At 42.4% G+C, this 261,300-nt stretch overlaps 4 protein-coding genes across 5 annotated transcripts; 1 reads left to right on the forward strand and 3 right to left on the reverse strand.

The window, feature by feature from the left end:
• Positions 1–47,102: 47,102 nt before the first annotated feature.
• On the reverse strand, positions 47,103–92,209 carry plcl2 (phospholipase C like 2). The gene is made up of 7 exons (XM_085803564.1): positions 91,872–92,209; positions 90,904–91,401; positions 68,791–71,274; positions 67,281–67,484; positions 61,927–62,002; positions 54,237–54,346; positions 47,103–48,362 (listed from the first exon to the last, which is right to left on the reverse strand). Exons 2-7 carry the CDS (start codon positions 91,153–91,155, stop codon positions 48,159–48,161), a joined length of 3,330 nt encoding a protein of 1,109 aa, XP_085659690.1. The 5' UTR covers positions 91,156–91,401; positions 91,872–92,209; the 3' UTR covers positions 47,103–48,158.
• A 4,776-nt stretch (positions 92,210–96,985) lies between these two features.
• LOC146971580 (cysteine-rich venom protein latisemin) lies at positions 96,986–103,185 on the reverse strand. The gene is made up of 8 exons (XM_085802438.1): positions 103,144–103,185; positions 102,613–102,699; positions 101,587–101,687; positions 99,830–99,920; positions 99,327–99,469; positions 97,483–97,571; positions 97,267–97,349; positions 96,986–97,122 (listed from the first exon to the last, which is right to left on the reverse strand). The coding sequence occupies exons 2-8, from the start codon at positions 102,674–102,676 to the stop codon at positions 96,986–96,988; spliced, it is 708 nt and encodes a 235-aa protein (XP_085658564.1). The 5' UTR covers positions 102,677–102,699; positions 103,144–103,185.
• A 15,039-nt stretch (positions 103,186–118,224) lies between these two features.
• On the forward strand, positions 118,225–243,101 carry rftn1b (raftlin, lipid raft linker 1b). 2 transcript variants are annotated; one of them, XM_085803565.1, is made up of 10 exons: positions 118,225–118,889; positions 132,353–132,533; positions 167,443–167,620; positions 178,598–178,706; positions 189,299–189,776; positions 199,387–199,590; positions 218,950–219,068; positions 235,137–235,240; positions 241,069–241,144; positions 241,882–243,101. In XM_085803565.1, the coding sequence occupies exons 2-10, from the start codon at positions 132,389–132,391 to the stop codon at positions 242,557–242,559; spliced, it is 2,091 nt and encodes a 696-aa protein (XP_085659691.1). In that variant the 5' UTR covers positions 118,225–118,889; positions 132,353–132,388; the 3' UTR covers positions 242,560–243,101. The 2 variants fall into 2 exon arrangements, with proteins under 2 accessions (XP_085659691.1, XP_085659692.1); XM_085803566.1 differs by having other exon boundaries at positions 189,302–189,776.
• Positions 243,102–252,582: 9,481 nt separating this feature from the next.
• On the reverse strand, positions 252,583–258,590 carry LOC146971582 (vitelline membrane outer layer protein 1 homolog). Its single transcript, XM_085803567.1, has 4 exons — positions 258,359–258,590; positions 257,544–257,656; positions 256,066–256,372; positions 252,583–252,665 (listed from the first exon to the last, which is right to left on the reverse strand). The coding sequence occupies exons 1-4, from the start codon at positions 258,566–258,568 to the stop codon at positions 252,663–252,665; spliced, it is 633 nt and encodes a 210-aa protein (XP_085659693.1). The 5' UTR covers positions 258,569–258,590; the 3' UTR covers positions 252,583–252,662.
• Positions 258,591–261,300: the final 2,710 nt, after the last annotated feature.

Consider the following 261,300-nt stretch of genomic DNA (forward strand, 5'->3'; position numbering starts at 1 on the left):
TTAATATGATTCAGTTATTGCTGAAATCACGAGGTTTACTACTGAGAAAGACTTGTTCACTTTTTATCTAAAGTTTTTTTTACATCTAAACTTTTCAGTTTCTACTTGAAATCTTTTGTTTTCTCTCTGATCTGACTCTTACTCATTGTCAGCACGCTACTTCATAATTTGTGTATCTCTTTCATTTGATTGGGAGGTGAAGGTGGAGGCCTTGAGGGGAAAGAACTGGATGTAACTGTGGAGGACGCACAGTGGGAAGAGACTGAGAGGGCTTGAGCAGAAGAAAAAAATGGGGGGGGGGGGGATGAGGAGGATTAGGTGAGGAAGAGGAGAAGAGGCACTCTCCCTCTCAGCCAGCCAGATGGGGAGAAAAAGGGTGACGAGAGAGAAAGCAAGAGGAGGAGGGGAGGGCGTAGCAAAAGAGCTGGAGAGACCGTGAGTGTGTGTGAGGGCTAAGTGAGGCCTTTATAAATGAAAGCAGATGCCTGGCATTATGAACTTGTCGGGTCGCAGATGGGGATGGCGGTGATGGAGCACTTGACTCCCCGGATGGTTATCACTCACTCTCCTCCTCTTGCCTCTCAACCGCCTTCCCCAGTGCTCGGAGGGCGAGAGGGGGAAAAAGAGGGAGAAACAGAACGGCATATAATGAAAAAAGAGACAAAGAGAATATCCGTGGAGTGCAAGAAATAAGAGGAGAAAAGGGTGGACTCTTAAGTGAGTGATTAGTAGCCCTATTTAAATAAAGACCATGAATACAGTGTAAAGAGAAAAGCTTCAAGTCTTTTTCTTCCTTCTTCCTTTTCCCCCTTTGATTGATCTCGGCGTCGGTGTGCGGTGATTGATTGGATTGCCTGCGGAACATCATCCCGCTAACTAGTCGCTCCGAGAAGGGTGTTTGTCACTGCCATTGATCTCCTTGTAAATGAAATGTTCCATTTCCAGTGCATTTTATTGTTAAATGCAGTTCATTAGCTACTCTGAGATTTATGGCCGTGTCTCTGCTCTTGGGCTGGAAAAAGAAGAGAGAAAGGCTTGAAAAGATACAAGGGCTGCTGGTGGTGGGTGGTGGTGGATGGGGGGGTGAGAGAGGATGAGGCAGAGTAGAATGGGAGCAGGGCAGAGACAAGTGTTGATGGTAGAGAGCTGCTGCAGACTTGATAGATGTGGCCCCCAGTTTGCCAGGAGATGAAGGATAATGATGGTGAAGAGGAACTGACACTGAGCTTCCGGATACACTGTAGTTACACTTCTTGTCATCGCTGTGGTAACTTGTGCACTTGCCTTTATAAATACTCCTAGTTCTGCTGACATATTCACTTCTGTGGCTTTAGAAATACGACCGGTTGAAAGACAAAAGGTTGTTCTTGTATTTTTGTGTGGTTTTGTAGTGGCCAACACATCTGTGCAGGAATAAATCTTTTCCTCGCATTCCTGGCCCACTGCTGATTCTTTAATGCTTTTTTCCCTCCACCACATATTCACATAGTGATGTGTTGTGTGTTCTTTTTTTATTTGTTTGTTTGTTTGAAAGCTTCTGTTTTGGTAGAAATTGCACTTGTGGTCCATGGTACCCCACCAGGTGACAAAGTGGAGCCCTGTGTGTGTGCACAGAGGATTTGCTTTCAGCGTGTGTGGTTAGATACGATGACTGTAATGAACAAAAACTGTAAGAGAGGTTATTCCTCCATATAGCAGACTGTGTATTTACACCAATGCGTTTCTAAACAGGCCCCGGAAATTATGAAGCTCCAGGAAAATTACAATCCAGCTCTCCAAGTTCAGCAGTAATGAGCATTTACAGTATATCAAGTTTATGAAGAATAATAATCTTCCCATATGCCCCTTAACGCTGCCAGGATTCTGCTCTCTGCTGTAGGCCGCCACGAGGAACTCGGTGAAGCCTCTTTTTTCACTTGAATAGCTCCGCAAAAATGTGTGATCAGTATGGCCCGCTGGTTCAAGTCCCCTGACGGGCAGTGAAGATCTGAGCAGGGAAAGTAAATGAGCAACTCTCTGCTCTCTCCCTCAGCAATTATGGCATGTGCCCTTGATCAGGGCACTTACACGGCGGCTCAAGGCTGCGGTTCTTTCAGTGGAGCTGCTGCTGAGTGGCCCGGCAGCAGAGGACTGTGTTTGTTCTGGGCAGCTCCCAGGTGTGAAGCAGGGCATCTCTGGGAAAAAAAAAAGAGCAAGCACGCTCGAGCTAATCTTCGCTGGTCAGAAGAGGTTAAAGCTGCTTAAGGCAAAAAGGTTTGTACATAACAGACTACATGTTTTTATATGCGTGTCGATTTAAAGCCCCAGTCTGTAACTTATTTGGCTTTTTATAAGCAAAAATCAAATATGTCTTTCATAAATACGTATTTCACTGAAGTGGAATCACAGCCGCATACAAATGAAAGCTTTCTCGTACCTTAGAATGAGTTGTTACAAGTCGTTACAAATACATAAGTGGGCGACGCACCGAACCGAGGCGGCCATGTTGCATCGCCATTTTTTACGTTGAGTGGCAGCGTGACCGTAGGTAACCACGGAAACTCAGCGGAGCTGTTGGCTCGGCCTGTTAAAACTGTCACCACTGTGTAGTGTGAGGAAGGATGGAGGCACTGATGTTGCATTCAGGTGCAGTCAGGCAGACGGTCGTCGGCAAACCAACCGGATGTCATTTTACTCAACGAGAGAAAGACGGTAAAACGTGGGTCAGGTAAACAATACGACATCACCATGACAACATATGTATTGTGACGTCTGTATTGTTTTGTCTAGTGCTGGCGGACCACTTGTTTAGATAGACGCTTGTTTATCCCGTTACATGCAGCGTCTGTAGTCTGTCTGACGTCTGCCCCATTTCACGTGAATGCAACATCAAGAATACGTTCCGATATGCAACCGCACCGCTAGATGGGGGTCATTCCTACACTATGCCTTTAAAACACAGGGTGCGATGTCATTCTTGCTTTTTTTGAGGAAACCGAGGTGTAAAAAAAAAAGGCTGAGGTATTTACTCGTCATTTTTATATGATCAAAATGTTCAAAAGAAGCCACTGACCACAGTGCAGCTGCGCCCTGCAACCGTCTGCAACCTCAAAAACATCACAAATCACCAACTTGCCTCAAAGTGCCGCAATATATTTTACCAACTCCTTTTAAGCCAAAGAACCGCTGTAAATCAGGCGAGGCAGGAATTATGCTCCCGCGGTGATCCATATAAATGTCTTGGCAAGCTGAAGAGATGTTAGAGGTCACGGAGGCCTCGCAGGCGAGCTGATACACTCGTCTCCCAAACCACGACATGTCACGTGGACCCGAGCATGAAGGAGGTTGGTTGATCAAACTGCTTTTAGTCGACAGGTTTGAAATTGGAAAAGAGACAAAATTGTATGTAAAAGTATAAAGAAAAAGCCATTCAGATGTGTGTGAATGACTTGTGTGCAGCTGTTTCAGCCCCGGGTCCAACTTGTCAGAGTAATAGCAGAACTATAAGTAGGAGAGCCAAATTCTTCAACTTTGCTATTAACTATTTAAACTAGTTGTTAATGGTGTCGACTGAAGCCTGATCCTGTATCTGCAGGGCTCGTTTCTTACATGAGACTTTTCCCAGAGATGTGAAGGTTTTGAACTGTAAATCATCCGCTGAACTGACTGCTTTCAAAAACTTCCAGCAAATGCCTGTTGAACTATGATATAGTGCGAGAAGGGGGGAAAATTTATTCTGACCTCTTCTCTGTTGCGCATTTGAAACGGTCATTTTCTCTGCCCTACCCATCTTTTTATCCTCCCTGGCAGAACAAAAGACGGCTTTTTACTTGTGCCTTTGCTCTTGACAGTGTGACGCAGCCTTTCCTCTGGTTAATCACCGCTTGTTGAGGAGTTTCTGGCACATTGAAGAGCCAGACCGCAGCGCTGTTTGACTGCCTGTCAAACAGCGCTGCAAGAGCGGGGCAATTACAGAAGCAAAGTTTGCTCACACTCCTTGGTCTTAATGAAAAGGTGAGTGTGCGCACTTGTCTGTTTGTCCATATGCAAACACTTGTGCACAACCTGCTGACCACTACGGGTGGAGGAGTCTTATTCTGACAGTTGGGTCTATGCAGTCTCCTGGTTGTTATAGTTTGCTGTTGGAATTCAGTGCTTAAATCCAATATCTCATCACACACATATGTAATGAAGTGACTGCTGACGGTGGATGGACAGGTGATTTCACCTCTGCACTAGGTTTGTGCCAGTGCACAATTATATTGGTGATAAACAATCATCGGAACGATCTGGGAAATGTTAAAGGGACATTGTGTAATTTCTCCTGTTATCTATTCACGAAAATCGATTATTTCGTTAAAAAGTCTGCTTTTCATTAATCAGTAATCCCCCCCATCAACAAACTGAAGTGTTCCGGTAAACTCGTTCATATCATTCATATATACATCGAGCGAGTAAGCTCGGTGCTGGCTGCCATGTCGTGTCTCCATGTTTTTACGTTCAGTAGCAGCCTGACGGTAGGAAACCACGGAAACTCAGCGGAGACACCGGAGCTGTCGGCTCAGGTCGAGGTGGCGTCTGTGAAAAGTCACCGCGATAACGCAGTGAGGAGGAATGGAGCGTTAACACTGATGCTGCATTCACATGCAGTTGGGCAGACGGCTGTCGGTAACAAACCAGATGTCATTTTAGTCCCAGAAAGCCAGTAAAACGTGGGCCAGGTAAACAATACCACATCGCCATGACAACACAGTGTTTCCCCCAGAAAATTTGTTAGTTAAGGTGGTGTCTGTCCTGTTGACCGGGGGGGGGGGGGGGCATCGGCGCGCCGTAGTAAGTTTCGCTTTCACCACGCGCTGCTGTTATGCATGCGCGCTTCTCTGTGGTGTGTATGTGTGTGAGAGGATGCGGAGATGAATGTACATGAATGACGGTGATCGCCCACGGGGGGGCGGCGAAGAATATCGCTACATTTTTATTTTTTTAAGACGTTAGTTTAGGCGGCAGCTCTTAACAGGAAAGCGCTGCGGGAAACCCTGCAACATATTGTCAAGTGTATTGTTTATGCGGTTATGTGCAGCGGCTGTCGTCCGTCTGCCCAATTTCATGTGTATGCAGCATGAAAAATACGATTTGATTGCGATATACAACCACAATGCTAAATGGGAGTAATTCCTACACAATGTACCTTTAAGACAATATTTGATTAATTCCCCATCATTGTGCAAACTTTTTATTATAGTATTAAATTCATATTAGATTTAATTTTCCCTTGCAAAGCTTCACATTTACATTTCAATAGTGTAACCATTTGAACATTCATTCAACGTCCCAGCTGCTACCCAGCACATCCTCTTCTAATACCAGTGCTGTGACAGTTTGTGGTTTAAATACATGTTTTGACATACAAAAGTGCGACAAGACCACACATGTTGCGCAGCATCCTTCAGCTGTTACCTAACTGTGTCAAACTCAACAGCCTGTACTGCATGCACTGTGTCCTAATTTACATACGGCTGCCACTCATTGTCTGACATGCTCTCACAGTGCTGACGTGAAACCAAAGCTTCTAGTTTGTGCCTCAGTAACAGGAGAACACCTTTTTAAAATCCATTAGACTTTTCAAGTAAATAACTTAAAGGGACAACGAGGAGTTTTGGAAAGCGAAGTGTTCTCATACTACATTTACCATGAGCCTCCGCGCGCACCGTGAAATTCTTGGACCGGCGCGAGACGGACGTCTTGCCAAGAATGTTTTCATTTATCAACAATGAAACGGAGGTTCAAAGACGATCACATACCGTCATAGTTCCATAAACGGCGATTCGGCTGCGTTATTATCATGACCCGCCGGGCAGTGTCCGCGAAACCGAAAGTAGGGAAACACTGGTCGGCTCGGCCAGCATTTCCACAACTAATTAAAATAAGAAAATAACGATAGAGACAAAACAATATATTTATCGAAAATGGAGCCATTAACAAGTGTGGGTAACTTAGATTCATCCACATTAACGTGAGACTTTTTTATAACCAAATAGAAACTCCTCGTTGTCCCTTTAAGATACATCCTCAGAGCACAGCCTACTCACCTCTGTGCTGTGCTGCTCTCTCAATATGTTTAGAAAAGGGCAGTAATCAGTGATTACAAAAATAAGCAAACTTCATTTCACTTTCTATCAGCCTTTACTAAATCCAATTTCCCAAGAGCCATAGCCCCTTAAATGTTAAACATCACAGTCTATGGGTGAGTTGAGGGAATAACTTTCCAGTTTGGTTCATGCTTTGTTTATTTATTTATTTTTTTAAAGTATATTTTTTTGGCTTTTTGCCTTTATTTGATAGTGATGACAGTAGAGATAGACAGGAAATGGGGAGGCAGAGAGGGGGAATGACACGCAGGAAAGGTCTGCCCGACGCGGGATTCGAACCGGGGACGCCTGCGGCGAGGACTGTAGCCTCTACATGGGGCGGCCGCTCTACCCACTGCGCCACGCACCGCCCCATGCTTTGTTTATAAGGACTGCATGGTTTATTTATCTGATAAGAACAATGCAGTTTACTGTAGCGTAGTTTCAAATCAGAGTATGAAATGAATGCCATAAAACCAACACAAAGCAGACAACCTTATTGATAACTACCCCACAACTGTGGTTGAGGACAATTTGTTCCATAGTATAGAAGTCTATCTCTCGTCTTTTCATAAAGAACAAAAAAAAGGTTAATTGAATGAGAAATTGCATGAAGTTTTAGAGCAATTTAACCATTTTCAGTCAGTTCAGTGGACATCATGGTATCGTCTTGTTCCTTCAGCATGGTATTTTAATCTCATGATAATCTACGGTATGCCTCTCTGTAAATACAACAGATTTTTTTTAGTAGTTTAGTGGAGGTATAGCACAGCATGTTTTGCAGCAGGCGTTTCTATGTTAACGAAAACTGTTTCTGTTAACCACATGTTTATGCCATCTTTCCTGTGAGGACACTTGAGTCAGGTTTCTATTGTACAGACTCTCACAGTCATAGAAATACAGACATGTTAACAGGTTGTTAACAGATATGTTGATTTTTATTGAAAATGCCAGGCACACACCAGGCCACACTTACAGCAGTATCACCTCTTCTTTAAACATGAATCCACCTGAAACTCAGGCTTGTTTTTGCCTCTTTAAGAGCTGGTATTACGCTCAGTGGAGCCGTTCCTCACTGCAGCCTGACACCACTAAGGTTACTCTGGCATTTTCACTCTGTTTGATGCTGTTTGTGGATGAGCAATGGATCAGACAAAATGTCAAACATTTCTCAGTAATGGTAAGAAGAGATAATGACTGAGATAGTAACTCCTGCACAGGGAAACACCACATGTAGTCAAAACGGTTTACCTACTTTATATACAATACTTCCACTTAGTGTGTATAACTGTCTCTGGGGAGCGAACGTTGAAGAGTAAGTCAGAGAGGTCGCTGTTGCTGCAGGGGGAACAGGTCTAGACACTTCTGTGAAACCTAAAGCATTGCTACTAGCAAGCTCATGAAATAAGGCAAATGTTATTCAAGTGCAAACACAATGAGAAACATCAGCCAACACTGGGGGTGTTCATCTAAATTCAAGTCCAGGCCTAGAGGTCAGACCTGCACTTGTAAGCAGCAGTTTGCAGGTTCTCACGTCCAACCTGCTCACAAACCTGGATGGGAAAACTGAGCAACATGAGCAGCGTATTCAATTCCTGCAGTAATCCTTAAAGGGATAGTTCAATATTTTGGTAAATTGGCCCATTGCCATAATCCCTAGGTTTGTTACCTTTAATTGTCGGTGCAAGCTATTTTTTGAGCGGCAGAGCAGAGTCGCGAGCTGCTCAGAGCTACGCTACAGAAGCTAATGGGGTTTCTTAGTTTCCCTCATCAAACTCATCAAATACACAATCCAACAACTCCAAAACGTTCTTGTGGACAAGTTGTGACCTGCACATTCACCACGCTATGAGATAATAACGGAACGTTACGAGACAGAGTTGTTTTCGAGGTAAATTCATGCAAAACCGCTGATGCGCGTTCCCGTCAGCGACAGTTTTTCAGCAGTCTCTGCATTTGCCTCGAAAACAACTCTGTCTCGTAACGTTGTGTTATTATCTCATAGCGTGGTGAATGTGCAGGTCACAACTTGTTCACCAGAGCGTTGTGGAGCTGTTGGATTGTGTATTTGATGAGTGTGATGAGGGAAACTAAGAAATCCCATTAGCTTCTGTAGCGTAGCTCTGAGCAGCTCGTGGCTCTGCTCCGCCATTCTAAAAATAGCTTGCACCGACAATTTGCCAAAATGTTGAACTATCCCTTTAATACTTTTTTTTCTTAGTCTTGGAAAAAAGAAACAAACAGGACACATCTGCTGATGCTTAATGTCTTCATAATATGATTTTATACCACAATGCTTTTTGACATGCACTGGCTCACTGTTTAATAAGAAAAAGACGGCAAAGAACAGAGAAGACAAAACTTTTGGAGATTGGAGCAATAGAAAGTAACAGTACATTTAATGGGTGGGCGACATCACAAGTTTATCAGCTTGTGTACGGTCTTACTTGATCAACGTTTCAAATGAATCGGACGGATTGCTTCATTCACAATGTGCCATTTCAGAAAAAAAATTGCTTTTTAGGGCATTTTGCCTTTGTTTTGATAAGTTAGAAAAGTTAGGGAGAGAGAGAGAGAAAGAGAGAGGGGGGACGACATACAGCAAAGGGCTGCAGGTCGGATTCAAACCCGTGGCTGCTGCAATTTAGCCTACATGGTACATGGAAATTTAATTAATTCCGAAAAATTGCCAACCAGTCCACTGCCAACTCTTTCGCTGCAAGGATACGAATCGCAACTTCCTCGTTAGGATTTTCAGCGTAAAATCAAAGCGGCAATGGGATGCAGAGGTTTGTGAGCCGGAGCCTTTTTTGGCCTTGAGTTGAGTTTGTGTCCAGGCAACCATATGAACAACTAATCATGTGATCACATGAGTTCAACTAAATCTATGAGGACACTCGTGATTTCCAAAAATATTGTCATATGATGTTTTGGCCAGATCTTTCTTCCGTAATATGTATAATAATGCAGCAGATTATCCACAACAATTAACAGTTACATACTTCTTGAGTTAAGTATAGCACCAAAGACAGTCTTTGGTGTCAAAATGAGTTTCCACATGATATTTGGAGGTTTTTAACCAACACTTTCTTAAATGACCTGGACCACGCAGATATAATGACATACAAATCTGATCACAAGTCACACAACGTACGTGCTCCGCTGCAATTTTGAATTGTTGCCACGACTGTAATTAAATCTTACATCATTCACCTGAGACCGCTGTCATAATTCTGAAATCACGGTAGCTTGGCACGTACGGTAGCCTGGATGGCAATGAGAAAAAACAGCAGAAGAAAGTCAGATATTGGACCAAATGAGACGTTTACTCAAAGGCACCTATGTATTACTGAGATGAAAGCCGAGGGATTTCATGTCTTTTGATCTTTTCGGTCACAAAGCTTTTTGGCATCGCTGTCAGCTCATTCTGGTAACAAATCAGAGGATTAATATGAGTTATCATCCAATAAAAGAAGACACAAACACCAATTCATGCTAATTATTTGAGGATATTTCCCCCTCAGCGATCCTCCCTGTACTTGCACCGACAACTCTGCAGCAGAGAAACGCGAGGGGTCAAAGCCGCTGAATCAGTTTTATCTTCATTAAGGAAAATCTTTGTCAGTTTTGCAGTGTTGGTGTCTCCAGCTCCACTTCCTCGCTGATAACAAATGAGTGCACACCGTCACAGTCTAAACCCGCTACCGGTGGCGACGCCAGGACCGTGAGTTGTTTCTCATCCATATTCAATCCCTCTGAATTGGGGACGGTGACATATGGTTGGTACTCACGCTACAGCTCCCCCTCCTCTGCAAGAGAGATACAAATTCAGAATTAGATTTAACACTTCAATTCCCCACTGACCAACAAGGCTGACACAATTACTATGCTGGAGATGCCACACACACACACACACACACACGCTCACTCACATACGCACACAAACACACGCATACTGGTGTAATCCAATTAGAACACAGCCAGTGTTTATGCTGGTGGGTGTGAGGCTGGATGTGTGTTTTTACAGACAGTTTACTAAAAATTCATAATGCAAAAGTTTTCATTATGTCTTTATTTAAAATAGAATACATTTTGAATTCGACTTGAGCATGATTATTTCACTGAAATAAGGAAAGGAGGAGATTTAAATTTGGATCTGACAGCCATCTGCTCTGCTGGAGTGTCACTGAGCAAGATACTGGATCCCTGCCAGCTGCAGGGTCAGAACCCTGACCTTTGACCTTTTTCTTCTCATTTCATTCAAGTGCAAATATTTGATAGAAAGTATTAAAAAATTGTGGCCGATCAATGACTTTATGTGTTTCCTAGCTGAATATGTGCTGTCATATATTTAGTCCAGTCCTCATTTGACGTGGCACAGGCCTGGTCCAGGTTCATTAAAGTTTTATCACATTTCTCCACTGCAGCAGTGAAGATGGAGCAAGCGCCGAATACTAACATGATATACAAGCTGCTTCTTACACATGAAACAACAGCGTTCAGGTCTGTGCCGTTCGTTCCTTGCGCTTCTCTTTATTTCCTCGAGGACGTTGCTGAAAACCTGCGCACTTCCGGATGCGTCCTCGTACGTTAAAGATTACGGATGAGAGACACCGGGAGGATCAATACTGACTTTTCATTGATCGATCTTTAGGAGTCGTGTCGACCGTGAGGCAGCAGCAGAAGCCAGCACAGATCCAGATAAACACAGAATGTGCTGATTTAAGGAACTTCACTGCCTGTGCTGTTTATAGTCACTTCAGTTCATCTTCTGTTAATCCCCACGGCGGCAATTGTTTTACAGGAGAATAGAGCACCAAATCTACCAGCAAAGTGCATTTTGACAAACTTCCCATTGCACACACAGTTTAATAGCCCACGCTGTATGATCTATGGCCAGTATGCAGCGCGTCCAACTCTGAAGTTCTGTTCCCCACTGAGTGATAAAAATCACACTTAATTCCTGTCTTAAAAGTCACTGTGGAGCATCAGCGAGGACGCTGTTTAGAAAATCTGCCACCGAGGCATCAGCTTAGGTTTCACAACATTACATCACCTGTCTAATTGATCTGCTTGTTTGGGCTCATTTCATACTTGCATGGAAGTGCTGATGAAGGGGGTCTGGTTTTTCCTCCTGGCTGTGTGTGTGTGTGTGTGTGTGTGCGTGCAGGGAGGCAGGTATTAGCCCTGACAGATCGCACTGTTAATTGCTAATTGTGTTTCTCATTAGGCGCAGGGGTGACAGGTGTTGTTAGAGTGTTGTGAGTTTGGTGCTCTCCCATGAATTGCGTTGGCTCCCTGCGCGCCACATTGCCGATCCGCTCACTAATGGTTCCCCCGAGAACTCCCATCAGCCCCTGGGCTCGGTGCAGCGAGGGGTCGGCTTTAGATACTGTGTAGCAGCAACAGCCGCATTGGGAGGTCTCCAAACAGAGAGCTTTGTCAACTAACAAATCCTTTTACCACAGTCAGTATAGTACTGTGTATGTGTGCAATATGTAAAGTGTATCTGTTCTGCATGTGATAAGTTTCTGAATTAAATTCAAGCACAGAAAGTTGCACAAATACTGTAGATGCTGCTGGAAGCTGCTGACAGAGTCTGTGTTGAGTACCTGGGGGTGTGGCCTTGAATTTATTTGAAGGGTTATATGTTGAGAATGAATCATGTCTCTGCTCATGAAATGTCCCAACATGTCTCTGTGTGAACAACAGTTCACAAGACATCAAAATGTCTCATAAATACATGAAATAAATTCATTTGTGTGGAGTAAAGAGAGGAGGGGGGTTGGGTTGTCCATCACTGATGTGCAACGGTTTCTTCTGATTGGTTTCGTAATGAGGTGAGTTTCTCCTGAGTCGACGCCACGTCAGATCCTTGTTAGTCTGGAACCTCCCCGGAAGACCGGCCCGCCAAGGGTGACCCTACCAGGAGCGAGCTCCGGGTGGTAACGCTCTCCACATCATTGGAAGGCACAAGCCTCCATGGCGCGGCAGGGCCAGAGCCAGCTCCTTTACCTACCTGGGCTCCACCATCACCAACAACAACAGCCAGAGATCCAGCCAGAGATCGTCCGCAGACGCAGCCTTGCAGCCAGACAAAGACAAAGCTACGTATTTATAACACAGCAGTTCTCTCCATTCTCCTGTATCCTGGCCGCTAAACAAGACGCTGGCCAAGAGAATAGATGGCTTCGACAGCAGGGCACTCAGGACCATTATGGACATCAGTTGGCACCTCCACGTCACCAACTCAGACCTCAGAAAACTCACCCGCCAGCCTCCTGCATCGCAACTGACTTCCCAGCGTCGCATCCGTTGGCTCGGACACCTCCTCCGAACACCCCACTCCTTCAATTCAACCCAAGTGCATCCGGCTGGAAAAGGCCGTGCAGCAAACCACTCACCAGATGGCTAGACGTCAGCAGACCTGGCCCAAGACCGCGGTCGATGGCGAACCCTGGTGAAGCGGATTGGCTCCGCGCACAGTGGCGACCCCGTCGAGCGAGACCGGGTCCTCGCAACGCAAGAGCATTAGTAGTAGTAGAGTAAAGAGGCGTCCAAACTTCAAATGTACTGAACAGTAAGATATTAAAGGGACTATGAGGAGTTTCAGAAAGCAAAGTGTTCTCACAATACATTTCCCATGAGCCTCCGCGCGCACGAATCAAGAACGAATGTCGGAGGTTCGAAGATGATCAGATACCGTCGTAGTTCCGACCATACAGTAAGCGATGCCAACGATGCAGCAGCGTTATTCCCATGACCCGCTGGGCAGCGTCCGGGAAACCGAAACGAGAAAATGTTGGGCGAGTCGACCACTAAATAATATCAAAATAACTATAAAGACAAAATGATATATTTATCAAAAACGGACCCATTAACAAGTGTGAGTAACATAGATTCATCCACATTAATATGAGACTCTTTTATAACCAAAACCAAACTCCTCTGGGTCTCTTTAACCCAAACAAGAGAGCTGCAAATCTCATCAATACTTTTTGAATGTACAGATTAAAAAAAAAAAAAAAATCTCTTATTCATAATGAAATATCCATGTCAATATTATCGAGCTGCCTTTCTGTCTCTTCATGCCTGTCCTCCTCTACTTCAGTGATCCAGGTTTTTTCTCTCTGGATGTAGTGAAATGAGATTAGCCGATTCAAGCGGCTTCTGCTGGATTAAAGCGCACTTGGAGGAAAAGACTTGGGGTCAGTCCCCCGTCCTGTCTGCTTGAGTTGGAAACATGTTTGATGTCCTTAAGACCACATTTACTTCCACATAAGGAGACAGAGAGGATTCTAATGTAATGCACGTAAGACGTGCAGCATCCATATTTAAAGCTACACTCAGCCAGTTGAGCAGAGCAGGTCAGTAATTCCACAACTCGCTCTTGTATACACGGGGGACAATGAAATATGAAAATGTGTGCTGTTTTATTGGATGTGGTAATTGCATCTTAGACCATCAGTGAGGACACAAATTGTGTCTTGGTAAAGGCCTGATATGTATTTTGAGGAAGGATAATGGGCTTGTACCTCGTTTTTGTTAGATTGCCGTTAAAACATTCACACTCATTTCTGCTCATCACTGGGAGAAAAACAGTTGGGTGCAAAATGAACAAACAGTGAACTAGTTAGATGCCTCATTTATCTGTAAATCCAGAGTCACAGAACTTCTGTCATTTGCCTTAATTTATTTTGTCAATTTATGTTAGATTATTCTATTAGGTTATCATATTTTCTAATATCATTATTTATTGTAGCAACAATAGATTCACAGCAATGGAACCACAAAACTAGACTTAGTTGAACAAGCTTTCAGTTTAGCTTTGATATACTTCAAAAACTCAACTCAACATGTTCTATCAGCATCTTCTCCTCCTGTTGTCAGTTTGACTCACCCTCTACAGAAGCAGAGACATCACCCAAACTTAACTATATTCAGCAGATCAGATTTGGTGCTCATATACATGGTAAAACCCATCACATCAAAAATATAGCAAGAGGACATCAGAAATCATATTAGCTGCTTTTTCAGGAACATGTTTAAGGAATCCAGCAGTCGCAACAAAAGTCATCTGTGTAAAGCATCTACTGTAATGTGTGATGCTTTACTGAGACTGTCAGTGAGGTGTTGATAGAGTGGTAATTTTAAAGTATATTTTTTGGCTTTTCATGCCTTTATTCGATAGGACAGTTGAGAGTGTGACAGGAAATGGGAGGCAGAGATGGGGGGAATGACATGCAGGATAGGGCCGTCCGACGCGGGACTCGAACCGGGGCCGCCTGCAGCGAGGACTATAGCCTCAACACATGGGGCGGGTGCTCTACCAACTGAGCTAAACACCGCCCCATAGAGTGGTAATTTTAAAGATGATGGTAGTTTTGAAGGCTGTTCATAGTGTAGTATTATTGGATTTCATTATACAGTAATGCCCACTCTTACCAAGTGTACCTCATACTCAGGATTAAACAGGTGACATTGTAGATTTTACTTATAGTCAACGAATCACATGGAAAGTGTAACAGTGCTTTAGTGTTTCAGCCTGAAGCTCATGGTTTCTACTGAGCACTGTAAAAATTGGAAATAGAGGCATTTTCTTGGGGACTATTTTTAGCTGTGGATTAATAACTCTTGATGTGCAAAGGAAGTATTTGCAGCAGCAGAGCAGTGTACTGTATGTGGGACCGAATTAAAATAAACTAGAGGGCCCATGCTCTTGTAATAAAGTTACATGACACTCAGTGCAGTGTTGTGACTCAGTGACAACAAAGGAGCTCTATGGCACAGAGCAGTGAGATATATTGGACAGCGCACTTTTGAACGGATGCGTTTCATTGCTGGTTTTCATCTCTTTATAGGATTAGGAAACATAGGCGGAAAAAAATCTAAGATTTCACTATAAAAATGACAATAAAACCAGATTTACTCTCATTGAACCACTCTAAACTGAAAGAAAATTGTATACGTTGCATTAAATTGTACAAGTCTCATACTTGTTGTTCTTAAAGCTCAGTATTGTTAACTTGAAAGCTGTAAAACACAGGCTGTAAGTAATAGAATAATACAGCAAAGAGCCTTGATTGTTTTGGTGACTGGTAATTATTATTGTTGTACAGACCCTTGTGTACCTGCTTGGCATGCTGCTTTTCCTCTGTTGTCACTGGCTACTAATTACAGCCTGAGGATGAGGCCTCTGGACGGCCAAGTTTGAGTGAGGAGCGTCCCCGCGGTGTCACCTGCCTGTCCCTCACCGCTGCTATTAGCTCGGTGTCAGCTCCACTTGGCAGCCATTATTAGCCTGGGTATTAACGTCTCGCTGACTCACTCTGATACCTACAGGAGTGCCTGTCACAGCACCCATGTGGATCTTCATTGTTCCGGAGACCTCGTGGGGACGCGCTGCAGCTCAAAGTGCTAATAACAATAATTACCCCTCAGAAGACAGTTGGGTCCCCGCTCGTGCAGCCGTGTTTACAGTCGACTTTGTCTGGGTCCCAGAACGCTGATAAGGCCTCGCTCAAGGGACGGTTGACATTTAAAGTGTAGTTAGGTCAATATCTACATGCTGATATTGGCATTTTAGTAGTGATTTGTTCCCTGCTCATGTGATTGGTGGATGTCACCAAAATGCAAAGTTCAGATTCAGAGTTTGACACGTACATCTGTTTCAGTGTTGATTTGTTAAAACAAATGTACTTATTTTTCTATGGCTTCTGTGGTGTAAACGTTAATCTAATGTAATCTGAACCACCATCACTTTCACATTTTGAAAATCTTACACTTTCAAACTTAATTGAAAGACAGAATTCTCTATTCTATACAGTACAACTTTAATATAATTTGATAAAGGAGTCCACTAAGAGGCATGGGGACTAGATGTTCAAGACGATACGGTATACATGCAGTTGATTGGGAAATTACATGCTTAAAAACTCAAAAACAATCATGATACAAGAATGAAATTATTACAGTGCAAGTGGTTAATGAGAACTTACATTACCCCGGTCGATCTGAATCACTTACCACGTTTACATGATGTTTTTAAAGCGGAATTAATTATTCTGAATTAAATAGTTCGGAATTAAAATATTTTCCTTCGAGTTTACATGGACATAATAATTCCGAATTAGGGTTTAGGGTTTAGGGTTAGCGTTCTGATTGGACAGAGGGTACACGTGTTTACGTATTTACGTCTACCGGAAGAAAACAAACTCCATTCTCAGTGTGTGAAGTGAACAGAGCTGCAGCCGCGAGCCACTCCGCTGCTCCTAAACTTAACAACAACTTAGAAGCAGAAAGTTTCTCCTCTTAACTGCCAGGATGGCCTTCCCTTCCCTGAGTGTGTGAGCCTGGCCGCCCCCGCCGCCGCTGCCGCTACTGCTACGGCGGGGAAGGTGAAGCTCACTGATCGCCTTCCCCGCCCCCAGCGGCGGCGGCGCCGCCCTCACACACCCTCACTGCCCGGATCGCCTTCCCCGGTGTGTGAGCCACCGGCGGCCGGGCAGCGGGGTCTGTGGAGCGGGTTCATGAAGCCTGGTTGTCCCGACATGATTCACTCACAACACTGCGGCTGTAACATTATGTTGTGTGTGTTGTAGCCGAAAAGTAGGCTATAACATAACGTTACAGCCGCAGTGTTGTGATTGAGTCATGTCGGGACAACCAGGCCAGAGCGATAGATATAACAGAGTGGCGACACTCCCATAGGACTCCATTGTAAAAAATGGCGGGCCGACTTCCGGGTTATGGAGCCCTCATAGTTCCAAACATTCCTCCCGCGGCGCTGGACCACGTCTGTTTCTATGGCTGCACAGCAAGAAACTACTGAGCTACGTTGACGAAATACCGACCAATTTTAAGTTATAAAGTGGTAATAATCTTTCCCAAGTACAGTAACCATGTTGACTTAACAAAATAAAAATTATTAGACTGATCGGTTCATTGAAAAACATTTATTTATTTACGTAACTGTGGTGATTTCAGTCCGTAGCCCAGAAGCAGCCCTGCTCACTTTTCATTCAAACAAACTAATGCCACTGCCACAGTTGTTAAATTTCATCAATGAGACCAACATTAATCTCTTCAAAATAATTTAACAAGCCAGCGGTAAACCTCTAAAAGCATGCGGATACGTTACTTGGCTCGTTTTCTCCGACGGGAGGACGGACGGTCGGCCCGCCGGCAGATCAGCTCAGTAGAGCGGCTGCTGCTGCTGTGACAGCCGCTGCCCCTGGTCCCCGGTCGGGGCTCACACAGACTCTGCACTTCTCCCAGAACAAACATCGGTGCAAGTTCCTAACAAACGTTATGAACTGACCACAGACTCCGGATTAAACGGTGACTTTCTTGCATGAACAAAATATTAAAACTGTGACGTGTTGACAGCGCTAAAGCCAGCTTTACTGCTGTGGCTCGGTTGCCGCAAAATGGCGATATCGATGCTAATTTCTGTTAGCCCGTCTATGAGGTTTTGCATTATACGTTAGCATTAAGCTAGCGGGCTTTATATTTAGTTGTGATACTGGCTGTGTGTGTGTTTTGAACGTTGTTTCAAACTGTGTGGGTTTGATTGAACATCTTTTATGCTTAAATATATATATTCCCGCTTAATATATTGCTTTACTCCTCTTCTTATGCCATTTTTACTGTAGGGCAGGCTAATCTTCACTTTAGAGTGACAAATAAAACCTTGAAGCAAGAAGATTTTGCCTTTTGTTTGAAAACTGACATTGATGTAGCCTACATACAGTAATTCAGTAACAGTTGTAAATATACCTTTGTACGGTTTATTTTTTAATATTTACCGTCCAAAAGCAAGCTCAGTGCTGTCTGTCCCATAGCAGAACATGACAGCGGCAGCCTCGTTTGGAACTAGGCCTATTGGGAGCTACATGAACCATGTGACCGCGCTGGCGGCGACATCAAAGGCTGTCGCCACTCTGTTATATCTAACGCTCTGAACCAGGCTTCATGAACCCGCTTCACAGACCCCGGTGCCCGGCCGCCACTAGAGCAGCAGCGGCGGCGGCGGCCAAGCACCGGGGTCTGTGAAGCGGGTTCATGAAGCCTGGTTGTCCCGACATGATTCACTCACAACACTGCGGCTGTAACGTTATGTTGTGTGTGTTGTTGCCTACTTTTCACGGTTAAATTATCACCGCGACACACACATAGAGCGGCGAGTCAGTTAATACGCATGCGCAGAACGACCGGAATTATTTTTAAAAAGAATAAACGTTTACATGATAGAGGAATTAATTAATTCCGCTTTAAAATAGGAATAAACCACCCACTTAATTCGGAATTAAGTTTAATTCCGAATTAAATGGACCCCAGGAAGACTAGCCTGGCGTTTGTTCGTCGGCTAATGGGGATCCTCAATAAACAATAAACAATAAATTTTCACTCGGAATTAAGTGTTTACATGATCTTTTTAAAGCGGAATTAACTTTAATTCCGAATTAAATGATTTTAATTCGGAATTAAAGCTCTCATGTAAACGGGGCAACTATCCACAAGTTTCCGAACGTCATCTATGGTCAAAACCGGAGCCGATTTTTACGTTTACGTTTCCATGGTTTTCAGTCGTTGTCATAGTTGCGGTAAACGCATGGATCTATTAACGCTGGCTTTTAACACGGATGTCAATTTGTGTGATATCCATTGTTAAAAGCTGGTGTGATGATCCATGCGTTTTACAGATTTTCATTAAAAAAAAAACCATTCATTTACCGCGACTACCGAAACCATGGAAACGTAAACATAAAATTCCACCGGAAGAGCAAAACCGGCACACGTTTTTGATGTTTGGAAAAAGGTGGATACATTGTGTATGGGAGTGTTGAGAAGATATGCAAGCACAGCTGTGTACTAGTCTAGGTACTGTTGATGATTGCTTTATCTTGGAAAAAAAAAAAAACGGATACTACAATACATGTGGGTGAAAGAGATGGTATCCTGTGTTGTACTGGAGAGGTTGACTTCCATAACTAGAGGAAAGGCAGAAGAATTTGAAAAAGTGTGGAGACCCTTATTGTAGTTTGTTGGACGTCTGCAGGCACAATCATTTTGACATTGTTGTGAGGGGCTGAGTGCTTTGTGTTGTCGTTATTACACTATTATTAAATTCATTATTTATTTATTTTAATTTTACTTTGGTCTAATATGTGGGTAACACTTTATAATGAGTACACACTATTAAGCATTAGTTAAGCATTAATAAATATTGAATTCATCATTTATAACACATGAATACTCATTAGTATGTAGTTAGTAAACATAGTTATAAATGTTTTACTCATCATTGATAAGCACAGTAGTTATGGATTAGTAAACACTGAATTCATCATTTATAAAGCATGTTTCTGACGTAAATACTCATTAGTAAGTGGTTTACAATCACAGTTGTAAATGTTTTACTCTTCATTAATAAGCTCATCTATATAAATGATGGATTCAGCATTCCCAAGCGCTCTTACGCGTTCAGTATGAATGGTTAGTGAGTGTTAGTAAATGTTTTATAAAAACTCACAAATTTCATTTCCAATGGATGACTTATAAACAGTTATTAATGCAGGAATTCATGAATTCAGGCAGTTACAAAGCACTTACTACTCGTTAATTAAGTATTTTGTGTGAGCTCATCTAAAGTGGGCACTATCTATGCCTTATAGAGCATTTACAAATGAGATATTAAGATTCACAAGGAGAGACACAACACGATATGGTTCATATTGCATTGTATTTATTGCAACTTGGGAATATTATAAGAGTCTGGTAAAAAATAAAACTGATCAACCAGCGCATCCAGCGTTTACCATTTGTATTTATAAACGAGTCTGTGGCGGCCGCGACTCTGTCCCTCTCGCGCACACACGGGCAGATGGACAGGTCGTGTTGTGACGGTAACATGCTAATGCTAGCTATAGTGTTCTGCTATCCGCCCCCCATGGGGGGGGTTCCCAGTAGTGAAATGGCACCCGGGTACCGCCCAAGCCGAGCGAGTACTCGGATATCGGCTTCAGCCCTACAAACAATACGGCATCTACATTGATATCAGTTCACTCCGAACCATAGACTGTATAAAGTTCCGAACATACATCCATGACCCCGAAGCAGTCTTTTGCCCCCTGTTTTTGGTTGCACGCGCACCGGCGGCCGCTGGACGTGTACGTCGACGAGCCTTACACGTCATCAACATCACAACGCCTGGACGACGCTGGGAGGCGGCAACACTGCAGCCGGTGCAGCCTGGTGCAGCAGCTAAGATGAATGGAGAGTTGGAGACGGAGAACTCTGCCCAGAATCGACGAGTCCGGCGGACGCGGGCCCAGAAGAAAGCCGGTGTGGAGATGGATATCGAAGTCGGCGGTCGTCAGCGGCACTAGTGGTGAGTATGTGTTCGTTTTGTTTGCTGCCACACATGGTCCATGGATGATAGCTAACGTTAGCTTGTCTGCAGCTGAAGGCTTTAGCTCTCGCTCCCTGACGTAGGCTACCGCGACATGTAAACACACATTTCAGGACTGCTGACTTGTATCATCAGAGCAGCCTCCTTTCATATTTAATAGAGGGGGGACAATAACTGACTCTCATCTGTCAGAATGTGCCTGCTGTAAAGGATAATCATAGCTGAAAATCACAGGTTATTATGTCTGTTCTGATTTTACAAGCCAATGTGTGACTGTGTGTGTGTGTGTGTGTGTGTGTGTGTGTGTGTGTGACTTAAGTTAAATATCCTTTTTTTCCCCCCTCTTTTCTTTATTTTTAAACTGTTGCTAATTTTCCTTTTTTGTTCTCTAAATTGCAGTCCAAAATCTGGATCAGGCCGTTTCCCGGTACAAGAAAATTCTCTGGCCGTTTGGTCTGCTGCTTTCAAGCGTGTTGGGATGGACCGGAACACTGCTCCAACCGCAGAGAGCTGCCCCCAGCAAATATAAGGAACTGACTTAATTTTTTGATACAGAAAAAAACAAATTAAATAGGCTACAGAAGGATTTTTTTCAAAGAATTATTTGCTGAACTTAAACTTCTGTGATCCACTGTTGGCGTTTTTATTCTGCCATGCTTACCCTTGTTTTACATCAACAGAACAGTTACAATATGTTGGGAAGTTGCAATAAATACAATGCAATATGAACTATCCCTTTGTGTTGTGTCTCTCCTTGGTCTGTTAAGATAACCAAGACTTTTATGAGTCTTGAGGCATTGCAGCCTTAATATCTCATTTGTAAATGCTCTATAAGGCATAGATAGTGCCCACTTTAGATGAGCTCACACAAAATACTTAATTAACAAGTAGTAAGTGCTTTGTAACTGCCTGAATTCATGAATTCCTGCATTAATAACTGTTTATAAGTCATCCATTGGAAATGAAATTTGTGAGTTTTTATAAATCATTTACTAACACTCACTAACCATTCATACTGAACGCGTAAGAGCGCTTGGAAATGCTGAATCCATCATTTATATAGATGAGCTTATTAATGAAGAGTAAAACATTTACAACTGTGATTGTAAACCACTTACTAATGAGTATTTACGTCAGAAACATGCTTTATAAATGATGAATTCAGTGTTTACTAATCCATAACTACTGTGCTTATCAATGATGAGTAAAACATTTATAACTATGTTTACTAACTACATACTAATGAGTATTCATGTGTTATAAATGATGAATTCAATATTTATTAAAGCAGATATCAGTGGCACGGCCGTTTCGGCTAATGCTGTGTTCAAGGCAGGCTTTTGAAACCGTAAGTTACAGCTTCATGTCACAACTACGTCTTGGTAGCGTTCCAGGTAACCCGTAGCTCGTGTTTTTACCGTCCTGTTGTCTGTGAAAGTTCCCTATAACGGCCACTTGTAACTTCCGACCCGTGAACTCGTACCAGATCGAACTGGTATGACTTCACAGGAAGGAAAAACACAAAGTACGAGTTTCCTTGAACGCACCATGAGTTAGCAGCCCCCGCCCTTGTCAGGCATCAATTGGTCCTCGTGCTACGTCACCACATTCACGCGCATCCCTTGGCTGCACACACAGCCCTTCATGCCGTTCTCTCCCCTCATTGGATAACACTTGTATCCCAAGGAAAATTTTCTCCTCGGGTTACAGCAGAGCAGAGTGACGGAGAGACTCGTGTTTAGGCTGAAATACTTCATGTAAGTGATTGCTGACGGAAAATAGGACTATTTAGGACTTATATTAACAAAAACATTCCACTGATATCTGCTTTAATGCTTAACTAATGCTTAATAGTGTGTACTCATTATAAAGTGTTACCAATATGGGTAATGTTGTAACCATGACGGGTTTCACTATCGCTGTCAATATTATTATTATTGTGTTAATCTTGGGTAGTGTAATATTTTGTATATTGTATTTTAAAAAGGAGAATGTGGACTTCACAAGAAAAGCTGAGGCAGAATTAGATATTTTGAGAAACAGAAACTATGTCCCGACTGATCCACCACTGACGTTTTCAGTGGATCAGAAAATAATATATCTGATCACCTGTGGTTAAAACAAGACAACATGCCAGCTGTGTGGAACTTTTACAAAGTGTGAGACTGATGAAACATACAACATCTGCAATGCTGGACAGAAATGACTGGTATCAGCCATGGATTGAACTTTATCCACAGGTTTTTAGAGGTTTACCGCTGACTGGTTAAACTTTTTTAGGAGATTAATGTTAGTCTCATTGATTAAATCTTTTGTGGCGGTCGTTTAGTTTGTTTGAATGAAAAGTGTAGCCACTCTGTCAATCGCTCTAGCCGCAGCTGACCGGACCGGATGTTGATTTACCCTGTGTGACGTCACTTCCGAATCTCGTGAAATAGGCCTATTTGTAGATCAAAGATGATCAGTACTGGCAGCAGAACAATGTGGTTGTAGTCAGTGGACAGGTGTTACACTTTTCATTAATGTCTTGAAATTGTGGCTGCATAGATCAGGTTAACTTTATTGTGGAAATTGAATTTAGAAATCTGCACAAGTTTGTGAAATCTGTGAAATCTGCCTTTTTCTGCATTAAAGAAGCGGCTCATTATCTTAAATAATCAGTCTCTTCAGTCTGTATAACATTGGTAATTGTGCAGTTGGGTATAGGGACAACTGACAACCTGATGTCAGTTTCACGTCAGTGCCTTCAGACTCCAACTTCTCACATCATCATATTTTCTTGTCTCTTTAACCTTCTCCTTCCTCTTTGGCTTGTGCTAATGTGTCTCTTTCACCTGTCTGCCTGTTCTCATGTTTCTCCCGCTACATTAGCAACTACACCACTGAGAACACACACACACACACACACACACACACACACACACAGCAGCCCCAGCATCTCCCAACTGGAGGTGACTTCAGGTCTCTGGGGAACTTTTTATTTTCCAGCACACACAGCAGATCGGTCCAGTGCCAATTAGCTCATTATCTATGCTAACAACTTCACCAACAACCCCATACAACGGATGATTGACTGAGTGACGTACAGCCACAGCTTTTTGTTTTTTGTTTTTTTACTCTCAGTCCAAGCAGAGGAGGGAGTGACAGACTTCTGTACTTCATGGTTTTATTAATGATAACCTGTCAGCGTTCAAACACGTACACCAGCCGCTTGTCCCTCACCCTGTCAAGAACGTCAGCTTCCCACTGCCATTCTAGTCTCCTCTAAATGATCTTATAATAAGATGTATATTTATCTATGTATAAATGTTCCTTTAATTCTTTATTTAGTACCTATAGAGATTAAATACAAAGAAATAAAACATGACCTATTGTGTGTACATATATGCAGAGCTCTCACAGTCAAATTGATATTTAAAAGCTTATTTCTTTGTATATTTTCTTGATGTTGTCAATCAGTGTTCCAGTCCTGCCTTTGTTCTGTGAGAGCTCAGCTCCCAGTGCTGGTTAGGGTCTTTATTGTTTTGTAAGCTCCGTGTCACAGCCCCTCCTCCGTCTTGTAGGTGAACCCACAACCTGAGTTGATAATGAATGAGACTATTTTTCATTTTTGGGATCTTCTTCTAAATGATGCAGGATACAGGTTCACCAGGCAGAGCTTGTAACTGTGACGCCGACACTGATCCGTACATGATCACCCACCGCTGCCCCATAGAAGGTTTCGCCACCCACTTAGCAAGCCGTCCTGGAGCGGCTGGCTGGTGTGAACGCACCGCTCCGATGATGGGATGTGACAGTGGATCCCTGAGCAAGGCTGAAGTGTCCACACACATCTTTGTCCTTGTCATACACACAAGAGCGCACTAACGCTGCACAAGCTGTCAGCCGGGCTAACACTCCTGCTTTTGTGCAAGCGTGTGTGTATTTGGCCTGTGTGTGTGTGTGTGTCTGCTATGTACCTTACTAAATGCTTGACGTTATATGAATTAAATGAAGTTGACGTGCATATTATGCGCACTAATACCACGATAATCCTGAACAGTTGACGAGGCAACTTGCCCTGTCAACAGCCTGTTAGTCATTTAGTTGATCAACGTCACATTAATTAGCAACAATTTTGACAATTGATGGTTTAAGTTATTTCAGTATTGATACATTTTTGCTCACTTTAGCATCAAATAATGTTTTTACCTTTCTGTGTTCATTGGTTGCCACAGTAAACATTACTTTTTGGGAGCATCAGAAGACGACTTTTGTGTATATTGTGTCGACTAATAAAATGATTGATTAATAATATACCAGATAATTAAGTCTCTTAGTTATATGATGATACACAGATGTGAGGGCAGGGGCTCTTGCAATACAAAAGTCAAACACTTGACAAGTATATGAGTTTCCTGTAGAAGGAATTTGAGGATATCAAAACAATTTGGGTAACCTGGAATTAAAAAAAAGACAAACTTTTAGAAGTTTAAATTGATGATTGAATTGTATGATTGTTCAGTTTGAGAGCCAATCAGATACGGTCCTGCATGGCTTTAGGTGGGTTATTGTTCATTTATAAACAATGGCAACAGCAGTAACAAGCAGTAACAGTTTCATTGTATTTCAGTTTTGGCTTTAATTACCCCAAATAACAGCAAATCAGATCATAAGATGTAGCCCATTGTTGCACATGGTGTTAATTGTGAATTGCATACACTGTAGCAAACACGCATGTAGCATCTGTGATGTCCCAAATGATGGAGGAGGTTTTGAAGTCTGGATGTGGGATCAGTGCTGGCTGCCATCTTGGCGACTAGCTAAGTCACAAAATCCCAGTTTTGGCAGAAAGGAGGGAGCCATGATGGAGCTGAGAGGGGCTGAGGAAGTCACAGTGACATAACCGGAGTATGATTGGCTAAGAGAACTGTCAATCAAGCAAAAAACGTCTGAAATAAACCTCGCTGTAGTTAATTTATTATCATTATTATTTAGGGGTAGAGCTAACCAATGTTTTGATTCATTAATCTGCCAAATAACTATCCTTTCAAAATTCATTTTAATTATCGTGATTATTTTAATGATTTGTAAAAAGAAGCACCAAAACCTCTTTTGTAGGCTACTTTGCACGTATAGCATGCTAACATTAGCTGTTAGCTGTACCTATAGAGTGGCGAAGTCCCGCCCCTTCCGCTGGACCCCATGGGACCTTCCGGAGCGTAAAAAATGAATGGTGGTCAATGGACAGAAAGTAATTCTTTTCTGGTCCCCCAGTCGGTATGCCGTGGATTACACAAATGTTGTTTATAGGCTTAAATGATATTCTTTCATGTCAAGAGTTTGACCGTTTATTGTGCCATTGCTCAGTTAAATGCTGTTGAGAAAACACAATGAGAAAGACCACATGTTCACGCCATCACCCTTTCCCTCCCTTCCTGCTCCATCCACAGTGACAGCATGAGTAAAACTGTCCACATGCCCCGACTTATGATGATTTCCCCCTCTTTGCTCTTATCCTGCCCTTGGAAAAAGGCGGTGAAGTGGAGCAGAGAGATCACCATGTCTGTTGCGGAGTTCAAGTGGTGGTGACGTATACTCTATCATTCACGTCGAGAGCAGCTTAGAGCAGCTTGGTCACAAAGCAGACTCACACAAAACCTACCGTTATCAAAATTCTTCACGCTAAATTGTAGACTTCTTTGCGTGAATAATTATCTTTAAATATCACAAACAACATATGTGAAATCCATGGCACAATTCAAACGAGACTAGAAAATAATCTTTATCTACCCATTGAATCTTATTGATATTTTATCGCTTTTAAAAACCCATGTACCGGAAACGTAAGGGCGGGACTTCGCCACTCTATAGCCACACAGCAGCTAGTTTGGTCCTCATCTCTTGTGTGTCCTGTGCAGTAAAAGTTAATTTGTTGAAGCTTTGACTTACAGTATGATCTGCATTGTCTGAAACATCTGCAGGTAGAGTTTAGGTTACAGCAGTTTACCCCTGTCATTGACCTCCAGCTTAATATGAAACATTTAAAGCAGAAGTAAGCGGAATGTTTGTGTTAATATAAGTCTTAAAGAGTTATATCTTCCGACAGCAATCACTTTTATAGAGTGTTTGGTCTGAAACACGGGTCTGTCAGTCACTCTGCTCTGCTGTAAGCCGAGGAGAAAACTTTCCTTGTATCCTACAACCTTTATCCAATGAGGAGAGAGAACGGCATAAAGGGGCGGTCCTCTCCGTGTGTGCAGCCAAGGGATGCGCGTGAATGTGGTGACGTAGGGACGAGGGTGGGGACTGCTAACTCCATCTGCTGACAAGAAGTTAGCCAAAACGACCAAATCGCTTACTTCTGCTTTAATATGAAACATTTAACATGTTAATTGCAAAGTAGCTTGAACCTCAGTGAATTTCTCACTAGATGTGACTGTGTGTCAGAGTCTCACTGCGCAACAAGGGCCTGTAATCACACCAGTGACTCCATGACGACTGGAAACAACACAGTGCTTTGAAATAGTTTTTGGAAGTATCTGTGAGATGATAGTTATATGGTGTTTCATAGTCTCCTCCTCCTTGTTTTTACCTGACTTCACATGTCATTCATCATAGGAGTGCTGAGCCTAGCCGAGGTCTCCCTCCTCTCCCCACCACCAAACAACAGTCCATCTAGATTCAACCCTCTCTCCTCCCAGCAAACACTGTTTAAACAACCCGGTAAACATGTCTGTCTTCATTCATTACCCTGCTTCTCATCATGATCAAGCCTCCCGATTTAATGAGGCAAATAGATATTTCTGCGGTGATTGTCTCGCTCTCCCACAAAGTATTAAGACTATTAAATGGACACATCTGTTTTTAATTAGGAGCTAAAGTCACCTCGACGCTGCCTTCCATGTTAATGGACTCTGATTCCATCAAGGCTCCCTCAGCTTGACAAACAATGCAGCACAGTGTGGTTTGCAGTAAACAAAGGGCCGAGAATGTGATAAGTGAGGGATGGATGAGGGATATTGATACTCAGGCGAGACAGAGATAATCTACATCCTCCTTAAAGTCCTCACATTATCTGAAACATCCGTATGTCACATTAATCACAAAGGCTTGGTTATAAGGATGATATTTGCTTATTAAAAGTATTGCTCATTTCACAGGCAGCTAAAAGAAACAAGGATAGAGGAGGTACAAGAGTCCAACGTTGTGGTCTGTCAAACCTACAGCTGAATCTCATCCATCTACCTCTACCTTGATTCAGAGGAGGCAAACATCTCATATTCTCTGTTTTAGTTCAGTGAAGTGTGATTACATGGAGCTTAAATGAATTTCAGGTTGTAGCTATAGAAGCTCTTTCTGTCAGAGGAGTGACGGTTGAAGAGTTTCACTTTTGTCAACACCATATTAAAAAAAAAAAATTAAAGTTTCAAGTCCCAGTTTAGGCATGTTTGCATATGAAAACGAGCTGCGCTGTTATTCTCAGAGGCAAACTCCCAAACGTCAGAAAAGAAAAAGGTGTCACTTGACGCCTCTGAGACCTCGGCGCCCCCCTCCTCCTCCCCCCCATGAACCTGAGCTCTTGTCAGCATTTAAATACAGCATTTCAATAGGAAAGATTCATTTCTCACTTATTTTATTTATATATTTTTTTCTCCAAAAAAGACAGCGCCATATGCTCACAGCGCCACTTACAGTGTTTCCTCACAGAGGGGAGCTGCAGTGCATTGTGGGAGCAGGTTACTGCATTCCCCTGGCATGGAGACGAAAAGGAAGTGGGCAGGTGTGATACTCCGGGAGGCAGCTCCCAGCAGAATAAGACATGATTAGATGGAAAACTCTTGAGCGGCTTCAGGGGGAAAGAGACGGAGGAGGCGGCGAGTGTCTGAGCTCGACCTGCCATCTAGTGGAAGTCACATCAACGTGCACATTTACATCCAAATTACAGGTCAATATCTGTTCTTTACTACTGATATTTTTTTTTTATAACACAGTACACTTTAGCACTTTTTCAAGCACTTTACTACTCAAGATGAAATCCCTGTGGTTCCCCAACTTGTGGCCCGTTCCATTATCCACAGTCAATTTGTATGTAACCTACCTGTATATTTCAAGGAAATTTAAATCAAACACAACTGAACTTGGTTATTTGTCTAGGAAGATGTTTCACCTCTCATCCAAGAGGCTTCAGATCAGTTCATGTTCATCTGACCAGGCTGGGACTGGTCCCAGGAAACGTCTTCCTAGACAAATATCCAAGTCCAGTTGCGTTTGATTTAAATTTCCTTGAGATAACTATATGAGTATATTCACAGGCCTACCTTTGTTTGTTTTGTTTTGTTTTCACTGCCCTTACTCTAGTGTTCTTCTTCCTCTTCCCCATTGTTGGTTCTTTTTTTCTTATCTATTATATGTATTATAGTGTTGTTTAAAACAGTTTTTATGTAGCCTAAATGGGACTACGGATGGAAATGAGCATTTTTGCTACAATCCGGCATATTTACATACTTGTATGTTCATCAATGTGCTCTGTCCCATCTAAATAAAAAAAGAAATAATACAAAATACAAATACATGGCTTTAATTTGGCCCACTAAGCTCATATGTTTATGTCAAAACTTCTTTAACACTGAGATGGTTAGAGTTACATTTGTAGTAAAGAGGGTTGAATATGATGGGCTGCCTCTGCTGCAGACTTTTTGACAGGAATCTAAAATGTGCTGATGCTTCCCTCCCTCCCCCCTCCCCCCTCTCTGCTCACCTGCAGAACAGCAAACATTAAACATTAAAACAGGTCACGGCTTTATTTAGAATAGGAAGTGCTGTGACGAGGTGCAGGTGATGTGCGCAGCTGTGCTTGTGTACAACCCCCCCCCCCCTCCTCCCCTGGTGGCTTCACTCCATCTGCAATACTCCAGCCGGACCACTGGGTGGCAGCAGACGATCACATTAGAGAGCAGTTTCCTCCAGATGACAGCTTTGAAAGGGGGGAACCCTCCTCAGGGCCAGTCATTATGGCGGCTCTGCTTTGTGTCTGTTTGTATGAACATGGTCAAATGCAGTTGATCCGTGCAACAATAATTTTCTTCTTCTATGAGACAATGTGAGCGTTTGTGTAAGTGACCACTTGACTGCATAAACACACTCTCCATCACAAACGAAACCCTTTTTTTGCCTCATGTTCCAAAACACTGCGACGCTCCAGCTGCGAGCTGTGAGGGTCAAAGGCGTAGAGACTACAGTAGTAATAATAATCCTCTGATTCTTGAGGACAGAGTGAAAAGGGAAAAACAAGAAACATCAAGCAGCACAATGAAGCCTGTTGAAGTCATTTCCAAATGGCCACTGAGTGGAAGCTTCAGACAAAAGGAACAGAAGAAAATTCAATTAGGAGTCCGGTGGGTTATGAAAGACCTCGACAAGGACGATGGTAAATGTTCGACTAAAGCTCTCTCTCAGGTACGATGCGCGCTGACGCTTTCCCTGAAGAGGAGATGACAATATTTATAAAAGTATAAAAGGGAACATTTAGCAGCTGAGATACAAGCTGATGGACCTTCACACTCGGTTGCACTGTTTATGTCTGTTATGCAAACACAGTTTTGTCGACTTCCTCATTTTTCTCCCCCTCAACAAATGGTTATTGTACTAAGCCGTTTCTCCTCTCTTTCTGATCCCCCCCCTCCTCCTCTCCCTCTTCTTTGGTTTTTTCCCTTCAAACAATGGATCATAACTCAGACAGGAACCAGCTGCTTCAGCAATTACATTAATATCTGTCCCGGAGCTTATTGGTTGGCCGACTACTCTAATCAAGTCAAAGGAAACGAGGCTATCCCTCTTCCTAACGGATAGCTCACCCTGAATCTGCTTTGATTGAGAATGGATGTCATTCCTCAGCCATTAGTGCCGTAGCGTACAATGTTCCTCTTAACCATTACATCGCGGCGAGGCGAGCGTTGAGTTATGGTGTCAGGCGCGCGGGCGGCTCCGAGCTGTCGAGCAGAGAGATCAGCCTGCTCGGATCCTGCCAACGTGCCTCTGAGCAAGCCAGGCGAGACGGAACGGCCCCGGTGACTGCAGAATTACATCAGCCGCTGTCACTTCATGTACTTTAGTGACTGCATTGTGCGAAGAAGAAGGCGCCATTATGTGGCAGAGGGAGGCAGAGTATAGTCTAGAGTTTGTTTGGGGGGAGCTGGCGAGGGGAAGCAAAATCCTGACAGTGCAGTTATGGCTCCATTCCAAACAGAGCCACAATGTTCAATGGCAAGAACAAGTCGTTATTGTGTCACCCGCTGAGAAATACTATGGGCTGCACTGTGACATTGTCCCTAAGAAGAGGTCATTCAACACCACTTCCTTCCTCAATCCTCTGCCAGTTTGACTGTCTCACTTTTTTTTTAGCTGCAACGCTGATCAGATGCTCGACTGCGTTTCTAAAACAAGAATTTACGTGGAAACAAGGAACAGAATATGTTGGCTTTGTTTTGGTGTGTGACAGGTTCATCTGGTTTAGGGATAGTAGTAGGTCAACACTTTTAAGGTGAGACACTACAGGTGAATAGGGTAAAATATTAAACTAACAGTTTATCACTTACATTAAGACGATTATTTTTCTTATGACATGTTTTGTCAAATTTGATGTTTAAATATGTAAATGAGGCAATATCTAATGAAATTTGCGCTAATTTGCATACATTTCCAGAACCAAAATCTGAACAATGGATAAAGCGACTTTCAAAATCCTTGTTTATTTTGTTGACATATTAGAGTCAAAAGTTTTTACAGAGCGGATTTTGCATATCTCTTTTCATCACTCTGTAAATGAGAAAATACTGTCACCAGCCCTAAAAAATGAAATTTCGCTATATTTTTAGGAATAAAATGTTGTATTTATCAGACTGTGAATGATATATCAACAATCCCCTCTGTAAAAACCTTCAGAATCCAGACAGGAATAAAACTGGAAGGTTTGTTGTCTGTAATTGCTGCTGAAGTGGAGATTTCTAGCTCAGAGTCTGAGGAAAAACTCATTTTGAGAAAATGGCCTTTAAAGATTTGTCTGTAAAATTGCATCGATTGTTATTGTCAATCGTACTTTTATGATTGGTCGCTGATACAAAGGAAATGACAGTTTTTGGAGCCTTCATCATTGTTCAGTAGAGAGAGAGCTTTACAACGATACCTGACATGACATGGGTCAGACTAACTTTTGGTGAATTTAGGAGAAATCTACAGACAAGAGGCAAAATGAAGTAAAATAAAAATCGGAAAGTGGATTTTCTGTTTCTTTCCACTTTTCTGAAAGAAAACATTTTAAGGAAGAAGAATAGCTCAAAATCTTAAAATTGATCAGTGCATGAAAAAGCAGTGTTTTTGCCTGTAGTGTCTCACCTTAATATACAGCATGTTCAAATGTGGAACCGGAGCTGCGAGTGTGTTAGCATGGCTTAGCATAAAGACTGAAAGTAGCAGTAAAAAGCTAGCCTGGCTTTGTCCTTAGGGTTAGGGATATCTTTGAATTGTGAATGCTTGTCAAACTAATACATTGAAGACTCTAGTGATTTATTATTTAGTCTAGAAGATGTCATAAAAATAATGTTGTTTACAGTTGGCCAGAATTAAATATGACATCTTCAAATGATCAGATCTGGTGTTGTATGAGCAGCAGCCCAAAAACTAAGAAATTTGCCAATGTGTGTGAGTGTTTGCTTTGAAAATTCCACATTAATTTATCAAATTAGTGGTCAATTAAATTTCTGACAATCGGTTAATCAAATAATTGATTCATAGTTTCTAGTCTAGATAAAAAATCTTTGGGAAATACATGCTGCAAATTCATCATCAGAGTATCTACGATTGGTGAAATTTCAGTGTGACCTCTGGATCCCACTGTAAACTCTGTAGCTAGAACTAAAAATGATTAAAACCATAAAACATTGGCAGATGAATATGAAAGCAACTGTTGCATCTGGACCTGACAGTGTGAAACGTTAGTTGTTCAGACTGAACCTGTTCAGTGTCCCTGTGACAACAGTAAAACTAAAACCCTTCACTTAAGGACATTAAACACTTCATGGTTTAACAAGACAACTTATAAAACAGTGTCCTGGACGTTGGAGGTATAAATTTTCCTTCCATTAAGGATCTCTGGAGATAAGCATGCTGAAAAGCACCTCATCCTTCCAGCTGAAGAAAACAGTGTTAAATAACTGCTGTTATTATATTATCCACAGCAGCTGACCCATCTGAGACATTCCTCTGTGCCTGTGGAAGAAGAGGCCGGTCTTTCAGCCTGAAGACCGGCCCTGTGAGCATGTCTGCGTTTAGTGAAGCCCCTCTGAACACTGCCTTGTACAGTATACGCCTCCTCTGTCTCTCCTTTAACGGCGCCGTGGGGCTCATGACTCGGTCAGGATCATGGCAACGCTCAATCTGCGGCAAAGACACTAAGTGCTGCCGAAGAGCAACCACTTGCTTTCCACAAAGGAGGAAGACGGCGCTCTGGGACAGGCAGTTTAGTGACTAGCAGAGCATGAAATATTCACTAAGAAAAGATATGAAGGGTGGAAAAGGTAACTCTGCTGCCACAGTGTGTGCGCGTTATTGATGTTCACCAGGCCTGGATGCCTGGAGGCGAGGAGATTTTTGAGCAGAAGCCACAGAAACAAGAAGAGATGGGGAAGTGTGCAGTGATTTTTCAAGTGATTTGACTGGTTTCATATCTTATTTAAGGGTCTAGTCTCTGTAACTAATCATGAGAGTAGAGCATCTGCAGAGCGACGTTGGTCAGTGCTGATGTAGATTGTATGTCATTGTGGAGTCGATCGGTCCCTCCCCATCAGGTCAGCCGACACTCCTTTGCGCTGATGGGACATTCTGACGTTTTATTTCAGGAGGGAGCTAAACAAACTCAGAAATTTTGAGTTAAAAGTTGTGTCAGTGGCCAAACCATTTTTGTGTTGGGGGTGGGAATGTTCTTGATTGACTGTTTTTAGGACAATTAGGAAGAAAAGAATGAATTAAAAGCTTTTATATAACCATATTCCATGTTTTTTCCACAAATAGGCCTATTTTTGACAAATTATTCCTGCTGATAATTTAATGGTTGGAGGGCCAGAACAATTGACCCATTAGCCCCTCCCCCTGTTGGTGGATGGCCTCCCCATTGTCATTGTTATCTCAACAAAAGCTACACAACAAAGCTTAATTGATATTATTATTCCTTTAGGAGATATGCTATACATTCAGATATTGTCTCCACTTGTATTGTAATCTTTTAGAAATACCACATAACTATTTTGCTTGAAAAATGATCAAAGCAAAGATTCATAAGTATTCAGGAAAAACTTTATTGTTCTTTGCAACAGCAGTGGAAAATCGTCTTGGATGTGGCTGTAAGAAATGAAGAACATGTGGTTAAAAAAAATCAGTAACACAGAAAAACAACACATGGAATCAGTGCAAAATTGTAAATTGCATTATTTTCTTCTGACAGTCGACTAATCAGTGGATCATTGCAATTCTGGAGAACTGATATAGAGTCTCTTGATGATGCTGTGGTTGCTTCTAGAGGTCAGGTAAAGTCTTTTATTCTAAGCCCCCTGCCCACCCCCCCAGGAGTGGTCACACTTTAAACTACTGTATGTTCACTCACAGATGGACGGACCTCTCTAAACACTTCTGCTTTTGTCAGTGTTTGTGGAATAAAGGTCGCCTTTGATAGCAACACTAAACCCATTCAGTGTCTAATCATATTCAGTTTAAAACATTTGTGGGCTAAAACAATCAGAAGTAATTCAATCTAAGTGTCTGTAAGCTCAGTTCAGTGAGACGGACTTTGTGAGCTGTTACACCATCCTCTCTTGTCTAAGAATTTCACTTAAATCACCATAATAAAATCAAATAAAAACAGTTAACTGATTAGTTTTTGTTTGTGGCTTTAAAGCCACAAACAAAGCTGTGGCGGTGGGAGCTGTTGCACTTGTGTAGATACCAACACAATGTGACATGAACTCACAGCACAGTTTGGCCTCTGTTCTTTGCTGTGAGCTTGAACAATGACGAGCTGCTGAACATCACATCACATGTCACTATCTGTCCATCTGGGATTACTTTTTGTTGTTGGAGAACACAGAGATAATAAACCATAAACAACCACGGACCTTGAATCCACTACACCACGTGGCAGCTGGGGCCGCTCACTTCTGACGTATTATTATTGAAGTACACATGTTTTTAACAGCAGTTGGATAATTAGTTGATTGTTTGAGGTGTTATTCAAGAAACAATGAGAAACATTTTCTGGTTTAACCTTTGTCTTGTGTTAGCTTTCTACTACTATCTCTTGTGTTCGGGTCGGTTTTGTGTCTTAAAGCAGATATCAGTGGCACGGCCGTTTCGGCTAATGCTGTGTTCAAGGCAGGCTTTTGAAACCGTAAGTTACAGCTTCAAGTCACAACTACGACTTGGTAGCGTTCCAGGTAACCCGTAGCTCGTGTTTTTACCGTCCTGTTGTCTGTGAAAGTTCCCTATAACGGCCACTCGTAACTTCCGACCCGTGAACTCGTACCAGATCGAACTAAAAACACAAAGTACGAGTTTCCTTGAACGCACCATGAGTTAGCAGCCCCGCCCTTGTCAGGCATCAATTGGTCCTCGTGCTACGTCACCACATTCAGACTCGTGTTTAGGCTGAAATACTTCATGTAAGTGATTGCTGATGGAAAATAGGACTATTTAGGACTTATATTAACAAAAACATTCCACTGATATCTGCTTTAAATCAGCTGTAAAGTTCAAGTTCAAGAGAATTGTCACATACAATAATATGTGCAATGCTCCAGTGACTGTGCAATTAAGAAAAACAAGAAACATGACAAGACAGCAACATTAATCTGACTAAAGGAAACTGAAAAAAACACACTGACATACTCTGAACTAAGTACACACACACACTTAACAACAGACATTCAACAATTCAATTAAAAAGGCAAGTACCCATACTTTGCAAAGTGATGATAAAAATGTAAGAGCACTGGTGCTAGCTCAATACACTACACTAAAAACTTTTTTTTCTATCCAATTTGTTTTTCTTCTCTTGGTTACATTGTTAAATGTCATAATTTTAACTAGAGCATTTTAGAATTTTAATTTTATTTTGTTTAAATAAAGGTTTATGGACTTGATGCAATAAACACATTTATGTGGTACTTTTATGCATTAAAAACCTAAAAACAGGGTCAGTGGCGACCCTGAGGGTGAAGAAAAGTCTGCAACACCAAAAGAACTCCAATGCAAAAATAGATTTATTTAAGTAACATGACGTTTCGAGCACACAGGCTCTTCCTCGGATGTTAGATACGAAAATGAATGTGTAGACGCCATTTTTAAAGCCCAGTCCCATGACATGATCATGTGATCATATGACGCACACCAGTTGTGCATTCATACAAATCAAGAGTAGAAAAATATGAAAACATCTATAGAACATGATTGTAATTTCATATACATACATATTATGTTCTCAGATAGGGATCCGTCATAATACATAGAAGAACCATTAGAGGTGTCTCTTTTTAAACATGATACAAAATAGAAGTAGGGGCCAATACTCATAAATGATCCTAAAGAACACATCAGATCTTCAGGCAGAGGAAGATAGTATTGATATAGTATATCATATATGACATGACCACTCTCATTGAAAACAGACACAATGTTACTATAGTCATGAAATAAATCTCAAGAGATAAAATAGAGCAACCACCAACAACAAAAAGTCAAAATCCGTGGGGAGTCGACCCTAGAGGAAGGTTAAGCTTCTGAACTTTGAAGAGCTGCAGTATATTTTACATTACACACAGTTTGTGGATACACGTTTGGACACTGCAGCAAACAGCTGTTAAAATGAGCTGTTTTTCAACTGTGAATGTAGTTGTAGTTTTAATTCAACACTTGAAATAATTATAAAAAATGAAACAATAATTGTTGCATGTAAAAAAAAAAAGAGAGAAGAAGTTTGGTCTGTCTACTGAGTCTGTCCTTCACTGCCCCTCCTCTGTCTAGATGCTGCAGCTTGGGAGACTTTCTGTGGCGTCTTTCTATTCCTGACACAGGACTCTTCACCCACTCTTTCTGCAGATCACATCAAGCTCTGAGATATTTTTAGGCTGTCGCACACGCAGCATGTTGGAGATCTGCTCACAGATGTTCCCTGATGTTAAAGTCAGGGGGATATGAAGGGTCGCGTGCTCTGCTTTAAATCATCTTCCTGCTGCAGAAGCCGGCCTCTCTTCAGCCTCAGCTCATTGACTGACTGCAGGACATTTGCATCCAGATATTTAGTGGAATCTCTCCCTCCCTCTGTCTCCTGCTACATGACCACAAAGCAGAATATTAACAGTTTACACGAGGCGTTTCATCCCTCTACATTTCAACATCATCGGCTCCACAGCACTTGTTCTCCAGCGTGACTCTGGATGTTGCTTTGCAGACTTCAGATGTGGACTTGAGGGATGAGGTTGCAGGTAAAGTTTCCTTCTGAGACCCATCACACCCTCCCCCCTGTCAGCTAAACCGTCCTGCAGCTCCTTTGCAGTCATATGGGATTTTGCTTTGCCTTTCCTCCCCGGCAGACGTGCAGCGCTGTCTGAAGGTTTTTTCTTGGTCGACCAGATCCTGTCTTGACATCCAAAGCTTGACATTTCAGACAGTGGAAATTTCAAGCTGGAAGCGCTTTAATATTCTTTTTATAGCCTCCCCCGTCTTTGCTCGGGAGGCATCAGTTAGCTTCATTTTCAGACCTCATAGTCGCTGTAGAGAAGCCCACGAGTGTTGCCACAAGGTTTTTTAAGAGACAGATGACTTATCCTTAATCTGGAACAGTCATCATCTGACAGTGAAGAGACAGCTCCCTGAGCAGCATGATACAAAAGAAAAACAGAAATGATCAATAGGAATGAAATATAGGTATCAGAAATGCACATTAAAAGTTCAAGTAATGGTGTGAAATGCAGATCATGGCCTACAAGGTGGTGCATGTAGTGGAATTGTAATGTAGCAGCTCTTGTCTGGGTTTATGTAGGAAGTGGTGGGGAAGAGTTAATTAATGAGACTCTTGTTTAGTAGAATTGAACCTACAGTAAAATGTTGTACATGTCACAATTTCTGTTTAATTAACTCTGAAATATGGAATTTACTATGAGGTGATCTGCCAGTTGGATAACAAAAACAAACACAAATGATACTTAAAGGGGAACTATGCAGGATTTTCACCTTAACTATGCTACATTTGTACCTTAATTAAACAGCTTTGGAGTAATTGTGATAGTTAAATAAATGACTTTTAACTTGTTCCAGGGAGAATGGAGGCTCTCTGCCTTCCACCTAGCTTCTCTTGGCTGAAAACCAACCTTGTAAGATCAGGGCCTTCGACCCGGTGTCCCAGCTCATCTCTGTGGCACTGCGACAAAAACACACCCCATAACCAGTAATCTCTTGTTAATGCAGGGTTTCCGCTACATGTAATTGATCGTGGCGCACCGCCACGGCAAAATAAAAGCCGCCACACCTTCAGAATGATGATTTTTTTTAATTTAAATTTTTTAATGTTAAAACAATGTTAAGCAGGGTTTCCACAACCAGTTACCATTAGGTAGCTACTTTGCAGCCCTTTCCACTACACAGTTACAACTTTCGACTCATGCTTTTCAATCACAGCTGAGTTCTTTATTTCCTCCTCATTAAAAACGAAACTTATCAACCAGCGCATCCAGTGTTATACCATTAATTAACGACTCTGTGGCGGCCGGGGGACAAGCGCTTCGCATCTCAGCTCTGTGTGTGTTCATCTGTCGCGCTCTGTTTCGATTATTAAATAGGCTACAAACGTACACACATTGGCCTCACGTGTTTGTCATTTGCGGTGTTTTATTTTGAAAATTGACCGGATTCTCTCGTGTTTCTTTGTGTGACTTCCTGCCAAGATTGACACGGTGGCTCGCGGCTCGTGCACAAAATAGACCAAACGCCGAAATGATCGCTGCATGCCGCGGAGGATTGGAATGCCGAAATGCCCCCGCATCTCCGCGCAGCACCCCCCCCGCCCCCCGGTCGGACAATCTGGTCCCGCGCGCGTGCACCCCCCCCCCCCCCGGATCAGACCACCCTCGCCGCCACTCTTTAAAAAAAACACTTTAATGACAGATAAGACTTACACAGTTCCCCTTTAATGTTTCTTAGCATTTTTGATTTTTTTTGTAGTAAAACCTCATAACTGCCTGAACTTAGCGCTGCAGGTAAATGTGGCCTTTGCTTTCATTTCCCATTATTTTGACGATACACCCCATGGACCGGGCTCACACTTGCCAGCACGGCGTACTTTCACATGGACACACTGCTGCGCTTAAATGTCATTTCACTTCTAGTTGATGAGGCCATATTCGAGGCCAGGTATGTGAGATGAGAACGGCGCCGGGACCGGAGGGCCAATCGATAACCTGAGGGAACGAGGGAAGATGGAGAAGGAGAAGCAGGGGAGACGGAATAAACAAGGTGTTAGAGAGCGAGAAGGATGCAGGCTGAGTGTGATGCATTCACTGACCTTTACTCCATTTGGGGCCTCATCTGTAAAAAGGTATCTGGAGGTTGTCACAGGATGCCAGCCCCCGTCTGGCTGTAGACATCTCCACAGACTCCAGCAGCGGGGACGGGACGCTCACTGTGCTGCCAGCGGTGGAGCGTCCACAGACATGGACAGTCTTAACAGAGAGCGTCCTCGCTGACGGCGCACGCTGCTCTGACTTTTGTTTTTACACCTTGTCCAAACATTTCTCTCACAGCTCTTTTGAATCCCACAACTCTTGTAAACAGCCAGACGATGATTTAAGTCTGAACGCCACGCTCCGGACCAGACTCATCCATCCGTCCATCCATTCATCTTCACTGCGCTGCTGTTTCTTACTTTTAGGAATGTGCATGTGTCCTTAAAGCGGTGGCGTGGCACTGGTCTGCTCATTAAATCCAGACAGTGTTTATTGTTGAAACTCTCCACAATGACTCTCATGTTGTTTGCAAGCTCCTTTGTGCAAGAGCGCAAACCCTTTACAAGTGGCTCCTATTGTCTGCTTTCCTGTGAGTTTGAACACCCAAGTTTGACAGATTGAGGCAAATGTTTTGACATCAGCCTCTGTTATAACACTGTCAACAAAGAACACGTCTTTGAGTTTGCTCAACTAAACCTTAGCAGAGTTGGATAAATCAAGTTCTAACTGGTGTTGTGGTACTCGAATATGTGGCCAAGACTGGTCCACAATTTCAAGGTCTTGGTCTTGGAATCGAGTACATTTTTACTTTGACTTGGGTTTGGCTCGGTTTCCTCAAAGTCTTGGTCGTGACTTGGTCTTAGGTCAGATGGTCTTGACCAAAACACTAGTTACACTAGATTTGGAGTACAATTAAAGAGCATCACTTCACAGAACCTTACTTCACATTAAACACATGAAGAGGTCAGAGGTTGTTGTGTGCACAGCTGAGATCCGGCACCTTGCCTCCGGCGATTGATGTAGGCAGGTATAAGGAAGGTCCCTGAAGAGCAGCGTACATGTGCTCTGTGTGACCTCCATATCATGGAGGATGAATTTCACTTCCTGTTTAAATGCCCTCTGTGAACTGAGGAAATCTTAACATAACTTATTTGTACTTTCTATTAGCAACAATCAAATATTGCTTTCATAAATACGTATTTCACTGAAGTTGAATCACACCCTGAAAGCTTTCTCGTACCTTAGAATGAGTTGTTACAAGTTGTTACAAATACATAAGTGGGCGACGCACCGAACCGAGGCGGCCATGTTGCATCGCCATTTTTTACGTTGAGTGGCAGCGTGACCGTAGCCTGGCTCTCGCCAGACCCTTGTAGTTCCGCAAAGTTCCACCAGAGGCGCTACGCTCAGCTTCACACAAGGGTCTGGACTCGAGGCCAATGCAAACTTCTTCCCCGGAGCAAAAAATAATGAACCAATCAGGATCGCCGGGCGGGACTTTCTGAGGTGTGACGTAGCGCTGAAGCGACTGTTTGAGTCAAACTACAATGGCGGCTCGCAGTGAGGAGTCGTGCGTTGGCATTGATTCTGCTATTTCAACTGTTTTGTCGAATCTATCGAATATTAATTCTTTGAAAGATGAACAGAGAACGATGTGAGTGGCTGAAGTAGCACGTCATTCAAGATAACGGACAAGTGGTTTATCCAATCACATACAAGATTTTTTTACAAGGCCCCGCCTTCTGAAATGAATCGCCTATGGAGCAGTCCCAGACCCTTGTGTGGAGCTCAGCGTAGCTTTGCGGAACTACAAGGGTCTGGCGAGAGCCAGGCTAGCGTGACCGTAGGTAACCACAGAAACTCAGCGGAGCTGTGGGCTTGGCCTGTTAAAACTGTCACCACTGTGTAGTGTGAGGAAGGACGGAGGCACTGATGTTGCATTCAGGTGCAGTCAGGCAGACGGCCGTCGGCAAACCAACCGGATGTCATTTTACTCGACGAGAGAAAGACGGTAAAACGTGGGTCAGGTAAACAATACGACATCACCATGACAACATATTGTCATGCCTGTATTGTTTTGCCTCGTGCTGGCGGACCACTTGTTTACATAGACGCTTGTTGTCTGTCTGACATCTGCCCAATTTCACGTGAATGCAACATCAAGAATACGTTCAGGGGGCGGTGCGTGGCGCAGTGGTTAAGGCGGCCGCCCCATGTAGAGGCTACAGTCCTCAACGCAGGCATCCCCGGTTCGAGTCCTGCGTCGGGCAGACCTTTCCTGCATGTCATTTCCCCTCTCTCTGCCTCCCCCCTTCCTGTCTATCTCACTCGCTATCAAATAAAGGCAAAAATGCCAACAAAAATATACTTAAAAAAAAAAAAAGAATACGTTCAGATATGCAACCGCACCGCTAGATGGGGGCAATTCCTACATATTATACCTTTAAAAAAAATTCAGGTGACTTATTCCACTAATTCTGGATGTCTAAGTCTGATATGTTGAGCTGGTTTTCCAAGGAGGAGACCATAGACTGTAAAAAGAATGGACGTAGCGTCCGTGACGTCACCCATTGGTTTTGGGGAGTCGTTTTTGTGACTCAAATATGGCGGCCTGAACAGCGCCATGTTGGATTGGCCGGCCGAGAACCCGCCCACTGGCCTCGAAGCAGCTGTCCACGGAGCTGCTCGGACCTGTCACTCAACGTTTCCGCGCCCTAATTGGCCAGAGTTTTAACCTAATAACAGTAAAACGGTAGAGTTAAAAAAAAATTCACCCCCCTCAGAGTGTGTGCGGGGGTAGAAACTATCGATTGAGAAAAAAAAAACGTTCTGACACCAGGCTTTTAACATGTTTACTGAGGATGTAAAATCGGCGATTTTAACATGGGGGTCTATGGAGAATGCTCCCTTCTGACACCAGCCCCCAGAGGAAGCCGGGGGGATTGCAGTTTTTTGAACGCGGAAGTGAGCTTCACTTCTCAGACCCACAACTGCCCCCTTGGAGGAGACCCATGTTCTAGCCAGATTATTAAAAAAGCATAGACTCAGAGACAGAAAACCTTATATCCTACATAAGACTACCTGCCATGATTGTTTTGGTTATTTTGAAAAACCTGTTAACGCAGAAATTTTTGTTGCATGAGTCTATGGACACATACTCATGAGTAGACTTGTTAGCCATCTTTGAATGTATGCATTTATATTGTCTAGTGTCTTGTAAGCCCATGCAGGCTGGCCACAGTTATGTGCATGACACACAAGTGGGTTTGATTGGTTGGCTTAGCCTCCGTCTTTAGCTGGGTCCGTCACTTTTTTCTGTCCCCAGAAACACTTCTGTTGTGAGTTCTTGCAGCGCACTGTTCCCAGCTTGATGAAGCTATTGTCCGAATTGGCAGCATGTTTGTGTCTTTGCATGTGTGCAGTGTGTTGAGCCCACTGACGCCACTGTACAAAGCAGCATCAGAGACAGATCTGCTGCGCTGACAACGGCACAATAATGTTTAATGACTCCCAATGGGAGCAATCTATGGCTTCAGAAGAGCAAACAGAAAAGCCCCTAATTCAAACTCTTCTATGACCAATAAAAATCCATTTGACTTTATCTGACATTCTGTCACACATTAACGCTCATCAAAAAGCTCTTAAAGGGTGCATTAGAGGAGTTTACATGTTCCTTATGCACATTTAGCTGATTGCAGAGCCGCATGTTGAGCAGCAGGAACAGTCTTATGCATATATGTTTGGTTTGCACAGCTTATCAGACATACAGGTAGTGCTTTTCACCTGAGATAAGTGATCATAAAGGTTAACTGCCATTAGAACACTGAAGAGTTTGGAGATTGTTTCTGAAGAAATAAACTGGGTCAGCTGCAGTTTCCATCAGATTTTTTTTTTTTGCTCTTTTCGTTCTAATTCAATTCATTCATCTTAAATCCAGAGGCGAATCTCTCTGTCTCTCACTGTTCCTAGGTCTGTGGATTCAAGTCAAATCATGATCATGGCCCTGAATGTAATGTCCAGTTAACGACACAGCTGGCAGACGCTGCCTGCTTTGTGTGTGTGTGTGTGTGTGTGTGTGTGTTTGTTTGTTTGCATGCTAGAAGCAGATCCATTTGAAGCAAGCTGAAGCTTTATTTCCCCAGGCTCTCAGTGCTGCGCTCAGTGTGCAGCGAGCTGATCGATACTGATGCATGTGCTCCTCCAGCTTTGGACAAACAGCTGAGAGAGTCGGGACGAGGTGTCTCTGTCCTTTGAAAAGAAATGATCGCAATCTCATGTGGCGGCGCTGCAACATGATAAATACTCTACCCAATACCTGATCTGGGGTAATATTCCACATTACAGGCGCTTGGCTGGAACGCTTTCATTCAAGAGTGACTCAGAATAAGAGCAGCAGGAGACTGAGCTTTAATTGCTGGATTAGAAACCAATATTCAGGCTTGCAAGAGTCAAAGCCACAGGGAAGGGAGGGGAAAATATGCGAAACGTTCCTTTGACCCAAGAGTGACATCTTACACAAGAGTGATTTTCTTATTCTTTTGGTTAGGAGCGAGTGGGATGCGGAATTACTTGACGCAGCAGCCCACAGTGGGGGGGGGGGAATGGGGAGTAACGGCAGGCAGGGCTGACCGGAGCGGGGAGGTCAGCCCTGAACAGTACAGCCTGGGGGGGGGCGGAGTGGAGCATCGAGCCGAACTGTGGGCGGGAGGGAGAGCTGCATGATGGGGTTCACACATGGAGGACTGGGCTTAAGCTGCTGCGCTAAACCTGCTTTTTCATTAGAGTAGGGATGTCACAATTACTTGTTTTCACAATTAATCGCGGTATTAAATGGCACAATTAATTCATCGCAAAGATTCCTAAATACCGTCACTTTCCAAAAAAAGATTATGTATGAACCGTGTCGGCAGATGTTGCGCCAAAGTAAAGGTACATGCACAGATACTGGTCCATTTACCTAACGAAGCGTTGAATTGGTAGGAATTTAAATGCTAGAGTGTCATTTGTAATTCAAAAAAAAAAGATTAAAATGTAATTTTAAAAAAAGATTAAAATTAACTTAAACATTTGGTATCGATGACAATTAATGACTTGAATATTTCAAACACTTCCCCTGGCGGATTAACAATTGGTCATATTTTAAAGGGACAACGAGGAGTTTCTATCTGGTTATAAAAAAGTCTCACGTTAATGTGGATGAATCTTCGCTACCCACACTTGTTAATGGGCCCATTTTCGATAAATATATTGTTTTGTCTCTATCGTTATTTTGTTATTTTAATTAGTGGTGGAAATGCTGGGCGAGCCGACCAGTGTTTCCTTACTTTCGGTTTTACTTTCGGTTTCGCGAGTCATGAGAATAACGCCACCGAATCACCGTTTATGGTCGGAACTACGACGGTATCTGATCGTCTTTGAACCTCCGACTTTCATTGTTGATGAATGAAAACATTCTTGGCAAGACGTCCGTCTCACGCCGGTCCAAGAAGTTCACAGTGCGCACGGAGGCTCATGGTAAATGTAGTATGAGAACACTTCGCTTTCCAAAACTCCTCGTTGTCCCTTTAATAGATATTTAAAATATTTCTATTTATATTGTTTTATAATTAGTAATGTATATTTGAACTATATTTGATTTTACACATTAATAGTGTTGTGAAATTAATTCATGCATAATAATCGTGATGATCATAATACCGTGATTATTTCTTTGACAATAATCGTACCAAAAAAATCTATTATTGTTACATCCCTACATTAGAGGATAAAAAAGTAACAGTATTGACACACAGCACACAGGAGGCAGTCTATCCAACACTGTTTATTCAGAGTTTTATTATTTTCTTTTTTTTTTTTTTCTTGGACTTGACAGATAAGGAGATGAGACGGGGGTGATACAGTTGAAATGCTTCTCTTTTTTTTCTTCTCCATTGTCTTTTCAATTATAAATACGTCGACTGACACAGCACTGAAGTTCAGACAGTGTTTGTTCCTCATTGGTTGTGTGATCGTTTAGGGGCACAACAGTGTGAGCATTGTAGGGGGGAGGGTGGGGCAAGGGGAAGGTGTGGAAGGTGAGAGATAAAGACAAATGTTTTTACAAAAAGCTTGAGCTTCATTTAACAGTCCGACTACCTGGTGACAGGAGAATAGAACTCGCTGCGCGTTTGGAAAACTCCAATAATGATTTCTTGCTGGTAATCAATATTGTGACTAAATGAATGTTTAGCACAAGCACTTTGTTGTATTGCCAAAACTGAGTGTAATTTATATTTGCAAAAGCCTCCATTTTAATTAGGACTAACATAAATCACTGTCTTAACAAGCTGAGACAGGTGAGAGCTTCATTTGGATAAAATCGGATGCACCACTCTGTGTAACTTTGAATTGTCTGAAAAGAAACATGGCTCCTCTACAGAAACTCTCCCAGTTCAATTCATTCCAAACATGGGCTAACATGTTGTTATCTCTGAGGCGTGGGCCTGTGAAGCAGATGCTCCCCTCGGGTACACTGCTTAAAATTAGCTTAAGAAGCTACGGTGCACAATGGTAACTTACTGCAGTGCTGGTCAGGTTAAATAGCACTGCAAAGATGAGTCAGAGATGGAAACTAATAACTACTCTTTGTCATCTTTTTATCATTTAGATCAGATTTTTGGCTCAACATGGCAAAATAAATCTGCTAGCTGAAAGTTCTTAGATGTGACGATGGTCTTTTATGTTTGTTTGTTAGTTAGTTTCATTTATTGTCCACGATGTGGAAATTTGTTTTTGGTCTCATGAAATTATTATTTTAGTGAATTGAGTATTTTGGGGCTGAAGATGTCATTTTGTTAATTTTTTGTTGTTGTAGATGTTCAGTTTGAGTTGATGCTCTTTGGACTAACGTAGAAAATGTTAGACATTGAATGATGAAATGAAAATAATCATCGGTTGCAGCCCCTGACAACACACTTGTCATTGTAAAGAATCCTTTCTCTATTAATCAGAACGGAAGTCAGAATTGGAAACACTACTATGGACTGTTAAATGAATGGTAAGCCAGAGGCGTGTTAAAGGACAGAGCTCTTCTCACTTGGTGCTTGCTACAGTGGGTTTTAGTTCTCAGTGATGAGGCACAATTAAATCACAGGCTAATTGTGGATCAAATCCGACTCTGTCACCAGGAATGGTTATGAAGCTATTATTACCCTGGAGTTCACATCTCTCTCAACCATCTCCCCCGGACCTGAGTTTAGAGTCTTGTCGTGACTCACTGGTCTGTCTGTGACCAGCTCATCCTGCTTCTTCTCACGTCATCTGAAAACGCTGCATGTGGATCAAGTTTGCTTTGAACAGTGACAAACTGCGAGGTGAAACAGGGCAAAGGGAAACATCTTTTTACAGTTAAGATGAAGCTACAGTCTTTTGTTTCTGTGCATGACCTCCCATTTTCTTCGTCTTTCATCCGCACATAATGTTGTTTTTTTCTTTTCTTTTCTGAGAGATGGATTCAATGATTCTGCTCAGGAAGTGACTGAACCAAACCATTACAAATAAACAAAGCAATGAGTTCTCAAAGCAGCCGGAACTGATTTCTCTTCGGGGTGTTTTAAACTACAGTGGAGCTGTTTGAGAGCACATGAGGAGAAATAAAAAAGACATCAAATATTTTATGTCTTTATGGGCTGCAGTGAAGGGAGATTTTGGAGAAAACAAATTGTTAGAATAAAACATAAAGTTAATGCTTTTTGAATGCGCTGAAATGGGAGGACCATGCTCTCAAAAACAAATGAAAAAAAAAGGCTTGTATATTTCCAAATGAAATGCTAAACGTCAACGTCCAAACTGTTTTTGAATACATGTTATGAACATCCAGTTGTGGTTCCTTCTCATGCAGTTGCTGGTTGTGATTTTTGAGACTGTTGTTGTTCTTGTTGTTGTTTGCACCAAAAAAACAGTATGAATACATTCTCTAATCCGTCCTTCTGTTCCGACCAATCAGAGCCGTCCTCTTTCGTTCCTCATCAGATCATCTACAGACAAATAAAATCTTTTTTTTTTTGTTGTATTTCCACAGACATGTTCATATATCTTTTATAAAATAAATCTCATATTTCCAAGTATACAATAATAAAATGATGCACTCTGCAGAAAAAAGGTAACAGGAAACTCCATATATACATAGTATATTATACTAATTTGGCAGACAAGAACATGGACAAGTTCGGTATTGTAAACAACTCTTTACTCTCGTTCATTTTCTCCTTCATTCACTCCTTCTGTTTCCTTCTCGTCCTGCTCGCCATCTTCTGTCCTGTTACATTCATAGCTCCAGAAAAATTGTGCTTTAAATAATCTCTTACAACAATCCAAGGGCTCCTTTCCTTTCCTTTTCTTTTTGTTTTGTTTTTGTGTCTCCTCGGGCAGCACCCTCATCCGCTGAGTAGAAGTGCACCGTTTCTGAACAGTAGTAACGTTTTTTTTATCGGTCACGTGGCTGGTAGTTCACTAGGCCTTCCCAGCTCACCCAGGAAATGAGAAACAGGGTCAGATGGAAGAATGGAGGACAACAGGCCTCTGGAGAGCAGATGGAGAGATTTGAGTTTTGTGACTGTGGAAGTTATCGGGGCGGTTCGTTGTTGGCACAGCTCCTCTGCATTTGTACATCATCTACTTTTCACCACTTTTCCCCAAAGGTTATTCTTGCCGGATGCTTAGATTCAGTATTCCTATAACTGGTGCCCGTCATGGCTCGGCAACATCAGATGTGTGGCAAATGTTTTGCAAAGACACTCGCACACTTTTCCAGCCTTGAACGTTTTCAAGATTTTAAAATAATAACAGTCCGTTTCCAAAGAAAAAAAAAAAAAAAAAACCTTCAGCTGAGACCTTCTGTGATCTGGATCTGGTGTCCTGGAGTAGTGGTGGCATTTTATTGATGATTACAAGGCAGAAGTCTCTAAGAGGTTGCAGCTGTGCTTGGGATACAGGAATGTACTGAATGGAATGTGGAAAAACACTGGTGTGTGTGTGTGTGGAGCGGTGATGCCAGGGTAAAGACAAGAGAGAGGGAGCTTTGGGTTTGGAGCTCAGGAGGCAGGAACAGAGTAGAGGTCTGGACTGCGGGGGTCTCTAGTTGTCCTCGTCGGTGAGCTCCTCCTCGGCCGTGGCCTTCTCGGGAATGGCCTCCAGGCTGCGCCTGCTCCTGGACTCGGAGCCCGTGGAGCCGCCCGCCGCTCCGCCTTTGCTCAGGTTACAGGTGAGCACGGCGTAGTGGATCTGCTTGAGGTTCTCCTGGACTTCACTCCTGGCATGCTTCAGTAGGTCTGCCTGGCCCTGAGGAGGAGGAGGAGGAGGAGGAGGAGGAGGAGGAGGAGGAGTGAGGGGGGTGGGGTGGGGGGTAGATCAAAGTGTCAAAGCAGTGAAGTACAGGAGCCTTGGAGTGCAGCCAGGGTTTGGACATTGTAATACAGTCACTCCAGTCAAAGACAGAAAACCAGTATGAATGATAAGGCCTGTGGTTGATGTCTATTCACTACGTTATCTCAGACATTTACACCCAATCAATTACCAATCAATTCATGTGACTTGGACTCCAGATAAGTAGCCAATAATTGATGAGTAGATTATCCAGTGAGCTCCTGGCTGCGGTGGCTCTGTGTCCTAATAATGTATTGTAATGATTATTGATGTATAACGTCTGCCAACAACCCACAACCACGTTCCAGAAAGTTTGTACTTCAGTAAACTCTTCATTTAATTTTCATCTCGTATCTGTAAAGAAAATAATGTGTGCTCTGAGACAGGGTTTGCATACTGATATTGTGATTTCCCCTTAAAGGGATAGTTCAACATTTTGGCAAATTGGCCCATTGCCATAATCGCTATAGTCATAGCAGTAGGTTCGTTACCTTTAATTGTTGGTGCAGGCTATTTTTAGAACGGCAGAGCCACGAGCTGGTCAGAGCTACACTATGGAGGCTCATGGGATTTCTTGGTTTCCCTCATCAAACTCATCAATGAAATGGCAGAACCGCGACACACCCATTCCAACGCTCTGTGTCTGTTTTTTTGCTTTGCCCCATATGGCACAGATGGCAAGTTTGTTTCCTAAGCTTAAATAGTCTCCACAATGGAGTTAAGTTAAGAGTGAAGTTATAATTGTTATTGTTATATAGGCTATTGTTGTTATAATAAATAATCCAGTTTTTGCTACCAAAATCTCTTCTTTTTTTTAACCTTAAAAATTAGAATTGAATCAAATCGTGTATCGAACCATGGGTCAGAAATCGACATACAAATCGAATCGTGACTTTGGTGTATCGTTACAGGCCTATCAAATACACAATCCAACAACTCCAAAACGCTCTGGTGGACAAGTTGTGACCTGCACATTCACCACACTATGAAATAATAACGGAACATTACGAGACAGAGTTGTTTTCGGGGCAAATGCAGAGACTTCTTGCCGAAAAACTGTCCCTGATGGGAACGCACATCAGCGGTTTTGCATGAATTTTCCCTTGAAAACAACTCTGTCTCGTCGTTATTATCTCATAGTGTGGTGAATGTGAAGGTCACAACTTGTCCACCAGAGCATTTTGGAGTTGTTGGATTGTGTATTTAATGAGCGAAACCAAGAAATCCCATTAGCCTCCGTAGCGTAGCTCTGAGTAGATCGCGGCTCTGCTCCGCCGTTCTAAAAATAGCTTACACTGACAATTAAAGGTAACAAACCTACTCATAAAACTATAGGGATTATGGCAATGGGCCAATTTGCCAAAATGTTGAACTATCCCTTTAAAGCCCTTTCATTGTGGGTAATGTGGAACAAACGCTTTAGTTGACCAACTCTGATGTGGTCTACCTCCCACCCTCTCTCTGTATTACCGTCCCTCCACTGCAGCTCGTATAAGAAAAGCTGTGTGAAGAAACACAAAGCTGAAATATTAGATTCAGATAAACAGTCTTTTTTGTCTCTGATCTTCCATTAGAAGCACATGAGGACAGGATCTCTGAACTGGAGTAATGATGGCCACCTGACCGTTGTTATTAGACACACTTGAAACAATGTGAACGTACCATTAAATAAAGGAGATAAAAGAGGAACTGAGGCGATTGTTCTCACGTCAGGTCGGTCTATAAAAGTTATTTTAAGGAGGCAAACGTGGTTGAGAAGAGCGGAAAAACCACCCCCATACAACTGCAATAATAATCACATCAGCATATATTTTCATCGGTAGCAGCTGCCTGAGTGACAGGGTAGGAATATCAAGACAGCGCTCGACGTGAATCATCACTGTACGCTCTGTGCACCGTCGGATATTAGAGAACAGGCTGCAGGATCTGAAACTGATGAGAATTTTTCAGGGGGATTTATTAGAGGAGCATCTTCCACACTGACAAAGGTCATGCAGTCATTGTAGCTATTTCTGTAAAGGTCCTGCCATGTCTGTACAAAGCCAACAGCCACTTTACCAATAAAATGAACCAAGGTATGTTAAATATTCCACCTCTGAAAAGACCTGGAGAGAAGCTATTGTATGAGTTTAGAGCTGTGTTGGATAGTATTGATTTTTAATCTTCAGGAGCTCAAGTCCGTAACTTGACGAAAAAATCTAAACCCTGCTGCGGTAGTGAGATACACACAAGTGGAGCCCCAGATAACACACGGACAGAGAACACAGCACACAATAAATCACACACACTCGATGGACTCAATTTCCTGGGAATAAATTATGGCTGAGCTGCTCGTGATGTAATCTTAATTAACACGTGCAAATACCACAAACAAATATGCAGAAGGTCATTCATCAATAATTATCCCTCGTGCTGGCAGTGGAGGTTGAAATGAGAGGCATGGTGAGTACGTGAGGTGCAGAGGGGCCCACTCTGGGGACACGAGTGAAAACACTGGAGCCAGCAAAAAACTTGATATTACTTCCAGCACATCTGTGCACATCTGTGTCAACACACACAGTTTCAAAGTGAACATGTTAACACAGCAACTCACTCTGAGATTTATGTTTTCATTTATCCTACGTTTAAAGGGATAGTTCAACATTTTGGCAAATCAAACCATTGTCATAATCCCTATAGTTTTAGGAGTAGGTTTGTTAGCTTTAATTGTCGGTGCAAGCTATTTTTAGAACAGCGGAGCAGAGCCGTGAGCTGCTCAGAGCTATGCTACGGAGGCTAATGGGATTTCTTGGTTTCCCTCATCAAACTCATCAAATACACAATCCAACAACTCCAAAACGCTCTGGTGGACAAGTTGTGACCTGCACATTCACCACACTATGAGATAATAACACAACGTTAAGAGACAGTTGTTTTTGAGGTAAATTCATGCAAAACCGCTGATGCGCGTTCCCGTCAGGAGCAGTTTTTCGGCAAGCAGTCTCTGTATTTACCTCGAAAACAACTCTGTCTCGTAACGTTCTGTTATTATCTCATAGTGTGGTGAATGTGCAGGTCACAACTTGTCCACCAGAGCATTCTGAAGTTGTTGGATTGTGTATTCGATGAGTTTGATGAGGGAAACCAAAGATCCCATGGATCCGTAGCGTAGCTGTTTACCTGTCAGCTCAGCTGGCAAGATGGCGCACGCTCTGCTGCGACAGCACTGACTTACCATTGTCTGTCTTGTGACGTATGTCCTTCATTGTGCAGTCTGTGAAAACAAATTTCCCCATGGGGACAAATAAACTTAATCTAATCTAATCTAAGCTCTCAGCAGCTCACGGCTCTGCTCCGCCGTTCTCATAATAGCTTGCACCGACAATTAAAGGTAACAAACCTACTCCTAAAACTATAGGGCAGGGGTCGTCAACAGGCGGCCCGCCGGACCTTCCAATGTGGCCCGCGACTGAGTTTTAATAGTTTAAGTACTGTATTTCTCGGTCTCTGTGCCTACGGTGCCTGTAAGTCAATGCACTGGGACATGGAAACACGTGTCCCAGCCTATGGTCCCAGCGCATTGTTTGTGTGTGCCTGTGAGCCCCAGCACTGGGCTAAGGAAACGCCTTCTAACCGGCCGCAGCCCTTGGGGAGCCGGCTGGACTGCATGGTTTTCCCTTCCTGTCTGCAAAGGCTATGGGTGATTTTGGCCTCGGTTCACCTTTGTGTGTGCATCATGCATGGGGGGCCGTTCAGATGGAGACGCGTGTCATGTGCGCTCCAAACTCAAAAGCTGTAGCGGCACGCATTTGATGCAACGCGGTTGTTTTTCCGTGCATGTCCACGGCGCACAGTTGCACGCGGTTGCACGGACCTGCTTCTCCCCCGGTGTTGTGTCCCGGTGCCTTCGGCCTGTGTCTCTCCTAAAGTTTCCCACTGAGCTCTGCCTCGTTTGAAAGGTGAAGGAAGCCCGTGAAAGACGTCGCCTCTGAGATGTAGAATGTGTCTTATAGAAGAGAAACACACATGTCAGGACCATTGACTTGTATCATGAGAACAGACCTGATGGTCAGCCTCCTTTCATATTTAAACTGAAAATCACAGGGCATGTCTCAGGATACAAGCCAGCAGTGTAAAGTTCCAGCAGCATGATATATAAATGATGATATGATGGGCTATGTCAAGATTTTTAATTTTATATCATATATCAAAACACCAAAGATGTGTATAAATAAAAAATGATGTGCACAAGAGAAATAAAAATATAAAATATAAACAACCAAATAATTTCAATCTAGGCCTATTTGAATGTCCGGCCCTCAGGGTGTCTGTTGAGAAAAATTCTGGCCCTTCGACAAATATAGTTGCCTACCCCTGCTATAGGGATTATGGCAATAGGCCAATTTGCCAAAAAATGTTGAACTATCCCTTTAAGTCATTATCAATTCAAGCTGCAACAATTATTTACTGGACAAATCAGCAAATACTTTGATCAATTAATAATTTGAGAGAATATTTTGAGCCAAAATCAACAAGCTACAGGATAAACTGAGCATCTGAAGATTTTTGAGAGTCCGGGCATCACCTTGAGGGGGGTGGGGTTCAGGCAAAAGGGTTCGTTGATTATGAAACTAATCATACTCTACTAATTGATTTATGACCAGCCATTATTGTAGCAGAATGTCCCAAAATAAGGGATGAGATATATCTGTCATTGAATCACATTTCCCAGGGGGTACATAAGCCATTCCTAATGATCTCATTAATCAATGTGAAGTGACCTGGACCCACATGAGCAGCAGAAAATGGAACCGAATTTAAAGAGGAACTCTGCAGGTCCGGTTACTTTTCTGCCCATGTGCATTTGTTTACAACGAAGCCGGTGAGAAATCAATCAATAGAGCATCACATTATGTATCATATATGATGTGTATATTTGTGTAGTTTAATCTGTCATAAACAACAGATTTCAGGTTACGGGGCGCGTTTGTGTCGCGGTGCCGCAGAGAGACGAGAGCTGGGACACCGGGTCGGTGGCCCCGATCTTGCAAGGTTGTTTTTCAAAGAGACACAGTACATGACACGCACATGGAAGGCAGAGAGCCTCCATTCTCCCTCCTAGCATGTTAAGCCTTTTATTAAACTGTCACAATTACTCCAAAGCTGTTTAATTACAGTAAAAATGTAGCATAGTTAAGCTACAAATCCTGCATAGTTCCTCTTTAAGTTTTTTGCTAAAATCAGCACTATATAACACAATGTAGTCTAACTGAACCTCTACAGTGAAACAAGTAAACATCAGCCACTATTGTCACCTACACAATGACAAAAATGCCAAACATCAACACAATGTCTGGCTGAACCACTGACCTGAAATAAATAAATGAAGAGCAGTCAGTGCAGGATTCAGTCCACCATATTTTATCACCAAAAGGGATCATGGGTAGAGAGAGGCTCTGCATGTTCCATCAGCTCTCAGTCATTATATTTGTTTGCGAGCCCCCATTTGCAGGACTTATCCTGACAATTGCAGTTCATCTCACAGCTCTAACAGAAGCTGTCACAAAACCGGAATAATGGCAGAGCTCGGACAACGCCCCACAGCAAATGTCCATAAAGCTGTTCATGAGGAAGAACTCCCCAGGGCCACTGACCTTGAGCATCTCACTGTGTCGCAGGAATATGAGAAGTGCAGACGTTTCAAAACTCAGAGCACAATGTGGCAACTGGACGCTGCTTCTTTACAGGAAACCAGACGGTGCGTTACATGTCAGACTGGTCGGACCGCGGCAGCACTCTGAAAAGTCTCACCTTCAGTATGGTGATGTTCCACGTGAAGCTCTCCACCGCCTTGTGCAGCTTCCTGCCCTTCAGCCCCTCCTTCGTAGCCAAGTCGTGGAGGTTCTCGTGAAATTCCATCGCTGAGAAAGAGAGAGAGATGGGAACAGATTTGGAGTCAGTCCTCGTGGCTGGGATTCATTGGTGGTTTGTGAAACAGAAAAGCAGCTGTGAGGTGGCTGGGTGCTAGGCCTGTTGTCAGTGCGAGGAAACACATTAGAGCAAAGCAAGCCCTGGCGCAGGGAGCCGGCGCTTGACAGTCTCCTGCTGCAGCAGAAGGAGGATTCTTCCCTTCTTACTGTACATCTGCAGTGTGATGATGCTTTACAGTAGCTGCAATGCATGTCAGGTCGGAGAAGCAGGTGTCAGGTGCAAATTTCTCTACAGATCAAAGCTGAGAAGCAGATTTAAGATGTGAAGCGATACTGTAACAGCATCTGTCATTAAAACGACGCTATCTGGTTTGTGGAAGGGAGAAATCTTTGATAGAAGAGGAAATGTGTCAAGATTTGGCACATGTTTTTCAGTGAGCCCTGATTGTTTGATCGCTATGAGGACTGTCTTTGATCTCCTCTAGCTGCAATAATAAGTCAATTAAATTGTCAACCAAGAGATCAGCAACTGTTCTGATAAACAAATTATCATTGAAATCATTCTTCGCAGTAAAAAACGAAATATTTTCTGGTTGCAGCTGCTAAAATATGATGACTGGATGCCTTTGGGGCTGTCTGTTGAATAAAACAACTCATTTCAGGCTATCATTTTGGATTTGAATGAAGGTGTCCTATTTGTTTTTACAATCCAAACTGTGTTGCATTAATTTTCATTGTGATGTCTGTTGCTGTCGAGCGGTAACGCTCTGTTGAGCGCGTGTGCCCTCCCCTCAGTAACGCCTTGCTTCACTTCATAAATTAGAAATCTATATCCTGGAGTGAAATGCTTGTAAGTGGAAGGCAGAGCACAGTGGCACAGCCTGGTGACGGGATGACAAGGGACAGGAGGAGGCGAAACCTGTGGCAAACATGCTTAAAAAGAGAGAGGAAAGGGAAAGAGAGAGCGAGAGAGGGAAAGAAAGAAAGCAAAAAGGCAGGCTAAGTGAGAGGAACAAAAAGCAGAGTTGAAGGAAGCAGTGAGGCAGGATGAGAGGGAGAAGAAAGAGCCTCAGAAACAGAGCGACAGGCAGACAGACATGACGTTCTTTCACTGTGGATTAGCATCAAGGCATCGAACAGAGGACGGATTTGTCTCCTGAGGAGGTTTCCCACCTCCTCTCTTCCTCCCCCCACCCCCTCCTCTTCCCCTTTGCATGACTGAGCCTGAGTAAGGGCATGTTTAATGTTCAGTGTAGCTTTGTAGTGCAGCACCGACACTCCAGCAACAGGCAGCCCCTTCGCCTGTGAGCTAAATAAACCAGAGAGAGATACAGCAGAGTTCCTGCTACGCACAAAACCTTGTGCACTGGGGAACCACCGACAACACACACACATGCGCTCTTCTGCTCGAGGCTCTGATAGCAGCTAGAGTCGGTCCTGGCCCCTGTTGGTGCAGTTGCCATGGCAACGTGGTGGTGTGCACGCGAGAGAGAGACCCCCTTTGCGAGAAAATCACCATAATAGGTGTGAGGTTGGTTGGGCTGATGTGGATACGAGTCTGGCAAGAGACCCTCAGGCCAGAATGTATCCTGACACCAGAGACACAATTCACTGACTGAGCTGACACGTTCACAACATCTGAGCAGACACCACACTGCTCCCAAGTCTCTCTCTCTCTCTCTCACACTCACACACACACGGACACACACTCCTTAGTTTTTTATCTTTCTTATGTCCTAACTGGTAAATTTCCTCTTTGATTTCAGGTCGCTGCTGCCGCTGCTGTGCATGTGAACCATGACTGTGCTAAAGAAGGTACAGCTCCCTCCATCACACACACACACACAAATGGGCACAGACGGCCAGTTAACTCACACTGGAGGTTGCCTAGCAACATTTTATGGAGTCTGGCAGGCGAGAAACGGGGGAAGCTCATTCTTAGCGAGGCATCTCAGACTCCCATCTCTGTGAGGTAATGCTGCAAGACGGCAGCTGTACAGTAGCGGCTGACGCTCTGACATCTGGCAGCAGGAGACAACTACAGTATGGAGCAGCACATCACAGGAGCATGACCTGAATACTACAGTGGATCGATAACTGAGCGTCATCATCAACGGTTATCAATAAGTCTGTTATCAAAATTACATTCATGGCGTGACTAATATTTGTTCACTCAGAACTCAGAAGATGACATCGTCAATTTCTAAAAACCTAAAATATATTATTTTTATCATTACTGAAAAGCAGACGTAGTTATTGTATCTGAGATAAAAGAAATAATTAACACGTTGTTATCAAATATTGGAGATAAAATATGCACAACTGCAATGATTAATTGACTAAAAGCTTAATTTGCAACTGGAGGTAGACCAGTAGTGGATTTTTAAAGGCACAGAACAACAGTTTGGAGCAGGAAAAATTTACATTGTTCTAAATAAAATATCCTTAACTGACTGAAACACTTAGTCCATTTGTGAATAAAACTAAGAGTCCACATGTTGGAGGACACTGATAGGTTGTTTGATAACCAATCATTAATGTAGTAGTGAGGCACAGTCAGCTACATCATCTACACACTCTATCACACACACTATCTACTTAACTTCATTCATTAAAGTGATATTCCAACATTTTGGCAAATTTGCCCATTGCCATAATCCCTTTAGTTTTTGTTTTTTGTTACCTTTAATTGTCGGTTTAAGCTATTTTTTAGATCTGCGGAGCAGATAAGTGAGCTGCCCAGAGCTACACTACGGAGGCTAATGGGATTTCTTTCCCTCATCAAATTCATCAAAATACACAATCCAACAACTCCAAAACGCTCTGGTGGACAAGTTGTGAGCAGACAGAGTTGTTTTTGAAGTAAATTCATGCAAAACCGCTGATGCCTGTTCCCATCGGGAGCAGTTTTTCGGCAAGCAGTCTCTGCATTCGCCTCGAAAACAACTCTGTCTGGTAACGTTCTGTTATTATCTCATAGCGTGGTGAATGTGCAGGTTTTGGAGTTGTTGGATTGTGTATTTGATGAGTTTGATGAGGGAAACCAAGAAATTCCATTAGCCTCCGTAGCGTAGCTCTGAGCAGCTCACTTCTCTGCTCCGCCGATCTAAAAATAGCTTGCACCGACAATTGACCCTTCGCGTAAGCCCCGCCCCCTTGGTTACTGTTGCTACGGCGGGCAAGCTTTCACTCCCAGCCATGCTCCTGGCAGTATTTGGTATCGATTTCAAAGGAAATATCAGCAAATTTCTGGATAAACTGTTCTGAGATAATAGAGAGAAGAAGTCACAAAGATCATTCATAGTTTTCAGTGACGTGACTCGCGCAGGAGGATAAAACATCTGTTCAACGACACGACTGGACAATGTACAGAGCAGCAGTAAGGACCGGTAATTTTACCGTCTATCAACCCACGAAGACTTACGTCATCTCACTGGTCATGAAACGTTGTCAAACTGCAAGTTTTTGGGCGATTGTGAACCACATACAGCTTTCGCTGCTGTTTTTTTTTCTCCCACCGCTGTATCAGTCAGTGAAAGCAGTCCCTGCCTGGAGGATCCCTCGCCTAAAAGCCCAGGTAAAAGCCGTAAAAGTACAGCTGTCATTTCGGAGGTGAACATATGGTTATCCCCATATTTACACTTGCTCAAGTCGAAAAAAAAGTCAGCTCGTATCTGAACATCTCTATATTGCTGCTGCCGCCGCCGCCGTAGTAGCAGCAGCAACAACAACATCCTTCTCTACAAACAAATGTTTTTCGTCCTAGTCTTAAAATGTGTCCACAAAAGCAAACGTAATGACTCACTGCGGAAAGCTTGCCAGGCCTATAGTTACGGTTGCTAACGTAGGATTGGACAATAGCCGTTTGTGGGAGGAGTTGGCGAAGGGTCAATTAAAGGTAACGAACCTACTTTGCCAAAATCTTGGAATATCCCTTTAACTATATGCATGATACGGTTTTTGGTAAAGGGCATACCTGGTTTTCAGCCTAGACGGGCCGGGTCAGGCCAGGAGCAGAGCTCATGAACTTTGCTCATACTTACTGTAAATAAGTGCAACAAAACCAAGTGAAAATCCCACAACACCTGAGGAACCACGAGCATGTAGAACGAGGTATGTTAATCTCTGTATGTCATCTAACCGTTTAACTTGGTCTCACACAAATCTAAAATGTGTCACACTCTATTAAACCAATGCTGTGTATGTGTGGTTCTCACACCACAGCAGGGTCAGATAGGTTCAGCAGACTGGATGCAGAGTTCAGGGAAATAAGCCTTTTTAACTGATGATCAGCAGACGCCTTCTCTCCAAAACAAACGGACTTGATTTAAACTGTAAAAACACAATAATGTTCAAATATGAATGAATGAATGAATCAATCAAATGAATATTGGCATATATGTTACCATAAATTGAATTCTGGGTATTTAAAGGGATAGTTCACTCAAAATTACCTACTCACCCTCATGTCGACTAAGGGCTGGGAGAAGTTTCAGAGTTATCCGTGCCTTCTCTGAGTTACAGCGGGGCTCCATGCAGCACTGCAACTGACGGTTGCAAATGGATACCACTAGACTTATTTAATTTTTTTCGGAACAATTTCGCATTTCGGGGCTTCAATACAAGACGGACATTACATACGAGTAGCATGGAGGTATTTGGATGTTTTTTGGTATGTCTTTTTGTTACGAAGACAGTTGGTATCCATTTGCAACCGTTATATGGACATGCACTGCTACACCGAGACCCCCTGTAACTCAGAGAAGCCACGAATAACTCTGAAACTTCTCCCAGCCCTTAGTCCACATGAGGGTGAGTAGATAATGAGTGCAATTTGAATTTTGGGTGAACTATTCTTTTAAGCTGTTGGTTGGGCAAAACAAAACATAGTGACGTTGCCTTTAGCTTGAGGATATTGTCAATGAAACATCAGAAAAAAGTAAAATGCCAAACACAAGGAAATAATGAGCAGATTAATCTGATGAAAATCACTCAGTAAAAATGAATAATGAAGTGTAGCACTGCCCTGCTCCACATGCTGAAGGAACAAAGTCAAAGAACAGATCTTGTCAGACTGTTTGTACTCAGGGAATCCACATTAAAAGGTAATTTAACATTTGTAACACAAACATCAGCTCTTTGGATTTTGAGCGACGTCACTGTAGCTCAACTCAAGTTTTTTTTTAGCTGAAATATCTAATATGTAATGTACGGATGTTGTTAGTCTGCAACAGGTTCAGCCACGTCGCTGCCCCGAATGCTAATTGGAACCTAAGTGAGTGTCAGGTGAGGGAGGTGACACACTTGAGCTGCAAACACCTGACTGTACTCTTTGTGAGGATTTTTTTTTTTTTGGTCTGAGCTGATGTGATGGATTATTCACAGCTTTAATAGCTGTTGCTGCCGGAGCACTGCGCCTGCTGTAGAGAGGGACTTGGGTTTGTACTGACCCAGTTTCTACACAACAGACAAGTGCATGAAACCACATCTCCTGCACACATTCAAATACAAACATGTACACGAGTGCAACCACGGGCACACACGCACACACACCACTGGGATAAAAATATGTCAGTTCAGGACGGAAAATAAATCAATGTTCAAGTTCATCAGTTTGCCATCTGTTATGTCCTACTTTGCAATTGTTGGCTGTTGAAGTTTTTCCAGCTGATTTTAGATAATCATATATAATAGAGCTTTGAAACCGAAAGCTTCACAAAGCTTTTGTGGAAACTTTTACCAAAAAAAAAAAAAAAAAAGGTTCGGTCTGCTTGAACGTTTTCGCTGCTGTGTTGACTATTGTTCCATATAAAGGAATGAATCACTCTGACAAAGTATTTATCAGTAAGTCGCTGTACGGCACAAAAGGCTGGTTACATCAGATCCTGTTGTGTTTCTAAATGTATAACCCATTCAATCATGAGAGTCATCTGACCCAGAACAGAACTCCACTGATAATGAAGCGTTATTTATTTTCTTATGATGACTAAGCTAATGATGTCATTTCCTTTAGGCTGAAATACTTTCAACCAGCTCAGAGCAATTTATTCCCCATGGAAATGAGCAACAGGTACAATTCAGGGCAGGACAGCTGTCAACTATGCACACTTGCATATGTACTATGTAAATAAAACATTGATATGTTCAGTCAGCCCATTTTCTAACTGCACACACTTACTGAATAATGGGTAATAGTAAATAATTTCATATTGTAGGTTTGTAAAGCTCTTGCAGAGCAGCCGGTGGCCTTGAAGATAGAATAAGAAATATGGCTCTACAGACGCACAACTCACTCATACAGTAGTATTTTAAATTGCATAATTTCAAACACCTTTATCCCGCTGGCTGGTTATTGTTGAGGGCTGGAAGGTGGTCAACCAAAGAAAGAAAAAAAAGGAAGCCAGCACCTGTGATTAAAAGACACAGGCTCTGCTCCTCTCTGATGTGCCAAGACAATAGACGATGAATATTTTATAACTCATCCATCTGGACACCAATAAAGCTGAGCCGTGGTAATGATGGTCCATCTCTGCTCCCTTCCTCTCTCACTTAGCGCCTCCAGCAGCCTCACCCGCCAATAAATTAGCTTTCTATGCTACTTGGATGGAATTCATCGCCACAAAGTGCATTATGAGGCAAATAATGTCAAAATTGAGTTTCTTCTAATTAACTGTAACGCAATTCCTAAAGCAAGCGCTGTTGCCAGTTAGAACTGACCTCTAAAAATTAGGAGCACTGGTGTGTATGTGTTCTTAAATCCCTTTGTTGATGAGCTGCCACTCAAACTGCGCTCCCCTGGACGAGGCTGAACAGATTAACTTCACCCCTGGCCTCTCTCGAGTCGACGTGGTACAACAGGCCAGAGAGTTGGGGCTAGGTAAACACATTAAATACACATGTAAGGTGTAACTGGTATGGCAGAGAGGAACTATCTGCCATCTGTTAGCTCTGATGTTGCCTTTCACCAGTTCGCTCGAATCAGAATAAAGCATTGAGGCTGTTTCTGAACACCTCCCTCTGAACCATAGCTTTTCAGAGCCGGATCACATGAATCAAATGGTAATTCCATTGTGCAAATAAGCCAAGTGTAATCAGTCTGACTGGATTTCATATTGATGAATCTGTGTTTAGTGGCTTCAGAGGGATGGTGAACGTTCAGGGGCTGGGTGACAGTGTCCAGAGGACTCATAGGCTTTGATGGTTTTTCACCTGTTAAAGAGATACTTCACCCAAAATCAATAATTCACCAATTTTCTTTCTTCCATGCCAAGGAAGGGTTTGGAGAACTTTCAGAGTTATCAAAACTATGAAACATCCAAATATCTACTACTACAATAAGGCTAAAAACAGAATGTTTTCCGTGTTGCAGCTTCAGGACACTTGGGTCAGTATGGACGAGCAGTATCTGCCATATGAAAATCCGTTGCCAGCCGGACCCCCCCTGGAACCAAAAGCGTTTTGATGACTCCGAAAGTTCTCCAAACCCTTCCTTGGCATGACGGTGAGTAGATGATTGATGAATTATCGATTTTGGTAGAAGTATCCCTTTAAGCCTTCTGGTCATCTCTTACCTGCTTTCTGGGTTTGTAGAATCCTCTCATACACCCCCTCAGAGCTCTCCAGGAGAGTCCTGCTGGTCTGGATCACCTGGAAAGAGACAAACACATTGTTCACTTTTACTTTCTACATCAGCGAAAAACTGCCACTGCTCAATAAAGCAGCGTGCAGCGTCTCTCCGTCTGGTGGCCGGGTGTCTCTGTCCAGGGAGCAACAAGGCTGTTATTACAGGCACGGCAGTGGGCGAGGTCACTTAATTGCATTTTTGAAAAGCCAAAATTAGAGGGAAAGGAGACACGAGCCATTGGGGGTGTTTATTAAAAGTTACTTGGTGACTTATCTTCAGGTCAAAAATATAGATGGTGATCTTGAGGTTTGGCCTCGAAGGCACCTCTTCATGAGAAAAGGGCAGATAACCCAGGTCATTTGGTTACGGTGGGAGTAACACGTAAACATGTGAGTCATTTCGAAGCGTGTTATCTGTGAAATTGCAGCTGTGAAAGATGCTAAGTTTAGCTCCTCTGGTGTTATGCTCAGATTTAATTGAGTGCACAAACTCTGCTGACCTGCAAACTCCTAAAGCTCTCATGGTGGCCGTTAGGCAGACTAAGGCTTTGGGTCTCCATTTGCATATTAAATGCAGAGACCGCATCCTCCCCTCACCGAAAAAAAAAAAAAAAAAAAAGGCAGCTTGCAGAGGGACGACAGCAGAGTGGTGTTTCAGGAGGTTAATGATGCATATGTAGCCCTTCACAGACAGAGGTAAATAAGCACCGAGTGCCTCACAGACCATCTGGTTCCTCCTCTATGATTATCTTAGTTATAGCTTAATTGTCTCATCTAAAGGAGATAATATATACACACAAAAGTTGCTCTGCTTTTTGATTTCAATTAACGCCTGTTGGGCGCCGCAGCCTTTGTGCATGCATCGCGGTTGTAATTGACTTGTACATTTGCTTGTACTCTCCTTAAGTGCCTTAAGTGCACCACAAGGTCGTGTCACACAGCCAGGCCGACCTGCACCGCTGCCAAGATGGAAAGGAAAGAAAGGGAAACACCATTGCAATCAAACTCAGAGTAAGAAGGCAACCCTGTAAAAAAAAAAAAAAAAAGAGAGAGAGAGAGCGGTGACCAACATGGTGCCCCTGACATCGATCTCTGGAGGATGCCAGCTCTGTGGCTGGCCACCGAGAAAAGAGCAAGAGCGAGCAGGGAGCAGAGTGCAGGCAGGTGTAAAGGGCAGCATGCAGGGGAAGAAGGATGGAAACATCTTTTAGAAACAAGAGGGGAACATTTCAATTAGTAACATCCTTGTAGAACTCCAGAAAATGTAGCTTTAATGAAGAATTACTCTGGCGATACTCTGTTTTTCTTACTGCCCACAAATCCCATGAAAAGACTGTTTGCTCATAATGTGGGATTTGTTTTGAGGTGATTTTATAATATTAAGGAATTAGTTTCTATGCTTATGCTGACCTTGAACTAATGTGGTGTATGAAAAGTACTTGATTATATTTCATTGAGATGTGCCATTGACCTCAATTATCACTATGATCCAACTACGGTTGTTTCTTCAGAGTTAAACCCGTATAAACCGCCCGGCTGGTGGAAACTCACTAATACACCAAATGTGTTTTAATCCGGTTTGAGTAGCATTTGGAATAAGCTGCTACGCACGAATTTTAAAGCCTTTTTATAAAAATGGAACTTTTTTTTTTTGGTGAAGATTAATGTCATCAGTAAGAACTAGTAGGTGTGGGACGGAGCGCCAGAGACAAGTTCAGGAGGTCAGAGTCAGACTTACACAAAAAAGGACTTTGGTCATTTCATTAAGTTTATGGAAAATAAGACATTTATAAAATGAAACCAGACTCATCCTGTAAGAGCACTGAGCTAGGAAAAGAGTTAATCAGCAACTCAAGCTTTAAGAGTCACGATCGTCTCTCATAAATTAGTTGTGGGTCTGCTGCTCTGTATTCCACCACAGTCCACTGAACAGTCGTGAAATCTGACAGAATTTGGTTTAGCACTGAGAAATGTTTTGATTTATCTCCGTTTGCGTTTCGGTGTCACAGTTTAGCTTCTAACTCGTTTTTATGAGAAACAGTCAGGAAATGAAGAAGTGGAGGGATTTCCTAAAGACAATATAAACATCCTGCCTTTTCTGAAGCTGATGATTACATGGAGTCCATCCCCTGACTTTTGTGCACTTTCTAGGGGGGACAGAGCCGGTCTCACAAACCCCTGTAGTGAATCACCATGTTGTGCTACATGCAGTCATGACTAAGTGATTGTGGCTGTTTGTGTCACTCTGCAGCTGCAGTGGCGGCACTAAGAGCCGTTGCACATGCTGTGATTACTTCTTTGATGGGTGAAGAAATTACCGTCTTGGTGGCAGATGCAGCATCTGAAATGTATTTAAAGGCTCAATCTTAGGTAAGTGGGTGGACTGAGCCCCATTTGCACACTAACCGCTGCCTCCTTTAAGTGGTATGTTTAGTTCTATTATTATTATTATTACAAGCAATTGACAAAGACACAAATGCTCATTTCTTTTTAAGGTGATTTTAGAAGAATGCTGAAAATATCCAGAAGAATAATAGTACATTGAAAAGATATATAGCACATTTATACTACCACAAACATAATGGGTTATTGCCAAGTAAAGAAAGAAGTAAATGGATGGCATCTTACAGTAAGTTCACTTGTATTGGCATTTATATTATTGTATTATCTCCATCTATTAACTGTGCCCTTAGTTCATATGTTGTGAGCAAAAGCAGAAATCAGACCATATTATCTAAGACCATCAGCTGGCACCGTGCTGAGATTCTCCACCTTTTTTTTTTCCAGCACATAAATGGGCAGGGATTGAGACCCAGATTCTATTTTTGCCAATTAGGAAGCGCAAAGCCTGTTAAGTCCCAGTGGTGGGTTTTTGACACAGTGCCTGAATTTCTGATTGTACTGTTCCATACATTATTTACAACTCTTTAAGTTCGCCTCTTCTCGTTTCATTTCTGCCTCTGTACTTGTCAGCTCCCCTTCATCTCTGCACCTTCCTGCTCCCCGTCTCCTCTGGCACTCTTCTGATCAACGCCTGCAGCTTCACACCGCTAAAGCCCCCGCTCTTAATTTATTCGGGCTCGGGTCCCCAAACACCCGTCGTTTTCTCCCTCCTTCCCCTCTAACGCAATTTTCCTGGCGCTCTTTCCATCAGGGCCAATTACCCAGCCTTCCACTCCCGAGCCTGCATAGAGCACTGAGGTCACCTTAATCTGTCGGCGTCTGAATCTTTTCAGCCCCTTTTCATCCCCCTTCTCAGATATTCATCTTTGAGTCTCAAGGGAAGAAGCACACCTTTAAAAAATAACACGGTTGGGTGCAGAGAACACTTCATTGTGGCTTTGTTTCCCTCTTCATACCATTTGCCCATACACTGTTTGCATAACAAGTTCAATTACATGTGAAATTTACATCAACTGCTGGCATGTGCCACTCAAATTATCACAGCATATTAAAAATATATCAAACAACATATTAAATATGATGCTAACAACACCATATGTGCCTTCACTAATATTTACCTTCGACTATGTTCACCCGCTGTGCATACTGTAAATGTGCAACACTTGAATATCTTGTGTTTATATAATATTCTGGGAACATGATGCTACAAAGAATAAGATGGAAATATCTGATACTGAAGAAGGAATTATTCAGTAGATCACTTGTAGCTGTGTATCTGCTGCTGGATATCGCCCTTCTGCATGAAATAAAGGTGGACAGTCGATATACTTGTGATGTGCTGCGAATCAGTGCAAGAGAGCAGGATCTGTTAAGGATAAAGAACTGTCTGGGAATAGCCTCAATGGCATGTTGTATAACTTGTGAGCATTGATTTTATTACTTAACACAGCTCTGGCCCCAGTACATCTGCGTGTGTCCCCATTAATACCAGTGAAGCTAAGGTATTGATTCAAATGGGAGTCAAAGCTAGTTTGCTAGATTAGGTCTTCTGTGTCACTCCTGATGGGTGGAGGTACAGATGGAAAGAGAGATAGATACCGTAGGTAGATGGGGATGACTTTCTGCTCTTTTTTGATTATTCGTCTCTCCTCCTGGTGTTGTTTTCGCTTTTCTTTTAAAGGGATAGTTCAACATTTTGGCAAATTGGCCCATTGCCATAATCCCTATAGTCATAGCACTAGGTTCGTTACCTTTAAAGCAGATATCAGTGGAATGTTTTTGTTAATATAAGTCCTAAATAGTCCTATTTTCCGTCAGCAATCACTTACATGAAGTATTTCAGCCTAAACACGAGTCTCTCCGTCACTCTGCTCTGCTGTAACCCGAGGAGAAAATTTTCCTTGTGGGATACAAGTGTTATCCAATGAGGAGAGAGAACGGCATGAAGGGCTGTGTGTGCAGCCAAGGGATGCGCGTGAATGTGGTGACGTAGCACGAGGACCAATTGATGCCTGACAAGGGCGGGGGCTGCTAACTCATGGTGCGTTCAAGGAAACTCGTACTTTGTGTTTTTCCTTCCTGTGAAGTCATACCAGTTCGATCTGGTACGAGTTCACGGGTCGGAAGTTACGAGTGGCCGTTATAGGGAACTTTCACAGACAACAGGACGGTAAAAACACGAGCTACGGGTTACCTGGAACGCTACCAAGTCGTAGTTGTGACTTGAAGCTGTAACTTACGGTTTCAAAAGCCTGCCTTGAACACAGCATTAGCCGAAACGGCCGTGCCGATGATATCTGCTTTAATTGTCGGTGCAAGCTATTTTTAGAACGGCGGAGCAGAGCCATGAGCTGCTCAGAGGTACGCTACGGAGGCTAATGGGATTTCTTGGTTTCCCTCATCAAACTCATCAAATACACAATCCAACAACTCCAAAACGCTCTGGTGGACAAGTTGTAACCTGCACATTCACCACGCTATGAGATAATAACGGAACGTTACGAGACAGAGTTGTTTTCGAGGCGAGTTTATGCAAAACCGCTGATGCACATTCCCGTCGGGGGCAGTTTTTCGACAAGCAGTCTGAATTTACCTCGAAAACAACTCTTATTCATAACATTCCGTTATTATCTCATAGCGTGGTGAATGTGCAGGTCACAATTTGTCCACGAGAGTGTTTTGGAGTTGTTGGATTGATGAGTTTGATGAGGGAAACCAAGAAATCCCATGGGCCTCCGTAGCATAGCTCTGGGCAGCTCGCAGCTCTGCTCCACCATTCTAAAAATAAATTGCACCGACAATTAAAGGCAATGTTAAGGTAAAGGTAATGTTGAACTATCCCTTTAAGGGTTAATACTGCGCAAACAAACTGGAATAACACTTCCCGACCATGACTCACCATGTCATACGTGGTGACGACTTTCTTGAGGACCTCTGGTAGCAGGCCTTGGGGCTCCAAGGTGGGGTACTGGTCAGAGAGGTTGAACATCAGGATGGGGTTGCTGTCTGGTCCGGTCAGTCGTGGCGAGAGAGCCAATATGCACTGCTTCAAGTTAGCTACTGCCGAAAGGCCGCACAGCTCTTTAAAGGACACGATGGCATTCTGCAGAGAGAGTAGAGAATTACGTGACAGCTGGGTCTCAGTACAGTAAGGCTGGTTTACATCAATGTGCCAAGCACAATAAGCATCTAATGGTATAACCCATGCATAAAAGCCAAAAGAGAGAGGAACTTAATATTCCACATTGCTTGAGACTGGCATTGATCTACATAAAACATAGAACCACAAACAGTAACATGCTGTCAGAGGGAGTGGCTGGAGGCTTGCTTATTACCTGTGAGAACTTTCATTTTGGTGTTTGTTAGCATCACACAATCCCTCTGGACTGACAGCAGTATCACATGGAAATGGGACAAGCACACACACACGCACGCACGCACGCGCGCACGCACACACACACACACACACACACACACACACACACACACACACACACACACACACACACACACACACACACACACAAATCCTAACCTTCCTGTGAAAGGCCAAATTTAAACCCTACATAAACAACCGGAGGGACAAACTGTGACAGGACAGGCAAGATGTGCAACAGTCTCAAGGCCAGTGGCTTGTTATCACACAATGACTGCAATGTAAACAGGGCTACCAAAATAAATCCTAATACAATGCCTGAAGAGGAACAACACCAGACCAACCACAGAGTGTTATGACACTCCAGTACAGAATTTCTCATAATTTCTTTTCGTGCGTCTCAAATTAGTACAGAGGAGCAGAATTACATGATTAAAATGGACACAGAAAATGTCCGTGATGACACTGGATTTATTACCTTTTATTGGTAGCCATTAAAAATAGTGGGTGTCAGGTTGCCTGGTTAAAGGCCATGTTAATCATCTGTTGTCACATGAAAGAATAGATCATGCCTCCCACAGGATTATTTCGTTCCACTGTTTTACAAAGGACTAAAAATAATTAAAAGAATATCTACTACACAAATCTTTCATTCAATCATGACTCTCATCATCTCATCAATGTTCCCCTCTGCATCTGTTTCGACTATTGTACAACACATAAGGATCAAATCAGCTTCAGTTCAGCCTTGTGGTTTTGTGTTTCTCTTTCCGGAGCGTGAGGCTTTTTTAGATGCTCAGTACTCTTTGAGTGAGTCTGGTTTTGATCATGCATATGCTTGATTTGGAGGGTTGACGGTGGGGATCTATTTTCTTTTTTGGTGTACTTGTTCAGAGTAAATTATTCCGCTAGAAGATGGAAGAAGCCATCACGCAGTTACCATGTACACCAGTGATGATAACGTTGGCTCGTGGCTAGGACACAACCAAATAAAAAAAAAAACCTTCCTTGAGGTTTAACTTAAATTTCTCACCTGCATGTTTTCTCTGAGGTCCGTTGCCTCCCTCAGTGGCATCAAGGCCATTTTGAAGACATCATCCAGAGCCTTGATCAATAGCACTCTCATGCTGGCGTACTCTCTACTCCTCTTGCCCTTGCGTACAGACAGTCCCCTTTTGTGTGGTTTGCCACCTCCTCTTCGATTGGTAATGGCCACGTGAACGAACAGCCATGTGTGCGGCAGAACCTCCCCGGTCAGAGACTGTAGCGGTATGTGGCGGAAACCTGGCTGGAGACACTCGAAGGGGATCGTATACTGGCCGATGAATTCGTCCCCGATGTAGTCGTCATCTAGCACCACGAAGCGCACCATGGCGAGCTCAGGGAGATTTATCTGAAACTCAAAGCTCTCATCGAACAGAGGGTTGTCCCCGTTCTGGTTGACGGTTTTAGTCCTTTGTTCGGCGCAGTCAGCAGGAATGCCGTGTATTTCCACGTACACGTAGGGGTCTACTACGTCTCCTTTAGCACCTGAGCCTTTGGGTTTGGGGAAGTTCTGCCCGCTGATGATCTTGATGTGCAGGAGCTGTGGAGAGACGCCAGGCACTGAGTCTTTAGTGTTGGCGCTAAAATAGGAAACCTGCTCCCTCATGATGGCCGGACGCAGCACGTAGCCACAGCTCCCGTTCTGCCGGAACCAGCCAATGTTTAGATCCATCATCAGGCCTGGAGTCTGGTAGTTCATTGCCACAATCTGGCAACCGCACTTCCAGAAGTCTTGTGGATTCATGTTGCTGGAGTCAATCCGCATGGGGCTGGGGTAAACTCGTGCCAGGAATTTCTTGTTATAGTTAACAAAGTCGCCTGGGAAGTCGCTGGCACAGCGGCTGGCAAAGACCTCGTTGAAGGAGCAGAGCTCCCAGTGCTTCTGGTTCTGGAAGGATGTCGGGAAGTCTCTGAACTCCACAGATTTACACAAGGTCACCAGATCAGAGAGGTCCTTTGACAACTGGAATTTTTTAGGTGCGATTGTCTGTTGTTCTGCAGACTCGATGCTCATTCTTTGAGACATCTCTGCCCCCTCGTCCTCATCTGTCACCTCGCCCTCTGAAGCGGTGCAGTTCGTGCTCAGTTTCTTACCCTTCAGCAGGATCCTTCCCTTCAGCTCCAAGGGAGAAGGGAGGTAGCAGTCCTCGGGTTTAGGAGAATCTAGGTAGATCTTGTCTCCAAGAATCTTCTTCAGATGCTGAAACATGACCCTCTGCTGCTTTAAGGAGCAGTGGTTTTCTAAACACAGTATCAGTGGAAAGTCAGATGCAACAAAGGCATACTTGTTGACGACATCGATGACACTGCGGAAAACTATCTGTGACGTCATCGTGTGGCCAGTGTAAATCACAGGTTCGTTATCGGGCCCGTCCCACACGTCCAGCTCTACGCTGCGACAGCCCATCTTAAGGGCACGGATATACCCCGTCACATCCGAGGGACCTCTGAACTGATCCTCTATCAGGTACGTATTGTGGGATGCATTGATGTAATAGTGGGACAAGGGCTGGTTCATGTCTTGGCATACTGTTTTTTGTTCGGGGTCAAATATGTGGCACTCTGACGACATAAGATAGTTGGTGAAGCCATCAAGAGAGAGCCAGCCCTTGAGCTGACCCTCTTTAGATGGTTCATATTTCTGAATGACCTCTAAGCTGGTGTCTTCACTTAATTGTGCCATACCCTGCTCTGCCTCCAGAAATATCATTAAGTCCTTGCTATCCAGAAATTCCTTGTTGCTGGAAAACTGAACAAAGAGGAAATAAATTTCTGGCCTGGTGCAGAGGTCATGGAAGACCTCGATGAACTCGTCTTTTGTCACATCAGAACCTGCTTTGTCCTTAGCTTTGTGAAGCTCCTTGAACTTCAGTTCTATTTTCACATTTTTAAGTCCCGGGCTCAGCTTCTTGACTAGCTGCACGGCAGCACATATCGTTATTTGTTTGCTGTTGTTACCGTCTGCCTCGTCAAATAGTTCACCCAGCCACGATGAGCGCATATTATTCTGACTGCTCTCTATCATATTTAACGTATGTTTCCCATAGGAAATCAGGTACCTTAGCCCTGTTACCCATATGTTGGCTACATCAGCAGTGTTTGCCACCAAGTCCAGGGACTCATAGTTCTCCCCGAAGATAACCGAGAAAGCACAGTCCTCCGATATCTGATCATAGGTTCCATTAGTTCTAAAAGTGTCTGTGTTTTTCCCTGTTCGGACCTCTTTGATGGATTTTACGTCAATTTTGGCCTTTTCCGATTCTTTCTTTGAGGGCTCCCATCTCAATGACTGCATGTCAGCGTCGAGGAGGAAGTAGCGGTGGTAAATGCGTGAATTAGACCGCACTTTCTTCAGTTCAGTGCCATCCACCATTGCACTGATGCAGTCGCTCGCACTGCTGATTTTCTTCTCGGTGGGCATGCTGCTGAACGACACAGTCTTCTTTCTTTCTTTACGCTGTCTCGAGCCATCCTGCACAGAAACAGAAGAACATTTCCCATGAATAAAACATATTTTCATTGACACTGACAGAAAGACAGAAAAACAACAACTTTTATGTTTTTACTTAAAGCAGAAGTAAGTGGTCCGGTCGTTTTCGCTAATGCTGCGTTCCAGGCAGGCTTTTGAAATCGTAAATTACAGCTTCAAGTCACGACTTACGACTTTGTAGCTTTCCAGGCAACCCACTCGTGTTTTTCCGACCTGTTTTACCGGTGAAAGTCACTATAACGGCCACTCGTAACTTCCGACCGGTGAACTCGTACCAGATCGAACTGGTACCACTTCACGGTCGGAAAAATACGAGTTTCCTTGAACGCACCATAACAGTCCTCGTCGCTACGTCACCACATTCACGGCGTCCCTTAGCTGCACACACAGCCCTGCATGCTGTTCTCTCTCCTCATTGGATAAAAACTGTAGGATACGATAAATTATTTCTCCTCGGCTCAGAGCAGAGCAGAGGGACTGAGAGACCCGTGTTTCAGTCCAAACACTCTATGTAAGTGATTGCTGTCGGAAGATATGACTATTTAAGACTTATATTAACACAAATATATCACTTACTTCTGCTTTAAAGTGTCATGAGTGAATATTTATTTAAAGTCCCTGCAGTTTGAAGAGAGTGTTTTGCTCAACATTGTTTGTTTTGACTGAACAACACAATCAAGTCAGTAAAGAATATTTACAGTTATTTTCAGGCTGTCTGCTCGAGATGTGGAGGGAAAATATATATAACCTGAGTCAACAACACTACAGTTACATAGAATACTTTAGCCACCCAATGTGTGTTAAATCTGACTTTCATAGTGTTGAAGTAGCAGTTATTTAAAGGGACAACGAGGAGTTTTGGAAAAGCAAAGCGTTTTCACACTACATTTATGAGCCTCCGCGCGCACCGTGAAATTCTTTGACAGGCGCAAGACAGACTCATGTTTTCATTCATCAAGAATTAAAGTCAGAGGTTCAAAGAGGTTCAGATACCGTCGTAGTTCCGACCATAAACGGCAATTCGGCGGCATTATTCTCATGACTCGCCACGAAACCGAAAGTAAAGTAACGCTGGTCAGCTCGCCCAGCATTTCCACCACCACTAATAATAACAAAATAACGATAAGAGAGAAAACGATATAGGCTAAGTACAATTGAGCATTAGTTAAGCTTTAAGTACTGAATTCATCATTTACACATGATTACTCATTGGTATGTAGTTTATAAACTGTTAAAAATGTTTTACTCATCATTGATATGCACTAACTGTATTTATAAACTACATACTAATGAGTATTAATGTGTTATAAATGAAGAATTCAGTATTTATTAATGCTTAACAAATGCTTAATAGTGTGTACTTATTATAAAGTGTTACCATGTTATATGTTTTGGTAAATGCCCACCAGGACTAAACAAGACATGCTACTTGCTCCGATATGCCATCTGCATGTTTAGTCCTTCCGGGTCCCCCTTTGTTCTCTCTGAGTATTTGTTGAGCTGAATCACAGCAGAAACTTTGTTGGGTGACCTAAGGTACCTGTCACTGTATATTATGGAAATAGAACAAGGAATCTCCCTCAGGAAGTATCGCCCACACAAATCCAGTCAACTACAGCCGCCACATTTCTGACATTTCCAATGAACCCTGCTCTTTCCACTGCAGCAGGTTCCTTCAGCACAAGGACACCATTTTATGTTTTGGATCATTTAGACTTATTTCATAAATTTACCACCAGACAAACCCATACCATTGTTTATCATGATGCGGCAGCTTAATAGTACCACTCTACACAATAGGAAATGCATCACTTTGTCAACAATAGGATGTTGCAGTGTTAGGAATTCCTGACGCTGCACTCCAGTAGAAACCCTTGATCTTTATTTTCCTTTGGGGATAAATGAATGCTCAAAACCTCCATCACCTCTTATGTAATCAAACCCAGACATGCATACCTCACATTCTGAATAAGAAAAACATCAGTGTGTCAAGGCAGCATGGACAAAGCCACACGATGATTGATGATGCATTGGTTAAATGAATCATTTCCATTTGTCTGTAAATGGATAAATGAGCTTTCAAACACCCTCGCTGACATTTATATCTTATGGCTTTTTAAATAACCTTCTCAAGAGACAAATGTATTTTTGTAAATGCTGTAAGCAGCTGATGGACCACATCAACTGAGATGACTGTGTACTTGTTTCATCATAAGCCCCTGTCTGCTCACTGTCTCCAGCGTGGTCTCCCACACTACTTTGGCTGAGCGGTGGCTAGTGGAGGTACACAGGGGATTGGCTGTGCTGTGCTATGTCTGGCACTTAGGTGTTTGCAACTGGACAAGAGGCAGCAAAAGCAATGGTTACTGACCACTGTGTAGCCTGCTGCGGACAGCGGCGTGTCAGTCAGATCATTTATTTTCACAATTAAGTAGATGACATACAATGATAAAACTAATGAGGCCAGGGAGACTAAAACAAACTCCTAACATGAATATGAAAAAGATCTCAAAACAATCATGCGCAATAATAAACATCTCCTCAGACAGATCCAGGAAAGCTGCTTCTGTCTGGAAGTCTGACCTTTTAAACACATCCTGGCAGTACTATGAAACGATATTTAAAATCAATTTATCATAAACATCCAGTCTGTGCGCTGGAGTGTAACAAAACCCAGACTGTGACACGTTTACTGTAATGGGAGGAATCTCACACCTCTCTGTGAACGCTGGGTGGACCATGTCACATAAACTGTAAACATACTAATCACATTCCTTTACACTGTCTGCTGCTTAAGGGAAGTTCGTTATATAAAAAGGGGGGAGCTTAAAATCTACAGTAAATGCATGACTGCAGATTATCCTCATGATCCGGGCAAGAATGCAGACTGGTCTATATGTTACCCCTGTGTTACAGTCACATCTTACTGTTGGTATGTGTCTGCTTCCTGCTCTATTGCAACAGCTATGCCAGCCATTCACCCCAGGATTTCCCTCCGCTTCCTCTACCAAAACTAAAAAACAATACTACACACACACACACTTCTCCGTTTTAGCATATGTCAGTATTTCCCGAGGGGGTGGGGTGGGGGGTGGGGGGTACTTCTTATGTAACAGTCGCTTTTGTGCCTCTGGTGGAAGGACGTGGCCAAGGGCAGTTTCTTTTACTCCTTTTTTATTACTTCTTAAAATGATTGCCCCTTTTTTTTGTGCCCTTGGATTGTCTATTCAAAGTTGTATCGGATAGTTTTTTTCTGTTTCATAGCATTATGATGACAACATTAAATCCTCTAAAGATTGAAGGGGGGAAATAAAATAGAACTCATTAGTTAAACGAGTTTTTGACCTTCACTGATCGTTCAGGATTGACAGTTCACCTGCATGATTTGATTCAACTCCACAGGGCAGCATGTTTGTTACTGTAAGCCAGAGGAAGTACATTTCATAACAGCACCGGTGAGAACATCCTGTGTCACCGGTATTGATCAACAACCTTTTTGAGCTGGGAGTAAACAAACAAAAACACGCCATGCTATGCTATTACTCATCACTTCTTTGAAATCTGTGGAACCCTATTTGTTTTTGGGGGTTTTCACGCACCGGGGGGGAATCAAGGTCAGTCTGTGTTTCATTGTTAATAGATTTTTTCAGTGCTCATTATCCATTACTGAATTCATTTTTCTTTTTAGAAACACAGTGGTACATTTTAAAGGCAAGTCAGAGGAATATGAAAAGGGATATTACTGTAGATGTTTTGACAGTGTTTCATAATAGAGATAATGACAGGGCAAAATCCCGCTGGGCTCACCCTGATGAGGGAAATAACTTTTATGCCTTTACGTACCGTTTCAATAAGTTTGGTGTGTTTTAGAGGGTGTGTGAGTGAAGAACACACACGATGAGTCAGAGGGCGAAGCAAACACAGGAGGAGATGATGAGAAAGCAAGATGGAGAGTGAGACTAAGTGACAGAGTACATCCAACTGTTCGAAGATCCCATAGGAATCTGAATCCCCTAATGGGCTGAATCCTGCTTTTTTTTTTACTATTATTATTAATTCTGGCTCAGTGAGCAGTCATGAACCGCCTGTACAACTGAGGGCATCACAGGGGACCCATTACTCTCTGCTCCACTTTTCTACCTACATCCCTGACAAGAAGCAATGTGGATCACCTGAATCACATCAGTGCACAAAGGAACTTTCACCAGGATCGCTCTTAGTTCCCAATAATAAATAATCAAGTCACTGCGAGGAATTTCCTGTGGACACAAACAAAATACTGTGACCAGACTGGCACAAATGTGGCTCTTTTATTAGCCTGAAATACATCACTGAGGTTTCCTAGAGACTAGAGGAGTGCGATATAAATGTCCATTCATCATTTACCAAATAGCCTTTGCTCAACTAAACATTCAGTCCTCAGATTAGATGAAGAGCCAGATGCTACCTACCCACTACCTCAGACTTCCTGACTCATTCGTGTAGAACAATTTTTAAACTCATTTCAAGAATCTGATTAGAAACCACGGTGGCACAGTGTGGTGGTGGTTAGCACTCTCAGCAAGGAGGTTCTGGGCGCCATTCCTGAGCCTGAAGCCTGCATGGGTGGAGTCTGCATGCCCCCCCCCCCCAGGCCTGCATGGGTTCTCTCCAGTCCAAAGACATGAACACTGGCAACTCTAAGCTGCCAGGGTGTGTGTGTGTGTGTGTGCTTTGCCCCTTGACACACTGGCGACCTGTCTGGGGTGTACCTCATCCTCACCATATGTCAGCTGGGACCGGCTCCAGCCCCCCGGCTCTGCACAGACAAGCAGTATAGTCAATATGGATGGGCGTTTCAAGCAAAAGCACTGTTCGATAATCACCGGGAACTAATCGACTATTCTTTGACCCCTCCACACACACACACACTCTTTCTCTCTCGTCATTTGAAATGAGAAGCAGCACCAGAGAAGCGGCGACTATAATGGCAGCAGACTATAATGAGAATCAGTAGCGGAGATTATTGTAACAGTACCGCTTCTCATCACAGCGGCACCATTCAATTAAATCCTCGTCACCGAATGAGTGCAAAACTAAGCGCGGACGGGCCGTTGTTTAGCTCAGTTGGTAGAGCAGGCGCCCCATAGGCAGAGGCTACAGTCAGCCCTACATCGAATCCCCACTCAAGTGGCCCTTTGCTGTGTGTCATTCCCCCTCTCTCTGCCTTCCATTTCCGGTCTTTCTCTCAACTACTGTAAACTATCGATTAAAGGCGGAAAAGCCCAACAATAAAAAATATATTAAAAAAAAAAAAGCTGTAAGAGTCTTTTCATGTTTGTCCCTCTTCCGCACCAGTAAAAAGGGAGCATGGATATTTTTTCAGACAAGACTATAGTCTCAAAACTATTCGACTATTCTTTTCAATTGAACTATTTAAATATTCGATAATCATTGCCCATCCCTAATAGACAATGGACGAAGGATTACAAATCTTAATGATTATATTTCTAGTTGTGCATCTTAACTCATCACTGTTTATAGGAACTCATTTGCATAAACACACATGTGAATGATGCTCAGTATCTGTTCATCCTCTGAGTTGTAGTACTGGTAATGCCTAAACCCCATATTCTCTATAAGTTCCATTGACAATTAGAGACACATAAAACATATTAAAAATGACCACGTTGAACCATCATAAATAAATACTCAATCCCATTTCTTCATAATAGCAATTGTGATGCCAAACAATTAGCTGAGAGATCTCTGGCATAAGCAAACTACTGGAAATGTCTTTCCAAGCTGCCTCATTAAATAGCAGGGCGCGTGTTAACACCACCTGAAAGGTTCAGCGGGCACAGGAGGCTGAGATAAAAACAAATCCAATGTGTGAAAGACGGGATGGGAGAGGAACACAGAAAACGCTGAGGAGGAACAGCAAAAAACTAGAACAGAACGAGTGAGAAGGAAACCTCACTGTCGATGGATAGGAAGAGGAAATAGCGCAGGTACTGCAACCATTTTGGCACCATCAATTCAAACCCACAACAAAATGTCACACAGACACATGATGATGACGCCATCATGGCCAAGAAAAACACCACATGAGCTCCTTCACTGAAGTTACTGAATATGCACTACTCGCAAAAGTCAGGGATATTTGACAAGAACCTATAAAAAGTTGTGATATTCTATCATGAAAGCCTTTTAAGTAGAAGTATGCAAAAGCTAACAACAGTGGTGGCTATAGCAGAACAATAAATCTCAGTGTTTTAATAACTTGGATCAAAGTGTTGTTCTGGTCTCATGATGTCAACATTTGAACAACATGGAGAGAGAGTTACAAGAGAGAAAGAGAAGAGGACTGTCTACAAACTGTCATTGAACCAGAACATTTAGTGGTTCAGTGACAACTGAACCACTAAATCAGACGGTGCTTGTGATGTTTGTGGTTAATCACCTTGTTAGAGAACAGCATGTTATTCAATAAGTACTGAAACATTGAACAATTGGACATGTGCATTCAAAAGTTTAGAGAAGGTTAAATGAAGTTCACCTGTAAAGATTATAGTGCATTTTAGGTGTAAACATCCCTAACTTTTTGTGTGAGTAGTGTATATTTTTTAGCGCTACATGATATAAAAGAAAGGTAAATTTGCCATTATATGGACAGATATTCCATCGACGTGTGCTTTCAGCTGGAATAGTAATTTTTGCTTTTCTTTTTCACTTTTAAAAAATATACAAATGATCATCTTTGTTATGTCTTGTCTCAGTCTTCATGTCCTGAAAGTTTGATTTGATTTGTTCAGGGCGTCTCTGTAGCAAAACAACACTTATGTTGCTTACAAGGCCCAACAATGTTGCGTTTTTTTAACGTGTCTGCTGTTATTTGTTATTTCTTGTCCACTTGCATTGTTTTGTCTGTGTGTAGTGTCATTTTGTGTGGGGGAAGCCAAAGACAAATTTCCACTAAATTAAACCAAACGTGTGATTATTTTAAGATAAAATACAAACCAAACTGCACATTGTAATCATTATAAGCTCCAGAATTAATGTTGTACAACACAATAAACAGTCAAGGGCCTGTTGTCTGATTAAAATAGCTTGTGGAGACTTTGTTCTCAGGTGCACTGCAGTCAATTCCCACAGGAGTTTGAACCTGGTGAAGGCCCAGCTGCTGCTGTTCTGTACCATATGATATCAGTTGTTGGTCAAATGAAGTGTGAAGGGGGTGACTACCATGGGAGTAAACTTTTAAAGCTCTACTGTTTCCTGAACAAACATAAATGAGGGTAACGTGTCTATTTCTGGAACACTGCGGTTGTGACTAGAAGTTATCACTCACTAATTGCTCAACAGAAACTGACACCCAGACAGAGGCCTCAATGTGTGGTGCATTCAAGGCACATTATGCTTACTATGATATTGTTTTCATTTGTTCTATTAATCCCTTTCTGTGTTTGTTTCTTATCTTTTTTTTCACATTTGAAACAAATGCCTGATCAGAATTAAGACCATGTATGGTGAGGGGTTTTTGGTTGATGGAATGTAACGGACAAATTCACTTGGATTCTTTGGTGTTGTGCATCAGGGGTTTTTTGGTTGTTTTTTTTTTCAATCACTTGATTGTCTGACCTCCTAAAACCAAAAGCTCTGTTGCATAACGCTGCTGTGTGGATGTGCAAAAGTGACAAGAACACGCAACAAAATTAGCACAAGCAAGTTGAAAGAGACCACGAAAACTTTGAAATGTGCCGCCCATATGGTCCGGAACAGTCCCACTTCTCAGAGTGAGTATCGCTTTCCTAAAGCTCCACAGCAAGGACTTTGCTGACACTAGAAAATGTTCCCTCAAAAGTTACACTCGAATGTGCTTTCTACTGCAGTATTTCAGCTCCGAAAAAGGGAAAATATACTTTTAACCAGAGAAAAAAAAATAGCCTTGAGTGTTGTGAGTTAATTGTTCGCCACCATTTTTCTGCAAACTGTGAAGCAGTCCCAGGTCCTACATCATCAGCTGTGAGTTTTTTGTGGCTTGAGGCTTTGGGAGAAAGCTTTTCGTGTTCTCAAATATTGATTGAGCCATTAGCCACGGTTACAATAACTTCATTTATTAATTCAGTAAAATAATTAGGTACCTTTAAATTGTATTGATGCTTATAATTAAATACCTTTTCATGCCTGTTCATGGCATTGATTTGTTTTATTTGACGTTTTCACAAAAAAGTTAGTTTCAAGTTTCTGGATGATTGGTGGTTACTGATAAACTGCAGATGAAAGATAACCCCGATGGCACACAATCAGGTCAAAGGTTGGGTCTTCAGCATGCCATGTGAAGGATTTGACAGATCCGTTGAATTTCCTAATGCACACACTAAGTGAATACAGTCAGCTTAAACGAAAGTTTCACAGTGTTGGGCAATAGTGAGAATGTGCTCATCATGTATTTCCCTTGTCACAAACACGTCTCCACAGACGCAGGTTCAAGTAAATCTGTAACCGCGACCACAGCTTTTATACGACCACATGTCACTCTCACCAGTCTGCTGCTCTGTGTGATGCACAGCAATTGTAATTTCACCTGCTGTAACTCTTAACTGTTTGACATGTACCTTTAAATTGTACTGCATCCATAGATCAGCACATCTCTTTTCTTGTGAAACTCTCATGTTCAGTGTTGCTTCACATCATATTTTCTCCTGTGAGAAATTGAAAAACAACTCTATAAAAGGCAGTTTTAGGAAAAAAAAAAAAAGCTTCAGTTATACAGTAAGTAGTTTACCAGTCTTTGTTGTGACTCGCAACTCTCCCCGTTGGGCAAAGAGCAGACGGCAAAGACAGTGACAGCTTAACCTGCACTTGACCCGTGTGTGTGCAGTTTGACATCAAACACGCAGCCCGATGATGACAGCCTTCCCAGCCTGCTTCACAGCCATTGGATAAAAGCCAGATATAAGAGAAGATTTGGACATTTTTATGGCTGACGCAAATAAAATATTCAACAGGACCTTGAGAAAAATGTCAACCGGCAAGCCAAGTAAAATGCTATTTCCAGTTTTTCATTTCACTATAGCTCTCTGCCTACAATGCAGACACCCCAATGTAATCTTAACCAGGACCAGTGTGGGGTCATGAACCACTGACCCCACACTGCAAAGGCAGATTTAAAGGAGACATATTATGTCCCCTTTCCACAAATTATAATAGTTCCCAGGTGTCTTAAAGACATGTCTGTGACATGCTTTGGTCAAAATACCCCAAGGATCAAACATCACAGCTCTTTTCATCCTCTCTAAACAGCCCTGTTCATAATGGCTGGTTTCAGAGCCTGTCCCTTTAAATGCAAATTAACCACTGCTTGCCCCGCCCCTTCTACCGGTACCAGGTAGGGGTGGGGTTATGCAAATTCGAATCCTAGTTACATCACTGGAAGACAACTGAGGGAACAGCTCATAAAACCACGTGGATCTACTAGGGCTGACCCAAAAAAATCAAAGCTTCGAAGTTTTGTTCATTGCCAATGCCATGGTAATCGATCATGAAGTCTGTGATCGATTTATTTATTTTTTTCCCTTTTTGACACCGGTTCTCATCGGCAATTGTTACATTGAAATCAGTAGGCTACTTGAATCCTGGAAATCAGCCTGATAAGTTTTGGAGACATGCAGTGTTTGTTTGCCATACACTGATTATGTTCGCCATGACCCCCCCACCCCACCCCGTCAGACGTTACAATCGCACCCCCCTCACCCCCGGCCGTCGAAGTTTCAATTATGATCGATTTAATGTCCGCGAATAATCAATTATCTAAATATGGTAATTGGGACAGCCCTAATTTCTACATAGGGAGCCTGAACATTACAGATTTTTTTTTGTCAATTCTCACATTTTGGCAGCCGCAAGGCAAGACAAACACCCAAGAGCCTTCAAAAAGTGATATTTCCATAATATGTCCCCTTTAATACGATAGCACGATAGCACTGAATTCCCTGTTGCCCAAAGAGAAACCTATACTACCCTCAGACAGAGCTGAAATGATTCAACAGTATGTGTCATCTTCCCATAAAATCCCCCAAAAATGATTTCACTCATGTAAAATTTCAAGGACGCAACACAAATATGAGGATCAGAGAGTTTATAATATAATAGAAAGTTAGTAAGCATATGATTCCAGTTCAGGTTTGAGGTCAGCTTTTAAGTGTTAAGCCCGAATGTCAGAGCTTTCTAGTTCCCCCACCTCTGGGTTTAACCACTACAATAAAAGTCAACTGTGACTAATGCTACTACTATACTGTGGTGTTATCTGGGTGGAACTGCTATCAGGAGCCTTATTAGTGTGGGTGAGACTCAAACTTTCAAAACACAGAATATGAAGCAGCTGTTGCCTACCACCTTAGTCTGATGTTGAGCACCTGCTAATGAGAGTGAGAATGCCAGCATAGCACTGAAACAAGGCTAATTTGTCTCAGACAGCAAGCTTCTACATTTCCACTAGTCTTGAATTAAAAGAGGACCAGACACAGAGGTGTCAGATGAAATTGGTTACTACCGACATTTTAATTTAGGTGTAATGTTTGCAAATTAAGTTGTTTTAAACTAAATTGTGTAAGCACATTAAGTCAGACTAAAACAGCAAAAACACTATTCTCAGACTGGTTTTTAATGTAACTAGAAATGCTGATTATCCATTTATTGTCGAGCATTGCATAATGTAGCAGAACACGCCACCTCCTCTTTTCAGGCAGGTCAAACTTCAAAACATTTACACATTATTTGAGAGTCAGGTCAACACTGCAGGCTCTGAAAACGATCACATTCAGATTCTGATCAGACCTCGACTTGAGAATGATCGAGCATAATGTCATGTCACAGTGCAGACTAACGGGAGAGAGAGGCAGAGGCGAGAGGCAGAGTAAAATTAACACAGTCTATTAGCTGCCAATTTGATACGATTTTCCACAGCCAACATTGTCAATATTGCAACAGCAGCTTAACTGATTCATCCAAAGAAACCTCTTAAGGCCAGACAGTTACATAAGACTGTATGGCACAGGGAGTAACAAATACCTGGTTAATTTAATTTCAGTCAAATCAGCACAGATTTTCCCTCAAGGATACAGTTAATCTCAGAGTGTGTTAATAACACTTTTAATATCATTTTGATCAGCAGCTTCAGTCAGCCATTGATTATGTGGCTCCCACTGTGGAAGAAGGTGCCTACAGAATAGCCGTTACATGTTAACATGTAATGTTAACAAGTTGAATTTGGCAGAACATCAGTTGGGGATTTCCTCAAACAGACAGTTGGTTAGGTCAACAAGAACTAGTCTGTCAATGAGATCAAATTACAGTGAGAGAGGACTGAGTGTAAATGGTGTTAGATAAACACTAAGATGTTCTCATGGTTGACAATGATGATATGGGAAGTCAATGGAGAGTGAAGAGCTCGTCTGCAGTTGGGCAGCAACTAGCAACAACTTTCCCAATTTTTTTTTTTTTTGATGACCCAATAAAACATTTTATATAACATCAGAAACTGAAAAACACCCACCATAATTTAAGGAATAAAAGCTACTAGCACACATCTTGTTCGGTCCAAAACCTAAGGATATCCGGTGTCTTGTTATGTTGAGACAATTAAAACCGGTTTTTTTTTGCTTAAAAATGCCTCAAACTATTGACAAATTGTTGCAACACTATTTCACAGCAATTGCCACTGAAGAAGACAATATCAACACACTTACAGTATAGTGTGGATTGTGTTAATTATGCATCAGCACTTCAGAACAGCTAAGGACTGTTTAAACCCTAAACATACATTGTAGGAGTGACAGTCAGCCTTGCGGTTCCTCTCAAGAGGCTTATTAAATGTCTCTTATTGACATCTGAGTCACTGCCTTGAATCGCAATTCTAACATGTGACAGTGATGTGAAGGCATAATTATTGATGATTTAACTCTAAATGTTTAAATATGTACTCTCCTTCCTGCGCTTCATTAAAATATTAACACAACTCATCATAAGGGTGTACCACTTCTGCCATTAATGTGGCAGAGCTGTAATCACTGCCGTGTCATTTCAGCTACCCTTGAAATAACTGGGTGAGGCGAGCAGCACTTGTGTAAATCAGTGACACCTGAGCTGACGAATGAATAGGCAATGATTCAAGTAAGTGACTGAGCGCTGCTGCTGCAAGTCGCCTTGAACACATGGCGAATTTGCGACAGCAGCAGGGCCCTGTATCAAGGATGGCTGTCGAAAGACCCTAAATAAATTGCCCCATCAACTGCTGGTGGCATTGGTTTGGGCAACCGGATTGCACTCAAGCGCAAGTGCAAGCCACATTGCTCAAAGATATGTTCAGCAAGTCCCTCTCTGCTGTGAAGATGCGAGCGGATTTGTGTTAAACAACAATCTGTTCCTGGCAGATTTAGGCTGTATGACAATAGGAAAGTCAGTGGCAACACTTAAGTGGCGGTTTCTAGAATGACACAATGAATAATTCATTTGACAATGCTAGGCAGTATCAACAACGTTTGCATCACTAAGTTCTTGATGGAAAACGTTAGGCCACCCACTGCTAAAAAGGACACCGTGCAGTTGACTTTTTTCTTTTCCTTTTTTTTTCCTACTTAAGGGGGATTAATTGAACATATTCACACATTGTGAATATTATAAAGTTAGCTTTATTGCCTGAGGCTACAGTAACAGTCATTTCAGGAAAAATTGTTTTTCCCCAGTTCATTTTCCTTGCCTCAGTTCCCTTTTGCATCTAACGAAATTGGACATTAATGCCTGTACATTTACAGTGCACATTCCAGGGAAGGTAGTTACATAGACAAATGTACGACATGTTACATATACTACAGTAATTATTTATCACATTTAATCAATGCGGAATGCAACCCCTGTGATGCCATTAGCATCAACCTTAGAAACCAAAGAAAAACTTAACATACTGTATAGCAGACATACTGAGACCATATTCATAGTGACAGGATATTTTATAACTAAAACACTTTACCTAAAGGAAGGTGTGCCGTACGTATGCATATCAAAATCAGCCAATCAGCAGTGGCAACAGTGCAATACTTATAATCTTTTCTCTTTTTAACTGGATTCTCATCTGTGTCCTTCTGTAGTGTGTTTTTATAGTATTCCTTTCTCCTGGTTTTAATTGCTTATGGCTCTGTAAAGCACTTTAATGGCCCAGCATAGTGCATTCTTGTGCATTTTTATTGTATCTATATTTTGAATATGTATTCTCCATGTTTGTGCACTGATCTTTGTTATATTTTGTATATTTGAAATCACCTTGTGACTTTTGTCAACGAAAAGTGCTCTATAAATAAGTTTAGCTTCACATTCTCTACTTAAAATCCCATAGATAGAGGCCAGGAACTTCAGTGTTCTCACTGAACATCAGACAAACAAGTGATCTCACTGGCTTAGACCATGGCGTGGTAGTTTGTACCAGTTGGGCTGGTTTGAGTATTTCTGCTCATAAAAGTTTACTCAGAATGGTGCCAAAAACGGAAAAACATCCAGCCAGCAACAATTTTCTCTGCAGAACGCCCTAGTTGATGTCAGAGGTCAGAGGTTAGAGGTCAGAGGAGAATCGCCAGACTGGATCAAGCTGCCAAACAGGCTATGGTAGCTCAGATAACCAAGCGCTGCAGCTGTGGAGAACATTTGTGGGAAAAAACATTGCAGTGGATAACATGTCTAGCCTTGCTTGCTTGGCTGTAGTCGGCTCAGGTTCACTTCAGTTGAGAGTTGAAAACTGAAAACCACAGCATGATCTGATGAATCTGAATGTCTGCTGAGACAGCAGATGGTGGGGTCAGAACCTGGCATCAACAGAATGAATCCACCATGAACCCAACCTGCCTCATGTCAACAACCCAGGCTCCTGGTGCTAGTGCTGCAATAGTGTGGGAATGTTTTCAGGGAACACCTCGGGCCCCTTAATACTAGGGCTGCACACCATTAATTTAAAAAAATGTAATCAAAATTGCAATGTGACCGACTGCAATATCTTGCAATATACAGAGCTGAAATGTTATCAGATGAAGGTAAAATTTATTATAGAGTAACATTTATGTGAAATGTTAGCACCATAAGTTTGGTACACAACCTAACAAAATAAAATACAAAACAAAAAATATTCCATCTGAAAATCTCTTTAAAGGGATAGTTCAACATTTTGGCAAATTGGCCCATTGCCATAATTGCTATAGTCATAGCAGTAGGTTCGTTACCTTTAATTGTAGGTGTAAGCTATTTTCAGTACGGCGGAGCTCTGAGCAGCCAGCTGCTGCGCTCCGCCACGCTATGAGATAATGACGGAGCGATACGAAACGGAGCCGTTTTCGAGGTGAATTCATACAAAACCGCTGATGTGCGTTGCGTTCAGGGACAGTTTTTCAGCAAGCAGTCTCCGTATTTACCCTGTATTTACCTCGAAAACGGCTCCGTTTCGTATCGTTCCGTCATTATCTCATAGCGTGGTGGTTGTGCAGGTCACAACTTGTCTACAAAAGCGCTGTGGAGTTTTGGGATGTTGAATTTGATGAGTTTAATGAGGGAAACCAAGAAATTCCGTTAGCCTCCATAGCGTAGCTCTGAGCAGCCAGCTGCTGCGCTCCGCCGTACTGAAAATAGCTTACACCTACAATTAAAGGTAATGAACCTACTGCTATGACTATAGCGATTATGGCAATGGGCCAATTTGCCAAAATGTTGAACTATCCCTTTAAATAATTGTAATATTCTTTTTTTATCATGCAGCCCAATTTAATATCAATCGCTGTTGAATTGTTAGTAACCATGTACATCCCCGAATCCACAGTTTACCATCAGTTAACAGTTACTTCCAGTATGATAATTCACCATGTCGCAAAACAAACATCAACCCCCCAGTCACCAGATCTTAATCAAATACAACACCTTTGTGATGTGGTAGAAAAGCAGAATGGTACAATGTTTGTTGCTGTGTCTCTAAGCAATGCTTGTGGAATTACCGGTAGTATGGTGTTAATAATAAAGTGCTCAGTAAGAGTAAATACCAGGCATTCACGGTGAATCCACAACCTGTCACAGGTAGTATCTTAAAGATATTGGAAGTCTCTTCTAAAATGGTCAGTGTCATGTGTAAATGCAGGTCTGCAGATGTGAGAGAGCCACTGTCATCTGGCACAGAATGACAGCTTTTCTTTTTTGCTGAATCACAACAGCAGGGCCAGCTCTGTAAACACATGTGTCTGTCACTGACTGACTGACTGACTGACTGATTAAGTTGCACCATCTGTGGGCCGGCCGAGTATTGGAGTTTCCCTATTGCTCTTTCAAAATGAATTGGCACTGTTCCTATTCACTAGAAGGCATTCGTAGACAGACAGGCAAAATGAATGCTCTCTCTTTACCACCAGCGCACCAGTTCACCTTTAAAAATGTTTAAGAGATTAAATTCAAAGGGGGAATCTATTTGACTTAGTATTGTTTGGACTCGCACCGCTGCCTGCTGTTCCACCATAATTAATGCCATATTGTTTTCCCTTTAACAGGGTTATATCACAAGCTGAGATTGTTTTCTTCTCCTACAAGAGCTGTGAGATAAGTGTTATTTACAAAGCAATGGAAATATCCTCTTTATTCAAGACGATCTGAGGTGAGAAGTGAGGTGGGAAGAAAAGTGTAGCCATGGGTCATTATTTTTCCTGCCACCGGCCACCTACACACAACATGGTTACAATTTATACTGGTGAAGGCCTTGTTTAAAATGAACAAGTAAACACATCCTCTGTCACTTTAGCTATACATAGACCTTTTAGTATCACATAGTCAGAGCATAACCTAAACTTACAACACTCTGTCTGCAATATAACACTTTAACTAACTCATTTGACATATTAAAAGGCATGGAAGGTTATGATTCTACATACAAAGCTGCACACATCTTTAAATGTGAATATCAGAACAAAGGTGATAAAGAGTTGAGGTGTAGCTGTGCAGCAGTTTGTGAGGAAATGTATAATATGCTAATCATTTAATTTCCAAGAAATGAGAGAAGGACTCCACCCAAACTCTTTGACTATCAGACCTTGAGTAGGTGGCTGTCAAACGCTGGTAGTTTCATCTTTCCTGGAGAGGATGTGGTCACATGTTGTGGGCAACTCCAACTAATGTCAGTTAAAATGGTTTCCAAGGAATAACAACATCCATAAATAATTTTCTAACCACTCTTGCTGCACAACAATCTTTTCCATTGTGCGGTAATTTGTATGCTCAGCATGTCCAGAAAAAGTCTGTTACTCTTCCCAAAAGAGAGTTTCTGTGTTTCATTTGGGGGCGACATGGAGGCAGTATATTTGGCAACCTTTTTTTTTTTTTTTCTTTTACAAAAACAGCTTAAAATATACTGAGCACATGAATTTCGAGTTGGATGGTTCAGAAGAGCTTCTGTGGACATATTGCCTCTTGACACAGCACCATCATCGCAAAGTTAAGAGCAAGGGTAAGTGTAGATTTTTAAACTCGGCATTCAGCCAGCTGCTGAATTAAAAGTGCTACTGCCAGCCAGCAACAGCAGGTTTCGGTTTTTGCACGTGCAGTTTTTGGAGGAAAGGTTTCAAGATGCGAGCGTGGAGGTACAATTAGCCCGTGCCCACACCCACAACTCGAAATACGCTCAACAAGAACCCTCTACAGAAGTCACCCCGTTGTTAAGCACCAAGCATTATTGCTGTTACTATGAGAATGCGGTTGGTGTTGTTGCGACCACATCCTCCCACCACCCGAGGAGTTGTTTAACAAGAACTGAGGGCCCTGACTGACAGTGTGAAACGGGGCTGCCTTGTTAACACCGGTCCAACCCTTCACAACCGAAGTCTCAGAGCAATACTCGATCAGTCATAGCTGTCAGGGGCAAAAACAACTGCCTTCACCCAAAATATTGGCATGCAGACAAGAGCGCGGCTTGCTGAATATTTGATTTGCTTGATAGCCCTCGGATGGGAAATTACTTCACACGAGCAGAAAATGAGGGATAACATCATGTTTTCACTTTCTCCATCCAAGTCCACTTTCAACGCTGCTCACATTTTTCATATCACCTTTTAAAAAACACCAGTGAAGTCCAAATCACTTTCAAGACAGTCAATTCGGAATTGAAACTCTTACGTCATGGTTTGTTGGTGTATGAGTAGCATAAATGTAGCACATTGAATACTTTCAAGCTATCACGTATTAAGGAAATCTTTATTAAGAACTCATCTTTCTGGTAAGAGCCCACTTTTTTTATGCTAACTAAACATGACATTCATTTTAGCTCCAACATATTGGAGGTCATCTCTGCTGTGACTCACTAGATGTTTATCCATCTGTGAGCTGTGCTGCTCAGCCAACACCATAGAAATCATTTCACAACGATTCTCTATGCGTTTCATAGGCCCCCCGTCATAAAGGCTTTTTATTATATCATCTGATATAGTGGCTATTGAACTTGGGTCAGTGAGCATTTCAGAATGATTTCTTGTCTGAGTGGATACCCTGGCACTGGACCACCACATGGAAACCTCTGGACCGGTTCAGTAAACTGGACAGGAACAGCCATGTGGCGTTTTTTAAATTAACATGTTTATATAAAAAGGGGGGATTCCTCTAAAACCTCTGCAACAACAAGTTTTGACTTGAACGTCTTCCAAAGAAAACTAGTTTTGATCAAGTAATCTGCATGTTTCAACAGTGCCTATCGCTCACAGGACATCCCACTGAAAAACAAATCCCACTCCAATGGCACGGAACCAAGACAGATCCTTGTACAGCGAGACACTACTTGGAACTTTACAAGGCAGAAGCGTCAATAATATCCCCATCGATCTCCAGGTAGAGGCCACGTCAAAGTTCAACACCCACTATGTGCCAAGAGTGCGTTGACTGCAAAACCTGCCAGTGAGAAGAGACTGTGCACAGGGAAACCTCACTGAGCTATCACGTAATAGAGCTAATCATGGCTTTGATTTTTGCACATGATAATGAAGGATTAAGCCACCAAATTTGCTCACATGAGACGGTGTCATTTAAAAATTGCCTCTCAACAAAGTCCTTACATCAGCTCAGGCTTTACAAAAAAGTCTAGCTGGCTCTAGAGGGAATTAAATCCCTGACTCTGACTACTGATTTACTGACCTCTAAAAGCCAAATGTAAACATCAACACAGGAGGAATACATTTATGACATCTCTTCCTGAAACCATTAGTGGCCCATGCTATGATAAATGCTCTGTAGGCGTAGAGTACAGTTAATATTAACAATGATGACATTGTAAAGAATAATGATCCTTTTGTTCACTATAGCCAAGCAACCGCTCCTTTAGCATCTACAGACTAGTTCCTTTACAGTCTTATGACTGACATTGTTATGACAACTACAGCAGCTGAGCCAAGACCTAAATTACAAAGTTGCTGACATTAGCTACAGAAAACGTCTTGGACGCTTACAACATACAGTGAAATGTTACATTGCGATTGAGTGTCATCGCCTTCTATTGGTGTGCCCCTTAAGAAATATGTCCCACGCCCATGGCAGGATATGAGCAGACTTCAGTTCACAGCTTCAGTGTGAAAGTGATAATCATAATGGTTCTGTCAGCCAAAGAGTTTAGAGACATTAATCTGTTTGAGGTGTGTTTGTTTTGTATACAGCTCATCCCTCTGAAACACAGAGAGCATCCAAGGATCGCAGCATCCGAGGCAGGGCAACACCTCAGTGTTTAGTTGAGGGATTTTCTCTGACTTCAAGGACACTGGTGTTTCTATTACTCTCCACTACATTCATATTCAACTGGCAGTGTACAACACCATAACAATGTTGAAGCAAACTCTCATTAGTCTGTGCATACATGAGGTCAACACAAAAAACATTTAGTGGCCACTGCATCCCATCTAATTACCAGTAACCATTATCTGCTGCTGTGCTGAACAGACTTCATGAGCAGTCTTAATTTGACCACTTCTAAACCTACGTAACATTATAACACTGTATTAGTGCAATATATATTAGACTACATACATACATACATACATACATCATTGGTATAATGAGCATTATGTACTTTCAACCACATGCTCTTCATGTAAGAGTTTTGTTTGTTATTTTTCTGACAATAGTGTCCTGCTTCTTTGTTTGCTGCTTTGTCATCTGCTTTTGTAACACTTTATTTCACCCCTCTGGAAACACAGATCATCTTATCCTATCCCGCCTCTACAGGCACACACATCACTGCCACACTGTTGAGATTCAAGAATAAGGCGAAGCTCTGCTGTTCAAATTCTATGCATAATATTCAGACCCAAGTACAGGATGTGCTTCTGGAGATCCTTTTTTTTTTTTTTTTTTTTTAATGGCCTGCAATGTGAATATCACCTACTTCACTGGAAACGTGATGCACACTTGTGTTACAGGCAAGGTGACTGAAAATGATGCACTCAAACGAGACTAATAAAAAAAAAAACGAGAGCAGGGCTTCGCATTGTAACTTCCAACACTGTGTATCATTGTGGGTATGCAGGGGAGCTCGCATGAATGAATGGATTTAACACGGAGACTTTAACTTAGAGGGCTTACCTTGATAATGCTGCTCCTGCGTGGTATTTCGTTTTTGCCATCCACTCCGACAGAGGTGTTGGCGGTTTCCACCCCGGCTTGGCTGCCAGGTGCGACGACGGATCCCGAGCCGACCATGTTTTCCGATATCCCACAGTCTCCATTCAAGACCGACACTTCGCAATGCGTCTTGCCAGCTGCCTCGTCGCTGGGCACGGCCGTATCCTCAAGACTCAATGGAGGAAGGCTGCTGTCCTTCCCAAACTCCGCCATAGGCACTTCGAGCACACACACACTCACACACACTACGCGCACACGCACGCACGCACACACACACACACACACACGGGCTTGGCAAAGCTGCTGGGTAGCACAGTCGTATGTTTCAGCTTTACTCCAATTTTCTGACTGGCCTATTGCCTCGTTGTTACATTTGCCCGAAATTCTGCCATATCATCTCTGGGTGCAGATATGTGTCAGGTTCCTACAGGCGGAGGGGCTCGCTCCGTGCATTGTGCTCTGTGAAGACAAACCACGACCATTAGCATAATTAGGCAACGTTACAATACGTTACAGCGGCTGTAACGTTTTCAAACAACACAGTCCTCACAGACACACACACCGCTACGAGAAGGAGAAGGCGTGAAGCACAAGTGTTCACTACTCACATTTCGCCTGCACCGAAAGCGGATGTTAACTTACAATCAGTGAACGCTGTCAGTATGCAGCTTGATAAGACACGCTTCCCCTGTATGTGTACCTAGATGTTTTCATATATATATCGTCTTCATTAAGTTTTTTGTCCAGCTCATTTCCAGCCCACAGACTGCCCCGCCGTGTCCCGTGTTTACAGTAGTGATAACCCACCCTCCTCAGCACAGCGGTGGTCGGTAATGTTCAGTTACCTGCATTTAACATTTAACAAAGCGCGTTAAGTTGGTCAGTCGGTTCTGGGCTACGTGTGACCGCTGGTGCCTTCACGTACCTACCTTCAGAGCTGTCGTCTCTCGCCATGTGAAGGATGGGTTTGCTTTTTAAGTTGCTGCTGCTGCTGCTGCTGGCTGAAGGGAGCCAGACCACTGTTTGGTGTCTGAGCCGAGCTGAGCTGTGCTGAGCTGAGCCGAGCTAGCTAGCTAGCTAGCCCCCACTTGCAGGCTAGCAATGTGAAGTTAGTTTTCACAACCAGCTCAGAAGTCCCAGTCAGTCTGTCGCTGAGCTGGTTACCAAACAAAGGGAGGACTTTCCCTTTACCAGCCTCTCAGCCTCGACGGGATATTGGTCATATCCCGTTCTTAAGTTTTAGAATAAATATAAATATTTCTTTTTTTTTTTTTTTTTTTAAAGGGTGTCTGCCTCGTCAAATCTTCCTGAAAGCACAATCACACAGAGAAGTCGTCTCCCAGGAACTGACTGTCTGTGTTGTGAACGCGCTACAACCTCAACAGGCTGTGCTGTCACTCAAACCTAATTATGTTTTTTTTTTTCACCGGCACCAGGAAACGCCTCCTTTTAGGTTTCTAGCCTACAGCACAAACAGACCTGAACGCTACAGTTCACTGTTCAGTCAGGGCACCTTTTACATTAACTCATGTGTTTTTATCTTGACATAGCCTAACTAAAACAAGTTTCATTTTCACCTAACTGTGGACAAAAGATGTCATTTCTGTAAGTGTGTTTTTTAAAGATAGGCTACTTTTCAGTTATAGCCTACTGTATTTGAATTTTATTGGGACACTACTGTAACAATAATAGCACTGCATGTTCATTTTAACTTAGTTTGCAATGCAGATGCTTATGTCAACAAGAAAATAGCCTACATGCAAATCAGCACAAAGGTTTTAAAAGAAAATACATGCAAAACAGCTAAAACACAAAACTCAACATTCACTCAACCTTAATAAATATGTTAAAACAACACAAAGCACAAAATTCAACAAAAACACAGAATTGTCAAATACAATATGTCAAATAATAAAAGCTAACAATACATACAAAACCATAAAGAAAGGCCAAACATGAAAATGCAAAAGTGCACACAAGCCAAAAAGAAAGTGCAAAAATGCAACACAAAATATAAAGTCTAGCATGGAAATCCACACAAATTGACACCAAAGTGAAAAACAAAATCACACACCCAACATATAGATGTATACAAAACGGCACAAAATTCAGCATTCAAACCAATGAAAATCTGAAGAAAATGATTGCCAAACAGCAAAAACACAAACTAGTTTATTATTTTTTTCTTTATCTTGAAATACCACTGAACATCAGTTTTTCACATACAGTAAGTTCTGGGAACGAACAGTAGCCTATCCTTGGTCTGTATAGAAGACATTCCTCAGGCACCATTACATTACAGAACAGAGAGAAAAGCTACATGAGAAGCCTTAATACTGGCATCAACCATTACAGGGTTTTCTTCAGCAATAGCAGTTTTGAACCAATATACCTGGTCTTGAATGCAATTTTTCTCCTAAGAAGTGTTACGTGTATAATCGTATGCCGTTTTTGTGTATTAGTGACAGCTGATGCTGCTGATGTCAACTGTATTCGGAAGCATATGACGTCCCTCAAGGACAGCAGTTATATCCCAGAGAGACTCACATGACAATTGTTTTTCTGTTTAGAGTCACATTGTGTGTCAGCTCTTCCTCTTTATGTGGACAGTGCATGAAGGCGATGGGCTAATCTCGCTGATGAAGTAACAACCCTAACAGTCTCTTGTGCTGTTGCATCAGGGGGTCTTGTGAAAATGAACCCTCCCACGTGAACAGGCAAAGTCATCACAAATCAGTTCTTTGGAGATTGACAAGATCATTGAAATGCTGGTTACACGTGGTATGAACATGAGGTTCATAAAGCCAGAGACTACAGCCTAGAGACAGAGAGAGTGAGTGATGAGGCGGGTTGTGATGCATTTTTTTTCATGAGCCAATTGGTTCAGTCTAAGGCTGAGAAACTAAATATTGTGGGGTGCAGAAGCAGGTGTGATGATTTGTGCAACAGAGCCATCTGCTGGAATACAAATGTTATTGTGCAGCAGAGCTTATTATCTGCTGTTCGGAATGTCCTTCTGTGCTTACAATACCCAGTGTGACCTGTAATGCTTCTTGTTCCCAGTGCACAGTATGTCTGCAGGTTGTGAAATCATCAACCAAGTAGACAAAAAGAGACATCATTTTCTGTGGCATATCTTGCTTTCTCTGTGGTTCACATCTTGTTCGCTATTGTGAGCCCCCAACCGACGAGTTAGACTGTGACACACACGGCATAGATTATTAAGAAATACTTTTTACACTGCAGTCTTAACAGAAAATTATTTTTAAAAATGGTGAGGAAACCAGTGTATTTACCCTGCTTTTGTTTATGCGGCATTTGAGTATTTTAAACCAATATACGCAAAGGTGCGTGTATACGTGTGTTAATGGATATACTGTGTAGACAATATCAGAATGTAATATGCAGTATCATAACACAAGTGTTTTTTTGTTGTTGTCAGATTGTACTTCCAATCAGCAGGAACACTGAGCACTCTGAATTTAGAAATTAGGCTGATTTTAAGGGGAAGGTATGAGCTCCCTATTATAATATTGAAGATGGAACATGGTGCTGTGTGTGTGTGTGTGTGTGTGTGTGTGTGTGTGTGTGTGTGTGTGTGTGTGTGTGCGCGCGCACGTGTTCTCAGGGCCCCAGAAAGACTTGGCTCAGCTCCGGTCGTCACAGAGGACTTGGCACCAAACCTCTGCTGGCAACTGTTACGCAAGTCACTGCACCAAAACAGTTTCCCTCTAAATCTGTATGCTTGAGGATGATGTAACACTAAAACTGGCCCATCTACCTGGAGATTCTCAATGAGCTTTTTTATTGAGAGAGGTTTTTTGTTTTTTTTGTCAGGCTGCACCTGTTCTGGCTGATAGTGTCAGATCAAGGCCACATAGTTGTAACTTACTACTTCATTAAAGCCCCACAGTGTTAATCAATTGACCGTCTGATGAGCTTTATAGTAGCAACAAAGCAGCTTCAACATTAACCATAGGCCAGTGTTCAGTGCTGCAGTAGAAGCCTTTACTGCTGATGTCCAGGCAGGCACCATAAACACAACATTCACATAATAACACATGTTAAAGGATAATTACCGTTTTTTTACATTCTGTAGGCTACCTTATTTCTAGCATAAAATACGATCATTTACTCACCCAGATATCTTTATTGTCATTACAAGTTGTTCCGACGAAATTAGATCCAGCCGAGAGCCGCGTATATCCATACAATGTGAGTTCACGGGGCAGCGCAATGCAGCCTCTAAATAACACATTATCAGCAGAGAAACACTTTCATTTCACCAATATTTTGTTATGATACGTTAGTGCTATTCCCCTCGGAGGCCGGGGTTAGCTGTTATCAACATCTGGGGTCTGTAGGTTGATCTACTAACCTCTGACCTGGATGATGTCATCTCCGCCCGCAGTGCAGCGCGGCTTGTTGCTACCGCTAATGCTACGGTTCGTTTCTGCGTGTTTCCGACTTGTCAGAACAAAATGAGCAACTGGACGAAGTTCAGCTTCCACAGGCTTCCTCTCTGCAACTACGGCTAGTTGGGCTAAAAATGGACCAGAATGCTGAAGTGGAATCATTATTATCAGAATGAGCCGTGCAGCGGTTTGAGATGATATCATCCAGTCAGAGGTTAGTAGGTCAACCTACAGACCCCGGATGTTGATAACAGCTAACCCCGGACTCAGAGGGGAATAGCACTAGCGTATCATAACAAAATGTTGGTGAATGAACGAGTTTTTACGGCAGATAATGTGTTATTTAGAGGCTGCATTGCGCTGCCCTGTAGACTCGCATTATATGAATATACGCGGCTCTCGGCTGGAGCTAATTTTGTCGGAACGACTTGTAATGACACAGTTATCTGGGTGAGTAAATGGTTGTATTAATGCTAGAAATAGGGTCCAGATTGTAAAAGACAGTAATTACCCTTTAACAGGAGTTTAAGTTATGAGTTCAATATAGTAAAAAAAAAAAATCACTCTACTGTACATGTACCAACCCTGAGAAAATAACTGTCTGTTACGCTGCTAAATGCTTGCTAAAAGTGCACATCCTGTTACCCAGTTTCCTCTCTCTGCCACTTGATGCAGTGAAGTCATTGTGGGTTTATTGTGTATTTTTACCCTGAAAACGGCTGCTTGCTGTTGCTGGAGAAGTCCTTCAGGGAAGTGGTGACAGAAAGGCAAAGATATTAACGACATAGATCTGTAGAGCAGAGGGAAACTGCACTGTCAGATGATAATCCTGAGCAATTTCTTTCACATTACACCTAGTCGTCTGGCACTTTGTTAATATAAGAATATTGATTGGTGCAGCTTTACACATAGGAGAGGTTGATAGTCACTCAGAGCAGCAATTTGTAACATTTACAGTTAGCAGCAGGTGGTTTGTCGGATGTTTGAAGTAGATTTTTCTTGTTGCTTTTAGAAAAAAATCCCCCAGACCAACATCTCTGTAATGTCGCATCTGTAGTTATTTTTTCTATTTTACCATTCACAGATGGCTGTAACAAAGACTTACATGTAACAGGAATAAAGAAACAACATATGATAATGTTTGCTCTGACTCTGACCATCAGTCACAAGGTCAGGCAGTTCAGAGGAAACCTTTACGTCTCTGAGGTAATAATCCTGCCATATGTGGAGCAAGGTGAGAGGGGTGACATAGAGAGGAGGAATAAAAGAAGGAGAAATACATCATGGCTCATCTGTTCTTTGATTTTTCTTGTTGCCGTTTGTATATAAAGCATGGTCATATCAGAGTATGGTCTCATTTATAATATTTTATTCGGTATTTTACCACACATGGTTATAGCAATGATACAGTAGAACATATTAATTAAAGACTTACTATAAAGTAAAGAATCTATAGCTCTACATCTTCTTGCATTGATGATGAGTGTGGCTCATATCTTATGTGCTAATAATAATTCCAAAACATCCTCCAAACCCAAGTTTTCCAGTCATATTCTGTGAAGCTTACATGTAACTAGCACCAAATTAGTACCAAAAAGCATGAAATCTGCAGACTGGAGGGTTTCTCTTTAGTATATTGGGATGATTTCAGTGGTGCATTGACATTCTGCAGGGCACCAGCCAGCCACCAGCTTGTTTTTGCATCCATGTATGACTTTCAAGGTTGGACAGTTCAGGTACTGGTTTATGTAAGGACACGGGTTGGCTGAAATAAAAGAAAAAACAGACACGGTAATGATGAGGTTAGGCAACTGCCTATTTTCTACTTAAGTAAACAATATTTCTTGTCGTATTGTTGTTTGCCATGCAGAGATTGCACATTGTGTGTTTGTCACGGTGTGTTTCTTACTGCAGAGGTTCTCTTCACAGGCGTCAGGGCAGGAAGCACATGGAGGTCCAGCCTTGTAAGGTGGCCATGTCTTGAAGTTTCCTCTGTTAAATAGACAAGAGTGATAACAAAACTTACAAACAGCTCCCTTAAGCCACCCACTAATCTACTGGTGGGACACATGTAAAACAAGTTTATGGCTTTTGAGTGTGTGGAGGATGAATGAGTGGCACATACGCTCGATAGTAGTGGCAGGCATATAAGTAGACGTTGTTTGGACACAGCTTCATCCCACAGCCGATTTTGTAAGAGCTGTTCCACACCACCTGACAGGAGAAACACAATGTTGTTGTTTTCAGTGCCACTTTAATTTGGGAACTTGTTGGTAGTAATGAATATTGACTCACTCTCTCTCTCTCTCTCTCTCTCTATATATATATATATATATATATATATATATATATAGATCTCTCTCTCTCTCTATATATATATATATATATATATATATATATATATATATATAGAGAGAGAGAGAGAGAGAGAGAGAGAGAGAAGCAGTGAGGATGATGACGGTGCTTCAGAGGTTTAAAGTTCTGACTAATTTGATGAGGAAGATTATGAAAAAAGAAGAGAGAGTTGAGATTTCAGCCTGCTCAGACAGCAGGGCCAGTGGGCCACAGTTCCAGATCAGCTCCAGCTCTGTATTCAGACCTGCTGAGCTCTCAAACTAGTTTTTTTTTTTTTTTACCTCTCAAACAGTACCACAGTGACACCACACATATATAGGGTACATTATAGGCTAAATATTGTAAACTTTGTGTATTTTTTTGTCTATTTAGTTGATATTTGGAGAAAATTTCTCATTTCAGGCTACACACATCTCATGAAGTTTGAAATGTATGAAGTCAATATTTAGCTTCTGTTATCCCACATTTGAGACATTTGGTTAGAATGACAGTTAGGCCTAACAGTTATGCTCAAAAAGCAATTTCACAATTTTTTTCTACACTTATCGCCTTATATAGATGGAAAGTGTTACAAAGATATATATATATATATATATATATATATATATATATATATATATATATATCTTTGTAACACTTTCCAGACTGGTAGATGTCAGTTTTTTCATCTTTTCTTGAATTTCATGAGATTTTAGCCCGATGTGTTGCTTTTTTACAGTAGATCTCTTAGTCTTGCAGACAGTTTCTAAGTGATTTCTAGATCCAACAGGTCTGGCAGTGATCAGGCCTGGGTGTGGACATTGAAATTGAACTCAGCTTTCCAAAAAAAATTAGGTTTATCACAGTTAGTTCACGATTTATTTTTTTTCACACATGCCAGCTAGGTTTGGATAGCTTTGAATTGCATTCAAACTGCATTTTATATTTACTTGGGTTATCTTTGTGTATATAAAAATTAGTTTAATAATCTTTAACATTTAAGTGTGATAAAATATGCAAAAAAAAGGGAAAGTGAAATCAGGAAGGGGACAAATACTTGTTCACGGTGCTGTATCTTTTACTCTATTATTTGCAGTTGCTTATTCACAATCAGCCTTTGTTTGGAGTTGTGTTTCTGCCATTCACTCTCATTTTATCTCTGTTTTTGGCCTGGACCATCTCTGACAGAACTAGCTGCCATATTTAGCAGCTGGAGTAAAGGGCAACTGGTGTTATAGAGCTTTTTTTGTTAGAAACAGCTGCCAGCTGTGGCCGATAAAACAATGAGACCAACAAAGCAGAGTGTGAATTAAACACCGAAGCTGTCGGCGGTAATAATCAAAACAAGGGCTTAAAGACACTAAAATCCACCAAGGAGGTCAGATAACTGGAATGACAGGTGATAATTCTCTGTGTCTCTTCATCGCTACAAGCAACACCTTTCTCAAACAAGTGGTGATTTGATCCGTTGTTATTATAGCTGCTTTATTTAAAAGAAGACTGCATAAGAGTATCACAGCAACCAAAAATACAGCATGCCTTTTTGTCATATGTGCCATCACAACATTTTTATGCCACCACATTTGTCTTTGTCAGCACATTAGGGTTGTCCTTAACACAACAGCTAAGTGTTACCTGTGTGTAGTGGCCGGTGGGTTGGCCAGTGGACGATCCTTTGGGATACGTGTAGTGCAACACCTCGCTGTGCCAGCTGCTGATCACATCGGCCCATGAGTAGGGTTCGGATCCATAGAACATATTCTCACCCAATTCATATCCTGCTCGATGGTGAGAAACACATGGCAGCACTGATTAATGGGTGTCTGCAAATACACAGTTTTGTTTTCATGTTTTAGTAGATTAGAGTATTTAGATAAAACAGGGTTCTTTAAAATGCCTATTGATGATAATCTCCTTAATGATAACACATCCTACTCTGTGTAATTCCTTATTAAAAGAAGGTATGATGATTGGAGATAAGATAATGTTCACTGTGACTCTGACCATCAGTCACAAGGTCAGTCAGTTCACAGGGAGCCTTAATGTCTCTGAGGTAATATCCCCACCATCTGTGGAGCAAGGTGAAAGAGAACCAAAGCAATAGGAGGAATAAAGGAGTGAGAAACAGTCCTTTGTACCATTTAGCATGCGGGTTTCCGGGTCTCCATGAGCCAGAATACATTTGTCAACCCAGGCCTGAGCACTGACTGCGACCTCCTCACTGTACGCCTGCAAAAGAAAACTAAATTACACAACAAATCAAAGTTCCCCAGGTCATATGTTCCCCGCTTTGGGGAACGTAGAACCCTTTTTCTAAAAAAGGGTTCTACGTTCCCTGCCTATCTCCCCCAAAGGACCCGGGGAACATGCAATTTTTGGTCCCATACCTGGAAGTGGAGTTGTGACATTGCAGATTTTTGCCTATTTTTGAGTGAGAAGTTGAGTTGTGACTTTGAGTGAGAAGTGGAATTGTCCCATTGGTTGGGTTTAGGCAATGAAGACATAGGACATAGAACATGGACCCTTTTTCAGAAAAAGGGTCCATGTTCCCCAGTATTGGATTCATGGATCAGACACTTGTTGTGATTGTTTTGATTAATGACCTTGTTAGAGAACAGCATGATATGTTATGTTAAGTACTGAAACATTGAAAAGTTGGCCATTCAAAAGTTTAAAGAAGGTCAAATCAAGTTCACCTGTAAAGGTAATAGTGCATTTTTCAGTAGATGCTCTCTGAAATTTCATCCGAAAGCCGAATATCTTTAACTTTTTGTGGATATACAGTGAGTGAATTGTTATTAACTCATGAGTAAAAAGTCCTACACAGTGGCCTCCATATAAAACCATTTTTTGTGAAGTCATAAATGACCTTGACTTTTGACCTCTGACCACCAAAATCAGTCAGCAGTCATTCCTTGTCTCAGATGAGGAATCTCTGAGACTGTGGCATCCACGAGAACAGGATGTATGTACCATACAAAAAAAAGAAGATATATATATATATATATATGGTATACGGTCAAAGCCAGGGGGATATATACTGTATATAGCCAGCGGTACTCAATAGGCGGCCCGCCGAACCTTCCAATCAGACCCGCGACTGAGTTCTACTAGTTTACATATTACTGTATACTGTATTTATCGGGCTCCGTGCGCCTGTAAGTCAAAGCGCTGGGACATGGAAACACGTGCAGAGCGTTTGTGTGTGTCTGTGAGGCCCTACACTGGGATACAGAAACGTCGACGAACCCAAATCACCATGCGTGAAAATTTGGGGAGCGGGCTGGACTGCAGGGGTTTCCCTGCCTGTCTGCAGAGACCGTGGGTGATTCTCACCGCGGTCTTGGTTCAACTGTGTGTGCATCATGCATGGGGGGCCGTTCAGATGAAGCGTCTTTTGCGCGCGCTCAAACCCATTCAAACTAGCCGCGCGTCATGCACGTTCACAACTCAAAAGCCGTGGCCGCGCGCATTTGATGAGACGCAATTGTTTTTCCGTGCACGTCTGTGGCGCATAGCTGCACGACCTGCTTCTCCCCCGCTGTTGTGTCCCGGTTCCATCGGCCTGTGTCTCCTACTGTTTCCCACTGAGCTCTGCCTCGTTTGAAAGGTGAAGGAAGCCCATGTGTGGAAAGACGTCGCCTCCGAGATGTAGAATGTGTGTTATAGAAGAGAAACACACATTTCAGGACCAATGACTTGTATCCTCAGAACAGAGTCAGACATGTCCTGTGATGGTCAGTGTGGAGGTAGAGAAAGTTGTTTTATGACTGTCAGGTGTCTTGTGCAGGAAACGTGACCCACTTGCTGTTGTTTCCTTCTAGGACAGGTTAATGCAGGGGATTATGCACAAATATTGTCTCAGAAGCTAAATGTTGCACAAGTATAAACAAACCATTTTCAGCATGTTAGAGGCCGTAGGCTGCACCGCTCTCCTGAAGGCATTGTGCTTGTCAACGATCTCGGCCTGAACCGTTGTGCTCTCTGGGCAAATGTCTGCACACACACAGACACACCCAGACATCCAGACACACACACACACACACACACACACACACACACACACACACACACACACACACACACACACACACACACACACACACACACACACACAAGTAAACACCAGATTAAAGACATAATCATGGTATTTACTCTGGTGGCTTAATGTCCACAATATGACTCAAACGTATCCTGGTTTAATTACTATGAAATGACTTAACATAATAATAGAACATACAAAGAAGACTATGCCAAATCCCATAATCTCAGTGGGAGATTTATTGGCATGGTCTCAGGATTGATGCTGGAAAAGAAAATACCTCTGTAAAATTAAACACACTGATGCATTTCACCTGGTGCTTACCTTTCTGTGTGTTGACACCATGAAGAGCAGCAAGGGACATTTGAAAATGAGAGGAATTAAAAGTAAGTTCTCATCAGTGAAAAATAGGAGTTCATATACAAAAAGACATCACTTCTGCACTAATTTGTACTACTACTTCAATAATAACAATAATAATACTTCATGCACAAAATGTATATATATCAAATGTATGTGTCTCATACTTTTCAAAAAGCAAGTTTGTAAAAGTCCTCACATACATAAAAAAGTACAACTGCCATCATGAACATGAGAGTAGAAATGAAACACAGTGAAAAAAAAAACATTATGTTTAGGCTAAAAAAGTAAATATTTTTAGTCCAAAAACTTTTTAAAGTAGACATTCTCTTTGTATATACAGGGTCTTATATTAACGTTAGTTATTGGTGTTTTAAGTAGAATTGAGCAAATCACAATATTACTGTAATATTTTGTATATTTCTTGGAAAAGAAAAAAAAGAACAAATCAATATATTTAAATATATTCATTTGTATGTTTCTAAAACATTTGTTAGCTTGTTTACCCATACTCTCTACTCACCACATTGCAGGCTGACTGCACTTGATGCAGAGTCAAGATGCAAATCACAAGTGCAAACATTTTCCAGTTAAAAAGCAAAATACCTACAAGGGGGACGGAGGCAAACAGAAGAAGAATCGCCATGATATTTTGAAGTGCAATGTGATTTGATAATAAATCACTCCAGTCTTATTATTAAAATAAATGTCAGTCCAATAATTAATTTGAACCCATTTTCTTATTTTTTAAATGTAATGTCCTACCAAAGCAAAAAGGGGAAAAATCATTTAATAAAAAAAAAAAAACAGTTAAATTCAAGAGTTTAAGTTCAAGAGCAGTTATTTGTCACATGCAATAATACAAGATCATTGCAGTGACTTGATGTGTGCATACACTCCTGTGCAAGTTTAAAAAAACAACAACAACATTACGATTAAGATTACAAATATATTGTTTTTCCGTCCTGACTGCTAATTTTTAATTGTGTAATAAAAGAATTAAAAATAATCAAATTAAATTCAAGGACACCTTTGAAGTAGGAAACATACCTGCACCTGGGTCTTCAGGAGGTGGAGGTGAGCTGGCGCTTCCCTCTCCTTCCTTTTATAGGCTCAGCTCAGCCGTCACTGTATTCAAAAACACAGCCCATTCCCTCCGGACAAAGGACACGGGATAACAACAAGTTTATTACACTGTAGTAAAGACGCCTTTTCTTTAAAAGATGGCAACTGACAGGGGAGTAAACAAAGTATTATTAAGCCCAAGGGTGTAGTGACTACCTGCATTAGCTCAAGTTTACACATCATAAAATAAAAAGGGTGACTGAGGACAAGGTAAATAAAAGAAAAGGAACACTGCAGATTACAAGTCAGAACTGTATAGTTTTGTATGTAAATGGATTAAAGTCATGCAGCAAATGTTGGATAAAGACACACCCAGAAAGGTCACTCACATGATGTGTGTGTGTGTGTAGCATTAGGGCCTGGAAAATGCTTCATAGTCTATTCATCCATTAGATGACTTGTCTGTTAGTAAGTGTGGTACGACTGTTGCAGAGAGTTTTGTCTCTAAAGCCAGGGACACACCGAGCCGACCGTCGGGCGTCTGGCCTCGTCGGACGGCGTCGGCAGCTCGTCTGTTTGGTGTGTTCCTCTCCGTCGGGGAGCCTCGGCTCTTGTCGGATCTCGTCGGGGCCGATTGAACATGCTCAGTCGGGACTCGTCGGCCGTCGGGAGAGTAGACTCGTCGGGTACTCTGATTGGCTGTGTGCTAGCTATGGCGATTCTGATTGGCGGTGCCCTAAGCGAATCAGCGCGGTGTGTGGGAGGGACGGAAGTGACCACAGAAAACAAACGGTGTCCTAGCCTGTCCTACAGTAGAAATGGTATATAAAATAAAAAGAGGAGTAAAGCAATATATTAAGCGGCAATATATATATATTTTAACATCAAAGATGTTCAATAATAATGTTGTCTCATTGATGAAATTAACTGTGGCAGTGGCATTAGTTTGTTTGAATGAACAGTGAGCAGGGCTGCCCCTGGTCTGTATGGGTCTGTATTTCTATGGGGGAGTCCTCGCCACTCAGTCGCTCTGGTCGGCAGTCGGGGCAGTGTGTTTCACTGTTTCCTTTCTCCCGACGAGAGGCGACAGACTCGTCGGCCAAAGCCGTCGGCGTCGGGACGCGTCGGGAAGCGTCGTGGCGGTGTGTCAGGGGCTTAATGTAGCAGCAGCAGCTTAGAGGTGTAAAATGTAACACCAAGTACAAATAAAGGACTAATGCTGAGAGACAAAATGCATCACTTTAGTGATGCAAGGTTATGAAATCACTGTATTTGCTCAAATCACCATGTGTGTTATACAGTTGTTTCTACTGGAATTATCACCTGTGTCTCTGTAGCTCATCTCTTCAGACTGCTTTTGTATTTGTTACGCGCCCCAGAACTTCATTGGCCCAGAGGAGCAAAACACTGGACCCAACAATGACCCCGCACAACACAAAGACGCTAAATTAACTAAAAGGAGATTTAATACAAAATATTAAAGTGATACAAACAAAATAACACAAACAAAAGCCAAGATGGGAGGCAGGCAAGCCCAGCAGTCCCCACGCGCTGCCCCCCATCTGCAGTGCCAGCTGCAGGGTTTTAACTCTGTGGACCAGGTGAGCCTCGTTTGGCTGATTGAGGCCTGGGTGGAGCTGTGGGGGAGAAGGGAGAGAGAGACAGGTTGTGTCCGAAATCACTCACTCATTCCCTCCTCCCTACTCACTATATAGACTGATTCGGCGACGTCACCGGAAATCGAACGGCCGCCATTACTGCGGTGACAACTCACAGTCAGGCAGCTGTTGGCTCTGTGCGCGAAGCGGGCATTTGAATGCAAGTGGACCTTTTCTCTTCCCTTTCTCTTCTGCGAACATGTCCAGGAAGGCTGGGAGGACATGTGCCGTCCTCGACTGCTCTAATATCAGCAAAACAAAACACAGCCCCTTACGTGTCCGTGTTTAGACCGTAACGTTACGTACAGCGTGTCAACAGCAGCAGCAGCAGCAGCAGCCGCCAGTGACGCAGTCACAGCTGACCTGTACAACCTGGCTACCCTCCCTTCTCACCGTTACCTTCACATCGTGTGGACAGTCTGTGAATGTCTCACTGATCCCTTCAATATGATGTGATCATGGTCGTCTAAAAGCCGGTGTAAAATATGTCCGACCCATCCGGAGCTCAGGTAATTTTGACCATAAATCAGAGTGTAATTGACGTTTTTTCTGATCATCGGAGGCCAGCTGGTCAATAAAATATTCTTGAATATCTAAAACAAAGCAAAAGTTGTTGTTGTTTTTATAATCTTATTCATGTAGCCTGTCCACATGATTAAATATCCCGCTGCTGGCTTGCTAACGTCAGCACGCATAACGTACCGGTATGTTATATTGTTTATGATACAGTCTCTTATCTCCCTGTTACTCTAATCTTTCCTGCTAATCGCTCAAACAAATGATTAATTACTAAATGAATATTGGTATTCATGTAAGATACCTTAATCAGTTACTGGGGGGCACTAAACATCACAAATGCAGCCTATTTATGATGCTGTCATAGAGAATCAGTTTACTATGACTGACACATGTCACCGCAGCAATGGCGCCGCCGCAAGATGGCGGCATACACAAAACGTTCTCCGAATTCGTCTATAGTGAATTCAATATAGTGGACTATATAGTGGACTCACTGGTCAAATAAAAAAACACTTTCGGACACTACTCCGCCGCACAGTTAATGACGTATTACGGCTCAGTAATTAAAACGTTCCAACCGCGATCAACGGCCGGCGTAGGTAGGCTACCATGGATGCAACCATGGTAACGGCCGGTGTAGCATAGACCTACGGATGTACCAACATAAAAAGAGGAGTAAAGCAATATATTATTAAGCGGTAATATATATATATTTAAGCACCAAAGATGTTCAATCAAACCCACATAGTTTGAAACAACGTTCACAACAACGTGTCACAACTAAGCATAAAGTCCGCTAGCTTAATGCTAACGTATAATGTAAAACACCATAGACGGGCTAACATAAATTAGCCTCGCTATCCAGAGTCTGTGGTCAGTTTATAACGCTTGGAAATTTGGAAATTTGCTCTGACGTTTGTTTTGGGAGTCTGTGGAAGCCACGACCGGACAACTCTGGCAGCCTGGACACATTTATTGAGAGGCTGCTGGCACTACTTGCATTTATTTGGTAGCTACACCGGTCGCTCTGGGCCGGTGTGGTAACGGCGATCCGTCACCGCAATGCATGATGGGATATCTTGCTCCGGTTAGTGACCATCGGATGTTCACTACATTTCGCGGTGAATTGTGGGATAGATTCAGTGCACTATATAGAGCTCCGGGAGATGACGTCACGCAGCGCCGCCATTTTGGCAGTAATCAGCAGATTTTCGTAGAGTAGATACAGGGGAGAGCCGGGTGCGGAACGAGAGTAACAAAGCGATTTTCTCCAAGCCCATACAAGTTTTACATGTATAACTTTGTCAGCATGTAGTATGACCTAACAGAACTGCAAAACATATTGAGGATACGTCTTACTTTGACCGAGTTACGTTCAAGAACCAGCCGTTTCCTGACGGAAAAAAATTCACTCCAGCGTAATTTTTTTTGATCGATCAGCTGTGTTTACTGTTTCAGGTGTCATAGTTATGATGGTTAGACAGATAAATTAGTCCTCTAATACACCCTAAAGTAGGGATGCACCGAATATTCGGTAACCGAATATATTCGGCCGAATATTGCAAAAAAAAGCAACGTTCGGCCTTCGGTGGAATGAGCGCAAAGCAAGGCCGGATAAAAAATTTTTTTAAAAAGTCTGATAAATACGCGATCGCGCGACAATCGAAACGGCAGCTTAAACCCCAGCTTTATGACTCCTACTGCTGGAAAAACAACAGCAACAAGAGCAGTGGGGGGAAAGCTGCACAGCGACCGCGCGCACCGTTGCACGTCGCTCCAAGAGCCCGGTGCGTCCTGTCAGCGGAGACACGGTTGGCCACTGAGAGGGCCGAGTGATGGGACCGTTCCTGTAGCAACGCGCCTTTTAATGAATCATTTAAAAACCAAACACCCTGAACAGCATGCCTAGTAGGCTACGAAAGGGAGAGACGGCTGCAGCAGTTGAAACGAAAGTTCCTCGTCCCAGCATGTCGGCCACTCCGTCTGTGGCCGACAGCTTTTAAAACAGTGTTTCCCAACCTTGGGGTCGGGACCCCACGTGGGGTCACCTGAAATTCAAATGAGGTCGCCTGAAATGGCTAGTAGCCTAATTGATGAATTTAAAAAAATCTGACCAAGAAAGGTTAAGAACCACTGTTTTAAAAGACACTTGGGTTTTTTTGGAATGTACTTGCATAGATCTTTCAGCACTCACAATGGGCCGATATAGGCCTAAATGAAAAACTTTATATAACTTGTTGTGCTTTTCTGATGAGCAACGGCAACTGGAATATTCAAAAACTGTCAGCATAGTCAATAAACATGTACTTTCTTTGAAAATTAAGTTTAAAAAAATATTTTATTTAAAAACTTTATAACCACTTTCGGTATTCGGTATTATTCAGTTATTTGGCCAAGCGTTTTGATTTTATTCGGTATTCGGCTTCGGCCAAAAAATGCCATTCGGTGCACCCCTACCCTAAAGCTTGACATGTCAGAGTTTGTCAGTATAAAAGCAACTAGGTTTACGTGTCGGGAGTCACTGTGGGGAGTAACAGCTGTCAGTTCATCCCTCTGCACATTAACGAGCCTGTCTGTCACTCTGCTGGTACCATGGTCACACTGTGTGTGTTAACAGGATTAATTAAAACACACAACGTACTGTAACGTAAACAATGTGACTGTACATGTACAGTAGATAGTGCGGGAGGAGGGCAGACGTGGATCGGTGGACCAGGAGAACAGCTGCATAACATTTTGGTAGTAAAATGGCCAGTGCCGAAGATTTTAAGCCGTCTGAGTTCACATCTTACTTTAATTCCAACAACAGTGGACTTCATATATATATAAAAAAACTAAATAGATTAAAGCAGAAGTAAGTGATATATTTGTGTTAATATAAGACTTAAATAGTTATATCTTCCGACAGCAATCACTTACATAGAGTGTTTGGTCTGAAACAAGGGTCTGTCAGTCACTCTGCTCTGCTCTGAGCCGAGGAGAAAACATTTATCGTATCCTACAGTTTTTATCCAATGAGGAGAGAGAACGGCATGCAGGGCTGTGTGTGCAGCCAAGGGACGCCGTGAATGTGGCGACGTAGGGACAAGGACTGTTATGGTGCGTTCAAGGAAACTCGTATTTTTCCGACCGTGAAGTCGTACCAGTTCGATCTGGTACGAGTTCACCGGTCGGAAGTTACGAGTGGCCGTTATAGTGACTTTCACCGGTAAAACAGGTCGGAAAAACACGAGTGGGTTGCCTGGAACGCTACAAAGTCGTAAGTCGTGACTTGAAGCTGTAATTTACGATTTCAAAAGCCTGCCTGGAACGCAGCATTAGCGAAAACGACCGGACCACTTACTTCTGCCTTAAAGCAGAAGTAAGCGAAATATTTGTGTTAATATAAGTCTTAATTAGTTGTATCTTCCGACGGCAATCACTTACGCAGAGTGTTTGGTCCGAAACACGGGTCTGTCAGTCACTCTGCTCTGCTGTAAGCCGAGGAGAAAACTTCTTGTATACTTCCTTGTATCCTACAAGCTTTATCCAATGAGGAGAGAGAACGGCATGAAGGGCTGTGTGTGCAGCCAACGGATGCGCGTGAATGTAGTGACGTAGGGACGAGGACCAATAGATCCATGACGAGGGCGGGGTCTGCTAACTCCATCGGCTGACAAGAAGTTAGTCAAAACAACCAGATCGCTTACTTCTGCTTTAAATATTACCGACCCTTATAATGCCCCCGGGGTGCTTTTCAAAAGTATCGAACAGGACGTCCCAGACCTGCAGTATCCGGACACAGCTAGCTGATTGATCAACTTTGCATCGCCCTACTCTAAAAGCATACAAAAGCCTGGAGGGTTACACATGGACGGAGTCTGGCTTTGTGATGAACGTCCAGCTGTGGAGAGACAGACACATGCACAAGGCCGAACCCCTATCGGCCGTATGTCTTTTTCTCACCTCCAGCAAGTAGCTGTTTTCTATGAAAACCCCCCGATAAACCCACCGTTGTCTGTGCACTAACTGTCCAGAAGTAACAGCAGATAAAGCTAGAAAGTAGCTGCTGAAGTACGATGTAGCTACTAATCAAATTATTTCACTAACTAGCTTGTGGAGCTCAAAACAAGTCTAAAACGGCTGTGAATGTTGCTGTTTCTGCTGGATTCATAAATACAGTGACAAACTTGGTTTCATAATTTCTACATTGTGGTTAATAAAATAAAAAAATAAAATACAGGCTTCACTGTACAGGCCACCCAGTCTAACAATGATCCGTTGCAAACAGACAGCAAACCACACTAAAGATGGAGCGATAGTGTGTCATGTGGAATTATTAACGGTCAATCTAAATCACAGAGATGTGTGAGGTAAAGTAACTGGGTTGCTGACAGTGTAAGAGCAGCAATTTTATCTTGCAGGTTCTCAGCGCAACACATTTATCTTTGTTGATCCTTGATTACGTCTTAATGCACAATAAACATTACTCTGCTATCGCCTCTTTGCTTAATGCATTATTGTGTTATATGAACAATGGGTGGTTGGAGGCAAACAGTCCCAATGAGAAGTTCTCTCTCAGCCTGCGTCATAGAGAACACTCAGAGTAAACTCCTATGCATGATACATTATTTCTGTTATCATAGTATATATACAAGAAACATGAATGTTTGACGTGATGTATCATAGACTTCAGTCCAGTAGTTTAATAGTTTAGAGCTAAAATGAAATCAGCTTCTGACTGCTGATTTCGGCTCAGGTAGAAGCAGGCTAACCCTTGCTATACACTTCCAGCGTTTGAGCTAAGCTAATTACGGGCAATACGGCTCTATCTCCCTTGTTACTGCACGCACAGTTGAAAGGATGGTGTCTATCTGCTTGTCATGGACTCGGGAGTGAGGCAAGACACGAAAAAGAATGTTTGCGTATCACTTTAAAGAAGCTCTCTAAAAGTTTTTCTTTTGGTTTAGTATAATCTGACAGTCGTTGGTGACCTCAAGCTCTTGTTTTGTTTGGATTTGAATGCACTTACTGGAAGGTGCTTAGACAAGTGTTTTCATGGCAGCAAGAAAGGCTCAGATATTTCACTTAAAATATCAACTGGGGGGCGGTGTTTAGCTCAGTTGGTCACCCGCCCCATGTGTTGAGGCTAGAGTCCTCACTGCAGGCGGCCCCAGCTCAAATCCTGCATAGAGTGGCCCTATCCTGCGTGTCATCCCCCCCGCCTCCCATTTCCTGTCTCGCTCTCAACTCTCCTGTCCATTAAAGGTGAAAAAGCCCCCCAAAATATATACTGTATATACGTATAAAAAAATCAACTTGGTGGTGTTAAATGAAAAGTTAGGAAATCACTGAACAACCAACACACCAAAAACATTTTTTGATGCAGGAACAACTGGCACCACCACCAGAGCAACATTATACTTTATTTTGTACATAGCACTTATGATACAAGAAATGTGGCATAAAATGCTTTAGCTACAACAAAGAAATTACATGCACCATGCAAAGAGATAAAAAGAACATAAAACGTCTTAAAAATGTTACTGTTATTTTTTTATTATTATTATTGTTTTTGCAGAAATCAAAGAACAGAAATAAATGCAAAAAAAAGTTAAAAAGGATAAAAAGGAATTAATCATCAGGATGTATCTTTATCTTGTGATCTTTTGTGTTGTTTGCCAATCCATCAGGAAGATATGACATTTATCTATGGTGTAGCACATCCCTCCCTGACCTACAGAATTAAACTCTTCCAATAAGGATCATAAGCCACTTTCCAGGGAGTGTAGGTGACAGTCACTAAAATACCTTGTGGTGGTAATCCACCACAAGATATATATAGCAATGCAGACCAAAAAAAAGAAAAAAAGGGAGATATGACATTTAATGTATAATGTATAGGATAATTTTTTTTTAAAACTATCGATGTGATAGTGGAATGTGGTGGTTGGACAGACCAATTGACAAATAGACATCGCCACCAATATATAGATTGGCGCAAGTCCATAAAGTGATGTCATGTAAATTTTTAATTTCAAGATATCTGATCATGTTCATGAACCCAACTCCAAACTCTCTGAAGCAACACGGTATAAAATGGAATCTACAGCCTCTTTGTTCTCCACTGTCATTGGTAATAAATGTTCTTGATGGATGTCATGGGTGTAACGTTTTATGTACCCATGGCTTTGTATACATTCAGATATGCTTTCCTTTGGAACAGGAGGTAAGAGAAAAGAACGGAGGTGCACCATTTAAAGTAATAGTAGCCATTACAGAACAGAACAGACGAGCACCCTGGGCAGCAAAGTGCCCACCTAATGCAGTGTGTCTAAAAAATGAAAGGGTAATGTCTTTTGTTGTAAATCTCTCTTCTTGTTCAACCCTGCTGATGAATCAGGCACTTAATCAATAGCAAAAAGAAAAAATACACATATTACCCCAAAGGCCATACAGCCTACAGATTCTGTTTGTGAATAATAAAGCTGTCTCCATAAAATAACACCAGAATCATAAAATAGCTTTTGCAGCTTCATTCTTTCATCATGTCTAAACAAACACTGTGTTTGATATAAGCAACAATACACCGAATCGTTATCAACATCTCGTTAAAGGACCTCTCCTGCTGGTGCTAATGTGCTAATGCTAGTCTGCTAAGTGCCTGAGCTTTGTCCAAAAGCCCTTTCTCAAACATACAATAGATAATTCATTTAGTTGCATAAGGTGAACACAGGTTTTGGATATCTACATGTTCAGTCATCCTGTGTCATTACTGTCAAAAGTGAAGCTCTGTGCAAACCTTCTGAGCAAACAGAAGCGCGCATGTTGTGAATATTTGTCATTGCATCGTGGGATTATTCTTTAGAATTCAATTTGATACACATTTTTTTCTCACACTCAAACAAAGGGGAGGAAAGTAAATATGATGTGGTAGCAAAGAGGAAGTGGTTTTAAAGATGCACTCAGCTTGTATGCTTGTTTCATCTGAGAGAAATTCTATGAGATGATTTTTAGATATTCTCTTTCCAGTTCTGTTCCCAGAGGAGGGAACACATGCATAAAGATAAAAGCATGAATCACTGACGGAAAGATGTTTATATTCTGTTGCATTTGACATTTCAGAGGCGTGGAACATTTTCCAATTTAAACACTAGGGGGCACTGTTACATCTCTAGTGGCAGAGGAGCCGGGGGAAGCAGCCGAGGCCCAACGACACAACACAACTGGGGCCTTTGTGAGAAATCTTGAATACAATAGAGCCAGTGATTGAACAGTGTTATTATTCGGAGCAGAATGAGGAGACTCGTTTAGGTTTCCCTCAGTGATGTGTCTCGTTCCACTCGCTCTCCCGTCCTATCAGCTGTGTGTCGGAGTCCTCAGTCACTCATGTAAGACTGATGCTTCCACAAACACCAGCTTGCACAAACACTATGCTTGGTTGCCCATCTTTATAACTCGTTCCGATGTTGTTTGTCCCATTTCAGTTGTTCTCCGGTGAGAAAATATCTGGATCCAGAGCCATGCCCTTAGTGGCCGTTTTTCAGCAGTGAGGTCAGGTTTTCTCTATGTTATGGGACATTAAACACAACTAATTTGCAGCCAAACAATAAACCCACTGAGGTGAAGATTTAAAGATGACATCATGTAAATGTCATCCGGCCCCCATGTTGTTGGTTTTTTTTGCACTTTTTGGATTGTTTTTTTTTAGCTATTACCTAAAGCTAAAGAATGTTTGCAATTACACCACGGGTGATCATTAGTGTCATTCAAGCCTCAGCGCCAGTCCAGCCCGTTTCAGTGTTTTGGCATCTATTTGATTTCATTCATTTTAAAGGGCTGGAAACCAGTGAAGCATCCACCCAACGTCAACAATTCCACTTTCTTTTGTTCTTAAATTCCAACCTCAGGTCTCTCCACGGGTGTTTCAAAGATATGATTTTCCCAGATTGACTCTTTTCCCTTCCAGCACTGAACGTTTTTTTCATTTGAAGGCGGTTTAATGCAGGAAAAACGTCCTTCCAAATTCGGACTTCGTTGCCCAGATATAGATATGTGCTGGCAGTTTCCATTTGTTCAGGACGGGTGATTAAAGCCTAATGGGGGCTCCTGATGTGACAGCAAACAGAGGCCGGAAATCTTCATCTCTAAAAGAGACATATCATTAATTTGCAGCCTGGAGTTAGATTGTCGTTGTAGCGTCTGAGCGACACAATGAGGACTCCCCTTGAAAAGGCAGCTACAACTGTGGCAAATGAGTGGGTGAAGCCCCTATTAGGCTAAAAATGACTTTGAGAAGAGCCCAATGTCATGATCACATTGAAAAGGACTAGTAAGTCTAATCACAGTACGAGGAGCTCTCACCAGTAATTATGGCAACTCATCAAAAAGCAAGTCATCTTTTGACTCCCTCATTATGAGGTTGGGTTTTTTTTCTTTCCTCTTCTCAGCTTGTCAGTATATTTCTGACAGGCATCATTTTATTTGCATATGATCATTTGAATAATTTCACACATTGCAGATTTTTACCTCATTCAAAGAGGACATGCTGTCAGCCGCATTTTTTCGTTTTCATGTCAGACAGTATTCTTTAAAAGGCTGCTAAACAACAATTTATATAGATTTTTGAAAATATTTGAACAAGTAAATGGAAGAATTTGGAAAATGCACATCATACGGACTATAGAGATAAACAAAAGAGTCTACAGTTATTATAACAAATGGAAAGCAGGCACCTAGTATAATGTTTAGCATATTCTCAGTATTTCCCAACACTGATAGGAATGCTATCAATCTTTTTTTGTTTGTTTTTGGTCATACAGCTTGGTTATGTTTTGTTATGTATGGTGCAAGTAGTTGAAACATCAGGGATAAATGCACTTATTAAGATTCATGTGTGGGGGATCATGAACAGTTGTCTCAAAGTTTATGGAAATCCGTCAAACAGTTGTCAAAATATTTCTGCCTGAACCAAATGTGTGCTCTATGGATAAAAAAAAAACTCGTTGTGTTTTCAGTGGAACAGCTGTGTACTGCTGTCTACACATTTTTTTCTCCAGAGATTTCTCATCATCCTTGAGAAACAGATGCCAAGACCTGCTAAAATAGTCACCCTTGTAAAACTAGAGGGGCACTCAGAGAGCGCAGACCTCCGCCAAGGCCAGCGCCAAACAACGTACACCAGACTTGAGAGGAGAAAACTCAAATGCATGGTAAATGATCCAGATCGGCCCCAATTTAAAAGGCTCTTCTCTGGTACATGGTCCTGCACACATAAACAGACACTGGTATAAACATAAAGGAAAAACAGAAACTCCAGCTTTTGCCTTCGAAGGTGAAGAATGAACCTTGTTTCATTCTCTGAAAGCCCAACTCGTTCTGCTTCCTCCCTCTGAGGATATAACTGGGACACTGGTCGACCCATTTCACCTACCAGGATCCAGTCCAACATATTTGAGCCTCTTTCCAAAGGGGCAAAGAAGGTTCAGTGTGTCATACGTTCTCTTTTTGTAATATAGATGCATGAAAACAAATGTTACCATCAGTATGCTTTACCTTGGGTGTATTTTACCCATAGACTGTAAAAAAAAATATATGGACGTAGCATCTGTGACATCACCCATTGGTTTTGGGGAGTCATTTTTGTGACTCAAATATGGCGGCCTGAACAGCGCCATGTTGGATTTACCGGCCGAGAACCCGCCCACTAGCCTCGAAGCAGCTGTCTCAGAACCTGTCACTCAACGTTTCCGCGCCCTAATTGGCGAGAATTTTAAACCTAATAATAGCAAAACGGTAGAGTTAAAAAAAAAATTCACCCCCCTCAGAGTGTGTGCGGGGGTAGAAACTATCGATTGAGACCAAAAAACGTTCTGACACCAGGCTTTGATCATGTTTATTGAGGATGTAAAATCAGCGATTTTAACATGGGGGTCTATGGAGAATGCTGCTTTCTGACACCAGCCCCCAGTGGCAGCCGAGAGGATTGCAGTTTTTTGAACGCGGAAGTGAGCTTCACTTCTCAGACCGACAACTGCCCCCTTGATTTTACCTGATCTTTAAACATGCAGTAACTTTTTTGTCCATTTGGGGACTGCAGAAACATTAACGCTATTATGACCTTTGATGTTACCAAATAGTTGCTTATTTGTTGCACCTAATAGATTTGGCTGTATGTACGATTTCAACTCTTTTGGTTTGATTTGGCCTCCACCAACTTCTCAGGGAAAGACATGGCTCTTTATTCCAATTCCGTTGCAAACTTTGCTTTCAGTAGGACTTTCAGTTATTTTGGTTTAAAGCTTCAGCTGGTAACAATTATTCAGTCCTATTAGCTGGAACTGTCTCTATATTCTGATCGCCGGACATTAAATTGGTAATTTAGGACAAAATCCAACTCCTCTGGCTCCAACTTCTTGGCAAAATCCACCGCGACCGACGATTCTCCACCAGTCAGGCAGAGGGAGCAGGAGGAGCAGCCAATCGCAGCTCGTACACGTCGTAGTAAGTTGACGAAAGTGAAAGTCAAGTCCGCAACTTGGTCAGACATTTCAAGACGATACACCGTCAGCTCTGTCTTTTCACCTCTGTCAACCCCCCTCCCTTCCACTCACGCAGACACACACAAGAATAAGTTTCATGGTGAGATCGTTGTGGAGTCTCCGGTTGCTGTGGATACGGTACGTCTAATGTGGGTGCGTTTATGGCTACTTTGTGTGCGTCTGTGTGTGTCTGTGTGTGTCTGTGTGTGTGTGGGGCGCTTGGCAGAGGTTCATAAAGGGACCTGACGGTGAAATTTCTGACCAAGTCGTGGAGTTTACTTTCACTTTAGTCAACTTACCAACTGGAGCTTTAAAGGGGAACTATGCAAGTCCTTTGGCTTTTTCGCTGTTTTGCTAACAACCAATGTATTTGTTTTCAACAAAGCCAGCGACAAGGCAATCCATGGAGCGGTGGATAACGTTATATACTATATCATCTTACGATGTGTAGTTTTATCTGTCAGAAACAAGAGATTACAGATTACGCCGTGTGTTTGAGTCGTGGTGCCATTGAGACGAGAGCAGGGACACCGGGTCGGAGGCGCTGACCTTGCAAAGTTGGTTTTCGGCCAAGAGTACCTCCATTCTCCGTGTAAAGGTGCGTTCACACCGGGCCTTTTTTCGCTGGCGATGAGTTTACTTATTAGGTCAATGCAGACAGGCGATTGAGCGAATAATTTGAAATGGCTGGGGCGCCGAGCGACAGAGCGATAGAGTGAAAATTCGCTGGTCGCCATTCGCTTGCCGCTCAACGCTGATTGGCTGATACAGAGAGACATGGCAGTGACACCAACAAATTCGAGTCTGTTGAATTGTACCAAACTGACGAGCGATTGCATCTGAGCGAAACAGTGATAACAAAGGGGTGATACAAACAGCTAAAAAAATAAAAGGTCTGGTGTGAACGCACCTTAACAAGTCAATGAGTGAATGAATGAATGAATTTAACCACCACAATTACTTAGAAACTGTTTAATTAAGGTAAAAATCTTGCATAGTTCCTCTTTAAACAGTAGCATGCTGTAGCCAAACAAAACAATAAGCTGAAAGACAAAGCGGCAACCGGAAGCTGCAGTTCCACCGAAGGCCACTGGAGGCTGGCTCCAAAAATGAGTCGATCTCCATAGACTTCTCATGTTAAACCCGACAGTTTTACAATAGAAATAAACATGTTCACAGACTGGTACTGTGACTTTATATATACGTGACCTGTATAAATTTAAAGCCCAGATAAATGTAGGTGCAGCTGCTTTGCCTCTTTGCCCATTTTGAATTAGCCGACTAGATGACAACGGTTGAGCAGCTACTACTGAACATCAAAACTGCTCTTCAGAAACCTATGGGTGACATTAACGGAGGCCCCGGCCGTTTTAATATACTGTCTATGTGAAAGATACAGGCAGGTGTCAAATGAACAAGCACTTTTACATACACACAATCACGTGATCCATAGTTAACTGAAATACATTTTGTGTAGTCAAGTTTCCAGTCAGCACAAAACTTTTGGTGTTAACCCAACCACACGGCTCTTTCCCGTAACCATCAATAGATTTAAAGTGTTGCTGAGAGTTAATGGTACAGACAGACCGTGAGAAGAACTTCCTCCCTGATGTCAGCAGGATTATGGATTTGTGTTCATCTCCAGCGAAGATGTTCTGATACCAACGTGGATTTACCCTGATGTTGTTGTTGAAGTAGAAGCAGTAGTAGTAGTTGTTGTTGAAGTAGCAGTAGCAGCATCAGCAGTAGTAGTAGTTGTTGAAGTAGCAGTAGCAGTAGCAGTAGTAGTAGTAGTAGTTGTTGTGTTGTTGTTGTGGTGGGAACAGTAAATGTACCAGAGCTCTGGTATTTCTCCAGAGTGGTGGTCCCTCATACAAACTGGCTTTAATAATGAATACAGAGCTATAAGGGGTCCTGACTCTGACATATTAAATATGCATAGAGAGGAGTGAAGTACTGAGGATCACACACACACACACACACACACACACAAACACGCATGCATGTTCAAAACAAACTGAGGACCTTCCTTCCTTTTTTTAGTCAAATTAATCACTAGCTCATAAAAACACAGCAACCATTTCCCCTGTGTGTGTGTGTATTGACTATGTGGCACACCTTTCTACTGCTTTCTGTCCACTTCTTTCTCCCAAACAAACTATTGATTACTATTTCTGTCCACCCATCTTTCTTTATTGCTTCACTCCCCAAACAAAACCCACCACCATTCCTCCTCTGCCTCCTCCTCCTCCTCCTCCCTGTCTCTGTAACTCTGGTATTTCCCAGCGAAGCCCCCTTCCCCACCTCCTTCCCCTCTTCCTCCTCCTCTCTCCTCCCCCCTTTACTCTCCTCAGATGGATTCTTCAGTCAGTCGAGTGGAACTGGTGCGGCTGCCGGAGAGATAGACAGTGAGGCAGAGAGGCTGTGCTGAGCAGACGCTGGGTCAGAGCGCTCAGTTGCTTCAGACAATCACAGGGGAGCGAGAGAAAGACACAGGGAAAAAAAAGAAAGACAGAAAGAAAGAGAGAGAACACCACACAGACAGACAGACAGACTGAAAAGAGAGAAAAAGGAGGGAGAGACAGGGGAGGGGGAGGTAAATATGTGACAGGATGTGGTTTCCCTGAGCTTGCAGAACATCAGTATACAGGCATACTTTGAGCATGACCTAAACACACCAAGCGTACAAGTGTGTTTGAGCTCCGTTCAGTGGCGAGGGGGGAAGACGAAGCAAACCGCTGGAGCTGCTGCTGCTGCCGCTGCTGCCACCACCACCGCCGCCGCTGCTGCTGCTGCTGCCGAGCCTGAAGAGCCGACAGACACTCTGGTTTCTCTGCTGCCTGCCGGAGGATTGTGTTTCCCCTCCAGCCAGCCAGAGCTCAGTCGGCTGGTTGGACAGGATCTGAACCCTGTCCTCCATCCTCTGTTTGTGCTGGTCTCCCTCCAAGTAGAATGCGATTCTCTGCTGGAAGCTCTGGTCCAGTTGCTGCCTTTGCGTCTAAGCAGTGAACTTCTCAACTAGATTGTGAAACAGGTATGTTTTTTTTTCCTTCTCTCTTTTCCCTCTCTGCTGTCTGTCTGTCGGTCTGTGTGAGAGCTTTTCAACTTCTTAACAAGACGCCTCGCCGCCAGGACTCGCGCTTTTGATTCTCTGGGCAGCAGACCCTCTGTAAACTTGGACTGAACGCCGGTGGCAATTGTTTACCACAGGGACTTGATTCATTAGACGGCGCCGCAAGCCACAACTTTGGCTTGACGGGCAGCAGCGTGTTCAACAACAAGCTCCAAATCCACTGCCGCCGCTGCAAACACGTTCACGGATTCACATGCTCGTCCATTCATCACGCACATCAATAGGTCTGCTTGTTTTGAAGTCACATGCGTGATGGATGGTACAGAGAGGGGCTGAGAATGCCAAAAATGTCTACCTGGATCCAATCACGGACTGAACCCTGATAGCATTTCAAGATGTGCCTGGCGTTACAGTATCGCAACACTCCCACTATAGTGAGGAGAAAGAAAGACAGCGGAGTGTGTGATTTGCGAGCTGCTGGACTGTAGCCTACATGTGAAGGGTAAAAGTGTGGGTTTCAATGCGTGTGTTTTTTCCTTCTTCATCTTTTGTGCATGCAGCGTGCGTGCAGATCTTTAGCCATACATGTGGGATGTTTACATGCTTAGGCTGTACATGAGTTCAACCAAGCGTGCGTGAGTGTGCGAGATATGAGAAGAGGAGGTTTAAAGGGAAAAACAAGTTGAAGGGGATGGCAGGAGGTGAAGGAAGGGCGGGGGGATGTCAGGGAGGAGGAAGACGAGGGCATGAGAGAGAGGAAAAGCCGGGGGGGAGGAGGAGAAAAGAGTGTGTGTGCGTGTGTGTGTGTGTGTGTCTGAGAGAGAGAGAGAGAGAGAGAGAGAGAGAGAGAGAGAAAGTGAGGGAGAGAGCTCAATCTTGACTGAGCTGCCGTTAATTAGTTTCAGCTGGTGAGATGTGGCGCGTCGGGCTGCGTTAACTCTACATTGTTGGTGGGTCAGGAGTTCTCGCTGTCTCAGTCTGTCTCACATGCACACACAACACACCCACGGAGACACATGCATGAAAAAACACACATACAGAGACATCACACAGACACACACACACACACACACACACAAAAGAAAAAAAAATCCCCCAAGAGAAAATCCAGCATGGAGGCAGCACCACAAACGTTGAAATGTGAGATACATAAATTCACACACACAAAGACGAGAACAAGCACTGACGCAAAAGATGAAAGATGTCAAAAAAACAAAACAAAACAAAAAAACACACACACACACACAAGAACACACATTAAAACACAAGCACGCAGCCTGCATATTATTCACTGACAAAAGCAGACACAGTAAAAATAGCCATGTGCTCTATGTCAAGTGTGCACATCAAAGGGTAAATGTACTGTATGTGTGTAACATGCAGTGAACACATGTCGTACCCACATGCGAGCATGCATGAGCACATAAACATAACCACATACATGGACACACCACCACACCACACACACACACACACACACAGAGGACACACTTCTCCATAGAGATCCCATATGGCTGTATTACAGACCGGCCACCATGGAGTGCGGTTTGTTGGAAATGTTGAAGCGATTGTGGTTTGGGCTTCATTATGCTCTAATATCACATTGGAAATGGAGTCATTACTCAGGGCAAAAGGTGAGGAAACCAGAACCTCACAACTTCATTAAGAAAAAAACAACAACAACATGCTCTAGTTTAGTTGTCAATGGTCTGTAGCCATGCACTTTGTTTTGTTTTTATTTCCCCAGGTATTAGATGTATCTCTTAGATTTTTGCCTCCACAGGGGTGAGGGTTGGGGGGGTCAGCATTCTCTAATAGGGCGATCATTATAGAGCGTTTCCATTCAGTAATGGCTTTTGTGAAATCATTTCCTAATGCTTTACTCTATGAATCAGTTATAAGCCTGTAATAGAAATAGTGTATGGGTTGCCAGGTTTGGAACTTGCATGATATTTATTGTGTTCCTGCTCCAATGGACTGGTGGCGGTTTGAGCATTATCTGAAAAGGGCTGCAGGGCATCAAACTCCATTTATGAACAAGTTATTAAAGAAGTGATTTGGTTTTCTCATGCAATCATTCCACCTCTCCAAACTGACCGTGAAGAGATGCCTCAGCAGCCTGAATGTCAGACAGTCAGACAGTGGGTATCTGCTGAAGTTACAGTCTCTCCTTTTTTTTCAAGTATGAAATCAGCATCTTTTTGTTTCCCTGACAGTGTTTCCTCATTGAGCTGCAGCAGAAGGACAGTTAGACAAAGAGAGAACTCAGTGCTTCAAAAACTGTAAGACTGTTTGAAAGATACCCACTTGATTTGGCTCACACAGGCGGCTGAAGTTCCTCCTTTCTTCCTTTGTAGTCAGGAAGGATGACTACAGGCTGTGGGCCGGAGGAATGATTAAAACACCCAATAACTTTTTTTTCCCCATATATGTACATCTCTGCAAGTTTTGTAATGAGACTGACCTGGTGGAAAAACTCCCCTTTATTATTTACAACATAGCACTTGATGGATTGTTGAAAAACCTTTCACTAATGATTTATTAACATGCAATTTTGAAAATGACTTCATAACCTTTGGCAACGGCTTATTAGAAAGTGAAAAAGCCCAGACTCTTTATAAATGACTTTATTCACATTTGCTCTGCAGGAGTGATGCTTCTTTAGAAAGTTAGAGCCATTAACCTTTATTGATGACTCACTAACATTTACACCTGCAGATTTATGACGTTTTATCGATGACTTATTATCATTTGAAAATAAATAATCTGCACGGCTAAATACCACTGTGGCGAGTGAGAAAATATATTTTGTGTAATTTGGACAAACAGCCAATTTTCTTGTGTGTGCCACAGTGAAACACATAAATCTGCATACAGTAGCAGTCGCTGAGAGTGTGTGTTTTTTTACTCATTGATTCCCTGAATCCTTTTTCAGTTTGTGTGTTTTCTGAGCCTGTGTTGATTTTCTTTTCGCCCCAGTCCTTTAGCAAACATGTATTTTAATCAACTTTTGTTTGCTATCTGATCCGGGCACAGTGAATCCCCCTGTGTGGTGTGAAATTTGATTAAGGTAATTGGCAAGCGTTGGCTATAGTGTAAACCGTGACGTGTGCTCCTCTCCACTCAGCATGTATAGACAAACACCCACAGACAGACGCAACAAAATACCGGAACGTTTCATATTCAGAAAATTTAGGGTACATCCGATTGAAATGTGGCTATTTTTAAACTGTCTTAATTTTATTCTACTCCCATCTCATTCCATGCTTGTTAGACACCGGAGAGAGAGACTCACACAGGCTCCATATTTGGGATGTGGTGAACTGTATATTGAATGAATTTGATTCCAAACAAGAAGCTGCAAGGTAACAACAAAAATTTAAAATTTAAAAAAGCAAATTCAACAGATAGATAATGAGAGGGGAGTTAACAGATATTCAGGCCGTAATCCCAGGTATGTCTTTCAAGGTTTAGTGTGTTTTGGATACAAAGTCTGGTGTCATTTATTGAATGCACATCAGATTTGACATCTTCTCTGGCACCAATATAAACTTCAGGCGGCTGAATGACGGGCTGGCAGATAAGTTGTGAGTTATGCAGCTCTTGTGACAGGGCGTCATCTTGATTGCAGCCTCTGCTGCAAGTCTCACATCTTTCCCCTCAGAAATGTTTGGTTACAAGATCTCGGGCAAAGATTATTTCCCCCCACGCTCCCCTGCATGGTGACAGTGATCTCGCTTCTGAAGATACTAAGTTATTCAAGCCTCTGGCGTTGCCCTAGACCTGAAATGGCATATTAGGACGAATCCTCCGGGCGAGATGCAAAACACAAGAGCCAATATTCAGATGGTTGTTCAGTAGCTTAGCCTGGAACCAAAGAAAGAGAAAAAACGCCCCCCTTGATATTTCTATAAGGAAAATTGACTCCTGTTGGAGTGGGTGGTCAGGAAAATTGCAGCAGTATTGATTGGGTAATGTTCAACATGGACACATCGATAGGGTGTCTGAAAACCTAAGAACTTGGCTTCGGCTGGCTTTAATAAAAAATGACCTGCCTGGAGCAAGTTCACAGAAAGCAATGAGTCACTCACGGGAAATCTCCTCAAACCCCTCCGTGTTTTCCAGAAAAATAGCGAACGACACACAACCAAAGAGTTTTCTATTTTTAAACAAGTATTTCTCTCTCATTCGCTTCTGATATCCTCACTTCAACCGTGTCTGTCTTTGGCTGCGGCTCCGAAAACAACTGACGCAGTGTTTGTGCAGGTTGGGTTGAGCTAATGTTTTGCCTTTCGCTTTGTGAGAACTGTACAAATCCCAGCGTGGCCAGATTATGCATGACAAATCAAACTCACGACTGTCAGAGACACGCAGGGGAGAGAAGGAGTGGAACAGGGGCGACAGCGGGGCATTTGCTACTGCACACGGAGGAGAGGAAGAGGAGAGAGGGATGTGGGGAAGGGGCCGGATGCTTGTAGTGACCAGAAAGAGAGAAGAAAGAGAGAAACCGACAATGAAAAGAGAGAGGTTGAGAAAGATTGCTGCCTATTATTCTCCTGAGAAGGGAATAGTCATAGAGGAGTTGGTTCCCATGGCAATAGCTCTCTCAATGAGTGCGTGCGTGTGTGTGTCTGTGCGTGTGTGTGTGAGACTGTAACTGGGCCTTGAAAGACGAGGTTGGCCGAGGCCGCAGCGAGCCGCCGAGCCACCCAGAGCCTTGAAACGGCAGAGAGTCTCAGACAGACACCATTGTTTACTTGTTCTCTCTGCATCACTCATCACCCTCTCATCCTCCATTTTTTCTCTTTTCCTCCTGCGAGCCTGCCATTATGTGTCATCCTTGGGCATTCAAAAGCAGATATAACAAATTCAGTGAGTTGAAAAAGCTGTTCTACCCCTGGCATCCATCCACTGCCTCCTCGCTGAGAGTGTAGCCTAAATGTGGAGAAAGCTCTGAAATATTTGAAGCTTCCGCGCGGCGTTTTCAATGTCGAAACGTTTGCTTTTGTTACCTCTGGGTGGTAAATTATTGATTTTAAATGTTCGCCAATAGAGAGCAGAAACCGTCTGGGTTATAACCTCTGTATCATTAGCTTCTGTAACTCAGCAGAGTTTCTTTCATGTCTCTCTGGGTGTGTCCACAGCAGCGTCGGCTATTAGTGATTTTGACGCTGATTTCTTGGTGAGATCAGGAAAAAAACTACAGGTCACATGAAAATGGCAGCATGGATGCCATTTTTTACATATCCTGTCTAAAATCATGTTTGAACTAACCTTGACCCCTTGACTTGTCCGTGAACTTCCATGGCGTCCGTTCGCTGTCAGAGTTTACTTGTAATGCCCTAAGGCAGTGGTTCTCAAAGGTTTTTACATCAAGGACCCCTAAATTGACACAAAGTAGACCACGGACCCCCATTAGACAAAATTTTGAAGCAAATGCCAGAAATACAGTACACATATATTTGTTCTGAGACTGAAGAATGTTACATTTTTATTAAATGTGCATTCAAATTAGGGCCAATGGCATGGATTTTTGGAAATATTATAGAGAAATTTATGGAAAAAAGTGGTACAATTTCTCCAAAAACATTTAAACATTTCTAGAACAAGTGGTAAAAATTCTCAAAAAATATATATATTTAAAAAAAGATGATAAAGATTTTCCAGAGAGAAGTGGTAAAATTTCTCAAAAACAATTCTAGAAAAAAAAAATTTCCCCAAAAAAGTTTATAAATTCTAGAAAAAAGTGGTAAAATTTCAGAAAAAGTTGGGGACCCCTTTGAACCCTCTCAAGGACCCCTGGGGGTTCCTGGACCCCACGTTGAGAACCACTGCTTTAAGGCTCAAGGGAACAGATTCCAAAAGTTCAAGTTTCTTTTGACTCTTCACTCCCGCAGCGTGCAACAAAAGTTTCTTTTCAAATTAAGACCCTAAAAATAATTTCCTTCTCATACTGATGGCACAAAGGCTACAACACCAGCATGAAATTGGAGTGCAGTGAAGAGTCTGGTGAATTTGTTTCTTTATAATTAACAAAAATTGAACAATGGTCACACTGTTACACGTGTGTTTTTCAACAGGCAGCAGAACCCCATCAAAAGTGCAACAAACTCCAGTTAAAACTTCTGAATATCTCTCCAGGGCGTGTCCACTATTCTCACATAGAGAAATGCACTGCATCGAATCCCTTTAACCCCCTGTATGCATATAAAACAGAGGCTCTAGGAATTTTTGTACTTGCTCTATTAAAATGGAATCCAACAGTGACAAAATTTCACAGAGAAAATAAGCAGTAAAGCATCAGTTAACTTTTCAAGCTGCTCGTGCAGCATAAACTTCTTCTCCATCAGTCCATTTGGAAACTTTTTTTTATCATCCAAGAAATCATGTGTTTACCACAGTGATCCAAAACATTGCCTAATGCGGAGCTAATGTTTGTTGCAAGCTGAGCTTTTGTCTGTTGTCGTGATGTGCAGGCAGGTATAGAGCGGGTAACAAGAGAAGTAAGTGTGTATTTAATCTCATAGAAGCAACTTTCAGTCCTGCAGACAGGCAGTATCATATTCAAACCATATGGGCTCTCCAGTATCTTTACATCAGTTTGAGTAAAAGGGTCCTGCAAGTACATGTAACTACTGCAGGGTCCTCTCTTAACTGGATTGTCTAATCACTAAAGGTTACAGCAATAACATCCTGCCTCGGTGTCCTCCTCTCTCTCTCTCTGCGTGGTCCCTCTTCCATCCTCTCTGTTGTCCAACCTAATTGAGGATTGAAGGTGATAAGGATGGAGGAAAAGGAAAGGAAGGGAGGGGCAGGGGGATTTCCAGCTGCAGCGTGTTAACATTTTCAGACATGTAGTTCAAGCTGTCACCTGAAGGACTGAGATGCTGAGGCTGAAGCTCAGAGTGTTAGTGAACGTGGACTTTTTTTTCTAAGCTGCGGCCTGTTTGACACACAGGTTGTGTGTGTCCTGTGACCTTCTTGCCTTTTTAAGAGCCGGTTCAGCTCACATGAGCATTTTCTGCTTCTCCGCTCCTTTGGTTCAGGTCTGGCAAATTTCAGGTAACTGGTCCTTTCACACGTAATGTATTTGCTGCTGTTCAATCACACCCCGGTGAGTTTTCCCATTAAAGTTCATTCAGATGATGTGAAGCCTGTCAGTTGACCCCTGGTGCAGACTGAACAACTGAAATTAGACCGCCTGAAAGGAGGAGGGAGGGAGGGGGGAAGGGGGAGGGCCTCACTCTGGTTTCAAGCGAACTCTGGCGTGATGCATTTGTGGTGTGAAAGCAAAGCAGACGGACCGCAGCGTTTTATGACAGCACACGTTTGATTTTTAGCATGATTTCAAATGCTAAACCGCTGTTAAAATCCATCTGCTGAATCGTTACAAAAGCTCTGCAGGCTATAAGCGAAGTATAGGCCTATATTTATGCAAGGTAATTTGGTAACAATGGCAACACCTACGCTTGTCAGCACATGAGGGATTTTCCCTGATACAACAGAAAGACCAGTATGTTGAGCGTGTGTCCTACTTGCCTATTTTAGCAGATCCACTGCAAGAAGCCAGTTAAATGCAGCAGCCACACTGTAGTATAATATGTAATATGAGACTGTGAATGTGTATGAAGACAGACAGGTCTCTCTGTTACCTATTTCCATGTGTTTGTTGCAACTGATTGACAGCATGATGCATGAGGACCAAGAGAGCTCATAATCACGAGCTCATCAGATGAGATAAGTAAACAAATACGGGTTAGTAAAGAGTAGCGTGACTTGATGTTAGACTCAATTTTGATTTCCCTTCATTAGTCCATGGTGGACTAACAGCTGGATAACAGCTGGAATGACTGTCTGGTAAATGAGGTACCTGTCAGTCAATGAGAAAAGAAAAGACAGGATTTCTTTTTTTTCATGGTGGGGTTTAAAGAATAATACATGATGGACTGTAGCAAAATAATATACAAATAATGAGATTCATTTGCATTTTTAATCTAAATTATATCACATCAGTTATTATGACCATTAGATAAACACTACATGAGTATAGAATTACCAAGTTTAATTCAACTTCTTCTGCTGAACGACGTGCCTCTCTGCACACCACTTGAACAGCAAGGCTGTGGGTTGCCAAGTTGTGGGAACAGATGGTTTAACACATATGCGTGTGGATTGCGTGTGTAACATCTGGAACCTCGGATAACATGGGGCGTACAGCATGAGGATGCATATCTGACGATTATTTATAATAAAGGTCGAGGGCCGTGCAAATTAGCGCAGTTCCCAGGGAGAGACAGCCAAACAGGAGTACGAGGGGAGATTACCGTGATATATGGGAGACTCCTGGGAAAAAATGGAGAGTGTTGGCAGGTATGGTCTGGAAGAAATGAACCAAACTACAGATGTGACAGCACCGTAAAACATCCTAGACAAAGATTGTCTTCATGCATACAAGAAAGCAATGATGAGTGGAAAAAGAATGTGAACCAAACTCGGATGTGTCTCGATAGCAGACTTTATAGAGCCACTGATCCACAGTGACTCCTTCCCTCTGCATGTCCTGTGACTCCCTGCTCAGTCTCTGGACTTACACAGATGCCATTTCAAAGAATGACCAATAGTGTTTTTTTTTTCTCAAGAGGACATGACCGCAGGACGATGCTTGTCGAAAACTTGAACATAAACATGAGTCAAATGAAGCAGTTCAGCCAGAAAACCGCAGCTCTTGTTTTCCTCTCTGCCAGGTCAGTCCCGTCCTCTCTGACGGTCTCTCTCTAACCACTTTGCCTTGGAGAGCCCTTGACACTACTCCTCAGAATAAACTATGGATGATGCTGGACCCACACACCACCCACCATCAAATACAGCCCAGTGCTCCACTTTACTTGTCAGATTAAGAAGATCAAAAGTCAGAAAAGGCAAGGAGGGTGAGGGAGATAAGCGTGAGAGAGAGCGAGAGAGGAGGAGAGCGGGCTTAAAAGAGAGACTACATGGAGAAGAACACAAGAACACAGTGTCCTAATTAATGTCTTCCTCCATTAATCCACTCTGAAGCTTACCATGCTGCTGGGTTTGATCTCAGCAACGTTGCTATCAAAGCCTTGTAACGTGGTCTTGTATTATGGGGAAGATCTCAGTCAGGCAGCATTAAGGAAAGCCAGTTGTTGTAGCTGCTGGCTGCTGCAGATGCTGTGGTGTCTGTAAGTACAGGTGGAGGTTTGTGTGGTCATCCACCATATTGATGTGCCATATGGGATGAAAAAAGGCGCAGCTGTAGCACAATTTAAAGCTCCTTTAGTCAATATTTTTAAATGACGAGTGGATTGAATGAACATGCATGTAAAGCTGTAACTTCTACTGACAATGTTTGGTTTTATGACTTGGAATTCTTTGCTTCAAGGACAAAAACTTGTCCTTGTTGTACGCTGCCAGCTGAACACCAAACACCAGACAGACAAGGTTAGTAACTGACTTTACCAATCAAGGATCTCCTTTTTGTCTTGCACTGAAGGACTCATTTTAAGTCAGTTAAGCTTTTGCACGAAGATCTTTAGTGTCCATTGTAAAGAAAACACAGCTAACGGTGCCTAGGACCCCACCTTAAAGGGATATTCAACATTTTGGCAAATTGGCCCATTGCCATTAGGTAGGTTAGTAGGTTCATACCTTTAGTTGTTGGTGCGAGCTATTTTTAGAATGGCAGAGCAGAACCGCAAGCTGCTCAGAGCTATGCTATGGAGGCTAATGGGATTTCGTGGTTTCCCTCATCAAACTCATCAAATACACAATCCAACAACTCCAAAACGCTCTGGTGGACAAGTTGTGACCTGCACATTCACTACACTATGAGATAATAACCGAGCATTACGAGACATGTTTTCATGCAAAACTGCTGATGTGCGTTCCCGTCGGGGGCAGTTTTTCGGCAGGCAGTCTCTGCATTTGCCTCAAAAACAACTCTGTCTCGTAACGTTCCGTTATTATCTCATAGCGTGGTGAATGTGCAGGTCACAACTTGTCCACCAGAGTGTTTTGGAGTTGTTGGATTGTGTATTTGATGAGTTTGATGAGAGAAACCAAGATATCCCATGAGCCTCCATAGCGTAGCTCTGAGCAGCTCGCGGCTCTGCTCCGCCGTTCTAAAAATAGCTTGCACCGACAATTAAAGGTAACGAACCTAGAGGGATTATGGCAATGGGCCAATTTGCCAAAATGTTGAACTATCCCTTTAAACTCTCTGGCAGCATTGTCTTGGGTGAAAACAGGGACCTGTTGTCAGTAAATGCTCTGATGTGCATATGGAAGCTAAGTAAACCTAGTTCAGGATTTAGCATTTCATCAGTTGATAGAAGCTACAACAGAGCTGAAAGGAGAGTAGATATTAGACCTGAATCACTTAAGATGCCATAAATGATTTTCTAAATGACTGCCAATATGCAACTGTTTGCTCACACAATAGCTATAATAACCTAATATGGTGATAATTTGTCTGGCTTTTGAGTTCTCTGGCTTGCAGCAGAGTTCTTTGGCCCAGAGTGACCGAAAAATCAATTATTTCAGCTTTAACAATGAGCCAAATCAGAAGCAACAGGCAATGACCCCAGTAATCAAACCTTGGACTCAGAAACTGCTGCTATAGCGACGGAAAGAAACTGTGGCAGTGAAAGACAAACACCTCCCTGATGTTGTCTTTCACGTTCAGGCTAACACAAAGAGCTGCAGGATGTTTTGGGTGTAAGGGCCGAAAGCTAAGTGCATCTGAGCTACAACAAAGCACCTGAACGTCAATCTCGGCTTACGCGGAGGGAATCTCATCGAATAAAAACCTCTTATCGAATAAAAACTCAAAATGCCATTAGCAAGAGACAAAAGAACAAAATGGCAAGAGGATCGTTGCTAATTCAGCAAAAGGGAAATCAATGGCCCTCTTCCTGTTTTTCCCATAGCTACCCCCGGTGTCTATCTACCCTGTCAGGCATCCCTGACTCCCCACTTGTCAATCTCAGGAAAAAAACTATAGATGATCTGAGACGCGGGCACGTGGGGGCTGAAACTGCCTGCCTCCTTCTTCCTCTGAGGAGAGGTGCAAGGCAACAAACGGCAAAAAACAAAAAGAACTCATAAACCTCTCACGAATTCTCTGTCAGTTCAGCTCTAAAAATACTCCTGTTCTCCTTCGCCTCACATCGCCTCCTCTCTGGTCTCATGGAGCTATGTAAATACAAGCCCCTCCATTTTTCGCTCATCTACTTTGTTCTCCTTCCACAACGCTCCCTCAACCCTCCCTCCAGCTCTTATTGTCTTGACTACCTCTTCTCCATCTCTTGCAGACTACATGACAGAGCCTCGCCTTCCCTCTTGTTGTTCCTGCTCTCTCCAGGGTAGGGAGAGAAATGATAAAAAGCTATTTACAAGTAACTGTAGGCAACAGTGGAAAATCCAAGACTTGAAAAAATTCAAGCTCCCCCCCCCCCTGTTTTCTTTGATGCCAGAGCCATATGTGATGCTGTGTGGTGAACTGCAGCACAGTGCAACGCAGTCCTGAGTGACAATTTAAGGGAGGACTGAAGCGCTTTCAGGGACTTTGACTGTACCAGCTCCTGCAGATTGTATTTGACTTTTCTTTTTTTTGTTGTTGTTGTTCTGGAAAACGGAAGCGTCAGTCCTGCTCTGCACGTGCTGCGTGGCAGAGGCACAACTTCCTCGGCACATCCTCACAGGGTGTTACAAACCATTTAGAGATCCTCTGAAGCATTAAAACTGAGGCTCAGAAGCTGGCAAAGACTGGGCTCAGTGTGTTCCGGTGTAATCACAGCGTCCGTCAGCCTGTGGTTCATCTCGCAGAGCGGTTCTGAAGCTCGCAGAGATGTTGTGATGCATGTTGAGATTCATAAAACCAAACAAAGACATCCATGTAAGTGCCACTGGAAATACACGGCTTTCATGACAACCGTAATGAATCTTTTTCATCTCTCACTCGGTCTCCCTCCGAGCTCCCTCATCATACAGTGTGTTCATCACCTCTTTTCTATTCAACGGATTCTAATTGCACGCTCTTTTTTCTCTCCAGACTCTACTTGCCATGCATTACCCCCCCCCCCCCTCCCTTTTTCCAACGAACAATCACCAACCCGGCCACCCCCATTTCCTCTTTCTCTCTTGATTGATTCTCACCTTTTCCATTCTTGCCGTTCACCTCATTAACAGAGCGGCCGTCTGCTCGTTTCCTATTTCGCCTCCCTCTCCTTCCTACATCCCACCCCCACCCCCCCACGCTGCCCCCCTCTCACTTCCTGTCCTGTCGTCTCTGAAGCGACGGCCCTGCTCAGATTCCTTGTCTCCGGCCAAGGCCTTCACGTTCCGTAATTAGAAGGCAGCATAATAGAGAGGGTTCCTCATCAGCCGAGGTGGAAGGGGAGGGGGAGCACGCCGCCACCATCCATCCGTCCATCCGTCCATCTATCCATCCATCCTTGAGTTTAATCGGTGGGACACAATAGGATGTCACCTGCTCCCGGGCGCAGCCACTGGAGAGAGGCAGCGGTGCTGTCAGAAACCATTTAGGCTGAGGTGGCCTCCATGGCGTCTGCTCTTTAAGGTCCTCCTCTTCCTCTACGGTTGTCTCTGTTAATCTGGTCTCCCTGGGAACGAGGGCGAGGCAACCCCGTGAAAAATCAAGCTCATTTAGTCCTGTTTATTTATTTATTTGCAGACACTTATCCAGCATGTTCTTCTTTATTGGTTTTCCTTCTGAAATCCCAGAGGAATCATGGATATCTGAATGTTTGCTTGCCTATTATACTGTGTGTATACGTGTGTGTGTGGTACACTCTGTCAGAGAGAGAGGTTAATGTGACCCCTCAATCAATGGAAGGAAAGTAAATAAGTGCTTTTAAATACTGGACCACAGCACAGTTTAGAGAAGCATTTTGACTCATGCACTAGTTTGTGTACTTGTGCATGAATTTGACATTAATTGATTTCTGTTTACAGATTAAGATTTTACCTGAAATCTACAATATGATGCACTGAAATGGATTCAATAATAAGCATTGCATTTGCATTGCTAATATTAATTTAATAACACAATAACACAATAATTAACATTCTTTAACCTTTTTCCATGATGAGTACTCTGATGATGAGTGTAAGTCTCTGACAATAGTGTGCATCTGTACACAATGTAGCCTATGTAAGTCTACATGATGTAGCATACACTATTAAATAGCCAATATTAGCATAAACAGCTGTTTAATTATCAGTCTACAAGAAATGTTGTCAGTTGAGCATCAAACTTCATTCTTTTACTCACCAACATCTATATCAGATATATCCAGAAGTGGAAAGCAACGACAGTGGCAAGTCTATCATGGGCATGATGAGTATGACAGTCAAACACAGTCTCTGTTTGGTGTGGTTGACAGGATCTGTGGACGGAGTCGCTGACAAACTGAGGAGCCATGGGCTGCGGGCTGCGTAAAATGAAACCAACATCGGAGGAGAGTCCGGGGAAGATTTACTCCACCCTGAAGAGACCACAGGTGGAGACCAAAGTGGGCGTGGCCTACACCTACCGCTACCTGGACTTTCTGATTGGAAAAGATGGTAAGACATGGACTTTTTTGGACTTTTATGTTATTGCTTGTATTGTGATTCTGCAAGCACAAACACAGACCTTTTCTCATCTGTAGGTTTCTGACACAAATGTTGTTGATCAGTAAATCCTCACAGCCCCCTGTTGCATATGTACTAAACATTTTGTGGTTTGGGGTCATAAAAAATCTAAATTATTGCCCCTTCTGCATGCACAGTTGAAATCATATGAATACCTCAAGGACGTTTTTCCATTTTGCTGCATCATGCCTCTGCATGATAAGACAGTAATGTGCCTCACAAATTTTGCAAGTGTCTGAGCTGCACTGCAATCCTCAAATCTGTGCTGTGCGTAGTTTACGGTAGATGCTACCACCAGTGTGATTAATCTGTCCACTCCCCCCTCTGAAAAGCCCATTATACCTGTATTGAACATTAAGGATTCAGATGCAGAAGAAATAGATCATTCATATATGGTATAACGGCACACTGGCTGTAATTTTCATCAGGATTTTCTTGTAATGATGGAGTGTTAATTAGTGCTTGTTCCCTCTATAGCAGCAGCCATTTTAATTTCTTTTCTGACAATTAGTCAGTCATGCTTTCACATTGTGCTAATGATATAGAATTTTCCCGTCCAATCCATGCCAAATATCCTGCTGGCGGCCATCAATTATGTATGGTACCAAGTCCAACCCACTAGAAAGGGGGATGCAAACAAAGTAAAGGGTGGAGACGGTTTTGTTCTAGGTCACAGTTTTGATCTTCACAGAACAATGTTTCAGCTGCTTTCGGTCTGTTCCAGTCGGCGAGACAGTGACCTGGCTGGCGCTGTGCTGTGAACCGGCCCGGTGAGCAGCTGCCCAAACACCTTCACTAGGAAGATGTAGCCCACAGTCAAACAGAAACCGCAGGCCCCCTGTGCTTTGCATGAAAATATGGAAATGAATCAGTTCCTTTTGCAAAGATAGCATCCCTCCACTGATTCTCTCACACACAGATATGCAGACAACCCACACACACACACATACACATACAGAGGAGGCCGGTGGAGCCTCTTCCTCTCCTTCCTCTCCTCAGTCTGAGGTGTTTATGAGATGGAAGGTGGGCGTTGCTTCCTGAGACCTTAGCTACGGCTTGGAAGCTTCTTTTTGTGCGTCTGTGTGTGTGTGTTGATGTGTATGGAAAAGTGTGTATGTGTGTTTGTGTTAGGAACTTAAAAGAGCCTAATTTTACAACAAAGACAGAGAGTCTGCCCAGAGAGGCCTGTGGCTTGAGTTAAACCTTTTTAACTCAGGACAGTTTTATGATGGGTCAGGTTTGTTTAGATTAGTTTCAACATTATGGAAGAATTTAGGTTAGCTTAATTTAACTTCCTTTACTCTAATGCGCTATTGACTCTTCAGTTTTGGTTCATTCTTATTGTCCTTGTGTCATATCAGCTGTTCACAGTGATAAAGGCCTAAAAACTCGCTATTCACCACCTGCTCAATGTCAAACATAGTGAACAGGAATGTAATGGAGCATTTAGCAGCTAAAGAGTCATGTTTTAACCAACAGGAGTTGGTAGAGAACAAACACAGAGCTAAAAGAGAGGGTTTTTTAGAATTTAATTATTGCGGGGGGCAGCAACAAAAAAGAATGATATTTACCCATAACTGCAAATGTGTCAAGGTGTTTGCAAGACTGATTGTCAGATTAAAAGTAGACGATGTTGGTGTTCACAACTTATATCAAAGCGGCCAAAAGTAAATAGATACTGTATAAGAAATGTGATTTATTTTGTTGTTAAATAGATGCAAGAAATGTGGGTTAATCTTGAACAGTAATAATGTTTATGTATTGACTCCCACTCATTCCGTGCAAATGAGCATGGCTGCATGCTGATACTCATACAGTTATACAACATGTTCTGCTTGTCTGATGAGAAGCCCTCAGTATGTTTACACTCTCAAAAATAGGTTGTTTACCTGGAGTTTCCACATCATGTGTGTGAGTCTAATCAATTCACAGAGGACCTTAAAATAACCAATATTCCTGATGCTGTTAGTTACAACAGGAGAGTCATTTGGCATACCCCCCACCCCCCCAACACACACACACAAAAGTAGAGCCCCCAGCTCTCAGCCGCACCACTCATTTTTCAGACACACTGCTTTCAGATTCGCCTCCCTCCCCTGACAATCTGCAGCTTGCACACAGGATCAAAACAAAGACACAACACAGAAAAGAGCCAGAATCATTTGAAAGAAAAATCCAACTCCATTATTAGACTTTTATTAAATAAAAAAGAAAGAAAGAAAACTGTAAAGGTGACAGTTGTAATAATCAGACGTTTTGTGCTTATACAGTGATTATAATTAATTTATTAGACTGCCTGTAAACACTGAGCTATGTCATTCTACCAGGAATAAGATATACTGTATATATTTATTTTTCAAAATAAAGCGCCATCTCATCAGCCAGGTTTATACATTTTAAGCAGCCAATAGCTGATTAGAAGACAGACAGAGCGCTGGGATAAAGGTCAAGGTTAGTTTTAGATTAGGTGTAGAATTAGGATTAGATTAAGGTTAAATATATAATGGGGGTCATTAGGGTGAAGGTGAGCAAATGGGGAATTAATATTCTCCAGGAAGACTCTTTGTGTGTGTTTATGTATGTACGTGTGTGTCTGTGTGTCTGTGTGTGCGTTCCTCCAGGCCAGGGAGGAGTCATGGAGCTATATATAGCTATCACTTTGTTATTTCTGCTCATGACAGTTATAGCTGAAATGATGATGGTGAGGGAGCTTGGTGGCAGCGGTGGGAGTGGTGGTGGGGGAGGAGGAGAAGGGGTGCGGGTAAGGAGGGGTGGTGGGGGGGTCGGTGGTGGTGCGGGGAAGCCGGGAGATGTAGTGCGCTGCGTGTTCAGCCTGACAGTTGATTAGTCTCCATTAGTTTGTCAGGCTGACTGGACTGGATGGATGGCGGAGCCGGGGAACATGGGTGTCTGCGGGGGCCAGGCAGGCTTCTCCATCCTCCGCCATAAGGGACCTGACATGAAGGCGGGGGGGGGGGGGTTGGACGACGGGTGCCTCCCTTTTGTTGAACTGTGTGTTAGTGTGTGTGTTTGGCTTGTGGCCACATTATTATCTTAAAATATATTCTGTAATGACGGGGGTTGGTACTTACTGTAATCATTTTCCTCTTGCTCAGTCTCTCTGTCACTGTCAGTTACACCTCTGCCTGTGTGTATGTGTGTCTTCATCTGTGTGTGTGTGTAGCACTTAAGATACCAAACAGAATGTATTTAGAAAGATACCAGAATTAACCTGTGGATGGACTAGTGGCAATAAAAGGTACGACTCCGGGAGCTGAGGAGAATTAATGAGACATACACGACAGATTTGCAAAGATAAAGTTGTATTGACAGTATGTACTGTACACCACAAATACTTTAAGGTGAATTGATAAGTAATGAAAATAAACCAAAGAGAAAATATGAGAAAAGATTTACAAATGTGCAAGGTACTAAACTATAGTATATTTATTTTATATTTTCAGACTACTCACAGTTCAGTTCAGCTGTAAAGCTTGGCTTAAGTTAATCAACTCAGTATTAGCAAAACACACTCACTCAGTTATATTCTCGTGCAACACAATACAGTTCCCAGTACCACATTCATTTAAATAGACAGGGATTAATGCATGTGCATGTGTAGTGTACGCATGCGCCTGTCTGTTCCCCATAAGAGGACTTAAAGTTTGAGTGATCAGAGTTTCTGAGTGCAGCCCCAGTGGCTGAACCGTTTCACTGCATCAGCAGATTTTCAGGTTGAAGGGTTAGCGTCTTACCCGTGGCTGTAATTACCTTGTACCAGGTATGTAAGTGTAAGGAAGTGATTCATGTGTCTGGCTTTTTACACAGGAAGCCTGTGAAATATTTAAGACAGATTCAAAGATTATGCATATGAAAATAGTCTGTGGTAGAGCTGTAGGGCGAGCACATAAATATAGGTACTACATGAGCGGCTGATCATTTTTTACATGATCATTTGAGTCATTAATCATCTCTCAATAATAGCCAGTTAACTCCATTAATGGTACCCTGTGGGGATCTCTTCTGAACAAACAAATGTTTTGTTCACTCACTGTTATTGCAACATAGGGTGTGATGAATGTGTTTCCTTCCTTATAAAACATCGACCTAGCTGACTTTTAATAAGACTAAGTCAGACTGGGCTGCCTTTGCTCAGATCTATATTTTATAACAGTGATGTGGTCTGTCAAAAATCAACAACGCAAAAACCTCAGCTGTGATTTCACCAAGTTATTTACTTATATAACTGCAGCCACTGTGGTAAAGACAAAGAATAAATGACACATACTTCACAAAGTGGAAGTTCTATCTATCTATCTATCTATCTATCTATCTATCTATCTATCTATCTATCTATCTATCTATCTATCTATCTATCTATCTATCTATCTATCTATCTATCTATCTATCTATCTATCTATCTATCTATCTATCTATCTATCTATCTATCTATCTATCTATCTATCTATCTATCTATCTATCTGTCTATCTATGATGTGATGAAGGTGAGGCTCAGTGTGTTGGAAGTCCTCCTCCTCTTCCCTGCCTTTCACTAATGGCTCAGTAAATTGCGGCTCCCTACTCCGCTGATCAATGGTGGAAATACCATCACTCAGTCAGTCACATTTGCAGTAACAGAGTTGCTCTGCTGTTGCACTCGAGACAAAAAAGAAGCAGAAATCTGCAGTGTGTTGCATCACCCACACATCCTCAGACAAACAGCAGGTAAACCCTTCATCAAAGCATTGAACTGTGGAGCGCAGTCAAAGTTTTTGTTGCCGCAGCCTAACTTAGTCTTTTATGACCAGGAGTACATGACTTATTTTAGGTAACACTAGCAAAGTGATAGACATTCCTCTCATGCTTAGGGAACCGATATGATTATTTCTGTACGGCTGCAATTCAAAAAGTAATATAATATTTCGTAGTGTTATTGGAAAGTAGCAATATGATATGATTGCATTAATGAATTACCTCCAGTGTATCTCAGCACACTACATTAAAAAGATCATCCATGTTTCATTGATTACTTGCACAAAAACAAGAGCAACTGAGAAAGGATTACTCTTTTTAATTCAGGAACTGTTATCACTGTTGTTTGTGACAACGTTGTGCGTAATGAGTGAAAGCCTCTCTCAGTGAGATAATGTTCCACAAGCAGCATCAATGTGCTCTGAAGCAGCATTTTAAGAAAACGAAGGCAGACCCTTTTCTTCCCCATCGACTCTCTCTCGCCGAGAAGCACAGAATGCCCTCATGCTGTTGAATGTCGAGTTTGCCTCACTCTGACTCTTGCACTGTGAATAATGTTTGAAATAATTCCTCGCCACAGTGTTAGATCATAGCTCTCTACAACTGCCACCACAAAGGCCCTGCAGGCTACAAACCAGCCAGCAAATGTACAAAAATAACACCTTTCACCACAGAAACAGTGATGAAAGGAAGAGTAAATCGGTGGTAAGCTGTTGGTAATAAACCTCCTCCTCTGCGCTAACTATCAGCAGCCGTCCACCAATGAGCTGCCGCCTCGTGCTGCTGGTATCGTTTTTAGCTTCACGGTCACTGTGCTACCATTCATTCACCTCTGAAAGAGCTGCAGAAAAACAAAAGCAGAGTCTGTTTGATATTGAGATCATGACCCCAAAGGGAACAGGGAAAGTGCCTCGCCGTTGCTGTGTTAGATGGTGTGGAAAGAGACCATTTCATTGTAAACACAAGCGCAGCAGACGCGAGACCGTGTGGCAGAAATCTTATTCCCGAAAGTGCGATTCTGAAACGCTGAAAAAGTGTCGGGGAGGAATGAAAAATTGAAAATATTCTCGACGCGTTGCGATGAATCCTGGAAATATAAAGTTGTCGCCCTTGACATCAAAGCCGGCAAGCAGATATGTGAGGCCTCCACACACACACAGGCCCAGACACACACCGCTTGATATCATCTTTGGGAGCTAGACACATCATTTATATGCAAAACCCCCCAGAGCCCTGAGTCCCCTTGTTAATATGAGCTGTAGCAGTGGCGGCAGGTGAGTGACACACAGGAGCAGCCCCCCCCCTCACCTCACTTCACTCAGATATGAGACTGAGCTGCAGGAGAGGTCAGCAGGAACGCCACACGCCGGAGTAGCTTTCCGAAGGGAGATTAGTCCTTGGATGGCGGGGGGTGGAGGGGGGCTGGGATTTATCCCCTGGCTCCTCAGCTTGAGAGGTGGAATTGAATCGCAGTTATTGAAGGGGAGAATGACATTGAAGACCGAATTCATGGTCATCTGTTTTTTTCTTTTACATTATATTTCCATTCTATCCGCGGTGCCCAGGGTGTGGCGGCGCGGCTCAAATCAAAACATGATTGTGAATTAGATGCAGGCCGAGGGGAGCCGAGCGGCCGAGACGTGTTTCTGATGCTGCGAGAAATCAAACCGGGCAAATGTCGGAAAATACTGAATTAATAAAAAAAACAGGATCCCCCTTCGGAGCGCGGGCCCTGCCGCCGCTGCACGCTGAGCGCTTTCTGATGAAGGTATTCAGCACGATTACTGGCAAATTGTGGAATCTTCCAGAAATGTGCATGAAATATGCATCAGCTGCCCGTCCACTCCGAGCTGACGGCACAAATTCAGACTCGTGTCGCCGCCTCTTGTCTCTGCCTCCGTTCACAGTTAGTGGCATACTAAGTGGGGTGCTATACTTTGTATTGTTTGGAGCCGCTCAGGCAGCAAAATGCCAAGCCATCGTTTGCTGAGACAAAGATGTCAGAGCAGCGTTTTAGGCGTGTGACAGAGCCAGAGCTCGGCAGCAGCCCCTGTTCGTTAAGCTTCAAACGGCTGCATCTGCTGACAAAGTTTTCAGCAACAGGAAACGCAGATTTCTGCTCGGTTCCTTCCTCTTTCCCCCTCCCTCGCTGCCTCTGTCTCTCAGCGGTGCGTTTAAGATTAGCTCTCCTTGTAATGTTTCGTATTCTGCGTGGACTGTTTCCTGCGTCTGAGGGGCTTTGTTATTGCAGTTAACTGAACTCGGTTTCCAGTGAAAGTGTACGGTGTTGCAGCAAATGCAATTTCCCTCGCTCAGAGAAATATTCTCCCTCATGATTCGATTCAAGTTGTCCGAGGCCCGGCACGATGAGCGTTACAGGTTTCCCAGCTGGATGCCAGCGCCAGCTCTTGTTGTGTAAGATGAGAGGTGAGGAATAGGAGATGGAGGGTCAGGAGGGGGCGGGGAATAACAGGGAAGCAAAAACAAACAAACAAAAAAAAGAGCATGCATGCAACAGCCAGTAAAACCGAGTGAGACATTTTTAAAGTTTGCTGAATCTTCGGGGGAATTTGGATCTTAATCTTAAATCCCCTGAGATTTCCTGAGATCTCAGTCATGACTGTGCTTCATAAACGACCCATTTTATCATCCTTCCCAGTGCTTCGGCAAAATAACACATCCCGCGGCTCTCTGGGTTTTATTTTTGAGATATGCATGCTGCATGTGGGTGGGGAATGTGCGTGCGTCATTAGCTGAGTAAGTGAGTGTCTTGAGGAGGGAGGAAATGAGGAGAGAAAGATATAAACCGAGATAGAGGCCGTGTGGTGTGTGTGTGTATGGTTGGTTTGTGTGTATGTACTCATGTAGTTGGGTGGCATGTCTTTTTGTGTGTCTGGCTCTGTGTTGGTTTATCTTGCGTTTAGGTGTGTTTGTACACTGCTGTGTTTTTATCCAGCCTGTCTGCTTATTGCCTCTTCCAACGTGGCCTCCGCTGTTTTCCAGCCCGCACCGACAGACAATACGCCTGAGCGCCCCCTCAAAGCTTTATTGGCTCTTATTGCCCTCTCACTCAGATCCAATATGCCAGTATTGATTGTGTTGAAATGCAATCAGGGTCTCCACAGCAGAGGAGCAAACAATCTAAATTTAACAAAACACCTCCGCCGGCCCACAGCCAGGCCCTGATAGCACCTCCCAAAGAGGAACAAATGTATTTATGTGTGTGGCGAGGAAAAGAGGATCCGTCACGTGGTCACGGCTATTGTTAGCCGGCCGCTCTCCCCCATATAGCCGGCGAGGCCGCACAAGCAGAGAGTGCAGGAAGTGTCCTCAGCCTTGACCTCACTTCCTGCTGCGTAGGGTGTTTACAACGTGTCGTCAACGCAAAAGGTTCCAGGGTTCAAAACCAGGTCTCACATGTCTCTTCGCAGGCAAACTTTTAGGCTTTGAAGCGTCTCCAGAGTAACTCATGTTTGCTGACCTGAGATGTAAACAGGCTTCAGAGAAATGCACACTTCTCACATTCCTCCAGAGGTGGTGAAATGATTTTATGAGCTCAAGGGGTCGGATAATTTTCTCAGCTCATGAAGGAGCCACGTGATCACTCAGCTGAACCGAAAACAAACCATCATCAAAATCCGAGTTATGAGTTTTTTGCCCTGAAGTCGGTATTTGCACAATGACATTACAAAGCACGCTCTCAGCATTTCCACACTTTATCTTGAGAGGAGGAAAAAAAAACTGTTGTATAATGAAACTCTCTGCTGCCTCCCCGCTGTTCAAAGTTATGAGGTGCTCCCTCTGTAAAACTGTGTCCCTGTCAAATCAATCTACATACAATAAGAGAGGCTGCGTTTTAATATGAAATGTTACAAACATTTGTATAAAAAATGCAATCAATTATTTTCTTTTTTTTGCCAAACAAAACATGATCCAAAGTTAGATTTTGCACAAGCTGTGTCCCAATCAAGGGGGGAGTTTGTGCGTTTTTCCAAAGAATACCACTTCCATGTTCAAAAAAACTGCAGTTCCTCAGCGGCCTCTGGGGGCTGCGACCAGAAGTGAGCAATTCTCCATTGACTCTCATGTTAAAATAGCTGACTTTACAGCTTAAAAAAACGTATTTACAGCCTGGTACTGCACATTTTTTGTTCTTGGTCTCTACCAACAGTTTCCACCTCCATGAACACTGTGGTGGTGGTGGGGGGGTGAGGGTTGTTGTTTTTAGTGTTATTTAGGCTTAAAATTCTTACATAAATAGGGGCGTGGTTACATTGAGTGACAGGTCCATAGACAGTTACCAGTAGTTAGCTGGTTGCTTCAAGTTCAGTGGGCTGGTCCTCGGCCGGCTAACCCCCACATCTCCTCCAAATATGGAAAGTACACTCCTATTAATATCCAAGATGGCGCAGTTCAAATGCCCATTGTACTGTAGGATCACAAAACAGACTCCCCCAAACCAATGGGTGGCGTCATGGGTGCTACGTCCATGTTTTATACAGTCTATGGTCCCAATTCAGCGGCTGCAGCCTTTGGAGGCAGCATTTAAAGGCAGATTACGTCACAGTGTCGCGTCGAGGCCTGTCCCAATTTGAAGGCTCCTCCAAATGCAGCCTTCCTTTGCCGGTTCTAGGAGGACGCACCGCACCTATCTTTTGTGGCCTCCAGGATCCCAAGATTCTTTGTGCGCTTTGTTATCAAGGGGGCAGTTTTCGGTCTGAGAAGTGAAGCTCACTTCCGCGTTCAAAAAACTGCAATCCCCCCGGCTTCCTCTGGGGGCTGGTACCGGAAGGGAGCAACTCTCCATAGACCCCCATGTTAAAATAGCCGACTTTACGTCCTCAATAAACATGATCAAAGCCTGGTACCATTACGTTTTTTGGTCTCAACCGATAGTTTCTACCCCCGCACACACTCTGAGGGGGGTGAATTTTTTTTTAACTCTACCGTTTTACTATTATTAGGTTTAAAATTCTGGCCAATTAGGGCGCGGAAACGTTGAGTGACAGGTCCGGAGACCGCTGCTTCGAGGCCAGTGGGCGGGTTCTCGGCCGGCTAACGGCCGCACCGCTCCAAATCTGGAAAGTCAAATCCAACATGGCTCGGTTCAAACCCCCGTAGTAGCGGCACAAAACAGACTCCCCCAAACCAATGGGTGACGTCACGGACGCTACGTCCATTCTTTTTACAGTCTATGTTTGTTATCAGCCACCTAGCATGCTAGCTAGTGAAAGTTGAGGCAGCTCTGCGCTGTAGCCATGGTATCCGTGCTCTGGAGCCGGCTTGGAGGCTTGGTAGCCAGCTGAACAGGGCTCTGCTGGCCAAACAGCTGAGGTGAGGAGCTGAGTAGTTGCTGGAAGTGTAAAAAAGCCGCCACTTTAAAATGTTTAACGTTAGGGCGTTGGTTACGTTCGAATGCAATCAGGAAATGCTAGACTGTCCCATGTACCAACTGTTGACACGGCTGTCAGAAGTGCCATCGGAGTCGTTACCTCCGTAGACCGTGTAGGCTGCATCCTCCAAAGGCTGCGGTGACTTTTTTAGGCAACATCTAGTGGCCATAGTGATTATATGTGACGGTAGCACTTGTTAACTGAAATCATGATCTTTCCAAATTTCCTTAGTGCATAAATCTAATGAAGCCATTAGATTTATGGTTTCATTAGATCAGTGGTTACCCCATTTTGACATCACAAATTTCTGGCAACCCCGTCAATCAAGATGCACCAGCTCAAATATTTTTATATGCTGCATTTTATTTGAACACAATTCATATTCGAGAAATTGATACACCTGCAAACTGGTCACCTTATTCACTACTCCAGAGTTTGTAAGGATTGTATGTGGTGTATTTAATCATAATTTTCAAAAGAATAATGATTAGTTAAAAAAAAAAAAATCAGTATTTGAATTTGGTGACCCCACATGGGGTCCCGACCCCAAGGTTGAATTAACACTGCATTAGATTTATGTGGAGAGGTAAAGTCGCTGCCATGACAACTAATGTCAATTATCCGTGGGGATGTCTCATATGAATCAAAGGAGACATGTATATAAAAACGACCTATTTATGAATGATCATTGGAGTAGGCTACTTGTTGGTAGTAAGACACTGGAGAGCGGTATTTGATTCCCATGTGAAACCACTGGTTTACAATGTTACCATGACAACAGTGATGGTCTTATGTCAAGGAACCAAATCTTTATTTGAACCAAATCTTTTCCTAAACCTAAACAAGGATTTCTTGTGTGAAAACCTAAACAAACCATGACTGTTGTTATAGTAACTATGGCAGCGAAGGTGGTTATGCCACTCTGGGTACAGTTGGCATGTTTAATCTTGCTCCCATGACAACCAAGGTCTGTTACACCTGCAGTCTGCGGGGCATTATTTAAGGAGATGCTCTTATGGGCTGCATCAGACGGCTGAAGAAACGACCTGTATGGAGAACTAGTTGTGGTTCAGACTGGAGACAACACAGCTTATGTGCACTATTGACTTTGTCTGTTGTGGTCATCAGTGAGGACATTTTGAATAAAATTGTAATTAAGATGCATTAGGTTCAGTCTCTACATCTTCAAAACAGGCACTAAATGATGAATCCAGCCAGTAAACGATTCTTGTATTGATTGGAGAGGATGCAGGATGCTCTTAACATCATGGTTCAGTCTGGTCCAGTGAGTGTGGGCTCTCATACATACGTAAGAGCATAAAACAGTGATTTAGAGATATCCAAACTGTCCAATTCCAGACAGTTGTGGTTGCATTTCTCCTTGTGTCCAAAACTATTCCCACTCCCATTAACCAGCTCCAGCTGAGAGTTCCAAACCCTCTGAAGTTGTTTGAATCCTTCTCAGTGGACGTGTTAGGAGTTGGAAGCCTGACATTTTTCAAAAGCATATTTGAAGTTTCCCCTTATTAGCATGAATTGGCAGAAACAGTGTCCCTCTTTCTGCTGCACCGCCCCTCACTAGGCCGCTCTTTCTCAGAAACCAGCTCCTCTACTGCAGCCCAGAGGACTCACGACATCAATAAGTGAAAAACGCTGCTGTTTTATTTAAGTGTATTTGACAAATGGGGAGAGATATTCATGGAAAATGTTTGTTGAGAAAAGCCGGATCGACTCTTTGCAAAGCCCCGCTGATGAGAGCAGTGTCTCTGTGAGCCGTGTTTCAACTAGCTGAGTGTCCACCGGCCTCACACACATTTAATGCGATTTTATTCTTGCAAGCATGGACTGACAATTTGCCCAAAGCCGTTGTCAAACAGGAACGGAAACACTTCAAACCTGCTTGTGTTGTCAACCCATCACACAAAGGGGTGGCATTCAAAAATAGGGTGCTGATTGGGGTCGATATGCGTGCACGTTACACTTTGATTGCACTCACACCCACATGAGATGCAGGGAGCGATTTGTTGGTGTGATGAGTTTGGAGTCACGGAGGAGAGACGAGGGAGAAGCAATCAGGGTTCACCGTCCCCACTGCACCGATGTATAATTCTCTGTGACGAAAGGCAACAGCACCCTGATTAGGCAGAGTTTACACTGTGTGACGATATGTGAAATCACAATGTGCACAAGCATCCACCTGCTGTGAAATGTAAGTGGTCACCTATATTCAGTTATGGCAAGCCATTTTAACATTTAAAAGCCAGACTGGATATGTGTTGTAGATATCTGTAATTCAGTTTTGCCTAGTCAAAAAGAACATTTCAGATATCTGCAACTACATTCTTCCTATCCACAATTGTCATTTCAGATATCCACAACTATGTTCTTCCTAGGACAAATTACGTCACTTTTGCCATTCATGTGTATGGGGTTTGTCATGACAGATATCTACAATTCAGTTGCAGATATCCGCAATGTGAATTACAGATATCTGTAACTGAATTACGACTAGTACTAATTCCAGTTTGAGATATCTACAATTTGATTCTGACTAGTCATAATTCCAGTTCAAGATATCTTTAATTCACCTCAATTAAAGATATCTACATGTCCCTTTTCGGATATCTTAAATTAAGTTTTGACTAGGTGAAATGACGTTGTAGATATCTGTAACTGGAATTATGACTAGTCAAAATGACGTTGTAGATATCTCAAACTGGAATTCGTACTAGTCGTAATTCAGTTACAGATATCCGTAATTCACATAGTGGATATCCGCAACTGAACTGTAGATATCTGTAATGACAAACCCCATACACATGAATGGCAAAAGTGACGTCATTTGTCCTAGGAAGAACGTAGTTGCAGATATCTGAAATGTTCTTTTTGACTAGGCAAAACTGAATTACAGATATCTTGAATAAAAAATCCAACTATTCAAAATGTAATTACGACTAGTCAGAAAGACGTTGTTGATATCTACAATGTTAATTCCGGATAGTCAAACTTAGCTTTTAAATGTTAAATCCGCTTGCCATATTCAGTGGTATAGAGGATTTTCAGCATGAGAAGGTAAACTAGTCATGTGCTAGATGCAGACTAGACCACAGTCTCCCCATTCGGAGTTACAGGAGAGGTGTTTGTGCAAAGTATTTTGATTTCACAAGGGTGGCCCTTTGGATATAATATGTTATTAATCCATTATATCTTATTTGAGTTAGATTCTCTCATTTAGTGCATGCGATTATTCATTCTCCCAGGTGTTGCCCTCACAGAAATGCTATCGCAGCATCAGGTGCAAGAGCACAAGGCTGCTGAACAGCTTTCTGTCACAAGCTGGGAGACTTTTAAACAAGAACAGGACTCTAATCACTGCTGCACTTTAAATTCCAGTCACTGTCTGCTGTAGCTCTTTTATTTTATTTTTCTTCTTACTTATTCATCTATTTTATTCTATTTTCTGTTTTATTGATCTCAGAGAATCTGACTTTGGAAAGAACAAAATTACAATAAAGTTTGATTTGATTTGAGCTTGACCTTTGACTTTCTAATGAGTTCATCTTTGAGTCCAAGTGAATGTTTGTGCCAAAAATGTTCTCTCAATGTGTTTGAGTTTGTTGTGTTCACTAAAAAGGGACAGACAGATGAACCAAAATGACTCTAGCTCTGTTGTTGATTCAAAGATGTAAGAAGGGTTTTATTACTGTAATGTGGATTTTGTGTCCACACGCACCCAGAAGTTTTGTTTTGCCACAAAAAGTACTGATCACCATGGATTACATCAATCTGTGTTAATTAAGAACAAATGCAACAATCTTCTCAGAGGGAATGAAAACAAGCTTCCAGTTAAACCTCTTCAACTCTTGGAATTTTAAAAGGCAAAAGAAACCAAAAATATTGAGTTCAGAGTATAGCCTGCACACTGCCACTCACCCATTTGCAGCTGCTGTTTTGGCTTTGTTTCACACGTACATCACGATGGCTCGAACTTTCTGAACTGTAGAAAATGCGCAGCAGCCGTTTGTGAGTGTCTCTTTTGTCAGTTCATTGTTATAATCACAGACAAAAGACAGAGACAGGTGTCACAGAAGCACAGTAGGTGGTTAATTATGAAATAGATATCGCGCTCGTGCACTCACTCTGTCATAATTACATATCCGTCTCATATTTCACTCGGGTGTCTGGCTCTTTGCGTCCACCATTGTTTCCATGGATTCAAATGACAGTGGTGGGATGCAGGTTTGTATGAAGAGAGGCCACCTGTTGCTCAGCAGGGTCCCCATCTGGAGGGAGATTAAGGTGCGGGTGCTGGGGGGGGGCGTATATAATTTAACTTAATTACTTCTGAAGAGACTGGGTGATGGATTAGCACCGTGTTTTTATTAGCATACGCTCAGTTTCTGGTCCCCAATGGCCCTCCAGTGCAGCCCAGTGAAACTCTCAATTGTCAAAACCCATCCATCCGTCCCCCTCCAGTCTGAAGTAGGATTAGATGATATATTGTTTTTATGTGCGCCTGAAATGAACTTCTTTGAGCCACGCTGGCGGTTCGGCTCTAAGGATGAAAAATGCTGGTTGATCATTCCCCTAGTTTGGTTTGCACATCAATATCTGGATGGATTTGTCATCTGAGTTTGTACAGGACTACCCCCTGAACATTAGCAAGTCTGCACCTGCTGAGAGCTTTCACTGTCATATTTAGTAGCAGCATTAACTTGATTGCCTGATGTACAGTATCTCAAGGTTACCACTGACCAAGGGGGGACCTCATTTTTAAAAGAGATGCTAACCTCAATAGATGAATTAACTTGTTTTTTGAAGGTTTAAATAAGATTAAAGAACAAACATCAGCTCATTTCAGCCAGAATTTGGTGCTTTCACTGTCATGTATCTTATGGTGCCGACTTTACATAGGCAAGGTTAAAGGTCCCATATTGAATAAAATGAAATTCCCATGTTTTTTGTTTTTTTTGATAAAGCAGGTCTAAGCTCAACATTAATACTGTGAAAGTATGAAAGACTCAGTTCACAGAGAAATGCACGCAGGCTGTATTCAGCAACTGAGCCTTAAAACCAGTCCGGTAGGATTTATGTCCCTTTGTGATGTCACAAAGTCATCAGCGCTCTCAGCCACACCCTAAACTCTGCCTACCTGCTCCCACCACCTAACCTTGCATGATGTGGTTTATCTGAGCGTTTGCCTGAAATTTGCCATCCATCACTCACAGCCAATCAGAAGACAGGCTGATAACCTACTCTCTTCTGACTGGCTCACCGTCCTGTTATTGCCAGAGCTCCAGAGAGCAGCACGAGAGAGGAGATGGAAAAACTGGGGGGCAACTGTCATTCCGACATCCCACCAGTCCAACATGGGGCTCTAATAGTCTAAATGGCAACACTTAATTTTCTATCAAATGTCCCATCATTCCGACAATTTTTGCCTCCTATGGTCGGAATGATGGTATTTTTTTTCTTTTTTAAACATCCTGCCTTTCCGACAATTCCTTAGCGTATTTTTTTCCCCAAAAGATTTTGCACTGGTTGGGTTTAGGCAATGAAGAAAGGAGTTGGTTAACTTTAGTAAAAATAGCAGGTAGAGGCTAGACAGGCAGACTAGTCCCTGTCTGTGCTCTGCTGCGTATAGGCACAACCATGTGTGTATTCCTCTATCAGCATGTCTTAAAGAAGGGAGTCACCTGTTGAGTAACGCACGTTTCCTTATATTGAACGCATGTCGGAATAGCGGTATGTCGGAATGGTGGGATGTCGGAATGACAGCATATAACCGGAAAAACTACACTGAGGTAGTTTTTGGTTCTTAAAACCAGAAATATATCTTCTTGTGTATCAACACTTCAAATAAAACACAGGGAAAGTCTAAAACATGGAGCTTTAACACCTGACCAGAGGCTCTGCAGTATAAATGATTTGGTTTCAGCTGCAGTAACAATACACTGTGACAGGTGGCTCATTTATTTTGGCAATACGCTTCTGGACAGCGAATGCACAATCTGACAACATTTTGACAAACCAATCAGAAACAGCCATGTTATTCATTGGCACATCAACGGGATAATTCACCTCTGCTTGGACCACACAGCATCTCTATACCTCACACACTCTCCTCCACTGCCGGCGCACATAACAGGAGCATTTGGCTTGTTTTCCTCCAGCACAAAGGGATAGATTGAAGGATTAGGTGTGAAGGTATAGACTGAATAACTGGAGACTCTCCAGATATTTCACAGTCAAACCCTATTCTGAGAGCAAGGCCGATGTGGAATAAAGGAAGATAATCCCGAGGTTCTTCTTGGGATTGTGTTTAGAGACTCCAGGCAGAGCAGGCCCAGATACCAACTTTAAACTGCTCTGCTCTGCAACAAACAGGTCACCAGAGCCCTTGTACTGTTTCACAGTCAAGAGCAATTTGCAAGCCTGGAACCATTTCACACTTTGTTGTTATTTTTAGGCTGACTCCTCATCTTGTAAGTGTGGAACAGACTGGAAAGAGAAACATATTTAGTGTTATACTGAGGGTAATGGAGCCTTTGATCTGTTCTTCTTTTCTTTTTTTCAGGTGTAGTCTCATGAACCTATAGTAAAGCACTCTTCATTCTCTGCACTTTACATAGGCTTTTGCATTAATAGTTGACTTTTTGTTGACACTATGGTTTGTGCAGGTCCTGCCTCTCTCAGTGCTGCCAGCATCAATCATCATCAGTATATAACTGTTATTTTTTTTCATCAAAGAACAGAATAGTAGAACCCCCTTATTTCTAATTTCATTACATTTGTTATGCCTGTGGGGCATTTTTACCTGTACAAAAACAACCTTTTTCACTTTCCATTGCCCAGATGCTGAACATTAAAACCATTGCAGGCAGAGGGGATTTCAGGTAGAGCCCTACAACTCTGTGGTGTAAAAGTCTGGCTTAGATGTCAGAGGAAAAGAGAGAAATGTGACAAGCGAGCTCCCGAAAGTACAAGTTCCCAGATGTTTCCTTGAATCCAGATCACAAGACATGCAGTGGTAAATTGTGATGTCCCAGAGCTACCTTTGACACTCCCGCTCACGCCCACGCTCGCCTCCACTCCAGTCTGTCACTGAAGCTCCTTCCAGCCAGGTGTTTGGGACAAGCTCTAGGCTGGCAGAGACTCTGAAGTGTCATGTCAGGTTCATCTCCTGACTGTGCTGAGCTGAGCTGAGCTGAGTTAGCCTCCTCAATTACTACTAGACGTTTCAACAAGTGAACTGGAGGAATGTCAAGGGCTGCAGGCTGGGTGTAAGAGTGGTTTTAGTCAAGTTTTTTGGAGGGTGCGTGTGTGCGTGCATGCATGCAAATGTGTGTTGATTTCTTCTTTTCCCATGTGTTGACTTTAAACACACGTGTACAGAATTAGATAACCCCCCACCAACCCTCATTGATGAAGTTAATATGTATATGCATTAAGTAATCTACATTTACATATACATGTTTAGCTTTTATGTGCCTCTTTATGTAAATTTTAATACATTTATCTGCCTGGCTGCTGTTGTTACTATTGTTTTTATTTTTATATATATATATATAAATAAGAGAGAGAGAGAGAGATTTGGTATTTAAACCTATAACCTATAGTAAACAGAGGGATGTCCCTATGTTTTGTACATGAACTTTTGAATTAATACAGAAAATAAGATCTGAGACAAACAAAAGTTGATGATATAATGCAGCTGATCTTAAATTCTTTCTGGTTGGACTGGTCAGCTGCACCCAGCTATAACTCTGTAGACCAGGACCTGAAGGGAGATACAAAACCCCAGCAGCAGCCAGTCATACAAGATACAACCCTACAGAGGCCATGGTTGCAATACTACACACACATTACTTCATCAGGGTTAATCATCTCTAAATGTAACAGTAATAACACAACACAGAGAGGTGCTGCTCCACCTGCATAATGAGTGTGTAAGTTTGATATGGAGCGATAAATGGACTCCACTTAATATTCTGCTCCTATCCAAAGTGCCATAATATCCCCATCACACACACACACACACACACACACACACACACACACACACACACACACACACATTAACGGTGAACCAGTCTGAATGATTACCAAGTTTACTGAGTAATTTAGGGTTCAGTGTTTTGCTCGAGAACACTAGAGATTAAACTGCCATCCCTGCAGGTAGTGCAAGGTGACAGGTGCTGATATTACTTAAGGAGCTTTCAGACAGTGAACAGCTGCTGCAACAGCCTCCATTGTTCCCTCAAACAGAGAGTCACCAGCTTCCAGGTCTGACTATCTGGTCTGGGTCAGTAGTCTGTGATGACATGAGCGTAGGACAGCAGAAACCGGTGGTACAGTACAGTGTGTGTGTCTGTTGCTACTAAAGGTCCTGAACTACCACTTGAACTAATCATGGGTAGCATCTGTGTCGAGCCCTCCGAATGTTTCTGAATTCATGAAACACTCTAATCCTTATGGACTAAGTTGTTTTTTTGCCCGCAAGGTGACAATGCCAATGAAAACCGTTTGTTTGCCATGCCTGCAGTCTTCGGAGTATCAGGCAAATTATGCACCACAATCAACAGCCAGCACAAAGCATCTAATGGCAGACCCCTGGTGCCACCAAAACATCACCAGCCTGTCAGAGAGCTTAATCATGGCAGAACCCCGTGTTTTAAAATTCAAATTTAAACTCTTTTGCAATGCTAATGGCAGAAAACCCCCCCAATCAAGCCAGCACATCTCAGCAGAAAGTGCTTCAAATGTGATTTTCGACAGGAGGCTAATGTCAGGGTGTACAGTACTGGAAAAAAAAAAAAAAAAAAGAAAGCACCGCAACTTGTAGTTAGCAGAGGACAGGAAGTGAGAGCGGCGTGAGACGCTCTGTTGAAAGCGCAGCAGTGAAGCCGTCGTGGGCTTTGATCAACAACCTGCTCGTTTACCACAGCTTGTCTCTCAAGCTCCGTCTCCAGGCAACTGAGGGCCGACAGTGGAGGAGGTGACGTCGAACGGACAAAACACATTCCGGAGGCCTCCTGTCAGCCTGAGGACCGCTGATGGAGGCATACTTTAATTCCTGAGAGAAAGAACACGGGGAGAAAGATACAGAGCCATTTTTTTCTGTCTATATATAAACCTTTTTACTGGCTGAACAAATTACAGGTAGTTTTCCCCCATCAAGACATCTGGCGCCTTTTCATTTAGCTGTGCGCCTTCAAAATACAGTGTTCTAGTCATTTAGCGAAGGGGAGCAGTAGATGACTTAGTCTTGCTTTTTTTTTTCCCATCTCCAGTAAAAGCTTCCGCCCGAGCTCTGGACACAGATTGAGAGATGCATATTTATTTACAAATTTTTCCCAGGCAGCCTTAAATGTCGCGTCTAGACAAACAGAGAGCAATTACATTAGCATTTAGTTGGCCATCAGGGCTATTTGTTTTTATCTTCATATATCCAGAAAAGCTCTGCAGTGTGCTTTTATTCAGTAACGCCCTTCACACTCACTCAGTTCAGGACATTAAGACCTAGGAGCTGCCCAGTAGAACCACAGCCTGCTGCCTGCCAGTCAGCAGCTCCATCAAAGCAGCCGGCCGTTAAGCACCTTGCTCAAGGGCATCTTAACTGGAGTTGTTGAAGGAGCAAAAAAGCGTGTCTCATTCACTTCCCTGTCCAGAATTTGTTCGCTGCAACGGTCACGAGTTTGCTTTTCTGAATTTTTGCCCGGGGGCAGATGTTCCACCAATTTCCTAGTTACCATTCTCCTCCTGTTTTCTTCCTCTCCAAACCTATCCTCTGCTGCCCATTACCCTAATGACAGGATTTCCTAAGCGAGCAATATGAATCTTTCAGATGTCAGCATCACACAAAGTGCAGGGAGCAGGATTTGCATGCAGAAAAACTTTACACATTTGATGTCAAAGTCTACATTTATATGGAAGGAAACCAGCTCTAAAACAGACAAAGTGCAGCTAAACTCACACATCTTAGTCTTCATTCTGACTCCGTCAATAGAAGTGTTTCAAAGTGTATTTTCAAAAAGATATGAAAAGCAATACCTCTCCGAAAACATGCTTCAGTTTTGTTTATTTTCTGTCTAACATTCATGGTTGAACTGGTTTAATATGGCACTCCATCGCAGTGGGATTCCAGCCCCGACAGCAGTTCAGTCCCACATTAACGACACGGCAAGTGTCATCATGTCCAAGTGCAGCATCTGGGAAGTGAACGGGAGCAGACTGTTCTGCTCTACATGCAGGTGTGATCCCATCAGTCTGAGCGCTGCTGTGGGAACGCGAGGCGGGAGAGCGCAGGAGGTGTGAAGGCGCAGGGAGAGAGAGTGTGTGTGTCTCCAGTCCGTCTGCATGTGTGTGTGTGTGTGCGCAAGAAATCGTTCTCTATAATATAATGTAATTTCATTTCAATATCAGGGTGCAAATATACAGCGTTATGTTTGTGGATGTGCTGCATCTCATTTGCAGGGAGACGAGGTGAAGGCTGGCTGTGTAGAGGAATACTCTGTGATTGTCAATGATGTCAAATATGGTTGTTGTTACAGTCTATTTAGGTAACTATAATCAGAAAATAGTCATGTGCTCTACGTAGAGTTAGATCCAAAAGTGGATTCAGACTTTTGGATCATACTGTAACTGCGACAACAGCGGGATTTACTGTTCGCCCGTTGGACAGGAAGCATCTATGAGCTGAGATCACATCACTTTTTTAATGTTTTTTCCACTCGCTGACAACAGAAACAGAAACATATGTACACGAGAACAACAAGTATATTGTTAGGAGGCTGCATTAAAACACAGTTTAGAGTGCACAAGAGGATAGAAGAGAGGCTCTGTCCAGGTCCGTACCATATGTTGGCTGTGATGTAAGGTTTCATTATCAAAGGAAGGAGGATGAAGAGGAATAGATTTATCCAATTTTGCCTCAGTAACTGTTTAGGTGTTTCGTTGTGTGGATGGAGAGCTTCATGAAAACGATCTGAAAATGAAGTGTGGCTATGTCGTTTTCATACCTAAAAACCATTGTGAGATGTAAGTGGCTCAGTGTGGCTGTAGGACCAAACAAACAACTGAGTGAGGAAATAAATGTGTGTGTGTGTGTGCGTGTGCGTGTGCGTGTGCGTGTGCGTGTGCGTGTGCGTGTGCGTGTGTGTTTAAATCAGGGAGCAAATGGTCGAGCAAGGCGAGCGAGTGAGTGAGCGAGTGAGTGACTACAACTGCAGTCATTAGGTGGATGCAGCAAGGGGAAATGTGTGAAAGTGTGTGTGTTTGTGCCATTGAGTGAATGAGTGATTAAGCATATAAGTCAGCAAACACAAGTATGTGTGTGTGAGCAAAAGAGAGAGAGAGAGAGAGCAAAAGAGCGAGAGAAGGAAAGGATAGGGCACCAGCAGGCCCAGTGAGTTTCCCAGTGACTCATTAGGTGGGTAATTAAGGTACAAAGCTTTGGCCCCAGGGCTCCACCGCGCTGCACTCTGAGCCTCGACTGCTAATGACGCCATCCTGGACCTTAGAGAAAGAGAGAGAGATGGAGAGAGAGAGAGAGAGAGAGAGAGAGAGAGAGAGAGTGCAAGATAGACAGACACACATAGATTGGTTCACACAGTAGGTTCCCCCGACTGCTCCTCACACACAGAGAGGTGAAAAGACGGAGGGGTCGATACTGTTCACACCCTGCAGAGACATAATGCACAGTCAACCAACCTAAACTGTTTTTATCTACGGAATCATCTGGTGTTTACTCACCTTTATTACATAAATAATGAAATGTAACAAATCCTTATTATGTTCAGTTTACCCCCAAGTGTTCCATATGTTGTAGGACGGTTAGGTTCTTTAGAGGTGTCACTTTTGTATCGCACCAGGAAATGACAATAATTGTCATTCGCAGCTTTTGTTGTCACCGTACCAGAATTATAGAAGAACTTCACAATCTGATCTCTCGGCTTCCTCTTGTTCTTCTTGTGCTCCAATCAACACTTCCTGAGGTGAAATCCCATCTTGCAAGACACATTTAGTGGAGATATTGAACATGCAAAACAAAATATTGTTGTAGTTACAGTAAAGCCAGGTAATGAATAATATTATGATTTTTTATTTAATACTGTTTAAGGTTTAGTTTTTAAAGGGACAATGAGGAGTTTTGGAAAGCAAAGTGTTTTCATACTACATTTACCATGAGCCTCCGCGCGCACCATGAAATTCTTGGACCGGCGAGAGACGGACGTCTTGCCAAGAATGTTTTCATTCATCAAGAATTAAAGTCAAAGGTTCGAAGACGATCAGATACCGTCGTAGTTCCGACCATAAACGGCTTTTCGGCTGCGTTATTCTCATGACTCGCCAGGCAGCGTCCGCGAAACCGAAAGTAAGGAAACACTGGTCGGCTCGCCCAGCGTTTCCGCCGCTAATTAAAATAACAAAATAACAATAGAGACAAAACTATATATTTATCGAAAATGGAGCCATTAACAAGTGTGGGTAACGTAGATTCATCCACATTAATGTGAGACTTTTTTATAACCAAATAGAAACTCCTCGTTGTCCCTTTAAATCAGGTACACTATAACTAATATTTTTCCAAGCCCTAAAAGGTGCTATAGGGAAGTTTTCTCTATAAGATCAGCCATTGTTGCATCTAAGACAAAAGGTTATGACATGCTTCTAAGTAGTGTCACATCTTTATGTTCTCATTGTGGAGGACACTGTGATCCACTGATTCACTATGGCAGACCGCTGGTTAGCATGCTTAGTTTGATACAGTAGTAGCATAACAAGTTAGCACTGATGCAGTTTTCCATCTCTGGAGACAACTCTTCTAGTAGATGCTGAGCTATAAAGTTTTCTGTTACCCTGGTAACAGCTGGTAATAGCAAAAACTTACATTCAGCACCTTTAAAGGCTGTAAAATGTCTCAAGGTTTCATATCATCACTTTACTTCCTTTGATTATCAAAATATGTCAGATGTGTCAAATATTCAAGTTTGTCAGTAGTCCTCAGTGCCTATTCCTAACTGGTTATTTTTGGTAGAGTGGTTGATAAACAAAGATTTATCAGTTTCTTGTGGGAGTGCTTAAATTGTAGTTCCTGTGCTAAAGTGCACATGATAATTAAGTCACGTACAGTTGTTGGTCAACACTTGGCTCCAGACAATAGAAATCTGAATAGCTTTTGCATTAAAGCCCCTGTACGGAGCTTTTAACTGGATACGCAAAAGTCTCTGGTTTCTGCTGATGTCTCTCTGTTACCTACAACAGCAAATGAGCCCATCAGTGTGATGATACGCTATTTCTAAGTAGTCTAATTCTATACCTCTGGAAGGCATGGTGGGGCCGGACCACTGACGAAACGATACGAATAGATACATTACCTCATCCATATGCATGCTGCAGATAGCTGCTTAAAAAAAAGTTTTCAAAGCAAGTCCCGTCTTCTTTCTGACGTTTCCAAAACCATGAGGTGAAATCTTCTTTTCCTTTTAGTACCAGTATCAAAACTATGAAAATTGGCATGCTAAACTGAGATGGTGAAATAAATTTAGTCTACCTGGTAAACATTTGTCATATAAGCATGCTGATGTTTGCATAAAGCACCTGTAAATGTATGTGTATATCTCTCAGAGCTGTTAGCATGGCTGTAGACTCAGCTGCTTCTTTATCTCTTGTTTTTTTTAAAGGAACGCATGATTGCTCTTTGGCACAGGAGACACCGCTGATGTATAATGATTACGAGAAAACCAATTCAAAAATATATACAGGAAATGAGGTCTCAGCTCACTTAGTGTTTTCACTTCACCATCACTCCACTGATACCTCGGCCTGCTGTCTTGACACTGAGGAGGAGAGATGAGAGAAAAATACAGAAAATAGACTCTCAGATGTAGAAGCAGAGGAAGAGGTTAAGAGCAGTAGAGACCCTTCAAAGATTTTGCACTTCTCAACGCACAGCGAAAGGAACGGATGGAGGGGGTTTGGGGAGGTGGGGGTGGGGGGCAGGCAGCAGCAGCAGCAGAAAGCAGCGGAGGAGCTCTGAAGGCAGAAGGGGCAGGTCCCCCGCAGAGAGCAAAGGCTGAAAAAATAGGCTAAATGGGCAGAGAAGCCGAGCAGAGAAACTTCCCCCTCCTGTGGCAGAGGGGTGAGAGAAATCGGAGCTGAGGGAGAGGAGAGAAAAAATAAAGGAGGAGGCGGCAGAGAGAACAGAAGAGTAACTGGCATTTCCATTTTGAGCCTGTATGAAGGCTAATGACTCAAGGCAGGCTGCTGAGACTGAGCGAGGCTTCTGCAGGTGGTCCTCACAGGAGTGGAGAGCTCCTGAGGAGACTAAGGCCATTTTAATTGGACACTGAATAACGATATGACTACTTCACAGAGAGAATAGTGGGGTGGTGCTCTCGGTTCCAAAAGGCCAATTACAGTGTATTCATGTTGTATTGCTTTTATCAAGACTTTATGAAGGTGAACTGGTGCATTCTTGTGTGATATTATTTCTAATTCTGCTAAGGAAATATACATTTGGGGTATTACAGAGAGGTTGCGTTAGAAAATGTAACTATTATTGATTTCTAGTGGGAGCAGTGTTTTCATGAGCCAGTCCCAGTGTTGTCTGCATCTTGGGCTCTAATAGCATGTGCATTAGAGCGTACGGTATATTCACTTGTCCAGTCACACAGGTAAAAACAAGCACATTGTTGCTGGAGGCAGCTCTGTGTAGTGAAGGAAAGGATTTAATGTCTTTCAGCTCATTGTTTCTGTGTGGGAAAATTAAAGGAGACACATTCTGCCCCCTTTCCACAAATTAAAATAGTTCCCAGGTGTCTTAAATACATGTCTGTGACATGCTGTGGTCAAAAGACTCCATGGATCAAACATTACAACTCTTTTCATCCTCTCAAAACAGCCCTGTTCATAACGGCTGGTTTCAGAGCCTGTCCCTTTAAATGCAAATGAACCACTGCTTGACCCGCCCCTTCTACTGGTACCAGGTAGGGGTGGGATTATGCAAATTCGAATCCTAGTTACATCACTGGAAGACAACTGAGGGAACAGCTTGTAAAACCACATGGATTTCAATCTAGGGAACCTGCACATTACAGATTTTTTTGTCAATTCTCACATTTTTGGGGCCAGAAGGCAAAACAAAAACCCAAAGAGCCTTTAAAAAGTGATATTTCCATAATATGTCCTCTTTGAGAGCGAATATTGAAATCTGCAATAACTGATCCTCCAGCCACATGAGGGCAGCAGAATTAAACTGACCAATGCTAACGTACACTGTATCATCTTCTTAGCAAACTGTTCCCTATAGACATCCTGAAGGAATGGAACAGCATTATAATGCTTAGGGAGTTTTTATTTTTTGGCAGGCTCGTAAGTATAAATCCAAAACTCCCTCGCCTTTTATCTCAGTTTTGGTCTCCACCACCGCTACGTACAAGGGATGGGCATGTCTTATTTTTTTTATTTTTTTTTTTTTTACAATCAAATATTTGAATATATATAATCTGCAAGTTATTAAGTGTGTCTGTTGTTGGTGATGAGCAGGTAACGGGCAGTGCAGTGTATAATATGGTAACAGTAACGGTAAAGCTTTGAAACCAAAAGGCTAAAAAAAAAATCTTCTGATTCTCTGCTGGTTCATCACTACAAGCTGCAGCTTTCACATATCAGTAGTCTGTTAAGATGGTACATATTATATAACCTGAGGCAAAACAGAGATGCACCTGAAACTGGGTTTAATCTTAAAATTGAGTCAATGTACATGTTTCAATCCAGTGCTGTCAGGTACTGAAAGTTCTGCTGTGTCGTACCAGAAATACCCCCCCCCCCTCATGTCGCCAATGGCACAGCAGCGATTTCTCAACTTCTTTTCATCGGAAACAAAATAAAAACACTGTGTCCTCTAAGATGCTGTGCACCAGTGAGAGCACATCACCTGCTAATGCAGCCATTATTATTATCAGAAACAAACAATTCTCTAATCATGATTTGACGGGGCTATATCACCGAATGAGCGATGCGGCGGATAGGAGCAGCAGGATCAAAATTTCGGTTGCAGTGGGTGGATAATATATGCCGGGCTATTTTCTCCCCCCCATGCAAATGTGGTCGAACCATTTCTCCCAGAGGTGGTGCATGGCGTGTGTGTGCAGAGGCTCAGCGCTCCAATCTTTCAGCTTATTAATTTCATATTTACTCATTTATTTTTAAATGTGTTGAGTGATGGAAATGCAGCAGGCTGCAGCTCAGAGGTGCTTACATGGCAGATGGATTTAAAAGGGGGAAGTGAGCCAGTGTCAGAGGCAGGATTTCAATTCAAAGTTGAAGGATCTTTTTTCGTTTATTATTCATGGAAAATGAGAATTATCTACGGGAAGTTGAGTAAGCATACATGATGTGTCACTGTGCTGCCTGTTCAGTACAAAAGCTACACTTTCCCTATTTTGGGTTATGCCCTGCTCAAGGGCACATGGTTATTGGACAATGGGAAAATGTTTCTAATGTTATGTCTGATGGATTCACATTTGGCAGCTTTGGGGTTGCAAGGTCTTGTCTGCATTAACTTCATATATCTCGGCAAGACCATAAACCTAGGGAAAGAGTATTAGAGACAGTGTAAGAGGATGTTGAGGAAGAGTGATTGAATCTCTTTATGTCACATGCTCCCAAGGGCAACAGTGTCTGTAGAACGAGACACTTTAACAGTGATGGCCTGCCAATAAGGGCAGCAGGTATACATAGACTTGCATCTAGTGTGGGTAAATTAATTAACAATTGGTCATGTGACTCAGGCAGATTGGAAGCCAAGTGTAAGGCAGCTCTGCTATCACCATAACACAAATGTGTATAACTGTTCACCACAATTAAATACATGTCGATTCTGCATTTCCACCTCATGATGATTTGCCATGAAATGTGAACCAGCTGCTGCTGCGATAACTTCCTGTCCCTGTCTCACAGTGTTGTAAACTGCTGTGTGATGATTTTCAGGGGTCTGTTTCTAACTGGACTTCTCCGACTTTGTTTTTTTTTTTGGTATTTCCAGCCTGAAGCGCCGTGTCCCCACCACTATAGAGCAGTTAATTCAACCGAGACATTTTGAGGATGCATTGCTATCCAGCTGCTGAAACCACCTAAGGAAGTAGTTTAAGGATGAATACTAACCAGATGCTGAAAACGTTTGAAAGGACACGAGGAGGTCATGTGTAGCAGCAGCCACTTGCAGGGTGATGCCAGTGTAATCATGGCAGATTTTTTTTTATTCTATACACTCAACTTTATCATTTGTGTCCACATTTATGGTCCATTTATGTGATTTGTCATTGTTTGTGTCAGTTGCTGCTGAGTTCAGTCGTTTTAGCCCGAGTCATTTCCTCCAACTTCTCCTACTTTTTCTTCATTTTCTTATTATCCCCCCCCCCCCTCCTCCTCCTTTTCTCTCTCTCTTATTCTTGTGTGTTTCCTCCCTTTTATATTGTCCTCCCTCTCCTCCTCCTTTCTATTCTGTCATCTTTACATAATTGGCAGACAGCTTCAGTTGCACTCCCACCACCTGGACCGTACTGTTCCTTAGGATCTAACTATTCACAGGGCAGGAAAACACAGGCAGATGCGATCAGATTTGTTAGTGTAAATATACATCTATTAAATCATATCTGGACCCGCTCCAGAAATGAGACATGTGAAATGAGGACTCACTGTTAATTCCAAGTGATGAGTCAGTTAAATATGTTTGGCCATGTGCGGAGGGTCAGCATCACAGGAATAAATGGAACGGGTGTTTATTATTTATTCTGCTCCTTAGATGAACTCTCTCATGCATGCATATTAAAACCTCATGTTTACATATTCACTCTGAACTGAATGTAGAAACAGATTCGTTCACACACTTTCCCCTGGAACAACAAACACACAACCACAACCTGTTCACACTGCTCAACTCTTTCTCTGATGTGTTGATATATACTGGATATATTGTGTGTTTTTTTTGTATAATCAACTTTATCCTTCTACATTTGTCATCCTGATTTCTTTTAAAATTCCGTTTCACTCAATATCACTCCTACCTCATTTCCATGTTTTAACAATTAGATAAACAAGTGGTCAATGTGTGAGTGGATTTTCACCACAAGGTCTATTTGGCAGATGCTCCAGAGCTTTCGATCATTTTCCATGATCCTCCTGAGCAGAAGTTTTCACAGAACTGCAGATGTTCAACTTTCCAATTTGCCTGACCACTTTCATGTTCTCATCCATTCTGACTCAAAATGTGACGTAACCTTGGAAACATTACCATTTGCTAATGAAGATCATGTGATATGACAGAAAGCTCCAGATCAGGCTCTAGATGGACCCTGTGGTGGGACTTTTTTTTTCTCTCATTTGCTATTTCAATGGGCAGGAAAGAATGTAGCTCATTTCAAATGTTAGTATAACAAATAAATCCATGAAGAAACACAATGTTTGTGATGTGAAGAGATGGCAAGTAGGCCTATTATTCTTTACCCTTTTAAGACATCCCATTCATATGGTGTTTTTTAAATAGGTAATACTAGACATAAGACCAAAGTAAGCAAACAACACCATGGCTACATTTTTCCACCTTAAAATGCAGTTAACAATGACAGTGTCAGTATAACAGATCCAGCTGAGCCGAGGTTTCATATATTTTATATGAACCAGTCCCATTAACTTGTAGGGGTGAGATGGGTGCTGCAAAATAATCCTGACACCTGACCACCGTCAGTACAGTGAAAACAGGTTTGCATTAGCACAACGCGATGTTAGCTATTGCTGGTTTCAAGCTAATAAAAGGCATATAGTACAAATATCAGATGCTAACTGTGCTAACCAGTCTGATATAAGTTTGCCAGTTGTTGTTGTTGTTGTTGTTGTTGATTTTAGCAACTACAGACTCATCATCAGAGTCTGGGTCTGGCTCAGGCTCAAACATGTGAATGAGTCTCTGATGTTTCCTCCGGCCTTGAACCGTTCTGATGCTCTTTTTGCCTGTCAGCAAAAGCAGCGGTGGTGGGTGATTCACAATTTCACAATGAGGAAATAAGTGTTGAAGTGCTTTCAGACCCCTTTTTTAACTTTTCTTAAGAAAAACCACATTAAACAACATTAGTCATAGCAGCCAGGGTGTTTTTACAGAGTTTAAACATGAAGAGGAAGCTTGAATGTAACCGGTGCTAGAGTTTGTCCATTGCTCTCTCTACTGTTCAGGTGGGCAATACAAATCTGTAGAGCATTGATTTAAACTGGCGGCGATGTTCTCACAACAGTAAAGTTATTGTAACCCATGACCTGTCATCCACCACAAACACTGAGCAACAGATCAAACGTCTTTCATTAGCACGGAGGCACAGCTATCAGTCCCTCTTCATACATTCATACATACATTGCCCCTCTTTTGCCTTCTCCTCTGTGTTTAATGTCAGCGTCTCTTTGATGGCTCCGCACTAACACAATTTTCCAGAAAACCAATTTGTTGGTTGTCAGCCAGAAGCCCCCAGTTTTTTTTTTTTCTCTCTCTCTTTCTCTCTCTCTCATTATTTGTCACGAAGCGATTTGTTCCTGTGAGTTTAGGGCTCCTCTGTTGATATGTGCAAGAATTTTCTTCCAGGGTAAACAAAAAGACAAAGTGAAGTAATTGGCTGCCAGTTTGCCATGTAAGGTTTACCAGATTGCCTGTCTGATCGACCACGGGCTCCTTCAAAGGCCTGAATGTTTGCAGTATGATACATCAACGCTGACACTCACACACGGCAGTTATGCGGCGGCTAATTTGCTCTCATCTGCGCAAACAAAGCAATTCTCCTTGGATAACACGATTTTAGGGCAGAGTAAACATCTTTACAACAACAGCAGACCCTCAAAAAAAAAAAAAAAAAAGTCCACACCGGGCAACACTTTGCTCTGGGGGCAGTATGATAAATAAAATTTGGTCTGATAAATAAATGTAGAGCCTGTGTATTTAAAGGCCTCTGGATGAGATTATTAGCAGCTCACACAGCGATTAAAGCCAACTTAAGTCGCCAGCGGCTGTGTTCCCACTGCCTAATTGAAACCATTCCTTATTTACTCATCTCAACTAAGGGGATGAGAGAGCAAGCAAAGACGGTTTCATTTTCCACTTAATATCCACCGCCTCGTGAACCGTGCGCACACGCTCCAGCATCCCTCTGGGGAGAAGGACAGGGTATTCATGTTGCACCGAAATGAAAGGGGAAGGGAAAAAAAACCTCTGATCACAGAAGGATTAATTCCAGATCTGAAAGGCAGTCACCGGTGGAGGAAGAGGAGCGAGGAGGCAGGAAGGAGCAGATGAAGGGGGAGGTGGTAGACGGCTATATTTCACCAGTTTGTGATGGCGACCTATTTCTTTGTGTTAATTCCTCCACGCCTTTTAACTTCTAAAGCTCCTGCATTGTGGCGCAGTAGGACAGAGTGTGATTGAGAAATTTGGAGGAGTATTTTTAGCCAAAGCACTCACTTTCCCTGAGGGGACAGCGTTTTTCCTCCCCTACTTCTTCTTCGTTTTCTTCTCCTGCCTCTTTAGTGGTTTCACAATGAACCGCTGGATTTGTGCCCGGAAGGAAGTGCTGGGATCCGAACTGAATCAGCTTTCTATCTACATCTCAGGAGCTGCTTCCTGATTGGCGCTGTGCAGGCTCCTACCAGAAATCCTTTTCTCCTCTGCTGCAGCCCTGATGATGTGGTGTAGCAGGCTGAGAGCACGCTACACCATTGTGTTGCAGCCTGCAGAAAATGATTGGACAATGTCACGCATATGAGCTTCAGTTAAATATGCCAGGGGGAGAGCAAGGTGTAAAGGGGAAGGGGGAGAGAGCTTCCATGTATAGGGAGGAAAACAGTCTGACAGCACAATTAGAATTACAATCAGTTACAGATATTGCAAAGACACGAATCTCATTAGATATAATCTTATCTTTCCTTTTCAGCAGCTCAAAGATATTTAAAGAAGACGTCCAGAAACTAAGAGGTATAATAACATCAACAGTTGCTGAAAATGAAGTTCTCAGGGTGTATTCAGATTTTCACTTTGTTCATGTTAATCTGAGCATCTTCTGTGGTCTGAAGGTATTGCAAAGTGGGCTGAGAAATCATTAGCAAAACAAGTATAAAAAGATAACATCCATGGCAAAAAGCTGGAGTACCAAAATGGAAAGCTGGTTAGCAACAGGAGGAATTAATAGCGAAGGGAGTCAAGAGACAGATGGTGAATCGACAAGTGATCTCTCCCCTGTTAGACATGAAAGAAAAAAAAAATTACCTTCTCCTGCTTTCAGTTCAGCCCTGAGCGTTCAGTCATTATCATTAAAATGAAAACAATTTTTTAGTCTTTTCATTCGGCCTCCATAAGGTTTCTGATGAAGCTAAAAACATCTTCGACTGTGGCTGCATTGGGATTGCACTTTATATGTCTGTAATCGTGTCCCATCTGAAATGCTTTAGCACTACAATAAAGCATTAAAAAAAACATATGTAGCGCAAATCAAGCTTTGTAAGTGAAGTTTATGTTCAAGACACCAATTTCCTATTCATATCCTATTCGTCATGTCCCGGAGTTAGAGCAAGTCCAAGTGCAATAAACCACTGTGATGCTTCCTCTCACTTTATTGTTTAAATATATGAATAATGTATGAAATATAAAGACGCAATATAACATAACAGATGTCACGGTGACGCATGGATCAGTCAACGTCAGACAACAGAAGAGCATGTAAAACGTACACAACGGCAGCAGTAGATCACGCACTAACATATTACGCACAGCGGAACCACATGTTGTTATCACAGGAGCTTGTTATCCAAAAAAGCTTTGTTTGTACCGGACGGCCACATGTAATAAATCACACAGATGTAACGCAGAACAGCACGGACATGTTTCACAAGACTTTACCACGGCACAGGCAGCAACTCTCCGTTTGTTTGACCGACCAGAATTTGGCTTCCTGATACTCTCATGTTGCACCATGGGAAAAAAAAAAAATCCAAAACAGAACATTTCACACAGCTGGAAATGATGTTTATTTATACAGTGATAATAACCTAAAGAGGCTGGAGTAAATCAAACAAATATGCTCAGGTTCTGCAGATGCCTATACAAGAGTCTACAACATGCAACTCCAACTGTATTAAAGGGATAGTTCAAAATTCTGGCAAATTCGCCTATTGCCATAATCCCTAGGGGTAAATTCATTACCTTTAATTATCGGTACATGTTGTTTTGAGATCACAAGTTGTGACCTGCACATTCACCACGCTATGAAATAATAATGTAACATTACGAGTTGTTTTTAAGGCAAATGCATAGCTGGGACTACATTCCAGTCACGGCTGCTGGGTGGAGCGATTTCAAAAGTGGTTCTGAGTATTTGCTTCATGTTTCGTAATTACACAATTATATGATTATTTCATAGCGTGGTGAATGTGCAGGTCACAAATTGTCCACGAAAGCGTTTTGGAGTTGTTGGATTGTGTATTTGATTTATTCAATGAGGGACAGGGGACCTGTACCATTCATCTCCATTGTGTTAGCTGAGCAGCTCACGTCTCTGACCCGCGTTTCTCAAAACAACACCCACCAATAATTAAAGGTAATGAACCTACTGCTATGACTATAGGGATTATGGCAATAGGCCAATTTGCCAAAATGTTGAACTATCCCTTTAAAGACTATACAGCTTTTTATACTGGTGTTCAGTGCTACCTCACACACACACACACACACACACACACACAACAATGACATCCTTTTGCCAGTCAGTGCTGCCCTCACTCGCCTCCTGTCTGACCGCCCATTGAACTTCTATACTTTGACTTTTCCCATGGATCTGAACCTTTTACTCTGTATAGTCTCATTGACTCTAATTAGCCATAGCTGCATTTCCCACGTCTTGTGACAGCTCGCACAGACAACTAGACCTCCGCTCCTACCACTCCGCCCACCCCGCCTCCCACCCTCTCCTCAGTCTCTCGTTCTGCATCCAGTTTTTTTTTTTTTTCTTGGCTCTCTCCCATGCTCCCCAGCTGTTTGGCCTGCAGTAAATGTCGCCCGGTACAGTGTGCTGCTGGGATCCCAGCCGTCAGACATCCGGGGCCAAGCGTCAGTCTCAATTGTACTCTCTCTAACTTTCCCCCCTCTTCTTCCTTTTTGTTTTGACCGCACCTTTCCGTTTCTTCCTCCATCCATCCCCCCTCTCCTCTCTCTCTCTCTCCCCTGCTATAGAACTCTCCATTTTCTAATCTAATTGCTCCCACTCCTGAACCTGAACCACTCTCCGCTCCTGTGCTCATTACCATACATCCTGATTGGCTGATGTTGCCTGACAGAAGCTGTGTGTGGCTTGTTGTAACACAGCTGGTTGCTCCCTGAATGAGGCTGTCACCAGTGGCTGTCTGCTGCAGGTTTCATCCCCTCAGGAGGGAGGCCGGGGGAGACTAAAGTCCATCTCTACCTTTCCCTTTTTTTAAGCAGCTGGCCACTCACTGATTGCAGCTCATTAATGTCAGGCCCTTGTCCGCTCTACTTGGACAGTTGAGTTGAGCTGAGAGGGAATCAAAGCAAGTGTCAGAATATGGAGAGCCGCTGTGATACATAGCCTGAGCAATCAACTCTGATTGGATTTTGATCCACTCTTATTAACTCCCAGATTGAGGGGATGGAGTGAAAAGCGTGATTCTAATTGCCAAAACAAACTGGGAATGACTCTAAAATCAGTGTTGGTATCTGAATTGCAAATCTTCACATCGTGTCTCTCTGTTTTTTTTTACCCCCCCTCAGCGATTTTCTTTGTCTTCCAGATTGGTGCCTCTTCATCTCTGTTGTGCTTTATCAATAAAAGTATGTGAAGTTATCAAGGTCTAGCTGTACCACAGCCTTCCTACAATAATCATCAATCAGGCACATACATGAATTAAACAGAGGAAATCAAAAGGAGGCTACCTGCTGTGAAGTGCGGCTCTAATTTGCATCATTTGTGACAGAAATAGAGACCTGCAGTGGAAACTATTTCTAGTGTGGTTTCCTTTTGTTGCTTTACTTTAGAATCAGTTGAAACTGTTTGCTCCGGATATTATAGAGCCGCTGTGGAGATGAAATCAGCGAACTATTCTTATTAACATTTTTTTTTTTTTACATATAAATGTCACATCACAGGTGCAACAGGGGAAATAAGTCCAAGTGCAGACACAAGCAGAAAGATGGTAGAATTTAAAGGACTTAGATAAAAGTCAAAAAGGCAATGAGGGTCAGGTGCAGAGAGGTTTGGAAAGGTCTGTGAAAATGCAGAGGTCAGGGGAAAAGGTTATGAGGCTGAATTACTCATCATTTCCAGCTGAGCTTTGTTTTTCTTAACACAAGACACAAATTCTCTGTTATAACAGAAGCTACAGCTTTGGAGACTCAGCAGTGATTTGTTTGGAATAAACAGAAGCGTAAGTGCAGTATCAACATGAACAGCCACCGCCACCATGGCTTCACAGACAACACAGAAATCCAAAAGGAAGCATTCAGAAAGTGGAGGAAAAAAACAACACAACGCAGCAGAAATGTGTCCAGCTAAACCCAACAAACGAGAAACGATCTCACATTACACTTGAAGTCGGTCCAAATACAAACATGTTTTTTTTTGTCTCCCTCCCTGTTTGGTGTCTCTCAGGTGGGACGTCCACGCTGCGTCTCTCGTCGGTGCGGGAGCTGCCGGGTCAGCTGCAGGAGCTTTACCAGCAGGGCTTTGTCCTGGCAGCCGTTCACCCCTTCATCCATCCCTGTGGTCCAGAGTCCAACAGCCCACAGCACCAGCTCTACCGGGCCATCCTGGTCCGACTCAATGACGGGTAAGAGCCGGAAGATGAGACAGCCATTTTTGACTTTATGTTAAAGCAGAAGTAAGCAGAATGTTTGTGTTAATATAAGTCTTAAATAGTTGTATCTTCCGACAGCAATCACTTATATAGAGTGTTTGGTCTGAAACACGGGTCTGTCAGTCACTCTGCTCTGCTGTAAGCCGAGGAGAAAACTTTCCTTGTATCCTACAACCTTTATCCAATGAGGAGAGAGAACGGCATAAAGGGGCAGTCCTCTCTGTGTGTGCAGCCAAGGGATGCGCGTGAATGTGGTGACGTAGGGACGAGGGCGGGGACTGCTAACTCCATCTGCTGACAGGAAGTTAGCCAAAACCACCGGATCACTTACTTCTGCTTTAAATATGTAAATTGGAAAACTGAAATACAACACTGTTGCTTAAAGGGATAGTTCAACATTTTGGCAAATTGGCCCATTGCCATAATCCCTATAGTTTTGGGATTAGATTTGTTACCTTTAATTGTCAGTGCAAGCTATTTTTAGAACGGCAGAGCAGAGCCACAAGCTGCTCAGAGCTATGCTACGGAGGCTAATGGGATTTACCTCATCAAACTCATCAAATACACAATCCAACAACTCCAAAACGCTCTCGTGGACAAGTTGTGACCTGCACATTCACCATAACAACGTTGTGAGACAGAGCTAAATGTTGAACTGTCCATTTAAAATGTATTGTTTTTGAGTTTAACTGAGCAATACCTCACAGATGGCAAAACAAACATTCTGGCGCAACATATGCCCGAGTCTGGCCCATATACTTAAACATCTGGGCAGATGCTGGCTGTAATCCTTACTGTGTGACAACTGCAGCCTTTTCTGCATCCGTACCAAAATTGGTCCAGATGTGGAAGAAGCATCTGAGTATGATGTTGTATATGGACCAGATCCAGACTGTGGAACCAGGTTTATTCTGGGCCAGAAGATAACAAGCATGTAGCCCAAGAATGGGCCGGATTTATTTCATTACTGGGTTTTATAAAAGGAGCTCATCAGTAACCCTAACCCAATGATTTTATTATTTAAAACAAAAAATAACAATGCATTTTTTTTCTATTTATAATGTTTATAATTAAACAGATGCATTGCATAAGTTAACATGCAGCTGTTTTTAGGACTAACCCACATCGAGGCTGCGGCAAATAATAAAGGAAGGGGTCTGTTATTAAAACAAATGTATTTTACTAGAGAATGACGGGGGTCTGGCCCTGAGGCAGTAATCTTTCAGGGGCCTCAGACGTCTGAGCTGCACCGCTGGGAATAAGACCTTTGTTATCACGAAGAGATGAAGCCATTATCGTCACTTAAGAAAACATGCTGAGATTACTAATGCACTGTAATTGGTGTCATTATGCAGGAAAAAACACTTGGTGGGAATCAGCCGCTGCTTTATCTTCATGTGTTGAACGGTATGAAAATGATATACTGTCTGCTTGGTAGGCGACATCAGGGTTTATACAATAATTATATCGCTTTATATTCAAGAGATTATTTTTTTTATGTGGGGTACATGCAAGCAGAACATTTACCACACACACAAAAAAAACAATGACCTGAAGAAAAACAGTGTAGGTTTGTGTAACATTTCCTATCAGTCATTCAACCTTTCCGCGTCGCTTCAGAGCATCACAACATCTGCTTGTGGTTCAGCAAGCTGTCATGTGGGCAGCTGCGTTGGATGTGAGTCAGCAATAGTCTCAACCCTCCATCTCCAGGCCTTTCAACAGTCCGGCCAGAACCGGCTGTATGGCCCAAAGTCACTGCCGCCCCCCCGCTACATCTGCCCTCCAGCCCTCCACGCCCATGCCCGAGCCCGGGCCCAAGCCCCCCTCCCCCGTCCTGGGAACTGTGGGGGTGGGTCTGCACTTGAGTGAGGGCATGACGCCAGGGAGCCGCGCCAAGGGTGGCTGAAGGGCATGGAGTGGCGCTGATGGACAGTGGAGGGTGGAGGTTGCTATTTGTCTGGTCGCTTCCCACAAAAAAAATCACTTTCAAATTCAGGCCCCAAGCCGGATCTGCTCATTCAGTACCAGGTTCTTTAAAGGGATAGTTCACCCATTTGACTCATTATCTACTCACCCTCATGTCGACTAAGAGCTGTGAGAATTTTCAGAGTCCTCCGTTCCTTCTCTGAGTTACGGGGGGGTCCGTGCAGAAGTATTTGTCCATATAATGGTTGTGAATGGATACCAACTTTCTTCGTCCAAAAAGACACACCAAAAAACATCCAAATACCTCCATACTGCTCGTCTGTAATGTCCCTCTTCTATTGAAGCCCCGACATGAGAAATTGTTCCGCCGGTCAGTGCAAATCATGCGAGATTTGCACAGACACAGGAAGAGCAGTGAACTGAGACACTGGGAGCTTCCGCTACAAACAAGCTTAAAACATATACTTTTTTCGGAACAATTTCTCATGTTGGGGCTTCAATACAAGAGGGACATTACAGACAAGCAGTATGGAGGTATTTGAATGTTTTTTGGTGTGTCTTTTTGGACGAAGAAAGTTGACATGAGGGTGAGTAGATAATGAGTCAAATTTGAATTTTGGGTGAACTATCCCTTTAAAGTCAGCTTGAGTAAAACCATGACAATCAAAAAGATTGAAGCTATACGAGCACAGACTTTATTTTCCCTGGTAGCAGTGACATACAGACAGGCGGAGTGGAGCGGCTGAAGCCCCAGCGGATGCTCTGTCTGACTCTGAAGCCCAGAGAGCATCCAGGCCTGTTTACCAAAACACTGTTCCCTGGCTGCAGGGCATGGATGTGTGTGTGCATGAGTGTGTGTATGTGTGTGTCTGGCCCAGTCCTGAAGGCACTTAAACTTTCACCTCATCGTTTTGTGAGCTTCACATTCTGGCTTCGTTTTTGTGTGTGTAGTATCTGTGAGTATATGTGAGATTATTCTGGATTCCCACACACCTTCAAAGCCATTTCTGCACGCTGACGAGCCATGGCTGTAATTTCTTCACAGCTGAGCATAAACACGGCACCGCTGCTACTAATCTACATTGACATTTCAGTCATTTAGCTAACGCTCTCACCCACAGCGACAGTACAATAACAAAAAACCAATACCCGATATTACAAGCAAACCAGAGTAAGGAGTGTAATAATCAGAGCCGCTGTGGCATGACAGTTTGTGCTGCAACCAAAGAGGGATCATGTCAGAAAACACAACACAAAACATAAAATAAGAACTAAAGAGAGGCTTGCTGTGGAAGGCTTTTGTGCTTGTTATTGTTGTTGTTAGTCTCCCACCCCCCCAAAAAGAAAGGAGGATCAGGCTGCAGTTCGGAAAGGGAGAAGGATGATGACCAGGGGGAATTTAGATGAATTTAAGATGAAATAAAATAAGTTGAAACTTTCTGGGTGCTCGTGTGAGAGTTGTGAGAGAATTTTCAAAGTAAAAGAAGATAAGTATAATAGGAGCAAAGCAAGGAGTAAACAAAAACCCAAAAGATACGAGTGGTAAAGTGAAAAAAAAAAAAAAGTCAGAAAGTATTAAATTAGAAGAGAACCAATTAATTGGTTTTGCAAATGTATGCCGATGATAATTTAAATTCCTGTGTAGAGTGCTGCAATTATGTCCTGGGGGAAAATTGTTTTTCAGGTTGGTCCCCACTGCCTCACTCTCCTCTGTCTTCTCCCTCATCCCTGCTGGTGTTTTGTTGGAGATATCAGAGCTTGTTTTCTTTCCTTCAAAAGAGCCTGTCCGCCACGCTCCTTGTCTTACAGCATGAGAACGCAAAACCTCCGCAGTTGCGAGATAATTCATCACAGAAAACATGACAACTTAATTTAGGTTTGTCAAACTTCCTGTTTTATCACTATTTACTGTAATTTTTCCAGAGTTGAGCGGCTCAAAGCATCACAATATTCCCTGCCTCCCGTCAATCACCTGACAGCTGGAGGAAGACACAGGAGAGTAGGACAGGAAATAAAAAAAAGATCTTTTAAAAACTTTTACTCTTCTCATCCAGGTATCTGAGAGATCTTTATAAAACCTGGACAGCATTCGGTTCAAGCTGAAGTTCAAAACATATTGTAGTCTAATTTGAATTCTGTTGCATAATTGAGGGCATGGTTGTTTTGAATGACAGGTGGATATGCACTTAAGTCTCAACTTCACACAAGCTCCGCCTATTTTTGGGATTAGCCAGGAGTTAGGCAGAGCCAAGTGCTAGCAACAACTTCAAAACCACCTTTTAGAAGCCTGTTGGTATCTTTACAAAGGCTTCGGCCATCTTTATTCAGCATCTATGGTTTGAACAAAAGACCCAAGCTATGTCTGAGTCCAGCAAACAAAACATCAATGTTGCGTTCAAGAGCAAAACTTACATTGAATATGTGCTCTACTTATGATGGCGTTCAAGTTTGTTTATTATTTTGCAGTGGTTAGCACTGTCACCTCACAGCAAGAGGGGTTCTGGGTTCGAACCCACCGGTTGGCTGGGACCCTTCTTTGTGGAGTTTGCATGTTCTCCCAGTGCATCAGTACTCTGGCTTCCTACCACAAGCCAAAAATAATGCAGTTTATAGGTTAATTGGCAACCCTGTGATTGATTGGCAACCTGTCCAGGGTGTACCCCGCCTCTGACCCAGAGTCAGCTGAGATAAGCTCCAGCTCCCCCGAGACCTTGGTGAGGATAAGTGGTACAGAAGATGATGATGTTTTTCGTATTTTTGTTCAACTGTCAATTTTAACTATTTTGTAACTACAGAGGAGGAGAGCTGTCAGTTTCATCCATCCACTGAACCAAATCTGAAGAGAAGTGTTTTAATCAAGTTCCTGCACAGTGAAATCATCCAGCTCATCATTTGTGACAGATACAGAGTTTAAAGTTTCACTCTCTGTTTCTGATTGAACTGGTAACTTTTGGACTTACAGCTTGATATGAGTTTATACCCACCCAGCTCAATTTCCAGTGGCTGTGCAGACACAGCTTTACTATAAATGTGCACAAAACAGGAGACTGGAACACTCCTATAGCAGGGTGAAATCAGGGTGGTGAGCCACATTTTAGAAGGTCATATAGTTGAAATGCAGGGCACCTTATCTGCTCTGCCCTCCCACAGATTGTGTCCATTAGTAATCCCCTCCCATGCTGTTGTGTAGAACACCTCAGATTCACTTTGAGCACGCAGAGACAATCGTGCAAACAATACAAACACTCCTCAGCTCTTCACTGCTGCAAAACCGGACAACAGAAATATTGATTCAGTATTAAAAGGGTACAGCTGAACAGACTAGGGATCTCGCTTCTTTTCTTTTCTTTTTTTTGTAGGTTTTTCTTTTAAAGACGTAGTTGCCTTGCATTAGAGAAAAAGACACCATGAGGGGGTAGAGAGGCAACAACGGAAATCACAGCTGAGTAGAGAGAGCTGGAGAGAGAGAGAGAGAGAGAGAGAGAGAGAGAGAAAGATTGAGTGGAAAGGGCAGAGGAGTCTACCATCCTTTGATAGCCCCGGCCGAAAGCGGGGCCGGGGCTTTATCTCCAGCGTCTGTCACCGTGGAGACAGCTGCTCACATCAGCGCCAGCCCAGGGGAATCCAAATCTCCCCCAGGGAAAAATGAGGGAAGAGAAATAAGACAAACCAAAGAAAAGCGGCGCATCTCCTCTTCTGCTCCCTTTTTGCTGTCAGACCCGAGAATCACGAGGAGAAAGGGGGGGGGTTACAGTGAATGGGATTGAAAGCATGACAGTGAGCAGCCATTCATCCGTCCCTCCAAAACCAACTGCTTTTTCACCACTGTACAGAAAACAAAACTGAAGTCAAAGGCAGTGGAGCTGACTGGTGCACAGCAGCTGTGAAGACGTCTTTATTTAACATGCACGGTGTCGGTGCGCCTGTGGACACGATCCCAGTCACGTCTCTATAGTGTTAGTGAAAGGCTCAGCCAACAAGGCAGCTTACACGCAGGGGGTGACACTGCAGGAGCCTCACAGCCAGGAACTGCACAGAGGTTGTGTACATACAGCGCAGTGTCATCTGCAAATGTTAAGACACTGTCACCTGACTGACACATGTGGTTAAGTGGGTTATGACTTTAGAAACCTTAAAAAGCCATTTGTCCCCGGTATCGGCGGCCGCTTCCCCATGTACAACCTGCTGCTGCCGGAGAGAAGAAGAAGTTAAAGGAAAAACTGCAACGCAGACAGAATGGATTGGACCGTTTGAAAATTTAAAATGTCAACTGTCAAATTTCTCAGTGTTCAATTTGGTTGCGACGGAATAGGGTTACAGTTCAGCAGGCAATGTCTGATGGGATATATTCATCATTATTGGGTAATTGCAAGGAGCTCCCGTGTGCTCAGGCAGAGAAAGAGAGGGATTGAAAGAGGAGAGATGGGTTGAGAGGGAGGAGAAGGGTGGAGAGCTAGAGCGAGGGAGAGGGAGATAGAGGAAAATAAAGAGGTACGGACTAAAAACCATTAGAGGGGATTCGCTCTGGTGGAATTATGCAGGAATGTGTGAAAATGTGACATTAGGAGAGGTGTACTGTATCATTAAAGCCCCACGGTGACAGAGTGCTAAACATGGGCTCGGATGCTCCCTGACTGTGTCGTCATAGCAATAGATGAAAAGTGCGAGAACGAGGTGGGTGAGAGGTCTGACATGACTTTGTTTATGACGCAAAAGGAACAGGAGTGAATTAACAATTTTCACTGATACTCAGCGGCTATGGCGTGAAAAGGGTTTCACTCACATATGAATAAAAGAAAGGTTTTTATCATATACAGTAAATGCAGTTCACCTCCCCTCAAGCAACTCAGTGAAACAGGAGCCGTTACAATAAGTAATGACTGAAGACGTTTTACTGAATGAACACTTGACTGTGATTAATTCAAACAGTATAACCTGATATGATGTCTCAGGTGTAGGCTTTTCTGTGGGAGATGGTAAGTGAAAAAAAAGTGAAACCAATATTCACTATCCAGAGTCAATTCACAATTAGTCAGGTCTCTATAAACTGACACAATTTAACAACATTTGTCTTGATGCTAATGTAGGTCAGTTGTTCAGTCATGTTGTGGCATCCAGACAGAAATATCTCAGTAACTGCAGAATGGCTGTACAGACGTTCATGATCTCCAGGATTCAGTGGTGCCCCCCTGACTCTTCTGTTTTTTTTTTGTTTTTTTTTAAGTATACTTTTTTGGCTTCTTGTGCCTTTATTAGATTAGGTGCAGTTGAGAGAGACAGGGAATGGGAAGGCAGAGAGAGTGGGAACGACATGCAGGAAAGAGCCACCCAATGCAGGATTCGAACCGGGGCCGCCTGCAGTGAGGACTGCAGCCTCTACACATGGGGTGCCTGCGCAACCTACTGCGCCACTCGACACCCCGACTCTTCTGGTTTCTAAGTAAAAACTGGATCAGTCTCAGGTCAGCTATAAGTTTCCTTATAGGCAAGATACTGAACCCCAAATTGCCTCGGATGGTGGCCTGACTTTTTTTCTTTAGTGCCACTAACGGACCAAAGTTTTCACTTCTGAAGTGAAATTATAAAACATCTATGTGAATTAAATTATTGTAGAGATTGTAGTGATTTAAAGTTACAGACAGACAATGAGAATCCTGAAGCTACTCTGTGTTCATTGTTCTGCCAGAGGAAGAACAGGGAGCTGGGAATCAAACTGCTCTACCTGCTGTACCGAACCATCTTAGCCACAGCTGCAACCACCATGTTACCATGCTAACAGTTAAAAGCATGCTGTGCTTAAATACAGTATTAAAGATCCACTAGTTTGGCGCTAGACACATTTTTGTTTTCATTTTTCCATCGTTTTAACAGTAATGTTTTGTTTCAAACACTTCAGTAGATCAAGTACTGAGTTGTCTACAGCCCTGGTAGTTATAAGCAGCCACCGTAGAAACTCAACTAACAGAAGAACCATAGAATTGTTTATTTATTGCCACCACGTGTTTGTAATAAAGAGAGAAAGTGAAAATTATATACATTTCTTCTACATATCAAATTTAGATGGATGAAAAATAAATTTAAGAAACAAAAGACTTTTTTTTTTTTGCAGCAGCATTGTGAAAACACAACCGTTATCATCACAATCTATTTTCATACCTCAGTGACCACAATGCAATTGGAAACACATCTACAAATGATGTGGCCGCCACGCTGCGAAAGAAAATCCCAAAGGAAGCCATTAACAGGTGATACGCAATTAGTTACCATGTGAACGTTCAGCTCCTGAGGGAGTGATTACTCCAACACAAGATGTTCCACAGTGAAACAAAGCATGTGACCCATCTGTGGGCAGACAAGAGGAGAGGGAGCTCAGCAGGTGTACTCACCCGGGAGGGGAACTCCAGGTAGGTGGGCGGGCGGGCAAGCAGCCGTTTGACACCCGTCTAACCACGCCAGGCCTCGCAGGTTGACAGCCAGCGCTGCACACTGCATGAAAAGTCACCGTTTCACACTGAGAAGATGGACTGCAGGTGCTGCAGCTGCTATTTTTAACCCGAGGCCTCGTTCCAGCGCTGAACACACTGTTTGAATTGAATTGACGCTCTCTCTCTCTGACGATGAATGAAATCAAATTGTAATGCTTTGTTCCATTTCTTGATTCAAAACTATCTCCCAGAAGGACTGAATCATTTTTATTATATTGGTCGATTCTGAATGATGAAATGGAGTTTTAATTTCTATCATTACGAAAAAAAAAAAAAAGGCTGCTCATTTTATTATCCTGTGTAGTTGCCTCTTAATTTGCAGAACACTGGAGCACCTCTCTGTACAGTATTACCAAAACATATTGCATAAGGTGCAAGTACAATGATTCATGATGTGAGAAAGGAAATGACGCTCACAAAAGCGGGCGCTGGCTCCCAGCTCCTCTTAATGAATATTTCACAGAGCTTATGAAGTTTGCACTTAACGAGTCACTCAGCCCAGTTTGTGCTCGGCTCGGCTGCCGCTGATATACGCAAAACGACGGGTGTCAGTGACAGCGGAATAGCAGCGTGGCGGTGTGGGGCTTTCTTCTTTCTGTGAATGGAATGACATGAGTCAGGGACGTTACTTGTGATGTGAATCCTATAACTGAAAGACTTGGCTGTGGTTTCTGAAAGTGAAATACGTAACGACTGTTTCAAACTGTGTGATTCTGGTTCATGTGGGGAAAATAGTGTTTTGACTCCAGCAGAGTCAGGTTATAGGAACATTTATTCAGATAGTGAAATGATGTAAATGAAAAATATAGGTGCGTTTTTGACAAAGACGAAAGGTGAAGAAGCTTTAAGAAGAAGCTTAAAGAAGCTTACTTTGCTGTCACGTCTCTGTGATTACACAGTGAAAGTGTCTTTTGTGCCAACAAACTCTTTTGGGCAAACTTTAAAGGTGCACTCAAGAGGTTTGGAGCCTAGACTCTCTTAGTGAAAGAGCTGTGTGACAAACGAGGGGCTTAAAGTTTGAGAGGTGGGTGTTCACCAGGCATTAAGGGCCTAATGAAAGAGACCGTTGAGTTGCATCATGGGAATTGAAGGGTCTAATGTTCTTGTTTTTTGTTTGTCCTTTTTCAGTTTGATTCAGTCTAAGAGCAAAATGTCAGGATGTCTCAGCCCCAGATTTCTACCATTTCATCTTCAAATGTCTGTTGCAAGCAGCTTAACTCTACAAGAGTACAATCCTAAAATGTTCCCAATTCACTGATGTAAAATCAGTAAAATGGAGTAAACATCTATTCACTTTCTTGCTCAGAGTTAGATGAAAAGATTTACTTTCATATCTCTGTGCTTAATATAATTATAGGAGGCTAAAGCTGCTTAGTTATCTCAAATAGTGGGGAAAAAAAGGGGGTAAAAGCCACCGTCTTTCCACTGCTTGAAAAACAACTCCAACTACTAGCACCTCCAAAGCTCACTAATTGACACATCACACGTTGTTTGTTTAATCTGTGCAAAAGCCAAAATGTAAAAAGGAAAATCTGTGCTTTATTCACGGTTCTGCAGCTCAGCTGGGTGCATATTTCCCAAAAAACTACTCCTTCAAGCTGTTGTTTTGTTACTAATTTCTCACATGTTGTTCAAAGTCGATACATAATTTGCTCAATCTGCATCCAGTAACAGAGAAATCACTGTAATAATGCATTAGGAACACATACAAACAAACACACACACACATACACACAGGCAGGGACATGAATGTAAACTCGGAGTGAGTCTGCGTGAACTGGGCTGTAACAACAGCCTCTAATACACACACCAGCATGCACACATGCATCTCCTGCCCTCCCTCACATCAGGGGTCCGTGTAAAGTCAGAGCCCACACAGAGCATACACACACACACACACACACACACACATACACACACATGCCTACTGCAGTGCACACTGAGGAAAAGGGTGTGTGGGGCTTCCTCGCCTTGTCAACAGGATGAGGAGCAGGGAGATGGAAGCTGGGGCATTAGTCTCCTCAGGGCTAGCTCTGGGATTTCCTCCAGAGGACAGAATAGGAAAATACAACACCATATAAATAGATTCTCCTCACTCAAAATACCGATGGCCTCAACAGGGAGAACTTTGGGGGGGGCCAGACGAGATTTTCATTGAATTTCGTGTTCTCCGTGCTCCCCATGTGTTCGCTTTCATCCATGTGGATCTTTGTCAAACTTAAGTGTTTTATTGTATTTTTCTACTGCCTCCCACAGGGCAACAATAACATTAACAGAGCTTCTAGATGCTGTGTAATTTGTTGATAGTGGGTTATTTTTGTGTTATAAATTTGATGCCTGGGCCTATGAATGGGACCGTGTTTGTGGATGTTTTATGAATATAATTTTATAATTCTGGGCTATTTGTGAATGTGTGTGTGTGCCTGTGTGTGTGTGTGTGTGAATGCATCATGTATCCTAAGCGTTTGTCCAGCAGGCTGCCTGGCTGAGAGGCTGCAACTCATTGTCTTCTCTCCCCCACTGTGGTTGCCTGCAGGGTGGAGAGGAGCCAGCCGGTCTGCCCACCGTTCAAACTGCAGCTGGAAGAGTGTCTGTCGGCCGAGCAGGTGCCCACCCCAGAGCTCATCCAGGGCTACGTCAAGAAGGTAGGTCTGCTTTGCAAATGCCAGGCTGGAGGTTTTGTCAGTTTGTGCACAGCTGGAAGGAGTGGATGCAGGAAGGAAGGAAGGTGGGAGGGGGAGGGATGAACCCAGAACAAACAAGCAGAGTAAATGGCTTAGAGGGAGGGTTCAACATTTTGGCAAATTGGCCCATTGCCATAATCCTACTCATAGCAGTAGGTTCGTTACCTTTAATTGTCGGTGCAAGCTATTTTTAGAACGGTGGAGCAGAGCCGTGAGCTGCTCAGAGCTACGCTGTGGAGGCTAATGGGATTTCTTAGTTTCCCTCATCAAACTCATCAAACACACAATCCAACAACTCCAAAACGCTCTGGTGGACAAGTTGTGACCTGCACATTCACAATGCTATGAGATAACTGCATTTGCCTCGAAAACAACTCTGTCTCGTAACGTTCTGTGATTATCTCATAGCGTGTTGAATGTGCAGGTCACAACTTGTCCACCAGAGCGTTGTGGAGTTGTGGAGAGCGGATTGTGTATTTGATGACTTTGATGAGGGAAACCAAGAAATCCCATTAGCCTCCATAGCGTATCTCTGAGCAGCTTGTGGCTCTGCTCCGCCGTTCTAAAAATAGCTTGCACTGACAATTAAAGGTAACGAACCTACTCATAAAACTATAGGGATTATGGCAATGGGCCAATTTGCCAAAATGTTGAATGTTTGTTGAATGTTGTTTAATGTTCTAATATCATACACTGAATGAGAGCATCTGAATCAGACCAAGAGGGGCATATATTCTTCAGGGCTCCATGTCCTGACTTTAGAATATACAGTACAACTAAAGCCGCGTTTCCACTACATGGTACCGGCTCGACTCGACTCGACTCGACTCGGCCTTTTTGCGTTTCCATTACGTAAAAGTACCTGGAATCTGGTACCCGGTACTATTTTTTTAGTACCTGCTCAGCCGCGGTTCCAAAACGGCTGAAGCGGTACTAAAATGTGACGTGTAAACATTGCGGACTGCTGATTGGTCAGAGAGTCGTCACCGGTGGCCGCGGGTCATCAGATATCACCACATTTCAATAAATAAATGTTTTAAAATGAACAAACTATACAAGTCTGGTCGCTTTTCCGCTGTCGCTGTCCCCCCCGCCCCTCCCCTCCTCTCCCCGTCTGGCCATGTGGGTTTGTTGACAACGAAGCCGGCGAAAAATCAATACGGAGCGGTGGATAACTTTATCTAACACATAGGATGTTACGATGTGTAGTCTTAACTGTCAAAAACAAAGGCTTACAGTTACGGAGCTGGTTTGTGTGGCGGTGCAGCAGAGAGGAGAGGAGAGCTGGGACACCGGGGGGCTGCGGCCAGGTAACGGATGTTGCAAGGTTGGTTTTCAGTCGTGAGAGGCCAGGTGAAGGCAGAGAGCCTCCGCTCTCACTCGTAACAAGTCACAAGTCATGTAGTAAGCTATCAAATTACTCCGGAGCTTTTTAATTAAGGTAAGAATGTGGCATAACCACGGGGAAAATCCTGTTTATAGTTTTGTTTTATTTTGTTAAGCGTCGCCAGTCGCTATGACGACCGGCCACTAAAGCCGGTACTATCCTGTAATGGAAACGCTCTCTAGAATAGTACCTGGTACCAGAGCCGAGCCGAGCCGAGTCGAGTCGAGTCGAGCCGGTACCATGTAGTGGAAACGCGGCTTTAGTCTGCAGCCAAACTAACATCACTGTGTTCAGAGTGTCACTGTGAAGGCTCAGAGAACATGAGGTTTATATGTTTTTAGTGAATCAGCCACATGACTAAACCTGCGAGCACACTGCTGTCAGGCTGCTTTAATAGCAGCTTGTCACAGAACGCTCAGAGCACAGTTGTCAGTGGGGTACGCCATGTTGGAGGAGTGACAACAAAAAGATGTTTTAAAAAACATAATTGCCACTTTAAAACATAATAGAGAAAACATAGGGGTGGTGACAGAGTGTGTGTATTTCAGGAGATGTCAGGTATAAATTAGTCGTAACTGCACAATTAATTGATAATAATTAATTTTAACCAGAAAATTTCCGCACATAAATTTTGAGAGTGCCACTGGGGCCGCTGCTGGGGGTGCCATCTCTGTCAAACCCACGACCTTAAGGTCAAGACAGAGCTGATCAGACAGACACATGATCATCTTTCTCGAGCACTGACATTGAGGAGCTGTTATCACATGACCTACATGTGTGTGTGTGTATGTTTTTGGTGTTTCTAGAGTAAATATTTTAGAAACACAAGTTAAAAACAGGGATCCCTTCTGCTTGTTTCAGAAAATCTTTGTATTGGGGTCAATGGGCAGCAGGAAGGGACATGGCCGCACTCAGAGGCTCTCCGTTTAAATTCTGTATGTCTCGCTGCTTTATTGAGCACATTATTAGAGAGAGGACAAGTTTGTCTACAACTGTTTGTCTACAACCATGTGTGTAGAGTGTAATTTGTGGCGTGGAGTAACATGTAAAGAGTAACATGTAAGACAATTTCAGACAACACTCTAGCCGATGATGTCACCCACTCTAGCCTGAACATTCTACACACCCATTATAATCTCAAAATGTATCCAAAAATGATCATGGTAATTGAACAGTAATAAAGTGTCTAAGTGAGAGTATGCCAGAGGAGTTGACATTTGAAAAAGTCTCAGAGTGTTAGCCCCGCAGTGCTAATAACATGAGTGGATGAACTGAACACATGACTTTAGCATGTGCGGCTGGATTCCTAATTTGGGGGTTGGGGGGTCAGCCGCACCGCCAAAATCACCAAGTTTGCTGATGACAGTGGGGGGTCTTATCAGCAACAATGATGAGTCTGTATACAGGAAAGAGGTAGAGGATCTAACATCATGGTGCTACATTTGGAAAAAACAAAAGAGATGGTGGTGGACTTTAGGAGGGCTGGTGAGCACCATCATATGCCGCTGACCAATTGTGCCCCCCCCCCAGTGGAGAGAGTCAACAGCATCGAGTTCCTGGAGATCCACTTTGAGGATGACCTGACCTCCACCACAAACACTACAGGCATTGTTAAAAAAAAGCCCACCAGCGGCTTCATCCCCGTCGTTGTGTGAAAAAGGCAGGCCGACCGGCATCCCATCTCACCACCAGAGATGGACAGAGTACTCGACCCCAGTACTTGAGTAAGAGTACAAATACTACTGGTCAAAATTTACTCTATTACAAGTAAAAGTAGCTCAGTCGACATGTTACTCAAGTAAGAGTAAAAAAGTACTTGCTTTTAAAGGTACAAAAGTACATGCTTTTAAATTTAAAAATAAGAGTAAGAGTAAATTTCTTATTTTTCACATCAATGAATTACTATATTTTTTTCTAAATGAATTTAAGGACCTTTTAACTTTTGTTTCTGAGAATGAACTCTTTGAAAGCAGCTGCACTGATGTGCTGCTTTTAGGGGTTAGGGTTTCCTTCTTTGACAAACACAGCTTGTGTCCAATAGGATTTTAGAAAAAGACCTGAAAGTAACGAGTACTTTTCAGCCTTCCTAGAAATTAACTCGAGTAAAAGTAAAAATATTTGCCTCGGAAATGTATTTAAGTAAGAGTAATAAGTACCAGAGAAATCTAAAACTCAAGTAAAGTACAAATCCTCTGGATATGTACTTAAGTACAGTACTCAAGTAAATTTACTCCATTACTGTCCACCACTGCTCACCACCTGCTACAGGGGCACGGTGGAGTCTGTCCTCATGGCCTCACTTCCTTGTTTGGCAGCTGCAAGGCCCTAAAAAAACATCAGCTGAGCAGGATTGTGTCATTGATGACATCACTAGGCTCAGTGATGTCATTGATGACATCACTGCCTTCAAGTCTGAACATAACACTTCTTGTAGAGAGGTTCGACAGCATCTTGTCACACCAACACAGCCAGTTGGTCTGCACTTACTTCAGTTTGATCATAAATATTCGGTTGCAGTTGCGTCTGCACAATGGAAGATTCAAAATCACATTCATGGATAGACGAGGAAGGCAAAAAATATAATGTCAAGCTCTTAGTGGCGTTAGTTTTAGTCAGGGTAGCAGAAAAAGCACAAATGGATATCACACTCTTTGTCCTGGATAATATTGCACAACGTATACTCAACAAAATATGGACTGAGGTTATGGACATAGAGTTTGAGATGTCACAAGAATCCTTTCAAAGGTACAAAGAACTACTGTGTGAGCAGATAGTTAAAGACTTTGGCGGTGCACACAGAGTTCTACAACGTGTGATGATGTCTGACAACTCTGCAACTATTGAGTTAATTGCAGCTTATTTCACGTGTGCCCTGAAACTGTTAGAGCAGCCCAGTGATTTTAAGAGTCCGAGCAAATGCTTTTTAGCAGATAACTGGAAAATACTCCTGCTCACAATTGTCACAATTGCAGTTGCAGCTTGGAATTTTAAGGTTATTTATAGATTTATGCCACCACTACCTAAATTTGGTTTTTTTGTCTGATGCTACCACAAACTCGCTGACCTCCAGAAGACAATCCTTTAACATCATTGTATCATTGCCTTGGGGTTAGAATAGAGATCTTAACTCCTGCCCCAAATCCAGTTTACCTTCTGCCCTGCTGCAGTGGGTTACCTGGATATGGGGCAGTGTGGTGGCATGGGGTTTTCTCCGGGTATTTCGGTTTTTCCCACAGTTCACTTGGTTGGATTTAATAAAGTTCTAATCAAGTGTCAAATTATATTTTGAAATGTGTCTTAATTTATCTTTAACTTTGTTAGTTCAAACTTCACTCTGGTTTTATTTAGATGTAGTGGTTTTTTTTCTTTTTACAATTGACAGACAAACAAAATGAACAATGCACACACAAATTACACAATTTGGAAATAAGGACACAAAAAGAAAAGAAAAAAGTATTAACATAATGCCTCTATGCTCTTTGCATATCATGACAGTCGAGAACTCTAATAGCAACCAGAGAGAGAGAGAGAGAGAGAAAACTTACCTTGGTAAAACTTCACAATACTTACAGCATATTTGCATTTGACAGGTCATGTCTGAAGAGAACATTTTCAAATTTGTGTGTGTAATTGTTCAAATTATCTATCACATTTTTCAATACAATGCTGTATGGTAATATAGTTCAAATACTCACTTATTGGAATATTCAGTAATTAATTCATCAAAAGTTATAAACAACTATTAGATAATATGTGATGAAGCTTAGTTACTCTATTGTCCTTCCTTCTTTTTTTTCAATTAAAGAACTTTTCACTATTATATTTAGATTCTGCCATACTGTCTGGTTTATTGAAGTATCTCTGTTAATTCTAAGGATCTCTGTACATGACACTTTGTCTCAATGTTTAAGCTTTGTATCATTTAGTTCGATTAGGTTCATAATGTATCCCAATACTACATTATCACTTCTCATTATTCTTTTATATAAACATATGAAAGATTGTGTGGGACTGTGGGGGGAAAAAAATATGTGTAGAGTGTAATTTGTGGCTGGGAGCAGCGTATAAGTAAAAAAAAGTTTCAGACAACTTCACCCACTCTAGCCAATGATGTCATCCACTCTAGCCCAAACATTCCAAACAATATATGCCCATTATGATCTCAACATTTCTGCAAAAATGATCACAGTCATTAACAGTGATTAATTGATTGATACAAAATTTTGTATTATGTAGTATAGAGAAAAGTAATAGCACACTAATTCCAATCAAGCTGCAAATTTGTCACGGAAGAGGAAGAAGAAAAGGAAGAAGAAGCATTGAAGATACATAGTGCGCCAGGGGCTTTTGTCCTGAGGCAGTGACCTGTCATGATTATTGCCACTGAACAGTAATCAAAATCTAAAATACCAATTGAAATGTGGAATAATACATCAAAAGACTTGTGTCTACAGTGTTTGGTCACCAGAGTCAAAACACAACTTGGGAGAAAAAGAGAGACTGTCTGACCCAACCAAAAATAATCATACCCAGTTCCAAAATTTCCAAAATCTACAGACCCAAATAGAGAGACACCACCTGGGGCATGATGCACCAGTAATGAGCAGAAATGTAATTTCCACCTGCACTTCACAGTTCACACTCTCCCTCTCACCTCTAAAGAACACATTTTTCCCCTGCAGTAATTTTAACACTGTGAGGTAATAGCGGGTCCACTTGGATCCATTTGAGTATTATACATATTAACACAGAGATGCCAGACACTCGGCAATACTACAAGACCCCACCTGACCTTATTACACTGGATGAAATTTGGACCTGACCTCACTCAGGTCCAGGGTCAGGTCTTGGATATTAGGACAAGTGAACCTGTGAAAATCCTTAATTACAGCGAGTAGTAATATAACTCTGTTAAAATATTCTATTATTACGAAAATGTGTTTGCAGCAAATTGTATAAGTGAAATTCTCATTACACACAGAGTGTTAAATCAGTGATACATTAATATTGAAAAGCATTTTAATGTTGTAGTGGACCCAGATAGAACTAATTCATGCATCATATTTTACAAGATTGGTAGTTTGACACAAGTTTGACATTTAAAAATGCCTTCAGATTAACTTGCATATGAAACCTCTGATTGGACAAAAGTAGATCATTCATATACAGTAACTATGTCAGTTGTTGTTTTCAGCTCTATCATCAACCTCAACATCTGTCACCGACAGCACAGTGTGAAAGAAAGCACTTTAGGGTTCATACAGAATTCACATGATTTGCATGATTTCACATTTTACATTGTTGACTTGCAGTGCTTCCCAGTTGTTTGATGTATGTGTGCAATATACTAAAAGCTATATTTCCCAAAAGGGTTCAGGGCTAATGTTAATTAGCAAACCAAATAACGCAGCATATCTGTACTTTCCATAGAGAAGATGAAAGCAGCAAACAGCAGCCACAGATGTGAAATCACATTCCCTGATCTGATAATGAATTGGCTCTGCGACATATGTCACTGTTACGACTGCACCGCTGCAGAAAGCCTGTTTTGAAATGACTCTTCAGATGAAATATAGGAACACACCTTCCTCTCTTGTCTCTGGTTATGCTGCATCATCACGATTCAACCCTCCTGCCTAATCTGTATATTACCGAACGCCTTTGAAGCCTCACTCCCGAACCTTTCTGTACATTTTGCCCTTCGATTAGTCATGCAACCGCAGTCCTGTAGGACCTCATTACTGTTGGTTATCATTTTAATCTACTGAGCTGCTACAGGCCTGCTGCAGGAGGAGGAGGGCGAGGAGGAGGAGGCCTTGCTGGAAATCTATTAAAAAGAAAGTGGACATGGATGAGTGGTGGAGGAGTGAGCAGAAGTCCATTCCCTTCAGCCCATCTCTTGGTCTCTGTTTTTCTCTCCCTTCGTCTCATTTTCTTTCCTTTATCTTCCACACCGTCTCGATCTCTGTCGTTATCCCTCTGCCTCTCTTTCTGTCATCTCTTCCCTCCCTCTCTCTGCCTTGGTTAATCTCCCTCTCCGGGATTTTCATCTTGACCTTCAGACACCTTCTCCTGGTGCCACTTTAATAACTTACGGGGGAAATAGGAAATGTAGTCTCAAGTCAAAATTGAAATGGGTTTTTCACTGCGGGCTGTTGATATTCTGGTGGCAGAATAAGAGAAGCAGTTTCTGGAATATTTTTCATTAAATTTGTGCTCTGCATCATTTCGGTTAATGAAGAGAAATTATGTGATGCAAAGTTTCCTTTTTGACCTCGAAACCTCATTTTCTTGACCCGAGGTGGTTTCTTTAGAGCTGTAGCGACCCGCATGTTCATTTAGATTGAGAAGTTCAGAAGAATGCTAATTTTTGATGTTATCTTGCCATTTATTTGACTATTCCCGCTCATGTATATGAGACATTGCTCTTGAAAGGCTGCAGCTAAGAATTATTCATTTTCAACAAACCCCTCAACATCCAGTTTTCCCTTTAGATTCTCTTTATCATTAAGAGTTATTAAAACTTGTCTCATTCCACATGACCTGACATTATATAATATCTGTATCCTCTTGTTCCACTTTTAATTTAAAATTGTTGTTGTCTAAATATTGCAACCTAAGGCTTTTGTGGTTTTATTACTGAATTATTACATCAAATATAAATACACCAGATGACTTGTGCATCATTTGGCCTGATTGCACTGTGGCTCTGGGGGTGGGATTGCTGCTTCTACACTTTGGTTCAGGCTGAATACCTCAGCAACAATTAGATGGACTGACATGATATTTTGTGCACATGTTTATTTTCCCTTGAGTACGAATCTTAATGACTTGAATGTGCTCCTGATTTCCTCAAATGTCACCAATGGATCCACTTTTTTTTGTATTTTAGTGAAATGTCTCACCAGCTATTAGAATGATTGCCTTGATATTTGCTTCACACATTAATGGCCCCTGAAGATTAACTTTATTAACTTGAACTTGATGATTACTGCTTTAATCACGACAAACACTTAATCTGTTCAATAGGAAAGTTTGATACCTAAATAGCTGCAAAACTAATGACATCATCCTCAGGCATACTTTCTGTTTAGTGCTGATCAACAAATGTTAGTATGTTTTGGATGTCTTTAGAGGTAATTTCCCTTTTAGTTGCGTATTTCAAGTTGTAACTTAGGTGTGGTCTTTCCCTCTTTGCCCAGCCTTGAGCCAGTTTGTTACAACAAGGTTAACATTGCTTAACCCCAGCATGCTCTCATGTGTACCACATTTTAAAGTCTCTGGGAAAGTGTTTATTGTTCAGTGCATGAAAAAAATGACATGGATTGTTGTGTCATGAAATGAAGAAAAGAGAACTAATATATAATATATTGCACAAACACATTCATCCATAGTCACTTAGATGTGAGGGACACCACTAAAGATTAAGAACAAAGGTCTATTTTATCTAATAAGTGTACAGAGAGCAGTAAATGGCATCAAAAATAATTTGACCCAAGGAGGTGGTGTATATTGCAAAGAGGAGGAGTCCCAGTATTCATCCTTGGGGCACTCCTTGTCGGGGCAAAGGGTGTTTCTAACAAGGTATACCTCTGCCTCAGACACACTTCCCCAAAATTCAGCCTGACAAGCATGTGAAAATTTTGAACATTCAATTTACAATGACAAAAATGCGTGAAAAGGAGAATATTATCAAATTTGGGAAAATAAAACCAGCAGTACTGTTCAATAATTGACCAAACAGTTCTTAAAACTGTTTGTTTTCAGGTAATTAATTAGGCAACTAATCATTTTAGTGCCAGACTCTTGTCTGTCTGAAGTAATAATCTGCAACTCATCCACAGGAGATTTCGAATTCTTTGTGCTTATTCAACAAAATGAAAGTTAATATGGACATTTTTAGTGATTTACTCATATTGTTCACTATTTTTTGTTCATATAATCATGACATTTGTCACAATGCCGGCCTGTTGGCTAATTATTTGGAAAAACAAATAAAACCATAATGGTTCTAATGTGTCATACAAGGGATTTGTAATAATGATAATAACAATAATAGTAATAATAATAATGGCACTAAAAATGAATTCTGTCATTAGAGCCCACCATTTGAGTCCTCTGTGCTATCAACTGCACCAGCATTAGACAGTGGAAGCCATTCATCTCTCTCTCTCTCTGACTGCCTGCATTACCATTAAATGAGATACAACAGTTGCGTTCTTTTATCTCTGCAATTCCATTTCAACATATTGGTATGGGGAATGTGATGTGGAAGCACCCGGAGAGCGTTCACTGATATTAAACAATGTGGCTGGAAACAATGTGACTGTTTTCCAATTTAATTTCATAGTGAATAACCTGCAATTTGATTTGATTTTTATTCTCTTCCCTCACTGTGGCTGGAGATAGAGACGGGCGCCGCCTCGGCTGCTGGGTGGGGCGGGGATGGTTGGGGTGGGAGGCAGAAATGGAGAATGGCATCATTAACATTCTCTGACAGTTAATGTTTCAATTTCGCTCTGTGGCAGAATCCCAATATTGACATAAAATGCCAGATGACAATAAGAAAGAGGGGGGAAAAAAATTAAAGAGTGGACGATGGATTTGGGACGTGGCCCAGGCCTGACGGGGGTTGTGGCCACTCCAGTCTAATCAACAGCTGTGTAATTGGAGAAGCTTCTGGGAAGGAATGAAAAAAAAAACTGAGAAAAAACTTCGATCCAACAGATGCAGAGGACTTGACGATTCTCTGAAAGTTTGGTTTCAGACTCAGATCTCATGGGAATTAACTTGTTGTCTATGTTGTGCTTCACAGGTTCTTATTTTGCATACTCAATTTGCATTTTTGGTATTTTCCTGATGCTCCAAGTCCAAACCCATGGCTGCTTCACATCCAAAATATCCAACAGCATCTGAGGATGCAGCTTACAATTAATTCTATCATTTGATCAGTCACTTTCCTGATGGTGACTAATCCTGAAGTCACAGAGCTCAGGGTGGCATCTTCAAGTTTTTTGTTTTGTCTGAGCCCACTGAAGCAAAGCAGCAGTCTGTGTCAGTTTACTGATCATTTCAGCTCCAAACCCAAAATCAGATAATACAAAGTTGCATTTGTTGTCATCATTTTAGCTTTTGATTTATATTTTCTTGTTCTTGCTCCCAACAGCAGATCCAGGATGCCGCTGACCAGGGAGTGAAGTTTGTGGGATTTGTCCAGGAACCATATGGGGCCCCCTGCACCACCATCAGAGAACCAGACACCCCCTCCCTTTCCCTACACTCCAGCCCCAGCTCATTGCTTGATTCCCTGGGCAGCTGCAGCCCCTCAAACCCCTCGAGCCCCAGAAACCACGCAGATCCCGGAGCTGGAGCTGGCACAGCGGTCAAAGAAGAAGGCGAGGAGGCCGGGGAGGGGGCACAGAGTGGGGAGAAGAATCAAAGTGAGGATGCTGGGAAGCATTCGGGGAGGAGCGGGGTGGAGGGGGGTCAGGACGAGCTCTCGCCTGCAACATCGCCAATATCAGAGTTAGATCTGGATCACAGCGAGGAGCTGACGGAGGAGAACTCACCATGTCACAATAACAACAAAGACAGCGGCACAGAGACAAAGGAGAGACCAAGATACCGGCTGCGGAGAGGCGATGGTGAGTGGTCTCCATGGTTACTATCATAAACTGAAACTAAGATGGAAATGATGCCTTGCACAAAAAAACATGGAAATTAGGGATGAGAGTCTTTCATGTGCTGCCTCAGTAGAATGGATGTGGATATTTTTATGTAGCAACTGAAGCATTTTATTATTTCATTTGGTAAAATTGATAAATCAGATTCTACTATTCCACATTTTACAAAACTCACATGGATTTCCCATATAGATACTTGAAAGGGTGATTTCATCCAAATTTAAAAGAGAAAGTATAGATGTCTCAAGCCTGTTGATTATTCTTGGGTAACACTTTATTTGACGCCTATCTAATGCATTATAACCATACTGTATAACTATAGTTATAAACACTCATAAATGATTATAATGCTTTATAACAATAATCATAACTCACTATAAAGCATTTTATCATGACTTATAAGGTCAGGTATTATAAGTGTTTATTATGAGTGTTGATAATGATAGTTATACACGTTTATAAGACAATTATAACACATTATAACTATATTTATAATGCATTATCGATGTGGGCAATGTCAGCGAGTTACTAACAATTATAACGTATTATAATACCTGACCTTATAAGTCATGATAAAATGCTTTATAGTGTGTTATGATTATTGTTATAAAGCATTATGATCATTTATGAGTGTTTATAACTATAGTTATACAGTGCTATAACTGCATTATAACTCATTATAAGTATAATGATAGGGTTAGGGTGATAATGCGTTATAAAGATAGGCATCCAATAAAGTGTTACCGATTCTTGTTTTACTCATCCAGGTTTGAAATATCTGTCTCTCTGTCACCTCAGTCACTCAGAGGAGCAACAGCTCTTTCCAGACACAGTGACCTGTTCTTATAGCTAATCCCACCACGCATGCTGTCAGCAATTTCCGTCTGAGGTCCCAGTGACCCAACAGCTCACAGTGGGGTCAATGGATTTTTGAAGACTTCACCTCAATTGTACAGTATTGTGCTGGGTGAAATCTCAGCAGAAAATATCCAAAAGCCTTTCTTTTGTTTATTTTTTATTTTTTGTGAAGTGCTTGAACTGAACCTTTAAGAGAAAACGGTACTAATTGGCCCAATGGGTGGGCTGTAATTAAAGGTCAAAATTTCAGACTTTAAAACTTGACAAGACTTTTAAATCCAAATGGCACGAGACCTGCGACTGGTACACAAACCCAGCTAGCCCTACAAATTACACAGAAAGGCCTAATGAGGAATGATAATTAAGATAATTAAAGGTCAAAGCTTCAAACTGTGAAAGGCTGGAGTTGCTACGTTGGGTGAAGAAGATGAAACCCAGGCCGGTGGCAATGGATTAACGTTGCTTTAGAAGAATTGAGCTGAAAATGTGTGTTCTTTTTGTTGTTGTTGTGTGTTTGTGTGTGTGTGTGTGTGTGTGTGTGTGTGTGTGTGTGTGTGTGTGTGTGTGTGTGTGTGTGTGTGTGTGTGTGTGTGTGTGTGTGTGTGTTGCATATTTGTACACATCCACACCTGTGAGTACACACAATCAGCTCCTGATCCCAGAGGAGCGAACGCAGCTGGGGGTGAAATCAAACACTCAAGGGCATCCTCTAAACTGCAGCTTCATGTGTCAAATATTCACAGGGATTCAGAATGACAGCTTCTAATCTTCAGCCAATATCTGTCTACATATCTGTGTCACTGTGGTTTTTATGTGAAGCCATACCTTTTGGCTGTTTAACTAAGAAAACAGCGTGGCACCATAGATCCCTCTTGAAACACTTGGCAACTGCGGAGGTGTCATTTCCTGCTATTGCCTCAATGTTACACAACAATGTGCTGCCTTGGGATAATCCTCTCTATCCGTTACACAAAAAGAATCATATTATAGCTGCGGTGCATACAAATTTGCACTCGCACTTAGCTGATGAAGCGGGGAGTATGTGAAATTCACCAAACTTTTTTTTTTTTTTTTTTTTGGAAGCTGAACATTTCATGGCTGGCTTGCTGTTATTCCCAGAAAGTGAGCCGCACGTAGCTGCACCTCCATGAGTTATTCATGGTAGCCTTCCTGCCTGTCTGTGGGAGAGGCTGTTGAAATTAGCACAGACATTTATAGTTTCGCTTTTATTTGAGCATTTTGGATTAACAGATGGAGACACCCCCCCCCCCGCTACAACTCCCCCCACTCCCCTCCCACAGTCCCTCGTCCTCCCACAGAACCTATCCGTGATACGTTTCGGTGCGTCTGTGCGCTATACTGTAGGTAGAGTGTGCGGTATGATTGGGTTCAAAGCACCTAATACTAGGTGGTGCATAATGAATGCGCTCTTTGGTCGTGCATGTTTTCTGCTTTTGTTTGCCGCGTGTCTCCGTGTATATGTGGTGTGCGGTAACACACTCTTGGCACCAGAGCAGACCACAGCCCACTGGTCCATCTGGGCCTCCCTACAGTGCATTTTGCTGCGAGATAATCCCCCCACTGCCTCGTCCTCCACCTCCCTCAGCTTCACGGCTCTCTCTCAACCCCCCACCACCTTCATCACTCCCCCCACCTCCCTGAATTGAATCTCTTCCACAATGCCAGCAGCGCCAGGGAAGCAGCCAGCCGGGGTGGTAAGGGAGCCTGCCAAGCTCCCATGTCCCTCTCTACTAATGCCCAGTCTGCTGAGGAGGCCCCGGAGTCTCAGCTACCGCTGGCTTGTCCACGCTAATCCTCAGATCTCAAGGTGAACATTGTGCAAGCGCTGCCAGTGGAGCTGGTGAAAGTCTGCAGCTTACGGCCGATAGAGGAACCTCCATCCCTGAGACCGGAGCTCCGGAGAGAAACTGAGCCCTTAAGTGTGGAGACTCAGGCGCTGGAGGAGAGGGATTCTGGTGGTACAACATGGCTGTGACAGCTGTAGTAGAGGCCAGTCGATTAGACAACTCGTGTCTCATACAAGTTACTCTCAGATGTGATTAATTCACACGAGCAAAAACATTTAGTAGGAAATGAAATGCCATCATTATGTTTTATGAGGAAACATTTATGCTGAAACCACTTAAGCATCATTAACATTTGAATGGTTATGTTTAGGCACCGCAAAGTGGCAAGCAAGTGATCGGACACATTGAATTTTTGGTATCTAATCTAAAACTGCATATTTCAACAACTCCAGGCTTCTGTGTTGAGGGGTTTAAAAACTTCTTTATAAGAACTACACACTTTTTAGAATTAGTTAAGCATTATTAAATACTAAATTCATAATTTATAAAGCATTCTTACTATATTGTTTCTTATTAATCCGTAATTCATAAACATAGTCATAAATGTTTAACTGTTTATTATTAAGCTCATTTATAATGTGTCTAATGATTCTGTTTTAATTATTAATCATGCATTTTACTTTTAAGTGTTGATAAATTGCAATAATAAAATGGAAAATTAGTATCAGTGTAAGGAATCTGCTTTACAGGTGATGGATTTTAAAGTATTTAATAAAGCTTACCCACAGTTTGATATTACTCATTATGAAGTTGCAGAAAAATATTAAATATAATACTGATCAGTTGTGTAAGTGGATTTTGTCAGAAATTCAATTGGGAGCAAAGTCTGTGTTGGAGACATCATGAAACTGAGATGAAAATTCATAACAAGCTCAAAGACTTTGATGCACAATCAACATTTAATGGCCTTGAGGTGTCTGTTCTGTTATCATCATGTACATTTGCCAACACCACAAGCACCACTGAGCTCTAAATAAACCGAGTGACTTTACGTTATAAAACTACAAAATGAGGAAAAGACTTTTATCGTAGCAGTAATCCTGATGCCCATCACTCTGACATCTTGTGCATAGGAAGTCTTTTCAGCTGCGTGGTCTTATCCCTCAGATCAGTGTTATCTCTGTGCTGATGGGATCAGTGTCCAGCGTCTCAGATTATGGAGATGGACGTTGAAACGACGACATGTCATGTTGGAGAGCTTGCAGTGCTTAGATCACGGCAGGTTGAGTGCTGCTGACCTCGACGGTCTTGGGACAGCCGCGCTGCGATCAGATGAGCCCTTTGATGCGACATGCTTTCAACAGACTAACGACGCTCATGCGCTCATTTTCTCGTTAGCTGGCCTTGCCAGTGACGAGAGTCAGGTTAGCTGTGAGGACTTTATTCTGAAGGGCGTAGCTGTCATCTGTTAGTGTAATGAATTCATGTGATTATAGGTTCAAAGGAGTCTGTCTTCAATGAGTGTGTGTGTCTATTTGTATACACATCTGTGTGTGTACCAAGATATATCTTATTATTGGGACATTAAGAGTTTATTTTTAATCCCTAAAAAGTATTGGTAACACTTAATTTGATGCCCATCTCTATAAGGCATTATAACCATACTTATACTGAGTTATAATAGCACTAAACACTCATAAATGATCATAATGCTTTATAACAATAATCATAACATATTATAAAGCATTGTATCATGACTTATAAGGTCAGGTATTATAATATGTTATAATTGTTAGTAACTTGTTGACAATGCCCACATTGATAATGCATTAACCCCATAAATATAGTTATAATGTGTTATAATTGGCTTATAAACGTGTATAACTATCATTATAAACACTCATAAATTATCATAAGGCTTTATAACAATAAGCATAACACATCATAGAGCATTTTATAATGGCTTATTTGATCAAATTTGATAAAAGTGTTTGTAATGATAGTTATACATGTTTATGAGCCAATTATAACTATATTTATAACGCATTATCAATGTGGGCATTGTCAGCGAGTTACTAACAATTATAATGTATTATACTACCTGACCTTATGTCATGATAAAATGCTTTATAGTGTGTTATGATTATTGTTATAAAGCATTATGATCATTATGAATGTTTATAACTATAGTTGCATTATAACTCATTATAAGTATGGTTATAATGCATTATAGTGATAGGCTATAGTCAAATAAAGTGTTACCAAAATATTAATAAAGGTATTGATCAGGACCAATTACTTTCTTAAAAGGTTACATTCATGCCTTCCATAGAACACTGTTATGATAGTGTTATGACACGCTTAAAAAGCGAATTCAAGGAAAGTGTTACCGTTTGTTCTTCTAACGAAGCCAGAGATTGAATGACACTGCTCATACTGCTGTCAGTGAAATGACCTCTCCTCCAGATCTTGGCTCTGAAAAGAGAGAGCGTTTGCTTGTGTCATTTACAAGGCCTCTTAACCACAAAGGAGCAAGAGAGTGGTGAGGTTGAGCAAGAAGCCTATTGTAGAGATTTATGTCAGCCTCCTAATGGAGTTTGTTAAAGACCTATAATTACTTAACCTTATGTTCCCTCTGACAATAAAGTATCTGCTCCTCCGCAGTTCACACTTAGTTTTTTTTTTAAAGCTTGTCATGGTCATAGTGAGCATGTGTTTGCGGGTCACTGGTTTAAGTTCAGAGCCCTTCATCATCGTCCACTGAATTTTATTATTTCTTTATATCGTTTTGTGAAACGTGGTCCAGCTGTTTGTCGTGTGGGTTTAAGCTACAGAAGCAGGACTTTGATCCGATTTGTATGGAAGGATGCGAGTCAAAGTGCAGCCACCACTGACGCCCATTTGAAATGAAAAAAAAAAGCTTACTGTGCAGTGTGGCCTTGCAAAGGTCAGCCACTTTGACATTTACAATGCAACATGCAGTGGGAAACTACTGTAGACCCATGCTGTGTATGTTTTTTCCCTTTTATGTATCACTGCAGCAGTGCAACGAGCCAATCACAGGCCAACACTGAACCAAAACATGTTTATGAAAATTAGATATTTATGAAATTGATGATGCTTTAACTTTTTAGCTTTTCAGGTCATTCAGGTGCATAATGTCTGCACATAAATAAACTCTGTCAAAAATCTTTTCTGAATAGAAATAATTTAGGCAGCCAGATGAAGGCATGGCCCCAGACTTTTTACTATTTCACAGCCCACACTGGTGGACATCAGCCAGACTGTTTATGCCTATGCCTTGTCAGTATCTGAAGGCAATTTTCTTATCTTATCTTCTATGTTGGTTGGTTTCCCTCCCTACTTTCCCCTGCTGAAGTTGCCCCAGGGCCAGGCACTTAATGCTTTGTGGCCTCAGTGCTGTGTATCTCCAGTGAGCAGTACACTGCCGAAGAGATGTTTATAGACAAATAAAGGTTAGAAAATGAGCTACCTACCCTCTGCCTGAATTACAGGCGCCTTGGTGCCATAATCACAGCATAATTAGACTGTAATGAAATATAATGCACAGAGAAACTCTCAGCTATTACACAGAAAACAGCTAATATCATGTAATGGATAGAGGCCGAGCGGCATGTTTCTTGCTGGTGGCTGTTATTTTACGTGTGGCTGTTATAAATTTGACCACTGTCTATAAAAGCCCCATCAGTAGAGCTGGAATAATCTGTGTCGAATATGGTTTAATGCTGTTACTTATCTAATTACACCACGATTACAGGAATTTTAGAGCCATGTCCCAGAGCCTTCCTGCATTTCTAAATCAGTTAGTGAACATGACACAATTTTTCAAAAGCAGCCTTCCTCACAACCTGCCTGCAGCTCTCTGAGATACAGAGAGGACAAACCAAACTGATGCATCATCTCAGGCTGGTGCACATGAACAGTAAACCAGTTAATGTGATACAAATAACTACAGAATCAATCACAGTGAGGAAATGTGTCGTTTTGGCAAGTGGAACAAGACATTGTTTCGTTGTCGCCTGTTGCCCAAGATTTGTTTACCATATTGTCCTCGTTGTAACACGGGTAACACAGTGAGGACGAGGGGAGGGTGTGTGAATCTTCGGCTGTGATACGACTTTTCTCGAGAGTGACAAATGACAAGATTATGGAATTTGGTGGCCAGCTGTCACATCAGTCAGACGAGCCAGACAAGAAATGGTTTCTATAAATGATTCATTCTTCCGGGGTGTCTGCCGGACGGATGGACGGATGGAGGAACCAAAGCAACTGAGCCATGACTCCCTCCTTTACCACCACCTCCACCACCCCACATCAAAGTGTGTGTGTGTGTGGGTGGACAGGCGGGTGGCAGTGCTGCACATTCTGCTCATCCATCTGGTTCACTTGGGGAATGACAGTTCGACATTTGCATTCGAAAGAAAAGGGGAAAATGTTACCAAGCTCGATTTGAATTGCTTTCTGCCCGACTCCAACCTCGCTTACATCTCACGTTTGGATTTTTTTTTTCTTTCTTTCTTTTTTCATAGCCAAGCAGAACAAATATTTCACTCGCTCACATCAAGACAAATGAAACTCCTTCCACTTTGATTTAGTGTGATTTGAGCGTGGAGAAGTGACATACGTCCTGTGGGCAGATTTCCAAGCCTGTTTCCCTCTCCTGAGGCCCAATGCATTATGTATATTTTTGCTTGATGTAAACAACGGTTAGCTGGGAGAGCTTTGAATGCATCATTCAAGGTTATTCTATTAATTAACTCAGTTACGAAGAAATGGTTCCTTTTTAAGGTCAGCCTCAGTAGAGTTATATCACTCCTACAAAACGTTAAAAGAAATGTGAGGATGACTTGTGGCATGAATATGATCAAATTGCTTCTGATTCACCTCACGTTTGTTGTTGAAAAAGAACCAATTGGAGGGAGAAAAAAAAGGTAGGCAGCATCCTTGGAAAAAGATTTCCAGCGTTTTTGTGAGTCCAGCTTGGGGCAACACAAATCTCATCTTGTATTACTTTTTCATTTCGCGTCTATTTTGCACCTGCCAGGTGAGAACTTTTGTTCATGATATGATAATGATGCTGAAGGATTTATCCCAGTATCTAGCATACAGATTGGGCCCCGCCAGCAACAAGACTCCAGAAATTAATATGAAACTAATGCAGAATGCAACACAAACGATTGTGTCTGTAAAAAAAATATATATATATAAAATATAGTGTCCTAGAAGCTACATAATAAGATTCTTAGAAATGTAATACCCACAGGAAAATCAATGCACTGAAGTTTTTACATAAATATTCATACTCACCAATCACTACATGCAAAAAGTAAATCATAAAATATTCAATATACTTATTTTTCAGACAAAGTTTGCTAAAGGAAACATAAAGCATCAACCAGACAGCTGACACTTTAGAGCCCAATGCATTTAAAATTCTCTGTTTGGTAACACTTTATTTTAAGGGGTCCTTGTTCCTGTGTATCTACCTAATTAATTACAGTGTAATTACCTATGTAACCGTATGTAATAACATGTACTTACATTGTAAATACATAGTGTATTTTGGTGTACTTACAGGTCCTTGTTACACTTGTAATAAGAAATGCCAAAGTGGCCTCTCTCTTTGCACAAGCATTTCTTATTACAAGTGTAACAAGGACCTGTAAGTACACCAAAATACACTATGTATTTACAATGTAAGTACATGTTATTACATACGGTTACATAGGTAATTACACTGTAATTAATTAGGTAGATACACAGGAACAAGGACCCCTTAAAATAAAGTGTTATATATCTTTATATTTTTGTGTCTCATCTCAATTTCTCAATGGTGCTCAATTTTCCAGTGACCAGTTTCTTGAGATTTTATAATTACATGAAGATTTCAGCATATAATCTTCATGCCTGAAGGTTCACATCTGACCTCTGGTGACCTTGAGAGCCCATTGATCTCCGTATTGTAATTGTCCTTTTTTTTCTTTACTTCATCCGTCTCCATTATGATCATTCTGTCAAAATTGTATCTTTAGGGGCGGCGATTAGCTCACTTGGTAGAGCTGCCACCCCATGTTGAGGCTATAGTCCTCACTGCACAGTATCATTCTGAGCCTTTGACATTGACAAAACATTGCTTCTAACTGTTGCCATAGAAACTATTTTTTGACAACTTCCGTTTTTATTTGGAGCTGCACAGTCATTCACTGGACCTCATTTAAGAAAGTGAGTGAAATAATTCAGATAGAAGAGTATTACCAAGATGGTATGGAGACAAGATTTCAGTCATTATTTATGTGGAAAGCTACAAGGACCCATGCAATCTGTCCTCTTTTCTGCTATATAGTAGGCTATATTCTTTCAAATCTTACAGTACCAGAGTTTTTCACAGCACAAGAAAATCAAATTGGTAGCAACTCTCAAGCAAGTACGCTCACAAATTGGTGTTTTCCTTTATGGCTGATGACCATGAACGCAGTGGCCAACTTTTCTTGGCCAAGAAGTTTGTTGACTGTCCACATATTGGCTGCAATTTCCCTGGTTGCTTATCTCATAGAAAATAAATTTGCTTCCAATTGACCATTACCACGCTGATCACAGTGGGGACGTGTGGTTAGTGTAGAAGAATCCCAGCACACCAAGTTCTCCAAAGAACTAAAAAGTCGAGAGTAAATGAATAGTTATTGCAGCTTGATACTGCAGAGAGTTCTTTGCATTGCATGTAGACAAGAAGAAAGTGCGCCTGCAGATCTGTGGTTTGCAACCAGAAGTATTTCAATAAGTAAGCAGTAAAAGTGGGACTTCCACCACGGCTGCGTTTGTATTGTCTCGCCACACACTGGGTCAAACCTCTGACAAGGTCTTTGTCTTGTGTTGCATCTCTTCAGGGGTGGAGCTGCTGGCTTTGTATAACCATCCACCCGTCCGAGAGGAGCAGGTGAAGTACTACACCGTCAAGGTGCCGCTCCGGGTTCAGAACTGTGACGAGGGAGTGAAAGGCGTGGAGGCCAACTGGCTGGACCATATGACCCAGCACTTCAACAACGGGGCCTCGCTGGTCGATGGATACTTCCATCTGGGCAACATGAAGGGTAAGCCCATGACAAAGATCACAGCTGACCACAAGCTGTTATCACACTCACACACAGTCTAAAACATTAGAATGAGAGATCTGTATAAAACAAATAACACGTTGGCTCTTCCTGGCTTCTTGCTTCAGGACTCTTCTTCTTCTTCTTCTTCTTTCCTATAACACTTTTACCAGTAAAATTGTCAACAACAGGCAGATGCAAAATCCACATCAGCCTTTGTAAAATAAAAGGCCTGTGGCAGGTAATGATGCTCTTTGGCCTGTGTGACATTAATTATGCATGGGTTGTTTTTGTTTTCTTAGCAGAAAACAATCAGATCATATTTGAATAATACTTACTATAATGTGACTGTGGTTATACTTCCTCTGTTGATGTCAGGCAGTGGAGAAAATGTATAATTCAACTCGGTGTCAGCTCGTGTTTGCACAGATTTTAGCCAGTGTTTTCTGATTAATCTATTAATCAAATACTTTAAAAGAAAACATGGAAAAATGAAGAAGGAACACAACAAACAAGAGTGTAAAGGAACTGCCCATTCCATTTAATAAAAAGTGGATGAAGAGTCGAGCACCTTCCTTTCAGGAGCTTGTGGACCAAACTAGAGTCAGATATAAGATGGATATGAAACATTAAGATTGGACGCTTTTGGAATTTGCACGAGCCACAACAAAATAATAATGATGATATATTTGCGTAAACATTATTCCTGGTTAATGAGCATGTTATTGAAATGTAGTCCCTCACTGTATTTAAAAAGGCAGCTCAGTGTTTTTAGACTGTTGTTCTACCACTGCCTCCGCCCGTTAAACTGAGTTATTCCACTGCTATCAGCTTGGATGACAGCAACAGGAGGGATATTCTGCATTGCTAGAAGTGTTGGGCAAAACTGACATACTGCATCTTTTACAAAAGACAGGAGGATGAACTTGATTTCACTGATATGCCTCCTTTCAGTTCAAGAGGCTGTTTGGCATCCTCCTCTAAACTATTTCCTGTTTGGGTTTCCCTCTTCCATCAGACCCCAGCGGCTCTGTGCTTCACTCTGACACTGGAGAAATAAGCCAACCAGAGTAAATAAGAGTCATAATTCATTAATCTGGGAAAGTGAACGCCTCAGCAACTCTGAAACACAGATAATTAACCTGATAACAAATTAGTGCCTCCTTGCATATTTTATGTCCTTAGAATGGAGTAATGAAGTGTATTATTATGATTATATTTTTTCTGCCTATTAGAGTCCTCTAACATATTTTGCATTTTTCATGCACTGCTAAGACTTGGGTCTCATGAACAGTGAAATTACTGGCTAGGATAGGAAGCAGATCAGCTGCATTATGGAAGCGCCTCGCCCTTTCACTGATTTATAGGGCTGAATTCAGCACACGGCTTAAGCTCCACCACTTTAGAAAACAGACAACTTTACAGAGGTGAACGCTGTACTTTGTGGATTTTGGTCTCTGGAGAGCAGCTGGCAGTATGACATCAAAGCGGCATCCCATTTGTTGTTAGCAGCTAATTACACCAAACAGCCGTGCAGCTCAGGGCTTTAGAATCAGTATCCATTCCTGCCGTCTCCATTTTTAGCAACTTCTTTTCAGACGAGTTTGCTGAATTCGTGATGAGACACCGAACATGATGCAGGGGCGACAATCGCAGCCCTAAACATCAAGGACATATCTGACAGCAAAACAACACACTAAAGGACATTGGCTGACAGAGATAGAGACGCATGCAGTAGATGGCAGCGACAGTGACAGTGACAGGCTTGTTTTCAGATATAGCATGCTTCGGCTTGTCAGGCATTGACAGATACATGTGTGGTCTAATGAGTGTAATTGTGCTTTTTTCCAAGACTGACCTTCTTGGGTTGTATTTATTTATTTATTTGTACCCTTTTCCTGTTGTACTATTGCTGTTTATCACTTAGAGGAAATGTTGCTTTTTTATTGTAGATAGATAGAACTGTTCCAACACTTTGACACACAATGAAATAGGGGAGACCGGGGATGGTTGTAACAAGGGGATGGACTTTCACCAATAAGGGATAACATTAGATTTATGTGATCAGTGTCACATGTACCCACTCACTCCCTGACATTGCATGTGAATTTGCATGGCTGTGTCAATAAGTGTGTAGGTTTTACAGCCCCCCCCCAAAAAAACTAATATTTTGGACCAAGCCTAAATTCTGACTAGTATTGATACCGTTGAAGTTTCAATTATGTAACTTGTATAAGATGAAAGAGCAGGTTCTTAGGTAAAATATGAGTCATTTCATCAATGTTTATTTCACATCACCATGCTGGTACAGCCACAGTCAAACAATGGCTGACGGGGGTGGGGGTGGTTGTTACTGTACACCTTTTAACTTTATTGTTTTATTAAGTGTCATCATCTTTATACAGAATTATACATGGACTATGAGCTGCTTCTGATCTCCTGCTGAAGGTTTCCATTCATACATGTTCAGCATTCACTGGTATTATCAGAAGCATTTAGCCATCAGTGATGAATTATTTTTGTTCATATTGAACCATAGGAAGATGCTTTAGTGTTGGAACATGCACCATAAATTTACATAGATGCATGTTTTTATGGTTTGGTCTCAATTTTTAGTTTTTAATCTCACTGTTACAATTGACCCCAGGTTGTACAGTGTTACAACCTACCACGGTAGTGGGGTAGGTTGTAGCAATGGCACTCCTTGCATTTGACATCAAATAGTGACTTTTGTGATATAGTTTGAGAAGTTTAGGGCATTGCTATTTGTAGAGGACAAATGAGGGGACCCTGTGTCAAAATTTGGGAGCCCTACCATGAACACTCTGCAAGTTATGGGAGCTGAGACAAAAAAGTGTTACAACCATTCCCGGTCTCCCCTATCTCAACAGCAGCAAGAGCAGGCCTTGAGTGAAATGACTATCAAATGGATTGCCATGAAATTCACTGTAAATATTCATGTTGGCTTTTGAGAGGAAGTGTAATAACTTTAATAACCCGCCCACTTTTCATATAGTGCCATCGTCAGGTCAAAGTCTCCCATATTTTGATGTATGACCTGTCATGACTCCTGTTCATTCTGGACACTCACCAGCCACCAGATATCCCTGGACCTCTGTGATCAGACGCGCCACCCCACCCCCCACTCCCACCTGACACCTGTTCCTATTTTCCCTCATCACATCCCTCCATATATACTGTACAGCTCCAGTCCCTTTGTTTCCAGTTGAATTGTCTGCCTGGGTTCCTGCGTTTGTCCTGCTTATGTTCCCGTTGTGTTTCCTGCCTACCTGCTATCTACGGTCAAGTCCCTGTTCACTGCTGCCTGGATTCCTGCCTCCTGCCATATTGTCCACCCGTGTTCATCCATGTGGGTCCTTTCTTGTGTCCCTGGCTGAAATGTCCAAATACTTGCTGAAAACTGATGATGATCTTCCATATTAAGTTCTCAGGACCTCAGCTGGTCCTGGTTTGAACTACACACTCTGAGCTCAAAATCCTGCAAACCTGCCTGATTGGAAAGTTTTAAGAAGTTGTAATGCTGCGTAATCTGAGGCAGATTATAAATTCCAATTTGGCGTCTTTGAGAATACAACAGATTTCCCACCAGCCATCCAGCTCCAGATACAATAAAGATGGGATCCTGTGAGCGCTGTGAATCAACGCAAACCACTAGAGATAAACCATAAAATGATAGTTATCTATTATGACACTATTGTTAGTCAGAGACCATAATTCAGTATTAGTTTGAAATTAATTAACCATGCCGCTCTTAGCTTTACTTTATAATCAAGTTGAAAGCTCTCAAAGACGCATCTTTCATATAGAGCACTTCATTGCTCTTGCTGACACACGTGGTGTCCCTCCTTTAAATACAATAAGATTAATTAATGTGATTAGTATATATTATCTGCTGTTAAGTTAAAACTTTTTAAAACTGATCTTCAGAGTTAAAATTGCTTTTATTTCAAGGAACATGAAACTGATGAGATGAATAGTTGGATTTTTTTTTTTTTTGTTTAAACTTCAAATATTTCAAAGGAGGTTAAATCGAAAGCAACTGGACTTAGTTATTTGTCTAGGAAGACGTTTCACCTCTCATCCAAGAGGCTTCATCAGTTCATGTACGCATCTGACCAGGCTGGGACTGGTCCAACTATCTGGTGTGGAGACTCACTATTTAACCTCTTGTGTGGGCGTTCACAAGGGTGATGATGTCACTGGTTCCCTTTTGTGCTCCAAGTGCCAACGACAGTCGTTTAAATGACTGCCTTTGATGGAAGGTTGGTTTCGACTTCGTTAGTGCCCTATTGTGTTATAACGACAGTCGTTGGAGTCACTTGCCACTTGTGAACAGTGGTTGTTCTTTGAGGCTGGATTGTTGAATCTCCTGGGAAGGGATGAAAGGGCAGCATTGTAAATTGGAGATAGGTGGTGTCTGAGGCCACCTCCCCTGTTGAGGGATGGTTTCTCTACTTTTACAAAAATAGCTTCTTTAACTCCTCTTTCAAACCATCTGTCCTCTCTGTCTAGGATTTGGACATTGCTGTCCTCAAAGGAGTGGGCTTTCTCCTTGAGATGTAAATGGACAGCAGAGTCCAGGCCTGAGGAGTTTGCTCTCCTGTGTTGGGCCATGCGTTTATGCAGTGGTTGTTTTGTTTCTCCAATGTAGAGGTCTTTGCATTCCTAGTTGCATTGGACTGCATACACCAGATTGCTTTTGTGGGTGTGTGGTGTTCTGTCCTTGGGATGTACCAATCTCTGTCTGAGTGTGTTGCTGGGTTTGAAATACACAGGGATACAGTGTTTGTTAAAGATCCTCCTGAGTTTTTCTGATACTCCAGACACATATGGAATGACTATGTTGTTTCTCTTGTTTTGTCTTTCTTTCTCAACCACTTTGCTGGTTTTCTTTCTGGAAGCAGCTGCAGTTTTCACAAAGGTCCAGCTAGGGTAACCACAAGTTGTGAGGGCGCCTCTCAGGTGCTTCTGTTCTGCCCCTTGGGCCTGTGAGCTGGTGGGCACGTTATCAGCTCTGTGTTACAAAGTTCTGATAACACCAAGCTTATGTTCCAGAGGGTGGTGAGAGTCGAAAAGTAGATATTGGTCTGTATGTGTGGGTTTTCTGTATACCCCAATGTGGAGGCTCCTGTCCTTTTTCATATGGACGTCACAATCTAAGAAAGGCAGACTATTGTCCTTGACATTCTCTCTGGTGAACTTGATGTTTTTGTCCACTGAGTTAATGTGTTCGGTAAAAGCTTGCACCTCTTTGGTTTTGATTTTAACCCATGTGTCGTCCACATACCTGAACCAGTGGCTCGGTGTTGTTCCTTCAAAGGAGTTTAAAGCCTTTTTCTCTACCTCCTCCATGTACAGATTTGCCACAATAGGGGATACTGGTGAACCCATGGCACAGCCGTGTTTTTGTCTGTAAAATTTGCCGTTGAACTGGAAGTATGTGGTGTTCAGGCACAAATCCAGAAGCTGGCAAATATGTTCGGGTTTGAGTTTTGTTCGGTTTTGCAGGGAGTTGTCTTGTGTGAGTCGTTCTCTTACTGTGGCCGAAGCCTCCATAGTTGGAATACAGGTAAAAAGAGAAGTCACATCATAGGATACCATAGTGTTACACCAGATTCCAATATGAAAAATAATAAATAGAACATGTCTGTATAATTTATATTGCTACTCGGAGTTTGTAGATTATTTACATTGTGTTTGAATGTATTTTCCTGAACATGCCACCTTTCTATTGTCTCTGACACTCGGCTGTTTGACATGGTCCAGGGGGACACAGATTTAAGTATACCCTAAAACACATGTGGCCCTGACGCTCCATCTAAAGATGGGTTCCCATGGTGAAGCTGGATGAAATAAAAGCATTAGCGTGCCTTGTTTGCATACAACTGAGTGTGTGACTTTGTAAGTTTGGTCCAGCGTGGCAGCAATGAGCACGCACAGCATCTGAGCCACAGGGTCAGATATTAGAGTGATATTGAATTTTACAGATCCAAAGCTGCAAGGAGGCCCCGATGTCATAAGACACGCATTAAAGATTCATACACACTGTGGCACTGCCAGCAAACACACACACACAGAAGTATCCATAGATATATTTACAAAGGCACACAAATACAGTCATTTATACACATGGTTTCTCTCTACCTGTACAGAAGGTCACTCAGCTCGCACTCAGCTCGCATGTAGTGTTCACGTGAACCCGCGGTATTCCTAACCAATCAGATCACCTGGCTGAGTGATCGATCGTTGCTGATCACGGAGGGAGAGCAGCGGAGGAGCCGTCATAGTCGGGAGTCGGGACTCACTCATTCATTCATCCTTCATTCATTCAGATTGTGCGTCCATGAGACTGTAAGTGTTCAAGTTGTTTTGTTTATTGTTGAGGACGTATGTTTATGTGGCGGTTAATATTCGCACGGGCCACCCGGTCCATTTATTAATGTGTGACGGCGTCGCCGGAGTTAATTGTTTATATTTTGCCGCCTGCTAGGGATAATAAATAATTAAGGGACCGTCACTCAATTGTTGCATGCCTTTTCAGTGTGCACTGCTTTCAGGGATGTGTTTAATGATTGCATTGTGTTAAATGAATGCATACATTACTGTATCAATATTTCTTTATTAATATTATATATTTTGTCTGTTTATGCCACATTTTATGTTCATAATAATGCAATAATAACCATGCATATAATTCATTTTCATTTATGTTTCTTTTAATTCTCTGTAGAAACCACACACAAGTAAATTCAAGCATCTGATAAATAAATGAGTGGCATGAGAGGAAGTGTGCATCATTGACTGAAATATCATAAGTTCAACTGTTCTGGCAGGACAGCCTGTGGCGATTGCAGATAGACATTTAGAAAGAATCAGTTCAGTTCATTAAAGGGTCTCTGCACCTATTTCACATGGTCCTTCGAGCCGGATCTGCAGTTTCCACAGTTGAATCATGGCTTTTCCTGATAATGTCCGTGCACGCCGTGAAGTTCGTCGACCTCGTTATCTGGACGATTTCCTGGTAGATCTTCCAAGACGTCAGTTATCTCAGTCACACACACTCCATGACCACTCCAACGAGGGAGTAATCAACATTCATGAATCACCTAAACTTCCTTATGATGGACTGACACCACGGAGCCCTGTTCCAGAGGTGGTTTTGTCAGCGCTGAAAGAGATGAGGGAGGACAATAACCAACTCAGGCGAGAGATGCAGACCCTCATCAGTGCTCTCACCCCACACCCTTCAGCTGCTTCTCAGCCTCATGGTTCAAGGCCCAGTGCATTCACCCACACATATGCTCACCAGGCAGAGGACCGTGGCTCCTTTCTAAAGGCTCTAACTCCAGACTTCACATCCACTCCACTGCATTATAGAGCCCAACCTGTCAGCTATCCAGAGGATGACCTGCAGGGTGTGCCATGGCCAGACCCACCTTTCTCAGCTCCATTCCATCCAAGCGAAGAGTCATTCCCTCCACCACCGCCGCCAGTCTCGTATCCTCCCCATGGCTGGGTGTCCACACCTGAGTATGTTGAGCCATATACCAGTCATCGTAGACCACCTACTCACCCTTTTCATCAGGCAGATGAGCAACCTCAGTGGCCACCTGTAGACCTGAAGGAATCAACAGGCTACAGTCAACCACGTTCTCAATCTCATCAGGAGACCACATATCGTGGACCAAAGCCTCAGATTCCATGCTTCACCGCCGAAGACCCTCGTCAGTTTACACGCTTAAAGATAGCGCTGGAGAATATCTTACCTGAAGATGCTACTGAGAGGTTTAAATATCAGATACTCGTTGATCATCTCAAGCTGGAAGACGCCCTCCTGATTGCGGACTCTTACAGTAACAGCCACCACCCTTATAGCAAGACCATGGCCTCTCTGACAGAGCTTTATGGCCAGCCTCACAAATTGGCTTTACAGCGCATCACTGAGGTCTTAGCTGAACCTGCAATCAAGAGTGGTGACAGTAAGGGATTCCGGCTGTTCGCACTGAAGGTGAGAGCGCTAGTTGGTATGCTCGACCAGCTGGGTAGAGAGGGAAGAACTGAACTGGAGTGTGGGTCACACATATCCCGCTTGCTGTCCAAACTTCCACACGACCTGAGAGCACAATTCAAGCGTTTCATTAACCCCCTTCGTACACCTATTCCAACTTTGCTGGATTTCTCCGAGTGGTTAGAGTATGAAGTCCGTGTTCAAGATGATGACATACTAACTCATCAGCCCCGGTCAATACCAGAGGGGCGGTCAGACCGGTTGAGAGGGTTCAAGCCCAAGCAGAAACCTGCTGTCAGCTCTACCACCGTCCTCTATGAACCTGCAATGAGGGAATCAGAGCCTCCTTCACAACTCACATCTCAAGTCAACAAACCAGCGAAGCCCAAGAAGTATTGCCCCTTTTGTGACGATGTTCAGCATTATTTCAATCAGTGCACAGAATTCAAGAAACTCACAAAGGAGCAGAAAGTAACTTGGATCAAAACAGGCAAGCGGTGTTGGAGATGTGGAAGAGATCACCAAGCGGCACAGTGCTATCTCAAGGCCAAATGTCAACAATGTAACAAAACTCACCTGGAAGTATTACATGAGGTCAATTCATCTTCAGCCATGAGACCAGAGAGACCAAGCCCAGAACCAATTCAGCCAGTAACATACTACTTGGACCCAGCCTGGAGAAGTAGTTGCGTGCTGCTGAAGATGGTCAAAGTGTGCCTCTACAATGGGAAAAGGAGGATCGAAACATATGCCATCCTGGACGACGGGTCCGAAAGGACAATTCTCCTCCATGATGCGGCCAGAGAACTAGGACTCCAGGGACAGACTGAGAGCTTGGTTCTGAGAACCATCCGTCAAGATACTAGAACCGTGCCAGGCAGATCAGTTTCATTCTCAGTTTCCGCTGTCGCTCATCCTCAGAAGCGTTTCCGGATCCACAAGGCTTTCACAGCAACTGAGCTCGGCCTTTCTAAACATTCTCATCCCGTTGAAGCTCTCCAGAAGACCTACCGTCACCTTAGAGGTCTCCCTCTTCAGTCATTCAATCAAGAGCAACCATTGTTGCTCATCGGCTCAGACTATCCGCACCTGATCACCCCAGTTGAGCCTGTGCATCTAGGACCACCAGGCGGACCAGCTGCACTGAAGACACGCCTCGGCTGGACACTCCAGGGGCCTGCTAAAGTCCTCATGCATCAGTCCTCCACTCCTCAGTGTCTGTTGACCAACACCTTATCACCATCTGCAGAACTCCTGAGTCATGTGACTAAACTCTGGCAAATGGATATTTTGCCGTACCGGAACGAGAAGCTCATCACTCGGTCAAAACAGGACACGGCAGCAATCAGAAGACTGGAAGATAAGACCACTAGAGTGGAAGTGGATGGTGTGCAAAGGTACGCAACGCCCCTGCTGTGGAAGGAAGATGCTCCTCCTCTCCATTCTCCTAAGGAGGCCGTGCTAGGTCATTTGCGCGGGACTGAGAAGCGCCTTTCCCAGGATCCTGTCAGAGCAGACACCTACAACCAGGAGATCAAGAAGTTGCTGGATGCGGGTTACGTCGTCAAGTTAACCGCAGATGGAGCACAAGCCAAAGTCAACTCGTGGTACATTCCTCATCATATGGTCTGTCATAATGGTAAGGATCGTATCGTGTTCAACTGTTCTTTCATGTATCAAAGTGTGAGCCTCAATGAACAGCTACTTCCCGGGCCCATATTAGGATCCACTCTGCTGGGAGTGTTGCTCCGGTTCAGGGAGTATCCGGTGGCAGTGAGTAGCGATATAAAAGGGATGTTCCATCAAGTGCGCCTCCTGCCTGAGGACAAGCCCTTCCTCCGGTTCCTCTGGAGAGAGATGGATCGCAGTGCAGCACCGGACGTCTATGAGTGGCAAGTGTTGCCCTTCGGGACAACGTGCAGTCCTTGCTGCGCCACCTTCGCGCTTCAAAGACACGTCCTAGATCATAGTAGCCCAGGTGAGGACATCCGTCACTCTGTTGAGAACTGCTTTTATGTAGACAACCTTCTCCAGAGTTTCATCTCCGAGCAAGAAGCCAAGCAGCTCATCACAAAGCTACACCCACTTCTCCTCTCAGGTGGGTTTGAACTACGCCAGTGGGCTACCAATGTTCCTGACATCATCAGTCACCTGCCATCAGAATCAAAAGCAGAGAGTAGGGAACTGTGGCTATCACTGGATGGAGCTGACACACCAGAGCGAGCTTTGGGGCTGTTGTGGCACTGCACGTCTGACACCATCACTTACCAGCTTCGTCAAACAGAGCAGCACCAACCAACGATGCGCAGCATCTATCGGGTCTTAGCGAGACAATATGACCCTCTTGGCCTGCTCATCCCTTTCACCACTCGAGCCAAGATATTGGTGCAGCGTCTCTGGAGTAAGAAAAGAGACTGGGATGATCCACAGTTGCCAGATGATCTGCTCCAGCAATGGTATGCCTGGGAGAGTGAACTACAACAGCTCCCTTCTATCTCTCTGCCTAGATGTTATGTTGACCTGGCGACAGACATCTCAGCTTGCACTCAGACTATTCACATCTTCTCAGATGCATCGGAGAAAGCTTATGGGGCTGTAGCCTATCTTCGTACAGTGGATCATTCAGGTAATGTTCAAGTGGCATTCCTAGCTGCCAGATCCCGAGTTTCCCCAGTTCGCCAGCAGTCCATCCCAAGATTGGAACTCTGTGCTGCTCACATTGGAGCACAGCTCTCTGCTGTCCTAAGGAAGGAGCTAACTGTCCAGGTCTCCAGTATCACCTATTGGACAGACTCCACCACAGTCTTGAAGTGGCTGCAGTCACAATCTTGTCGCTACAAGGTATTTGTCGGGTCCAGAGTTGCTGACATTCAGGAGCTGACTGAGGATAGTCCTTGGAGATATGTCAGTTCTGGAGACAACCCTGCTGATGACATAACCAGAGGGCTGGCTTTGTCACAGCTCCTTGGTCGCAACCGGTGGAGCCATGGACCTCTCTTCTTGTGGCAGGACGAATCATCCTGGCCAGCCTCTCCAGACATCTCCCTGTCAGAGGACCCAGTTGAACTGCGTAAGGCCAACTTCTGTGGACATGTTTCAGTGACTACTGATAAACCTTTGCCTGATCCTAGTACTTTCAACAACTTCAAGGAGCTGCTTGAAGCCTCAGTCCAGGCAGGTAATGGGGCGGCCGCCTCCTCAAGCCCAACAGCAGACGACTACAGACAAGCTGAAATGGCACTCTTCAGGAAAGTGCAGGAAGACTGTTTCCCGGAAGAGTTCGCTCTCCTGGCCTCTCAGAAATCAGTCCCTAACAGCAGTCGATTGCTTACATTGGCACCTGAGTACAACAAGGAAGCTCGGTTGATCCGTGTCGGGGGTCGCCTTCGCAGATGCGATGAGCTTAATCAAGACAATCTACATCCAATCGTACTCGATCCCCATCATCACATCACCAAATTGGTCATTCAGGATTTTGATGGTCGCCTTGCTCACCCAGGACCAGAAAGAGTCTTTGCTGAGCTACGCAGACGGTTCTGGATCCTTCGTGGAAGAGAAGCTGTCAGGAAGCATCAATACAACTGCCCTGAATGTCGCCGATGGCGCAGCAGTCCAATCATCCCCAAGATGGCTGACCTTCCCCCATCCAACTTGCGACTCCACCGTCCAGCGTTCTACTCCACAGGTGTGGACTGTTTCGGACCATACCTTGTCAAGATGGGGCGGCGCACAGAGAAGAGATGGGGGATAATATTCAAGTGTCTAACAACTCATGGTGTCCATCTTGATCTGCTCGCCAATATGGACACTGACTCATTTCTGATGGCCCTTCGGCGCTTCATAGCGAGGCGAGGAAAGCCCTTCGAGTTATTATCGGACCAGGGTACAAACTTCAAAGGCGGCAGCTCTGAGCTCAAGGATGCTTTCACCTCACTTTCGCCAGCTCTGCAGGAACAGCTTGCTAGTCAGCAAATTCATTTTCGGTTCAACCCCCCATATGCACCACACTTCGGTGGTTCTTGGGAGCGAGAAATCCGCTCTATCAAGTCTGCTCTACACACCACACTGGGGTCTCAGAGTGTCACAGAAGAAGTCTTGAGGACGATACTGACTGAGGTGGAGAACATTGTCAACTCCAAACCCCTGGGTTACACCTCATCGGATGTTGCAGACCCAGATGCAATCACGCCCAATATGCTCCTTATGGGGCGGCTTGACCCCTCCACACCACAGGTAATCTACTCAGATACAGAGCTCCTCAGCCGTCGTAGATGGAGGCATTGTCAAGCCTTGGCTGATCAATTTTGGATCCACTTCATCAGGAACTATCTGCCTTCCCTCCAGACTCGTTCCAAGTGGCAACAAGACACAGATGACCTAACGGTTGGGACAATCGTTCTCATAGTGGATCAGCAACTACCACGGGCTCTGTGGCCAGTAGGGAAAGTTACAGCAGTCATCTCTGGTTCTGATGGCAAGGTGCGAACTGCACAGGTCCAAGTTAAGGACAAGATGTACACACGTGCAGTTGCTCGGCTCATTAGACTCCCTGCACTTCCTCACGATGTTCCTGGCTGACCTTCACTTGATTCAATTTTGCTTTGCAAAATTGGGGGCGGCTGTACAGAAGGTCACTCAGCTCGCACTCAGCTCGCATGTAGTGTTCACGTGAACCCGCGGTATTCCTAACCAATCAGATCACCTGGCTGAGTGATCGATCGTTGCTGATCACGGAGGGAGAGCAGCGGAGGAGCCGTCATAGTCGGGAGTCGGGACTCACTCATTCATTCATCCTTCATTCATTCAGATTGTGCGTCCATGAGACTGTAAGTGTTCAAGTTGTTTTGTTTATTGTTGAGGACGTATGTTTATGTGGCGGTTAATATTCGCACGGGCCACCCGGTCCATTTATTAATGTGTGACGGCGTCGCCGGAGTTAATTGTTTATATTTTGCCGCCTGCTAGGGATAATAAATAATTAAGGGACCGTCACTCAATTGTTGCATGCCTTTTCAGTGTGCACTGCTTTCAGGGATGTGTTTAATGATTGCATTGTGTTAAATGAATGCATACATTACTGTATCAATATTTCTTTATTAATATTATATATTTTGTCTGTTTATGCCACATTTTATGTTCATAATAATGCAATAATAACCATGCATATAATTCATTTTCATTTATGTTTCTTTTAATTCTCTGTAGAAACCACACACAAGTAAATTCAAGCATCTGATAAATAAATGAGTGGCATGAGAGGAAGTGTGCATCATTGACTGAAATATCATAAGTTCAACTGTTCTGGCAGGACAGCCTGTGGCGATTGCAGATAGACATTTAGAAAGAATCAGTTCAGTTCATTAAAGGGTCTCTGCACCTATTTCACACTACCTGAATGTGATATGAGGTGCAGTGTGGGGGGTGTTGGGTTTGTTTACTAAAGAACTGACAGTAATGGTGTTGACGGGGAGTTTGCCTTTGTTACTTGTATAGCTTAAGCTATCTCTAGAGCCACAATGAGGATTTGTAGCACTGTTGTGAGACATTGAGCTATTCATACGCATGACAGTCAGCCCTCACTGGTTTCTAAATTTGGGCAAAGCCAGTGAAGGGAGACAAAAAGAGAGAGCAAGAAAGACAGAGAGAGAGAGAGAAGGAGATGCAGGGAATATGAAATTCCAATAAGGTGTTTTTCTTTTCTTTTTTTTCTAACTGTGAAATGAAATTCAGGGAAGGAAACGATGTGCAAGCGTTTCTCTGAGACAAAAGTTGACGAGAGGTGGAATTAGAAGTGAGAGCTCTGGGATGTCTGCACATGTCTGTGTAACATGCATGTGTTTGTTGTGTGGTAGCGGTTCTGTGTATGGGGTCTGACAGCACAGCATGGGATGCAGTCAAGAGACAGGTTGACAGTGTGTTCACTGCAATATATATTTAGGCTCTTACAAATGCAACCAAGCTTGTATCATAATTTTGTTTAAAGGGATAGTTCAACATTGTTACCTTTAACTGTTGGTGCAAGCTATTTTTGAACGGCGGAGCAGAGCTTCAAGCTGCTCAGAGCTACGCTACGGAGGCTCATGGGATTTCCTGGTTTCCCTCAACAAACTCATCAAATATACAATCCAACAACTCCAAAACGTAACGCTCCGTTATTATCCCATAGCGTTATGAATGTACAGGTCACAATTGTCCACGAGAGCGTTTTGGAGTTGTTGGATTGTGTTGGATTGTTGAGGGAAACCAAGAAATCCCATCTCTGTAGCGTAGCTCTGAGTAGCTTGCGGCTCTGCTCTGCCGTTCTAAAAATATCTTGTACCGACAAATAAAGGTAACAAATCTACTACTAAGACTATAGGGATTATGGCAATGGGTCAATTTGCCAAAATGTTGAACTACCCCTTTAAAGTGAGAAAGCATCTGCAGGAATCGTTGCATGCTCACAAATGTTGTTAAATGGAAGAATAGAAGATGGTGGAGCTCCAGCGAATGGCAAGACACTCACCTGTTCCCACTGGACTGTGTAAGACAGTGGGCAAAAGTCCAATAACATTGGAGATGATCCTGATGTGGGTTTTGGAGGCAGGCCGTACACTAATGACAGGGTGGGCACTGGGCAGTTTCATAATGTCAGTTTGACCTTGACCAAGACACTGACCCTCAAATTACTCTCCTCCCGTTGGTCTGCCCATGCAGCACCACCTGGTGAACAAGATATGAGCTCCATTAACTATTTACAACACATTACACTCGCAGACTCCCCTCTGGAAGTTATTTTCCCCAACACAAGCTTGACTCTCCCAAATATGTTTATCTTGAAATTGCACCGTGTTAAAAAATGACATCCTGCACGGTGCAGCGTGGATGCAGGATAAATCCCTTCCACGGCTGTAACGGAGCAGATTTCTCACCGTCTATATTTCTGCGTCAGCTGACTCATAAGTGCAGTCGAATGCGTGAATGAACAACTGTAAGTTAGCAGAAAATGGAAATTAATGAATATTAATGCAGATTAAAAATTCATATTTTGGAATTGTATATTAATAGAGCAGACGTACGGTTGCTTACGTGTTTTCACACATGGAGATTTCACTCCCGGATCCTCTGTATTCAGGCCAGAGCCAGTGGACTATACATTTGCAAACACACCCTGGACTCCAGCGGCCATGCTGTCCATCCTGTGCCCTTTCAGCTGAAGTCTGCCCAGTAACCCGCAGGTACCAGCCGGCAGCTGCCAAATCTCTGGCTCCACTGGGAACGGCCACATTCAGTCCACACACATTAGACGCCCTGGTCTCTTTCCCCTCTCTGTCCCTCTCTCTGGATGTCCACTCGTCCTGTTTGAAATATAGATAAGCTGTCAGCAGCCTGTCTCCAGCTCTCTGAGGCAGTTCCTGGCACACATGTTTAAATCATGTCAGCAGACGTGACCTGGGGCAGGGTCACTCTCCAGCTCGGTATAGCGGTCAGCTGGACTCCAAACACAAACCCGCTCATCTGTGCACAGCACTTTGTGAATGCAGTTCCGTTGGATTCAATTATAAAGAAAAACGATTCAAAGATTCAAAGCCATACTGTGATATTCATATATATATATCTGGTTTAGTGCGCTTTCCTCTTTCAGTGTGCTCCATTTGCAGAGGACAGCAGCTGTAGTCAGCCTGAATAGATTCACAGCAGTTGCTATGGAGCCCGATGCTGAGACAGTCACAGCAGGGAAAAAAGAGAAAGGAAAAAAAACATGAACATGTACATGGAAACTTCTCCAACCACTCAAGTGGCATGGGAGGGATTTCTAACAGCCAAATAGTATAAGATGAGATGAGGTTAGGAGGTGCTTTAAAGGGGACATATTATGGAAATATCACTTTCTGAAGGTTCTTTAACATATATTTAGGTGTTTGTCTTGCCTTCTGGCCCCCAGGATGTGAGAATTGACAAAAAAATCTGTAATGTGCAGGTTCCCTAGGTTGAAATCCACATGGTTTTATGAGCTGTTCCCTCAGTTGTCTTCCAGTGATGTAACTACTTTTCAAATTAGCATAACCCCACCCCTACCTGGGACCGGTAGAAGGGACGGGGCAAGCAGTGGTTCATTTGCATTTAAAGGGATAGTTCACCCTAGAATGATATTTCGCTCATTATCTACTCACCCTCATGTGGACTAAGGGCTGGAAGAAGTTTCAGAGTCCACCGTCCCTTCTCTGAGTTACAGGGGGTCTCGGCATAGCAGTGCATGTCCATATAACGGTTGCAAAGGGACACCAGAGCTCTTCGTAAAAAAACACACACAAAAAAACATCCAAATACCTCCATGCTGCTCGTATGTAATGTCCGTCTTGTGCTGAAGCCCCAAATTGCGTAATTGTCCCGGAAAAAATTAAATAAGTCTATATTTTAAGCTTGTTTGTAGCGGAAGCTTCTCGAAGCTCCTCTTCCTGGTCCGTCCAAATCTCGCGTGATTTGCGCCGGCGTCAGTGCGGTTACTGCGAATCACGCGAGATTTGGACGGACCAGGAAGAGGAGCTTCGAGAAGCTTCCGCTACAAACAAGCTTAAAATATAGACTTATTTAATTTTTTTCGGGACAATTACGCAATTTGGGGCTTCAGCACAAGACGGACATTACATACGAGCATCATGGAGGTATTTGGATGTTTTTTTGTGTGTGTTTTTTTACGTAGAGCTCTGGTGTCCCTTTGCAACCGTTATATGGACATGCACTGCTACGCCAAGACCCCCTGTAACTCAGAGAAGGGACTGTGGACTCTGAAACTTCTTCCAGCCCTTAGTCAACATGAGGGTGAGTAGATAATGAGCGAAATATCATTCTAGGGTGAACTATCCCTTTAAAGGGACAGGCACTGAAACCGTTCTGAACAGTGCTGTTTTGAGAGGATGAAAAGAGCTGTGATGTTTGATCTTTGGGGTATTTTGACCAAAGCATGTCACAGACATGTCTTTAAGACACCTGAGAACTATTTTAATTTGTGGAAAAGGGGCATAATATGTCTCCTCTAAACTTCCTGTAGTCCGTCACAGTGAAAACTCTTCCCATCATGTTGATTCAGTTGTTTGAAGGTACTGCACTGCAAGAATCATTTAACTTTGACGTTCACTAGGGTGGATTACACAAGGTTGGCTGTTGGTAAAATACATGCTGAAAGTCACATACGACCATTTAATCAGCAGTCACAACTTGTAGATGATATAAATGAAGTCAGACTGTGCAGCGCTGTGTGATGCACAGCTGCAGTCGACAGCCTCGGTCCTGCATGTGTACTCTCTGTGCTCTTTGCTCTTTCACAGCTCTGTGTGCTGGGAGTCCATGTACAGCAGCAGGTTTGCGAACACGTCCATGAATATTAGGGACACACACAACTTCCAGAGGTTGTCAGTCTGTGTGTGTCAGACTCCGGGGTTGTCCGTTGTTGATCCTCTCTTCTGTCATTTGGGTGCTGACTTAAACTGCTGCGTGTCACCCCGGTGTCACTTGCTGTCACCCTGATCTCTGACTCCTTCCCCCCTCCCCCCATTTGCTGCCGAGCCTTTCAGTCCCAGCGCTGTCACTCTCTGTTTTTAGTGCGACTGTATTTGCATGCCTCGCCCTGCGACCTTGAGCATGTGAGTCACGGAGGGATGGAGACCAATTTTACTGAGGGTGCACTACACAATATTTTTTTTTTTTTTTTTTTTTTGCAAGTGTAAACAACTTATTCTCAGTCGGCCTGCCGGCTGCTCTGCTCAGCTCTCAGTCAATAGGCGCAAGATAATGTTTATTTGTGCACGCAACCGGTGCATTCCCCTGACGGACTCGACGCCCCCAGCTACCAAGTCCTTCTCTTCCACTTCCCTCCTTCTCTCTGCTGTAGCATCTGTCTGCATTATCACCAGAGACAGACTTGCCCCCCCCTGTAGAGCAGCGACGCAGCCCCATGTCGATCTCACCTGAGCGATCCCTGTTGCTCTGGCGGGGAACCGATGGAGGGGCCTCGTCCTCGACGCCTAACGTTTTTCCAAAAAGAATTCTTTCCAATTTACACAGCAAGCGAGGAAGCCTGACGAATGAGGTGGTGGAGCGTTGGACTGGAGGAGGGGAGGAGGAGGGGAGAAGTGGAAGAGAAAAGGCAAAGGGGCGGGATGGAGGTGAACAACGACAATGTCTGTGTTTGAGAGAGCCAGTAGATGTCTGAGAGATGTCTTCAATTGAGCGCACATGGGCCCTAAATGGGTTTTCGGGGAGGGGGGAAATAAAAGAGCCTGTCATCCCTCCACTCTGTCTCTCCCTGTGTCTCGTTCAACCGCTCCTTCTCTCCCCACCTTCCTCTCTTTCTCTCTCTCCGCAGGCTCTCCAGCCGCCTCTCATCCCCCTATTATTAGGGCCCAGTAATGAAATGTGGAGTGTCTGGTATTGGTGCCTGGGCCCCGGCAAACTGTATTAGTGTGTAAATGGTGTGGGAGTAATGAGAAAGCACTAAGGCCAGCCGGGGAGACCGGACCACGGGTCGTGTATTGTGTGTGCGTAAGCGTGTGTGCGTCTAAATGTAATGTGCATGTGCATCAAAAGGAATAACAAGAGACATTGGGTGCAAAGGGGTCCCAGCTCACGGGGGCCAGATGCCAATCCCGCGATTGTTAGCATCCAACAGAGGAGAAGCTTAGAAAATCTATTTGGTCAGCAGCACACAATCTCACTAGTGGCCTAAAGCATCAACGTCAATGTCTTTATGTGGCTCACTTAATTCAAGTCTTTTTAAGGTGAATTATGCAGGCTTAGCAAAAGGATTTATGCTTTAAAGCCTTACGGACTGACTTCATTAAATCAGCGGCTGCATTTTGCCATCGCTAAAATCTGTCCATCTCTTTGAAAGCAATGGTTTTCAGCCGTGATCCCCGGGACACAGAGTACTGCTGGTTTTAAATCCTATCAGCTGCTGCATTCACCTTGCTTCCTAGTTGTAATTAGCCTCTGTTTGGCTGTCAAGCATGAAAACCAGCAGGGCTTTGGGGTCCAGAAAAAACACTGATGTAGCGCATAATGTCTCCTCTCCTTTTATTTTTTTTTAACATCCCAGAAGGGGAATACCTGCCCCTTTCTTTTACACCGTCTCCCTGCATAATGTATAAAGTGCACATTGCTCACACAAATGGCCCACACCACTGGCTATGTAATAAAGGGTGGTGTGCGAATGTGGCTGACTGATATCATTCCATTTCCTCTGGCCTGGAGGGCCTGACGGAGCGGCAGAGACAAGACAGACACACTCCATCCAGTAAATACTCTTTTTCACGGCTGGGTTTTTTTTTTTTTCCTGTCCTCCTTCCTTGCAGATTTGCTGCCTAAGTCAGTGGAAAGTGTCTTCATCTTCCAGGAGGCAAGCGAGGGCGAGCAGAACACGGCCACGCCGACATTCGACGCCATCGTAGTGGAGCAGTGGACCATCATTGACGTGAGTGGGGAGGTTTTATATTTTTGTTCCAGTGTCACAGGTTGTGTTGTCTCTCAGGTAATTTCACTTTTTCAGGAAAGCCAGGTTTTCTAAACATGACGCTCGTATTAAAAGACACAGTGCCACATTTTAGATATAATGATAGACTGATACCATTTTTCTGTGATTAAAACTGTATCCTACAGGGATTACATCCACTTTGGATTTGGAATTTGGACTTTTGAATTTCCCTTCTTATCAAGCTCCCTGTCTAGATAAGGTGTTATATAAATATCTATGTTTCTTTTATAAAGAAGCATTTTATGGAGCTTATTAATTCCTTCATTCTGGGAAAGATGTACTGGTGTGGGCGGAGTTCATAATATCATAATTCCTGTTGCACGCTTGCATTTTTGCTGTTTTTTTAATTTAACCAAGTGTTAACCTACCCAAGTTTAACCATATAAAACCAAAACCAATCAGTTAATTTACATTTGATATATTGCTTCAGTGCATCCAACCATCCGTCTTCAGCCACTTAATCTGGGTCAGGCCGTGGTGGCAGCACATCAGTCAAGGTAGCCCAGACAGCCGCCCCCTCTCCAGAAACATTTTCCAGACCCTCCAGGGATATACCAAGGAGGTCCCAGGCCAGATTAGTCTCATAATCTCTCTCAGTGTGTTTTGGGGGTTCTATCAGTTGGATGAGTCCAGAAAACCACCACTGGAAAGAGCATCCTGATCAGACGCTTCCTGGGCAACACCTCAATTGACTCCTTTAGACATGAAGGAACGGTGGCTCTACTCTGTGTGGCTTCTTACCCAATCCCTCCAGCTGAGTCCAGCCTCTCTGTACAGGAAACTCAATTTGGTCACTTTAAGTCTCCCAGTCACCACCTATAGATGAGGATCTAGATATAGATGGATTCATAAATCAAAAGCTCAGCCCTCTCTTCACCACAACAGTCCAATATAACCCCAACTTTACCTCTAACACCGCTCTGATCCACCTTTCAATCTCCCCCTCATTAAGAAACAACCTGAATGATCTATTCATCTTTACCGCTTATCCCTGCAGGGTCACAGGGGGCTGGAGACAATCCCAGCTGACATAAGGCGAGGGCGGGGTACAGTCTATCACAGGGCCATGTATAGAAAAGAGCAATGCTCACACACTCACACTTATGCAATATAGAGACCCCAGTCAACCTAGCGTGCATGTTTTTGACTGTGAGAGGAAGCTGTTGCACCAGGCACAGCGAGACCATGCAAATAACCCCTGGTCTATGAATCAAAACCCAACAGTGCTAACCACAGTAGTACCATGATAATACCTCCCATAACCACAACCTCCTCAGGCCTCAGATCTCACCTCGATTAAACTCCTGTGGGAGATTTTGAAATCAGGTATTAAATAACACACCACCGTAACCCTAACCCAAATGAGGGAGTATCATTGGGTACTTAAAGAGCAACTAAACCCCTAAACCACTTTTTTCTGCTGAAAACAAATGTATTTGGGTATGAAGTAGTGTTGTTGATTGGTTCTGGTCCAACTTTTGACGTTTTAGTCAAAATATTTCAATTTGGTGTATTTTGTTGTAAAAATGTACGAGTGACTGCCCTCTATGGGTTGAAACAAGGCTACAATCAAATTTTTCTATTGGCTGAGATGGAGGCAGATGACGTTTTGGAGGCAGCTTTCGTCACCGGCCACCAGCTCCCCAGCCAATCAGCACCGGCTGCTGCCTGCGGCTAACGGTTGCTAGGCACTCTAGCTGCTCTGTTGCGGCTAACGGCTGCTAACAGCTGCCTGAATGGGAACGCTAACGAGCTAACGAGCCGGCGGATCGACTGTAGATGCACTGTGTCACGGCTCCGGCGTCCACTCCTAGTAGTGTCCACGCTACTAGTGCTGTTAGAGTCGCTCTTTAGTAGCTCATGTGTGTTTATTACTTTTTTTTTCTCCTTTGTGTGATTTCGCGGGTGTGAATGCAGCGCGGGGGGGAGGGGGGGTCGGAGAGTGCTCCTGGAGCCCCGCCCATAATCAAGGCATTTTTTGAATTTCCAGCTTAGAGCATGTCATCCAAAACTGAGGGGTTTAGTTGCTCTTTAAAGGGGAACTATGTAAGTTCGATCACATTACTTTTACACTGTTTTGCTAACCCTCCTCCCAGCCATGTGCATTTGTTTACAACAAAGCCGGCAAGAAATCAATCGATAGAGTGGTACACAATGTTATACGTCATATACTATGTTACGATGTGTATATTTGTGCATAGTCGTATCTGTCTTAAACAAGAAATTACGGGTTACAGGGTGTATTTGTGTCGCAGTGTTGTAGAGCTGGGACACCGGGCAGCGGCCTTGTTCTGACAAGGTTGGTTTTCAGCCAAGAGAAGCTAGGTGGAAGGCAGAGAGCCTCCATTCTCCCTGGAACAAGCTACAAGTAATTTATCCAACCATCACAATTACTCCAAAGCTGTTTAATTAAGGTAAAAATGTGGCATAGGTAAGCGATCCGGTGGTTTTGGCTAACTTCCTGTCAGCCGATGGAGTTAGCAGTCCCCGCCCTCGTCCCTACGTCACCACATTCACACGCATCCCTTGGCTGCACACACAGAGAGGACCGCCCCTTTATGCCGTTCTCTCTCCTCATTGGATAAAGGTTGTAGGATACAAGGAAAGTTTTCTCCTCGGCTTACAGCAGAGCAGAGTGACTGACAGACCCGTGTTTCAGACCAAACACTCTTTAAAAGTGATTGCTGTCGGAAGATATAACTTTTTAAGACTTATATTAACACAAACATTCTGCTTACTTCTGCTTTAAGCTAGAGTTCTTACATCTTTAATGTTGGTTCATCCTATAACTCCTATCATTAATGCTTATCAATATTGCGATATTTAACAAATATATTATCCTACATTGCTCACCCATTTTAGAACACAAACCCTCTGCTCGTCTTGTATTGTCACTCAGATATTGTGCCTTTCCATCCTCTCCCCACTCTGCAGCCAACTATTCTCCCAACAACCAAAAAGCAAATCTGGCAAATCTCAATTTATGGGACATGTATTGCAGTTGCTTGTCTTATCTGGAGCAAACAAGCCCTTATCTGCCCGCCGATTAGTGTCTCTCCTCAGCACAAGTTCCAAGTTGGAAATTGATTTCTGTCTGACTTGAAGGGTTTGCAGCCATTTCATTGCCTTTCATCTCATGTATGTGTGTGTGTATGTGTCTGTCGTTGTATGTGCATGTGTTTGTGTCCACTAAAGTGTGTGCGAATGGGTTGAGTTTGTGTGTCTGTATGTGTTTGCTGATGCTATCTCAGTAATTGAATTTAGACTTTTTGCGGCCCGTGGCTTTCCAAGTGTGAAAGGAGACTTTTGTCCCCAATATGTGGCTCTCTGATTGTCCAGCCCGGCGCTGATGGCCACATGTGCCAATAAAAAAAGACTCAGTGGCCTGTCGGCTACAGCAGTAGATCCTCCCCTCTTCTGATATGCATGGTAATGTGGTTACAGCTTAATGGATTTCAGGGTCTCCTCAGAAAACGTCCGCAAACGACACCGAACCGGCACCCAGTGTTCCAGGAGATCCAATCAACCGTTCCACCGGGACTTCATCAAAAACTGTCTCACCCGAGCGATCTGCACCATGCCAAATCAGATTGTCAACACACTCTTTCACAAAGGCCGACCAGGGTCTCACATCATCACCATTCACTCATTGTGATAACTGCCGAAAATTGATATGCAAAGTGTCCTCACGGCTCATTATTGTTCCAGTGCTGGGATAATTACAATGATATAAGGCTGAATATTGATTGCGGGTGTTTCTTTTTCTTCTATCTTCCTCTTCTTCTTCTTTTTCTTCACATATGTAATCTTCTTTCCTCCCTAATGCTCTGCACTTTCATTTATCCAAAAGTCTGACAGGTGGTTGGATGTATGAAGCTTACGGACGAGGAGGGAAACAAGCTGTTTCACAGATCATGTGCAATCATTTACACTGTTGCTAAGTGGGAGTGAATCGTCCTGGGGATGGTGTCTGTTCTTTTTCAAGGCCTTTAATTGTTTCTTCTATAAACGAGTTACAACTAATTGGAAGATCTGAATGTGAAAAGTGTCTGAGGTTTGATCAGCAACAGGGCTAGAGATCAGAACATACTGTTAAAGGGCACTATTTGTACTGTCGCTAAATGGCTTGAGGAAGGATTATACAGAAGTGGACATTTTTAAACTAATCATTGACACAAATGAACACTGTGGTGTGATATTATCCATGACATCGATGCAATGTGTGACCTGAAGTTCAACTCCAGATCATCTCAAAGCCTTCTTTTCTTTTAATTTTAACACTTGAATGAATGAATGAATGAATGAATGAATGAATGAATGAATGAATGAATGAATGAAGGCATTATTTCAAACATGTGAGCAATAACACATTTAAAGCACTTTAGTCAATACAGCTTTGCATGTTTGACAACATATCAATTAGTGTTTTACGAGAAACTCATTTTTTTTGTGCTTAAAGGAGCTATTCTTAAGTTTTCCTATTTCTACATAGCCAATATTAGCTGTTTATTAGCAACCTTGTGATTCAGCATCAAATTTCACTCATTTAGTCACAAGGACTGTCTTGAGCAACAGAAAGCGACGTCAGTGTTAATGGTTTTGGGCACTGCTTTTCTTCCACTGACAGTAGCATGCTAACCAGCTAGCCTGGCGCATCTCATCACTTTCCAATTACGACTCAGTGTGGCTATCTGCCCTGAGAATGCATCATGAAGATAAAACAATGTTTGATATTTTTCAAAGACTAAGATGTGAGCTGTTATTGATTACATTACCAGTGAACAGAGGCTGCATAAAGTTCGACATCATTTAAATCATTAAAGAACAATAGTTAGAGTTACAATAACTTCAGTAGGTAAAAACATATAATAATATTTTTAATTTGATAATGGCACTTTGAGGCTCTCATATAGCAATAACAACTACATTTATCTCATACATTATATCACTTTAGTGCGTTTATTAGCAAATTATGGGCCAAAAAGTTTAGTCTTATTTTGTTGGACTGTGATAAGACACAGAAATGTTTTTTATAAGTACTGAAGTATAATGACAAACAGCAAACAACAGTGACAAAATCTACAGTAGACGTTGTTATGTGTCAGGAAAACAAAACCCTGTGGGTCACAAATATCTGACTTCAAAACAAATAATTTCATAAAAGAAAATTTAAGAGGAAGACAAGCAACCAAAATAAATGTCCAACTGACAAACTAAGATGTAAGAGTTATGGGAACAGTTTCTGCTAAATGACAGCAGAACACAGCCAGGAGGAAAAGAGCACAAAAACAGAGAAATGCATGCCATTACAAGAAACTGAAAGCATACATATGGTTTGTTCAGCAAGGAAATGGCAGCATATTCTGCACAATAATGCCATCAGTGTTAAAGAGCTTGTGCAGACTTTTCTTGTAGCTTTTGTTTCCCACAAGAAACAAAACTATTTTAGACAGATGTCCTAAATACATTAAAAGACTGCAACAGTCACCTGAACATGGCTGGTTTGGGGTTTGGCTGTTGTGGTTTTTCTGAACAAAATGACCTGAATAGGAAACATGTAGACGCTGATGACGTACAGCACTACATAACTCATCAAGGGTCTCTGCTATGAAGCTCCAATTAGGACCAGCCTCTCGTTTTATGTCCTGTGGGGAAATCAATAGAGGAGCTACCATGGAGCTAATGTGCTGAAAGCTTTCACTCCCTATATCTGAGCTTCACATGAGCCACAACCAAACAAAACACGTCTTCAGACCTCAGCAAGAACTGGTCGAAAAATGTTTGCTCACAATGTGCTGCTGCAGGAGAATTTATTTATCAGGAGGGGACAAAGTGCATTAGCAGGATGGTGTTGTGTTTCAGTCTTTGTGTATCCAGATAAAATAGTAAGAGTGCACTAGAGTCACAAAAAAACCTGTGTGTGTTTGCGTGTGTGAGTGCGTGTGCATGTTTTTATTAAAAGATGAACTCACATTCACCTCGGTGCAGCTGACGTGTACGAGGCCTCTGATGTTTCTAAGACTCTTTTGAGCTCCTCTTTCATATCATCTTGAAATGTTGTCTATAGCACCATTACCCACTCCAGCTCTGCCAGGCCGAGGCGGTATAAGTCCATTATGATGCATCCAGCACATGTTGTGCTGTATTATAAATTCTTAAGATCATAACAAAGATTGTGCAAATAGATCTAACACATCCATCTAAAGGGGAAATTTAGAGATGATTAGATTGTGTGCAAACATGTAGAATCGGATCTGCAGCAGTGTGAGCATCATAAGCTTCAAAGAACTGTACATAAAAAGTATTTATTCACTGAATGGCCTCAGTGGAGTAATTAAAGTGGAACTCTAATGGCTCTAGAGGGAGCAGCATAAGACTGATCAGCGGGGCTGAAGACTACAAGTTGGAAAATGATGTGTGTTTACCGCATATCTGCAGTCTGCGCCTATAACCTCTGATAGCAGCTCAAGGCTACATTAGCCGCGACGAGCATAAAACACCCAAATCTGTGACTGAACCGTCGACAGTCGAGTGGGTAATGTTGGGAACAGATTATGACAAGGAGGGAGAATGAGTGGAATAATAAAGATGATAATATCTCTGAAACCATTCAGACGCATCTGTGATCATAAGAGGACAGCTTTAAGTTCAGATGTGAATGCACCAAAGACACATTGAGGACACATTTAAGATTTAATCATTTCACCATCAGACACCTCCTGGAGTGGGCTGCATGTGGAACGGACACGTGTGTTGTAAGCCACACTGATGGACAGACGTATTTAAAGGTCCCATGTGTGACATTTTCTGGTGTTTGATTAATTAAGTTTTACTGTAATCCATAACAAGATTTATTTTAAGAATCTAAAACCACCTCAGAGAAGTTTTACATCTCTCTGAGTTTGCTCTAACAACATGGCACTGATCTGATCACATAGAAATGGAGCAGATTTCTAACTAAATCCGGCGGGGCTTGCAGAGGTTTGTTGTGACATCACGGTTGCAGAAGTCCTGATGTCTTTTTTTACAGCTCAGTTTCTGAATACAATGTGTAGCTGTGTTGCCGTATTAATATAGAACCTAGACCTTCATAATCAAAGTCTCACTTCATACAAAATGAGACCCTTAACAGACATCCTCTGCCTCAGTCTAATTAGTTTCATTATGAATGCTCATGAGTGAATGTAGGGAAGTGAGATGGGGTGATAAGTGGTCACTCCATGTGCAGATGTATTTTTATATGACCTGACGAACTTGAAGCTGACCACTTGTGACGTTAATGCCAGATCTCAACGGGGCCTCTGTTTCTGCTGCATCCCTGTTTGTCTTTTTTTGAAACTAATGTGTTTTGGCCACAGTTACAGGAATGTAATGTTAAATTGGTGCAGCACTCAAGCAATTTAGTATTGCACATTAATAGTTGGGGGACTTGTCAGTGACAGATTAAAGTCAGAGAGCCTCACGTGGAGTGTTTTAATGTTTAAACTTCAAAAACACTAAATGCTTTATTTATCGCAATGCACATGCAGTAACACTAAATGCAGACATAAAACTGTGCAGAGCTCTCCGTGATCGGTTAATTAACTTTTATATATGAGCTCAGTGAAGTGCCCCAGCTCAGGAGGTCACAAACCCCACCGTATTTCAATGGCTCTGTAAAGAATCACCCAAACAGCAAAAGGGCATATTCTCCCTTGGTGGTGTCCAGCCATGCTCATAATTCTAGGCTTTATGTGCCATGTGTGACTGTGCCGCAACCGTTACACAGAGGGTGAGTGGCATCTCAGCAGCACAAACTAAAGTCAATTTACCTCAGTTTCAGACTCAAATCTCTGCATCGCCTAAAACCTCAAGACATAAAACTGGAAAAACAATGCGGCTCGGTCACACACACAGTAATTACTGACCCTTTGAAATATTCTCTCTCAGAGCAATAACACTAGCAGGTGTGTCTGCCGCTCTAATTAGGTGCAGCAGAGATGCAGCATGGCCGGGCTACTGTAATCACAGTTCCTGGAGACAATGATTACTTCTGTGCTGTGGTTACCAGAGCTTTATACATAACTTAGAAAAATGGTTAGAGCAGAAAACAAGATAGATTGCAAACCAGCTCCCTGTTTACCACAAAAAAAGCTTTGTTTATGGGTTTTATTACTGTGCGACTAGAACATTTTTTTTTTTTTGCAAAATGATTTAAAGCTGAAACTGTTTTCCCTTTCTCAGAACTCAGATGGATCTGAATGCAGATTTCATGAATGCTTTGTTTACTGAGATGTGCATCTTTTTGAATGCACAGCACACTGTCTGTATAGTTTTTGATCTTCCTCTTGGAGACTATAGATATCATAGCATGACTGCCAGAGAGTGAAATGTTCTCCCAGCCACTTCCAGCTCCGCACGATCACTCCTTGATCTTGACAACTCAAACCCAAATGGCAAAAACCAGGAAAAAACTACAGGGGGGAGTTTCCAGACAGTGTTGCGCTCCTGCAGGAAGACGTGCTGAAAGTTCATATCTGCAGAGTTCAAATTGAAGGGATGGCAGTCCAAAGTCAGTGCAAGTGAAAGGAGCTTAACAGAGCTGACATTGTTGTCACTCAGTCCCAGAATCCCAGAAACTGCATCCCACCGGCTTTGAAGAGCAGCACTTCACAGTCTTCAGAAACTAAATTATGTCTAAAATGGGATTAGGGCCCCACATCACAGCACTGGTGTGCAGTGGTGGACAGTAACGGAGTAAATTTACTTGAGTACTGTACTTAAATACATATCCAGAGGATTTGTACTTTACTTGAGTATTAGATTTCTTTGGTACTTATTACTCTTACTTGAATACATTTCCAAGACAAATATTTTTACTTTTACTCGAGTTAATTTCTAGGAAGGCTGAAAAGTACTGGTTACTTTCAGGTCTGCTCTTTTTTTTTCTAAAATCCTATTGGACACAGGCTGTGTTTGTCAAAGAAGGAAACCCTAACCCCTAAAAGCAGCACATCAGTGCAACTGGTTTCAAAGAGTTCATTCTCAGAAACAAGAGTTAAAAGCTCCTTAAATTCATTTAGAAAAAAATATAGTAATTCATTGATGTGAAAAATAAGAAATTTACTCTTACTCTTACTTTTACTTAAAGTAAATTTAAAAGCATGTACTTTTGGATACTTAAGTACCTTTAAAAGCAAATACTTTTTTACTCTTACTCGAGTAACATGTCGACTGAGCTACTTTTACTTGTAACAGAATAAATTTTGACCAGTAGTATTTGTACTGTATTCTTACTCAAGTACTGGGGTCGAATACTCTGTCCATCTCTGCTACTGTGGCAGGGAGGAATCTTTGAAGGAATAGTTTTAAGGCACCGAAGAAGGACACGTCAGATCCACACATGGAGATAGTAAGTGTGTGTGTGTGGTGGCGTGTGTGTCTTCTTGAAATCAGGTTCACACAAAAGCCACCTGCTGCAGGGCGTCTTCCTCCAGCTTCACTAGAACCACTTGAAGCAGCCGGTGCAACGAACACAGGAAGCAGATTGCTACATTTTTTTTCTTCTGTGAAACCTCGTGCATCGGCCGCAGCGTGCAGCGTATGTCGTGCTGCATGCTCGCCGTCTGTGTGTGCATGCCGTGGCCTGCGCGTCGTGCAGAGAGTCGATCATCGACGTCAATTGCCTGTCCACCATATCTCTATCCCCTCTGACTGAGGTGAGACAAGAGGTGACCTAGATAGAAGGAGAGTAATTTGCACTGTCCGTGCAAGTGAGAGATCACGGCCCGCTCTGTCAGACAACGTGACGATGATGCTGATAGCTGTGGAGTGGAGAGGAAGGCTTTGGTTTCATAGGGTGCAGGTGTTCATGTGCAGGTGTTGGTACATCTATACAGAGAAACAAGCAATAACATGAACCTAACAGCTTTGGCAGTTTTGTTATGAATGTTCAAGCATCACTGGGTGTGTATTTCTTAGTGTTTCTACTTTAAGCTGTTACATATATTTCCACGCCTCTGCATTTAGGATTAAAGAATTATCCTCTTTGCACAAAAGCTTATGATAAACCTTGTATATACAGTACAATACTTTTAGCTGTGACCCCCCAGCAGAAAGAAATGTCCCCAGGGTCTTGTCATGTTTAAGATGTTTATGACACATGAGCAGCTCCACCAAGGAGAGATTTTCCCTTTTCCACTTTTGAGGATGGTTTAATTTCAACAACCAAAAAGGAAAAATCATAGTATATTCCTCAACAATGCATAGATTATATAAAAGTGAAAAATAAATGAATGCAAATTAATATCTGTAAAGAGCCTATGACCCCTAGGTTGGGAAAAATTGGACTAACTCAAATGAAGTGATTAAAACTGGCTCCACCTCATTATTCATCGGTAATCTAATGTAATATTGAGTGTAAAGAATATCAGTCTCAGGGCAATTATTCTGCAGAGCAAGTAGTTTAACCTTGGTTGCACTGTGCATTTTGCTAATCATACTTACATAACGTAATTAATAGCATTCTAAATGCAAGATTTGTATTCCTGATTCATTCATTTCACTTTTTTTCATGCTTTTTCATAAGTAAAGGATCAGAGAAGGCCTTCCACCGCTGCCTGGATACAATATCAGCGCCTCAGAAAATGGCTTGATATAGAAAGGGATTGGGAAAGAAACCACTGTGTTGTTGTTTGCAGGTTTTGTTATGAGTAGAAGTGAACGGTCTGAACTGGCAGAGTTGAGTCTTAAACTTGACAAAGGAGCCAACATGTTTTTATCTCTTGCTCCAAAGTAGGTTGTGGTTAAAAGAGTCAGCTCAGTTAACCTAAAAAAAAGAAAAAAGAAGAAGAAGTCTGGTATTTACCTAACTACCTGGCAGGCAGATTTAAAAAAAAAAACACACACACAAAAAACAGTAAACAGAGATGCAGAGAGGAACACTGGGCCCCCTTGTCAGAACATTGCTCCTGGCCGTGTCTTTTATTTGAATAAAATAATTAGGCCTGCTGCTTTAAAGTTGATGACTTGTCTGGTGATCGGTCTCTGAACCCTCCCCCTCCCGTTTGAATCATCACTTTCAAACATCAAATGCTCACATTTTTATTCTCCCTGCAAAAGTGCATAATAAAAGCTTTCACTGACACATGATGAGGGGTATAACTCCATCATCCCCTGGCTGAGCCTTTGTTTTTCTAACTGCCTCATCATGTGTTATCAGGCTGCATAGTTTAGTCTTGACTCAAAAGAAGGCTGATGCCTCGTAAACGTCTGAAGTTAGGATGTTCTCTGTATGTCTTCTATTAAGGTTTATTATTGCTGTAGGAATGCAGGGTTTAAGCCACAAAAACAACCCCTGATGCTGGTATTCAGGTTTTGGACAAATTAAAATTGTGAGCTGATAATAAGTCTAGATGAAAGGTAGATTCATGGTGTGGGCAGCATGGATGTCTATATCACATTTTATGGCAGTCTGGTCAATGTTTGTTGAAATGTCTCTCTGAACCACAACCTGTTGGTAGTCAGCCCAGTACATCTGCTGAGGACAGGAGTCAAATGTATCTTGGGGCTTCCTAGTTGTTGAGATCATTTCAGTTTGGACCAAAATGTTGGACCAACAGATGCTACATCACCACAACACACTAACAGCTAAAAACACAGAATCAATATAAATAGAAGAATACTTTAAATTAAATGAATAGATAATAAATTGAAGTAAATGACTTTAAATACCCCATATCAACAAGTTACAAAGGCTATGGGTCTATATAACTCCATGTATAGCTGTATATAATACTGCTATTTTTAGACCTTTTGAGCTATACCGGATAGTGAGATTGCTCTTCTCGCAGGCTGACATGGGCATCAAGTAAATTTAAATATCTATAATGACAAAAATGTGATCTGACTGAAAGCTCCAGAACATTTATTAAAGGGCCCATGTGATGAGTGATGAGTCAGCCTGTCTAAACAAAAGTGAGTGGATGCAACAACAATAAAATAAATGCCTAAATTGCACAAATATAAAATGGTATTTTAAAATGTTTTTTTAAAGAACTTGGAGAGGGATGCTGCACTGCTTTAAAGCACAAAGGATGCTGAATTTTCTGTTGCTGTGACAACGCTCCAGGTTGAGCGAGCCAACCAGGAACAATATCTGATTGACCTTATTCTTTTTTCTTTCTTTTTTTTTAATGGGTATTTGCTTCATCAGTACTGGACTCTGACTGAAAACCGATTGACCCCAAATTACAGCTACATTCAGAACTGGTGAAAAACAAATTATGGTGTGTTATGTCTATCGTGCAGAGCTGGAGGAGGGGCTTTAAATAAAAACAACAGACTTGTGTTTTTGTTGAGCTGACTCTCACAGAGCACTATGAACTTTGCATTGACCTGCAGCTGCACCCTCCTTTGCTGTGGGGCTGTCTCTATATCTTTTCTGAAAATGATAAAGAGGAGCAGCAGCAGTAAAATGTGTGTGTTTTCACCTGATATTTTAGCCGTCATCATGCAAGTGAATAACAGTCTCCCCCCCCCCCACCCTGCTGAGAAGCCTTTTAGCAAAGGGCTTGTCTTTAACTGCGTGTAGATCTTAGAAAAAACACGGATTAAATTTAAAGTAGCTTTGACCGAGGTGGTTCCAGCACAGCTCCGCTCTCTTCTTTTATGGCGGCCCCTCTTTGTAGTCGCTCAGATAACATCGGAGACAAAGATGGCGATGTGATTACTTTGTTTTCAAGGCTCACAGGTTGGTGCTGGAGTGCTGAGGCAGCAAGATGGCCCCCGCATAATAAGTCAGGAAGAGTGGAAAGCCACACTCCAGGGACTATGATTACCTCTCACCTGCTCCAAAGAACAGCAAGCCATTACAGAAAAATTATTTCTCAATTTACTTTCCGGGAGGGCTCTGGGAGAGCAAATGTTCCTGGGAGTGGTTCCAACATAAACCCTCGAAAAATGTAGATGCGCACCGCTCCCTGTAGGAACTTATAAAGTAATGCTTGTGTAAATAATGTCTGGAGCAGTGTCTAGTGCTCTAACGATTAGGCCTGTGCAACCTACAGCTTAATATGCAACTGCTCAAACTCTCTCTCTCTACGCTCGCTCTCTCATCTTGGTCGATAGAAAACTGTGGAAGAGAGATGAGGCGTTGTGCAGCAGAGTGGGTATATAAGTGTTGTGACTTACAGTGTCTCTCATGGCAATGAGACAAAGGGCACTGCATGCTGATCAGTCTGTCTCTCTCTGAGACGTTCTCACTCTTTTTTCAGTCTCTCCACTGCAGAATGAGACGCAGTGGTAATCATGGCAGGATGAGCTGGAGTTACAATCACAGACTGTATAAAGATGGACCTAGCTTTGATGACATCACCCACAGGATTAAAGCACTTCCCAGCTCATCAAAACACCAGTAGCTACATTTATTCACCTGTCACTGAAGCAGCCACGCCCTCAATTATACCCGACTTAAAACCTTAACAGAATGAAACAGGTGACCAGGATGTATAAGTGTTTATTTCTGCTGTAAAGCTGGACATATTATGGTGCGTTAGATTTGTCTTGAAAGTTCAAACCAAGAAGTTGACCAGATTCCAGTTTGGAGTTGGTAAGAAGTCAGAAAAGTAATTCTTTTGTTACCTATCATTGTTAGCACTGGTTGCTTATACCAGCCAATAACTACACACTATGTTAGCAGTCAGTACAACTAATAGTAATATCATCATATAGCCTAAGGCCAAAATATCTAATAAACAGTGCCTTTGCTCACCATTGATGAACGGAGCAACCATCTTGGATAACAAACTGACTTTAGAAGTTGTTTCTGATGATGCAGCTGACTGGGAACTCTGGAAATCTGCCTTCTCAGTGCTAAGGAAATGCAGCATCAAAGAGACCCGGAGGAGTTTGCTTTTGGCTATTAAAGAGTCTCATACTAATGTGGATGAATCTACGTTACCCACACTTGTTAATGGGTCCATTTTCGATAAATATATCGTTTTGTCTTTATAGTTATTTTGATATTATTATTACAGCATTTCCTGGTTTCCAGGTTTCCCGGACTCTGCCCAGCGGGTCATGGGAATAACGTTGCCGGATTGCTAGTTGCCATCGTTTATGGTCAGAACTACGACGGTATCTGATCGTCTTCGAACCTCTGACTTTCATTCTTGATTAATGAAAACATTCTTGGCAAACGTTTTCGCTTTCGTCCGTCTTGCGTCGGTCCAAGAATTTCGCAGTGCGCACGGAGGCTCATGGGAAATGTAGTGAAAACACTTTCACTTTCCGAAAGTCCTCGTAGTCATTGACCCACTTTGGGAACCAGCCTCGAGTGGCCGTTCAAGAAACTGCAGCTTCTGTCACTCAGGCGTTTGCTTCAGTTTTCAGTTTTTCAACCCTGGTGGTTGATGTTTGCTGATCCGGTAGTTTTGTGCCTTAAAATAACCAAGCCATGACCGTTATTATAGTAACCTTGGCAATGGTACAATGGTAAGTGCACCAGTGTTGGCACAGTTTACATATGTATTATTGTAACTATGACAACCAAGGTCCAGTACACCTACCACTGTTGGGGCTGGACAATGTGTTGTCCTGATTACACTTCATTAGGTCGATGTACCCCAACAGGTTGATGGCTATAAATGATCTGGTTGGTGAAGTCAAAGGAACAGGGAGGAGACTAATAGCTGGTTTTTCTGCCTTGGCTTTGTTATGATGTTATTTCTCTTTAAAGTTTTGATGTGGCACCAGATGTTCATAAGTCTGTGTGTGGTGTCTCCTTCGGGGACAACGGGGACACTTGTATAACGCAGCCTCTCTGTGGTAAGAGGCAGATGAAGGCGTTTGTTCAGAACACGCACAGGAAACCTTTGGCTGGTGCAGCTTTAATTAGAGGAAATTTTCACACTTGGCAATGCAGGGAAAGCTAATGTAACATGTGTAGGTGTGATGTATTCTCAAGTCTCTGTTCTTGAGCAGTTGATCAGTGCACTATGAATAGGCCCTGTGAAGTTCTGGGGTGTACTTCGTTCATGTCGACTGCCTTGACTCAGATCAGTGCTCACTCTGCACCACAGAGAGAGACAGTCTGGAATTTATGTAAAAAAAAAATAACGAAAGGCTTCAGTGTTGAGACATTTTGTCTTTCAAATAATCTTTATTTTTGCATGGTCCAGAACTTTAGATAAGTTTTTAGGAGTGCAGAGCCGGTCCCTTTATGTCTCTATGTGAGTGCATGTTTTTCTGTGTGTGCGTGTTGGTGTGTGCGTGCCAATAGAAATGCTGTTACAACGGCAGTGCGACTGACTCGTGTTGTGGTTTTTCATTTTCGGTAGGTACCAATAAGATTGGCAAACCACATGCACACACACACACACACACACACACACATACTTCCTCTCCAAAATGGGTGTGTTTGTGTGTGTGTCTATCACTGTCTGTCTTGTCTGAGAGTCCTACATGAAGAAAAATCTGTGTGTATTTCTGTTTGAATAATAAATTGTTGTGCTTCATCCATTCTCCATTTAAATCCATCACAGAGACAATGCGTGGCTGTGGCTCATTTGACGGAGCTTTAATGGCACTAACCGCATTAAAATGTTTACCACAAAGTGAGCAGTTTCACATGAGCAGTCTATTTACTCAAAGACTTACTGATCTGACAAATACTTGTCACGAAGAGACGGTTGCCATGTTGACTCACGGCAAACTGGGAGTTTCTGTAACAGTTGATTTGTGTCTGGGTTTACCAGTTACCCGTGTGCACCGCCGCCGAAAACAACCTCTCAGACACCACACGGTACAACAGCCATCATATCTGAGCGTGTTTTGGTCTCTTTTTTTACTGAGATTTGAGTGATGCTGACAGCTCTGATTACATCTCATAGCTTGAGCTGTAATCACAGTGAATGCCCTCTGCAGCATAACATGCGTGCGTATTGCGCTGTGTTTGTAATGTTTAAGGGGAGCATGCGAGCGGGTCTGAGTTGACTGTATGTCCTGATGCACGTCTGCTTTTCTCCACAGGGTTTGCAGGTGAAGGCTGATTACGTTCCTCTGCTGCAGTCCCTGGCCACGTATGGATGGAGACTCACCTGTGTGCTGCCAACCCCGATAATCAAGACCAACAGGTAATCAGCCTCATGTGACTAGTAAAGGGGCATTAGGTAATGTGTAACCTCTAAGGACCTCTGTCGGCAGCCAACAGGAACTACAAGAGCAACTACAGTACAAGATTCCTTTTACTGATTTTATGTGTGTCCATAAAAAAGTATTGACCAGTGAACACAACACAGAGTGATCTCCATTTCCACCTCTAAAAGCTATTAGCAGCTCCAGTGGGGATTTAAGTGTCTCCTAAACCCTATGGAGAGAACACTTATGCAAAATATACAAATGTATAACTCATCTGTGCAGGTCTGTTTTCACTTTCACAAACTCTTACATTGAAATATTGTTTTCTGTTGATCAGGGTCAAAAAACATCTACATAAAATCATTTGATTCAGAGTTTATTTGACGCCTATCTCTATAACGCATTATAACCATACTTATAATGAGTTATAATGCAGTTATAGCACTGTGTAACTGTAGTTATAAACACTCATAAATGATCATAATGCTTTATATCAATAATCATAACACACTATAAAGCATTTTATCATGACATAAGGTCAGGTTTTATATTATGTTATAACTGTTAGGAATTTGCTCACAATGCCCACATCGATAATACATTTTATATATAGTTATAATGTGTTATAATTGGTTTATAAACATGTATAACTATCATTAATTTATTTAATAATTTATGAGTCTTTATAACTATAGTTATACAGTGGTATTATAACTCATTATAAGTATGGTTATAATGCGTTATAGAGATAGGCGTCAAATAAAGTATTTAGTTTCAAAACAATAAACTATACAAACGTTTCATAACTCTTTTTGAGCTAGAGGCACTACACATATTATACTTGAAAATTACATCAAAGTTGTTTTATTTTTTGTCATAACGTGTTGAATAGTTTCCCCCTCTATCCTGTAACAATATACTGAAAATAATATGTCATTTATGGTTGCTGATTATGATTATGACTATTTATGAATTGAGGATCTGTTCACTTGTTTCTTCTGCTCTTGGTCACAGTGAAACTTATCACATCCTTTGATCCGTTAAAATGAAAGCAATAACATTGTAACATAGTACTTTAACTTCAAAGCAACGTACACTTTTATGCAGCACCTTGCATGTTCAAGAGTCAAAGTGCTTTTTTATTACAAAAAACGTCTTATTTATTTAGTTATTTGAATAGGATTTCAAAAGAATTTTTTAGAAAAACTGAAGAAAGAAGTATTTTGCTACAATAACCTGAAATAACAGTTCTGCATCACTGCATGTTCAGAGAGACTGCACAGAATATTGATTCTTCTGTTTTTAATTAAAGCCCTTCTGAATAGAAATGAAAATGGAAAATGTCACCGTTAACATCTTTGAGTTTTGTTGTGGAGGGGAAACTTTTGATTAAACCTAAATTCACACAAATAATGGAGCAAAACTGACAACTGCCTACTGTATATGCTACAGTATACCTACAACCTGGTGTAAATCATAACACACACACTCAGCCTGTCTGTTATTGTTCAAAGAAATATGACAGCTTTTAGAAGGAATTGACCTAAATCTGAGCCAATTTGGACTGGGTGTTGAGCCGACCAGCAACAGCAGCAGCAGCAGCAGCTGTGAGAGTTTAAAAGCAGCGGCTCTGACTGTTTGGTGGAAAATCTCTTCACAGAAATGTAATGGTTCCTCGGTTAAGCTCGTGCTGACTCATCACTCATGGCTGCTAGATGAGTGTACATCCGCTTATGGTCAAAGGCCTCGCTTGTTCTCAGACGCACTGAAGAGCTTCACTTCAAAACAGAATTTCTCCTCGACATGCTGATAATGTTAAACCAGTGGAATATTTCACTCCACTATGGTCCAGTAATGTCTAGTATGGCTGTCTGTGACTCTATAAACCACTTCTATTTAAGATTTGAAATACAACAGGGGCAAATTAGTAAACAGGTTTTAGGTATCATAATAACATAGTGTTTCACACTGAGATAATTAGTCGACATGTACAGATGAACACCAAGCTAAAGCTTCCTCAGGGCTGCAGGCAGCAATTGGGCCTTTACTTCAAACGACTGTGAAACTTCTATAGTAATTGCAAATTAGAAAAAGATGAGTTCTCATAAACAAGAGTTTAGCAATAAATATTGTGACAGTGAAGTAGCAGAGTAATGAGGAAACTGGATTCTAGATTAGCTGTCAGATTAGTTCATTGTCTCCTGGTTAGAGACCAACATTTAGTCCAAAAGTGAAGTGTTAAATATTTATGTAACAGTAAAAGAAAAAAATAATAACCTGTCGGATTGCTTTCATTAATCAGCTGTCAGATTCTGTCAAACATGATCAAACATTTGCAAAAATCCTCCACACATGTGACATCTCTTGACTTGAACACATATGGAAACAGCAAACAAAGGCTGAGCAGTCTGACAAACAGGCAGCCCTGCAATTTGGAGGGATTAAGTCTAAGGTTCGAGACTGTCTTAAAGCAATACTCACATGCCCCAAATGTATGTTGAAAGTGCTCTTGGTTGCTGTAATTGCCCCTGAAGTGCAGTGCATGATCTGTGGGGAAAATGACTTGTAATATGAGAACAGGAAAGAAAGTGTCTTCCAGACCCATGGTCCCACTTTCTGTCCTTCTGCTGCAACCTGATCCACAGGAGGGAATTAAAAACTAAAACGAAATCTGTAACTACGAAGCATCCAATTAGTAATGTAATATCCAGAGTGATGTTGCCATACATGTCACCTATAGCATTATCACATATAAACATCCTCTGGATATATGAAAATATAGGTTTAAAAAATAATCTGTTTATTAATATATTGAAAATATATTGTGATTATATATATATATACTGTATATATATATAATACGATTATATATGTATATATAATACGATGTCACTACTGTATACATGTTGGCACTTTGTCATACAGTTCATGTATGCAAGTTAGCATACACATAAAGATATTCTATATGCTGGTACTACAGTATATGTTTTTCTTTTTATTTACACATTAATGTTGATTTATATTTACAATCCGAGGAACTGGCTTCAGACCCTAGAACCTACTGTTTAAATAATATCAACATGCAGGATATTAAGGGTTTGAGATGAGTATATGCAGTATTTATTGTATGTCTACAATATAAACAAAAGGCCTACATACTGTATGTGCTGATGTTCCAATGTTCCAATTTCCAATAGGTTCCATTCATAATTTTACATACCTGCTATTATTTTATATGTCCATATATGTCATCTATAGAAATTCAATATACAGAATGTATATTACATTTGCATGTTGATCTGAAGTGGTTCTTGTGGTGAAACTTCAGACTACAGTTTTAATCTCCCTTCACTTACATTGAAATCACTTAAGCAGTGACCAGTGACTTTAGCCACCTATGAAATAATAATTTCATTGCTCGTTCAAGCATGTAAATATTGTTTTGAGGTTGAACATGATGAAATTCTTTAATAATACATGTTGCCATGTGTCCCTCTGATGGAGTGTGCTTGTAGTGTTTCCGTGCGCTGACCGATTGTTTACTCTGCCCCCACCTCAGCTGGTCATGTCTGCTGCTCTTTGGGAACATAGCTGATTAATTACCTCTCTATTTTCATCCTTTATTTTTCGCCGCACTCCCCCACCCCTCTCCTCTCTTTCAAAATGCCACAACGCAACAGCACAACATGGCTAATTAATCAGACTCAGCCTAGATACAGTACAAGACGGAGCTCATTTCTCCCCCTGCCTGCAAAACATATTTTTTGTGCACCGAAATAATGGTTGATGATCTATTTCAGATTAGCAATACTCATTACACTTGTTTTTGTGGTGTTGACTCCTCCATTTTTAAATAGCAAATTTGTAAATGCACGCTTTTTTGTAGTCTGAGGGTTTGCAGGCTGCACTTCATCTGGAGGGGTCGGATAAGTGTCAGTGATCTCAGCAGCGTCTGAAATTAATGCTAACTGGTGCTCAGCGGCTTCTCCACACAACATTAATTCATGTAGTTGTCTCAGAGCACGCATTCATGTTCGCCGCATTCAATTAATGCGGATGGTAATTACGTTTCAGAGCCATTTACTAGAGCAAATGTGAATTTCTCTGCATTAACTATGATAGGAATGAGCATACAACAAGAAAACAAGAAGGTGGAGAAAAATTAGTTAATTATCTCACATCTCACTTTGCCTTGGACTAAATAATGATCAAAAGATACAACATTATAGAACCTTCATCTTCATTTTTTTGGAAGGAGGATTGCAGTTGTTAGGTTTTTTTTTCTTTTTCTTTATTTCTTCTTTTGTGTGTGGCAATTTTCCTCCAAAGATGAAGCCACCAACAGGTACATTCACCTATGAATAGTTGCAGGCTATTGCTGTACTATGTGGCTTCAAGTGATAATAGTGTGGCTGACACTGACAGCCAAGAGCAGGTTCAGTAAAGGCCTGCAATTTTCTAAGCCATCCACCCCTTTCTAGCTTAATGGGCTGGGGCTTTTGCTAGGAAGTTTTCAGCTTTGATTCGCACAGGAAGCCGTCCAGCATTCTTGACAGCCTAGAAAATAGCATATGGATAAACGGTGGAGGGAAGGGGGGTAATGGAAAAAAATATATAAAAAAGGAAAAGTTGTGGTAGGCTTTGGGTGGACTGTAAGCCCTGTGCTGGAGGAGTCTCAAGTCCATTTGATGTTGAGAAAGGGAAGATTTGTAGCACGCTTTAAGGGTTCTGCTGCCATCATAAACCTGCCATCTTTCCTCATGTGCAAGGTTGAGCGGGCAGCTTAACTTCAGACAGCATGTAACCTTTGTGTGTGTGCGTGTGTGTGGGCGTGTGTGTGTTATTGGACTTGTGTCAGATAACAGCACAGGAAAACACATCTCCTTTTAAGTCATGTCCAATAATAGCAAAAGAGAAAGAGAAGAAATAAAGAAGAAGCAAACAATAAAACTGTCAGACATCAGGCTGTCGTGCGAGATAAGAGCCGAGAGGTAAAACTCAACGGGTAGGTAGTTGGTGAGAGCACATTGGGTTAAAAAAAAAAAACACATGGGGATGTTTATGAGAAAGATGAGCAGACGAAAGAGTGGGAGTAAGCGTGAGAGACAGGAAGCCCACTCAGAAATGAATCTGCATTTCCTGCCACGATTAATCTGTCAGCGCGAGTACTTGTGCAGATTATCCCCCTCAGAACACAGGGGTGTGACATGTGCATGGGATGGAGGATTATGTTTGGGGAATTGAGGAGGAAAAAGGGAAGAAATACATATTGTGAGAAGTGGAAGATGCTCACAGACGTTCAGGCAAACTTCAAAATGGCTCTTAGTATCTTGAACGGTCTGTTTCCCTGCAGGATTCAAAGGAAAGGTGGGGGTGAAATGATACTGATAGACAACAGCAGTAAAGAGGTTGGGCCACAAATGTGAACATACATCCTTAAACTGTCAGATAAGAGCGTGAAGCATGGGCAGTGGCTAGCAATCATCTGACTATCTCGAGGGAAGGTCAGTAGGAGTGGGGATCCCAGTGTGTTATCCTAGGATTTAACTCAAAGAATTGCACACATATATCTTGGAGGGCTGCAGCACAAAAAACAACACTGAATTATAAATAGTCTGTCAGTGTTTCTAAATGTTGAAACCTTGAGAAGCAAATGGGAATAACATATTTCCCTCTCCCATTCCTGTGTTGTTTTAAATCATTTCTAAATAAATGAGTGCCAAAAAAAAAAGCAAAGGCGATGGATTGGAGGAATAAAATTATCTCAGAGTCTTGTTGAATTGCCAACTCAGCTGATGTTGTCTTCTCTTTGCTTTTCTCTTAGTGATGGAAGTCTGTCCACCAAGCAGATTGTTTTCCTGCAAAGACCCGTGTTGGGCCGAAAGAGGAGGGAGTCCAAGGTATTTGACCCCACATTCTTCTCTGTATTTCTTGGCTAGCGTGAGGTCTCCCACCAGCCCCTTCTGTCACCTGCTTGCCATATATCCAAATCCAGTATCACCTCAGCTGGTTTTGTTTTAAGCAGGCAAACACACACAGCGAGGGACAAATGTGAAGACGCTGTTCTCTGTTCTGTGACTGAGATATGTGTTGTTTGGGGGAAGCAAGGATTTGTAATGCTGTCTTGGCGACTCTGAATCATGGTGATAAACTCTAAAGCTAACCTTTGTCTGTAGTGGAATGAATCCATGTTGATTCTTTATTTGACCCGAATTTAAACAGCCATCACAACAACAAATTTAATAGGCTCTAAGACTCTGGGAATAGCTAACGTTAACAAGATTTTCCTGACCCTTTCTTTGGAGTTTATCTCAGTTTTCTATATCCCTGCAGTGTGGGGAACCCTGCACAATTTGTTTGAGTTATTGAGGACATATTGCATTAAATTTTGTGTGTTTGTTTGGTCAGACTGAAGGCCTCGAGGCAGCCAATAACTCCCTTCAAAATCGCCTCAATTTCCTTCCCTGCATCAGTGAGACTCATTTGAATTAGCTAGTTATCCCAGCGCAATATTAGATCCACTGTGATCCATTCTTAATTAAGTCTGTGTGTAATGCTTTGTGCCCAAAAGCATATTTAAAGACTTGCAATGCACTAACCACTTAAATCCACTAACAACCTAATCTAAATGTTTCAGAAACTGATCTTCAAGCCCCGAGGCAAGTCCAACAAGAACTGCATCAAAGACACGGCTAAGACAAAGAAGAAGAAGAAAACAAAAACCGAGAAGGATGTGGAGGATCCCAAGATTGTTGGCGACAGACAGAAGGTTGAGAAAGATGAAGACAAGAGTGAAGATGAAAGGGTGAATGCAACAGACATGGAAGCAGTGAGAGAAAGCCAGGCACCGATGGAGAGGGAAGCAAGGTGCGAGGAAGAAAGAAAGGATGATAACGGGTTTGAGATCAGCATAGAGACTGTCGAAGAGAAAGAAGTAGAAGCTGCAACAAAGGACAGAGGAGTAGAAAATGGCACTGAAGATGAAGGAGAAGAGGAGGAAAAAACAGTAACATTGGAAGGAGAGGGATCAGAAGAGAATGGAGAGCCTTTGGAAGACAAAGAAGTCCAGGAAGTTGCAGAAACGGTTGCTACTGTAGAAACAGAGAACGAGACCAAAGAAAAGGAGGGTGAAGGTGTAGCAGAAGTTGAAGCTGTGATCGAAAACGGCGTTGAGACAGATGAGGAGAAAGACGAGGGAGAAGAAAATGCGATCAAACACAAGACAGAAGAACCAGCAAGTGTGGAAGTCATCGCCAAGGAGACAGATTCACAGGCCGCACTGACCAATCAGAGCCCAGAGGAGACTCAAGAGTAGCCCGGAGTCAAGGTTTTTCCCCACCCTACCTCTCAAATTCCCCATCTTAAAAACTGGTTCACGGTGTTGTCCCTGATCCAAATGACCGGGGCCTGGATCCCCACCGCTGCAGCATTGTCCAAACCTGCCATCTTTTCATGAACGATCCCACCCCCCCACCCCCCCACCCGACCTGCCACAGTGTAGCTACAGAATGATTTTGTGTAAGTGCATCATATAACCACACATACTGAATGTATATATCCAAAAACGGGCAGTGCTGGTGCGTGATAGTCAATGTGGAGTCACTGGAATAACTGATTGAGGTCCAACAGGAGAGAGTGAACATCTACAAATAGAAGGAGTTTTTGTTTTTCATTGGGAAAAAAGTGCCACAATTTAAAGACCTGGTCACATCAGCACTCAAACTCAGTGCAGTGAGATTAATCCATCAGCATAATTGGCTCTTGGGGACAATAATTCTTTAAATTCAAATTCATTGGAGTTTGACAACCAAATTTGTGCTGTTGATTGAAAACAGGTTAAAAATGGACGAAGCTATCGTAGTTTCTTTAAACTGTCCTACAGTACTATTGAGAGGGGATATTGGTACAAGTTCTTGAATAAATTGTCTTTTTTGAGCTTATTGTGCCATTAGCAATCAGGCTTATTGTCATTGAACAAGCTAGCTTGCTAACTAAGATCTTCACCTCTTCAGTATTTCTTAACTGAATTAAATGAACGAATGAAATGCTAGCGGGAAGAAAATGACCCAGTATAGAGAAAACTAGTAGAAGAGCTACTGAATGATGCTAGCATGTTAGCAGTAAGCTCAAAAGATACAGACATTTATCAACTTGCCCTTTGATCATCCCTATATGTCACCAAGCTGCTAGAGCTACAAAATTAGCAAAGATATGTAGCCTACATGGTGTGATCAGGCCTTTAAGAAGGGTGAGGAGCATTACATCTTTCTCATTGCAGTCTTACTCAGAGTTTGATGTCAGCTTGCAGTCTGTCTAATTAGGGTTATTTCAATAGCCTAAAAGAACAGTGATGCCCTTGAAAGGTCAGCGCTTTCTTCTGAAGAAAACTCTGAGACCATCCACCTGCCCCCTTCACCTCTTCTCCACTTGTCTGGGAGTTGTACCCAGATATAGCATCTGTTACAAGAGGTACTTTCACCTGACTGTTGAGCAGCTCTCTTTGGGGTCTGAAGCTGAGGAAAGACAAGTCAGCTCCCTAATCCGAGATTCAAGAGAATCCTGACAAGACACAGGCCTGACTCTTCCGAACGACTCACGATATAAGAAGCAGGTAAGCTTCGGAGAGTGTCCTATGTGATCACAGACTATATCACCACTTCCCGTTCCTTCGTTCTGTGCACCGTAGTAAGTTGTGATGTGGAGGGAACTTGGAGGAGAACGCTGGTAGAGGTGATGGGAAAGGCGTTTGTTGCGACAGGCAATCCAAAGTAGGGTGAAGAGATAATTGTTTACGCTGAGCTCTAAGCCGTCAAGTGCTTCAAAGAGAGCCGATAATCACTCTTTGGTGTGGTGTGCTAAGCTCACCTTGCATACAGAATGTCCCACATTCAAAGCCAAGTTAGATAAGGATGTGAAATTCAGCTGAATGTTTGCAGCTCAAGGGCAGCACTCGTATTTAGATTCTCCTACTTAGTTTTTACATACAGGAGTGAGGATTTGTTCCCGCGCAAAAGTTGCATTTTTAATTACATTTCCAGTCAAAGGCCAGGGAGTCGCTTCTCAGTGCGGAAACAAGGTTAAGCCGCGTGGTCAGGGCAGAGGCTTGATGTTGTTTACTCGGACCAAAACCGAAGACTGAGAGGGAGGAATGGAGACAAAGGAAGAGGTTGAGAGAGACCACAGAGCATAAGAGAGTCAAATAAAAGAAATGAATAGGCTCATTTACAGCAACGTGTGTTTGTGTCCCGCATTCCCCGTTGAGATTTCCATCATTATTTTACCTCCAGCTCTTTAAGCAGGTCTTACCAGAAATCATTTCTGACGATAACCAAGTCATCATGTGTCGTTTCATTACATCGTGTGGCTTTCCATTTGAGACAAGGGGAAGGTGAGGGAGGGAGGTGGCAATGTTCACGGTGCAGAGCTCTCATTAGCTCGCTAATGGGTTTTGTCAGTGGGGTATCTGTCAGGAATCATGCATTTATAATGGGGGTCACTTATTGGGGGATGTATTGACAGCAAAACACCTCAAGAAAATAGCCTTTAGATTTAACGGTGATGTCATATAGGGGATTGTTTGCACTGATGTCGTGTTAAAAATGCAAAATTTGCAGAGAAGTCAGACACACTTTGTCATAAAACACGTCAGAAAGCCTATTTATTAAAACCTTAGCATTTGGATATTCAAGAACTTCAACTACCTGCTGTCTCGCTTTATACAGTCTATAATTTGTCCTAATTTGGATCTTTTGTTTTATGAGAATAGATGATACCTTGGTCACGTCTCCTTTTGGAGATGAAAATCTTCAATTACACACAAGTAAGATTGATTATGCCGAATAAGTGCTCTCCTTTTTGGGGGATTAATCCACCCGCCGCTGAGATTCTTTTCAATGTAAAATGGCAAATGTCTTTGTGTAGAGTAGAATATGAAAAAAACTGTGACCAGTTTAGCCTTATTACTATACTGTAAATGGCCCACAACCTGCTATTAGAAATGTCCTTTAGAGGCACAGTGGTGATTTCAGTGTTATATGTTTGTTATAGTCAAACAGGAGAGTTTTGCTACAGTCAGTGTTGGTATTTTGAAGCTGTTGTTCCCTGTTTTATTACTGGAATTCACAGTGAGGGGATAAAAGATCTGAAGTGTTTGTCTATATGAAGGTAATACGTTTTGGATTTATTTCTAAGATGTTTGGAACATGTTCTTTTTTAATATTATTATTATTATTGTGAATGTTCGGTTTATGAGTCCAGAGATTTTTATTGTGGGCTTTGTGTTGCCTCTGCTGTTCCGCTAAAGCTTGCTAAAGTGTATTTCTGACTGATGCTTCGAGCTACCTCCCGAGGGCCGTTGTTGGTTTTTACACCAACAGGGGACGGGGGTCACGGCCTGTGTGTCCCCCCTCCCTAAAACATATGCTCCCTGTCCTCTCGGCCTCCACTTTGACGGAGCCCAGACCCTGTGAGCGTGAGTTCATCACTAATGGCAGACAAGGTTAAGGGTCACATTTGAGCCAGAATGGATTTTCCACAGCTGTACACAGGAGTTTGCACGAGCACAAGACAAATAACCACTCTGATCAAATTGAGATATGAAGTCATATCATAGTATTCTCTGTGGTATTTTCTTTTTGTCAGTTTTTTTTCTATAAGCTTTCGGCTGTTTGAGCTTTAATAAGCACTTATTGTATTCAAGAAATATTTAATGCTGCTGGGGAGCAAATAAGACTCAGTTGTCACTTTCACACTTGTCAAATGTGACAGATAGTCCTATGAATTATGAAAGGCGATACCAAAATATGCCTTTTGATAGCCGACGTGATCACGATAAATATTTGAGCAATTTCCCCATTGAATCCTGGTCAGCTTCTTTAATCAGATTTAATCAATGTCTCCATTCTCCCCAGTGTCAAGATAAACATTTTAACTGTCACCTATCTGTTTCATGAATATGAATATATCTCACTGTTCCTGCCTCTTTCCTTTTTTTTTCTTTTGTAATTTTGAATGTGAAACTGTGACATTTATTCCCCTTTGGCATCCTGAAAACAGACACATCATGTTCCACTTTGTCTAGAAGAGAAGAGTTTGGAAAATCAGGTGATGTCATGTGACATGACAGTTTTTTTGTTTTTTTTTACCAACTCCCACTTCATTCCGGTCGGACATCCACAAACATGATTGTAACCTTGGCAAAAGTTACAAGCGGCCTGTTATCCGGCCCATCCTACCTGAGGCCGTGCCCTTCGGGGCTCTAACTTTCCCTGATAAGAGCTGATTGGTTACAGTGCAGTCTAACCTCTGGCACGAGTACACTCCAGGGACTGTGGGTAATTGTGTTTTTTTGTCTGCTATTGGAGGGGGAAAAAAAGAAAAACACAGACAGGGAGGCAGGATCTGACACTTCATCAGTTAAATGATGCTGAACCATGTTAACCTATCCGTCCGTGAAAAGAAGGAGACCTTTGTCTAATGTTTGACTTCAATACATTTGCAGCCCTGTACTCATCTGTGTTAAAAAGAAGAAAAAAAAGAGGTAATATACAGTTTCCTGTCTTTTATCAGCATAATTGTCTCTGAGCCTCAGTAGTGGCGCTGGTGCAATCGTTCTTGGTAACGCTGTAAAAATTGAACAAAAAAAAGAAAAAAAAACATAATGGTTCATTTCCTGTGTGCTACTATGATGTGAAATGGGCAGCGTAGAAATGACAGAACATGATACAATAGGATGCCGTCATTTTTCTTTTTCTTTTTCCTTTCTGTATTGTCACTTTAGCTTGCTCACAGCCTCTGGAAAACATAGGCTATTCTTTTTTTTTTCTTTTTTGTCTCTGATGTTAGTTTTCTATCACCTCAGCTGCCATCTTGAATGTTGAGTATCTTTGATCATGTGCTGTTGTCACTTGCATAGCAGTGTTTGCTATCGAGGAAGAAGAAATATTCTTTATCTTTGCTATCCTCAGTATGTCCACATTCCTATTGTTCATGACATCTGTACAATTTGTATATTATAAAATGATTTATATTTAATGTGTACACGTGTCCTTGCTTCTTTTGTGTCAAAGGGAATAGAACAGCGTCTTCGTTTGAAGTAACTCAGACGTTCAAGTGAAGTTGTCCTTCAGATCTGTTTTACTCATGACCTTCAGTAATTAAAGGACAAGTATGCAATTTTTCTACCTTGTGTATAGTCAGATGTCCTTATGTACACTGAAGCATTTCTGCGTGGTGTAATCGTTCCTACCATCCATACATGAGGACATCAACATAGACACTGGAGCCTTGTATTGATTGTATTGACACATGTCAAATTCTTATTATTTTATAAACAATAAGTCTCCTTATTATTTTCTAAATTAAATGATCCATCATTTTTATTTTTTGGTCCAAGGCAAGCAACAGTTCAAAGTTTTTCAGAGAACAATGATCTAAGACAAAGGAAAGCACATTGTGACACTTGAACCATCAAAAATGTTTGTCTTTTTTTCGTGACAGTGGACTTTCAATTATATATAGTTTCTGATTCATTTTCTGGCGAACGACTACTAAGTTAATTAGTTGTCAATATGTTACCACTGGCCAGTATAAACAGAAGGAACTATTAATCACATGCATGTGACTTATTGTTTTACAGTTTTTCTCAGTCGCTTTGGTGCTATTCTCAGATCAGAATGAAAGTTCTCATAACTATTAGTTCAACCTCCACAACATGTAGTCATTTGTCCACATCATAGTAGCAGTTTCTCCTTCCTCTGAACAAATTGCAAATGCTTTTGGACATGTATCAGTTGCTCTCATACAATTCTCTGCTGTTTTACAACATTATCATTTGTTTATGTCATGTCAGTCAAAATGAACTATACTTTTGAACGCTGAATAGTCTTTCCCTATAAAACTAATAGTCCTCATTTCATTGCTTGAGTCATTACATACAAAATTGTTGAACTAGTTTTCATAATCTGTCAAACTAATTTTAAATGTTGGGAGAAGCACTGTGAATTCAATTATTCAAACATTTACAGTAAGGAACAGCAGGTATGTATTCAGCACTAAACAATCTGCACTGCTTTCATTGTGTCAGGCATTACTGTAAGATACAGTGGGACAAGAACTTTTTTACATTTACATTTAGACTTACACGGTACTGCACTACAGCATTTTATAAGTAGGAAGCACTTTGACAGTATTGTACACTACAGTAATAATGGTTGATGCAGTAGGCATGTACTATACATTACTGTAATTTTACTCTGCATCACATAGGATTACAAGACAACCTCACAGAGGTGGAAGAGACTGAGCCCATTGCAAACAATGGCATAAGGTTGAAAGAGATACAATGTAAGGATGACATTACTGTATCTTTGGGAATATTGAATCTGTTTCAATCGCTACAATTGACAGAGTGATGTAGATGAAAATGTGACTGGAACGTCTGGATGTGCAGGAATGATTCACAGTACTCTGTAGGTTCAGTTACTAGACTATATGTACGCCAACATAGTTTACGTAAAGTTGTACCCAAAGAGTATGTTTCTTATGTTTGTTGTAGATGACTGTAGTGTATTTTTCCTTTGCACAATGCTGTGAACAAATCAGAATTGCAAAGAGCATATGCAGTAGAAATGTGAAACATACATATTCAGTATCTCCACTAAATACAGTAATGTGTAACTTTACTGTAGTTTTCACATGGCTGTACTAGTAGTGTATAGTGCTGTCTTGAGCATTTTCAGGTAGTATCATCACTTTTTGCATTGGAAAACACTTAGAGAATAAAGTGTCCTAATGAAAACATGACAAAGCCATTTGACTATCTTGTTCATAAACGATGGTGTCAGGACTTCTCATTTTGACGACACTGACAGTTTCATTGACATGAGTACTTGCTTTTGAGGGATGGACAATCCATTTTGAGCAAGTGACGCGCTTTTGCAGGTCATTCACTAGGTTTTGCAGTTTGCAATAATTGTTCTGAGAAATGCACTAATTGTTGTGCAAATGTTAAGAGTGATGTGAGAAAAGCACCAAAGCGACTGAGAAAAACTGTAAGTCGAGGTCGATGATGTATATTTTTGATATTGATTTGCTGACAGAGAACACAACAATACAAACAAAATACTCCTCCTCACTGTGTAAACCATGAACTCTGTGACTTGATCTGAGGATTACAAACAAGGCTCTTAACAAGTCTCTACATGGAAAACAACTAGATAGATAGATAGATAGATAGATAGATAGATAGATAGATAGATAGATAGATAGATAGATAGATAGATAGATAGATAGATAGATAGATAGATAGATAGATAGATAGATAGATAGATAGATAGATAGATAGATAGATAGATAGATTAATCCCGAAGGAAATTCATCTGTCAGCTGCTCCAAACATTCCGATTCAACTATTACCTGCACTTATAAATGACATAAAGGAATTTGTATTAATTTGGTTTCTCTTACTACAACAGAGCTGCCTCTCCAGTCTGCAGACACTTTGGAGATACAAACAAGTTTCAAGTACCAGAGGCTTACCTGCAACCTTGGGAATCAAACAACACACTGGTTGTCCCTCATCAGGTGCTGCAGCAAAAACAAGCTCTTAGAAATGCTTTATGTAGTCCTCCAAGGGCAGCGAGGACTGTCCTTACAGTGCTACAACACAGCAAGTGAAAGATGAAATGAAAAATTCAGTCCAGTGAGCACAGTGGAAATAGAGAAAGTAGCAGGGAGCAGCAGGAAAATGAGACTCACAGACCCAAACTACTATTTTCTCTTAAGAGGCGAAATAAAAACCCTGCTCCATCTGGTTATTACCTTCATTACTGTGGGAACCTAAGAATAGATCAACTTTATAGTTATTACGCTCCAACACCACAACAACACCATTCATTCCGTCCTTACATCAAAACAGTGCCATTCAGCCCCAAAAAAGGGACTCGCATCACACGCATCAATATTTCACATGGAGAGCTAGGCAGCCACACATCATAATAACCCTACAGTGTTCATGAACTGAACTATATTTACAGTTGAGTCAACACAGCCGACGTGATCTATAAGTCATGAGCCCACAGCCCAGGGGAGCGGAAGGTCATTAAGAAGAGGGCTTTGCCTTCAACCAAGACCAGTAACACCAGATCCATTCTGTTCACTACAGGAGGCGTTAAAGGCTCTGGAGGCAGAACGGGGACCGCTGGCCGGCCGCTAAGCTGGCCAGAAACACATTGAGCCTGTGGTTTGGATATTAAACTCATGACCCGGGGCGTTACATCCCCGAGGTTCCACTGAAGGGGCTCCACGGTTAATGCTACACGACAACTTGCTGAGGGCAGCACGTTTTGAATAATGAACTGCCTTTGTTTTCATAATGACTGCAGAGCGGGATGCTGTAGCCGCGCTCAGGACAGGACCGGACAGGGCCTAGGTTGATTCAGCGCAGATTTTCAGGCCCGAGTGCCCAGAGGGCTTCTCTTCCATGCACTGAGAGGTGGAGTTGCTCGGTGGTGCCAACTGTTGAACATTTCTGAACTGATTGATCTAAAATTCATTGCGCTCATAAACCCAGTTTAAGATGTTCATACTGGAGATGTTGCGCCATAAAAAGTCACAGGTTGTGGTGAGAGACGTGGGTTCAAGTTCCACTTGACGCGGCACTGCCATCTAGTGGACCTCCAATGTTCCATGTACACTGAAATAGACTTCATGACAATAGGCTTTATGCACAGCTCCACTACTTCCTGAATTTAAACAAGCTCCTTTGTTTCCTGTCTTACATTATTGGACAAACTGATTCATCCAGGTGTGACCTCACAACAATGATCAGACACACCTGGATTAATCCATTTGTCCAATAATGTAAAACAGGAAACAAAGGAGCTTGTTTAAGTTCAGGAAGTAGTGGAGTTGTGCATAAAGCCTATTGTCCCTGCTGTATTTATGGCTGATAAGATTGCCCAGTTAAAAGAACATTTGATCAAAAGTGATATAAAGCAAAGGCAAGGCAAGGCATCTTTATTTATATAGCGCATTTCATACCAAGGCAAATGTTTGTACTTTTTGTACCACAGTTACAGCTAAACAAGTCTTACTGTTTGAAGCTTGACTCATAGTAAAAGTCAGGATATCTCATCTTTCCTCTTCCTCCTGTCAAATTGGATTTAATGGAGGTGAAATAGCTGAGGTAGAGTAAGGTCTTTATAAATAACCTGACTCAACACTGTCTGTATCTGTTACTGTAGTATCATGTGTGATCTGTATCAGCTTGTTTCAACCCTTCATTGAGGTTAGATTATGTTTTTACTGAGTTAATTATTTAAACCCAGGATGTGAGTGTGTTTTTCATTTAATTTCATCAAAATATTCATAAAGTATCTTTGAAAATTGGAATCAACTATATTCTTGAGTAAAGTTCTGGTTTGAGCTGCAAAGCAAGAGGCTGTAATGACTCACTGTGGTGATTTGAAACATTGATTTGCAATTCCTTTGGGTGATAGAGCTGTTTTTTTTACAATACTAACTTGAGCTCCCCACACAGCTGTTTTCCTTGTTGACCCTCTGCCTGCTGATATAAGCATATCCATACTCCAGACAGACCAGCAAGTGCACTTGAGAGTCTAGCTCCAGTGAGTCCACTTTGAGCTTGGATATGAGGTCAGGTTGGAGTGTATTTATTACCATGGAGGAGAGGAAGCCTGTAGCCGTGCGCTGAAGACTGTAATCACTTTGACTTGACTTGCAAAAATCTTCTGAAAACCATTATAGCCGAGTTTGATAAGTTCCCTTCACTCCCAACCGACACGCACACGCTGGAGCAGATTAACTACTCACCGATTAATTAACACAATTACCTCTGTGTGTGCCAATCGGTGTCTTATCAACCTTTGTCAGGCCTTAAACTGTAAATTAATTAATACCCCCCTCTCTTGTCATTTCTTAATTACCTTAGTTCCAACAGGAATTCTGGGAAATGCCTGTGTCAGCGGCTGTGTTCAACGCTCATGACTTTGCTATGAGCTATTGGTCCGTTAGACAGGATATGAAAACATGCCGCTCTCATGCTGACGGGAGGTGAGGCGGGGACGTCAAGATGCAAAAAGTGGCTCCTCAGATGAAGCCTTGATTTGAAGCAGCGCTCAGTAATCGTGTTGTTTTTGCTGCTGAAGGTGACACTCAGCTTTGTCATGAGAGCTTTGTGTGCAGCAGGTACCTGTCAGTTTATAGGAGGCTGCTGGAAGCTCTGATCCCTCAGCATGTTTGTATTTTTAAAAAAGGGAAGAACTGAAACTGCATAAGTGACTCCAGGCTCTGGGAAGCATTACAGAGACAGCAGCTTCTGAAATGTGAACTTTATTATTTGTCGTCGTTGAGTTCAGAGTCGCAGAGAAGGAGTGGATCAAGCCTCTCACCCGTCAATCACTGTCAATAAAAAAAACATAAAAGCACAACATCAAAAACAGAAGGAACAGTTTCAGAGATTTAAGTCACAAACTTATTCTATGTTCAAATGTACAAAGTGGGTTTGTTATTAGTCAGACTGAAGCTATAATCAATGAGAAATCCATAAAGAGGACACATAAATATTACATCTGCTGATGAAGAGCATGTAAAATGTTTAAAGTTCCACCACAGCTACATTGTTTGGTCAACAGTTGTCTGAAGTGAAAAAATAATTTTGAAGCTGTAATTCCCACAATCACACAGGTCTAGTTTTCTAGATTGTTCCTCCTTTGGAATTCTATTTTTAATTAAAATGAATAAATTACAATATAATAATATAAGAGAAAAAAACATTAGACATTTTTGGTGTTTTCATTCTCTATTCAGAAAGTAGGAAAATAACTCAATAAAAACACAAGACAAAATCTCTGGTGGGATTGGATTTCTGTTGAGGACACAGTCAAACCTGAGGTTTGTTTTCTTTGATCAGAACCACAATAAAAATAACAACCTCTGCTTTGTTGTATTTTTGGGTTTTCTTCAGCATGATCAGAAAATTAGGACTTGAAAAATAAATGTCTGAAAGTAGTTCAGTTATTAGATAGTGCTTTATAATAATCTGTCATCTCAGGTTGAAGATGAACATGACTCCAGTCCCAGTAACTGTGATTAAATGTTATATAATGTCCATTAGAACAGAGTGTCCAGATGAAGTGTTGCAAAATTTATTCTGAGTTTTTATTATTAGCATGCATGAGCTAATCACATTTCTTAACCCTGCTGTTCTAGGCATGTTTCTCCATTCTAATCACCAGGATGTCAAATGAATCTGCCTGTGTGTTTCCTGCCTGTCAGTCTAATAGTGATCTCTGAAAGACGCCTGAACAGCTGGCACTTAAGATCCTCACGTAGCCCGGCCTGCATCTTTATCGTCTGGGAACATCTGGAGAAAATCTCATGTCGTCATGAAAAACTCTCAGCGTAATGAGAAATCCACAGGCGCAGCCATTCGATTGGCTGAGAGTTTGACAACACGACGGATATGATTTAGTTTACCGGATGGCCTCTCGTTTTGTGACAGTCTACTTCAAATCTGATTTTGGCTTTTGTTTAGGAGCCCCTAGAGTAGTAGAAACTAGCTACATCTACTCCAGTGCACTTTTGAGGTCTTGAGTACTTTGATCTTTTAGATTATCTCTGCCAACTCTGCGGGGAAAATAGGAATGCAACGATTTTCTTTTGACTCCAATGATGACATTAAAGAGTTAAGACTAGACACAAAGGGCCTCTTTCTCTGAAAAAATCTGTGTTAAGGAGTTTTTCCGCACTAACACGATCCTTTCACCCGATAGGTGGGACACATTAACACAGTTCTGCCTTGTCTTGGCCACAATAAAAGACCTCTTTAAAATATAGCTGCTTTATTTTGAAACATTTCTTCAATGTACTGAAATGTGGATATGACTCGCATATTTCATCTTTGAGGGGGAACAGTAGCCTCGTAAACCAGCCTCTCGCGGAAATGCATTTCATTTCATTTCTCGGGAGAGTCTGGCCTCATCCCCCCTCTAAGCGTTTGGGGTGGGCGGGAGCTGGGCGGGAGTAGTAGCAAAGACGGTTTAATATCTTTGGTAGTAGCGTTGACAGACAACCCCATTCAGCCAATCAGCAATTTGGTGTAATGACGGGGCTTTGCACCAGTCGGTCCCTGATTGGCCAACGTGCTGTGTCAATCACAGCGGGCGACGCTGATTGGCTCGGCCTTCTGAGGGTTTCAGTCCAAACGCTTAGAATGGGGATGAGGCCAGACTCTCCCTCGGAATGAAATGAAATGCACTTCCGCGAGAGGCTGGTTTACGAGGCTAGGGGAACAGGGGATTGATCAGAAAATGGGGTTCCATTTAGGTTTTGCACAAAATAGAAGTGATCTTTTAAGAACAAGGCAACACAACTGCAAACTGTCCAACCAATGTTTTAGGATTATATCATTATTGTGTGAATAAATAGACAAATACATCTCAACATCATTCCATTTGAACATGATGATGGCTTCCTTAGGTATGATACGGCAGGCACTACCACATTTTTCTTCGCCACATTTGAGAGTATTTTCAAAGTTCTTGTTTTCTATTAGGTTGTGCCCTCAAACTGTGCATCCAGTGGAATGGAAACACTCATTTTCCGTTCCAGACCATTTGTCTTTTTTGTACAAAGTTGACTGGGTTGATGGTTGCACACCATAAAATTTTGGACTGTTCCTTGTGAGTGGCTGAGCAAATTTGCTGGATGTTGGCAGGCATTGCAACAAGTTGTCTTACATGCAGATCCAGAGCATGTGAAACATGCTCAGGGAGTGACACGTGGGGCCTCATTTATCAAAGAGGGTGTAAAACTGCTACTACATTTTTGCGTACGGCGAAAAGACGAAAATTGCGTACACTCAAAATATTTACACCTTTTTCAGATCAATCAAACTGTGCGTACGCACAAAACGGGGGAAAAGGGTGTAAAAAAAGGTGTATCCACAATGATAAATGAGGCCCCGGTCATGGAAACAGAGCTATGTTTGAAGCTTGTACACATGTTGCCTACATTAGTGGTTCTCAAAGTGGGGTCCAGGGAACCCCAGTGGTCCTTGAGAGGGTTCAAAGGGGTCCCCAACTTTTCCTTAAAATTTTACCTTTTACTATTTTTAACTTTTAGAAATTGTACCACTTTTTCTAGAATTAAAAAAAAAAAACTTTTTTATTTTATTTTATTTTTAGAAATCTTACCACTTTTTTCTAAATTTTTTTTTTTTTAATGTTTAAACGTTTTTGGAGAAATTGTACCAGTTTTTTACAGAAATTTCTCTACAATATTTCCAAAAGTTCACACCATTCGCCCTAATTTGAACGTACAATGACAAAAAAAACGTTCTTCAGTCTCAGAACAAATATTAGTGTATTTCTGGTCTTTGCTTCAAAATTTTGTGCAATGGGGGTCCGTGGTCTAATTTGTGTCAATTTAGGGGTCCTTGTTGATGTAAAAAAGTTTGAGAACCACTGGCCTACATCCCATTGCAACATGGCAGCAGATCAGTGACGCAGTAATGGGCCTAAGGATCCACTCGTAAAATGAGTGTGATCGAAAGTGTTTCCTTATACTGTAGGTGTTGTACTTCTATTTGAATACTTCTCCCATCACCCTGTAAAACAAGGTTGGCTTTCAATGCATTTTACTTCAGCAAGAGTTGAGGTTATTGTTTTTGGTGTCTGTGTGTTTCAGGCTGTGAACAGTGTGGAATAAATTGGTTTCCACCTACTGTAAATAGCCAAAATAACCATCCAAACTTCTAAGCTTTGGGTTTTGGTTCCCACTGCTGAACCCTCCATCTTACCTGCTGACTCTTGGAGCAGCAATGGAAGCGCACATCGTTGAGGGTGGAATCGTCCAGGCCGTACTGGTATTCCTCCATCTTGGTCTCGATGCCACAGATTCCTCCGGCACCGCAGTCCTGGCTCCAGCCGCCGTACTCTCCCCAGTCCATGCCGGGCCCCTCCAGCAAGGGGTTGCTGCTGCAGCGGAACTTGATGTTGTTGACGGCCGTGTCGTCGCCAAACATTCCCCGATGGGGCTCCACGCGAATCTGGAAAGAGCTGAGCACCCCAGTGGGGCAGTACTGAGGGTGGGACCATTCACCGAAGCTGGACAAGAGAGGAGTGGAAGGAGGGAGAAATAGATCAGGAAAAGATCCAAGGCTTTGGTTGGAAACACCGGAGGGAAGTCAAGACATTTCAACATGTGAACACCTAATTTGCAATCCTGGCAGAAACAGTGTTTTCATTTTTCCTCTGAACATGATGGGAAACTGCCAAACTCCAGATCCCTGCTGCCTTCAAAGTGCATAATCCCTTTTTTGTATCTAATTCTTGTTTAACCTTTAAAACACAGCCAGGTTAGTCCCACTGAGATCAGGGATCTTTCCCAAGAAAGAGCTGCCCACAGCAACAAACATCTGAACATTTAAAGACGTCAATAAAAACATTTGTGCGGAAGTGGCAGACATTCTCAGTGGGTGAAGGAAAGCGTGTCTACTGATATGTTCATTACGGTCCAACATTAGATTTCCTGCTGCTAAATACCAGTTCTCTGCAAAACAATGGTTGCTTTTTTAAAAGGAGCAAACCACATGCAGATGTGGCTGAACAGTTTGCCTAATGTTCATTTACTGCCACAACTGAAAAGCAAGAAAAAGCGAGCGTTCATTTGCATCTGGTAATATTAGAGACAGAATAGTTTCCCCCATATTAAAAAGCAATTTCATCATTTTTGTTTGAGGGGTAAAGCTCTCTGATAAGACGCCCTTTATGAAGCATTTATAAGCTGTAACAATAGTGGCTTTTGAGATGGTTAAAAGGCATTTAGTAAAACTATATAGATCATTCATGAGGTATTTAGAACAAAACCAGATTTTCTAATTCCATTTAATTCAGTTTAGTAATTATTCTCTTCACTCTTATTGTCTGGTGCTAATTTTAGATTTTGGTTTTGCAATAAATTACTTGACACCAGTAACATATCTAAAAAGGTGCTGGGCCCATTTAAATAAGATGTGTTAATTTTATTCTCATTATTAAAAAAGGCTGCAAACAAACAGTTTACACCACTTACAACTGTTAATTTGATTATTTATTAACAGGTGACTTAATGTCTTATTGAAGCGACAGAACCATGAGCATTAAGTATTTACTGTATGACTACCACAACCAAAAATAAAGGACAGACAGCAGTCATTTGACGATTATCATTATACAACATATAACCCTCCAATAAATGTGGCCTTATTAGAGACTGGTACTGCAGATTGACACCTACTAGCCAGTGTGGGACTCGATATAGTACAGGAAGCTTCGGCTCTCGTCTTTGGAGCAGATGAGGCGGATCCCGTTCAGGGCAGTGTCATCAGACATGTACTGGTTGGACTCCACCTGAGGAAACAGAAAACAGTTCCCAGACACAGTTTAGTCACACGGCTCTCTCTCTCTCTCTCTCTCTCACTCCTGGCAAAATTCAGTGTGAAAGTTGGTGTGAACAGAGGGTTTCTTGCAGTCTGTGTAGACAAGTGTGGGTTTGTATCTGAAACAACAGGAGGTATTTGTCTATTCAGAGAGCATCTCTCTCGCTGAGAACTGTTACAATATTCTTGAAAAAAACAAAAACAGATGGGAAAATGAATCCAAAGATTGTCATGATGATTAATGATTTACAATCAAGGACATCAACCTGAGGGCACATCTCCACTTGACCAAGATAACAGGCACAAACAAGAAACAAACATAAGGCCATAGTTATTGATAAGAAATTATTCATTGATTAATTCATTAATGAATTCACAGTATGATACATTTCATTGTTGACAGGAAATCAATTAGTAGCCTATGTACTAATCAGCACATTAAAACCAGTTTAAAACCTTTTTTTTATGTTGAGTGTAAATTCCAGTTGAATGATTTTTGTTGAAACTCTAAAAATTACTCTTTCTAAAAATGTTTTATGCATAAAGATTATTAAGATTGTACTTAAAAAGTATAATATATTCATCCTGAACTTCAGAAACAGTTGGGACAGAGTTTTATATGTCAGTAGGTTTATGTTGTGTAGCTAATATATGTTGGTGTCTGAGTCTTTACCCTGAGGCTGAAGCCAACAGCAAAGAAGTTATCAGGACACATCTCAGGCCAGGTCCAGTTCCCAAACTTCTCTCCGTTGGTCACAGTGATCACAGAGTCGTACTGTCTGTTGCTGAAGGCCTGACCGGCTCGCTGCAGAAAGACCTTCTCCTCACACAACACGCCAGACAGCACGGCCAGCACGGCCACAGCGGTGAACAGACTCGTCATCTTGTGAGTCAGGGTAGAGTACTGAGGGCTGAGAAACAAGGCTCTTATAGTTTCCCCGTCGATTCCAAAAAAAGGCAACGCGTATCAGTGTGAATCATTCACAGAGCCTCAGAGTGGTGTGGGAATTAACAGCTGGTGTTGGTAAGAGAAAAGGTGAAGTTCAGTGACATAGCTTCTCCGCTGTGCTGCTCAGTTCATCCATTCCTATCACTAGAGAGCAGAGAATCCATGGGATCAATAGGATAAGATTAGCAGCAGCAGCAGCACCACCTTCACAGTCACGATGTCCAATAATAATATGATATAGATTGGTAAGTGCTGGACCTGTTAAGAGATCAGGAGCAATATTGGAAACAGTTAATTTGTTTTTGTTCTGACAACATATGATATGACTGATAAAAACTGAGACTGTCAGTTTTTATTGACCTGATAAGACTGAGTGTAGGTGTGTGTATAGACAAAAGGAACATGTCTTCAGATTGGTATGGACCTACCAATCCATACCAATATGATTAAACTCGTTCACACTGTTTGGGGTGAAGTCATGAGCTAATTCCAATGAGCCCTCCCAGAGGCTACAGTAGTCTCTGTAGCAATAGATTAATGCTTCCTAGAATCTGATTGGCTGAAAGGCTTGGGCAATGCACAGATATCAAACCTGCTGCTATCAACCTCAGTCCAGGCATATTTTTTAGATGACTCCCTCTCTTCTTGTTACTTGAACTGCTCAGCTCACAAGACAGGTTTTTTTTTTTTTTGGTTGTCTTAAGGGCAAGACATCTGGTGATGGTAAGTCCATAACTAAGGGAATTGTTTTAGAGCTTTCAGCAGCTGGATGCTTCACTTTCCTGATTGTTAATTGTTAACAGTGCATGTCTGTTGTTTGGTGGTAGTCAAAGAGTGTAAAATAGGTTTGAATGTTTTTGTGACTACTACAGCTGACTGCTGTGTCAAAACACAAGCAGACAACTATAGCAGAAATGAGTGATGGTTTTCTGTGTGTTCAAGACTGCAAATAAGTAAAATGTGTTGCTCCACTTATAAAATAAAATGCAATGTGAATATACATACCACACCAAGTAAAAAAAAAAAAAATTGGTCCGCACCAAAGCAAGTGAACTAACAGACTTTACTGGAATGAATAGCCCTTAAAATACAAGGCCATTTAAAATCTACTTTTTTGTCAATCTAGTTTCTCAGTTACTCATAATGACCAAGTGAAAATATGTGTGCAAATTCATTAAAGATAAAACAAATCTTGACTCTCCAGTCAGTATTTGGGATGATACAGCCAGATGATGACAGTACCTGGTTTGTACCATAGAGTGTTTGGAGTCCTGCCCAAAGACTTCAGTCCTGCAGAGTCCTTATAAAGCTATTTGGCAAACTCCAAGTCAACTGTCAGATGTCTTGAACTCAAAGTGGCTTCTGTCAAAAACAACAACAACGAAGGCCTGATTTTGGTAGCAAATCAAAAGTTTCATAGAGGTGTGGGAATAAATAGAAATGCATAGCATCAGTTATCAGTGCATGAACCCAACTTATCTGAGGTGTTTAAACAAACATTGTTATGTAGCCTCTTATTCCAAGGTGAGAACTACTACAAATGATTGTAACACAATCATAGAGTGCCCCCCCCCCCCCAAAAAAAAAAAAAAAAAAAAAATCAGTTGAGTCCTTGGCTGATACCAGTGTTAAAGCCAGAGATCAGGAGCCTCTTTCCACCATAAAACAACAGCATGTCGCCTTCCCACGATGCTGTTTATCTCCTTCCACTGCAGGTCAGGCAAAACCAACTGAAGGGCTTTTTCCTTTTTTCTTTTTTTTTGGGGGGGTTTTAAGCGTTTTTGGAGGTGGAGAGTGTGCAGAGGAAAGCTGAGGGTGGTCACCTTGAGTAAAACTTCATTCAAGTCTTCAGCAGACCTTCGTCCCAGCAGCCCTCTGTCAAAGCACCGCAACCAGAAACACACCTGTGAAAGGACATGAAGATGTTTGGCCTTGTCTGTTAACAGAGCTGAAGTCAAACCTGAATCGTGAAAAAGAAATTGTTATATTTCATAACTAAACCACCACACCCATTCCCACAGTCTAAGTGAGAGAGACTGTGGCTGTGAAATCTGAGGTCCAATGCTTAATAATTGAAACCCTTGTTCCTATTTATACACACACAATTCCTTACAGAAATAAATTGTGCTGGAATAATACTGAGATGATGAAGATGAAGATTTTCAGACCCAGAGTTTCTCCCTTTTATTTTATCATTTTTGTGCCTCTGCTTCCTCGTACTTGTCAAACATCCTCTCATTCAAGAGACTCACATCTACGCAGCTGACAAACAATTTTTCATTTAAATTTTCACTGTCACGGCTTGCATAACAATTCTGGTAATAGTTTGACCTGAGATTGAGCAGGCAAAGATTCACTGAGATTGAATTGTGTTTTAGAGCAGAGGCTGGCAAGAGGCAGCCAATCAGCAAAGGCAAACAAAGTCAAACTGGGACCAAACAGGCAACAGAAAATCAGGTACGCAAACAAGAACAGCAGCTGAAACACTATCTGGAAGCAGAGGCACAACAGACAGCCTGACTGGGAGTAGGTGTGGGTGCTGGGTGGCTGCTATCAAATCAGATGGGGGAATGTGCAGCATGTGAGCAGGTGGGAGGAGGTCAGATGTTGTGGAAACATGGGAATACTCCAGAGATAGACAGGGTGAGGACAGCAGGTTTTGGAAA

This window comes from Trachurus japonicus, chromosome 16 (assembly GCF_045865225.1).
Source record: "Trachurus japonicus isolate A0001 chromosome 16, Traja_1.0".
Classification (NCBI taxonomy): domain Eukaryota; kingdom Metazoa; phylum Chordata; class Actinopteri; order Carangiformes; family Carangidae; genus Trachurus; species Trachurus japonicus.

What these genes read in the sequence shown, in the direction of transcription:
- rftn1b (XM_085803565.1), top strand. Translation starts at nt 132,389, where the DNA reads ATGGGCTGCGGGCTGCGTAAAATGAAACCAACATCGGAGGAGAGTCCG. An exon ending in CTGGTCCGACTCAATGACGG is followed by an intron (nt 167,621 to 178,597) that starts GTAAGAGCCGGA and finishes GGTTGCCTGCAG; the next exon opens with GGTGGAGAGGAGCCAGCCGG. An exon ending in CCATCTGGGCAACATGAAGG is followed by an intron (nt 199,591 to 218,949) that starts GTAAGCCCATGA and finishes CCTTCCTTGCAG; the next exon opens with ATTTGCTGCCTAAGTCAGTG.
- plcl2 (XM_085803564.1), bottom strand. Translation starts at nt 91,155, where the DNA reads ATGGCGGAGTTTGGGAAGGACAGCAGCCTTCCTCCATTGAGTCTTGAG. An exon ending in GCAGGAGCAGCATTATCAAG is followed by an intron (nt 71,275 to 90,903) that starts GTAAGCCCTCTA and finishes GTTTCTGTGCAG; the next exon opens with GATGGCTCGAGACAGCGTAA. An exon ending in TCGTCACCACGTATGACATG is followed by an intron (nt 62,003 to 67,280) that starts GTGAGTCATGGT and finishes GTCTCTTTCCAG; the next exon opens with GTGATCCAGACCAGCAGGAC.
- LOC146971580 (XM_085802438.1), bottom strand. Translation starts at nt 102,676, where the DNA reads ATGTTTGCACTTGTGATTTGCATCTTGACTCTGCATCAAGTGCAGTCA. An exon ending in CCTCTAACATGCTGAAAATG is followed by an intron (nt 99,921 to 101,586) that starts GTTTGTTTATAC and finishes TTTCTTTTGCAG; the next exon opens with GCGTACAGTGAGGAGGTCGC. An exon ending in CTGTGAAGAGAACCTCTGCA is followed by an intron (nt 97,123 to 97,266) that starts GTAAGAAACACA and finishes CTTTTATTTCAG; the next exon opens with CCAACCCGTGTCCTTACATA.
- LOC146971582 (XM_085803567.1), bottom strand. Translation starts at nt 258,568, where the DNA reads ATGACGAGTCTGTTCACCGCTGTGGCCGTGCTGGCCGTGCTGTCTGGC. An exon ending in CTGTTGGCTTCAGCCTCAGG is followed by an intron (nt 257,657 to 258,358) that starts GTAAAGACTCAG and finishes CTGTTTCCTCAG; the next exon opens with GTGGAGTCCAACCAGTACAT. An exon ending in ATCGAGTCCCACACTGGCTA is followed by an intron (nt 256,373 to 257,543) that starts GTAGGTGTCAAT and finishes TCTCTTGTCCAG; the next exon opens with CTTCGGTGAATGGTCCCACC.